The sequence below is a fragment of the Ranitomeya variabilis genome, chromosome 3 (assembly GCF_051348905.1).
Source record: "Ranitomeya variabilis isolate aRanVar5 chromosome 3, aRanVar5.hap1, whole genome shotgun sequence".
NCBI classification, from domain to species: Eukaryota; Metazoa; Chordata; class Amphibia; order Anura; family Dendrobatidae; genus Ranitomeya; species Ranitomeya variabilis.
Window position 1 is genome coordinate 639674552 of NC_135234.1, and position 275117 is coordinate 639949668.

The 275117-nt window shown below is 43.5% G+C and overlaps 2 protein-coding genes across 2 annotated transcripts; one reads left to right on the forward strand and one right to left on the reverse strand.

Moving 5' to 3' along the window:
- The first annotated feature begins 14822 nt into the window (after positions 1 to 14822).
- On the forward strand, positions 14823 to 52884 carry SPRYD4 (SPRY domain containing 4). Its single transcript, XM_077297609.1, has 2 exons — positions 14823 to 14979; positions 50305 to 52884. The coding sequence occupies exons 1-2, from the start codon at positions 14877 to 14879 to the stop codon at positions 50841 to 50843; spliced, it is 642 nt and encodes a 213-aa protein (XP_077153724.1). The 5' UTR covers positions 14823 to 14876; the 3' UTR covers positions 50844 to 52884.
- Positions 52885 to 67983: 15099 nt separating this feature from the next.
- On the reverse strand, positions 67984 to 200502 carry GLS2 (glutaminase 2). The gene is made up of 18 exons (XM_077297610.1): positions 199988 to 200502; positions 153738 to 153834; positions 143141 to 143262; positions 141046 to 141175; positions 130163 to 130242; positions 127540 to 127703; positions 118891 to 118949; positions 118542 to 118574; positions 116015 to 116073; positions 89031 to 89097; positions 88525 to 88575; positions 79742 to 79918; positions 77813 to 77944; positions 75885 to 75977; positions 75124 to 75185; positions 71278 to 71354; positions 71131 to 71194; positions 67984 to 69212 (listed from the first exon to the last, which is right to left on the reverse strand). The coding sequence occupies exons 1-18, from the start codon at positions 200137 to 200139 to the stop codon at positions 69056 to 69058; spliced, it is 1776 nt and encodes a 591-aa protein (XP_077153725.1). The 5' UTR covers positions 200140 to 200502; the 3' UTR covers positions 67984 to 69055.
- Positions 200503 to 275117: the final 74615 nt, after the last annotated feature.

The window sequence follows — 275117 nt, forward strand, 5'->3', positions numbered from 1 at the left end:
TATACACATACCGTTGGCACCCTTGAAATTGTTCCAGAAAATGAAGTATTTCTCCCAGAAAATTATTGTAATAACACATGTTTTATAATACACATTTCTTTCCTTTGTGTGTGTTGGGACAACACAAAAAAAATTAGGAAAAAAAGGCAAATTGGACATCATTTCACACAAAACCCCTAAAATGGCCGGATAAAATTGTTGGCACCCTCAACTTAATATTTAGTTGCACATCCTTTGGAATAAATAACTGCAATCAATTGCTTCTTACAACCATCAACAAGCTTCTTACATCTCTCCACTGGAATTTTGGACCACTCTTCTTTTGCAAACTGCTCCAGGTCACTCATATCTGAAGACACCTTCTCCCAACAGCAATTTTAAGATCTCTCCACAGTTGTTCAAAGGGATTTACATCTAGACTCATTGCTGGCCACATCGCTTTGTTTCCATCCATTTCTGGGTGCTTCTTGAAGTATGTCTGGGGTTGTTGTCCTTTGGTAATCTTCAGATTTCATGATACTTTGCACACAGTCAAGGCACTCAGTGCCAGAGGCAGCAAAACAACCCCATAACATCTTTGAACCTCCACCATATTTGACTGTAGGTACTGTGTTTTGTTTTCTTTCCAGGCTTCATTCCGTTTTCGGTAAACAATGATCTGCTTTACTAAAAAGCTGTGTCTTGGTCTCATCGGTCCACAAGGTGCTTTCCCTGAAGGATTTTGGCTTACTCACATACATTTTGGCAAACTGCAGTCTAACTTTTTATGTCCCTGTGTCAGCAGTGGGCTTCTCCTGGGTCTCCTGCCTTTCATTTCATTCAAATGTCGACGGAATGTTGTCGCTGACACTGGTGCGCCCTGAGCCTGCAGGACAGCTTGAATTTCTTAGGAACTTGATTGGAGCTGCTTACCACCATCCGGACTATCCTGTGTTGCAACCGTTCATCAATTTTTCTCCGCCATCCAGGGAGATTAGCTACAGTGCCATGAGTTGTAAACTTCTTGATTATGTTGCGCACAGTGGACAAAAGAACATCAAAATCTCTGGAAATGAACTTATAACCTTAAGATTGCTGATATTTTTCAACAATTTTTGTTCTCAAGTCCTTACATAGTTCTCTTCTTCTCTTTCTGGTCTCAATGCTTAGTGTGGCACACACAGACACACAATACAAAGATTGAGTCAACTTCTCCCCTTTTTATCTGGTTTCAGGTGTGATTTTCATATTGCCCACACCTGTAATTTGCCACAGGTGAGTTTGTACAAGCATCACATACTTGAAACAAAGTTGTTTTACTCACAATTTTAAAAAGGTGCCAACAATTCTGTCTGGCCCATTTTGGAGGTTTTGTGTGAAATTATGTCCAATTTTCCTTTTTTTCTCTGTTTTTATGTGTTGTTCCTATACACAGAAAGGAAATAAATGTGCATAACAAAACGTGTAATTGCAATAATTTTCTGGGAGAAACAGTTCATTTTCTACAACAATTTCAAGGGTGCCAATACATTCGGCTGTGACTGCACAGTACTATACAGTATATACTGTTATGTTATTTTTCACTAAGTGGCAGGATTGCTTGCTATTTACTGACAGATTTCAGCTGTTGTTGTGACCTTCCATGGCTTTTTATAACTCTCTTTCTTCATGTGTTCTATACTTTCAATGTTTATTTTTTCTCATTATTACGCATAACTTAATTTATGGACATCTATGGTTTGATTTCTTTCCCTGTGTGGATTTGATGGGTTGTTTCTGATATCTGGTGAGTATTTTATGTCAATAGCACCTTTAGAAATATATTTACTTTGAAAATCGGTGACTTTTTGAATACTTTTTTACCCACTGTATATTCACACATACACACACTATATTTACACCCTGTGCCTGTATACACTGTGTGCAGAATTATTAGGCAAGTTGTATTTTAGAGGATTATTTTTATTATTGATCAACAACTATGTTCTCAATCAACCCAAAAGACTCAAATATCAAAGCTTAACCCCTTCACCCCCGGAGCTTTTTTCGTGTTTTCGTTTTTCGCTCCCCTCCTTCCCAGAGCCATAACTTTTTTATCTTTCCGTCAATATGGCCATGTGAGGGCTTATTTTTTGCGGGACGAGATGTACTTTTGAACGATACCATTGGTTTTACCATGCTGTGTAACAGAAAACGGGAAAAAAATTCCAAGTGCGATGAAATTGCAAAAAAAGTGCAATCTCACACTGGTTTTTTGTTTGGCTTTTTTGCTAGGTTCACCAAATGCTAAAACTGACCTGCCATTATGATTCTCCAGGTCATTACGAGTTCATAGACACCAAACATGTCTAGCTTCTCTTTTATCTAAGTGGTAAAAACAAATTCCAAAATTTGTTAAAAAAACAAAAATAAAAAATTGCGCCATTTTCCGATATTTTAAACATTTTTCTTTAATTTTGGCATGCTTCTAAAGCATGCACTAAACGATCGCCTCTGCTACATAGGGTTGCTTTGAACGCCGACCATAGGGTGGCGCTCAAAGCAATCGGCCATCAACAACCATAGAGGTCTCAAGGAGACCTCTGGTTGTTATGGCAATGCACTGATGACCCCCGATCATGTGGCGGGGCTCAGCGGTGCGAGCACTTCCGGCCGCTGTCAGCGTTTGACAGCGGCATTTAACTAGTTAATGGGTGCGGGCGGATCGCGATTCCGCTCGCGCTCATTGCGTGCACATGTCAGCTGTACAAAACAGCTGACATGTCGCGGCTTTGAGGTGGGCTCACCGCCGGAGCCCACCTCAAAGCGGGGGTTTTGCCAGCTGACGTACTATTCCGTCAGCTGACAGAAAGGAGTTAATATTTTTGGAAGTTGGAATGGTTTTTTTTTAGATTTGGCTATCCTAGGAGGATATCTGTTTGTGCAGGTAACTATTACAGTGCAGAATTATTAGGCAACTTAATAAAAACCAAATATACTGTATTCCCATCTCACTTGTTTATTTTCACCAGGTAAACCAATATAAAACTGCACAAAATGTAGAAAAAAACATTTCTGACATGCAAAAACAAAACCCCAAAAAATTAGTGACAAATATAGCCACCTTTCTTTATGATGACACTCAGCAGCCTTCCATCCATAGATTCTGTCAGCTGCTTGATCTGTTTACGATCAACATTGCGTGCAGCAGCCACCACAGCCTCCCAGACACTGTTCCGAGAGGTGGACTGTTTTCCCTCCCTGTAGATCTCACATTTTATGAGGGACCACAGTTTCTCTATGGGGTTCAGATCAGGGGAACAAGGGGGCCATGTCATTATTTTTCTTCTTTGAGACCTTTACTGGCCAGCCACGCTGTGGAGTAGTTGGAGGCATGTGATGGAGCATTGTCCTGCATGAAAATCATGTTTTTCTTGAACGATACCGACTTCTTCCTGTACCACTGCTTGAAGAAGTTGTCTCCCAGAAACTGGTAGTAGGTCTGGGAGTTGAGCTTCACTCCATCCTCAGCCCGAAAAGGTCCTACAAGTTCATCTTTGATGATACCAGCCCATACCAGTACCCCACCTCCACCTTGCTGGCGTCGGAGTGGAGCTCTCTGCCCTTTACTGATCCAGCCTCTGGCCCATCCATCTGGACCATCAAGAGTCACTCTCATTTCATCAGCCCATAAAACCTTTGAAAAGTCAGTCTTAAGATATTTCTTGGCCCAGTCTTGATGTTTTATCTTATGTTTCTTGTTCAAAGGTGGTCGTTTTTCAGCTTTCCTTACCTTGGCCATGTCCCTGAGTATCGCACACCTTGTGCTTTTTGTTACTCCAGTAACGTTGCAGCTCTGAAATATGGCAAAACTGGTGGCAAATGGCATCTTGGCAGCTTCACGCTTGATTTTCCTCAATTCATGGGCAGTTATTTTGTGCCTTTTTTGCCCAACACGCTTCTTTGGACCCTGTTGGCTATTTGCCATGAAACGCTTGATTGTTCGGTGATCACGCTTCAAAAGTTTGGCAATTTCAAGACTGCTGCATCCCTCTGCAAGACATCTCACAATTTTGGACTTTTCAGAGCCCATCAAATCTCTCTTCTGACCCATTTTGCCAAAGGAAAAGAAGTTGCCTAATAATTAAGCACACCTTATATAGGGGTTTGATGTCATTAGACAACACCACTCCTCATTACAGAGATGCACATCACCTGATTTACTTAATTGGTGGTTGGCTCTCAAGCCTGAACAGCTTGGAGTAGGACAACATGTATAAAAAGTATCATGTGATCAAAATACAACTTGCCTAATAATTCTGCACACAGAGTATATAGAGGGGATCTGTGTAGACAACGCTGTATATAGAGGGGATCGGTGTGCACTACGCTGTATACAGAAGCGATCGGTGTGCACAGCGTTGTATATAGCGGGGATCTGTGTGCACAGCGTTGTATATAGCGGGGATCTGTGTGCACAGCGTTGTATATAGCGGGGATCTGTGTGCACAGCGCTGTATATAGAGGGGATCTGTGTGCACAGCGCTGTATATAGAGCAGATCTGTGTGCACGGCGCTGTATAGAGATGTGTGCACAGCGCTGTATACAGAGGGGATCTGTGTGCACAGCGCTGTATATAGAGATATGTGTGCACGGCGCTATATATAGAGATATGTGTGCACGGCGCTGTATACAGAGGGGATCTGTGTGCACAGCGCTGTATAGAGATATGGGTGCACAGCGCTGTATACAGAGGGGATCTGTGTGCACAGCGCTGTATAGAGATATGGGTGCACAGCGCTGTATACAGAGGGGATCTGTGTGCACAGTGCTGTATAGAGATCTGTGTGCACAGTGCTGTATATATATATATATATATATGTGTGCACAGCGCTGTATACAGAGGGGATCTGTGTGCACAGCGCTGTATATTGAGGGGATCTGTGCGCAGCGCTGTATAATAGAGATCTGTGTGCGCAGCGCTGTATATAGAGGGGATCTGTGTGCACAGCGCTGTATATAGAGATCTGTGTGCACAGTGCTGTATATAGAGATCTGTGTGCACAGTGCTGTATATATAGATATGTGTGCACAGCGCTGTATACAGAGGGGATCTGTGTGCGCAGTGCTGTATATAGAGATCTGTGTGCACAGTGCTGTATATATAGATATGTGTGCACAGCGCTGTATATAGAGGGGATCTGTGTGCGCAGCGCTGTATATAGAGATCTGTGTGCACAGTGCTGTATATATAGATATGTGTGCGCAGCGCTGTATATAGAGGGGATCTGTGTGCGCAGCGCTGTATATAGAGATCTGTGTGCACAGTGCTGTATATATAGATATGTGTGCGCAGCGCTGTATATAGAGGGGATCTGTGTGCGCAGCGCTGTATATAGAGATCTGTGTGCACAGTGCTGTATATATAGATATGTGTGCACAGCGCTGTATATAGAGGGGATCTGTGTGCGCAGCGCTGTATATAGAGATCTGTGTGCACAGTGCTGTATATATAGATATGTGTGCACAGCACTGTATATAGAGGGGATCTGTGTGCGCAGCGCTGTATATAGAGGGGATCTGTGTGCGCAGCGCTGTATATAGAGATCTGTGTGCACGGTGCTGTATATATAGATATGTGTGCACAGCGCTGTATACAGAGGGGATCTGTGTGCGCAGCGCTGTATATAGAGATCTGTGTGCACAGTGCTGTATATATAGATATGTGTGCGCAGCGCTGTATATAGAGGGGATCTGTGTGCGCAGCGCTGTATATAGAGATCTGTGTGCACAGTGCTGTATATATAGATATGTGTGCACAGCGCTGTATATAGAGGGGATCTGTGTGCGCAGCGCTGTATATAGAGATCTGTGTGCACAGTGCTGTATATATAGATATGTGTGCGCAGCGCTGTATATAGAGGGGATCTGTGTGCGCAGCGCTGTATATAGAGATCTGTGTGCACAGTGCTGTATATATAGATATGTGTGCACAGCGCTGTATATAGAGGGGATCTGTGTGCGCAGCGCTGTATATAGAGATCTGTGTGCACAGTGCTGTATATATAGATATGTGTGCACAGCGCTGTATATAGAGGGGATCTGTGTGCGCAGCGCTGTATATAGAGGGGATCTGTGTGCGCAGCACTGTATATAGAGATCTGTGTGCACGGTGCTGTATATATAGATATGTGTGCACAGCGCTGTATACAGAGGGGATCTGTGTGCGCAGCGCTGTATATAGAGATCTGTGTGCACAGTGCTGTATATATAGATATGTGTGCACAGCGCTGTATATAGAGGGGATCTGTGTGCGCAGCGCTGTATATAGAGATCTGTGTGCACAGTGCTGCATATATAGATATGTGTGCGCAGCACTGTATATAGAGGGGATCTGTGTGCGCAGCGCTGTATATAGAGATCTGTGTGCACAGTGCTGTATATAGAGATCTGTGTGCACAGTGCTGTATATATAGATATGTGTGCACAGCGCTGTATATAGAGGGGATCTGTGTGCGCAGCGCTGTATATAGAGGGGATCTGTGTGCGCAGCGCTGTATAATAGAGATCTGTGTGCGCAGCGCTGTATATAGAGATCTGTGTGCACAGTGCTGTATATATAGATATGTGTGCACAACGCTGTATACAGAGGGGATCTGTGTGCGCAGCGCTGTATATAGAGATCTGTGTGCACAGTGCTGTATATATAGATATGTGTGCACAGCGCTGTATATAGAGGGGATCTGTGTGCACAGCGCTGTATATAGAGATCTGTGTGCACGGTGCTGTATATATAGATATGTGTGCGCAGCGCTGTATATAGAGGGGATCTGTGTGCGCAGCGCTGTATATAGAGATCTGTGTGCACAGTGCTGTATATATAGATATATGTGCACAGCGCTGTATATAGAGGGGATCTGTGTGCGCAGCGCTGTATATAGAGGGGATCTGTGTGCGCAGCGCTGTATAATAGAGATCTGTGTGCGCAGTGCTGTATATAGAGATCTGTGTGCACAGTGCTGTATATATAGATATGTGTGCACAGCGCTGTATACAGAGGGGATCTGTGTGCGCAGCGCTGTATATAGAGATCTGTGTGCACAGTGCTGTATATATAGATATGTGTGCACAGCGCTGTATATAGAGGGGATCTGTGTGCGCAGCGCTGTATATAGAGATCTGTGTGCACGGTGCTGTATACAGAGGGGATCTGTGTGCGCAGCACTGTATATAGAGGGGATCTGTGTGCGCAGCGCTGTATATAGAGATCTGTGTGCACGGTGCTGTATACAGAGGGGATCTGTGTGTGCAGCGCTGTATATAGAGGGGATCTGTGTGCGCAGCGCTGTATATAGAGATCTGTGTGCACGGTGCTGTATACAGAGGGGATCTGTGTGCGCAGTGCTGTATATAGAGATCTGTGTGCACAGTGCTGTATATATAGATATGTGTGCACAGCGCTGTATATAGAGGGGATCTGTGTGCGCAGCGCTGTATATAGAGATCTGTGTGCACAGTGCTGTATACATAGATATGGGTGCACAGCGCTGTATATAGAGGGGATCTGTGTGCGCAGCGCTGTATATAGAGATCTGTGTGCACAGTGCTGTATATATAGATGTGTGCACAGTGCTGTATATAGAGGGGATCTGTGTGCACAGCGCTGTATATAGAGATCTGTGTGCACAGTGCTGTATATATAGATATGTGTGCACAGCGCTGTATATAGAGGGGATCTGTGTGCGCAGCTGTTGTGTATTAGACTTTTTTGGCTCCCTCTTGTGGTCACTAGTGATATTACTCTGGGATTGTCTTTCCTCTGTTTGGCACCCACCTGGGTCGTTAGTCCAGGGGTGTTGCTATATAAACTTCCTGAATTCTCAGTCTGGTGCCTGGCATCGTTGTAATCAGTCCTTTCTGTTTGCTCCTGTCTGCTGGTCCTGGTTCTTGCAAAATTAAGCTAAGTCCTGCTTCCTTGTTTTTTGGTTATTTGCATTGCTCTTATTTTTTGTCCAGCTTGTACTAAATGTGATTCCTGATTTTGCTGGAAGCTCTAGGGGGCTGGTATTCTCCCCCCGGGCCGTTAGACGGTTCGGGGGTTCTTGAATATCCAGCGTGGAGATTTTGATAGGGTTTTTGCTGACCGTATAAGTCATCTTACTATATTCTGCTATTAGTCAGTGGGCCTCTCTTTGCTAAATACCTAGTTCATTCTTACGTTTGTCTTTTCTTCTTACCTCACCGTTATTATTTGTTGGGGGCTTGTATTCAACTTTTGGGGTCTTTTCTCTGGAGGCAAGAAAGGTCTATCTTTTCCCTTCTAGGGTTAGTTAGTTCTCCGGCTGGCGCGAGACGTCTAGAACCAACGTAGGCACGTTCCCCGGCTGCTGCTATTTGTGGTGCTAGGATTAGATATATGGTCAGCCCAGTTACCACTGCCCTATGAGCTGTTTTTTTGTGTTTGCAGACTTGGTATTTATTTCTGAGACCCTCTGCCATTGGGGTCATAACACGCAGCGCTGTATATAGAGATCTGTGTGCACAGTGCTGTATATATATGTGTGCGCAGCGCTGTATATAGAGGGGATCTGTGTGCGCAGTGCTGTATATAGAGGGGATCTGTGTGCGCAGTGCTGTATATAGAGATCTGTGTGCGCAGCGCTGTACAATAGAGATCTGTGTGCGCAGCGCTGTATATAGAGGGGATCTGTGTGCGCAGTGCTGTATATAGAGGGGATCTGTGTGCGCAGCGCTGTATATAGAGATCTGTGTGCACGGTGCTGTATATATAGATATGTGTGCACAGCGCTGTATACAGAGGGGATCTGTGTGCGCAGCGCTGTATATAGAGATCTGTGTGCACAGTGCTGTATATATAGATATGTGTGCACAGCGCTGTATATAGAGGGGATCTGTGTGCGCAGTGCTGTATATAGAGATATGTGTGCACGGCGCTATATATAGAGATATGTGTGCACGGCGCTGTATGTAGAGGGGATCTGTGTGCGCAGTGCTGTATATAGAGATCTGTGTGCGCAGCGCTGTATATAGAGATCTGTGTGCACGGTGCTGTATATAGAGATCTGTGTGCACAGTGCTGTATATAGAGATCTGTGTGCACGGTGCTGTATATAGAGATCTGTGTGCACAGTGCTGTATATATAGATATGTGTGCACAGCGCTGTATACAGAGGGGATCTGTGTGCGCAGCGCTGTATATAGAGATCTGTGTGCACAGTGCTGTATATATAGATATGTGTGCACAGCGCTGTATATAGAGGGGATCTGTGTGCGCAGTGCTGTATATAGAGATATGTGTGAACAGTGCTGTATATATAGATATATGTGCACAGCGCTGTATATAGAGATCTGTGTGCACAGTGCTGTATATATGTGTGCGCAGCGCTGTATATAGAGGGGATCTGTGTGCGCAGTGCTGTATATAGAGGGGATCTGTGTGCGCAGCGCTGTATATAGAGATCTGTGTGCACGGTGCTGTATATAGAGATCTGTGTGCACAGTGCTGTATATAGAGGGGATCTGTGTGCGCAGCGCTGTATATAGAGATCTGTGTGCACAGTGCTGTATATATAGATATGTGTGCACAGCGCTGTATATAGAGGGGATCTGTGTGCACAGTGCTGTATATAGAGGGGATCTGTGTGCGCAGCGCTGTATATAGAGGGGATCTGTGTGCGCAGTGCTGTATATAGAGATCTGTGTGCGCAGTGCTGTATATAGAGATCTCTGTGCGCAGCGCTGTATAATAGAGATCTGTGTGCACAGCGCTGTATATAGAGGGGATCTGTGTGCGCAGTGCTGTATATAGAGATCTGTGTGCGCAGTGCTGTATATAGAGATCTGTGTGCGCAGCGCTGTATATAGAGATCTGTGTGCGCAGCGCTGTATAATAGAGATCTGTGTGCACAGCGCTGGATATAGAGGGGATCTGTGTGCGCAGCGCTGTATATAGAGATCAGTGTGCACAGCGCTGTATATAGAGGGGATCTGTGTGCACAGTGCTGTATATAGAGGGGATCTGTGTGCACAGCGCTGTATATAGAGATCTGTGTGCACGGTGCTGTATATATAGATATGTGTGCACAGCGCTGTATAGAGGGGATCTGTGTGCGCAGCGCTGTATATAGAGATCAGTGTGCACAGCGCTGTATATAGAGGGGATCTGTGTGCGCAGCGCTGTATATAGAGGGGATTTGTGTGCGCAGCGCTGTATATAGAGATCAGTGTGCACAGCGCTGTATATAGAGGGGATCTGTGTGCGCAGCGCTGTATATAGAGATCAGTGTGCACAGCGCTGTATATAGAGGGGATCTGTGTGCACAGCGCTGTATATAGAGATCTGTGTGCACAGTGCTGTATATAGAGGGGATCTGTGTGCAGCGCTGTATAGAGATCTGTGTGCACAGTGCTGTATATATGTGTGCACAGCGCTGTATACAGAGGGGATCTGTGTGCACAGCGCTGTATATAGAGGGGATCTGTGTGCACAGCGCTGTATATAGAGATCTGTGTGCACAGTGCTGTATATATAGATATGTGTGCACAGCGCTGTATATAGAGGGGATCTGTGTGCGCAGCTGTTGTGTATTAGACTTTTTTGGCTCCCTCTTGTGGTCACTAGTGATATTACTCTGGGATTGTCTTTCCTCTGTTTGGCACCCACCTGGGTCGTTAGTCCAGGGGTGTTGCTATATAAACTTCCTGAATTCTCAGTCTGGTGCCTGGCATCGTTGTAATCAGTCCTTTCTGTTTGCTCCTGTCTGCTGGTCCTGGTTCTTGCAAAATTAAGCTAAGTCCTGCTTCCTTGTTTTTTGGTTATTTGCATTGCTCTTATTTTTTGTCCAGCTTGTACTAAATGTGATTCCTGATTTTGCTGGAAGCTCTAGGGGGCTGGTATTCTCCCCCCGGGCCGTTAGACGGTTCGGGGGTTCTTGAATATCCAGCGTGGAGATTTTGATAGGGTTTTTGCTGACCGTATAAGTCATCTTACTATATTCTGCTATTAGTCAGTGGGCCTCTCTTTGCTAAATACCTAGTTCATTCTTACGTTTGTCTTTTCTTCTTACCTCACCGTTATTATTTGTTGGGGGATTGTATTCAACTTTTGGGGTCTTTTCTCTGGAGGCAAGAAAGGTCTATCTTTTCCCTTCTAGGGTTAGTTAGTTCTCCGGCTGGCGCGAGACGTCTAGAACCAACGTAGGCACGTTCCCCGGCTGCTGCTATTTGTGGTGCTAGGATTAGATATATGGTCAGCCCAGTTACCACTGCCCTATGAGCTGTTTTTTTGTGTTTGCAGACTTGGTATTTATTTCTGAGACCCTCTGCCATTGGGGTCATAACACGCAGCGCTGTATATAGAGATCTGTGTGCACAGTGCTGTATATATATGTGTGCGCAGCGCTGTATATAGAGGGGATCTGTGTGCGCAGTGCTGTATATAGAGGGGATCTGTGTGCGCAGTGCTGTATATAGAGATCTGTGTGCGCAGCGCTGTATAATAGAGATCTGTGTGCGCAGCGCTGTATATAGAGGGGATCTGTGTGCGCAGTGCTGTATATAGAGGGGATCTGTGTGCGCAGCGCTGTATATAGAGATCTGTGTGCACGGTGCTGTATATATAGATATGTGTGCACAGCGCTGTATACAGAGGGGATCTGTGTGCGCAGCGCTGTATATAGAGATCTGTGTGCACAGTGCTGTATATATAGATATGTGTGCACAGCGCTGTATATAGAGGGGATCTGTGTGCGCAGTGCTGTATATAGAGATATGTGTGCACGGCGCTATATATAGAGATATGTGTGCACGGCGCTGTATGTAGAGGGGATCTGTGTGCGCAGTGCTGTATATAGAGATCTGTGTGCGCAGCGCTGTATATAGAGATCTGTGTGCACGGTGCTGTATATAGAGATCTGTGTGCACAGTGCTGTATATAGAGATCTGTGTGCACAGTGCTGTATATAGAGATCTGTGTGCACAGTGCTGTATATAGAGATCTGTGTGCACGGTGCTGTATATATAGATATGTGTGCACAGCGCTGTATATAGAGGGGATCTGTGTGCGCAGTGCTGTATATAGAGATATGTGTGAACAGTGCTGTATATATAGATATATGTGCACAGCGCTGTATATAGAGATCTGTGTGCACAGTGCTGTATATATGTGTGCGCAGCGCTGTATATAGAGGGGATCTGTGTGCACAGTGCTGTATATAGAGGGGATCTGTGTGCGCAGCGCTGTATATAGAGATCTGTGTGCACAGTGCTGTATATATAGATATGTGTGCACAGCGCTGTATATAGAGGGGATCTGTGTGCACAGTGCTGTATATAGAGGGGATCTGTGTGCGCAGCGCTGTATATAGAGGGGATCTGTGTGCGCAGTGCTGTATATAGAGATATGTGTGCGCAGTGCTGTATATAGAGATCTCTGTGCGCAGCGCTGTATAATAGAGATCTGTGTGCACAGCGCTGTATATAGAGGGGATCTGTGTGCGCAGTGCTGTATATAGAGATCTGTGTGCGCAGTGCTGTATATAGAGATCTGTGTGCGCAGCGCTGTATATAGAGATCTGTGTGCGCAGCGCTGGATATAGAGGGGATCTGTGTGCGCAGCGCTGTATATAGAGATCAGTGTGCACAGCGCTGTATATAGAGGGGATCTGTGTGCACAGTGCTGTATATAGAGGGGATCTGTGTGCACAGCGCTGTATATAGAGATCTGTGTGCACGGTGCTGTATATATAGATATGTGTGCACAGCGCTGTATAGAGGGGATCTGTGTGCGCAGCGCTGTATATAGAGATCAGTGTGCACAGCGCTGTATATAGAGGGGATCTGTGTGCGCAGCGCTGTATATAGAGGGGATTTGTGTGCGCAGCGCTGTATATAGAGATCAGTGTGCACAGCGCTGTATATAGAGGGGATCTGTGTGCGCAGCGCTGTATATAGAGATCAGTGTGCACAGCGCTGTATATAGAGGGGATCTGTGTGCACAGCGCTGTATATAGAGATCTGTGTGCACAGTGCTGTATATAGAGGGGATCTGTGTGCAGCGCTGTATAGAGATCTGTGTGCACAGTGCTGTATATATGTGTGCACAGCGCTGTATACAGAGGGGATCTGTGTGCACAGCGCTGTATATAGAGGGGATCTGTGTGCACAGCGCTGTATATAGAGATCTGTGTGCACAGTGCTGTATATATAGATATGTGTGCACAGCGCTGTATATAGAGGGGATCTGTGTGCGCAGCTGTTGTGTATTAGACTTTTTTGGCTCCCTCTTGTGGTCACTAGTGATATTACTCTGGGATTGTCTTTCCTCTGTTTGGCACCCACCTGGGTCGTTAGTCCAGGGGTGTTGCTATATAAACTTCCTGAATTCTCAGTCTGGTGCCTGGCATCGTTGTAATCAGTCCTTTCTGTTTGCTCCTGTCTGCTGGTCCTGGTTCTTGCAAAATTAAGCTAAGTCCTGCTTCCTTGTTTTTTGGTTATTTGCATTGCTCTTATTTTTTGTCCAGCTTGTACTAAATGTGATTCCTGACTTTGCTGGAAGCTCTAGGGGGCTGGTATTCTCCCCCCGGGCCGTTAGACGGTTCGGGGGTTCTTGAATATCCAGCGTGGAGATTTTGATAGGGTTTTTGCTGACCGTATAAGTCATCTTACTATATTCTGCTATTAGTCAGTGGGCCTCTCTTTGCTAAATACCTAGTTCATTCTTACGTTTGTCTTTTCTTCTTACCTCACCGTTATTATTTGTTGGGGGCTTGTATTCAACTTTTGGGGTCTTTTCTCTGGAGGCAAGAAAGGTCTATCTTTTCCCTTCTAGGGTTAGTTAGTTCTCCGGCTGGCGCGAGACGTCTAGAACCAACGTAGGCACGTTCCCCGGCTGCTGCTATTTGTGGTGCTAGGATTAGATATATGGTCAGCCCAGTTACCACTGCCCTATGAGCTGGTTTTTTGTGTTTGCAGACTTGGTATTTATTTCTGAGACCCTCTGCCATTGGGGTCATAACACGCAGCGCTGTATATAGAGATCTGTGTGCACAGTGCTGTATATATCTGTGTGCGCAGCGCTGTATATAGAGGGGATCTGTGTGCGCAGTGCTGTATATAGAGGGGATCTGTGTGCGCAGTGCTGTATATAGAGGGGATCTGTGTGCGCAGTGCTGTATATAGAGATCTGTGTGCGCAGCGCTGTATAATAGAGATCTGTGTGCGCAGCGCTGTATATAGAGGGGATCTGTGTGCGCAGTGCTGTATATAGAGGGGATCTGTGTGCGCAGCGCTGTATATAGAGATCTGTGTGCGCAGCGCTGTATATAGAGATCAGTGTGCACGGTGCTGTATATAGAGATCTGTGTGCGCAGTGCTGTATATATAGATCTGTGTGCATAGCGCTGTGTATGGAGGGGATCAGTGTGCACGGTGCTGTATATAGAGATCTGTGTGCGCAGTGCTGTATATAGAGATCTGTGTGCGCAGCGCTGTATATAGAGATCTGTGTGCGCAGTGCTGTATATAGAGATCTGTGTGCGCAGTGCTGTATATAGAGATCTGTGTGCACAGCGCTGTATATAGAGATCTGTGTGCGCAGCGCTGTATATATAGATCTGTGTGCACGGTGCTGTATATATAGATATGTGTGCACAGCGCTGTATACTGAGGGGATCTGTGTGCATAGCGCTGTGTATGGAGGGGATAGGTTCTGTCTCTCCAGAGGCCGGACACGTACCCTGTAACCCCCACAGGAGCCCCGTTCTCCCCCCAGAGCTGGCTACAGCCACCACGCATGATACGTGAACTCTATCCCCTTCCAAACCGATAAGAACCGTTCCTTCAGGATTAATCACATCACGTGACGAGGAGGCACTGCCCGCTTTATGTTTATTCCAAAATGGCGTCGCCCATGAGGGCAATGATTTCAGGGTGTCGCGCCGTGAGGGGCCTGCGGGTGTCGGGCCTCCAGGGACATCACGCAGTCGTCAGCTCCAGGAGAGGTGAGGCTAAGCGAGGCGCGTAGAAGGCGAGTGACGTCACCTATTGTCATAAGCGGCAGCATGGAACTACAAGTCCCAGCATGTCGCGCAGAGTAGCTGTCGGTGAGCGCTGCGGCGTGTGACGTCACTGACCTCTCCTGACCTTGTCCTGCACATAGAATGACGTCACTCACCAGTGCTGACACTCCGGAGCGTTCACCTCACACACAGCCCGTGAGTAATAGCGGCTCCGTGGCTGCAGCCATCATGGCCCCGGGCTGTGTCCGTCACTGTCAGGGGTTTGTCTGCAGGGACATGTCCGCAGCGCCCTGTGTGCTGCTCATGGGTGAGCGGACCTGTCCAGACCGGAGTGTGAACACAGCCTTATTCTGATTCCATTATACGATGCTGAAGTTGGTTTCTTATTCGTTCAGTTTCTTATTCGGGCTGAAGTTGGTTTCTTATTCAGCAGTTTCTTATTCGGCTATTTTTTATTTTCTGTTTTTTTCAGGTTTTTGTATAAAAATAAACCATTCTGAGTATATAATAATATGCGGTCATGTGTCCTTTTGTGAATACACTTAAAAACAGATACAAAATTTAGAAGGCTGGCACAAAAATGGGCATCAAAGTGGGCACTGAGGTATGGTATTAAAGGTGTTAAATGGCTTTGTGCCACTGATCTGACACCTGACTTGCATACCTTGTGATGCCACACATCAAGTTCCTGTCAATCCAGCCTGGCACAAATGGGTTCTGGGCATCAGAACTGGCATCAAAGTGGGCAGAGAACCAATTTTCACACATGCGAATAAGTAACAGCTATTTTTAAGGGGTTAAATGCCTTTGTGCCACTTATTAAACACCTGATTTACATACCTACTGATGCCCCACATGAAATCCATGTCACTCCAGCCTGGCACAAATGTGTTCTGGGCATCAAAACTGGCATCAAATGGGGCAAATCGCCCATTTTCACTGATTTGAATAAGTAACAGCTATTTTTAAGGGGTTAAATGCCTTTGTGCCACTGATCTAACACCTGATTTACTAACCTACTGATGCCCCACATGAAATCCATGTCACACCAGCCTGGCACAAATGGGTTCTGGGCATCAGAACTGGCATCATAGGGGGAAAATTGCCCATTTTCACAGATTTGAATAAGTAACAGCTATTTTTAAGGGGTTAAATGCCTTTGTGCCACTAATCTAACACCTGATTTACATACGTAGTGATGCCCCACATCAAAGTCAAATCACTTCAGCCTGGCACAAATGGGTTCTGGGCATCAAAACTGGCATCAAAGGGGGCAAATCGCCCATTTTCACAGATTTGAATAAGTAACAGCTATTTTTAAGGGGTTAAATAGCTTTGTGCCACTGATCTAACACCTGATTTACATAACTACTGATGCCCCACATGAAATCCAAGTCACTGCAGCCTGGCACAAATCGGTTCGGGGCATCAAAACTGGCATCAAAGTGGGCAAATCACCCATTTTCACAGATTTGAATAAGTAACAGCTATTTTTAAGGGGTTAAATAGCTTTGTGCCACTGATCTAACACCTGATTTACATACCTACTGATGCCCCACATGAAATCCATGTCACTGCAGCCTGGCACAAATGGGTTATGGGCATCAGAACTGGCATCAAAGTGGGCAAATCGTACATTTTCACAGATTTGAATAAGTAACAGCTATTTTTAAGGGGTTAAATGCCTTTATGCCACTGATCTAACACCTGATTTACATACCTACTGATGCCCCACATGAAATCCATGTCACACCAGCCTGGCACAAATGGGTTCTGGGCATCAGAACTGGCATCATAGGGGGCAAATTGCCCATTTTCACAGATTTGAATAAGTAACAGCTATTTTTAAGGGGTTAAATGCCTTTGTGCCACTGATTTAACACCTGATTTACATACCTACTGATGCCCCTCATTAAATGCATGTCAATCCAGCCTGGCACAAATGGGTTCTGGGCATCAGAACTGGCATCAAAGGGGGCAAATAGCACATTTTCACAGATTTGAATAAGTAACAGCAATTTTTAAGGGGTTAAATGCCTTTGTGCCACTAATCTAACACCTGATTTACATACGTAGTGATGCCCCACATCAAAGTCAAATCACTTCAGCCTGGCACAAATGGGTTCTGGGCATCAAAACTGGCATCAAAGGGGGCAAATCGCCCATTTTCACAGATTTGAATAAGTAACAGCTATTTTTAAGGGGTTAAATAGCTTTGTGCCACTGATCTAACACCTGATTTACATAACTACTGATGCCCCACATGAAATCCAAGTCACTGCAGCCTGGCACAAATCGGTTCGGGGCATCAAAACTGGCATCAAAGTGGGCAAATCACCCATTTTCACAGATTTGAATAAGTAACAGCTATTTTTAAGGGGTTAAATAGCTTTGTGCCACTGATCTAACACCTGATTTACATAACTACTGATGCCCCACATGAAATCCAAGTCACTGCAGCCTGGCACAAATCGGTTCGGGGCATCAAAACTGGCATCAAAGTGGGCAAATCGCCCATTTTCACAGATTTGAATAAGTAGTAGCTATTTTTAAGGGGTTAAATAGCTTTGTGCCACTGATCTAACACCTGATTTACATAACTACTGATGCCCCACATGAAATCCAAGTCACTGCAGCCTGGCACAAATCGGTTCGGGGCATCAAAACTGGCATCAAAGTGGGCAAATCGTACATTTTCACAGATTTGAATAAGTAACAGCTATTTTTAAGGGGTTAAATGCCTTTGTGCCACTGATCTAACACCTGATTTACATACCTACTGATGCCCCACATGAAATCCATGTCACACCAGCCTGGCACAAATGGGTTCTGGGCATCAGAACTGGCATCATATTGAGCAAATTGCCCATTTTCACAGATTTGAATAAGTAACAGCTATTTTTAAGGGGTTAAATGCCTTTGTGCCACTGATTTAACAACTGATTTACATACCTACTGATGCCCCTCATTAAATGCATGTCAATCCAGCCTGGCACAAATGGGTTCTGGGCATCAGAACTGGCATCAAAGGGGGTAAATAGCACATTTTCACAGATTTGAATAAGTAACAGCAATTTTTAAGGGGTTAAATGCCTTTGTGCCACTAATCTAACACCTGATTTACATACCTAGTGATGCCCCACATCAAAGTCAAATCACTTCAGCCTGGCACAAATGGGTTCTGGGCATCAAAACTGGCATCAAAGTGGGCAAATCGCCCATTTTCACAGATTTGAATAAGTAATAGCTATTTTTAAGGGGTTAAATAGCTTTGTGCCACTGATCTAACACCTGATTTACATAACTACTGATGCCCCACATGAAATCCAAGTCACTGCAGCCTGGCACAAATCGGTTCGGGGCATCAAAACTGGCATCAAAGTGGGCAAATCACCCATTTTCACAGATTTGAATAAGTAACAGCTATTTTTAAGGGGTTAAATAGCTTTGTGCCACTGGTCTAACACCTGATTTACATACCTACTGATGCCCCACATGAAATCCATGTCACTGCAGCCTGGCACAAATGGGTTATGGGCATCAGAACTGGCATCAAAGTGGGCAAATCGTACATTTTCACAGATTTGAATAAGTAACAGCTATTTTTAAGGGGTTAAATGCCTTTGTGCCACTGATCTAACACCTGATTTACATACCTACTGATGCCCCACATGAAATCCATGTCACACCAGTCTGGCACAAATGGGTTCTGGGCATCAGAACTGGCATCATATTGGGCAAATTGCCCATTTTCACAGATTTGAATAAGTAACAGCTATTTTTAAGGGGTTAAATGCCTTTGTGCCACTGATTTAACAACTGATTTACATACCTACTGATGCCCCTCATTAAATGCATGTCAATCCAGCCTGGCACAAATGGGTTCTGGGCATCAGAACTGGCATCAAAGGGGGTAAATAGCACATTTTCACAGATTTGAATAAGTAACAGCAATTTTTAAGGGGTTAAATGCCTTTGTGCCACTAATCTAACACCTGATTTACATACCTAGTGATGCCCCACATCAAAGTCAAATCACTTCAGCCTGGCACAAATGGGTTCTGGGCATCAAAACTGGCATCAAAGGGGGCAAATCGCCCATTTTCACAGATTTGAATAAATAACAGCTATTTTAAAGGGTTAAATAGCTTTGTGCCACTGATCTAACACCTGATTTACATAACTACTGATGCCCCACATGAAATCCAAGTCACTGCAGCCTGGCACAAATCGGTTCGGGGCATCAAAACTGGCATCAAAGTGGGCAAATCACCCATTTTCACAGATTTGAATAAGTAACAGCTATTTTTAAGGGGTTAAATAGCTTTGTGCCACTGATCTAACACCTGATTTACATACCTACTGATGCCCCACATGAAATCCATGTCACTGCAGCCTGGCACAAATGGGTTATGGGCATCAGAACTGGCATCAAAGTGGGCAAATCGTACATTTTCACAGATTTGAATAAGTAACAGCTATTTTTAAGGGGTTAAATGCCTTTGTGCCACTGATTTAACACCTGATTTACATACCTACTGATGCCCCACATGAAATCCATGTCACACCAGCCTGGCACAAATGGGTTCTGGGCATCAGAACTGGCATCATAGGGGGCAAATTGCCCATTTTCACAGATTTGAATAAGTAACAGCTATTTTTAAGGGGTTAAATGCCTTTGTGCCACTGATTTAACACCTGATTTGCATACCTACTGATGCCCCTCATTAAATGCATGTCAATCCAGCCTGGCACAAATGGGTTCTGGGCATCAGAACTGGCATCAAAGGGGGCAAATAGCACATTTTCACAGATTTGAATAAGTAACAGCAATTTTTAAGGGGTTAAATGCCTTTGTGCCACTAATCTAACACCTGATTTACATACGTAGTGATGCCCCACATCAAAGTCAAATCACTTCAGCCTGGCACAAATGGGTTCTGGGCATCAAAACTGGCATCAAAGGGGGCAAATCGCCCATTTTCACAGATTTGAATAAGTAACAGCTATTTTTAAGGGGTTAAATAGCTTTGTGCCACTGATCTAACACCTGATTTACATAACTACTGATGCCCCACATGAAATCCAAGTCACTGCAGCCTGGCACAAATCGGTTCGGGGCATCAAAACTGGCATCAAAGTGGGCAAATCACCCATTTTCACAGATTTGAATAAGTAACAGCTATTTTTAGGGGGTTAAATAGCTTTGTGCCACTGATCTAACACCTGATTTACATACCTACTGATGCCCCACATGAAATCCATGTCACTGCAGCCTGGCACAAATGGGTTATGGGCATCAGAACTGGCATCAAAGTGGGCAAATCGTACATTTTCACAGATTTGAATAAGTAACAGCTATTTTTAAGGGGTTAAATGCCTTTGTGCCACTGATCTAACACCTGATTTACATACCTACTGATGCCCCACATGAAATCCATGTCACACCAGCCTGGCACAAATGGGTTCTGGGCATCAGAACTGGCATCATAGGGGGCAAATTGCCCATTTTCACAGATTTGAATAAGTAACAGCTATTTTTAAGGGGTTAAATGCCTTTGTGCCACTGATTTAACACCTGATTTACATACCTACTGATGCCCCTCATTAAATGCATGTCAATCCAGCCTGGCACAAATGGGTTCTGGGCATCAGAACTGGCATCAAAGGGGGCAAATAGCACATTTTCACAGATTTGAATAAGTAACAGCTATTTTTAAGGGGTTAAATGCCTTTGTGCCACTAATCTAACACCTGATTTACATACGTAGTGATGCCCCACATCAAAGTCAAATCACTTCAGCCTGGCACAAATGGGTTCTGGGCATCAAAACTGGCATCAAAGGGGGCAAATCGCCCATTTTCACAGATTTGAATAAGTAACAGCTATTTTTAAGGGGTTAAATAGCTTTGTGCCACTGATCTAACACCTGATTTACATAACTACTGATGCCCCACATGAAATCCAAGTCACTGCAGCCTGGCACAAATCGGTTCGGGGCATCAAAACTGGCATCAAAGTGGGCAAATCACCCATTTTCACAGATTTGAATAAGTAACAGCTATTTTTAAGGGGTTAAATAGCTTTGTGCCACTGATCTGACACTTAAAATACACAGAAAGTGATGCCCTGCATCAAACCCAGGACCCTTCAGCCTGGCCCAAATGGGTTCTGGGCACCAGAACTGGCATCAAAGTGGGCAAACAGCCTATTTTCACAGATTTGAATAAGTAACTGATGTTTTTAAGGGCTAAATGACTTTGGGCCACTGATGTCACTCCACCCTTACATCCCAATGGCTTTGTGGTCCATCGCCATTGGCATTATGCCACTTTTATTAGTGTTAAAATGTAGCAGCAATTTTTCATAAATAAGTAAATTTGCAAAACCTACTTTTTACAGACATACCCTTTTTAACGGTCTTTGAAGGGTTGAGATATTTGGAAAGCGGTAGAATTATACCTTTTTAACTGCACCACCTGTCAGGAAATAGGAAGAAGTTCTGATTACTTCAATTACCTATACAGAGCTCTCAGCTGCAGTTTCCTCTGCCTGCCTGCACAAGGATGGAATTCAAAGCCTCTCTTCCTCCCTCCCCCCTGCTATATGGCTGTAATGTAAGACCAGCATGCAAGCTCCACTGAGAAATTTTCATGGCTTTGTGCTGTGAAAGCCAGTCCTCTCTCTAAACCCCTCATCCCGCCTCCCGCCTGATACTATCTATAACTGGTACAGTTACTTTCAAACCACATGGGACTCTTTTGTTCTTGAAAATTTTTGTACAAGGACACAGATCAGGGATAGGGATATAAGGGTTACATATTTCGAATGTCCACCCGAGAAATTTATAACTCACTGAAATCGCTATTATCTACACCCAAAAAAATGCAAGGCACTGATTTGTCATTAAGCGGGTCAAATATCTATGCCGTGTTTATACTTAAAAGAACCCCTATGACATGGTGAGCATCATGATCATTGTCGTTCGTCTCCGAGGTTCAGACAGCGAGTTATGTATAGAAATGGCTTGTCATAACTCGAAGAAAGGGGAGTATTCAGCCTCTGAGTGAGGTCACCACAGAGGGAGTGCCTTGGTTTTGGGCGCGGAGATAAGTGAGTTAGACATCAGTCTTCACTAGTCCTTTGTCTACGGTCCAACTGCGAGACCCATCTGTAATGCATCTTGATGTATGCCCATCCCCCACAGCACATGGTCTGCCATGAGATGAAATGACATAATGAACTGTAAGGTTTTTTTCAACTTTAATCCCATTTTAGATGTAATTATACTGTACATACGATACTTGTCTACTTTTATAATATCTTTTTATAATTCTGTTAACACTGCCTACCTTTTTGGAGTTAAATATATAAAATTACTACCTTTGTTCCTCCTTGCTCTACAACGTACTGTCCTGTCCTCTGAAGTGAATTACTTTACTAATTTGGGTTGCCTCCTGACACATTATGAGTTAAAAAATCGGAGCTGGTGGCAGCGGATATGTCCTGTGTGTTTAGGAGACTTTGTGTCAGGACTCTGAACATTTTTTACCTTTGTGCACTACTGCCCTTTTCCAAGATGGCATCTTTGGTCTCATGTGCACTGTGTCTTCCTGCTATAAAACTCCACCCCAGCCTTCAGTCTGTGCTAGAGTTTTGCTTTGCATCCAGCTCCTGATTACTCCCTGGCCTTGCACCTGCACCTGCTCCTGTGAACCTTAGTTGGAGATCCTGCCACTCTGCTCTGAGTTCCTGCTGCATACACCAGTGTTCAGTAATCCTCCTTCATCTGCTGCTCGTGTTACTTCCATCTGCATTTGCTGGACATGTAAGCTGTTTGCTGCTCTGCAAAACCTGAGACTATTAACCAGGCCTCCCTGGTTGAGCTAAGATATGATTTGAACTGCCTAATAGCATATCTATCTGTGTCTGGACTAAGTCAAGGATCTATTCGTGTAAAGTTTCCTCAAGAATAACTGTGCTTCATAGACTTTCTGTTTGTTTGCATCTACCTCTGAGGTTTCCTATTGACTGCTAAGCTGCGTTTATTATTTGCACCAAGTGTTGTGGACTTGAGATTCTCTCTGCACCTGCTTGAATCACCGTGTGATAATATAGACTTTACCACTTATAAAACTGTGTCCTGTTGTCTTGTTCCACGCAAAGAGTCTCCTGAGTTATCCCCTATAATTATTACAGCCAGACCTCATGTAGCTGGAGTGTGTCAGCAGTTCCTGAAAGATGAAGGCATTGAAGCTATGAACTGGCCCACCCTTTTCCCGAGACCTGAATCCGATTGATCACATCTGGGACATCATGTCTCTCACCATCCACCAATGTCACGTTGCACCAGACTGTCCAGGAGTTGGCGGATGATTTAGTACAGGTCTGGGAGGAGATCCCTCAGGAGACCATCCACCACCTCATCAGGAGCATGCCCAGGTGTTGTAGGGAGTTCATACAGGCACATGGAGGCCACACACTACTGAGCATCATTTCCTTGTCATGAGGCATTTCCACAGAAGTTGGATCAGCCTTTAATTTGATTTTCGAGTTTGATTTAGAGCATCATTCCAAATCCAGACCTCCGTGGGACATTAGTTGTGATTTACGTAGATCATTTTTAGGTTTTATTGTTCTGAACACATTCCACTATGAAATTAATAAAGATTTACAACTGGAATATTTCATTCAGTGATATCTAGGATGTGGGATTTTAGTGATCCCTTTATTCTCTATTCTATCTATTGTAATCTAATCTGTCACTCTGTGATTAAAATGTACGCGGCTGATCATTTGCCGGCTTTAAAACATATATGTATTCTAGATAGAGAGATAGAGTAAAAGAATATTTTGTTTTAAAACTTTGTATAAATGATATAGAACATTTCTCTATGTAAAATCTCATGTTAAAATCGCATTGCAGTCTGAAGCCAATCGCAATGCATTTGGATGTAAATCGGATGATAGGTGTGAAAACTGGGATTGTACTCACACAAAAAATGCATGACACTCACAAGACAGTGGTATTACACTCGACCGACTCTCCAAAATCAAAATGAGACCGATTTTTAATTCACTAGTGTGTGTATAGCCTTACTGTTTATGTAAAAGTGGTGTGAGATCAGTGGCCCAAGCTCATTTAACCCCTTAAAAACATCAGTTACTTATTCAAATCTGTGAAAATGGGCTGTTTGCCCACTTTGATGCCAGTTCTGGTGCCCAGAACCCATTTGGGCCAGGCTGAAAGGACCTGGGTTTGATGCAGGGCATCACTTTCTGTGTATTTTAAGTGTCAGATCAGTGGCCCAAAGGCATTTAACCCCTTAAAAACATCAGTTACTTATTCAAATCTGTGAAAATGAGCTGTTTGCCCACTTTGATGCCAGTTCTGGTGCCCATAACCCATTTGGGCCAGGCTGGCGGGACCTGGGTTTGATGCAGGGCATCACTTTCTGTGTATTTTAAGTGTCAGATCAGTGGCCCAAAGGCATTTAACCCCTTAAAAACATCAGTTACTTATTCAAATCTGTGAAAATGGGCTGTTTGCCCACTTTGATGCCAGTTCTGGTGCCCAGAACCCATTTGGGCCAGGCTGAAGGGACCTGGCTTTGATGCAGGGCATCACTTTCTGTGTATTTTAAGTGTCAGATCAGTGGCCCAAAGGCATTTAACCCCTTAAAAACATCAGTTACTTATTCAAATCTGCGAAAATGGGCTGTTTGCCCACTTTGATGCCAGTTCTGGTGCCCAGAACCCATTTGGGCCAGGCTGAAGGGACCTGGGTTTGATGCAGGGCATCACTTTCTGTATATTTTAAGTGTCAGATCAGTGGCCCAAAGGCATTTAACCCCTTAAAAACATCAGTTACTTATTCAAATCTGCGAAAATGGGCTGTTTGCCCACTTTGATGCCAGTTCTGGTGCCCAGAACCCATTTGGGCCAGGCTGGAGGGACCTGGGTTTCATGCAGGGCTTCACTTCCTGTGTATTTTAAGTGTCAAATCAGTGGCTCAAAGGCATTTAACCCCTTAAAAACATCAGTTACTTATTCAAATCTGCGAAAATGGGCTGTTTGCCCACTTTGATGCCAGTTCTGGTGCCCAGAAGCCATTTGGGCCAGGCTGGAGAGACCTGGGTTTGATGCAGGGCATCACTGTCTGTGTATTTTAAGTGTCGAATTAGTGGCCCAAAGGCATTTAACCCCTTAAAAACATCAGTTACTTATTCAAATCTGTGAAAATGGGCTGTTTGCCCACTTTGATGCCAGTTCTGGTGCCCAGAACCCATTTGGGCCAGGCTGGAGAGACCTGGGTTTGATGCAGGGCATCACTGTCTGTGTATTTTAAGCGTCGTATTAGTGGCCCAAAGGCATTTAACCCCTTAAAAACATCAGTTACTTATTCAAATCTGTGAAAATGGGCTGTTTGCCCACTTTGATGCCAGTTCTGGTGCCCAGAACCCATTTGGGCCAGGCGGGAGAGACCTGGGTTTGATGCAGGGCATCACTGTCTGTGTATTTTAAGTGTCAGATCAGTGGCCCAAAGGCATTTAACCCCTTAAAAACATCAGTTACTTATTCAAATCTGCGAAAATGGGCTGTTTGCCCACTTTGATGCCAGTTCTGGTGCCCAGAACCCATTTGGGCCAGGCTGAAGGGACCTGGGTTCGATGCAGGGCATCACTGTCTGTGTATTTTAAGTGTCAGATCAGTGGCCCAAAGGCATTTAACCCCTTAAAAACATCAGTTACTTATTCAAATCTGTGAAAATGCGCTGTTTGCCCACTTTGATGCCAGTTCTGATGCCCAGAACCCATTTGTGCCAGGCTGCAGTGACATGGATTTCATGTGGGGTACCAGTAGGTATGTAAATCAGGTGTTAGATTAGTGGCTCAAAGGCATTTAACCCCTTAAAAATAGCTGTTACTTATTCAAATCTGTGAAAATGGGTGATTTGCCCACTTTGATGCCAGTTCTGATGCCCAGAACCCATTTTTGTCAGGCTGTATTGACATGCATTTCATGTGGGGCATCATTAGGTATGTTAATCAGGTGTTAGATCAGTGGCACAAAGGCATTTAACCCCTTAAAAATAGCTGTTACTTATTCAAATCTGTGAAAATGTGCAATTTGCCCACTTTGATGCCAGTTCTGATGCCCAGAACCCATTTGTGCCAAGCTGGTGTGACATGGATTTCATGTGGGGAATCAGTAGGTATGTAAATCAGGTGTTAGATCAGTGGCACAAAGCTATTTAACCCCTTAAAAATAGCTGTTATTTATTCAAATCTGTGAAAATGGGTGATTTGCCCACTTTGATGCCAGTTTTGATGCCCAGAACCCATTTGTGCCAGGCTGTATTGACATGGATTTCATGTAGGGCATCATTAGGTATGTTAATCAGGTGTTAGATCAGTGGCACAAAGGCATTTAACCCCTTAAAAATAGCTGTTACTTATTCAAATCTGTGAAAATGTGCAATTTGCCCACTTTGATGCCAGTTCTGATGCCCAGAACCCATTTGTGCCAGGGTGGAGTGACATGGATTTCATGTGGGGCATCAGTAAATATGTAAATCAGGTGTTAAATCAGTGGCACAAAGGCATTTAACCCCTTAAAAATAGCTGTTACTTATTCAAATCTGTGAAAATGGGCGATTTGCCCACTTTGATGCCAGTTTTGATGCCCAGAACCCATTTGTGCCAGGCTGGAGTGACATGGATTTCATGTGGGGCATCAGTAAATATGTAAATCAGGTGTTAAATCAGTGGCACAAAGGCATTTAACCCCTTAAAAATAGCTGTTACTTATTCAAATCTGTGAAAATGGGTGATTTGCCCACTTTGATGCCAGTTCTGATGCCCAGAACCCATTTGTGTCAGGCTGTATTGACATGCATTTCATGTGGGGCATCATTAGGTATGTTAATCAGGTGTTAGATCAGTGGCACAAAGGCATTTAACCCCTTAAAAATAGCTGTTACTTATTCAAATCAGTGAAAATGTGCAATTTGCCCACTTTGATGCCAGTTCTGATGCCCAGAACCCATTTGTGCCAGGCTGGTGTGACATGGATTTCATGTGGGGCATCAGTAGGTATGTAAATCAGGTGTTAGATCAGTGGCACAAAGCTATTTAACCCCTTAAAAATAGCTGTTATTTATTCAAATCTGTGAAAATGGGTGATTTGCCCACTTTGATGCCAGTTTTGATGCCCAGAACCCATTTGTGCCAGGCTGTATTGACATGCATTTCATGTAGGGCATCATTAGGTATGTTAATCAGGTGTTAGATCAGTGGCACAAAGGCATTTAACCCCTTAAAAATAGCTGTTACTTATTCAAATCTGTGAAAATGTGCAATTTGCCCACTTTGATGCCAGTTCTGATGCCCAGAACCCATTTGTGCCAGGCTGGTGTGACATGAATTTCATGTGGGGCATCAGTAGGTATGTAAATCAGGTGTTAGATCAGTGGCACAAAGCTATTTAACCCCTTAAAAATAGCTGTTACTTATTCAAATCTGTGAAAATGGGTGATTTGCCCACTTTGATGCCAGTTTTGATGCCCAGAACCCATTTGTGCCAGGCTGTGTTGACATGCATTTCATGTAGGGCATCATTAGGTATGTTAATCAGGTGTTAGATCAGTGGCACAAAGGCATTTAACCCCTTAAAAATAGCTGTTACTTATTCAAATCTGTGAAAATGTGCAATTTGCCCACTTTGATGCCAGTTCTGATGCCCAGAACCCATTTGTGCCAGGCTGGAGTGACATGGATTTCATGTGGGGCATCAGTAGGTATGTAAATCAGGTGTTTAATAAGTGGCACAAAGGCATTTAACCCCTTTAAAATAGCTGTTACTTATTCGCATGTGTGAAAATTGGTTCTCTGCCCACTTTGATGCCAGTTCTGATGCCCAGAACCCATTTGTGCCAGGCTGGAGTGACAGGAACTTGATGTGTGGCATCACAAGGTATGCAAGTCAGGTGTCAGATCAGTGGCACAAAGCCATTTAACACCTTTAATACCATACCTCAGTGCCCACTTTGATGCCCATTTTTGTGCCAGCCTTCTAATATTTTTATCTATTTTTAAGTGTATTCACAAAAGGACACATGACCGCATATTATTATATACTCAGAATGGTTTATTTTTATACAAAAACCTGAAAAAAACAGAAAATAAAAAATAGCCGAATAAGAAACTGCTGAATAAGAAACCAACTTCAGCCCGAATAAGAAACTGAACGAATAAGAAACCAACTTCAGCATCGTTTCCATTATTGACCCCACATGGGCTTTACTCCCAGCTGTACACCTTTTCCACAGGCTGCAGCCGTGACATCACCGCTGCAGCCAGTCACTAGAATCAGCAGTGATTGTCTGCAGCGGTGATGTGTGCTGTATTAGTGACGTCAGAGTTGCAGCCTGTGGCCGAGCCGTGTCGCTGGGGCAGGGGAGGGCGAGTAAAGGAAACTACACATGTAATCCGCACGTGACTGTACCAGAGGTTTATCAAAGCCAATTATCAGAAGGTAACAAAGAAGCTTTATTTAATGCATGACATCAAAAAGCGAGATAAAAACGTAATGAAAAAGTGCAGGTAACCTAATTTAGCCGATTGGTGTGGAGATGGCCTAAGGGAACCGTCCGGGATTCATGGTAGTTTTGGGAATATGTGCCATGGTTTTTTCCCAGTGTATGTGCAAATTTGTAGGAATGCAAAAAGAATAAAATAAAGTACGGTAATTCTTGATGTTTATGGTGCATGATCGGCTACAATGCTTCGGTCGAGACCTGATATTCCGCTTTTTACTCCTTCTCCCCCTAATGGATACGAGGCTGAAGTTGGTTTCTTATTCGGCAATTTTTTCTTTTCTGTTTTTTATAGGTTTAACAACAAAAAATAATCACAATAATAAAACAATGCAGCGAGGAGCCCTGATGTGAATCCGCTTAAAAATGGCTACAAAAACAATAAAACTGGCATCAAAGTGGGCAACAAAGAGCACTGAAGAAAGGGTTAAATGCCTTTGGGCCACTGATCTCACACTGCAGACATATAGAACAGGGCGCCCCACATCCAAACCAGTTATTTCCAGCCTGGCCCAAATGGGTTCTGGGCACCAGAACTGGCATCAAAGTGGGCAAACAGCCCATTTTCACAGATTTGAATAAGTGATGTTTTTATGGGGTTAAATGCCTTTCGGCCACTGACACAACACTTAAAATTCACAGACAGTGATGTCCTGCATCAAGCCCAGGTCCCTCCAGCCTGGCCCAAATGGGTTCTGGGCACCATAACTGGCATCAAAGTGGGCAAACGGCCCATTTTCACATATTTGAATAAGTAACTGATGTTCTTAAGGGGTTAAATGCCTTTGGGCCACTGATACCACAGTGCATACATATAGAACAGGGAGCCCCACATCAAAAACAGTTCTCTTCAGCCTGGCCCAAATGGGTTCTGGGCATCAGAACTGGCATCAAAATTGGCAAACAGCCCATTTTCATGGATTTGAATAAGTAACTGATGTTTTTAAGGGGTTAAATGCCTTTGTGCCACTGATACAACACTTAAAATACACAAAGTTATGCCCTGCATCAAACCAAGATTCCTCCAGCCTGGCCGAAATGCTTTCTGGGCACCAGAATTGGCAACAAACTGGGCAAACAGCCCATTCTCGCAGATTTGAATAAGTAAGTGATGTTTTTAAGGGGTTAAATGCCTTTGGGCCACTGATCTGACACTTAAAATTCACAGAAAGTGATGCCCTGCATCAAACCCAGGTCCCTTAAGCCTGGCCCAAATGTGTTCTGGGCATCAGAACTGGCATCAAAGTAGGCAAACAGCCCATTTTCACAGATTTGAATAAGTAACTGATATTTTTAAGGGGTTAAATGCCTTTGGTCCACTGATTCCACAGTGCATACATATAGAACAGGGAGCCCCACATCAAAAACAGTTCTCTTCAGCCTGGCCCAAATGGGTTCTGGGCATCAGAACTGGCATCAAAGTGGGCAAACAGCCCATTTTCATGGATTTGAATAAGTAAGTGATGTTTTTAAGGGGTTAAATGCCTTTGGGCCTCTGATATGACACTTAAAATACACAGAAAGTGATGCCCTGCATCAAACCCCGGTCCCAGCAGCCTGGCCCAAATGGGTTCTGGGCACCAGAACTGGCATCAAAGTGGGCAAGCGGCCCATTTTCACAGATTTGAATAAGTAACTGATGTTTTTAAGGGGTTAAATGCCTTTGGGCCACTAATACGACAGTGCATACATATAGAACAGGGAGCCCCACATCTAAAACAGGTCTCTTCAGCCTGGCCCAAATGGGTTCTGGGCATCAGAACTGGCATCAATATGGGCACACAGCCCATTTTCACACTTTTGAATAAGTAGCTGATGTTTTCAAGGGGTTAAATGACTTTGGGCCACTGATCTGACAATTAAAATTCACAGATAGTGATGCTCTGCATCAAACTCAGGTCCCTTTAGCCTGGCCCAAATGGGTACTGGGCATCAGAACTGGCATCAAAGTGGGCAAACAGCCCATTTTCACATATTTGAATTAGTAACTGATGTTTTCAAGGGGTTAAATGACTTTGGGCCACTGATCTGACACCATTATTACATGCATTTTGATGCCCTGCATGAAATTCATGTCACTTTAGCTTTTCCCAAATGGGTTCTGGCCATGAGAATTGGCATCAAAGTTGGCATTGATTTTAATGATTTGAATAAGTAACTGAATTTTAAGGGGTTAAATGACCTTGGCCACTGATCTCACACCACTATTACATACACAGGCTGGAGACACACTAGCGATTTAAAAATCGGTCCTATTTATTGCAGGAAAGTCTGACGAGTGCAATGCAAGTGTCATGTGAGTGTCAGGCGTTTTTTGTGCGAGTACAATCTGACTTTTCACACCTAACACCCGATCTACATCCGACTGCAGTGCGATTTTAACATGAGATTTTACATACAAAAATGTTATTAATCATTTACACATAGTTTTAAAACGTAATATTCTTCAAAACGTGAGTGTATATATATATATATATATATATATATATATATATTATACTGATAGCGTCACTCTGTATGTCCAAAGACTGCGCAAGCGCGACGCGTCTGGATCCCACAGTGTGACGCATCCGGGGAGGAGGATTGTGGCCCAGGAGATCACAGTATGAGTAAGCACTGAACGCATACCGCGATCTCCGACGGAGAAGCAGAGACGTACCAGGAGGGTGAGTATGAAGGGGGAGGGTGAGCCAGGCTATATTCACCTGTCCCGTTCCACCGCTGGGTCTTCCGCATCCTCTGGCTGTGACGTTCAGGTCATAGGGCGCGATGACGTGGTCAGTGCGCGCCCCCTGCCTCAACAGTCACAGCCAGAGGACACGGATGACAGAGTGGCGCGCGGCGGTGGAACAGGGACAGGTGAATATCGCAAGTGCCGGGTGTGACGGCGACAGAGCAGGAAGAGACACCACGCCAGTAGTCAATCCAATAAAATTTATCGGAACAGGGAACTGGGACAACATAAATCAAAGTAATTCTGCAGCGTCCGTAATTAGTCTACAATGAGTCCACACAAAGGGAGCAGATCCGGGGGCGCCACCTGGCAATCCGACGCCAGGGAAAAGAAAAATAATCCTGGGATGGGTTTACTGGATCCAACAGATGAGGGACACAACACCATTCCACGTGGCAGCTTTTAACCCTCCACACACGGGCACCAGGATCTCGCCTCAGCATACGATCCCAGCCCTTCGCAAGTCACCACACAATTGATCAGCCAACACATGAGTCTATTGTTCTGTGTCCTGGGATCCACCCCTCCATGGGGGAGGGCTCCCCCTTCTGGTTGTTGACTCAAGCCTGATTACATAGCAGTCCAGGGACACAGGCCGGGGGAGGGACACGCTGTTACACCGGGGGCCTTAGCCAGCGGCGACTCCAGCACCTGACCCCCATAGTGCGCTGGTGTCCCCGCCTGCTTGGGCACTCAGCGCCCAGCGAGGAGAGGTGAGTATGTCATTTTTATTTTTTTTTAAATCGCAGCATACAGGGCATATTATGCTATGGAGCATCTTATGGGGGCCATCACGATGGGATCAGCACATGACAAAATGGGGGCGCAGAATGGGTGCAGCACATTACAGAATGGGGCGCAGGATGGGAGCAGCACATGACAGAATGGGGGTACAGAATGGTTGCAGCACATGACAGAATGGGGGCGCAGGATGGGAGTAGCATATGACAGAATGGGCGCGCAGGATGGGAGCAGCACATTACAGAATGGGGGCGCAGGATGGGAGCAGCACATTACAGAATGGGGGCGCAGGATGGGAGCAGCACATGACAGGATGGGAGCAGCACATGACAAGATGGAGGCGCACAAAACAGAATGAGGACGCAGGATGGGGCTGCACATGACAGGAAGGGGGCGCAGGATGGGAGCAGCATATGACAGGATGGGGGTGCAAGATGGTAGCAGCACATGACAAGATTAGGGGGCAGGATGGAAGAGGCGCATACCAGGATGGAGACCATGTACCAATATAAATGCTCGCCACCCGGGCGTAGAACAGGTTCAATAGCTAGTGGGTGTGTATATATATATATATATATATATATATATATATATATATATACCAAGAAGACCAAAAACGAACGGCACTGTCTGTGAAACAAGGTTATCCAAAAATTTCGGGCCCAGGTATTAATGAATAATAGTCCTAGCATCAGCCGTGCATCAAGATCATAGGTGCTCTTCTGAAAATACACGAAAATCCATGACCATATGCAAGAAGAAAGAGAAGGCACTCACCGATCTAAAATTCCCAACTTTATTTCATCTTCATGTTAAAAAAAATACTGAACCGTGGAAGCGCAAGCACAGCGCGAAACGGCCGTCGTCTATCCCTGCTCACAAGAACTACGCTCCTCACTCACCCGGCCATGGAATTTTTTAAAACTTTAAGATGAAATAAAGTTGGGAAATTTAGATCGGTGAGTGCCTTCTCTTTCTTCTTGCATATGGAGATTATATATATATATATATATATATACATACATACAGTGCAGCCCAAAAGTTTGGACACACCTTCTCATTTAAAGATTTTTCTGTATTTTCATGACTTTGAAAATTGTAAATTCACACTGAAGGCATCAAAACTATGAATTAACACATGTGGAATTATATACTTAACAAAAAAGTGTGAAACAACTGAAAATGTGTCTTATATTCTAGGTTCTTCAAAGTAGCCACCTTTTGCTTTGATGACTGCTTTGCACACTCTTGGCATTCTCTTGATGAGCTTCAAGAGGCAGTCACCGGGAATGGTTTTCACTTCACAGGTGTGCCCTGTCAGGTTTAATAAGTGGGATTTCTTGCCTTATAAATGGGGTTGGGACCATCAGTTGTGTTGAGCAGAAGTCTGGTGGATACACAGCTGATAGTCCTACTGAATAGAGTGTTAGAATTTGTATTATGGCAAGAAAAAAGCAGCTAAGTAAAGAAAAATGAGTGGCCATCGTTACTTTAAGAAATGAAGGTCAGTCAGTACGAAAAATTGGGAAAACTTTGAAAGTGTCCCCAAGTGCAGTTGCAAAAACCATCAAGCGCTACAAAGAAACTGGCTCACATGAGGACCGCCCCAGGAAAGGAAGACCAAGAGTCACCTCTACTTCTGAGGATAAGTTTATCCGAGTCACCAGCCTCAGAAATCGCAGGTTAACAGCAGCTCAGATTAGAGACCAGGTCAATGCCACACAGCGTTCAAGCAGCAGGCACATCTCTACAACAGATTATTCTATACGGCACCAGAAACAATCACTGACCCATGTAGGTATAGCAACTCATATAACTAAATCATTTATCAGGAGGACAATGAGTGAATAACATACCAAAACTATTATTTCAGATTAAATAGCTCTTTTTATTTAATGCCATAAAACTAAACATAAATACAAAGGTCATTAATATAAAATCATGTGAATCACTTTCAAGTGTTAAATATGACACAGGGTGGAATAGGTCTGACTAAAGGTGCTGAACAGGCAATGGGGGGTCATCATACTACTTTTATACTACGTGCTTAAATAGTCACCAAAGTAGATATGTTACTGCCCAAGCAGATTCCTTCCCCCTTATATTGCCACATTCACACCATCTGCTGTGAATAGTTGATGAAATAAAGTGCCAATTGCCGCTATCAGAATCCAATATTCACATCACATGCTGCAGACAACTTAATCCCTCATTCGTATACTAAAAAGATAATTCCGTTTACCCATAATAAGGTGAGGCGTCCTCCTCCAGCCTGTGTCAGGATCCCCAACGCGCGTTTCGCGTGCAAAATGTCGCTTCCTCAGGGGGCGTGGTTTAAGTGGTGGTTCAGTTAAGATTAAATAGTGCGCCGTTCCGGTCACATGACCGGGCGGCAGCCTATCAGTGATCGCAAGTGGTGCGCACGCGCACCGCGTCCCGTCGCCATATCAACAGGAACCCAAAGCGGACGTCATCCCGTGATCACGTGGGCGGGCCGGCGCCAAGCCTCGCACCTCGCTCACACAGGACGAACGGCCGCATAGGGGCCAAGAGAATGACTACCTGGGACGCGGGGTGCATTATTAATGAAAAAATGCCGCAATTGATTAAAAAAGGTGTTCATATTAAATTATTAATAAAGTGCTCTGTGCATGTGAATTACTTATGAAGGCATATATAGCCACTTCAGAAATAGTGCAATATACTCAAATTAAAGTGTACTGTGCTTATTAATTGACCTTTGTATTTATGTTTAGTTTTATGGCATTAAATAAAAAGAGCTATTTAATCTGAAATAATAGTTTTGGTATGTTATTCACTCATTGTTCTCCTGATAAATAATAACATCTCTACAACAACTGTTAAGAGGAGACTGTGCAGCAGGCCTTCATGGTAAAATAACTGCTAGGAAACCACTGCTAAGGACAGGCAACAAGCAGAAGAGACTTGTTTGGGCTAAAGAACACAAGGAATGGACATTAGACCAGTGGAAATCTGTGCTTTGGTCTGATGAGTTCAAATTTGAGATCTTTGGTTCCAACCACCGTGTCTTTGTGCGACACAGAAAAGGTGAACGGATGGACTCTAAATACCTGGTTCCCACCGTGAAGCATGGAGGAGGAGGTGTGATGGCGTGGGGGTGCTTTGCTGGTGACACTGTTGGGGATTTATTCAAAATTGAAGGCATGCTGAACCAGCATGGCTACCACAGCATGTTGCTATTCCATCCGGTTTGCATTTAGTTGGACCATGATTTATTTTTCAACAGGACAAAGATCCCAAACACACCTCTAGGCTGTGTTATGGCTATTTGACCAAGAAGGAGAGTGATTGGGTGCTACACCAGATTACCTGGCCTCCAGTCACCAGACCTGAACCCAATCGAGATGGTTTGGGGTGAGCAGGACCACAGAGTGAAGGCAAAAGGGCCAACAAGTGCTAAGCATCTCTGGGAACTCCTTCAAGATTGTTGGAAGACCATTTCCGGTGACTACCTCTTGAAGTTCATCAAGAGAATGCTAAGAGTGTGCAAAGCATTCATTAAAGCAAAAGGTGGCTACTTTGAAGAACCTAGAATATAAGACATATTTATTCGGACTCCCATGACAGCACTACGAGAGAGGGGATCCGCCCTTCAGGAACAGGAAACCTACAGAGATACAAAAGGGCGGCACCTCTCCCTATGCATCAGGTGGCAGTAGCCTACATAAACCACCAGGGTGGTACACACTCCGAATCTCTGATGGAAGTAGCAGACCGCCTTCTCCAGACAGCAGAGAGCAGTTTACTATCTTTAACTGCTCTACATTTAAAAGGGAAAGAAAACATAAAAGCGGACTTTCTAAGCCGCAACACCTTAAAACAAGGGGAATGGTCCCTGAACAGAGACATCTTCGGTCAAATCGTCCACATGTGGGGTCATCCAGACGTGGACCTGTTTGCCACCAGGGACAACAGAAAAACAAAAAAATTCTGTTCTCTGAATCCCAGGGAGAATCCGTTGGCAGTGGACGCCTTCCTGATCAAATGGGACTTCCGTTTGGCTTATGCGTTTCCCCCGCTGGGCCTATTACCTCTTGTGGTCAGGAAAATAAGGGAGGACCGAGCAAGGGTCATACTGGTCGCCCCTTTCTGGCCCAAGAGAGCTTGGTTCGCGTGGCTCAGGACCATGTCGGTGGAAGACCCCTGGGTACTTCCGGACATTCCCAATTTACTCCATCAAGGTCCGATCACCCATCCGCAGGTGAAGGGGCTCCATTTGACGGCATGGTGTTTGAGAGGTCATTATTAAAAAACAGAGGTTTTTCCCCAAACTTAATTGATACCCTTATGAAGAGTAGAAAAAATATAACAACAAAGATCTACTCTAGAACCTGGAGGAAGTTCTTGGCCTCTTCAGATTTCAGAATTGAAGAAGGGTTACCAATTAACCAAATTTTAGAATTCCTGCAGAAAGGGTTAGAGCTAAACCTATCCACAAGTACACTAAAAGTACAAGTCTCAGCCCTGGGGGCCCTGTTTTCTTGTAACGTTGCTAATAACTATTGGGTATCAAGGTTTATAAAAGCTTCTAATAGAGCTAGACCTATACACAAGAACAGGTCGGTACCTTGGGATCTCAACCTAGTCCTGTCAGCCTTGACTAGAGAACCGTTTGAGCCCTTACATTCTGCTTCAATTAAATTATTGTCCCTCAAGACAGCGTTCTTGGTAGCGATAACATCTGCTCGTAGAGTAGGGGACATTCAAGCACTCTCTAGACTCTCCCCATATACAGAGTTTTTACAGGACAGAGTAGTCCTAAAACCGGACCCCGCCTATTTGCCAAAAGTCGCCTCACATTTTCACAGATCACAGGAGATAGTGTTACCATCATTTCTCCCTAACCCCTCTAACGCTAAAGAAGAACTACTCCATACATTAGATGTTAGGAGATGCCTGTTAGAATACATCACAGTCACTAACGCTTGGAAGAGAGAGGATGCGTTATTTTTATCCTTCCAAGGTCCTAGGAAAGGGCTTAGAGTTTCGAAGTTCACACTAGCGAAGTGGATTAGGGAGGCTATCTCTCTGGCTTATACTGCAGGTGGAGGTCCGGCTCCGCAGAATCTGAGGGCGCATTCCACCAGGGCCATGGCTACATCCTGGGCGGAAAGATCTGGAGTATCAATCGACCAGATATGTAAGGCAGCTACGTGGTCGTCCCCTTCCACCTTTTTCAAGCACTATCGGTTGGACTTGGGGTGCTCCTCTGATCTCACCTTCGGGTTAAGGGTGCTGCAAGCTATAGTCCCTCCCTAAGGTAGTTTTACATCTCTGTAATTCTCTCGTAGTGCTGTCATGGGAGTCCGAATAAAGCATTAAGCTACTTACAGGTAGCGGCATTTTTCGGAGGCCCATGACAGCACCCTTAGTTCCCTCCCTATTCACGTGGGGGTTGCACTTCCTATAATGTATATAATGAGATATATATATAGATCTCACGAGTGGTATTTGTATTGGATTAGTTTTGTATATAAACTGTATATAATATTTGTGTGCTACTAACCGCGGTAGTCCTCTCAGGCTCTAATATACAACTGATGCATAGGGAGAGGTGCCGCCCTTTTGTATCTCTGTAGGTTTCCTGTTCCTGAAGGGCGGATCCCCTCTCTCGTAGTGCTGTCATGGGCCTCCGAAAAATGCTGCTACCTGTAAGTAGCTTAATGCTTTTCAGTTGTTTCACACTTTTTTGTTAAAGGGAACCTATCACCCCGTTTTTTTCGGTATGAGATAAAAATACTGTTAAATATGGCCTGAGCTGTGCATTACAATAGTGTAGTTTGTGGACCCCGATTCCCCACCTATGCTGCCGAAATACGTTACCAAAGTAGTCTTTTTCGCCTGTCAATCAGGCTGGTCAGGTCGGATGGGCGTGGCTTCTTCCCCCAGATATTGCGTAGTTTTCCGTTGGTGGCGTAGTGGTGTGCGCATGTCCAAGGTCCCCAATCCTGCACGGGGGGGTGAAAATAGCAGCGATGTCCGTTATTCCATTGGTGGTCGGTGGGCGCGGCCATCTTCCTTTGGCCGCGCGTGCGCAGAAGCGGCGCTCTGCTGGCCGCGGCTTCAGGAAAATGGCCGCGGGATGCCGCGCGTGCGCAGATGGAGATCGCGGCGGCCATTTTCCTGAAGCCGCGGCCAGCAGAGCGCCGCTTCTGCGCACGCGCGGCCAAAGGAAGATGGCCGCGCCCACCGACCACCAATGGAATAACGGACATCGCTGCTATTTTCACCCCCCCGTGCAGGATTGGGGACGTTGGACATGCGCACACCACTACGCCACCAACGGAAAACTACGCAATATCTGGGGGAAGAAGCCACGCCCATCCGACCTGACCAGCCTGATTGACAGGCGAAAAAGACTACTTTGGTAACGTATTTCGGCAGCATAGGTGGGGAATCGGGGTCCACAAACTACACTATTGTAATGCACAGCTCAGGCCATATTTAACAGTATTTTTATCTCATACCGAAAAAAACGGGGTGATAGGTTCCCTTTAAGTATATAATTCCACATGTGTTAATTCATAGTTTTGATGCCTTCAGTATGAATTTACAATTTTCATAGTCATGAAAATACAGAAAAATCTTTAAATGAGGTGTGTCCAAACTTTTGGTCTGTACTGTATGTATGTGTGTGTATGTATATATATATATATATATATATTTTATAGTCTTTATATTGCAGAGAGAGATACATAGAAGAATAGCCGGTAATTCATTTGTCAGCCTCTCTAAAATCACTGCTGGAGCCGACAGGATAGAAGACATGGTTTACATACACTAAGTAGATGCAGAATAGTTAGATATGTACTGTATATGTCAGTGATCAATACAATTAGTATAGTGTGTGTGCAAATTAGAGGACATGTATGTAATTAATAAAAGATTATTTTTGGGGGAAAAAAATGTTGCGGGCTCCCGGGTAATTTTCCAATCCAGAGAGGGAAAGCCAGCGACTGGAGGCCAATGTTTATAGCCTAAAAAGGGGTTAATACCCATGGATCTCCCCAGGCTATGCATATGAGCCCACAGCTGTATTTTTAGTGTTTACTGTTGTGAAATTGGATTCTGGGCTCCCCCGGTGGCCACTTGTGGAATTGTACTTGTGTGCATCATCCCCTCTGTTCACCTGCTCCTATCAGGATGTGGGAGTCGCTATATAACCTTGCTCCTCTGTCAGTTTCATGCCGGTCAACAATGTAATCAGAAGCCTTTCTGTGCATGTTCCTGCTACTAGACAACTCCCAGCTAAGTTGGACTTTTGTCCTTGTGTGTTTTTGCATTTTGTTCCTGTTCACAGCTGCTGTTTCGTTACTGTGTCTGGAAAGCTCTTGTGAGCGGAAATTGCCACTCTGGTGTTATGAGTTAATGCTAGAGTCTTAAAGTAATTTCTGGATGGTGTTTTGATAGGGTTTTCTGCTGACCATGAAAGTGCCCTTTCTGTCTTCTTGCTATCTAGTAAGCGGACCTCGATTTTTGCTAAACCTATTTTCATACTACGTTTGTCATTTCATCTAAAATCACCGCCAATATATGTGGGGGCCTCTGTCTGCCTTTTGGGAAAATTTCTCTAGAGGTGAGCCAGGACTGTCTTTTCCTCTGCCAGGATTAGGTAGTTCTCCGGCTGGCGCTGGGCATCTAGGGATAAAAAAACGTAGGCATGCTACCCGGCCACTTCTAGTTGTGCGGCAGGTTTAGTTCATGGTCAGTATAGTTTCCATCTTCCAAGAGCTAGTTCTCATATATGCTGGGCTATGTTCTCACGCCATTGAGAATCATGACAGTTTGACCGGCCCAAAAAAAGGGTTAAATTACTGGCTGAGAAAGGAGAAAAAAAAGAAGTCTGCTACAATTTTTTTTTTTTTTTTTTTTTTCCCCTCTAGTTCTGAGTGTGCTCTTAATTGAATCACTTGCTAGTCTGCCTATACTGCAGCCTTCCTCTCTTTCTCTCCTTCTTATCCTTGAATGGCTCTGTGTTCACCTGTTTCAAATGGATCTTCAGAGTGTAGCTACAGGTTTGAATAATCTCGCCACAAAGGTACAAAATTTGCAAGATTTCGTTGTTCATGCACCTATGTCTGAGCCTAGAATTCCTTTGCCTGAATTCTTCTCGGGGAATAGATCTCACTTTCAAAATTTTAAAAATAATTGCAAATTGTTTTTGTCCCTGAAGTCTCGCTCTGCCGGAGACCCTGCACAGCAGGTCAGGATTGTAATTTCCTTGCTCCGGGGCGACCCTCAAGACTGGGCTTTTGCATTGGCACCAGGGGATCCTGCGTTGCTCAATGTAGATGCGTTTTTTCTGGCCTTGGGGTTGCTTTATGAGGAACCTCATTTAGAGCTTCAGGCGGAAAAGGCCTTGATGTCCTTGTCTCAGGGGCAAGATGAAGCTGAAATATACTGCCAAAAATTCCGCAAGTGGTCTGTGCTTACTCAGTGGAATGAGTGCGCCCTGGCGGCGATTTTCAGAGAAGGTCTCTCTGATGCCATTAAGGATGTTATGGTGGGGTTCCCTGTGCCTGCGAGTCTGAATGAGTCCATGACGATGGCTATTCAGATCGATAGGCGTCTGCGGGAGCGCAAACCTGTGCACCATTTGGCGGTGTCTACTGAGAAAACGCCAGAAAATATGCAATGTGATAGAATTCTGTCCAGAAGCGAGCGGCAGAATTTTAGACGAAAAAATGGGTTGTGCTTCTATTGTGGTGATTCAACTCATGTTATATCAGCATGCTTTAAGCGTACTAAGAAGCCTGACAAGTCTGTTTCAATTAGCACTTTACAGTCTAAGTTTATTCTATCTGTGACCCTGATTTGTTCTTTGTCATCTATTACCGCGGACGCCTATGTCGACTCTGGCGCTGCTTTGAGTCTTATGGATTGGTCCTTTGCCAAACGCTGTGGGTATGATTTGGAGCCATTGGAGGCTCCGATACCTCTGAAAGGGATTGACTCCACCCCATTGGCTAGTAATAAACCACAATACTGGACACAAGTGACTATGCGTGTTAATCCGGATCACCAGGAGGTTATTCGCTTTCTGGTGCTGTATAATCTACATGATGTTTTGGTGCTGGGATTGCCATGGCTGCAATCTCATAACCCAGTCCTCGACTGGAGAGCTATGTCTGTGTTAAGCTGGGGATGTAGAGGAACTCATGGGGACGTACCTTTGGTTTCCATTTCGTCATCTATTCCCTCTGAGATTCCTGAATTCTTGTCTGACTTTCGTGACGTTTTTGAAGAACCCAAGGTTGGTTCACTACCTCCGCACCGGGAGTGCGATTGTGCCATAGACTTGATCCCGGGTAGTAAATACCCTAAGGGTCGTTTATTTAATCTGTCTGTGCCTGAACACGCGGCTATGCGAGAATATATAAAGGAGTCCTTGGAAAAGGGACATATTCGTCCTTCGTCATCTCCCTTAGGAGCCGGTTTTTTCTTTGTGTCTAAGAAAGACGGCTCTTTGAGGCCGTGTATTGATTATCGACTTTTGAATAAAATCACGGTTAAATATCAATATCCGTTACCACTGCTTACTGATTTGTTTGCTCGTATAAAGGGGGCCAAGTGGTTCTCTAAGATTGATCTCCGTGGGGCGTATAATTTGGTGCGAATCAAGCAGGGGGATGAGTGGAAAACCGCATTTAATACGCCCGAGGGCCATTTTGAGTATTTGGTGATGCCTTTTGGTCTTTCAAATGCCCCTTCAGTCTTCCAGTCCTTTATGCATGACATTTTCCGCGATTATTTGGACAAATTTATGATTGTGTATCTGGATGATATTCTGATTTTTTCGGATGACTGGGACTCTCATGTCCAGCAGGTCAGGAGGGTTTTTCAGGTTTTGCGGTCTAATTCCTTGTGTGTGAAGGGTTCTAAGTGTGTTTTTGGGGTTCAAAAGATTTCCTTCTTGGGATACATTTTTTTCCCCCTCTTCCATCGAGATGGATCCTGTCAAGGTTCAGGCTATTGGTGATTGGACGCAACCCTCTTCTCTTAAGAGTCTTCAGAAATTTTTGGGCTTTGCTAACTTTTATCGTCGATTTATTGCTGGTTTTTCTGATGTTGTAAAACCATTGACTGATTTGACTAAGAAGGGTGCTGATGTTGCTGATTGGTCCCCTGATGCTGTGGAGGCCTTTCGGGAGCTCAAGCGCCGCTTTTCTTCCGCCCCAGTGTTGCGTCAGCCTGATGTTGCTCTTCCTTTTCAGGTTGAGGTCGACGCTTCTGAAATCGGAGCTGGGGCGGTGTTGTCGCAGAGAAGTTCCGACTGCTCCGTGATGAGACCTTGTGCTTTTTTTTCCCGTAAATTTTCGCCCGCCGAGCGGAATTATGATATTGGGAATCGGGAGCTTTTGGCCATGAAGTGGGCTTTTGAGGAGTGGCGTCACTGGCTTGAGGGGGCCAGACATCAGGTGGTGGTATTGACTGACCACAAAAATTTAATTTACCTTGAGTCTGCCAGGCGCCTGAATCCTAGACAGGCGCGCTGGTCGTTGTTTTTCTCTCGGTTTAATTTTGTGGTGTCTTACCTACCGGGTTCTAAGAATGTTAAGGCGGATGCCCTTTCTAGGAGTTTTGAGCCTGACTCCCCTGGTAATTCTGAGCCCACAGGTATCCTTAAAGATGGAGTGATATTGTCTGCCGTTTCTCCAGACCTGCGGCGGGCCTTGCAGGAGTTTCAGGCGGATAGACCTGATCGTTGCCCACCTGGTAGACTGTTTGTTCCTGATGATTGGACCAGTAGAGTCATCTCTGAGGTTCATTCTTCTGCGTTGGCAGGTCATCCTGGAATCTTTGGTACCAGGGATTTGGTGGCAAGGTCCTTCTGGTGGCCTTCCCTGTCACGAGATGTGCGAGGCTTTGTGCAGTCTTGTGACGTTTGTGCTCGGGCCAAGCCTTGTTGTTCTCGGGCTAGTGGATTGTTGTTACCCTTGCCTATCCCGAAGAGGCCTTGGACGCACATCTCGATGGATTTTATTTCGGATCTGCCTGTTTCTCATAAGATGTCTGTCATCTGGGTGGTGTGTGACCGTTTCTCTAAGATGGTCCATCTGGTTCCCTTGCCTAAGTTGCCTTCTTCTTCCGAGTTGGTTCCTCTGTTTTTTCAAAATGTTGTTCGTTTGCATGGTATTCCGGAGAATATCGTTTCTGACAGAGGGACCCAATTCGTGTCTAGATTTTGGCGGGCATTCTGTGCTAGGATGGGCATAGATTTGTCTTTTTCGTCTGCTTTCCATCCTCAGACTAATGGCCAGACCGAGCGGACTAATCAGACCTTGGAGACATATTTGAGGTGTTTTGTGTCTGCGGATCAGGATGATTGGGTTGCTTTTTTGCCTTTGGCGGAGTTCGCCCTCAATAATCGGGCCAGCTCTGCCACCTTGGTGTCCCCGTTTTTCTGTAATTCGGGGTTTCATCCTCGATTTTCCTCCGGTCAAGTGGAATCTTCGGATTGTCCTGGAGTGGATGCTGTGGTGGAGAGGTTGCATCAGATTTGGGGGCAGGTGGTGGACAATTTGAAGTTGTCCCAGGAGAAGACTCAGCTTTTTGCCAACCGCCGTCGTCGTGTTGGTCCTCGGCTTTGTGTTGGGGACTTGGTGTGGTTGTCTTCTCGTTTTGTCCCTATGAGGGTTTCTTCTCCCAAGTTTAAGCCTCGGTTCATCGGCCCGTACAAGATATTGGAGATTCTTAACCCTGTGTCCTTCCGTTTGGACCTCCCTGCATCCTTTTCGATTCATAATGTTTTTCATCGGTCATTGTTGCGCAGGTATGAGGTACCGGCTGTGCCTTCCGTTGAGCCTCCTGCTCCGGTGTTGGTTGAGGGTGAGTTGGAGTACGTTGTGGAAAAGATCTTGGACTCTCGTGTTTCCAGACGGAAACTCCAGTATCTGGTCAAATGGAAGGGATACGGTCAGGAGGATAATTCTTGGGTCACTGCCTCTGATGTTCATGCCTCCGATCTTGTCCGTGCCTTTCATAGGGCTCATCCTGATCGCCCTGGTGGTTCTGGTGAGGGTTCGGTGCCCCCTCCTTGAGGGGGGGGTACTGTTGTGAAATTGGATTCTGGGCTCCCCCGGTGGCCACTTGTGGAATTGTACTTGTGTGCATCATCCCCTCTGTTCACCTGCTCCTATCAGGATGTGGGAGTCGCTATATAACCTTGCTCCTCTGTCAGTTTCATGCCGGTCAACAATGTAATCAGAAGCCTTTCTGTGCATGTTCCTGCTACTAGACAACTCCCAGCTAAGTTGGACTTTTGTCCTTGTGTGTTTTTGCATTTTGTTCCTGTTCACAGCTGCTGTTTCGTTACTGTGTCTGGAAAGCTCTTGTGAGCGGAAATTGCCACTCTGGTGTTATGAGTTAATGCTAGAGTCTTAAAGTAATTTCTGGATGGTGTTTTGATAGGGTTTTCTGCTGACCATGAAAGTGCCCTTTCTGTCTTCTTTCTATCTAGTAAGCGGACCTCGATTTTTGCTAAACCTATTTTCATACTACGTTTGTCATTTCATCTAAAATCACCGCCAATATATGTGGGGGCCTCTGTCTGCCTTTTGGGAAAATTTCTCTAGAGGTGAGCCAGGACTGTCTTTTCCTCTGCTAGGATTAGGTAGTTCTCCGGCTGGCGCTGGGCATCTAGGGATAAAAAAACGTAGGCATGCTACCCGGCCACTTCTAGTTGTGCGGCAGGTTTAGTTCATGGTCAGTATAGTTTCCATCTTCCAAGAGCTAGTTCTCATATATGCTGGGCTATGTTCTCTCGCCATTGAGAATCATGACAGTTTACTGGTTATTAAAATAGGGTGGCCCTCCAAAAATGACATGGGGTACCCTTATAATTAAATTCCAGAAAAGGCTATGCAGACGGCTGATATTCATAGCCTAGGAAGGGGCCAGCAGGGAGGGCAGACTCAGTGACGTCAGCACTAGTCTCTGAAGCTGCGCTGGCATCATCTCATTCAGTCACCAGTAGTTTGCAGCCATAGCGGTCGCATTTCAGCACCGCTCCTAGTTGCAAACTGTATTTTCCCCAGATATGGATTACTGCGTGGGACAGAACGACTGACAGGTATGGTATATTGTTGGTTTGTTTTTTTTTATTCATTACAGGAGATCGAGGGTGTCTCATGGATTAGCTGAATAATAAAGATGGCAAACTGTGTTTATTGTTTTATTTAATTAAAAGACTTTATTCTGGCTGCGTCTTTATTGAACCTCTATCAACTATAGGATTATTAATGGATAGCTGTCTTATTGACACCTCTCCATTACTAAGCCGGGCTTGATGTGACCTTACAATTCAAAGGTCACATCAACCACCCAACTATTACCCCATTGCCACCGCTACAGGGCAGTGGGAAGAGAGAGGCTAAGTGCCATAATTGCCATAAATCATGCAGCTGCGTCAACAAAAACTAAATCTCTGAGCAGTCACAAATACTCGGAGATTTCCCGAGCAACAAGTATATTCACTCATCACTATTAACTACCTGCAAAAAACACTTGATGAACTTTTGATAGTAGTTTGCAAACCCCAAGAAGCGTTGCAAATAGTGATGAGCGAGTATACTCTTTGCTCGGGCTTTCCCGAGCACGCTCGGGTGGTCTCCCGAGTATTTGTGACTGCTCAGAGATTTAGTTTTTGTTGATGCAGCTGCATAATGTATGGCTGCTAGCCAGCCTGAGTACATGTGGGGGTAGCCTGGTTGCTAGGGAATCCCTACATGTAATCAAGCTGTCTAGTAGCTGTAAATCATGCAGCTGCGGCAAGGAAAACTAAATCTCTGATCAGTCATAAATACTTGGAGACCACCCGAGTGTGCTCGGGAAAACCCAAGTAACGAGTATACTCTCTCATCACTAGTTGCAAACCCTTCAAGTCACGGGGCTGAACCCAATCACTAATAGCCTGCACCGTCTTGGGATCCATGCGAAACCCCTCATTGGAAACAATCAAACCCAAAAATGATAACTCCTGTACAAAAAATTAACATTTCAAATTTTGAAAAAAGTAGTTTTTCCCTGAGTCTATGAAGGACAGTACGCAAATAGTGCAAATGGGTTTCACTGTCAGGGGAGTAAACAAAGATGTCGTCAAGGTAAATAACCGCAAAGCGACCGTTCAGATCAGCAAACACAACATTAATAAAATTTTGAAAATTGGCCAGGGGTGTTTGTTAGCCCGAAGGACATAAACAGATTCTCAAAAAGAACTTCTCACGTGAGAAATGCCGTCTTCCACTCGTTTCACTCTCAAACACTTATCCAATTATAGGCTCCCCACAAATCCAACTTTGAAAATCATTTGGCCCCAGACAATTGGTTACACAAGTCAGGAATGAGGAAGTGGGTACGTGTTTCTCACAGTGATTTTGTTGAGTTCCCGAAAGTCGAAGCGAGGACTCAAACCACCATCTTTTTTTCTTTACAAAGAAAAAGCCAGCTGCCACAGGAGAAACGTAAGGGCGGATATGCCTCTTACGAAGACTCTCGGCAATATACTCCTTCATGGCCAGCCGCTCAGGACCAGACAGATTAAACAAACGGGCCTTGGGCAATTTAGCCCCAGGAATTAAATTGATGGCACAATTAAAATATGGATATGGCGGTAGAACCTCAGCCTCGCTTTCAGAGAACACGTCTTCAAAGACCTTCAGGTACTCCGGAATAGCTTCCAGACTGACAGACAACACAGATACAGACTTCAAAGACTTAGATAAGGACCATTGAACAATTTCCTCAGTAAGCCAGTTAATAACAGGGTTTTGATGCTGTAACCAAGGCATTCCCAACACCAACCCACTATATTTGACCACTTTGATGCTAATTCTGGCGCCCAGAACCCATTTGGGCGAGGCTGGAGGGATCTGGGTTTGATGCAGGGCATCACTATTTGTGTATTTTAAGGCTATGTGCACACTTTGCGGGATCCTCTGCGGGTTCTCCCGCAGCGGATTTGATAAATCTGCAGGGCAAAACCACTGCGGTTATCCCTACAGATTTATCGCGGTTTGTTTTGCTGTTTCCGCTGCGGGTTTACTCCTATACTATTGATGCTGCATATGCAGCAATATGCAGCATCAATAGTAATGTTAAAAATAATAAAAAATGGTTATATACTCACCCTCTGATGTCCCGATCTCCTCGGCGCTGCAGGCGGCGGTCCGGTTCCAAAGATGCTGTGCGAGAAGGACCTTCGTGACGTCACGGTCATGTGACCGCGGCGTCATCACGGTCATGTGACCGCGACGTCACCGCAGGTCCTGCTCGCACAGCAACCCTGAGACCGGACAGCCGCGTGCAGCGCTGAGAGGTGAGTATATCATTATTTTTTTTTTTTATTATTTTTTTTTTTTTACACTAATATGGTTCCCAGGGCCTGGAGGAGAGACTCCTCTCCTCCTCCCCGGGTACCATCTGCACATGATCCGCTTACTTCCCGCATCGTGGGCACAGCCCCATGCGGGAAGTTAGCGGATCAATGCATTCCTGTGTGTGCAGAATCGCAGCGATTCTGCACAAAGAAGTGACATGCTGCGGAATGTAAACCGCTGCGTTTCTGCGCGTTTTTTCCCGCAGCATGTGCACAGCGGATTGCGGTTTCCATAGGGTTTACATGTAAATGTAAACGCAATGGAACCTGCTGTGGACCCGCAGCATCAAAATCGCCGCGGATCCGCTGTAAAACCCGCAAAGTGTGAACATGGCCTAAGTGTCAGATCAGTGGCCCAAAGCCATTTAACCCCTTAAAAACAGCAGGTCCCTATTCAAATCTGTTAAAATGGGCTGTTTGCCCAGTTTGATGACAGTTCTGATGCCCAGAACTCATTTGGGCCAGGCTGAAGAGACCTGGTTTTATTGTGGGGCTCCCTGTTCTATATGTATGCACTCTGGTATCAGTGGCACAAAGGAATTTAACCCCTTAAAACACCACTTATTCAAATCTGTGAAAATGGGCTGTTTGCCCACTTTGATGCCAATTCTGATGCCCAGTACCCATTTGGGCCAGGCTGGAGGGACCTGGGTTTGATGCAGGCCATCATTATCTGTGTATTTTAAGCATCAGATCAGGGGCCCAAAGTCATTTAACCCCTTAAAGTTAGATACTTAAATCAATAAAAATGGGCAGCTTGCCCACTTTGATGCCAGTTCTGGTGCCCAGAACCCATTTGGGCCAGGCTGAAGGGACCTGGGTTTGATGCAGGGCATCAATATCTGTGTATTTTAAGTGTCAGATCAGTGGCCCAAAGGCATTTAACCCCTTAAAAGCATCAGTTACTTATTCAAATCTGTGAAAATTGACTGCCCACTTTGATGCCAGTTCTGATGCCCAGAACCCATTTGGGCCAGGCTGGAAATAACTGGTTTGGATGTGGGGTGCCCTGTTCTATATGTCTGCAGTGTGAGATCAGTGGCCCAAAGGCATTTAACACTTTCTTCAGCGCTCTTTGATGCCCATTTTTGTGCCAGTTTTATTGTTTTTGTAGCCATTTTTAAGCTGATTCACATCAGGGCTCCTCACTGCATTGTGTTTTATTATTGTGATGATTATTTTTTGTTGTTAAACCTATAAAAAACAGAAAAGAAAAAATTGCCGAATAAGAAACTGACGAATAAGAAACCAACTTCAGCCTCGTCTAATGGATTGACTTTTCAACATTTTTAAATGGTCGCATATAAATTTGGCTAAATCTATGAAAATGCGGAGGATCTGTCTGTTTTGACAAACTCAATATAAAAATGAGACTTGGTGCAAAATTACGGTACATAATTTATAAAAAATCTGTTCACCTTTTATTTATCTAAAAACTAAAAATAACACAAATTGCGCCAGAATTCTGTACCGTTCACCCTCATGACCACTGCAGCCAATCACTGGCTTCTTATATGTTTGTTTTTGTAGCATCAGACCTTATGTAATCTCAGTATAGGAGAAACCGAAACTGGCCAGGATCTCCACAGCATGGAAGGGAGACATATGTATTTTTCCTTCTATTTTCTGACATTTCCTGCTGGTTAAACAATATGAAAAAAAAATCCTAAATGAAAAAATCCCTGGACATTATCCGCTCTTAGAATTTGACTTGGTATTGGGCCACGTTCAGTATTTTACCTCAGTATGTGTAAGCCAATACCAGGGTGATAAATACAGAAGTGGTGACGTGTTTCTATTATACTTTTCCTGATTGTTCCTCTCCTGGTTTTGGTTTACAAATACTGAGGTAAAATACCGTGTGAACCTGGCCTTATACTTTCCTTTGAAGTTTTGCTCTGGTTACTCAGCCCCAATTAGTCCTTGTCACTCTGATCCAGTAGAGAGAGACATACTGATACATTCTGGAGGTCTCTGTCCATGAGACTGAGGAGCCATAAGGGGGCCCTGTGACCATAGCAAGTTTAAGAGGAGCAAGGATGAATTGGTGGAGATCAGGGAAAGCAATTCCACCAGCTACATTTAAGGTGTCAGTTGATGGGCAGGGAGCACAGTGGAAAAAAATTAACATGAGGATTAGACAGAAGGTTGTAGGACTAGGTGGAAAATTTAAAGGAATTCTCCAACTATGGGTGATAGGCCATGGTCACACTATCAGTTTTTGGTCAGTATTTTACCTCCCTATTTGTAAGCCAAAACCAGGAGAGGAACAATCAGAAGAGAAGTATAATAGAAACCCGTCACCACTTCTGTATTTATCACCCACTCCTTGTTTTGGCTTACACGTACTGAGGTAAAATCCTGACCAAATACTGAATGTGTGAACGTGGCATTAAATGTATGATTGTTTGGGCCCAGCTGTTGGATCTGTGAGTCATCTAGGCTTCATTGTTGCACCATGCGTGGGAATACACCTTCTGTACTGCGCATGAGTAAGAAGTACAAGGCAACAGTGCAGCCAAGCCAAGGGGGATGTGAGTGGAGCTTTAAGGGAGGGTTTGGAGACCAGACTAGCAGTGTCACGCCATGACTATTCAACTCTAATTGGCATACGGCGCACAGTACATTGTAAGGTTAACATCCTGCTGAACAGGACAATTGATAAAGGGGCATCTTTTCAAGCTATTCTTCAGCAGTATGTGCAGTGGTGGTGGAGACAACTATATTGGTTTAGCTGGATATTTTCATTTATTTTTTAAGAGTTAACAAGATCTACTTACTAGAAACTAATCTTTTTTTTGTTTCTCCTGATGCAGAAATCTCATTTAAACTAGACGAGAAAACTGCTCACAGTAGCCTGGACCTGTTCAAGAAGGACACAGGGGTCATCTATCGTATACTAGGCCTTGAGCCCTCCAAAGTCCCTCAGAATCTTGAGCGTTTCCGTGAATGGGCGGTTGTTCTTGGAGACACACCAATCATGAGTGGTCGCCATTATTGGGAGGTGACTGTGAAGAAGTCCAATGAGTTCCGCATCGGAGTGGCAGATGCTGACATGTCCAGAGATGAATGCATTGGTGTAAGCAACCGTTCATGGGTCTTTGCGTATAGTCATAAAAAATGGAGTGGAATGGTCGTAAAGAAAATAATCCCCATTACCAACATTGGCCATCCGAGCAAGGTGGGCCTCCTGGTGGACTACGAGGGTGGAAAACTCAGCCTAGTGGACCCTGAAAAAGGCTCCCTTGTCCATACTCTCAATGCTGACTTTCGAGGTCCGGTTGTGCCCGCGTTTGCCTTGTGGGATGGAGAACTTCTTACCCACTCGGGCTTGGATATCCCTGGTAATATATAAAGCTCTACAATAAAAGTGCCTCATCAGCTGAAATCATAGCCTGGCATTAAACTGCTCAAGCTTTTGTTATTGGTGTTCAGTGAGAACGTTTTATAGTCTTCAGTATTTCAGTTATAAACCGCATCAACGTGAAAATTGGCAATTATATTTTCCTAAGTACAATAAAGACATATTCTGATGTATCTAAGGGGAGAATAAGTCAATGACGGCTTGAAATTGTGGCTCCAGCACAGAAAATGACTTGCTTTAAGTACGGACTCATTATAAGGGCCTTACCAAATGTGCAGAATGAGATGGGGAATTATTTATTGTCATCTTTGTGGAAGGCTTTACTCTTCTCCAATATTCTTACTAAATCACTGATCACTGTTTTGTGGGGTGGGGTTTTCAGTGTTTTTTTTTTTGTTTTTTTTTACTTATGATTGTTGTAATTAAAAACAAAAAGTCAATTAATAGTGAACCCCAGTGACTTTAGGATGACTACTCAACCTGCTCATACTGGATTTGGTCTGGATCAATAACCTCTTGACCTTACAACTGGCCACTAAATATACCACAATAATGAAACATGAGTATGGCGAGTTATCCATGCTCCCTTAAAATCCCCATACATATTAGACAGTAGTCATCCAAACCCATTGATTTCAGCAGGATCACCCGACCATCTGTTATGAATGGGGGCCTCCCAACTTTTCCCTCAACATATGATGTATCGTAGGGGAAGAGCAGGATCTGCCGTAATTAATTTCAATCTTTTTGTTCAACATGAACGTAAACTGCAGCCCTGCTTATGGGGAAGTTGGGTGAGATAGTTGTCAGCCAAACGATCGCTTAATTGACAAGTATCTAATGTGTATGGCCAGCTTTAGGGCTCGTGCAGACAACCGTATCTTCGGTACGATTTTCATGGAATGACAGAATAGAGAAGATGGAGATGTTTTTTTTTTTCTCTTCGTCTTTTCTTCATCCGAGATAAATGGACCGCACTGTGATCAAACTCTGATCAGTGTCATCAGTTTGATTAGCATAATTTGCCCAATTCTCTTGGATGAGAGAAAATACAGTGGTGTGACTGTAGCCTTGCAATCATGTTGGTTTTTACATTCAGCCTATGAGAAGGTCCATATCCCCTCCACCCATACACTTTAGATAGCTGCCGGCCAAAACATCGTAAAGCCAATGGCTATCACACCCAACTCTCCATATACGGAGTGCTTGCTCTGCTGACCGCTTATGTGTTCCCCATGATAGAACCACTGCCAGACTCCTCTGGCAGCAGCTTACCTTGCCGAGAACAAAAAGCTCTGCAACACAAAATTGGAAAGTCCAGATCCTTATTTCCTCTAACATCACCTGCTGAGGTATGTATTGGGGCATTATGGGGTATTCTCAAGTTGTCTCTCTCTAGAGCAGCAGAACTCCAGGCTTTCACTTCCATGTTGCTGGCGGGGTCAGGCAATCCTCCTTGAGTGGCAGTTCTGTCTCAGTTTCCTGATACTTCGGTGACACATTAATGATCTGTCAGTGCTTGTTCTTCAGTCTACAATTTTCTGACTATATTTGATTGTAGAAATAATAAGGCCTCTGAACATGTGAGAAGTGCTCTGGACCCTGCTGATTTTGCAGGATTGCTAACAGTAGCTCAGGAGTTTAGAGGGAGTTGAGCAGTTAACTGCTGCATAGAAATTATGGGCTGAAGAGAGCTGACTGGAATCTTAGCACTTAACGCGTGGTTGATCTTCTTGACAGCCAGCTGTACACTGTGTAAAATAAAAGCTCTCCTACCAGGAGAATGACAGCTGATAGAAAAAGCAAATCAATTGCAAACTTGCTTATTTTCATGCTGTCGAACTATACCAATTTCATCACATGAGAATACCTATATAATGAAATGGCAAAGACCCTGAGCTAGATGTAAAGGACATACATTTCCCTGCCAATTTAATGACTTTTTTTTCTATAAAGGCTGGCTACACTTATACATTTGCAATAATATTGATTGTGCAAAATAAATATTTTGACCACATGTTGCGGATGCAGATTCTGGCTGTGATTCTTTATTCTGTTAGTTATTACATTCTCCGTGCAGTTTACCATAAATGGGAAACTTAGACAGTATGTTCAGTATAAGGATTTGCTGAACCGTATGTCCCTTGCAATATGAAATCTCACCCATACGCTATGCAGATAATGCACATCAAATTGCCTGACATTCTGGATTTGGCAATATTTGCTGCAAATATCTGTAACGGAGTGTATTCAGTGGAGAATGCAGCTAATTTCGTGGTATATCGAGTCCTTGTGCACTTACCTTTTTTAAAGCCGTATTCTTGCAGTTTATTGAAGTGTGTGTTGTTCCAAAACACTGCTCATATGAGCAGCAAAAAGACTTCTCACCATTAATGCAAGCCAGGACTAGTCCGGCCTCCGGTACCTCCTCTGTGTGACTTCATCTTCACTGTCCCCCGTCATAAGTTCTGTGCAGTAAATTGTATGACTGGTGAATGTGGAGATGCCAATCACGATGAGCGGGTGTGGTTACAGCACCTGCACTTGGTGGCAGTTTGGGCTCTTGTGAAACCGAACAGGTTCCCTTTTAATCCCTTCGCGCCGTGGCCCTTTTTCGTTTTTGCGTTTCTGATTTTCGCTCCCCTTCTTCCCAGAGCCATAACTTTTTTTTATTTTCAGTCAATATGGCCATGTGAGGGCTTGTTTTTTGCGGGACAAGTTGTACTTTTGATCGACACCATTGGTTTTCCCATATAGTGCACTCAAAAACAGGAAAAAACTCCAAGTGCGGTGAAATTGCAAAAAAAGTGCAATTCTACAACTGATTTTTGGATTATTTTTCTTTACCATGTTCACCAAATGCTAAACCTGACCTGCCATTATGATTCTCCAGATCATTACGAGTTCATAAACACCAAACATGTTTAGGTTCTTTTTTATTTAAAGGGAGTCTGTCACCCCCAAAATCGTATATGAGCTGCGTCCACCGGCATCAGGGGATTATCTACAGCATTCTGTAATGCTGTAGATAAGCCCCCAATGTAACCTGAAAGATGAGAAAAACAGGTTAGATTATACTCACCCAGTGGCGGGCGGTCCTGCTGCGTTCTGGGTCCGATGGGCGTCGCAGTCCGGTGCAGCGCCTCCTATCTTCATACGATGACGTCCTCTTCTTGCCGCGGCTCCGGCGCACTTTGTCTGTCCTGTTGAGGGCAGAGCAAAGTACTGCAGTGCGCAGGCGCCGGGCCTCTCTGACCTTTCCTGACGCCTGCGCACTGCAGTACTTTGCTCTGCCCTCAACAGGTCTTCTAATTTTGTGAGAAGTGTGTGTGTGTGTGTGTATATGTGTGTGTGTGTGTATATATATATATATATATATATATATATATATATTATACATACACGTTATTTTGGACCCTAGTACTGTTTCTGCATTCAAAGGGGTTTTCTCATTCTTTACCATTGGTGGCTTCTTCATGTTAGTGTACATGGTCCACAGCACGCTAGGAAGCACTTCCATGTCATTCACAACTAAACATACAACACAGCTCCATATTTATCAGTAGCAGCTATGCTTTATATTGCAGCACCGTCTTTTCCAATGTAAAGGGAAGAAGCTGTAGTACCATGTATAGTCACTACTGAAAGTAAAGGACCCACACCTAGGTCACCCGGTTCCCATTCTGACTGGTTGCCCGGATGACTTTTACAGAACTTGGACAGCCGCCTCACCACCGCCACAGCTGCTGCACCTCCGACCTTCTGTCTCTTCCCCACTATCCCATAGAATGTACAGTAAGTCCGCAAGGACAGGGTCCTCTCCCCTCTGTACCAGTCTGTCACTGTAAACTTGTTTACTGTAAACGATATTTATAACCCTGTGTGTAACCCCTTTCTCATGTACAGCACCATGGAATTAATGGTGCTATATAAATAAATAATAATAATAATCTAATAACATAGGAGGAGGTGTTAAAGAGGGGTTTTAGTTTGTATCATCATCTCTTCTCCCAACTCTGACTCTGGTCACTGCTCAAAGCTATAAATAAAAAAGGAATTCGAACTCCCTCCACTTCTCATTTTCCCCATTTTTATTTTATGTTTATTTTTGTATCTTTAAAAAAAAAAAAAAATTGGCATTGATGCATCCATAACAGTATAATCTGTCAAAAATATAAATGAATTAACCCATACGAGAAATGCTATGAACATAAGAATAAACAAAACTTCAGAATTGCGGATTTTGGTCACCAAGCTCAAAAAGAAATGCAATAAAAAGCACTGTATCTATTCAAACTGGTATCAATACAGTAAAGACTTTGGGCTGACCACTCAAAAAACAACACTCGTCTCTAATGATGGAAAAATAAAAATGTTATGAGTCTCTGAAAATGGCAACACAAACTTATTTTTTTTTTACACTGTACTGTGATGTTGTGCATTGCCTCAATTATATTGACCTGGCGAATCATGCTGCCAGGTCATGTTTACCATACAATGAATAGCAAAAATCCAATGGCGGAATTGCATTTATTCACTGCATGTTTATATCGCACTTTAGGATGAGATGTCATTTCAATTTTCCCTTCAGTTACCAGTAAAGCTAGAATCAGCGCTGCCAGCCATTCTCGGTGACACATGGCAGTCACCACCTAAATGGCTCTGCAGGGTTATCCTAAACTTTAGCCTCTCCCCTCCTTTTGCAAACACCCAGAAGGGGAGGAGCAACATCACATGCGAGAAGATCCTGCCCACATTTACTGCAGTCATAAAGCGACGTAGTAGTACACATAGTTTATTTCAAATGTGAGCAGCTGCTCCCTCTGGTGTTTAAAAGCTGAAACTATCAAAATTTTAAGTACATTTTCATATTTTATACCATAAAAATGTATTTTTTAATGTATACATTAATTAGATTTTTAGCTTCAGTTTTTTATGATAATTACCATTAACGAAGATGAATATTCTACCACTTCAATATTTATAAAAATGTGAATAAATTAGAAACTATATAGAAATGTGTTCAGAAATGAACAGTTTAATAAGCATAAAAAATAAGCACCGCTATATCTGATACAACATCTTATAAAACCACACAACGCAAATTATTTAGACATTTTTGGCCAATATTACATAGCAGCAATGCAGAGAAGACGCACATCTCAATTATCAAGTACATTCATTCTGTCTCCAATGGTCACGTTGCTGGTGAAGCATTGGAAGTAAAGCAGAAAACAACACGATAAAAAAGAGAACATGACCTAATTGTCTCATCTCAGTAGAAGATTTCACGTAAAATGCGCTCTATGCTTGTAGGACCCTGCTCACATCACATTCATTGCTTCTGTCTGATGTAGTGGTCAAAAGTTTTGAGACTGGAACAAATTTTAGATTTCACAAAGTTTACTGCTTCGGTTTTTGTAGATCTTTAATCAGATGTTTCTATGATTACTGACGTACGATTATAAGTTTTTACACTTAGGCCGGCGTCACACTGGCGTGTTTTACGGACGTTTGAGTGGCGCAGAAAATACGGATTGCATTCAGTGCGCTGTACAGTAAAATCACACTGACAGAATAGAATAGGTAGAATAAATGTGTACACATATGTGTGTCAGTGAGACACACATATATATATATTTATATTTAATTCAGCGCTAGATAGCAGAAAAGCCGGTAATTCAATTGCCGGCTTTTCCTATCTCCTTCACAAACCCGACAGGATATGAGACATGGTTTACATACAGTAAACCATTACGTATCCCTTCTTTTATTACATATTCTTCTTTACTAATGTAACAAGTGTATCTGTGTAAAATTTGGGGTCTCTAGCTATTAAATTAAAGGGTTAAATCCCGGAAAAAATTGGCGTGGGCTCCCGCTCAATTTTCTCCGCCACAGTGGGAAAGCCAGTGACTGAGGGCAGCTATTAATAGCCTAGAGAGGGACCATGGTTATAGGACCCCCCCTGGCTAAAAAGATCTGCCCCCAGCCACCCCAGAAAAGGCACATCTGTAAGATGTGCCTATTCTGGCACTTAGCTTCTTTCTTCCCACTCCCGTGTAGCGGTGGGATATGGGGTAATGAAGGGTTAATGCCATCTTGCTATTGTAAGGTGACATTAAGCCAGGTTAATAATGGAGAGTGTTATGGTTACCCCAATGACCATGGGAAAAAAAATACAAAACGGACTAGCTCTCGGGTGATGGAAACTAAGGTCGACCGTGACCTGAACCTGACCCAACACTTACAGTAGCCGGGGGATGTACCTACGATGCCCTAGACACCACGCGCCAGCCGGAGATCTAACTACCCCTATAAGAGGAACATACAGGCCTGCCTTACCTCCAGTGAGGAACCCCAAAAGATGATAGTAGGCCCCCACAGATATTGACGGTGAGTTCAGAGGAAATGACATACGTAGGATGAACAGCAGATTTAGCACAGTGAGGTCCGCTTACTAGATAGCAGAAGGACAGGAAAGAGTTACTTCACGGTCGACCTAAAAATCACTATTCAAAAACACCATCCAGAAATTACTTTAAACTCCAGTGACAACTCATGCCACTGGAGTAGTAATTTTCTGTCCACAAGAGCTTCCAGCACTGAAGAGTCACATTGCAGATAGCTGGACAAAAATAGCAAAACAAGAAACAAAATTCAACTTAGCTGAACTGGAACTTGAGGCAGGTGAATGCAACAGAATGCTACTAGCACATTGTTGGCCGGCATGTGACTAACAGCCAAGCAGCCTTAAATAGGAAACTCCCCAAGAGGGTGGCGACAGGTAATCAGAGATGGAGGAAGGCACATAAGAGACACTACCATAACAGACCACCGGGGGAGCCCACAAACCGAATTCACAACAGTACCCCCCCCTTAAGGAGGGGGCACCGAACCCTCACCAGAACCACCAGGGCGACCTGGATGAGCACTATGAAATGCACGAACCAAATCGGGAGCATGAACATCGGATGCTGTCACCCAAGAATTATCCTCCTGGCCATAACCTTTCCACTTAACCAGATACTGAAGTTTCCGTCTGGAAACACGGGAGTCCAAGATCTTTTCCACCACATACTCCAATTCACCCTCAACCAACACAGGAGCAGGTGGATCAGCAGAAGGAACAACCGGTACCTCATACCTCCGCAATAATGACCGATGGAAAACATTATGGATATTAAAAGATGCTGGGAGGTCCAAACGAAAGGACACAGGATTAAGAACCTCCAGAATCCTATAAGGGCCGATAAACCGAGGCTTAAACTTAGGAGACGAGACCTTCATAGGAACAAATCGAGAAGACAGCCACACCAGGTCCCCAACACAAAGACGAGGACCAATACGCCGATGACGATTAGTGAACTGTTGAGTCTTCTCCTGGGACAACTTCAGATTGTCCACAACCTGTCCCCAAATCTGATGCATCCTATCAACCACAGCATCCACTCCAGGACAATCCGAAGACTCCAATTGACCGGACGAAAACCGAGGGTGAAACCCTGAATTACAAAAAAATGGAGAAACCAAAGTGGCAGAACTAGCCCGATTGTTAAGGGCAAACTCTGCCAATGGCAAAAAGTCAAGCCAATCATCCTGATCAGCGGACACAAAACACCTCAAGTAAGTCTCCAAGGTCTGATTAGTACGCTCAGTCTGGCCATTAGTCTGAGGATGGAATGCAGACGAAAAAGACAAATCGATACCCATCCTGGCACAGAACGTCCGCCAAAATCTAGACACAAACTGAGTACCCCTGTCAGACACTATATTCTCAGGAATACCATGCAAACGCACCACATTCTGAAAAAATAGAGGAACCAACTCAGAGGAGGAGGGCAATTTGGGTAAAGGTACCAAATGAACCATCTTGGAAAAACGGTCACAAATCACCCAGATGACAGACATCCTACGAGAAACCGGAAGGTCAGAAATAAAGTCCATAGAGATGTGCGTCCAAGGCCTCTTAGGAATAGGCAAGGGCAACAACAACCCACTGGCCCTAGAACAGCAGGGCTTGGCCCGAGCACAAACATCACAAGACTGCACAAACATGCGCACATCTCGAGACAAAGAAGGCCACCAGAAGGACCTAGACACCAAATCCCTGGTGCCAAAAATTCCAGGATGACCTGTCAACGCGGAAGAATGAACCTCCGAGATAACTCTACTGGTCCAATCATCAGGGACAAACAGTCTACCAGGCGGACAGCGATCAGGCCTATCCACCTGAAACTCCTGCAAAGAACGCCGCAGGTCTGGGGAGACAGCTGACAATATCACCCCATCCTTCAGGATGCCGGTAGGTTCGGAATCACCAGGCGAGTCAGGCTCAAAACTCCTAGAGAGGGCATCCGCCTTCACATTCTTGGACCCAGGCAGATATGACACCACAAAGTTAAATCGGGAGAAAAACAACGACCAGCGCGCCTGTCTAGGATTCAGACGCCTGGCCGACTCAAGATAAATTAGATTCTTGTGGTCAGTGAGGACCACCACCTGGTGTCTAGCACCCTCAAGCCAATGACGCCACTCCTCAAACGCCCACTTCATGGCCAGAAGTTCCCGATTTCCCACATCATAATTTCGCTCAGCGGGCGAAAATTTTCGGGAGAAAAACGCACATGGTCTCATTACTGAGCAGTCAGGATCTTTCTGCGACAAAACTGCACCTGCTCCGATCTCCGAAGCATCCACCTCAACCTGGAACGGAAGTAACACATCAGGTTGGCGCAACACAGGAGCGGAAGAAAAGCGGCGCTTAAGCTCTTGAAAGGCCTCCACAGCCGCAGAGGACCAATTAGCAACATCAGCACCCTTTTTGGTCAAATCAGTCAAAGGTTTAGCAATGGCAGAAAAACCCGCTATAAATCGGCGATAGAAATTAGCAAAACCCAAGAACTTTTGCAGACTCTTCAAAGAAGTAGGTTGCATCCAATCACAAATAGCCTGGACCTTGACAGGGTCCATCTCCATAGATGAAGGGGAAAAAATATATCCCAAAAAGGAAATTCTCTGAACTCCAAAACTACACTTTGAGCCCTTTACAAAAAGAGAATTAGCTCGCAAAACCTGAAAAACTCTCCTGACCTGTTGAACGTGAGATTCCCAGTCCTCCGAAAAAACAAGAATATCATCCAAATACACAATCATAAACTTATCCAGATATTCACGGAAAATATCGTGCATAAAGGACTGAAAAACGGAAGGGGCATTTGCGAGACCGAAAGGCATTACCAAATACTCAAAATGGCCTTCAGGCGTATTAAATGCGGTCTTCCACTCATCCCCCTGCTTAATCCGCACCAAATTATACGCACCACGTAGATCGATCTTAGTGAACCACTTAGCCCCCTTTATACGAGCAAACAGATCAGTCAGTAAAGGTAACGGGTACTGGTATTTAACTGTAATCTTATTCAAAAGTCGATAGTCGATACAAGGTCTCAATGAACCATCCTTTTTACCTACAAAGAAAAATCCTGCCCCTAGTGGAGACAACGAGGGGCGAATATGACCCTTTTCCAAGGATTCTCTGATATACTCCCGCATAGCAGTATGTTCAGGTACAGACAAATTAAACAAGCGACCCTTAGGAAACTTACTACCGGGGATCAATTCAATAGCGCAGTCACACTCTCTGTGGGGAGGGAGAGAATCAACTTTAGGCTCTTGAAATACATCATAAAAATCTGACAGAAATGCTGGGATCTCAGAGGGAGTAGATGAAGAAATAGGAACCAAAGGTGCATCCCCATGAATACCCCGACATCCCCAGCTCAACACAGACATAGATTTCCAGTCCAAGACGGGATTATGAATCTGTAACCATGGTAATCCAAGCACTAAGACATCATGTAGGTTATATAATACAAGGAAACGAATAATCTCCTGATGGTCTGGGGTAAGACGCATAGTCACTTGTGTCCAATATTGTGGTTTATTGCTAGCCAAAGGTGTAGAATCAATACCCTTCAGGGGAATAGAAACTTCCAACGGCTCCAAATCAAACCCACAACGCTTGGCAAAGGACCAATCCATGAGACTCAGAGCGGCGCCAGAATCCACATAAGCATTCACAGTCACAGATGATAAGGTACAAATCAATGTCACGGACAAAAGAAATTTTGACTGCAAGGTACCTGTAGAAAAAGATTTATCAACCTTTTTATCAACCTTATTTATACGTTTAGAGCATGCTGATATAACATGAGCTGGATCTCCACAGTAGAAGCACAATCCATTTTTGCGCCTGTAATTTTGACGTTCGCCTCTAGACAAAACACGATCGCATTGCATATGCTCTAATGCCTTTTCAGAGGTCACCGCCAAATGGTGCACAGGTCTTTGCTCAGAAGACACCGCCATATGGTGCACAGGTTTTTGCTCAGAAGATACCGCCATATGGTGCACAGATTCTTCCTCAGAAGACCCCGCCATATGGTGCACAGATTTGCGCTCCCGCAAACGCCGATCAATCTGGATAGCCAATTTCATGGCATCATTCAGACCTGTAGGCACAGGGAACCCCACCATGACATCCTTCACGGCATCAGAGAGACCTTCTCTGAAATTAGCTGCTAAAGCGCACTCATTCCATTTAGTAAGCACCGACCATTTACGGAATTTCTGGCAGTATATCTCAGCTTCATCTTGCCCTTGGGAAAGAGCTATCAAGGCTTTCTCAGCCAAAATCTCCAAATTAGGTTCTTCATAAAGCAACCCCAAAGCCTGAAAAAACGCATCTACATTTAACAACGCAGGATCCCCTGGCGATAATGCAAATGCCCAACTTTGTGGGTCGCCGCGCAGTAGAGAGATAACAATTTTAACTTGTTGAGTCTGATCACCAGCAGAGTGAGATCTCAGAGACAAAAACAATTTGCAATTTTCTCTGAAACTCAAAAACCGGGATCTGTCTCCGGTAAAGTATTCAGGCAGAGGAATCTTAGGTTCAGACATTGGAGCACGTATAACAAAATCTTGTAGGTTCTGTACTTTTGTCGCAAGGTTATTCAAACCCGCAACTAAACTCTGTGGATCCATGTTTCAAATGGGTGTAACCCAAGCATTCAGAGGTTAAGAGGAGAGGAGAAAAAAAAAGGCTGAAGACTGCAGTTTAAGCAAGGAATACAAATGATCAAACTAAGGTGCACTTTCAAACACAGGAAAAAAAAAAACCTTTTCTTCTCCTTCCTACTTTAGTGCATATTTTAACACATAGATTTTTTACTGGCCGGCCAAACTGTTATGGTTACCCCAATGACCATGGGAAAAAAAATACAAAACGGACTAGCTCTCGGGTGATGGAAACTAAGGTCGACCGTGACCTGAACCTGACCCAACACTTACAGTAGCCGGGGGATGTACCTACGATGCCCTAGACACCACGCGCCAGCCGGAGATCTAACTACCCCTATAAGAGGAACATACAGGCCTGCCTTACCTCCAGTGAGGAACCCCAAAAGATGATAGTAGGCCCCCACAGATATTGACGGTGAGTTCAGAGGAAATGACATACGTAGGATGAACAGCAGATTTAGCACAGTGAGGTCCGCTTACTAGATAGCAGAAGGACAGGAAAGAGTTACTTCACGGTCGACCTAAAAATCACTATTCAAAAACACCATCCAGAAATTACTTTAAACTCCAGTGACAACTCATGCCACTGGAGTAGTAATTTTCTGTCCACAAGAGCTTCCAGCACTGAAGAGTCACATTGCAGATAGCTGGACAAAAATAGCAAAACAAGAAACAAAATTCAACTTAGCTGAACTGGAACTTGAGGCAGGTGAATGCAACAGAATGCTACTAGCACATTGTTGGCCGGCATGTGACTAACAGCCAAGCAGCCTTAAATAGGAAACTCCCCAAGAGGGTGGCGACAGGTAATCAGAGATGGAGGAAGGCACATAAGAGACACTACCATAACAGACCACCGGGGGAGCCCACAAACCGAATTCACAACAGGAGAGGTGTCATTTATGACACCTATCCATAATTAATCCAATAGTACGAAATGGTTAATAAAACACACACATTATTAAAAACAACAATATTCCATACCTTCCATCGTTCAGTCTTGTCACACGCTGTAAATCCATCTGAAGGGGTTAAATCATTTTACACCCAGGAGCTCTGCTAATGCAGCTGTGCTCCTGACTGTAAAACGCGGTGAATGAATGGAATGCAGGGGAATGTACCGTAGTTACCTCGAGTCGCGGTGATGCGCCCTCTGCTGGATGAACTCTTGAACTCGAGCCTGGGAACTTTTCAGAATATTTTCTCACGCTCGAGTTCATATGAGTCTATATATATAGACTGTATATATGTTTTTAAGAATATTTGAGCAGATGGATCCATGATATGTCCATTTTGCAAGCCTGCGAGGAAAAAATCGCTGTACGGAAGCCATACGGATGCTATACGGATGACAAACGGATAAATTTGTGCGTAAAAATCGCATCCCCGCATTGAATACGGAACAGTGTTTTGGGACAATTACTGCGTTTACGGCCGTAAAAATCGGACCGTATTTCCATACGCTGAGTGTGACGCCAGCCTTATACTGACAAAAACATAAATTTTATGTAAAGTCTCAATATTTATCGTGTTGACCCCTTATTTTTCAGGACTATCAGCTTCTGAGCCAAATCCTGGCTGATGACAATACATTCTGACCTATCAGTACTTTGCGTTTATCACAATTTCTGTGTATTTTTGTTTGTTCATCTGATTCTTTAGGATTGACTGCAGGTTCTTAATTGGATTGAGAACTGGGGAGTTTCTTGTCCAATGACCCAAAATTTCAATGTATTCTTCACTTTTGCCTTGTGACATGTTGTTCCATCATGCTGGAAATAGTATTTCTCATCATCAAATTGCTCCTGGGGAGTTGGGAGAAGATGATCTTAGACGATGTTTAGACGAAATGCTTATAATTTTACATCAATAACCACAGAAACATCCGACTAAAAGATCTAAAAACACAGAAGCAGCAAACTATACGAAAAACAAATTTGTGTCAGTCTCAAAACTTTTGGCCATGACTGTATACGTTGGGTAAAATCCTAACCAAGTCCACTGTTGTTAGGGCAGACATTCTAATAGTTCATCCTGTGCAGATATACAGGCGCCAAATAGGTCATGGCGCCCATTGTCATTTCAGAAGCAGTTTCCTGTTATCGATTTGTTTGCATGCAAGAACTAATACATTTCATAGCTCACAACTACTGGAGAATTGATGGAGAGAAATGGTTAGGTGCTTTATGATGAGCTATGGGACAAGAGGAGGCCCCAATACAGTGCTTGCACAGGGGACCTCAACTGTCCGTGTCCATCCCTGCTCTGACATGTCCCAGGTATACCTATCCCACAGCCCACAGCATCCCATTGTAAACCAACATTCACTATTGTTGTTTTTTTTGTTGTTTTTTTTACTTTATACCGATGTATAGAACAGTGCAGCTTACAGCGCTATTAAATGCATTTTATGTTCTAACAGAGATCGAAAAGATGACCTTCTCCCCCATCCGGTCAATAGAAACCCTATAGACACACTTAGGCCCCAATGCACCAAGACTGGCTTGCAATACTGGGCCGAAGAGGCGTGTACGTCTTAATGAATCTGATGCATCTTTCAGCTGCTGTCTATCGCAACTAAAAATGTGCTTAAGTCTGGGGCTAAAGTACATTTCTGTCACATTTTACGCAAATTTTTTAGATGAATTTGTTGGCCAGGACTTGCATAAACCCCCCAGAAATATTACAGTTTACATGTAGCTAAGAGATGCACAAAAATTTCATTGGGAGCTAAGCAGAAACTATCAAAGTGATGTCAACAAATATTAAGGCCTCATTTACATCCCAGAATAGGAAAGGTGTTTTTTTTGTTGTTGTTTGTTTGTTTTTTAAGGCCAAAAACAAAAGTGGAGCTTGAACACAGAAAGTATGTAACAGAAAGATGTACACTGTTTTTAATCCACTCCTAATTTTGGCTTACAGAGCTTGTCTGCTACTAAGACAACCCCTTCTTGATGTAAATGTTTGGGGCCGATGAAATTAAAAAGCTTATACTCACCTCCTGCACTGGCGCCATTCCACCGTTTCTGCCACTCGCAGTCCCGGGGCTCTCGTGTTGTGACACGTGAGCCCAGCGCCCCACCAGTGCTGGCATCACTGTCCCCGCCTTCGGACATTTTGAACATGAAGAGGATTTAGGGCTGCAACTGATCTTACTTCCTCTTCATGTTCAAAACATCCGAAGTTGGGGACAGTGACGCCAGCGCTGATGGGGCGTAGGAGTCACGTCTCAACACCGCACGAGAGCCCCGGGACCGCAAGTGCTGACACCGCGAGAATGGCGCCAGCACAAAAGGTGAATATTGGCTTTTTTATTTTATTAGGCTACTTTCACACTGGCGTTAACTGCATTACGTCGCAATGCGTCGTTTTGCCGAAAAAATGCATCCTGCAAAAGTGCTTGCAGGATGCGTTTTTTCTGCATTGACTAACATTAGCGACGCATTTGCGACGCAATGACACACGTCGCAACCGTCGTGCGACGGTTGCGCCGTGCTGTGGCGGACCGTCGGGCGCAAAAAACGTTACATGTAACGTTTTTTGCTCCCGACGGTCCGCTTTTTCCGACCGCGCATGCGCGGCCGGAACTCCGCCCCCACCTCCCCGCACTTCCCCGCACCTCACAATGGGGCAGCGGATGCGCTGGAAAAATGCATCCGCTGCCCCCGTTGTGCGGCGGAGACAACGCTAGCGTCGGGAACCTCGGCCCGACGCTAGTGTGAAAGTAGCCTTAGCCGCAAACATTTAGATTAAGAAGGGGTTTCCTTAGTAGTGGACAACCCCTTTAAAAGGGAATTTGTCAGCTGGATTTCATCTCTTAAACTATTTATTTGCCCATTTGAAAGAAAAGTCCAGCAATAACTTTACCTGACCAGTCCATTCGTCCATTACTCAGAAATCTGGATTTGACTTGATATGCAAATAAGACTGAAGTCTCTGTCGCTCCAGCTCTATTCCCTGCCCAGTGCCCCTGCTTGACTGACAGCTCTATGCTGTGTGACTTCAGGAAAAGGAGTCATCAGTCAAACAGGAGGAAGCTGCACTGGACAGAGAATAGAGCTGGAGTGACAGAGGCTTCAGATCTACAAATAGATCTTCAGCCTCATTTGCATATTACATTCAAACACTGATTTCTCAGTAACCAAGAAATGAACAAGCCATCTTAACCTGTTGCTGGACATACCTGTTAAAGAGCTACATGCATGTATAAAAAGTTTAGGGTGTGAAATCCTGCTGACAGATTCCCTTTTAGAACACATTAAAAATAATGAATTTATACAAGCCCATGGTATATGAAAGTAATAGATCTTTAATCTCAGTGTGCTTGGGAATCCCTACTCAAACATTATAATGTACAATTTGCATATGCAATCACTTCTGTTGCTCAGAAACGATATAACTGATTTTTACCTCTAGTGCAAATAAAACTTTATATACAATTAATTTGCCCCACAGCAACATATTAGATTTCTCTATTCTCGGCTCCTGTGTGCAGATATTGCTGTTATGTACTTGTTGCGGTGCCCCATGGTGATGTTTTCTCCCCATTTACCTACCGAATTCAACCCATGTAAAAAAAAAAGAAATTCTTAATGACTAGTCTGTACAACAGCAAGAATCACTCGGCCGGGGTGGTAAGTCTAAGCTGCTGGATTCATATCTACTGGCATTGGACACATTAGGTGGAGAGGGAATCCATCTAGTATCAAAGGACACCATGAAAGTAATATATATTCTAGACAGAAACATTTTAAAGGAACTGTCTCCGTAAGATCAATTCCCCCAAGCTGCATGTAGGGCTTTGAAATGTAAATCCATGACACTTTTATATCTTCTATCTGTTGCTGCATTCCTGAGAAATCAATGTTTAATTCATATACAAATTACAGTAGGTGTTAAGAGCGCTAGGTATTACAGAGCACTTCCGAAGCCTCTACCTCGGAGGTTGTTTCCCCCCCAGCACCGGCCTCTTTAGCTTCTTTGATAGATCCCTGTCTTTCCTTGCCTAGTGCCTGATGTGACACGGACATTTAGATATCAACCAAGCTAAACAATTTGGAGCTAGGTTGAGAAACAACTTGAGGAGCGCAGAGGCTCTGCCACGCCCAGACCACTAACTTCTTATTTGCATGTTAATTGAAACGCTGATTTCTCGGGAATGCAGGCACAGCTAAGAGATGTAAAGGTGGGGATGGATTTAGCTTTTAAAGATCTGCATGCCCACAGTGTGGTTTGGGGAGAGTTGATTTTACTGACAGATTCCAAATGACAAATGTTTGTTAAATCACGAAAAGATAAGGAAATGTAAAATGTAATTGTTATAAAACCCCTCTAAGGTTCAGTAGATGCAGTGGAATATGTTTTATTAGATGGAACATAATGTCTTCGGTAGGATGAAATGGCTTATAAGGGAACCTGTCACTCAATTTATGCTGCCCAAACCGCAGACAGCATGAATCAGAGCTCGGCTGCACAATCGTAGCCAGGTCTGTTTTTCTCTGAAATGCTGCTGCCTTTTAGATAAGACGTAGCTTGAAAAGCCTTCCGGCAACCATAGGTAGAGACGAGACTTGTCAAGTGCCAACCCCAGCCGACTTCTTCCCAGCCCTGGTGATTGACAGGTGTTTTGCTATATACACCAATGAGAGAGACCCGCCAATCACCAGAGTCCCTGGCCGGCTCTTCAAACGATGTTTTCTCTGAAAGTGTTTCCGAAAAAAACATAAATGACTGCAATAGTGAAACAGGAATCGAGTGACTAGTTCTATTGAGAAAAGCTGGATAAGACTACTTGGCATGTGACCACAACTATGAAGGTGGCATGCATGTCATCATGTGAGTGTCCACTACACAAGGAGTACAAGGCAATCGTGACACGGTTTGGCAGTCTGCAGTCACATAGAGCGACTGCAGACTTTTCATTTTAGACCAGAGTGTCCTGTCCTTCCAGGTTATACTGTTGTGTAACCACCATTGTATCTATGACACAGTTTTGCTGCTGTGTGACTTGCACCTATTAGATATTTGTTACAAATCCTGCTGATATGCCGTAAATATCCAAAAATGGGGTAATTGTTTTATTTTTGAATAAACTAAGTACTAAAAAAAAAAAAGTACATAATCCCGGAACAACAATTTTAAGGGAATCTGTCATAACAGACTCAATTAATTTAGAACTGGATACCTTCATAGAAACAAGCTACTAGCCAATGCTACTATCTACAGAGCGTTGTCCAAACACACGGGGGGCCAAAAACAACTATATGTAAATGGTTCTTACTTTTCATTTGAACCAATGATATAATAATACAATAATCAATCTGACCAAATATATTAGATAGCTGTCTGCTGAACTATCGTCCATCTGACCACTGTCTTGTCCAAATCCCCCATACACTAGACTACTCGGCTCGTCTTAGTGTTCCTGTGTTTTCTATGACAAAGCCACTGCCAAAATCATCTGGCAGCTGCATATCTCCCCACCAAACAAAAGTATCAGACAACTGAACGCTGACCACCCGATCCTTATGTCCCCAGACATAATTTGTTTTTGGGGGGATATAGTGGAGGTTGTCAGGAGGCCCCTATACACCTTAGATGTTTGCCCAATCACGCTAAAATCGACAGGTTCAGTTAACTTTTATCTAAGGTGTATGGGGGCCTTTAGTGTGAAGGGGGCTATGGAAGTCCTGGTCCCTCTAGGCCTATTAGCCAAAAGGGCCTTGTCTTATGCATGTGGAGCCCATTCTACTACCCGATCCTACTTGCATAGGTTCCCTATGATAAAGTGGCCTGTCACCATAATGGATTTTCCCTGATCAGTATATACTAATAATGAATGTGATGATAAAGTCATGATCATTTCTTGCACTTTGAGCCAAACATATCACAAACAAACACCTCTCTTCTAGAACGTCCTGAGTTTGTGCTACAATGTATTGGTGGAGGTAGGCCCTTCTTTTACCCATCATAGGGGCCTGTCGTATGGACCACAGAGTTAGCTTGATGATGGATTCGGACATTGTGCTATTGGACTTGGCTGATCCCTGTATGAACAATTTAATTCACTGGGTTGTGTAGCGAAATGTGAAGTCCTCAAGGCTTGTAACGAGGATCCGCTATACCATACTCTCCAAATTCTCCAGAGAAATATGTTCCTTGGAGCTGTCTGCCCCCATCTGTCTCTTCACATAGGTTTCTTGATATTCAGTCAGTAATTTTACCACGTCATGTCTCTCAAACCTTATGGCATCTTGCAGAGGGATATTTCCCCACCTAAAGAGAAAAGTGAATCATTATATGCCACCTATAAATTATGTATCATTCAAGAGAATTGTACCCTAAATTGTAATTGTGAGATTAATATTCTCCACATTCCTTTTCTTATATTTCCTTCTGGAATAGACAGTTAATAACCGCCATAGATGTTATGTCCGGCCTCACATAGGGTTGTCATAGATCTACAAAGTTATCCAGCCATAACGATATATGATAAGTACCGTATGCTGATTTACCACTCAGGAGTTAGGGATCTCCCTAAAGGTGTGGGGTACCAATGCAATAACTGTAAAAGCGACCCCCTATCACGCATCCTATTTTTGAACTGCTGCACTTTTAAGGATCAGAAGGCTTTTGTTTTGCCCCCTTAGGTTCCAGGACCTGGGCATGTCTGCAACGCCTATAGATATGCCTCTGTGTGGGAGAATTATAGATTTAGGGTTGCAGCAGCTTTACATAGAGACCACACTTGCGGTAATTCGAGGATCGTCAGCTGTAAGTAGTTTTTTTTCTACAACTCCAATTCTAAGCATCTTATAGCAATGTATAAAATGTAAAAAAAAACAAGATTTGGAAATCTCTTATAACCATTTTATTCACAAGAGAACATAGAACACAGCTCAGAAGGTGAATGTTACACACTTTTCCTATTCATTTGAAAACATCACTCATTTAGAAATTGATGGCAGCCACACATCTCAATAAAGTTGGGACAGAGTCATGTCTCCCATTGTGTAGCATCCCGACGTCTGGGAAGTGAGGAAACTGATTGCTGGAGTTTTGGGAGAGGAATGTTGATTTATGCTTGTCTGATGTAGGATTGTAGCTACTCTGCAGTCCTGGCTCTTCTTTGATGGAGTATTCATTTCATAAAGCACTAAATGTTCTCGGTTTGTGAAAGTGCCTTCCAAGATGTGTAAGCTGCCCATACCATAGGCATTAATGCAACCTCATACCATCAGAGATGCAGGAACCATGTGCTGATAACAAGCTGGATGGTCCCTCTCCTTTTGAGTCCGCAGGTCACAGTGCCTGTGCTTTCCATACAGAATGGGAAATTTTGATCTAACTGACCACAGAACTGTTTTTCAATTTGCCTCAGTCCATAGTTTTTCTGGATTGCATAATAGAGCTTTAACTTGCATTTGTGGATTGCACAGCGAACTGTGTTCATAGATAATGATTTCTGAAAGTATCCCCTGAGCCCATGCTGTGATTTGCATGACAAAATCATTTCTGGTTTTAATGCAATTTTCAATTTTTAATCTCTGTATCTTTTGATACTATTATGTACTATAGATGGTGGGATATTCGATGTATTTGAAATTTTACATTGAGGAACATTTACCTGAAATTGTTCTAAAATGTTTACATGCAGTTGTGAACAGATTAGAGAACTGTGACTATCTTTACTTCTGAGAGACTCTGCCTCTCTAGCATGCTTTTTTTTTCTTTTTTTTATACACAATCATGTGACTTAGTTGAAAATTGACCCTTCAGAGTACTTTTATTAGTATTACTTACAGCCTTTTGTTAACCCTGTCCCAAGTTTTTGGTGATGTCAGTCATCATGTCATCAATTTCTAAATGAGTTATTTTTTTTCAAATAAAATGGAAAATCTCTAACTTTCAAAATCTGATCTGTGTAATATGTTCTATTGTGAATAAAATATGAGTATGAGATTTCCAAATCTTTGCATTCTTGTATTCTTTACATCCGATTTTTTTTTTAAATTGGTTTTGTAATTATTATTTAACTTTTTTTTATCAGAGCATAGCTGTATGATGTAGGCTTTGACCATACAATTAAGGTTCTATGTATGTTTATTTTTCATACGTCACTACAATAATTCTTTATAAATATTTTACACATATCTCTATATATTACATTTACTGAGCTTTACATACACCGTACCTGTCTTCTGCAAATGGATTAACTTTACAACCTTCTATGAGGAATTTGACCACATCCACATGTCCTGCCAGAGTCGAAATAAAGTATTAAAAATGAAGAAAATTAGCTTTTGTAATCTAAGTTTGTTATAATATTCTGATTACAAACCTTCTGCTGCGGCAACATGCAAAGCTGTCCTGGAGTCATAATCCTTTTGCTCCATGTCCATGGCAGAAAGTGCAAATCTGGAAAACAGTGAAACCTTATTGCCTGTTTTGAGACAAACTTGTACTAAGGCCATGTTCACACATTCAGTATTTGGTCAGTTTTTTACATCAGTATTTGAAAGCCAAAACCAGGAGTGGTGACGTGTTTCTATTATACTTTTTCTTGAATTGTTGTACTCCTGGTTTTGGATTACAGATACTGATGTAAAAACTGACCAAATACTCAACGTGTGAACATGGTCTAATACATACTGTAATGCACAAAAGTTAATGTTTAAAGAGAACCTGACTCTTGATACGTGCTGCCCAAACCATGGTCAACTTGTATCAGGCACTGGCTATATTATCTCAGGAAGGTATGTTTGACTCCAAAATGCTGTGGCGTTTAAAAAAAAAAACATGCTTTAATAGCTGTTGGGGTCCGAGACCGCGATATAGAGTAGTTGGACAGCCAGGTCCTCTGTGGTCTTTTTCTGCCCTCTGTTTTGGATTGCTTTGGATATGTGCACGTAGGTAAGGACCTGTCAATCCAGGGCAGCGGGCGGGAGAAGCTGCTGGGGACTCGCCTATCTGACTAGTCTATAAAGCAATCTCATTCCTTGTTGACTATTAAAGTATGTTTTTCTTTCTCCAGCGTTTCAGAGTCAAGCATACCTGGCTGAGATAATACAGCCAGTGCCTGATACATGTTCCCTCGGACTGGGCAGCATGTATCAGATGTCCGGTTCACTTTAATCAGCCTGTAGGGAGGCAAAATTTTATCTGGGCTGATTTTAGCGGCTGTAAATATTCTGCAGATAACATTCAGTAAAAGGCTTTGTTCACATCCATCACGGATAATGTGAAAAAAGCTGGAAAAATTGTCTTGAAAAATGGTGAATATCAAATGACAGAAACCTGATGGACCCTATTATAGTCATATAAGCGCATGCCACTTGATGAATTAGATGCATCTGGTAATCGGTGTGTGCTGCTGCCAGAAATCTGTTCCAGTCAGGGACTGGAGTAAGTAGTGTAACTTTTCATGAATTAGGACAGGCACAGCTATGCTACACCCATATTGACATAGCTGGCCCAAAACTGGCGTGAAAATGCCAAAAGTCAATATATTTTTGCACAACGTTTCAAATTGAGGCGTATTACACCAGAATTCTGTTGGGGCGCAAAGGTGGCATTATTGCTTTTGGAGTGTGTTAGGGGACACTAAGGGGACATAATTACTCTTTAAGTGGGCAATAATATTTATATAGGTGGCTCTCAGGAGGCATTATTACTAGATTAGGGGGTGTAATACTTGCCTTACTCCAGGCCACTCAACAAAAAAGTAACCCTATACCAAACCTGATAAGTCAGATAAAAATGAGCTTTTAATTTATCTTTCTAAAAACAAACATCATATAAAACAGTCACCATACAGCCAACTGTGCTGGCTACTTGCATCCTGCACTGAAAATCCTGTTACCAATGTCTACCTACCAGCGGAGGTTGGCACCCTAAACACAAAACAAAAACGAGAAATGGCGCCCCCGCTTACTCCAGGCCACTGCATAAAAGTGCCTTTCTTCTATATACACACACGTGGTCAAAATTGTTGGTACCCCTTGTTTAATGACATGAAAACCCACAATGGTCACAGAAATAACTTGAATCTGACAAAAGTAATAATAAATAAAAAATCTATGAAAATGAACAAATGAAAGTCAGACTTTTTTTTCAACCATGCTTCCACAGAATTAAAAAAAACTCATGAAATAGGCCTGGACAGAAATGCTGGTACTCCTGAAAATAATGTGACAAAAGGGACATGTTAAATCAAGGTGTGTCCACTAGCTAGCATCATAGGTGTCTACAATCTTGGACTCAGTGAGTGGCCTGTATATAGGGCTACAGATACTCACTGTGCTGTTTGGTGACATGGTGTGTATCACACTCAACATGGACCAGAGGACGCAAAGGAGTTGTCTCAGGAGATAAGAAAGAAAATTATAGACAAACATGTTAAAGCTAACAGTTATAAGACCTTCTCCAAGCAGCTTGATGTTCCTGTGACTACAGTTGCACATATTATTCAGAAATTTAAGATCCATGGGACTGTAGCCAACCTCCCTGGACGTGGCCACAGGAGGAAAATTGATGACAAATCAAAGAGAAAGATAATACGAATGGTAGCAAAAGAGCCCAGAAAAACTTCTAAACAGATTAAAGGTGAACTTCAAGCTCAAGGAACATCAGTGTCAGATCGCACTATCCGTCATTGTATGAGCCAAAGTGGACTTCATGGGGGACGACCAAGGAGGACACCATTGTTGAAAAAAAATCATAAAAAAAAAGCCAGACTGGAATTTGCCAAACTACATGTTGACAAGCCACAAAGATTCTTGGAGAATGTCCTATGGACAGATGAGACAAAAATTGAGCTTTTTGGCAAGGCACATCAGCTCTATGTTCACAGACTGAAAAATGAAGCATATCAAGAAGAGAATACAGTCCCTACGGTGAAACATGGAGGAGCCTCTGTTATGTTCTGGGGCTGCTTTGCTGCATCTGGCACAGGGTGTCTAGAATCTGTGCAGGGTACAATGAAATCTCAAGACTATCAAGGGATTCTAGAGAGAAATGTGCTGCCCAATGTCAGAAAGCTTGGTCTCAGTTGCAGGTCATGGGTCTTGCAACAGGATAATGACCCAAAACACACAGCTAAAAACACCCAAGAATGGCTAAGAGGAAAACATTGGACTATTCTGAAGTGGCCTTTTATGAGTCCTGACCTAAATCCTATTGAGCATCTTTGAAAAGAGCTGAAACATGCCGTCTGGAAAAGGTAACCTTCAAACACGAGACAACTGGAGCAGTTTGCTCTTGAGGAGTGGGCCAAAATACCTGTTGAGAGGTGCAGAAGTCTCAATGACAGTTACAGGAATTGTTTGATTGCAGTGATTGCCTCAAAAGGTTGTGCAACAAAATATTAACAAAAGTTAAGGGTACCATCATTTCTGTCCAGGCCTATTTTATGAGTTTTATTTATTTTTTTAATTCTGTGGAAGCATGGTTGAAAAACAATGTCTGACTTTCATTTGTTCATTTTCATAGATCTTTTATTTATTATTACTTTTGTCAGATTCATGTTATTTCTGTGACCATTGTGGGTTTTCATGTCATTAAACGAGGGGTACCAACAATTTTGACCACGTGTGTACGTATTATTATTATTTATTATTATAGCGCCATTTATTCCATGGCGCTTTACATGTGAGGAGGGGTATACATAATAAAAACAAGTACAATATTCTTAAACAATACAAGTCCCTGACTGGTACAGGAGGAGTGAGGACCCTGCCCACGAAGGTTCACAATCTACAAGGGATGGGTGAGAATACAGTAGGTGAGGATAGAGCTGGTCATGCAGTGGTTTGGTTGATCGGTGGTTACTGCAGGTTGTAGGCTTGCCGGAAGAGGTGGGTCTTCAGGCTCTTTTTGAAGGTTTCTATGGTAGGTAAGAGTCTGATGTGTTGTGGTATAGGGTTCCAGAGTAGGGGTGATGCGCGAGAGAAATCTTGTATGCGATTGTGTGAAGAGGAGATAAGAGGGGAGTAGAGAAGGAGATCTTGTGAGGATCGCAGGTTGCGTGCAGGAAAGTACCGGGAGTAAGTAGTTTTTAGGTCTTTTTAATGCTTTGTTTTTTTCCTTATTTTTGGGTAGTATGTCGATTGGATATACTGTACTTGGTGGCAATGTTTTTTTGTTTGGCACTTTCAAATGTTATATTATTAGAAGAAGTGCACCTTACCTTCTCAGTGCAGAGACATCGCCGCTATTAGCCGCAAATAGAAGGTTCACCACTGTCTTTTGCTGCGGAAAACAGAACATGACGAGCAGCATCAGCGCATCAGACAAGCAGCAAATGGGTTTATAGCACAATATAATGCAATTATAATGCAAGGCACAAGAATAATGTTTATTCCTTCAGACATGATAAAAGGTCATAAAAGCACTCACCACACACACACAGTGCTTATAAAAAGATACTTTGTGTTAGAAGACAGACACACACACAAAAATATATATAATGAACTTATCTTTGTTGATTCATAGAATATATAGAAATAATAAAAAAAGAACAATAGCTAAAGATAGGTTGCTATACAGTGCAACACCACGAATGGTCCCTAAATATGAGGCACGTAACCCCTAGATACACACAGTATATAGGATAGCATGGTAAATAAAAAGTTAAAAGCTCATACATAAGAAATAGGAAACAGGAAAGATCATATAATATATAGGAAGCGAGCTAGGTAAAATCCCAAGTTTACCCACCACACCAAACCCAATGCACGTTTCACCAACTGCTTAATCTGGGGATATAATTTTGGTGGTCACGGGCACTAAATTTGTTTTGGCAGCCACTATAAGGTAACATAAAAAATTAGAAGCATATTGTAGAATGATACAGGGCATAGGTTTCACCAATGGTATGTCTGGCCTCGCACTTACTATATATCACTGAAAAATGTATCCTGATCATATTAGCAGAATACAGAATAATACCTGTATTTCTCTTCTCTCTTTGCGGGGATCCAGCTTCTTTGCACAGTGACGCAAGTTGTCAAAATGATGAAAATTGAAAAGTGAGACCAGTTCCTACAAAGTAAGCAATTTCTACATATAATTGATAAACAGAATATTTACATCCAAACATTTCAGTATAGTGTATAGTGCAGTGGATAAGGGACCTGGTAAGTTTTCACTTGATTTTTGAGCAGCTGTCACATTTAATAAGATCACAGATGACACAAGGACACAGATGTAACAACCAGACTTTAGTCTTCTCTAGATTCAAAGCCTTTTTATATTGCTGCCTAGAGCGTGTGAGACTACAAGGTGATTAATCCAAGGAAATTTATTTTGCACACGTGCTTTGCTTGCAGGACACAAGGCCACCATCAGGGCATTACTGTCATTACTGGTATATGGGGCCCGGTGAGCAGAAGCAAAGAGTTGGGGCCCGGACTGGGTGAGACACGCTGCATAGCCTGCGCTGAGGCAGCACTGCTGAGCCACTGTATAAATGGCCTGGCAGACTACATGGCATGCTGGGGCTCAGGCTAATTACTTTACTTTATTAAGCCCCGGGGCCCAAGTCACTCACAACCACAGCTACTTACATTGTATGGCCGCAGCAGAGGAAGATGCCTGCATCAGACATCAGTGACGTCAGAGGCTGGTGGCTTGCCCTCTGTTCTTAAACTGCCGGCGCACCCTTGGCCTTTGCGGCACATTATATGCAGGAATTGAAAGCCCGAAAGTGATGTGGCGTGTGCTCCCGCTCACCCGCCGGGCCGACTTCCTGTTCCCCCATCTGACCTACTATTGGATTCGCCCACCCACTACTCTTCTTGTTCCTCTCTTCCTGCTCATGCAGTGTGAAGTTGGAGGCCTTCTCCGTCTACTGCCTGCAAACTTGTAACTACTACCCTACTAAGGTACAGTTGCCTGTCTTAAAGGGAATATTCTAGTATCCTAATACTTATCTCCTATATACAACATTTGGGATAGTTATTAGGACCAGTTCACATGACAAATGTTCAAGCAGAAGTCTGGCGCAGACAGCCACTCCAGCATTCAGCTGAATACCCATGGTGGCTGTTTCCTCCATGCCTCCCATTCATTTTTATGGGAGACAGTGATGAAAATTGCAGAGTGGCGGGTTTTAGCCGTAGCTGTGCCAAGAAAGGACCTGTCCGCATCAAAATTCTGCTTGAAAATCTGCCGTGTTATCTGGCCCTTACAATTGAGCGGCTGCACTCATGCCCAATCAGCTGTTCCGCTCATTTTGGGGGCTATGACATTTACGGGGGGCCCTGTTGTTTTGATCAGTGGGGGTCCGAGAAGTGTCCAATACCCATATCTCCAAACAGGCAAGAGAGCAGCTTCCAAAAATGTACAGAAAACAGAATACAATAATCTGCAATTAGAAATACAGATTATAAAAATAATTATCACAATCTGGTTTGAATTAGTTTAAAAATGTGTGTGACATGTTCCCTTAAAGAAAAATAAATATATATCAAAAAAGGTTATTGGACATTTTAAGAAATATTTAATAGGCTAGAGTAGAGTAGAGCAAAGCCCGGCCAAAAGAGTCTGCCTTGTCGTGGTGGCGGCTTAATAAATCTTTTGGCCAAAACAAAAGCTGCTGGCTGTATGTGATCTGGTGTTAGATGGAAACCGTTATGTGTGATTGGTGAGGACAGGGTGCAGAAGTGGAGTTTCAAGGAAGGTCAGAGGGGTGGGCATGGATCTGAGGTGGGCCCAAAAATGTTGCCAGTATGAAATTCCTGGTGGCAACCCTGACAGCACACATCAGAAATAAAAAATATACCAGGGTTAAATATGTGTTTCATATCTTTTCAGAATTTAGGGAAAACTTGACTAGTAGGTAGACAGGAAAAAACAAAAAAACAAGTTTTTCTTACATAGCAAAAATGAATCCCTCGGACACTATTACCAATTCTGTCAAGAGGAGGAGACCAACAGCAAACTCCCATAATATTAGGAACGACCAGCAATATGGCTCCAGACACACCGGACTTTGCTGGGAGACCAACCTGGGAAGATACAACCACAGTCTTTGAACATTTTCTAGAAGCAGAGACATAGGAACCGATTTGTCATTTGCAATTTTAAATTCATTTCTTTTGCCTTATCTTTATTTTGCTCCAAATTCATCAAAGTAACACAACATGTTTGATGAGTTTTGAGCAAATTGAAAGATGTGAGTTTCTTGGTTGTTTTGCTTCTTTTGTTCCTTGATAAAAGTCTCCCAATCCTAAGTTTGAAATGTTGCCCTTTAGTTATCAACTCAGCAAAAAAAAGCTACAAATATACCAGGGCGTAGTAGAGCACATTTGTGCAAAAAAAAAAGAAAAGAAAAAAAGCTACTATTTAAAAACTCACAAATTATAAATTTGGCAAGAACATCTTTAATTGACTAAACATGCCCACACTCACACTGATACTTTTCTTTTGTTCTTCAAAAAAAGCACAAAAAGGTGTAAAACAGATAATAAATTAGGTGTGGGGAAATAACAGCAAGAAAGACAAAATAATTAAAATAAGACACAAATTTAATGATGAGGACAGTGCAGATTGATTCTATTGAATTCTTAGGGAGTACTGTAAATGTATAAATTGCTTTTTAATATTTATTGTTCAGACTTGTTTTATCATAAACATATAAACAAACAAGCGTAGCTATTTCTGCAAACAAAATACTACAATTTATTTTTTCTTGTACACTTCTGTAAGATTTATTGTAATTACAACATTTGTCCACAAGAGGGCAATAGCACTACATAAGAGATTTTGTGATTTGCGAGGCTATTTTCTTATTAAAATGAAAACAGAATTATTTTAGATTGTTTTAGTTCCTTTTATAACTTATTGAGAAAGTGTTTTTTTTTATTTTTATTGCAGAGCAGTTTTTTACTGAAGGTTCCCTTGTATTATTTGGTTATTCTTTAGTTTTTGGTGTATTTTTTATTTACTATTAAATATGTAGACAATTTAATTTTAAGTGTCTAGCGACATTCTTGAAAGGGATTAGAAACAATGACAAAAATACAATTAATAAGTAAAATACACTGGTTTTCCCCTTTCTAACGTTACAGAACAGTCCTATGTTTCCTCATTAAGGGGTTTTCCGCTTTGGACAATCCCTACTTGTTAGGAAGGTCCCTGGACAATAAGCTGAAAGTGTCTCTCAGCTGTAATCTGTAGAGAAACCTGGCAATAAGCCATTAATTTTCTTACAACCCACCACAGGGGAAATAAAGCATCTGTTCCAATCAATGGGTAATTGGGGTGATGCAGGACAGAAAAGGTCGTCCAAAGTCAGGATCCTCTATTCTGGCATTGCTTATCACTGTTTTACACTTATAATATGTAGAATTTTTTTCATAAAACTTTTTAGTTCCACACGAGGACTAGAACAATCGATCCTATGATCGCATAGATAATACACTATTTTGTCTGTAGATTTTGGCCAGTGATTGGACAGAGATCCCCGGACGTCTGCATGAGCCCTTAGACTGATATGTCCCCTATTATACCCCACCTCCAGCTGTATCTGATATGCTGTATTATATGGCCCACTTGGAAGCCATGTTACGTCCCGAGTTTCCAAAACAACTGGTAGGCATCCTGCTATTGTGTTGCAGGGGTGACAATGGGCTGACAGAGGGAGTGCTCTTCCTCTGTCAAACATCTCACTTGCTACTGTCATGCTCTTGTACTCAGACTTCCAATACCTTATCTTGCGTTGTTACTAGAAACATTTTAAATATGTATAAAAACAAACAAACAACCACTTAAAGTTTGTTTAAATATTACAGCTTTGGACTCACATGAAAGGCAAATTGTCCAGAGAAGTCATACATCCCACAGGAATGCATTAGGCTCAGAGTATTCCTTACAGCTTCTGCACTCAGAACCCGCTCTCCGGTGATGGGACAGATGCCACCATTAGCCAGAGTGGCCGCAATCACACTTCCCGAGTGACAGGTCACCTCAATGGAGCACAACTGGAAAGAAAAGAACTAGATTATTCATGAGATATCATGTAACTGTAAAAGCCGGGATACATAGAAAGAACTAGAAAAAGACAAAAAATACCTAGAGCCTGTCCAGTACTTGTACATTGATTACCTCTTGTAAGTATAGTTGATCAATATAAGATTGTTAGGGGTCCAGCCCCTGGCGTCGCTGTATGGCAGCCGGACACGAGCAGCGCACAGATCGGATACTGCAGCTCCGTTTGTTGGGTGCTGCAGATCTGCTACTATTCTCTGCAGTAGAACTGATCATATACTGAGGACCTATGCTAAGGAGACACTATCAATAGAAGAATAGTGGAAAACTCCCTTAACCCATTAATGACTCACCCATTTTGAGCCTTTAGAACATAGGGTTTTTTGGGGTTTTTTTCATTGACGTATTCGAGGAACCACAATATTTCATTTTTTTTGGCAACGTAGCTGTACAAGGGCTTGTTTTTTGCAGATTGAGTTGTATTTGTCCATGACACCATTTGGGGGAACATGTAAATTACCACCTTACTCTAATAACTGTGGTGAAAAAAAGCAAATCTGTGTTGTTGTTTTTTTTAGTTATTTATTACTATATTTATTACATAACAAGCCCTTTTTATTGTCTTTTTTAAAATTGCATATTCCAAAAAAAAAAAACAATTTTAGAACTGCAGAGGTGATATGCTAATTAGTGGGTGGTTAATCGCAGGGTTATTATTTTTCCCAGATTAGACCTCCCACTAATCATGTTCTCCTCTAGGTGTGTGTAACATGATTTGCAAGAATGGCGTCCCCACTTGCTCTTTGCAGATCTCTGCCTCCCTGATACTGCGCAGGCTCTCGCGGTTAGATGTGTCCTACGCCACCGCTGCCACCCTCAGCCTGCGCAGGGCGCCAATCAAGACCTGCTCCGCATTGCCAGGGAGGCAGCGGTGACACAGGACTCAGTCTGCAGCCTTGATAACATCACAGTCCATACACCCGGCTTAGTGCTCATTGTCAGGGAGGCAGAGATCTGGAAAATGCCGGCTGTGACGCCACTCTTGCAAATTATGTTACTCACGCCAATAGGCCATTATAACTCGATTAGGGGGATGACGGGTCTGGGGAAAACAATGCCCCCATAACAAGTCACACACTAATAAGCATATTGCCATTGCAGTTATAAAATTTGTACAAATTTCAATTATTTATGATTTACCTTGTAGCAATTTCTATAACTATAAAAGGGCTTGTTAGGAAGGTTATAAAGATAGTAATACCTTTATGGTATTGTTATGGGGGTCCTGGGGGAGCCGTCAGCTTACCTTCAATTTTGCCCTATTTACATTCTGCACTAAAAAGTGCTCTCTTAATTCTGTAGTTCAGTCCCTTACAGTGATCCCAAAGTTATGTTGTAGTTATGTTGTCTTATTTACGCTTTATGACTTCTGTACAATAAATACAGTTCGGAAAAAAAAATCATTTGTATTCAGGTCGTCATATTCTCAAAGTTCCAAGTTCTACAATTTTCTGCCAATGAAGCGGAATTAGGGTTTATTTTTTTCCGTCACAAGATGTACTCTCCGTTGGTAACGTTTTCTGGTACATGCAACTTTGTGATCACTTTATACTTTTTGGGAGATAAAATGCACCAAATAAAAAGTCATTCTAGATTATATTTTTTAAATTCTGTCCCTTACCATAATTAATGGCATCAATTTAAATTAAGGGTTGATGCAATTACACTGATATCCAATTAATATCACTTTTTATGTTTTGCTACTTCTGCAGAAGAAAATCACTTTTTAAGTTTTTGATCACCTTTTACTTAATTTTTTTGGTGAGCCAGGAAGAGCAAAAACAGCAATCTGTTGTGAATTAGATTTTTTGGCTCCCTCTTGTGGTTACTAGTGATATGACTCTGGGATTTTCTTCACTCAGTTAGCACCCACCTGGGTCGTTAGTCCAGGGGTGTTGCTATATAAACCTTCTGGATCCTTAGTCCAGTGCCTGGCATCGTTGTAATCAGATCTTTTCTGTTTGCTCCTATCTGCTGGTCCTGGTTCGTGCAAAATTAAGCTAAGTCCTGCTTCTTTGTTTTTTGGATTATTTGCTTGCTCTCATTTTTGTCCAGCTTGTACTAAATGTGATTCCTGACCTTGCTGGAAGCTCTAGGGGGCTGGTGTTCTCCCCCCGGGCCGTTAGACGGTTCGGGGGTTCTTGAATTTCCAGCGTGGATATTTTTGATAGGGTTTTTGCTGACCATATAAGTTATCTTACTATATTCTGCTATTAGCTAGTGGGCCTCTCTTTGCTAAATACCTAGCTCATTCTTACGTTTGTCTTTTCCTCTTACCTCACCGTTATTATTTGTTGGGGGCTTGTATCCAACTTTTGGGGTCTTTTCTCTGGAGGCAAGAAAGGTCTTTCTTTTCCCTTCTAGGGCTAGTTAGTTCTCCGGCTGGCGCGAGACGTCTAGGATCAACGTAGGCACGTTCCCCGGCTGCTGTTATTTGTGGTGCTAGGATTAGATATATGGTCAGCCCAGTTACCACTGCCCTATGAGCTGGTTTTTGTGTTTGTAGACTTAGTAAATATTTCTTAGACCCTCTGCCATTGGGGTCATAACAGTATGCCAGGCCAACATTGAATGTTTAATGCATTGCAGAAGTGGGATAATAAGAAAGGAAATTCTGAGTTTTTGGTTTTTTTTCCTCTCTTTCTCCCCTTTACCTTTCAGTGGCTTGTGCTTGCTGCAGACATGAATGTCCAGACCTTGATTACAAGTGTAAACCAGCTTGCTGCTCGTGTGCAGGGCATACAAGATTTTGTTACCAGTAGCCCTATGTCTGAACCTAAAATACCTATTCCTGAACTGTTTTCTGGAGACCGATTTAGGTTTAGGAATTTCAAGAATAATTGTAAATTGTTTCTTTCTCTGAGACCCCGTTCATCTGGAGATTCTGCTCAGCAAGTTAAAATTGTTATTTCTTTTTTACGGGGCGACCCTCAGGATTGGGCTTTCTCGCTAGCGCCAGGAGATCCGGCATTGGCAAATATTGATGCGTTTTTTCTGGCGCTCGGATTGCTTTACGAGGAACCCAATCTTGAAGTTCAGGCAGAAAAAGCTTTGCTGGCTATTTCTCAGGGCCAGGATGAAGCTGAAGTGTATTGCCAAAAATTTCGGAAATGGTCCGTGCTTACTCAGTGGAATGAGTGTGCTCTGGCCGCAAATTTCAGAAATGGCCTTTCTGAAGCCATTAAGAATGTGATGGTGGGTTTCCCCATTCCTACAAGTCTGAATGATTCCATGGCCCTGGCTATTCAAATTGACCGGCGTTTGCGGGAGCGTAAAACCGCTAATCCTCTGGTGGTGCTGTCTGAACAAACACCTGATTTAATGCAATGTGATAGAATTCAGACTAGAAATGAGCGGAAAAATCATAGACGTCAGAATGGGTTGTGTTTTTACTGTGGTGATTCTACACATGTTATATCAGCATGCTCTAAACGCCTAACAAGGGTTGTTAGTCCTGTCGCCATTGGTAATTTGCAACCTAAATTTATTTTGTCTGTGACTCTAATTTGCTCATTGTCTTCTTACCCTGTTATGGCGTTTGTGGATTCAGGTGCTGCCCTGAGTCTTATGGATCTGTCATTTGCCAAGCGCTGTGGTTTTGTTCTTGAACCGTTGGTAAATCCTATTCCTCTTAGAGGTATTGATGCTACGCCATTGGCGGAAAATAAACCGCAGTTTTGGACGCAAGTAACCATGTGCATGACTCCTGAACATCGGGAGGTGATTCGTTTTCTTGTTCTACATAAAATGCATGATTTGGTCGTTTTGGGTCTGCCATGGTTACAGACCCACAATCCAGTCTTGGATTGGAAGGCAATGTCTGTGTCAAGTTGGGGCTGTCAGGGAATTCATGCTGATTCCCCGCCGGTGTCTATTGCTTCCTCTGCTCCTTCGGAGGTTCCTGAGTATTTGTCTGATTATCAGGATGTGTTCAGCGAGTCCAGATCCAGTGCTCTGCCTCCTCATAGGGACTGTGACTGCGCCATAGATTTGATTCCAGGTAGTAAATTTCCTAAGGGAAGATTATTTAATCTGTCTGTACCTGAGCATGCCGCAATGCGTTCGTATATCAAGGAGTCTCTGGAGAAGGGGCATATCCGTCCATCCTCTTCCCCTCTTGGTGCGGGATTCTTTTTTGTGGCCAAGAAGGACGGATCTTTGAGACCTTGTATTGACTATCGGCTTCTGAATAAAATCACTGTTAAATTTCAGTATCCTTTGCCTCTGTTGTCGGACTTGTTTGCCCGGATTAAAGGTGCCAAGTGGTTCACCAAGATAGATCTTCGTGGTGCGTACAACCTTGTGCGCATTAAGCAAGGAGATGAATGGAAGACTGCATTTAATACGCCCGAAGGTCATTTTGAGTACTTGGTGATGCCTTTTGGGCTCTCTAATGCTCCCTCAGTGTTTCAGTCCTTTATGCATGATATTTTCCGGAAGTATCTGGATAAATTTATGATTGTTTATCTGGATGATATTCTGGTTTTCTCTGAAGATTGGGACTCACATGTGGAGCAGGTCAGGATGGTGTTTCAGGTTTTGCGTGAGAATGCTTTGTTTGTTAAGTGTCTCTTTGGAGTACAGAAGGTTCCCTTTTTGGGGTTTATTTTTTCCCCTTCTGCTGTGGAGATGGACCCAGTCAAGGTCCGAGCTATTCATGAGTGGACTCAACCCAGGTCAGTTAAGAGTCTTCAGAAGTTCTTGGGTTTTGCTAACTTCTACCGTCGTTTTATCGCTAATTTTTCTAGCGTTGTTAAACCTTTGACGGATATGACCAAGAAGGGTTCTGATGTGGCTAACTGGGCTCCTGCAGCCGTGGAGGCGTTCCAAGAGTTGAAACGCCGGTTTACTTCGGCGCCTGTTTTGTGCCAGCCTGATGTCTCACTTCCCTTTCAGGTCGAAGTGGATGCTTCTGAGATTGGGGCAGGGGCCGTTTTGTCACAGAGAGGCCCTGGTTGCTCGGTAATGAGACCATGTGCTTTCTTCTCTAGGAAGTTTTCGCCTGCTGAGCGGAATTATGATGTTGGCAATCGGGAGTTGCTGGCCATGAAGTGGGCATTTGAGGAGTGGCGTCATTGGCTCGAGGGTGCTAAGCATCATGTGGTGGTCTTGACTGATCACAAAAATCTGATGTATCTCGAGTCTGCTAAACGCCTGAATCCTAGACAGGCCCGCTGGTCATTGTTTTTCTCCCGTTTTGACTTTGTGGTCTCGTATTTACCAGGTTCAAAGAATGTGAAGGCTGATGCTCTTTCAAGGAGCTTTGTGCCTGACTCTCCTGGAGTCGCAGAACCGGTTGGTATTCTTAAAGAGGGAGTTATCTTGTCAGCCATTTCTCCTGATTTGCGACGCGTGTTGCAGAGATTTCAGGCTGGTAGACCTGACTCTTGTCCACCTGACAGACTGTTTGTTCCTGATAAGTGGACCAGCAGAGTCATTTCCGAGGTTCATTCCTCGGTGTTGGCAGGTCATCCGGGAATTTTTGGCACCAGAGATCTGGTGGCTAGGTCCTTTTGGTGGCCTTCCTTGTCACGGGATGTGCGGTCATTTGTGCAGTCCTGTGGGACTTGTGCTCGAGCTAAGCCTTGCTGTTCTCGTGCCAGCGGGTTGCTCTTGCCCTTGCCTGTCCCGAAGAGGCCTTGGACACACATTTCCATGGATTTCATTTCTGATCTCCCGGTGTCTCAGGGTATGTCTGTCATCTGGGTGGTATGTGATCGCTTTTCGAAAATGGTCCATTTGGTGCCTTTGCCTAAGCTGCCTTCCTCTTCTGATCTGGTTCCTGTGTTCTTTCAGAATGTGGTTCGTTTACACGGCATTCCTGAGAATATTGTGTCTGACAGAGGATCCCAGTTTGTTTCCAGGTTCTGGCGATCCTTTTGTGCTAGGATGGGCATTGATTTGTCGTTCTCGTCTGCCTTTCATCCTCAGACTAATGGACAAACGGAGCGAACTAATCAGACTCTGGAGGCTTATTTGAGGTGTTTTGTTTTGGCAGATCAGGATGATTGGGTGACCTTCTTGCCGTTGGCTGAGTTTGCCCTTAATAATCGGGCTAGTTCCGCTACTTTGGTTTCGCCATTTTTCTGCAACTCTGGTTTCCATCCTCGTTTTTCCTCGGGACATGTGGAGCCTTCTGACTGTCCTGGGGTGGATTCTGTGGTGGATAGGTTGCAGCCGATCTGGAATCATGTGGTGGACAACTTAAAATTGTCACAGGAGAAGGCTCAGCGTTTTGCCAACCGCCGCCGCGGTGTGGGTCCCCGACTTCGTGTTGGGGATTTGGTGTGGCTGTCTTCTCGATTTGTTCCTATGAAGGTCTCCTCTCCTAAATTTAAGCATCGCTTCATCGGTCCTTACAAGATATTGGAAATCCTTAATCCAGTGTCCTTTCGCTTGGATCTTCCGGTGTCGTTTGCCATTCACAACATGTTCCATAGGTATTTGTTGCGACGCTACGTTGTGCCTGTGGTTCCTTCTGCTGAGCCTCCTGCTCCCGTGTTGGTTGAGGGCGAGTTGGAGTACGTGGTGGAGAAGATCTTGGATTCTCGTCTCTCCAGACGGAGGCTTCAGTATCTGGTCAAGTGGAAGGGCTACGGTCAGGAGGATAATTCCTGGGTGGTTGCCTCTGATGTGCATGCGGCCGATTTAGTTCGCGCCTTTCACGCTGCTCATCCTGATCGCCCTGGTGGTCTTGGTGAGGGTTCGGTGACCCCTCCTTAAGGGGGGGGTACTGTTGTGAATTAGACTTTTTGGCTCCCTCGTGTGGTTACTAGTGATATGACTCTGGGATTTTCTTCCCTCAGTTTGCACCCACCTGGGTCGTTAGTCCAGGGGTGTTGCTATATAAACCTTCTGGATCCTTAGTCCAGTGCCTGGCATCGTTGTAATCAGATCTTTTCTGTTTGCTCCTATCTGCTGGTCCTGGTTCGTGCAAAATTAAGCTAAGTCCTGCTTCTTTGTTTTTTGGGTTATTTGCTTGCTCTCATTTTTGTCCAGCTTGTACTAAATGTGATTCCTGACCTTGCTGGAAGCTCTAGGGGGCTGGTGTTCTCCCCCCGGGCCGTTAGACGGTTCGGGGGTTCTTGAATTTCCAGCGTGGATATTTTTGATAGGGTTTTTGCTGACCATATAAGTTATCTTACTATATTCTGCTATTAGCTAGTGGGCCTCTCTTTGCTAAATACCTAGCTCATTCTTACGTTTGTCTTTTCCTCTTACCTCACCGTTATTATTTGTTGGGGGCTTGTATCCAACTTTTGGGGTCTTTTCTCTGGAGGCAAGAAAGGTCTTTCTTTTCCCTTCTAGGGCTAGTTAGTTCTCCGGCTGGCGCGAGACGTCTAGAATCAACGTAGGCACGTTCCCCGGCTGCTGTTATTTGTGGTGCTAGGATTAGATATATGGTCAGCCCAGTTACCACTGCCCTATGAGCTGGTTTTTGTGTTTGCAGACTTAGTAAATATTTCTTAGACCCTCTGCCATTGGGGTCATAACAGCAATCCTGATATATTTCTATTTTTTTTTCTTGTGTTCAGCTTGCAGGTTGAATAATGATATAGTGTTCTAGGATGCATCATCTATACCAAATATGTATAATGTTTAAGATTCACTTATTTTTTCTAGATTAAACAGTTTTTTTCATTGGGAAAGCTGGCATTTGGGGGAGGGCGTTTTTGTTTTTATTTTTTTATTAAAAACTTGAAAACTTTTTTCACATTTTTTTTTCACAAAATGTATAATTTCCCCCAAATGGACTAGAACATGCAATTCTTTGATGACATTGGTAATACCCTGAACTACATTTTTAGTGCAGTGCATTGTATAGCCTGTGAGTGTTTGACTGACAGGAAGCCTATTACACATCAAATAATAAGACTATTACATTTTGCCTCTGTGGTTGCAGGTTATGGTAAACCAGGAGGCCATTATCAGGCCTACGGTTTCCATCGAAACCCATTGGCTCCCCGTGATTGCACTGTAGGGATTGTAATATGTCAGAATACCAATCCTAGTATTGAGCGCAGGAGCCCAGCTGTTTATATTAGCCACGCTCCTCATCATATTGGTACAGAAGCTGTACCAGGCGGTCAACACTAACTGATGTGCTCATGATGGCTATATCCATCATATACTGTTAATGGATTAAGACAGGGCTAAAGAGTCGCAAGCCTGCAGGCCAGTTATGGCCCTCGATGACCTTTTATTCGGCCCATGGGCAGATTCCTGAGCACCGCGGTGCTTGGGCCAGCAGCTGTATTTTGATGGCCGCCTTCCCATTAATTTCTTCTTGCTCTATGAGCACACACACACAGTGTCAGCATCAGGGCATACTTTGTGGGCGGAGTTAGGGAACAATTTGTACGGCCCCCGAAGGATGATATAAATATCTAAATGGCCCTTTGCAGAAAAAAGATTCCCCACCTCTGGATTAAGGGATCATGTTTAATGTGATGAACAAAGATTTGCAATAATTTACACCAAAGCCAGTTTGTGAATGGTGCCAAGCGCTAGACTAATGATGAAGACGACATTTTCTTACCTGGAAATAAAGGTCTAAAGCAGATACCATGTCAGCTCCCTCTGGAAAACACTAGAAAAGAAGAAATCCAATAAGTAATTTTAAAAGTTATAAGGAAGTACAAGTGTGTAGATATAGAATTAAACATTTTATGACATCAGTTTTTGAATAGTGATGAGCGAACATGCACGGATAAGGTGTTAACCGAGATTGCTCGGATGATGAACGAGTGTCTCCGGCGTGCTCGAATAATATGTTCGGTTAGCACACGACCATGCTTGGATAACACTATCCTAGCACATTTGCTCATCACTATTTTTAAACCCTTTAAGTTTTCCCTTTGTGCATTCAGGGTCAATCACTGGGATCTAGCCTGATGCCCTCACTTTAGATCAACGCGAACACAGTTTTCACAAATCATAAAGTAAAATCAATGTTAGAAAATATCCAATTTCCTGATGGAGTGGATACGTTTTAGTTGCTGATTCCTATTACGAGTACACTAAGCCTGGGGTGAGAATTTTTACCTTTTTCTCTTTGAGGTAATATCCAATAGCATAGTTCCGATCACCAGTCTCCTTTTCCGATTGAAAACTGTAGAATATGGAATACAAATTGGGTTAACAAAAACATTTGGAAGCAATTTACGTTTCTCATGTGATGCAGTGAAAAAGGTTTCAGCTTGTGAGACGAAATGTAATCTAATATATTAGGTGAGTAAAGTGATGTACACTGAATGCTGTTGGCTGTGGTGCATCTGTATGGATTTAATGCAATCTGCCTGAAATTGACTTGGTCGTGCATTTTACGACATCATGCTATTAAACCAGTGCTTCTCAAACTTTGAACTAGGTCTTACTAGTAGAGCACCCACTAGTTGCTGAATAGAAAATTAAGGAGGCATAATTTAAAGAAGTGATTAAAAATTCAGCAATATTTTTAAGTTTGGCATGGCCTTTGACCACAATTGGTGGCTCATGCATCCTCATGGTCTATCTGGTTAAAACCCAATACAAAAAGTTTCAGTAGCCCTGTGCCATGTAAATGTATTATTGCTAAAGGTGAGCAGATCTTTTGAAGTTCGAGTTCTTCGGCTTCACTGAAATTTCTCCAGAAATTTGATTTGCGGTGAACAAATTTGCGAGGATTTAAATACTGGAAAGGTGAAGGGAGAGAATGTATATTTCACTTACACAGTAGAATCTGAAGATGGAAACCAACTGCCATACAAACTGCCCGTTCTGTGCTCGACTGCGCTCCACTGATAACTGCTGATCTCTGATGACCCAAGTACTGACCATCAATGAACAAGGTATGAAAATGTGAGTATGACAAATTTGGACAATAATACGATATTAGGCTGTGCTGCTGTGATAAAGAATCCTTAGGACTTAGGATGAGTTCAATGGCGTTTATTTCCATAAAATGTTTCAATGCTAGACTAGCATCTTTTTTAAGTAGAAAAAACAATTACATCTTTTTCTACCAATGTGCAAGGTATGTGTCATAGTTCAGTTTGGGAATGTGATCCTGTGACCTGCTGCTGCTTGGTCAGTTCCTTTTTCTGCTTTCTTCCCTGTTCAAATATTGATGTTTTCTATTGTCTTTGTTTTCCTTTCTTGGTTTGCTCCAGGTGTTTCTTATTTTCCTGTCTTGCTTAGCCCTAAGCATGTTCTGGGTGGGGTTATATATGCTCACCCTTCACCACACTTCCTTGCTGGCTATACCTCTTGGTCGGTGTGGGTTCAGAAGTTTCAGCTTTTCAGCTAAGGGGCTTACCATGCTTGGTAAACTTTGGTTGTATTCTTGCAGTGAATCTGTTTGCTTTCCATCCCAGCACATTTCTCTTTTACCACTGTTAGGTTTCTGGGAGGTTATAATTGTTCCTTTTATTTTTGGTTCTCCTCAGCTTTCCCTCTCTACCCTATATGAATGTGTTTTAGTTTCTTATCCTGGGTTTTCATATCTTTCTTCACACTTTCCTTTCCCCTTGTTGGTAGTGTGTTGTGGCCTCCCCTCTGTTCCTCAGGAGGTATGAGAAACCCCTCAATGGCATTACAGGGAGTTAGGTCCAAGGTGATGTTTTTAGTGATGCGGCTAGGGCCTTTCTAGTCTGTACAGGGACCAGCCAGGTGTAGGTGCGGAGTTATTAACAGTATGTCATAGTTGCAGGGCATTGTGGGAACTCATGGTGAATACACAATTGCTTCAGCTGCGTGCGGAATTTTTTTTTGTGAAATGTAAATCGAATTTCAAAGTTTTTTAATTCACGTTGAACCACTGTGTTCAGGAAATTGACTCTACTCCATCCTTTGCAAATTGATCCGCTCATCTCAAATTATTACACATAATGAAATATCCAAAGGTTTTTTTACGCCATATGAAGGCAAGAAGAGGAAACATATAAAAGGATTAATTTGCTTTTTCACTTAATTGTGTTGTTCTTACAAATTGCAAGGGAGAGATTCTTAGTATTGAGACATCCTCATATGAAAGTGAGAAATGATCTTCTAGAGAGATGATTCTCTCAAAGAGGAAGTCAAGTATACACAGAAAGATCTGGTCTATCTTAGGCTATGTTCACACGTTGCCATTTTTAATGCAAATTTTAAGATGCATTTTACAGTACCAGCAAAAGTTATGAGATTTCTGAAATCTCATGCACACACAATGGTTTTTTTTTGCCTGACTGATTTGGATAACTGCTGAGTTTTTGCAAACTGCAGTACGTCACTTTTTCCAGTGTGTTTTCACGCACAGAAAGTAAGTGAAAAAACGCAGAGAACACACAAAAAAAGTAAGTACATGTTTTGCTATGTTTTTGGTACAAGGAAGTTGCATCATGATTTTTAGGGGGGCACTAAACTTTATCAGCATTCACAAGAAACAACAAAAACACAACAAAAAACGCAGCAAAAAAAAAGCAACAAAAAAACTGATTTTTGTAACAGCGTCTTTACTTCCAAGAGAGCAGGGTTTGCCTGCAGAAGGAAAAACAGCAAAAATGCAATGTGTGAACATAGCCGAGGTGCTCTTCTTAAATTGGTGTTGTTTTGGTAAGGTTTTATTATATATCCATTTATAATCACATAGTATCTCAGGCCTCTTTCACACTTCCGTCTTTTCAGATCCGTTGCAATGCGTCATTTTGGGAAAAAACGGATTCTGCAAATGTGCCCGCAGGATCCGTTTTTTTTACCATAGACTTGTATTAGCGACGGATCGCGACGAAAGGCCACACGTTGCATCCGTCGTGCTACGGATCCATCGTGTTTTGGCGGACCGTCGTCTGGAAAAAAATTTCAATGTAAAGTTTTTTGTCTGCGTCGGGAAAACATGTCGCGACGGATCCTGTAGCATACGTCGTTGACTAGAATGGAAGCCTATGAACACAGGATCCGTCGTTACACTGAGCATGCTCAGAATCAAGAATTTGTAGCCAATTGGCCAGACAGCCCCCAAATCTATATAAACCTGGCCTTGGGCGTCACCCCCAAATGTGCCAGCAAGACTCCTGTCAGCCTGAAGACAGCCAGCCAGTCAATATATATTGGTCCGCTCTTCTAAGCTGTCTGCATGGACATGTAAGTCATAGAAAGTTGAATAAAATAATACCTTGATATAATCCATGTTTTTCTTATTATCTTAAGATCTATGGGCCGGACACTGATCTGCATGTAAATCTGTCTCCAGAGCTGGTTTTAAATGAAAGGGGAGTTACCAGTATGATGTGTAATGGATGATACTTTGCTCTCATAATCACACGTAGTGATGGGCAGTCCAGCTCTTTTTGCGACATGTGCCCCTAACAGCCGCGGATGGAATCGCGATCCACCAACGGCTGATAACCTGTTAAATGCTGCTGTCAATCTCTGATTGACACATGATGGCAGGTCGCTGATGGGTCGGCATGACAGCCAGAGGTCTCCAGCAGACTTCTATGGTTGTCATTGCCGGATGGCTATGATTACCGCCTGATGGTCAGCAGGAAGTGAGCATATCTGCTACACACAGGCGATCTGATCATTGCCTGTATGTAGCAGAGCCAATCAAAGTATTGCAGTTTCTAGTCTCCCATGGAGACAATTGAAGCATGCAAAAACTTAAAAAAAAGTTTTAACAAAATACACATATTTGGTATCACCGCTTTCAGAATCACCCGATCTATAAACCTATAAACAGAATTATTCAGATTGGTAAACGGTGTAGCGAAAAAAAGTAAAAACGCCAGAATTACATTTTTTGGTCACTGCAACATTGCATTAAAATGCAATAACAGCGATCAAAAGATCATATCCACACCAAAATGGTATAATTACAAACATTAGCTCAACATGCAAACAATAAGCCCTCACCCAGCCCCAGATCACGAAAAATGGAGACACTACGTGTTAGGGCTGGCGGAATGCACCAAATAATTATAAAGATTGAATAAGGTGCGTTCGCAGCCCGGGGTCCACCGTGCAGAGATGATACCTGCTGCTAGGTAATGGCAGACAGTAAATGGCGGTATAATGAAAACACACGGGTTAGCTACACTCGGTATGAATGAAGCGAACCCTGTTGTGTCACAGGGCCGCAATACCGCAGAGGAAACGCAAGTATACAGGTCCTTCTCAAAAAATTAGCATATAGTGTTAAATTTCATTATTTACCATAATGTAATGATTACAATTAAACTTTCATATATTATAGATTCATTATCCACCAACTGAAATTTGTCAGGTCTTTTATTGTTTTAATACTGATGATTTTGGCATACAACTCCTGATAACCCAAAAAACCTGTCTCAATAAATTAGCATATCAAGAAAAGGTTCTCTAAACGACCTATTACCCTAATCTTATGAATCAACTAATTAACTCTAAACACATGCAAAAGATACCTGAGGCTTTTAAAAACTCCCTGCCTGGTTCATTACTCAAAACCCCCATCATGGGTAAGACTAGCGACCTGACAGATGTCAAGAAGGCCATCATTGACACCCTCAAGCAAGAGGGTAAGACCCAGAAAGAAATTTCTCAACAAATAGGCTGTTCCCAGAGTGCTGTATCAAGGCACCTCAATGGTAAGTCTGTTGGAAGGAAACAATGTGGCAGAAAACGCTGTACAACGAGAAGAGGTGACCGGAACCTGAGGAAGCAGTGGACTGAGTCTGGTGTGGAAACATCCAGAGCCACCGTGCACAGGCGTGTGCAGGAAATGGGCTACAGGTGCCGCATTCCCCAGGTAAAGCCACTTTTGAACCATAAACAGCGGCAGAAGCGCCTGACCTGGGCTACAGAGAAGCAGCACTGGACTGTTGCTAAGTGGTCCCAAGTACTTTTTTCTGATGAAAGCAAATTTTGCATGTCATTCGGAAATCAAGGTGCCAGAGTCTGGAGGAAGACTGGGGAGAAGGAAATGCCAAAATGCCTGAAGTCCAGTGTCAAGTACCCACAGTCAGTGATGGTGTGGGGTGCCAGGTCAGCTGCTGGTGTTGGTCCACTGTGTTTCATCAAGGGCAGGGTCAATGCAGCTAGCTATCAGGAGATTTTGGAGCACTTCATGCTTCCATCGGCTGAAATGCTTTATGGAGATGAAGATTTCATTTTTCAGCACGACCTGGCACCTGCTCACAGTGCCAAAACCACTGGTAAATGGTTTACTGACCATGGTATTACTGTGCTCAATTGGCCTGCCAACTCTCCTGACCTGAACCCCATAGAGAATCTGTGGGATATTGTGAAGAGAAAGTTAAGAGACGCAAGACCCAACACTCTGGATGAGCTTAAGGCCGCTATTGAAGCATCCTGGACCTCCATAACATCTCAGCAGTGTCACAGGCTGATTGCCTCCATGCCACGCCGCATTGAAGCAGTCATTTCTGCCAAAGGATTCCCGACCAAGTATTGAGTGCATAACTGAACATTATTATTTGATGGGTTTTTTGTTTGTTATTAAAAAACACTTTTATTTGATTGGCCGGGTGAAATATGCTAATTTATTGAGACAGGTTTTTTGGGTTATCAGGAGTTGTATGCCAAAATCATCAGTATAAAACAATAAAAGACCTGACAAATTTCAGTTGGTGGATAATGAATCTATAATATATGAAAGTTTAATTGTAATCATTACATTATAGTAAATAATGAAATTTAACACTATATGCTAATTTTTTGAGAAGGACCTGTAGAGTCACAGAACTCTGCCACAAGACGTGGGGTTAGAGTCCCTCTAGACCACTTGCGTTCAGCACCGCAGCTGCGGTGCCAGGGAAAATAAACACAAATAGATTTAGCGCAGATACCACTAACCGCCCTAATTAGGGACAGGTAAGCGCACTGGTTGCGCACGGTGCCGCACTGGCTAATGCTGCATATAGACACTATTAGATTGTGCCAGGTGCTGGATGGCAGTAACTGGCGCTAGACAGCACAAACATTCGCGAGCATTCATCAACACTAGGGATGGGTATGATTCGGAACTTTCACCAGAATAGGCATACTGTACATACACACACACACAATAACTGATTTATACTAGCGCATGGCCATGCGAACCTTTTATAGCGGAAGATCTCCAGGACCTTCTTAGTGGTCTAATAGGAGCTGCTACAGGACCTGAGCATGTGACCCCCGACCTCCAATGAGAGGTCGTCCCTTGGGTATGCTCAGAAGAAGAAAAGCAGGACTTAGTCCCAGGAGAACCTGCTTGCCGCTGATCAGTACTGGTTATGATGGCTGAGCCTGGAAAGACAGGAGTAACCAGCTGCGCAGTATCAGCTTGAGCCAGATGCTGGGACTGATGTCTCTGCTAAGCAGGCTCCACTGCGGCTGGAGGAGAATGGGAGACCGCAGCAGATATGGTTCGAGATTCCCCCTGTGCAGCGGCAGGAACTCGACACCTAACAATACCCCCACCCCTTGGGCTTCGCTACGCTTGAAGGCAGCAATGAGCTGCAGAGCCCTAATGTGCTCAACAGGCTCCCAGGACCTGTCCTCTGGGCCATGGCCCTTCCAATCCACCAAATAGAATTTTTGCCCCGTACCACCTTACACCCCATGATAGCGTTCACCTCATAATCGTCCATGAATGAACCAGATGTCCCGGCAGATGACTCAGAAAACCGGGACATGTGAACAGGCATTAGGAGGGAGACATGAAAGGTGTCGGTGATACCCAGGCATAGAGGAAGGGCCTGACGGTAGACCACAGGGTTAACCTGTTCTAGAACCTTGATGGGGCCTAAGTAGCAAGGCGCAAACTTAGTGGACTCAACTCGCAGCGTGATGTTACGGACGGAGAGCCATACTAAGTCACCAGGAGCAAAGGTCGGAGCGGGGTGCTGATGTGCATCGGTGGGGACCCTCATTCTCTCCTTGGAGGCCAGGATGGCATCCTGTGTGCGGTCCCAAATGTCACGTGCCTCCACAGCCCTGTTTGCCACCCTGGAGTCAGCGGAAGACACGGGCATGGGCACAGGAATCCGCAGATGCTGGCCGTAGTTAAGGAGGAATGGGGTCTGCCCAGTGGAGTTGGCTACGGCGTAGTTCAGCGCGAACTCCGCCGACGGTAGCAAGGATGCCCAGTCATCCTGCCTGGCTGAAACAAAATGTCGCAGGTATGTGACCAGGGTCTGGTTGGCCCTCTCTACCAACCTATTTGTCTGGGGATGGTATGCTGAAGAGAGATTCAGCTCGATGCTGAGTAGACAACAAAGCTCTCTCCAGAATCGAGACACAAATTGGGGACCCTGGTTACTGACAATTTTGTCTGGCATACCGTGTAGGCAGAAAACATGTTTAATAAACAACGCTGCCAAGGCCCATGCAGAAGGTAGCCATGGAAGAGACACCAAGTGCACCATTTTGGAAAAATGGTCGATGACTACCAAATAATGGAAAAATAGATCAATGGCCACCTTCGTCTGTGCTAAAAACTAAACACATGAGATTTTTAGCACAAGATTTGCAAACGTTGTGAGCCCATTCACCAAAACGTCAAGGTAATCTCAGATCGAATGGGTAACTACACTGACTGCCTGGTGTGAACACTTACCTATGGTATCTGAGCTGACTGCCTAATGTGAACACTTACCTATGGCTAATAACAGAATAAAGCCTACTTATATAGGAGGCTCAGAACCAACTGTGTTGAGATGTAATTAAAACCTGGAGAAGGGCGGGACGTTCAAGTCAGAAAATAGTATATAGTAAAATAGATCTTAGATTACCTTGACGTTTTGGTGAATGGGCTCACAACGTTTGCAAATCTTGTGCTAAAAATCTCATGTGTTTGTTCATAAAGTTCATAAGCCAGTATGCTATTCACATTTCACATATTTCACATTTCCTTAGTTTTTAGCACAGACGAAGGTGGCCATTGATCTATTTTTGTATTTGACTTTTTTTGGCTACAAATTATTTATATATATATATATATTGTTCGGTCAGTTGATCTATTTTACTATATACTATTTTCTGACTTGAACGTCCCGCCCTTCTCCAGGTTTTAATTACATCTCAACACATCTTTTGACTAGCACTTGCTGATTACTGTGATTTTTATTTTTTTTTTACAACAGAGTATTTTTGACCTCACTGTGCTCTTTTGTGTTTTCAAGTTTTCTGGTGGTGTGAACAGGTTCCTACAGACTTGTTCAATGTGCAAGTGGCCCATGTGTTTCTGGTTCTCTAATTGTTCTCTTGTTTCTACAAGACTGGGGAGTCCACCACTCCTCTGTGGGTCATTTGCATTTAAGCTGTTCCATCCTGCATGTCCACATGGATAGTCCTTCTCTGAACCCTGCTTATACAGGTACTATACAGATGATCAGGTTTTAAATATATCAGATAGGGATTTTATACATTAGTTAGGACTGCTCTATAAGGGTATACCTTGACGATTTGGTGGAGCAGCTTAGTATACATTTTTTTGCAAAAAAACGTATCAACTAAATACCCTGTTTTCTTTACATCTTTTGACTAGCACTTGCTGATTACTGTGATTTTTATTTTTTTATTTTTACAACAGAGTATTTTTGACCTCACTGTGCTCTTTTGTGTTTTCAAGTTTTCTGGTGGTGTGAACAGGTTCCTACAGACTTGTTCAATGTGCAAGTGGCCCATGTGTTTCTGGTTCTCTAATTGTTCTCTTGTTTCTACAAGACTGGGGAGTCCACCACTCCTCTGTGGGTCATTTGCATTTAAGCTGTTCCATCCTGCATGTCCACTGTTGTGAATTTGCTTTTTGCTCCCTCTAGTGGTTACTAGTTTTTTGACTCTGGTTTTTCTGTCATTCCTTTTATCCGCACCTGGGTCGTTAGTTAGGGGTGTTGCTATATAAGCTCCCTAGACCTTCAGTTCAATGCCTGGCAACGTAGTTGTCAGAGCTAGTCTGCTGTGCTCTTGTCTACTGATCCTGGTTCCAGTTTTATCAGCTAGGTCTGCCTTTTGCTTTTTGCTATTTGTTTTGGTTTTGTATTTTTGTCCAGCTTGTTCCAAATCTATATCCTGACCTTTGCTGGAGGCTCTGGGGGGCTGGTGTTCTCCCCCCGGGCCGTTGGACGGTTCGGGGGTTCTTGAATTTCCGGTGTGGATTTTGATGGGGTTTTTGTTGACCATATAAGTTGCCTTTCTTTATTCTGCTGTCGGTAGGCGGGCCTCTCTGTGCTGGACCTGGTTCATTTCTGTGTTTGTCGTTTCCTCTTGCCTCGCCGTTGTTATTTGTGGGGGGCTTCTGTCCAGCTTTGGGGTCCCCTTCTCTGGAGGCAAGAGGGGTCTTTTGTTTTCCTCTACTGGGGGTGGCTGGATTCTCCGGCTGGAGCGTGTCGTCTAGAATCAACGTGGGAATGATCCCCGGCTGCTTCTGGTGTTGGCGTTGGGAGTAGATATGTGGTTAGCCCAGTTACCGCTGCCCTATGAGCTGGATTTTTGTATTCTGCAGACTTCCACGTACCTCTGAGACCCTCGCCATTGGGGTCATAACAGTTTGCCAGGCCAGTATTAAATGTTTAATGCGTTGCAGAAGAGGGATTATAAGAAAGAAGATTCTGAGTTTTTTTTTTTTTTCTTTCTTCTTCCCCTTTACCTCAGAGTGGCTATGCTTGCTGCAGACATGAATGTCCAGACCTTGATTACAAGTGTGGACCAGCTGGCTACTCGTGTGCAGGGCATACAAGACTATGTTATCAGAAATCCTAGGTCAGAACCTAAAATACCGATTCCTGAACTGTTTTCCGGAGACAGGTTTAAGTTTAGGAATTTTGTGAATAATTGTAAATTGTTTTTGTCCCTGAGACCCTGTTCATCTGGAGACTCTGCTCAGCAAGTAAAAATAGTTATTTCGTTCTTACGGGGCGACCCTCAGGATTGGGCTTTTTCGCTGGCGCCAGGAGATCCGGCATTGGCTGATATTGATGCGTTTTTTCTGGCGCTCGGTTTACTTTATGAGGAACCCAATCTTGAGATTCAGGCAGAAAAGGCCTTGCTGGCTATGTCTCAGGGGCAGGACGAGGCTGAAGTGTATTGCCAAAAATTTCGGAAATGGTCCGTGCTGACACATTGGAACGAGTGTGCACTGGCCGCTAATTTTAGAAATGGCCTATCTGAAGCCATTAAGAATGTTATGGTGGGTTTTCCCATTCCCACAGGTCTCAATGATACTATGGCACTGGCTATTCAAATTGACCGGCGGTTGCGGGAGCGCAAAACCGCAAATTCCCTCATGGTGTTGTCTGAACAGACACCTAATTCGGTGCAATGTGATAGAAAAACCGCAAATTCCCTCATGGTGTTGTCTGAACAGACACCTGATTTAATGCAATGTGATAGAATCCTGACTAGAAATGAGCGGAAAATTCATAGACGCCGGAATGGCTTGTGCTACTACTGTGGTGATTCTACACATGTTATCTCAGCATGCTCTAAACGTATAGCTAAGGTTGTTAGTCCTGTCACCGTTGGTAATTTGCAACCTAAATTTATTCTGTCTGTAACTTTGATTTGCTCACTGTCGTCTTATCCTGTCATGGCGTTTGTAGATTCAGGTGCTGCCCTGAGTCTTATGGATCTGTCATTTGCTAAGCACTGTGGTTTTACTCTTGAACCATTAGAAAATCCTATTCCTCTTAGGGGTATTGATGCTACGCCATTGGCAGCAAATAAACCGCAGTATTGGACACAGGTTATCATGTGCATGACTCCTGAACACCGCGAGGTGATACGTTTCCTGGTTTTACATAAAATGCATGATTTGGTTGTTTTAGGGCTGCCATGGTTACAGACCCATAATCCAGTCCTGGACTGGAAGGCTATGTCAGTCTCAAGTTGGGGCTGTCGTGGTATTCATGGGGATTCCCTGCCTGTGTCTATTGCTTCTTCTACGCCTTCGGAAGTTCCGGAGTATTTGTCTGATTATCAGGATGTCTTCAGTGAATCTGAGTCCAGTGCACTGCCTCCTCATAGGGACTGTGACTGTGCTATAGATTTGATCCCAGGCAGTAAGTTTCCTAAGGGAAGACTGTTTAATCTGTCGGTACCTGAACATACCGCTATGCGTTCATATATCAAGGAGTCTCTGGAGAAAGGACATATTCGTCCGTCTTCTTCCCCCCTTGGTGCGGGATTCTTTTTTGTGGCAAAAAAGGACGGATCTTTGAGACCTTGTATTGATTATCGGCTTTTAAATAAGATCACTGTCAAATTTCAGTATCCTTTACCGCTGTTGTCTGACTTGTTTGCCCGGATTAAAGGTGCCAAGTGGTTCACCAAGATAGACCTTCGTGGTGCGTACAACCTTGTGCGCATTAAGCAAGGTGATGAATGGAAAACCGCATTCAATACGCCCGAAGGTCATTTTGAGTACTTGGTGATGCCTTTTGGGCTCTCCAATGCGCCTTCAGTTTTTCAGTCCTTTATGCATGACATTTTCCGGAAGTATCTGGATAAATTTTTGATTGTTTATCTGGATGATATTTTGGTTTTTTCTGATGATTGGGATTCGCATGTGGAGCAGGTCAGGTTGGTCTTTAAAATTTTGCGTGAAAATTCTTTGTTTGTCAAGGGCTCAAAGTGTCTCTTTGGTGTACAGAAGGTTCCCTTTTTGGGGTTCATTTTTTCCCCTTCTGCTGTGGAGATGGACCCAGTCAAGGTCCGAGCTATTCTTGATTGGACTCAGCCCTCGTCGGTTAAGAGTCTTCAGAAGTTCTTGGGTTTCGCTAACTTCTACCGTCGTTTTATCGCTAATTTTTCTAGCATTGTGAAACCGTTGACGGATATGACCAAGAAGGGCTCCGATGTAGCTAACTGGGCTCCTGCTGCCGTGGAGGCTTTCCAGGAGTTGAAGCGCCGGTTTACTTCGGCGCCTGTTTTGTGCCAGCCCGATGTCTCACTTCCCTTTCAGGTTGAGGTGGATGCTTCAGAGATTGGAGCAGGGGCCGTTTTGTCGCAGAGAGGCCCTGGTTGCTCTGTTATGAAACCTTGTGCCTTTTTCTCCAGGAAGTTTTCGCCTGCCGAGCGAAATTATGATGTGGGCAATCGGGAGTTGTTGGCCATGAAATGGGCATTTGAGGAGTGGCGTCATTGGCTCGAGGGTGCTAAGCATCGTGTGGTGGTCTTGACTGATCACAAAAATCTGATGTATCTCGAGTCTGCTAAACGCCTTAATCCGAGACAGGCCCGCTGGTCATTGTTTTTCTCCCGCTTTGATTTTGTTGTCTCGTATTTACCAGGTTCAAAGAATGTGAAGGCCGATGCTCTTTCTAGGAGCTTTGTGCCTGATGCTCCTGGAGTCGCTGATCCTGTTGGTATTCTTAAAGATGGAGTTATCTTGTCAGCTATTTCTCCGGATCTGCGACGTGTGTTGCAGAGATTTCAGGCTGATAGGCCTGAGTCTTGTCCACCTGACAGACTGTTTGTCCCGGATAAATGGACCAGCAGAGTCATTTCCGAGGTTCATTCCTCGGTGTTGGCAGGTCACCCGGGAATTTTTGGCACCAGAGATCTGGTGGCCAGGTCCTTTTGGTGGCCTTCCTTGTCAAGGGATGTGCGGTCATTTGTGCAGTCCTGTGGGACTTGTGCTCGAGCTAAGCCTTGCTGTTCTCGTGCCAGCGGTTTGCTCTTGCCCTTGCCTGTCCCGAAGAGACCTTGGACACATATCTCCATGGATTTCATTTCTGATCTTCCGCTATCTCAGGGCATGTCCGTTATCTGGGTGATATGTGATCGCTTCTCCAAGATGGTCCATTTGGTTCCTTTGCCTAAGCTGCCTTCCTCTTCCGATCTGGTTCCTGTGTTTTTCCAGAACGTGGTTCGTTTGCACGGCATCCCTGAGAATATTGTGTCAGACAGAGGATCCCAGTTCGTTTCTAGGTTCTGGCGATCCTTTTGTAGTAGGATGGGCATTGATTTGTCGTTTTCGTCTGCTTTCCATCCTCAGACTAATGGACAGACGGAGCGAACCAATCAGACTTTGGAGGCTTATTTGAGGTGTTTTGTCTCTGCTGATCAGGACGATTGGGTGACATTCTTGCCGTTGGCTGAGTTTGCCCTTAATAATCGGGCTAGTTCCGCCACCTTGGTTTCGCCTTTTTTCTGCAACTCTGGTTTCCATCCTCGCTTTTCTTCGGGTCATGTGGAGCCTTCTGACTGTCCTGGGGTGGATTCTGTGGTAGATAGGTTGCAGCGGATCTGGAATCATGTGGTGGACAACTTGAAGTTGTCACAGGAGAGGGCTCAGCGCTTTGCCAACCGCCGCCGCGGTGTGGGTCCCCGACTACGCGTTGGGGATTTGGTATGGCTTTCTTCCCGCTTTGTTCCTATGAAGGTCTCCTCTCCCAAATTTAAACCTCGTTTTATTGGGCCTTACAAGATATTGGAAATCCTTAATCCTGTATCTTTTCGTCTGGATCTTCCTGTGTCGTTTGCTATTCACAATGTATTTCATAGGTCCTTGTTGCGGCGGTACATTGTGCCTGTAGTTCCTTCTGCTGAGCCTCCTGCTCCGGTGTTGGTTGAGGGCGAGTTGGAGTACGTGGTGGAGAAGATCTTGGATTCTCGCCTCTCCAGGCGGAGGCTTCAGTACCTGGTCAAGTGGAAGGGCTATGGTCAGGAGGATAATTCCTGGGTGGTCGCCTCTGATGTTCATGCGGCCGATTTAGTTCGTGCCTTTCATGCCGCTCATCCTGATCGCCCTGGTGGTCGTGGTGAGGGTTCGGTGACCCCTCACTAAGGGGGGGGTACTGTTGTGAATTTGCTTTTTGCTCCCTCTAGTGGTTACTAGTTTTTTGACTCTGGTTTTTCTGTCATTCCTTTTATCCGCACCTGGGTCGTTAGTTAGGGGTGTTGCTATATAAGCTCCCTAGACCTTCAGTTCAATGCCTGGCAACGTAGTTGTCAGAGCTAGTCTGCTGTGCTCTTGTCTACTGATCCTGGTTCCAGTTTTATCAGCTAGGTCTGCCTTTTGCTTTTTGCTATTTGTTTTGGTTTTGTATTTTTGTCCAGCTTGTTCCAAATCTATATCCTGACCTTTGCTGGAGGCTCTGGGGGGCTGGTGTTCTCCCCCCGGGCCGTTGGACGGTTCGGGGGTTCTTGAATTTCCGGTGTGGATTTTGATGGGGTTTTTGTTGACCATATAAGTTGCCTTTCTTTATTCTGCTGTCGGTAGGCGGGCCTCTCTGTGCTGGACCTGGTTCATTTCTGTGTTTGTCGTTTCCTCTTGCCTCGCCGTTGTTATTTGTGGGGGGCTTCTGTCCAGCTTTGGGGTCCCCTTCTCTGGAGGCAAGAGGGGTCTTTTGTTTTCCTCTACTGGGGGTGGCTGGATTCTCCGGCTGGAGCGTGTCGTCTAGAATCAACGTGGGAATGATCCCCGGCTGCTTCTGGTGTTGGCGTTGGGAGTAGATATGTGGTTAGCCCAGTTACCGCTGCCCTATGAGCTGGATTTTTGTATTCTGCAGACTTCCACGTACCTCTGAGACCCTCGCCATTGGGGTCATAACAGTCCACATGGATAGTCCTTCTCTGAACCCTGCTTATACAGGTACTATAGCTATTTCCTCTTTGGTGATACATTTTATGCGCAACAACGCGGAACAGCAATGGGGGCCAGTATGGCCCCCGCTTATGCTAACCTTGTAATGAGTGTACTGGAGGAGGATCTCGTCTATGTGTCCCACCACTTCCAACATGTGTTGGTGTGGTGGCGATACATAGACGACATCTTCCTCCTATGGACAGGTACAGAGAAAGAACTCAACACGTTCCATGAGTATCTAAATTAAATTGATGAAACAATTAAGTTTACACTAACCTCTTCAAAGTCCAGTATACAATTTTTAGATGTACTGATAAAGCAAGAGAATGGGGAGTTGACAACAACCCTGTTCGTTAAAGAGACAGACAGGAATAACCTCTTGGTATTTGATAGCCAACACCCTCGCAGTATGGTGAGATCAATTCCTCTTAGCCAACTGTTGAGGGTACGTAGAATTGTCAAAAATGAAAATGAGATTGAGGAAGTAATAGATGGCTTAACAAAAAAATTTTTGGAGAGAGGATATCCGAAGGAATTGTTAAATAGAGTAAAAGACAATACCCTAAAAAGAAATAGAAGGGAGTTGCTTAAAAACAGTACAGCAAAAAAAGTGTTAAAAAGAATACCATTTGTCACAACATATACGGAGGAAAGTGGGCTCATTGCTGAGGTGATTAGGAGACATTGGAGTATGCTGGGAAAGTGCCTTCCAAAAATTAAAGAATTTAGAGAACCTCCACTCTTCTCATATCGGAGAAGTAAAAATCTTAAAGACCAGATAGTTAAATCGGATATTGGCCCTCTAAAGGCTGTTGGTCAAACCACAATAACAGGTGCAAAACAGCATGGTAGCTTCCCGTGTCTATCATGCGTGAACTGCAAACATATGATAAAGGGATCTAAGTTTAGCCACCCAGTAACAAATAAACAATATACTATTGAGGAATATGTCACATGTGACTCAGACTATGTCATCTACCTATTGGAATGCCCTTGCAAACTGTGGTATATTGGGGAGACAACGTGTGAGCTTAAAACGCGTATGAATAATCATAGGCATACGATAAGAAAGAAAAGACAGGACTTGCCAGTCTCAAAACACTTCTTGGACTTTAACCACACGGAAAAGGACTTGAAATTTAGAATCATAGACAGAGTCCCTGTCCAAAGGAGAGGGGGGGATAGAGCATACCTATTGAAAAAATTGGAACTGCGTTGGATTTATGAGTTGGACACACTGAAGCCAAGAGGCCTAAATGTAGAGTTTAAAATTCATTAATATGGAAAAAAGTCTTAAAATTATGTGTTCTTCAAATTTGGTGTCTTTACACTGTTGGATATATATGGAATATATGGAATGTGGACTGTTCTATTATTTCATTTTTACTAAGTGTTTTGTTTGTAATTTTAGATACGACTCCATCCTCAACAAAAAGGCCCCTGCCCTACTGATATATGGAAGAAATCCACAGAGGAGGACATAATAAATAAAAAAATAAAAAAAACAAAAAATATGGTATAATTTTTGGTAGTTTATCATATATATAAAAAATGTCTTGGTCTGCTGGCCAGTGAGATTGAAATGAGAATAATATACAAATATGGCGTCAATAAAATAAATTTCATCTAATTTGGTCTAAGGAATACTCATTTTTTAGTTATACACTCATATGGGTCCTGCTGCGGTGGTCATGTGACCTGAGAAGGACATGGATCAGTGCAGAGGCTCATTGGCAGTGGGAGATAGCCGGAATAAGGTATTTTCCTGCTAGCCAAGAGTGAACCATATAAGTAATAAAAATTATTAGACCAATGCTATTAATACCATCATTAACGTACAGGTTGGTACAGTGTGGCAAATATAGTGCCCAGCGCAGAAGCGCTAAATAATAAGCAACATGAAGTGGAATGCCACAACTAAGATGGTGGAGCGGCACTGACAAGGCACCTATGCGCAGGCGCAATCTCACTGACTCGCACACCAGGAAGTTAATATTCAGACATGCGCAGTAGAGTATAGGGAACGCCCTACGCCCTACGTTTTGTTATGTTATCCAATAAGTATGCCATGGACACTATCCTGTTAAACATTGAATTTTTGCAAGAAGAAATCAAGAAATTACAACAGAATATAGAAGGATTTGAATGCAAGATTAAATTATTAATAACAATTGAAGAATGGAATATTTTTAAAGAAAAAGTTGAGAAAGAAAGTATTAAATTACGTAATGATTTGGAAGAAATCAAAAGGAAAAAGTGGAATAGAGATTTAGAAGATTATGAAGCAGGGAATATTTATACATGGCAGAGAGAAAATAACAAACCCATATGGAAAAAGAAAGGTGGCCATGGGCAAAATCGATATGGTTATGAAAGAACTGGGCAGATATATAATGTTGATTTTTCTTATAGACCAGGAAAAGACACAAGAAGGAGCATCAAACGTAAGAGGAGAGGAGGCAAGCGGCACCATCGGGAACAAAAGAAAACCGGAGAAAAACAGATCACAGCCCCAGAGACAGGCAGCCAACAAGAAGCGGGAGCAGACCTCGTAATCAATATTTCTGACAAGGTACTCTCCCCAGCACAGGTCTCTATCCTGAGCAAGGGACTATCTTTCTCTCCATGTGCACATACCAATTGGTTCAATTTACAAATAGATTTGGAGAGGTTTTTTAGATCCATAAAATTAAAGGAGTGGTTTCAGAATAAGGATACAAAAATCATGGAGGGGGAAAGTGAATTTAATTCTAGATCTTTGGAACTTAAAAAACGTAGTGAATTTACACCGCCCGTTAATTCAGCAGTGATTAATGCTTTTGAAAAAGCTGTAAGAGAGGAGATTGAGGAAATAAGAAAAGGGGGAATAAAAAAATTTAAACATCCCAATATGACTGTTGAGGAATCTAAAGCGTTGCAGGAACTTGTCCATGATGGCGACCTCATCATTAAACCTGCAGATAAGGGTGGTGCGGTCGTCATCATGGACAGGCATAAATATATAGCAGAAATTAACAGCCAATTGCAAGAAGAAAAAGTGTATCAAAAACTAGAGGGGGACCCTAAATTCAGCATTATGGCGGAAATCAAGAATTGCCTAGAAGATGCAGTTAATAAAAAAATAATTGATCAAGAACTTATGGATTATTTATATGTTAAATTTCCTAGAACGCCAGTACTATATACTACACCAAAAATCCATAAGTCACTGAGGGACCCCCCGGGACGCCCTATAGTGTCGGGGGTGGACTCAGTGTTCAGTGGGTTAGGAACATTTCTTGATAGAATCCTCAATCCGATAGCCAAAGAAAGCAAATCTTACATCCAAGATACAACAGATTTTTTAAACAAATTGGAAAACGTGAAATTAAAAGGGGAGGTGATTATGGCATCTTATGATGTCATCTCTCTATATACATCAATAACACACCAATCTGGGTTGAAAGCAATAGAAAAGAAGCTAAATACAATTGAAATATCTGTGGATGGTAAAGAAATTATACTAAAATTATTGGAAATTATTTTGAGGCGTAGCTATTTCCTCTTTGGTGATACATTTTATGCGCAACAACGCGGAACAGCAATGGGGGCCAGTATGGCCCCCGCTTATGCTAACCTTGTAATGAGTGTACTGGAGGAGGATCTCGTCTATGTGTCCCACCACTTCCAACATGTGTTGGTGTGGTGGCGATACATAGACGACATCTTCCTCCTATGGACAGGTACAGAGAAAGAACTCAACACGTTCCATGAGTATCTAAATTAAATTGATGAAACAATTAAGTTTACACTAACCTCTTCAAAGTCCAGTATACAATTTTTAGATGTACTGATAAAGCAAGAGAATGGGGAGTTGACAACAACCCTGTTCGTTAAAGAGACAGACAGGAATAACCTCTTGGTATTTGATAGCCAACACCCTCGCAGTATGGTGAGATCAATTCCTCTTAGCCAACTGTTGAGGGTACGTAGAATTGTCAAAAATGAAAATGAGATTGAGGAAGTAATAGATGGCTTAACAAAAAAATTTTTGGAGAGAGGATATCCGAAGGAATTGTTAAATAGAGTAAAAGACAATACCCTAAAAAGAAATAGAAGGGAGTTGCTTAAAAACAGTACAGCAAAAAAAGTGTTAAAAAGAATACCATTTGTCACAACATATACGGAGGAAAGTGGGTTCATTGCTGAGGTGATTAGGAGACATTGGAGTATGCTGGGAAAGTGCCTTCCAAAAATTAAAGAATTTAGAGAACCTCCACTCTTCTCATATCGGAGAAGTAAAAATCTTAAAGACCAGATAGTTAAATCGGATATTGGCCCTCTAAAGGCTGTTGGTCAAACCACAATAACAGGTGCAAAACAGCATGGTAGCTTCCCGTGTCTATCATGCGTGAACTGCAAACATATGATAAAGGGATCTAAGTTTAGCCACCCAGTAACAAATAAACAATATACTATTGAGGAATATGTCACATGTGACTCAGACTATGTCATCTACCTATTGGAATGCCCTTGCAAACTGTGGTATATTGGGGAGACAACGTGTGAGCTTAAAACGCGTATGAATAATCATAGGCATACGATAAGAAAGAAAAGACAGGACTTGCCAGTCTCAAAACACTTCTTGGACTTTAACCACACGGAAAAGGACTTGAAATTTAGAATCATAGACAGAGTCCCTGTCCAAAGGAGAGGGGGGGATAGAGCATACCTATTGAAAAAATTGGAACTGCGTTGGATTTATGAGTTGGACACACTGAAGCCAAGAGGCCTAAATGTAGAGTTTAAAATTCATTAATATGGAAAAAAGTCTTAAAATTATGTGTTCTTCAAATTTGGTGTCTTTACACTGTTGGATATATATGGAATATATGGAATGTGGACTGTTCTATTATTTCATTTTTACTAAGTGTTTTGTTTGTAATTTTAGATACGACTCCATCCTCAACAAAAAGGCCCCTGCCCTACTGATATATGGAAGAAATCCACAGAGGAGGACATAATAAATAAAAAAATAAAAAAAACAAAAAATATGGTATAATTTTTGGTAATTTATCATATATATAAAAAATGTCTTGGTCTGCTGGCCAGTGAGATTGAAATGAGAATAATATACAAATATGGCGTCAATAAAATAAATTTCATCTAATTTGGTCTAAGGAATACTCATTTTTTAGTTATACACTCATATGGGTCCTGCTGCGGTGGTCATGTGACCTGAGAAGGACATGGATCAGTGCAGAGGCTCATTGGCAGTGGGAGATAGCCGGAATAAGGTATTTTCCTGCTAGCCAAGAGTGAACCATATAAGTAATAAAAATTATTAGACCAATGCTATTAATACCATCATTAACGTACAGGTTGGTACAGTGTGGCAAATATAGTGCCCAGCGCAGAAGCGCTAAATAATAAGCAACATGAAGTGGAATGCCACAACTAAGATGGTGGAGCGGCACTGACAAGGCACCTATGCGCAGGCGCAATCTCACTGACTCGCACACCAGGAAGTTAATATTCAGACATGCGCAGTAGAGTATAGGGAACGCCGAGACTGGCGTCCATGCAGTCCTCCATGTGGGTCTCGTTCATTTGGTGGGGTAAGCGCTAAAAACCTTAATGATACCGGTAAATATGAAGCATTATGGCAATATCTGGTTATAGGAGAAGGTAATAAGTTGGAAGTAAATGATTGGAGGATTAATGGAGTCTAAACAGTCCATAAACAGCACCTTAGCACAATGCACTTTATATATCAAACAAACACTTATGAAATTAATTAACTTTTAATTAACACTGCAAACACTTTTATGGCTATATGGTATGCAAATAATTGTGAATCACATGTATATAAGCATATGAATTGTAACCTCCCACTGCTTGAGAAAGGCTCAGTGTGAGCCGAAACGTCGTATGAAGATGTGGGTCTGAAATAAACGTCACAGCTTTTTTCACCTTTACAAATATTGGAGTGCTGCCTTCCTTTTTCTAATCTATATATATATATATATATATATATATATATATATATATATATATATATATATATATATATATATATATATATATATATATATATATTGTTCGGCCAGTTGATCTATTTTACTATATACTATTTTCTGACTTGAACGTCCCGCCCTTCTCCAGGTTTTAATTACATCTCAACACAGTTGGTTCTGAGCCTCCTATATAAGTAGGCTTTATCCTGTTATTAGCCATAGGTAAGTGTTCACATTAGGCAGTCAGCTCAGATACCATAGGTAAGTGTTCACACCAGGCAGTCAGTGTAGTTACCCATTCGATCTGAGATTACCTTGACGTTTTGGTGAATGGGCTCACAACGTTTGCAAATCTTGTGCTAAAAATCTCATGTGTTTGTTCATAAAGTTCATAAGCCAGTATGCTATTCACATTTCACATATTTCACATTTCCTTAGTTTTTAGCACAGACGAAGGTGGCCATTGATCTATTTTTGTATTTGACTTTTTTTGGCTACAAATTATTTATATATGTATATATATATATATATATATATATATATATATATATATATTGTTCGGTCAGTTGATCTATTTTACCAAATAATGGTGCAGCTACGGGACTTGGGTAAGCCCACCATGAAGTCCATCACGACCATTTCCCAGGACCTGTCTGCCGCCGGCAGGGGGTAAAGTAACCCAGCAGGCCATTGTCGAGGGGACTTATTCTTGGCGCAGGAGACATACGCCCGAATATAGTCTCGGACGTCGTGGGCCATATGGGGCCACCAGTACGTCCTCGCCAGGAGCTCAGATGTCCGCTTAGTCCCAAAATGTCCACCCACCCTGGAGGAGTGGGCCCAAGAGAGAACCTCCGGTCGTAAATTAGGTGGAACAAAAGTCTTGCCTGGAGTCACAGACTCTAGCGAAACCGGGGCCACAGTTCTCAGGCTCTCAGAAGGGACAATAAGCCGAGGCTCCTCCTCCTCTCATGACACTAAGGAGCAGGAGAGAGCATCGGCACGAGTGTTCTTGTCCCCGGAGAGGAAATGGAGGGTGAAGTGGAACCGGGAGAAGAACAGGGACCATCAGGACTGGCGAGAGTTTAGCTGCTGGGCGGTTTGTAAATATACCAAATTTTTGTGGTTGGTGAATACTTGGAAGGGATAGCGAGCCCCCTCCAGGAGGTGTCTCCACTCCGAAAAGGCCAACTTCATGGCTAGCAACTCCCTGTCCCCGATGGAATAATTCCTCTCTGCCGGTGAGAAGGTCATGGAGAAGAAGCAAGGACGCTTCCGACCTTGAGCATCCTTCTGGAAGATGACTGCTCCAGCACCAACAGAAGAGGCATCCACCTCCATGATAAATGGTTTATCAATATCGGGGCAATGTAAAATGGGAGCGCTAGCGAAGTGTGACTTAATAGAGAGAAACGCCTTGGAGACCTCCTCCGACCACAATTTGGGATTTGCTCCCTTCTTGGTGAGGGCAACCAAGGGAGCTACCAAAGTTGAGAAGTGGGGAATGAACTGGCGATAATAATTAATGAACCTCATAAAGCGCTGCACCACTTTAAGAGAATGGGGTTACTGCCACTCCATCACCACAGCCTGTAGCTTGACAGGATCCATGGCCAATCCCCAGGCGGAGATGATATAGCCCAGGAAAGGCAAGGACTCTTGCTCAAACACACACTTCTCCAACTTGGCATAGAGGGAGTGTGCCCGTAGGAGGTCGAAGACTTTGCAAACATCTCTCCGGTGGGAGTCTATATCTGGAGAGTAGATGAGAATATCATCCAGATAGACTACGACCGAGGTGGTGAGCATATCCCGGAAGTTATAATTCACAAAGTCTTGGAAAATGGCAGGAGCATTACAGAGCCCAAAGGGCATCAACAGGTATTCATAATGCTCGTCCCTGGTGTTAAATGCCATCTTCCATTCGTCCCCTTCACAGATGCGAATCAGGTTATAAGCACCCCGCAGATCAAGCTTAGTAAATACCCTTGCTCCCCGCAACCTATCGAATAGCTCAGATATCAGAGGCAGAGGATATTTGTTCTTAACGGTGATGGCGTTAGGACCCCTGTAATCTATGCATGGACTTAGTTCTCCGTTCTTCTTCTGTACGAAGAAGAACTCCGCCCCTGCAGGTGACACTGACTTCCTAATGAATCCTCTTGCCAGATTCTCCAGGATCTATTGGGTCATTGCCTCCATCTCTGGGAGAGATAGGGGATAGACTCGACCCCGGGGAGGCTCTGCACCAGGCAAGAGGACAATAGGACAGTCATAGGGGCGGTGGGGCGGAAGGGTCTCTGCAGCACTCTTGGAGAACACGTCCACATAGGGCCAATAGTGCTTGGGGAGAGAGGAAAGATCTGCAGGTACTTCAGTAGTAGCAACCTGAACACACTCCCTCAGACATCTACCCTCACAAGATTCACTCCATCCCAGAATTCTCCCTGAGGACCACTCTATATGAGGAGAGTGGTGGCATAGCCATGGTATCCCTAACAGGACCTCATCAATTCCCTCGGGAATGACTAGCAGTGAGATAATCTCCTGATGGGATGGAGACATGGATAAAGTAAATGGGATGGTCTGGTGTGTTATTTGTGAGGGCAGAGTCGACCCATTCACCACTCATATAGTCACTGGCTTGGCGAGCATCACCAGGGGTATAGCGTGGCATTGGGCGAAGGCAGAGGGCATAAAATTCCCCTCCGCCCGGAATCCACACAAAGCTCGACTGTGAGGCTATGTTCACACGGTGCGGTTTTTGCTGCGGATCCGAAGCGGAATTGCACTGCGGATCCGCAGCAGTTTTCCATGTAGGTTACAGTACAATGTAACCCAATGGAAAAAAGGACCCGCTGTGCCGACGATCCTTTTTTCCACAGGCAAATCCGCAGCGGTTTTGCCTGCAGAAAAAAGAAGTACCATGTCAATTCTTTCTGCGGATTCCGCAGCGGGTTTCCAGCAGCACCAATAGGAAACTGCATTTGGAAACCCGCAGTGGAATCCGCAGAAGAAAAAGGATCAAAAACCGCAGCTAAAATCAGCGCTGAATTTAGCTGCGGTTTTTCAAAACAGGACCTGAAAAAAAAAGGATGAAAAAAAGGAACGTGTGAACGTAGCCTAAGAGTGGATGGGCCAAAGGTGATTGTCCCTTTGAAGGACAGTTTGGAGGAAAATGTTGCCGTGTCTAGTGTACCTCCTCCTACAACCACTAGACACTAATGTTTTCCCGACCGCTGGGGACCTCTGGAGGCAAGATGTCCTGACTGCCGGCAGACATGACAGACCTTGAGTGCACGAGCGGTCCGGGACTTAGATCCTGCTCGTGACACCTTCATGGCCTCACGTGGCTTGGACGCCTGGACCAGAGATTCCAGAGGTTTGGCGAAGGTGGGAGCCAGCCGAAGCCTCTGCCTACACTGGGCTCGCTCCAACCTTCGCTCGTTAAAACGAAGGTCGATGCAAGTTGATACAGCTATTAGCTCCTCCAGTGTGGCGGGAATCTTTCTGGTGGACAAAGCATCCTCACATGGTCAGCCAGCCCACTCCAAAATACAGCGATGAGGGCTTTATTCGACCATTCCAGCTCTGATGCAAAAGTCCGGAAGTGGACGGCGAAATGGCTGACCATGGACGAGCCCTGTGTCAATGCCAGCAGTTGGAGTGCCGTATCATGGGTGATTTGAGGTCCTAAAAAGACCTGTTCAGAGTGCTCAGGGACCGCGGAGCACTCTGCACCACATGATTGTTGAGCTCCCACAGCGACGTAGCCCACTCCAATGCCCTGTCTGATAGGAGGGATATAATGAATCCCACCTTTGCCCACTCTGTGGGAAAACGTGCAGCCAGGAGCTCGAGGTGTATTGTGCACTGGCTTACAAATCCCCTACACAGCTTAGATACAGGAAAGAAATATATCTTGGTACCGTGTTAGCCAGTAGATAGAAAAATATTTAGAATTGAGAGTCCTCAGTGGTTGATACCTTTTAATGGCTAACTGAAAAGATGGTAACATCTGAAAATGTGATTCTTCAGAATTTGTTTTAGTCTTTGCCTGATGAAGAGACGTATGTAGTCTCGAAAGCTTGCAATTTGTTACCATCTTTTCAGTTAGCCATTAAAAGGTATCAACCACTGAGGACTCTCAATTCTAAATATTTTTCTACACAGGTTAGTGTCACCATTAAACTTATCAGGCAACGGGAGGCGGGATAAGGTCAGAACAGGGAGGGCAGTGGACAAACTAGCTGCAGCCACGCTAGTAGCCTGAACAGCTACTGCGGTAACATCTACAGCTGAGGTTGTGCGCTCGAGAGCCACCAACCTGCCCTCCTGTAGCTGGATGTACCGCTGCAGTCGCTGTTCGTCCGCCAATGCTAGCCAGACCCTGGCGCTAGTATAATGTTAGGGCTGGCGGAATGCACCGAATAATTATAAAGATTGAATAAGGTGCGTTCGCAGCCCGGGGTCCACAGTGCAGAGATGATACCTGCTGCTAGGTAATGGCAGACAATAAATGGCAGTATAATGAAAACACACACAGGTTAGCTACACCCAGTATGAAGGAAGCAAATCCTGTTGCGTCACAGGGCAGAGGAAAAGCAAGTATAGAGTCACAGACCTCTGCCCCAAGATGCGGGTCTAGTCCACTTGCGTTCGCATCGGAGCTGAGGTGCCAGGGAAAATAAACACAAATACATTTAGCGCACTGGTTAATTAGGGACAGGTAAGCGCACTGGTTAACGCTGCATATAGACACTATTAGATTGTGTCTGGTGCTGAATGGCACTAACTGGCGCTAGACAGCTCCAACATTCATGAGCATTTATCAAGACTAGGGATGGGTATGATTCGGAGCTTTCACCAGGACAGACACACACATGCACACACACTAACTGATTTATACTAGCGCATGGCCGTGCGGCCATGCAAACCTTTTATAGCGGAAGATCTCCAGGACATTCCTAGTGGTCCAATAGGAGCTGAGCATGTGACCCCAGACCTCCAATGAGAAGTCGTCCCTTGGGCATGCTCAGAAGAAAAAAAGCAGGACTTCGTCCCAGGAGCGCCTGCTCGCCGTTGATCAGTACTGGTTACGATGGCTGAACCTGGAAAGACAGCAGTAACCAGCTGCACAGTATCAGCTTGAGCCAGATGCTGGGACTGACATCTCTGCTGAGCAGGCTCCAGTGCAGCTGGAGGAGAATGGGAGACTGCAGCAGACATGGTTCGAGATTCCCCCTGTGAGCGGCGGGAACTCGACACCTAATACTACGAGTCTCAGAAAATGATGCAATTTATTTTTAACAAACTTTGGATTTTTTTTCACCATGTAAATAAAAAACAACCTATACATGTTTGGTGTCTGTGTATTCGTAATGAACTGGAGAATCACTATGACAGCTCAGTTTTAGCATTTGGTGAACATGTTAAAAAAAACTCCAAAAAACTGTTGTGGAATTGCACTTTTTTTGCAATTTCACCACACTTGCAATTTTTTTCCCATTTTCGAGTACATGACATGGTAAAACCAATGATGTCATTCAAAAGTACAACTCATCCCACAAAAAAACAAGCCTTCATATGGCTATATTGACCGAAAAATTTAAAAAAATATGGCTCTGGGAAGAAGGGGAGCGAAATGTGTTCACACTAGGTAAACAAATAATTAAGATGATGTTAACGTGGCCAAAACCTTGCCTACTCTTGGCCGAAACCACACCCACTTGCAGATAGCCAATTAAGTTGATAAGTGGGCAGGGTTTGGTTTGGGTGGACATGGTTTTGTCTGCCGAACACTTGACTTTTACGCCCAATGAGGATCCATTAAGAGAATTCAGTAGCTCTCACTGAGGTGCCGGCTCCCGTTGTTCACAACAGGGAGCTGGCTCTTTGCCTTGGTTCGTTTGTGAACGACCCATCTATTCAGCTTCCTATGACCTACATGCCCACATAGATGGCTTAGGTGGGTTGATCCTACTAACAGATTCCCAGTTAAACATATAATAAATAGGTATAAGACTAAAAGTAAGAAAGGATAGGTGATAACTTGCAGATTGGTTGGGTTCCATCTGCTGGGTGTTTCACTGATCCCAAGAACAGGACTCTGAAATGCTGGGTCATAATTGAGGCATCACATACCCACCAGAGATAGATGAGCAGTATATTCCGCTACTTCCAGGACTCCCACAGAGAATGAATGGAGCAGCGGCATTTCAAAGCCCTATTCTCGAGATCCAATAATACGCAGCTTCAGATAGGAGATAACTTTACATGGTAGGGATAACCTATAAAAATTGGACATTCACTTTAGGAGACTTAATAGAACCATACATACTGATAAACACATAAAAGCACACAACCATAAATAGCTAAGAAAACAGCAATGTGGCAATGTGTTTTTGTAAGATTCATGAAATTATAATTACAGTGGGACATGCGAGCCCTCCACACTTGAGTTTGGCGCCCAGGCCCCAGACTGATACATCAGTTGTCCTTACATTGCATTGCTGAAGCCAATGAACTCGTTTCCTGCCATCCTTTTCAAAAACTGCATGACCTTGAGAACAGAAAGAGAGAGCTTGAGGGGATTCTGTAAAACTATCCTGACACAAATAAGAACATTATATATTCTTCGTGCTACAGGTACTGTACTGAATTCATTTATATTTTCATCCACAGACTCCTCCCTGTTAATGGAAAGCTCTACTAAACTGAGGGATCTGGGCACATGTATGAGTTTTGCCTTAATTTTGTATTTGATCTAAGACTGTGCTCACATCTGCACTTGGGGTCTCAATCAGTATGCAGCAGTACATTTCTTGCTGTCAAAATTCCCTCGGCACAGTTTTAATCTTGCAGTGCTGTTGAATGGCAGAAGCACTGGAGATTTGGCATTCACCAAAACCTTGCAGATTATTCATGTAGACTGTAAAATTCCATGCAGAGATCATGTTTATTATGTCATTAAATTATTAAACTGGCTATCTAAAAAATAAATGTAACTAAATAAATGATAAATTAAAGTACTTGCTAAACCAACAGCCACTTTCCCCTGGAATCCTCCGAGTGTCAGATTCTACTAAATCCTCAGTGCATGGAAATATTTAATATAGTGCTTAGTCTGGGTTTTTACACTTAGGCCAAGTTCACACGTTCAGTATTTGGTCAGGATTTTACCTCAGTATTTGTAAGACAAAACCAGGAGTGGGTGATAAATACAGAAGTGGAGCATATGTTTCTATTATGCTTTTCCTCTGATTGTTCCACTCCTGCTTTTGGCTTACAAATACTGAGGTAAAATTCTAACCAAATACAGAACGTGTGACCGTGGCCTTCACACATGTGCAGTTAGAAGCTGTCGAGTTCAAGTCAGATGACCTGTGGCTGGACAGTGCATCGTGGCCCATATTAGGACCATGAAATCCAGATATGTGAATCCAGCCTTATGAGTTTGGGAAGTAGGGGTATGGATGTGTAAGGCAAGTCTCCCACAATAAAAAATTTTTGGTAGAAAACCGATGTGCCAGTCACGAGAAATCTAGTGTAGAATCCATATGAAAATGAGATGGAAAATGCATTGGGGCGTGTCTATACACCCGGACTAATTTTTCCTCTTCACTACTTACTTCCCGGCAGCACACTCCTCTCTCTGATGGACAGCCCCGGCCTCTGTCATCTCTATGGAAGCTGAAATATTCTACATGAGGCAGAATTACATGGGCCAGCTCAGTTGCAGTACATTCTCATATGTGGGCACCTACACTACAAGGATGACATAAAAAACGCCCAAGCTGCCGATTACAGAGATGAGGGTGACACTAAGCAGGAAATAATGAAGAAGGAAGAAGCAATGTATTGGCATGTCCCCAATAAATTATAACTGGCACATGGCAGAAGGGCCCTGTTACATTGAAATGCTTAATGCAAAATCTTTAACAGATGCCTGAAACAAAAAAAATGCTTAAAAAGAAGTGATGTTCTGCTTTGTGTCTAGAATGGAGATATTCTGCAGGTAGCTGACTACTGTCAATTCTTGTGGTGTAATTGTGCGGAGCTGGAAGCTGTCTGGTGTCCTGAAGGCTGGGTGCTGTAAGGACAGGATTACATGTCTTACGATGTAATGGGTGGGAACATTCATCTTCTCCTTGAATGGAGACGTTCAGATACAAGTCTGCCGGCTCCTAACCAGAAATTGCAAGAAACGCGAAGAATATAACAACTTGTAAACCTGCTGCACACTAACACACCAGAGACCACCAGAGGGTGGGCACTAGACCTCTATGAGTTAAATGGGTCAATAATAATTTTCTTTATATTTTATTAACTTTCCTACTGTAAGTACATTATTTTTCATCCCAGACAACCCAGTGTTCTCTAAAATGCAGAATAATCATGACATTGGTCATTAAACGCTGCAGCTCGTTGCACTGACAAAATGAGCTGATTCTAATATATTAGTCAATAATGGATATTTTCATGTGTAAACCAATACCTTGGCCACGTTCAAGTGTTGCAAATGTTTATTGAAAGGGGTTGTCCACTATTAGGACAACCTCTTCTTGATCAAAATGTTTGGCCCCTATAAAATAATAAAGCTTATACTCACCTCCCATGCCGGCGCAGTTCTCGCGGTGTCCGTACTCGCTCTCCTGGGGCTTCCGTGCGGTTGTTGTGACTCATGGTGCTGGCACCCAATCAGCACTGGCGTCACTGTCCCCGCCTTCTGACACATCTGTACTTCCTCTTCCTGCTCAATTCGACAGGAGGCGGGGACAGTGACATCAGCACTGATTGGAAGCCGGGGTCATGTGTCGCAACACCGCATCACAGCCGCGGGAAGAGCGAGTGCTAGCGCTGCGGGAACGCCGCCAGCACAGGAGGGGAGCATAGGCTTTATTATTTTATGGGGGCCAAGCGGGAGGAATGAGAAGGGATTGTCCAACTAGTGGACAACTTCTTGAAACCTGTGTCTCTGGCAACTAAAAAAGTGACCAGACATTATAATGAATAATGCAACATACTTACATAATCAAACTTTTCAGCCTTGTTAGCCCCTTGCTAAAAAAAAGAAGAAAAAACTACATTATCACACCAGAAAATGTCACGTTAGCATTACCTTCATTAAAAGTGTCTTTTTACTATGTTTTGCAGCAATAACTATAGAATCATGTAATAAATATATTCTTAGTGAAAATCCCTAGCTAATAAAAAATGATTTAATTGAAACAGCAAAACACAGCTCAGTAAGTGACACATCGCTGTAGTCGGGGTCTCTGCCCCTACATCATGCTGCTTTCAGATTGCATAACAAAAACCTGCTGACTGACAGATTCCCATGTTCTGTAAGCTACATAAGAAGAACCTCCATACTCACTTTAATCAATGAACAATTGACAATCGCGCCTGCATTCACCATGGGGTTGTGTGGCTTTCCTAATAAAAAAAAGAATACATATACATTTCTAGTTACGGTAAATGATCCCGTGCTGTAATGTCTGTATACTCTTTTCCTTCATCCCCTGCCCACAAGCTGTGACATGATCAGACCATGACCCTGGACGGTTAGGGTACCGTCTCACAGTGGCACTTTGATCGCTACGACGGCACGATCCGTGACGTTCCAGCGATATCCATACGATATCGCTGTGTCTGACACGCTACTGCGATCAGGGACCCTGCTGAGAATCGTACGTCGTAGCAGATCGTTTGGAACTTTATTTCGTCGCTGGATCTCCCGCTGTCATCGCTGGATCGGTGTGTGTGACAGCGATCCAGCGATGTGTTCGCTTGTAACCAGGGTAAACATCGGGTTACTAAGCGCAGGGCCGCGCTTAGTAACCCGATGTTTACCCTGGTTACCATCGTAAATGTAAAAAAAAAAAAACAGTACATACTCACATTCCGGTGTCACGTCCCTCGCCGTCTGCTTCCCACACTGACTGTGAGCGCCGGCCGTAAAGTGAAAGCAGAGCACAGTGGTGACGTCACCGCTGTGCTGTGCCTTACGGCCGGCACTCACAGTTAGTGCGGGAAGCAGACGGCGAGGGACGTGACACCGGAATGTGAGTATGTACTGTTTGTTTTTTTTTACATTTACGATGGTAACCAGGGTAAACATCGGGTTACTAAGCACGGCCCTGTGCTTAGTAATCCGATGTTTACCCTGGTTACCCGGGGACTTCGGCATCGTTGGTCGCTGGAGAGCTGTCTGTGTGACAGCTCCCCAGCGACCACACAACGACTTACCAACGATCACGGCCAGGTCGTATCGCTGGTTGTGATCGTTGGTAAATCGTTTAGTGTAACGGTACCCTTAGGGTACCGTCTCACTATACGATTTACCAACGATCACGACCTGCGATACGACCTGGCCGTGATCGTTGGTAAGTCGTTGTGTGGTCGCTGGGGAGCTGTCACACAGACCGCTCTCCAGCGACCGACGATGCCGAGGTCCGCTGGTAACCAGGGTAAACATCGGGTTACTAAGCGCAGGGCCGCGCTTAGTAACCCGATGTTTACCGTGGTTACCAGCGTAAAAGTAAAAAAAAACAAACCGTACATACTCACCATCTGATGTCCGTCAGGTCCCTTGCCGTCTGCTTCCTGCTCTGACTGAGTGCCGCCGTACAGTGAGAGCACAGCACAGCGGTGACGTCACCGCTGTGCTGTGCTCTCACTTTCCGGCCGGCAGTCAGTCAGAGCGGGAAGCAGACGGCAAGGGACCTGACGGACATCAGATGGTGAGTATGTACGTTTTTTTTTTTTAACTTTTACGCTGGTAACCACGGTAAACATCGGGTTACTAAGCGCGGCCCTGCGCTTAGTAACCCGATGTTTACCCTGGTTACCAGCGAACGCATCGCTGGATCGCTGTCACACACAACGATCCAGCGATGACAGCGGGAGATCCAGCGACGAAAGAAAGTTTCAAACGATCTGCTACGACGTACGATTCTCAGCAGGGTCCCTGATCGCTGCTGCGTGTCAGACACTGCGAGATCGTAACTATATCGCTAGAACGTCACGAATCGTACCGTCATAGCGATGAAAATGCCACTGTGTGACGGTACCCTTAAGGCCCCGTCTCACATAGCGAGATCGCTAGCGAGATCGCTGCTGAGTCACAAGTTTTGTGACGCAACAGCGACCTCAGTAGCGATCTCGCTATGTGTGACACGTACCAGCGACCAGGCCCCTGCTGTGAGATCGCTGGTCGTGTCAGAATGGCCTGGGCCGTTTTTTGGTCGTTGAGGTCCCGCTGACATCGCTGAATCGGTGTGTGTGACACTGATCCAGCGATGTCTTCACTGGTAACCAGGGTAAACATCGGGTTACTAAGCGCAGGGCCGCGCTTAGTAACCCGATGTTTACCCTGGTTACCAGCGTAAATGTAAAAAAAAAAAAACAGTACATACTCACCATCTGATGTCCGTCAGGTCCCTTGCCGTCTGCTTCCCACACTGACTGAGCGCCGCAAAGTGAAAGTGAAAGTACAGCACAGCGGTGACGTCACCGCTGCGCTCTGCTCTCACTGTACGGCGGCACTCAGTCAGAGCGGGAAGCAGACGGCAAGGGACCTGACGGACATCAGATGGTGAGTATGTACTGTTTGTTTTTTTTGGTAACCAGGGTAAACATCGGGTTACTAAGCGCGGCCCTGCGCTTAGTAACCCGATGTTTACCCTGGTTACCCGGGTGCTGCAGGGGGACTTCGGCATCGTTGAAGACAGTTTCAACGATGCCGAAGTCGTTCCCCTGATCGTTGGTCGCTGGAGAGAGCTGTCTGTGTGACAGCTCCCCAGCGACCACACAGCGACTTACCAACGATCACGGCCAGGTCGTATCGCTGGTCGTGATCGTTGGTAAATCGCTATGTGTGATGGGGCCTTTAGACACAGCCATTACACAGTACACAGCAGGGGCACATTTATAGGATTATCTCAGCACAGGGACATTTAAAAAAACAACAAAACATCCAACTGTGAAACAAAATTCAAAGATCTATTGATTAAAATCTTGATTAAAATTAATTTTGTTCTTGCGTAAACCCCTTTAAGTTTACCTTCGACCACTATGAAACTAAGTGTATGGGAGCAATCTTATAGAAAGCTATGAGATCAGTTACCACATCTGTTCACCACACCGGAGGGAAAAAAAGCCTGATAGCCACATATAAGAAATAGGGCCAAAAGTCATCTTTTGTATTCAATTAAATTCATGTATCAGTGCTACCAGGATGGCACTACGGAAATAGTAGTAGCTTCTTCTCTAATAAGCCCCTACTTTTTTAATGTTTTTTTTTGTTTTTTGTTTTTTTTTAACAAACAAATGCTGGAGTGCCAGGTTTCTTATGTCTGGGACACCCAATTATCAGTACACAGATACTTAGGTAAAATCTATAATTATTGTGAATTGCAAAAGTTTATTAAAAACAGAAATTCTGCAAGAGAACAAAGAGGTGAAAAGTCATACAATATATTCATCATTTTGAAGATTCACTACTTCATTCCTCCTTTCCTCTATGTATGGGGCAGGAGGAAGAGTGAGAATTTTTTTTTAGTGTGAGGTAATGTGTTGCTTGAAGACAAAGGTGGGAGAATGGTAAAAGATAGAGAATGCTGAAATGTTGGGACTTTGATTCTTCTTTTAAACGCTCTAAAAAACTAACATTTACATAGAGACATGGCTATTGTCATCAGTCTATAGGTTTTATCTTACTCTGTTATCACAAACTGGTCCAGTGAAAGACATAAGAAACAGCTGACATGAATTAGTATAAGAATACGTCCTTCCTGTGACCGATCTATACTGCAGCAATGCGTGGCGGGACCATTTTATTTCCGGCATAGGCTCAGAGAGGCGAGTGCTTAGTATACGGTCCAATTTAAAAAAGGTGACTTTATTGTTGTCAGATGGGCTCATACGCTTTGGTCAAAACATGCTTTGAGAACGTGATACTTTTATGTGCATAGCAATTGTGGACTTCATGTATTTAATATTGGCAGAGAAACATTTCATGTTCTATTTATTATAATTATTTATTTTTAGAGCATCATTGATTCCATGGTGCCGTGATATTTTATATAAAATATAAATTATAATGAACAAGCTAAAAATGACAGGTGCAGAGCAGAGAAGGCCCTGCCCTTGTGGGCCTACAGACTGCAAGGTAATGGGGAAGGAGACAGTAGGTTAGGGGGTTGCAGCAGCTTTGGAGTCGGTGAAAGTTCGGAATGTGGTGGATAATCGGACATGTTGGGGCACAGAATCCCAGATGGGGATACTCAAAAGTCTTGAAGGTGATTGGGTGAGGAAGGTACAAGAGTGGAGAAGAAAAGTAGGTCTTGGGAGGAGTGGAGAGTACATGTGGGAAGATATTGGAAGATTAGTTTGGAGATATATGGAGGAGACAGAGAATGGAGAGACTTGTGGGTTAGTACTAGTAGTATATAGTAGTCAGTATATATATATATATATATATATATATATGTATATATATATACATATATACACACACACACAGTTGTGCTCAAAAGTTTACATACCCCAACAGAATTTTTGCTTTCTTTGCCTTTTTTCAGAGAGTATGAATGATCACACCAAAACCTTTTCTCCACTCATGGGTAGTGGTTGGGTGAAGCCATTTATTGTCAAACTACGGTGTTTTCTCTTTTTAAATCATAATGACAACCCAAAACATCCAAATGACCCTCAGAAAAAGTTCACACACCCTATTTCTTAATATCGTGTATTGCCCCTCTAACATCAATGTCAGCTTGAAGTCTTTTTTGTTAGTTGTGGATGAGGTTCTTTATTTTGTCAGATAGTAAAGCTGCCCACATTTCTTGTCAAAAAGCCTCCAGTTCCTGTAAATTCCTGGGCTGTCTAGCATGAACTGCGCGCTTGAGATCTGCTTGAGATAGAGTGGCTCAATGATATTGAGGTCAGGAGACTGAGATGGCCACTCCGGAACTTTCACTTTGTTCTGCTGTAGCCAACGACAGGTCGACTTGGCCTTGTGTTTTGGATTGTTGTCATGTTGGAACGTCCAAGTACGTACCATGCGCAGGTTCCGGGCTAATGAGTGCAAATTTGCCTCTAGTATTTGCTGATAACATGCTGCATTCATCTTTCCTTCAACTTTGATCAAGCTTCCTGTGCCTTTGTAGCTCACACATCCCCAAAACATCAGTGATCCACCTCCGTGCTTTACAGTAGGAATGGTGTTCCTTTCATCATAGACCTTGTTGACCTCTCTCCAAATGTAACGTTTATGGATGTGGCATAAAAGTTAAATTTTGGTCTCATAACTCCAAATTACCTTGTTCCAGTAGTTTTGAGGCTTGTCTCTGAGCTGTTTTGCGTATTGTAGGGGAGATACTTTGTGGCATTTGTGCAGTAATGGCCTTCTTCTAACGACTCGACCATGCAGCCCATTTTTATTCAAGTGCCTCCTTATTGTGCATCTTGAAACAGCCACACCGGTAGTTTTCAGAGAGTCCTGTATTTCAGCTCATCATGTTATTTGTGGGTTTTTCTTTGCATCCCAAAAAATGTTCCTGGCAGTTGTGAACAACATTTTTGTTGATCTACCTGACCGTGGTTTTGTTTTTAGAGAGCCCCTGATTTTCCATTTGTTAATCACAGTTTGAACACTGCTGGCTGGCATTATCAATTCCTTGGATATCTTTTTGTATCCCTTTCCTGTTTTATACAGTTCAACTACCTTTTCCCGTAGATCCGTTGACAATTCTTTTGCTTTCCCCATGACTCACAATCTAGAAATGTCAGTGGCTTGATGACAGATGCAAAAGTCTGTCTGGATCCCAGAAACTCACTCAGCTTTTATGCACACACACTGATTACTAGCAAACAGGTCATAGGTGAGGATGTTACCTTTAGTAGCCATTCAAACCCGTTTGTGTCAACTTCTGTGCATGTTATCAAGCCAAAATCACCAGGGTATATAAACGTTTGATCAGGGTCATTTGGATGTTTTGGGTTGTCATTATGACTTAAAAAGAGAAAACACAGTAGTTTGACAATACATGGCTTCATCAAATCACTAACCATGAGTGGAGAAAAGTTTTTGGTGTGATCATTTATACTCTCTGAAAAAAGGCCAAGAAAGCAAAAATTCTGTTGGGGTATGTAAACTTTTGAGCACAACTGTAGTGTATATATCACTACATGGTGTATGCTTGTTTCAGCCTGTAGTCAGTGATAAGAACTTTAGCTCCAAACTTCTATTATAGATCAGCAGACATATTATTTTTCAATACGGCCACGCTACAATGTTAGTAACTGGATTCCGAGGTCACACTTTGTCCTTTAACACGTGTCACGTGAAAGAGCCATATACCATAGATATCTGAACTTCCCACACTGAGCCGGTTTTGAGCAGCAGCTACATTTGGTCTCAGCTCCCTGCAGCTAGTCTAAGAAATTGTTGTAATTGATGTGTAGTATTGCATTACACAGTACAGCAGGATGTTCAGGGTTGGGTCTATTTATGGAACAATATATTTAAGGCTCCGTTCCCAGGATAATTATTCAGTGAGTTTTGATGTTGTAGGCCTTCTCCAGCATTTCTGCACCTATTAGGTTATGTGCCCACAATGAGCTTTTGGTGACTTTTTGACACTGCGTTTTTCGCGGTGTCAAAAATGTAGCATCTTAAAGTTCCTGCAAAGTGGATGGGATTTATAGAAATCTCAAGCCCTCTGTGCTTTTTTTTTACTCAGCGTAAATTTAACTGTGGTGCGTGTTGTTAGTGTGTTGCTGCAGTGGAAACGCATAAAAAAGCATGTAATCTGCACATGACTGTATCAATAAAGTTTTGTCAAAGCCAAATAGCGGGAGGTATCAAAAACAAGGAAGCTTTATTTACAAAAGCTTATTTATTTACTTTCCAAAAAGAAGGCAAAACGCGCAGTGATAAAAACTCATGTAAAAAACTCACTAAAAAAGCAAAGAAAAAAACACAAGTAACAATTCACATAATAGGTGCAGAAATGCTGCAGGAAAATGAAAAGATCATCAAAAGCTCCTCAAGGGAGCTTGGCATAAGGTAAATTAGGTTACTTTTACATTCGCTTTTATTGCGCTTTTGACGCTGCAGTTTTTGTATCTGTTTGTTGTGTCATGTTTTAAATAAAGCTGCTCTGTTTTTGATACTTCCCTCTAGAAAAAAAAGGATTCAGAAACTTTTTTTTTCTAGCAGCCGGTCAGTGAGAAAAGGACAACACTAGAAGGCAACACGGATGACATCTGTGTGGTATCATTTTTATTTCTCGGACGCATTGACTTCACTGAGGCTGAATTTTATTTGCAAAATTTACCAAAATTGGACATGTCTCTGCTGTTTTCATGGACCTTCACTTTTCCCCTGTGTGTCTATATGCTATTCATTAAAAAAAAGCTGATAGACTGTATGTGTCCATGATATCCGAAAGTGTGAACGGAGCCTTAAGATGTTTGGGATCAGCCATCTATACAGATGACAATGTCATTGAGTTAACATCAGAGCGTGTCTAAAGCAGACATTGCGGAATACTCCCTCTAATTACCCTATAATTACACATAGCTAATATTTCTTCTAAAATACTATTTGTGCAAGTAGACACGTCAATTAATCACTGCTGTAAGAACTGTTTTTACATGTTAGCACTTTTAATGTTTTAATGTTTTAGTACATTTTAACACTTTACATTCCTTGAATAATGAGCATATAAGGACTTTAAAAGGAGTCTGTTACCAGCAAAATTCCAGTTACAGTGAACCTGTCACCATTAAAATGCAGTCCGGTCTGCAGGCAGCATGTTATAGGGCGGGGCAGCGGAGCAGACTGATAGATAGAATTGTGAGCAAAGATGGTTTTAATCATTTAATCCTCTGCACTTTCTGGGATTTTCAGTCCAGTGGGCGGTCCTATAAGTGACTGACAGTCTTCTTTGTATAAGAGTGCATACAGACATAGCTGTCAGTCACTGATAAGACCACCCACTGGACTGAAAATCCCAGAAAGAACAGAGGATTAAATGATTAAACACAGGTTATATTGAATATTTTCTCACAAAATTGTATATCAGTCTGATCTCCTACTGCTCTATAACATTCTTCCTTGCAGAATCAATGGCGTTTTCATGATGACAGGCTCCCCTTAAACTGTATAAACATTTATATAGGGGAGATGGCCCATTTAAAAATCATATGAGCCATATACAGATTAATTTAATATTTGCTGAAAAATCTGCTTTTATTTATTATGCAAATTAAGGGACTTCGGTGCTCCCTTGGCGTGGCCTAAGCCTTGGTGCCCCGTTAAGACTTCCTATTTTCATATTAAAACCCTTGTCTTGCTGTCTGCTAATAGTTTGTGTGTCTGAACTTGCGCACCGACACTGGAGGAGCACAACTGTATACTCCAACTCTCAGTGGGGGCACGCACAGAATCAGCTTTGGGCGGGTTCTGATGCCTGGTTCCTGCTTACCTTTGGGAACAGCTCGAGTGGCTTCAGTGAGGAGTAGAATTGAAGTCGGCAGACAGCGTGTGCACATCACAATGCCGTCTCCTACTCTCAAAGTCCCTCTCTCACTACTCTTCATTGTGGAATTGTACAGAATTTTTTTTAATGAAAGTTTATAAACCCACATTTCCCACAATAAAGCAATAGCTTATGGCAAATGCCCTAAAATTGAAAATCACTTATGGTAAAATGAAAATAAAATCAAAATAAACAGATTGTCTAATTGAAGCTCCCCCACTCCAAGAAGACAATCAAAAGGTAGTTTTGCTTTTTTATCACGAGAAGACAAATGTGAGCTTTATTCATAAAGTATATATCAACAATAGTGACCCTACCAGAGATGCACCTTGGCCAGACCGAACAATTGTGGACCACTGGGTAATTTCAGAGCTGTATGCTCATACACCTAGTTATTAACATGTGTTTTCTATTTGTAAACTTCCCTACATACCGTCCAGACACATCATGAATTCCACGCAAAGTGGACCTCTTACCTTGTTGGTTAAGCGAAAGCTTGTTAAAACGAAGGCCACTGGGCTCTTTGCCAACATGCTGATGGACATAGCCCGTTCCCAGGTCATTCACAGCGATGGCATACTTTAATGGCTTCACACATGATTGCAGGCATAATGGCACCTCGGTATCTCCTACTGAATACCTTAAAGCAGAGAACATGGTCTAATTAAAAAAAAATGATATCGGCATAGAATATCTTGTATATATACTAATAAACACCATAGTCATGCATTCAGCATGCAACATTTTAAAAAATTGTTAAAGACCAAAATTATGCAAAATAAGCGTCCAAAACGCCAAGGTGTTGTTTTTGTGTATTTCATATTAACCTATAGGCTTTCATATGACATTTTGCAGCAATGTTTTTCTATTTGTATTTTTCAAGAGTAGAGAACGGAGTAGTCCCATTATAATCCATAGGCTGTTCATATGTCCATCTTTTTTTGTGGATCATGAGCCATGGACATTTTCGATACAAGTCATAGATCAAATTCACCCATACAAGTCTATGGGTCCATGAAAATCAGAGAGCACAAGATAGCATCAGTCTCCATGTACTGTCTGTGGTTAACATTGTAATGGATAGGAGAAGCTTTGGCATTCATTTATTTTTTCATTAGTTAGAATCACATTGACCAAACACTGATGAAACTTGGATCCAAAAAACGAATGAAGAGCGGTCTGTGTTTTCATATAACATAAAAATCATAATTGTCTGAATGTGCCGGAAAAGCATTCTTCCATCTCTAAAATCGACTAGGTACCACCAGGAGCGGACACAGACAGAAGAGGACCCTGTCCAAGACCAATATATGGGCACTTGCTTCCAGCCCCATAGCTCTTGGGCCTCAGGTTGCACCGATGGCATGTCCGCTCCTGGCTACCACGATGCCTATACAGTCTCCACATTAAAAGAGATCTCGCTTTTTTTCTTTAATTGATAAAATTACCTAATAATTCATTCGTATGTAACTACTGGAAAAGGATTTAAACACAGGAGAAGATACATGAATGTAGATGTTCTCATGGACCAAATTATTGTACAGCACATAAGCGTAATGAATGAGCGTAGTAAAAAGTGTTCAAAAGCTTAAATGAAAAAAATAAAAAAGAGAAACCCTTTCATTATTTCTTTCTAACTACTGGCCCCATCCATGGCTCAAAAATGAATTCCAAAGTCTTTATTTCCACCTATTATGCAATATCCAGAGGACGCAGTATTTGTTGGAGGCCAGACAAAAAAAAATCAGTAGATACTAGTTTCTGCCATAAATCGGATGAGACTCCCCATTCAATTCTATGGATGCGTAAAAAGAATCGGATGCCACAGTATAGTATCTGATTTTTTACGGATGCACTGCAATTCTTGAACGTAGTTATCTGTAGTAAAGAAACTTGTACATTTTTAATAACTGCTGCTATATAAACATGGATCACCTACAGATGGCAAAGGAAGAAAATGTTTAGACGCTCATGTGAACCTATCTTTATGCATTTACACACAAATAGAAGGGCCAATTGCCGCTTCAGTTTTTAAATTGCTTTTAAAATAATTGCTGGATTTTCTCGGGGAATTATTCTTTAAACTTCAAAACCACCGTGTCGTTTACAATCAGCCAAGTGGTATTTGCAGAATAACCAAATGTTCCCCCCATAAAATCAAGTGATTGCTTGTTAAACAAAAATCAAATCCACATTTTTTGACCACATCACCGCTGCACCAAGAATGTGACCCGGCCACTTCATTTGTTCTTACCCTCAGGGTAGAGCAATTCATTCACTGCTGCTCAGTTACCAACAAGAGGCCAAAGCTGCAGAGTCAAAAACGTGATAAAACACATGCAAAAAACTCACTCAAAAATGCATTAAAAAAGCACAAGTAACGTAATTTACTTAATAGGTGCAGAAAATCTGCACCACCAAAAGCTCATTGTGGGAACGTAACCTTAAAGGGAACCTGTCACCATGAATATGCAGTCCAATCTGCAGGCCCCATGTTATAGAGCGGGGAGAGCTGAGCAGATTGATTTATGATTTTGTGAGAAAAGATTCAGGATAACCATTATTTTAATCATTCAATCCTTTGCTCTTTTTGTGGTCTTCGGTCCGGTGGGCGGTCCGGTCAGTGACTGACAGCTTTCTTTGTATAAGTGTGGCTAGAGAGACAGCTGTCAGTCGCTGACCGAAGAGCCCAAAAGAGCAAAGGTGTGAATGATTAAAATAAAGGTTATCCTGAATCTTTTCTCACAAAATCATATATCAATCTACTCAGCTCTCCCCACTCTATAACATGCTGCCTGCAAATTGGACTGCATTTTCATGGTGACATGTTCTGCATTTGCATGAAGCAGCTTCCCGGGTCTAGTCCTTTTAGTATGCTGCACAGTCAAAAACAAAAATACCATGTGGTAAAACGCATTTTAGGAGAAATTACTACAGCTTTACAATGTGGATTTTAGGACTTGTGGTAAAATACTGTACATTCTTTAATTGTGTTCCACCTGCACAAATCACATAGACAAAATGCCGGTCTTATACCATCCAACACTTCTCTGTAGGATACTAATAATGATAACAGTTCACCTCCAATTTTGTTCTTACCTCTGTCCATCCACTGTACAGAGAGATACACCCCATAGGTCAGGGCTCACTTTAGCGAGTTGTGGGATATAGTTGGCCACCTAAAAATTGTTAGAAATAAAAAAAGTTGATAAATTTCTCAGTAGTGGTGCTAACTGCGTTGTTCAGGAGCCTCCATAATGGAAGCATGGCTACTAGTGATAATAAATAATAATAATAATAATAATTTTTATTTATATAGTGCCAACATATTCCGCAGCACTTTACAATTAAGCCGGGACATGTACAAACAATAAATTCAATACAGGTTAAGACAATTTAAACCGTGACATTAGGAGTGAGGTCCCTGCTCGCAAGCTTACAATCTACAAGGAAATGGGGGGACACAATAGGTGAAAAGTGCTTGTTATTTCAGGTCTGGCAATTATAATACATAGGGACTTTCATACAAAGCTGCATGATCCGGTCATCAGCCCGTGTGTTTAAGTGCAATAGTCAAGTATCAAGTGCAATTATCGTGTGCATGGAGGGTGTGGAGACAGATGAATAGTAGGGTGCAGATTCAGAGTAATATTTGGAAGGAGGGAACAGGGCAAAGTTAGTTTACTGAGTAGTTGGTGTGGTAGGCTTGCTTGAATAGATGGGTTTTTAAAGCTCGCTTGAATAGGTCGGGGCTAGGTATCAGTCTGATCGTCTGGGAAAGTGCATTCCAGAGAGCTGGTGCAGCACGAGAGGTCTTGGAGACGGAGGTGTGAGGTTCGGATTATGGGGGATGCTAGTCTTAGGTCGTTTGTAGAACGGAGGGCACGTGTAGGGCGATAGACAGAGATGAGAGAGGAGATATAAGGCGGTGCAGAACTGTGGAGAGCTTTGTGGGTGAGAGAGATGAGTTTATACTGGACCCTGTAGCGAATGGGTAGCCAGTGTAATGACTGGCACAAGATGGAGGCATCGGTGAAGCGGCTGGACAGATATATGACTCTGGCTGCAGCATTCAAGATGGATTGGAGAGGAGAGAGTTTGGTAAGAGGGAGACCGATTAGAAGAGAATTGCAGTAGTCCAGACGAGAATGAATAAGAGCGACAGTAAGAGTCTTAGCAGTTTCAATGGTGAGAAAAGGTCGGATTCTGGAGATGTTTTTAAGATGCAGGTGACAAGAGCGAGTGAGTGATCGGATGTAAGGAGTAAAGGAAAGTTCGGAGTCGAATATGACCCCAAGACAGCGTGCATGCTGCTTGGGAGTTATGGTTGAACCCTCCAGGGTAAGTGATGAGTTAGTGTACTCGTTGATCGAGTTTTCCCGAGCACGCTTGGGTGACCTCCGAGTATTTATGATTGCTCGGAGATTTAGTTTTCATCGCGGCAGCTGAATGATTTACAGCTACTAGCCAGCTTGATTACATGTGGGGGTTGCCTGGTTGCTAGGGAATCCCCACATGTAATCAAGCAGGCTAGTAAGCTGTAAATCATTCAGCTGCCGCGATGAAAACTACCATATTTTTTGGACTATAAGACGCATCGGACCATAAGACGCACCCCAAATTTGGGGTGAAAATTGCAGAAAAAAAAGATTTTTTATAAGATGGGGGTCCATCTTATTGTCCGAATTTACAGTATCTTACTTGAGGGCTGGCGGTGGCAGAGCAGGGTCACAGGAGGCATTGTGTCAGCAGAGGTGCAGAGATGCAATGGGCGATATGGCATGCACCTGAGCAGGGTCCCTTCCTGTTTAGGTGGGCGACGCCACGGCCTGTTGTCCATGTGGGGGTTGCAGCAGAGCTGTGGTGGCGGAAGAGGTGCAGGGATGATGAGGCGCAGTGAGCGGTATGGTGTGAACAGGGTCCCTTCCAAAGGTGAGGTGACGCAGCGGCCCGGTATCCAAGGTAAGCAGCAGAGCCGGGTGAATCATGGCTTTATCGGTGGTGGTGGCCATCTTCCTGAGGCCGCGCGTGCGCAGATGAAGTGCTCTGCTTCCCGGGGCTTCAGGAAAATGGCCGCGGGAGGCCGCGCGTGCGCAGATGGAGATCGTGGCGGCCATTTTCCTGAAGCCGAGTTTGCAGATTTAGATCGCGCTAATCTACTAAAGTTTTTTAATCTTTTCTGTCCTTTTGTTGTGTTGTTGAAAAAAAATCTCCCCACCGTAATGATGCAAACACATGTAAAATGAAAATTTGTATACGGTAAAAGACAAATAATCAGGTGAATTTAATGCTGTGCCCGGTATTGTACCTAATTTTCCCTTTACTGAAGAATTTCCTTTCTGCCCGGAAAGAGATGGTGAGGCAATGTGTATAAAAATGGTAGTAGAGGGTCCGCCACCCTCATACAAATAATGTTCCAGCATTACATACATGGACCCCATTGTTATGTACTGGCCTGTTATATCCTTTAGTAGGTGAGTGGAAATACCATATCATTACGTGATCCTTTACTGTATATACTGTATACCAGGCTGATGCTGTGTCATGTCATTTTATGCTATACTGTAATATGCTGCGTATCACCAGCAATGTAGTGATGCTCGATGGTTATACAGTGGGTACAGAAAGTATTCAGACCCCTCTAAATTTTTCACTCTGTTTCATTGCAGCCATTTGGTAAATTTAAAAAAGTTAATTTTTTTCTCATTAATGTACACTCTGCACCCCATCTTGACTGAAAAAGAAAACAGAAAAGTAGAAAAACTGAAATATCACATGGTCATAAGTATTCAGACCCTTTGCTCAGACAATGATATTTAAGTGATTTATCTGGACTTTGCAAAGGCATTTCATACTGTAGCACATAACAGCCTTAAGGTACCTTCACACTGAACAACTTAACAACGATAACGATAGCGATCCGTGACGTTGCAGTGTCCTGGATAGCGATATCGTTGAGTTTGACACGCAGCAGCGATCTGGATCCCGCTGTGATATCGCTGGTCGGAGCTAGAAGGCCAGAACTTTATTTGGTCGTCAGATCGGCGTGTATCGTTGTGTTTGACAGCAAAAGCAACGATGCCAGCAATGTTTTACAATGGTAACCAGGGTAAATATCGGGTTACTAAGCGCAGGGCCGCGCTTAGTAACCCGATATTTACCCTGGTTACCATTGTAAAAGTAAAAAAAAAAACAGTACATACTCACCCTCTGATGTCTGTCACGTCCCCTGGCGTCCGCGCAGAACTTCCTGCCCTGAATGTGTCAGTGCCGGCCGTAAAGCAAAGCACAGCGGTGACGTCACCGCTCTGCTTTAGAGCCGGCGCTTACACAGTGCAGGGAAGCGGACGCCGGGGGACGCGACACACACCGGAATGTAAGTATGTAGTGTTTGGGTTTTTTTACATTTACAATGGTAACCAGGGTAAACATCGGGTTACTAAGTGCGGCCCTGCGCTTAGTAACCCAATGTTTACCCTGGTTACCCGGGGACTTCGGCATCGTTGGTCGCTGGAGCTGTCTGTATGACAGCTCTCCAGCGACCACACAACGACGAAATAGCGACGCTGCAGCGATCGGCATCGTTGTCTATATCGCTGCAGCGTCGCTTAATGTGACGGTACCTTTATACTGAAACTCCAAACGCAGAGACTGGGGGAAACTATATGCAGATGGGTAAGGACTTGGCTAAATGACAGGAAACAAAGAGTTGTCATAAATGGTATGTTCCCTAAATGGGATAAAGTCAGCAGTGGGGATGGCAGGGATCTGTATTGGGAGCAGTGGGGACCGCAGGGATCTGTATTGAGAGCAGTGGGGACCGCAGGGATCTGTGCTAGGACTGATTCTTTTTAACTTCTTTATTAATGACCTAGTGCAGTGATGATGAACCTTTTAAGACCGAGTATCGAAACGGCAGCCCAAAACCCACTTATTTATCAAAAAGTGCCAATACGGCAATTTAACATCACATCACAGAAAGTCTGCAAAATATTCCCCCTTACACACACACACACACACACACACACACACACGCGCGCGCACACACACACTAACCTTCTGCAAAATATACATACACACACAGCCCATCTGCAGACTATTATATATACATTATGGTGGAAAATAAGTATTTGGTCACCTAAAAACATGCAAGATTTCTGGCTCTCACCTTGTGAAGACTTACAGAAAATGTTTGACCTCTGCCATTGCCAACAAAGGATATACACACACACACACACACACACACACACACACACACACACACACACACTGTCCCTTCAATATATGTATACATATACACACACACACACACACACACACACACACTGCTTCTCGGCAAAATATATACAAACTCTCACAGATACACACACACTCCCTCTGGATAAAGCAGCCCCCCATCCCCACACACTGCCTCTCTCAAAACTGTGTCCTGTTTCATAAGTAATACATTTAATGTCCAGCTTCTGCCTTCCGATGTCTCTGCTCCTCTTCGGCCCGGAAGCAATGTGATGAGATCAGTAGCATGATGAGCCATCACACTGCTGCATGTTGCACCTGGGGCTGACAGCAGCTGCTCTGCCCCGTCCCGGCACATTGCTGTTCAAATGTATTTGCATCTATTAGACGCTAATACATTAAACATCGGAAGGTAATAGCGTGCGTTCGGCGGGCGCATCAAAAGGCCGCACGGGCACGCATCCGCATACAATGCATGACACGCATGTCCCTGCATACACAATGTTAAAGACAGGTACGCAAGACAGATGCGGATGTATACGGATCTGAAGGTAAGAAGTAGGCAGCCCTATGCTGAGTACACAAACGCTAGTGTGAACCTAGCCTTACTCAGTACACATAACATTGTGGGTTATAGTTAAACTAGTGACGAAATGTACAATTGGTGGTGAAAGGTTGAACTTGATTGACCTAGGTCTTTTTCAACCTATATTACTATGTAACTAATAACTATGTCAATGTCTGTACTAGTCCCTACAATGTATTGCCCAAGTCTAGATTATAGATATGTTAGATCAGGACCAAATCCATAAAAACAAACAACCTCTTAAGTTATGAGAATTGCATATTATTTTTGTTCATGTTCTAATCAAGGAAAGCATGTAATCTTATCAGCTCATATCCTTATTTGGCATCATATAATCCATAAGTAAATGTTTTCTCTTATTAATTGTAAGAGACAGCAATAAAGTCTTACACACAAGTGATCGCGAGCATTTCTTTGATTCTACACAGGGAAAATCCAGCAATAATGCATGCCAAATTACAAAGCATTCTGGATTAATGGAACATCATAGAAATATATTTCTGTTCAGTGGCATGTAAAAGTTTGGGCACCCCTGGTCAAAATTACTGTTATTGTGAACAGTTAAAGGGGGTTTCCCACAAACAAAGTTAATTTTAATCAACATTTTAATCAATAGATCTTTGACTACTAATAATAATTTCCACAATTGGTTGTGTATAAATAAAATGTTCCTGTGCTGAGATAATCTTATAAATGTGCGCCTGCTGTGTACTGTGTAATGGCCGTGTCTGACCGTACAGGAACATGGTCTGATCATACCACAGCTCCTGGGCAGGGTGGGATGCAAAAAGAACCAATGGCTGCTGTTTTTTGTTTATATACTGTATATATATATATATATATATATATATATATATATATATATATATATATATATATATATATATATATATATATATATACACATACATACATACATAGGTGCTTCTCACAAAATTAGAATATCATCAAACGTTAATTTATTTCAGTTCTTCAATACAAAAAGTGAAACTTACATATTATATAGAGTCATTACAAACAGAGTGATCTATTTCAAGTGTTTATTTCTGTTAATGTTGATGATTATGGCTTACAGCCAATGAAAACCCAAAAGTCAATATCTCAGTAAATTAGAATACTTTATAACACCAGCTTGAAAAATGGTTTTAAAATCCAAAATGTTGGCCCACTGAAATGAATGTTCAGTAAATGCACTCAATACTTGGTCAGGGCTCCTTTTGCATCAATGCGGTGTGGCATGGTGGCTATCAGCCTGTGGCACTGCTGAGGTGTTATGGAAGCCCAGGTTGCTTTGATAGCAGCCTTCAGCTCGTCTGCATTGTTGGGTCTCATCTTCCTCTTGGCAATACCCCATCTATGGGGTTAAGATCAGGTGAGTTTGTTGGCCAATCAAGCACAGCGATAGTGTTGTTTTTAAACCAGGTATCGGTACTTTTGTCAGTGTGGACAGGTGCCAAGTTCTGCTGGAGAATGAAATTTCCATCTCCAAAAAGCTCGTCAGCAGAGGGAAGCATGAAGTGCTATAAAAATTTCCTGGTAGATGGCTGCGCTGACTTTGATCTTGATAAAACATAGTGGACCTACACCAGCAGATGACATGGCTCCCCAAACCGTGAGAGATTGTGGAAACTTCACACCTCATGCAGCTTGGATTGTGGCCTCTCCATTCTTCCTCCAGACTCTGGGACATTGATTTCCAAATGAAATGCAGAACTTACTTTCATCTGAAAACAACACCTTGGACCACTGAGCAACAGTCCAGTTCTTTTTCTCCTTGGCCCAGGTAAGACAGAAGCATTGTCTATTGGTCATGAGTGGCTTGACACAAGGAATGAGACACTTGTAGCCCATGTCCAGGATACCACGTCTGTGTGTGGTGGCTCTTGAAGCAATGACTCCAGCAGCAGTCCACTCTTTGTGAATCTCCCCAAAATTTTTGAACTGCTTTTTCTTAACAATCCTTTCAAGGATGTGGTTATCTTATTTGCTTGTGCTCCTTTTTCTACCACACTTTTTCCTTCCACTCAACCTTCCATTAATATGCTTGGATACAGCACTCTGAACAGCCAGCTTCTTTAGCAATGACCTTTTGTGGCTTACTCTCCTTGTGAAGTGTCAGTGACTGCCTTCTGGACATCTGTCAAGTCAGCAATCTTCCCCATGATTGTGGAGCCTACTGACACAGACTAAGGGACCTTTTTAAATGCTTAGGAAGCCTTTGCAGGTGTTTTTGTTAATTATTTTAATTTACTGAGATAATGAGTTTTGGGTTTTCATTGGCTGTAAGCCATAATCGTGAACATAAACCGAAATAAACACTTGAAATAGATCACTCTGTTTGTAATGAATTTTTGAATTAAATTAACTTTTTGATGATATTCTAATTTTGTGAGGTGTGTATATATATATATATATATATATATATATATATATATATATATATATATATATATATATATATATATATACTAGACTGTGGCCCGATTCTAACGCATCGGGTATTCTAGAATATGCATCATGTCCCCGTAGTATATGGACAATGATGATTCCAGAATTCGCGGCAGACTGTGCCCGTCGCTGATTGGTCGAGGCAACCTTTATGACATCATCATCGCCATGGCAACCATTATGACATCTATGTCGATACTGTGCCCGTCGCTGATTGGTCGAGGCCTGGCGGCCTCGACCAATCAGAGACGCGGGATTTCCAGGACAGACAGACAGACAGACAGACAGACGGAAAAACCCTTAGACAATTATATATATAGACTAGATTGTGGCCCGATTCTAACGCATCGGGTATTCTAGAATATGCATGTCCCGTAGTATATGGACAATGATGATTCCGACTGTGCCCGTCGCTGATTGGTCGAGGCAACCTTTATGACATCATCGTCGCCATGCTGTGCCCGTCGCTGATTGGTCGAGGCCTGGCGGCCTCGACCAATCAGAGACGCGGGATTTCCAGGACAGACAGACAGACAGACAGACGGAAAAACCCTTAGACAATTATATATATAGATAGATATATATATAAATATATAATTTTTTTCCTCCCTAAAATACAAAGGAAATGGGAACCTGTCACCGGTTTTGGCCGATATGTGGTACGGCCATCACCTTTCAGGGCTGATATACAGCATTTTATAATGCTGTATATCTACCCCCAACCCAACCTGTAAGAGAAGAAAAATAGGGGTGTCGCTCTTCTTGGTCCGGCGCCTCCCATCTTCTTGCGATGCCATTCTCCTTCTTGCTTAATGTCGATAACGCATCCTTGCATCATCCACACAGTCTCCTGCACTCCTACACAGGCACCACGCTCCTGCGCAGGCGTACTTCTCTGCCCTATTGAGGGCAGGGCAAAGTACTACAGTGTGCAAGTGCTGGGAAAGGTCAAAGAGCCTCGGCACCTGTGCACTGCAGTAGTTTGCACTGCCCTAAACAGGGCAGAGAAGTACGCCTGCACAGGAGCGTGGTGCCTAGGACACTGTGTGAATGACGCAGGGACGTGTAATCCACACGAAGCAAGAAGGAGGGCTGCGATTGTAAGAAGATGGGAGGCGCCGGAACAAGATGAGCGACGGTCCTCAGACTGGACCGCCCCCCAGGTTGGTATAATAAAACTTATATTCCTTCTCTTACAGGTCGGGTTGGGGGCAGATATACAGCTTTATAGAATGCTGTATATCAGCCTTGAAAGGTGATGGCCGTAACTTATATCGGCCAAAACTGGTGACAGGTTCCGTTAACTTTAGGCCTTTTAGAAATCACTTGCTTAACTGTTTACAATAACAGAAATTTTGATCAGGGGTGTCCAAACTTTTACACTGTACATGTGAAGAGAACCACCGGGATGGCAACACACAATGGTAACACAATTGATGCAATCACTGTTTTTCTTTTTAATCAATATGCAGCGCCCCAGAGTCCTGGTCGTTGCAGTACTGTGGCTCCGCCACTATGGGGAGCTATAGTACGTCCGATGGCACTGAAGGAGTTCATCTGACCAGGTATCACAGACACCAATACATTTCACAGCCGGGCCTCCGGGGGGAGCTAAGGGTTCTATTCACTAGGCCACTCCCCACCATAGTGGGTAAACTGGGGGTCAGGCAGGAAGTTAGATCAGAAAGCTGACTGGGTTGGAACCAGGCAACACCTTGTGGCAGAGGGTGTTGTGGGGGAAGATACAGTAGGGTCTCTGTCAGGGGTGGGATCCTGACAGAGGCTTGGCAACTTGAACGAACGTAACGGGACCGTGCCTGCTCAGGATAGCGTCGGTGCCCAAGGAGGGATCAGAAGCGAGATAGATTGTGCTGAGTGAGAAACGAGATCATAGCAATAGGAGAATACCAGTAGGAGTCGTGCTGTAAGACCGAAGCAACATCCTACTGAGGCGCACAACCGGTGGCCGGAACGCCGAGGGAGTATTATAATATCCAGCTTCAAGCAATACTCTAAACAGCGGCAGGACAGTCAGTCTAAGGCGGGCTGTCTAACTTAAATCACCTATGCAGTCTTGGGGGGCAACTTGTGGAGAGGGGCGACTCTAGGGTCCCGGAAGAGCTCCGAGCCTACCCGTCAAACGGGTGCCGTCCCAACCAGAACATCAGGGAGGGACGGAGGATTAGCAGAAGATCATCTAATCGAGTTGTGAGGGAACTTAAGAAACAGACACAACAGTTGTGGGGTACTTTCCGTAAGCACAGCAGGGAAGGACCGCAACACATAGCGCAAGTAGGAAGGCACAGATTTCCACCTGTGAGGAGAACTCTGGAGGTGCCATTGGACCGGCCGGACTTGCGCAGCTTGGTGAACCGTATTCCTGACTGAGGACCCAGAGATCTTCAGTAAAGAGGTAAAGAGACTGCAACCTGGTGTCCTCGTTATTTACTGCGTCCTGCACCCCACAACTGCACCGTTACCGTCACCACCATCTACATCTACCTACCCATTCACTGTGCGCCCCACGGCAGGGTCACGGACCGGGGCCTAGCCACCGTGACAACCCCAGAGCAGAGACTCAGAGGCCCGGCACCGGGTACCCCCTCGGCCCTGCGGTTGTGGGGGCGCTACAAATACATTGTTATAGTGCAGTTATTCTGGCTTATAATCGGCAATGAATGTTTCTAGGAATGCTCACTTCCAGATTATCTGTTTATCTAAAATGGATGCCGATCACCTGACAAACAAACAAAACGTCTGTTTATTGGGTGAAATAAATTTTAAGCTTGCATACAAATCATTGTTCTCAACAGCTGTTTCTTCTTTGTAAACAGGTAATGTGCTGCCGAGAACAGACCGATCATATTATAATAAGTGTGGTCGGTCTGTCTAATCAAACTGCTAAATAACCTCTGATTGGCATTCATGTATGACAATCAGCTGTCAGCCAGTGTAAAGTTAGTTATTACTTGTCAATCCCCTGATTCTGGATTGTGGATGCTGGATTAAAGGAATTTTACCTACTGAAATTGTTTAATGGAAACGTATAATTTATCGGGAACCTGTCATGTCAAAAACCACTAATACACCTACAGATATGGGGTTAAACTAAAAGTTAATAGCATTCTAAAGCTGTGCGGCCACTGCACTGAAAGTCTGGCTAGCAGGATGGTAGTGAACTTCATTCTTCCCGACATCCTCTGGCTTTCAGTCATAGAGGCACAGCCGGCACGGCTTCAGTTGTCGCTCATTCAATAGTGTGAACGGCGGCTGAGACCACACAACTGATTGAAAGCTAGCTCAGCAATGATGCACTGCAGAACTGGCTGTCAGTCAGTGCCGGGTCATGGGTACAGCCGCGGCTCACTATGTACTGAGCAGTGACTGAAACCGCGCCTTTTTGACTGAAAGCCGGAGGCTGCCGGGAGGAATAAAGTTAATTTCCCTGTAACATTACATCATATATTTATCACGTCATGTAGAATAGTAGTTGTATTTGCACTGCAGTATTCAATGTCAATCATTCTTTATTTTAAATATTTTTTCTAAATTATTTGTTTGAAGCTAAAGGTAATTAAAACACAGTAAGTAAACGACTGTAAGACTATAATTCTATTAACACTAATTTTATCTTTTTTTCTATTACATATTTTAGATTTGCCACTGTAAAACATCATACTTCATACTTTTTAAAAATATAAGATATGCTCACCTCCCCTTCCTTTATACTGTGGGCGCTCTCATACAGCCGGTTTATGTTTAATGAGAACTGCTCAAAATCTGGAATCACACACTTCTTGCACACAACTTGAGTCAGCAGAACAATGTTACTCTGAACACACCTGTAGGAAAAATAATCTAGAATTATGAATATATAAGGCTAGGTTCACATTAAAACAGTTGTATCTTCTGGAGTGCAAGATTTGAAATCTCTCCTGGTTTTTCCTCAGAGGCTTCTTTGAGGGAGTGCTCTTTCACACCCTCCTTCCCAATTCCTGCCAAACGGCAGCTGATCTAACAGTCTCGTATGCTTCCAAGCTGTGATTGGCAGCATTAGGGAGGGAGGGGTGAAAATGCACCACCACCACCCTCCCCCCTCCACATCCCCCCCCCCCCCGAGAAGATTCTGAAGCAACACCCAGTTGAACTGCAAGAAGAGATTTCACATATTGCACTCCAGAAGAAACAATTGTGAATATCTCTGCAATGTAGTGATGCAGCGCAAACTGGAAAAGGGCTGCAGAATCGAGAGAGCACAGGGATTTTGACAAGGATTTTAATTCAATTTTGTTTAGCAAGTAACTTATCGTAAAGAATAACTCAGTTTGAATTTATTTAATAATTTACTAGTACACATGAAAATAAACAATTTTGTAAGATATTTTACTAGAGAAATGTGCTTCTTTTTCATTCTGGATTGATATTTCACTCTCATTTCATCAGTAAAATCTGTATTCAGTGAAGACAGATTTTCTCATTACTGAGATAGGAGATGACTTTTACAATTTTATGGAGAAGAGAGGGCCTGGGCATTGTTTACTTTCACACTTTGGTTGGCCATTGTTTACTGTCACACATTGGCCGGGCATTGTTTACTATCACACATTGGCCAGGCATTGTTTACTGTCACATATTGGCCAGGCATTGTTTTCTGTCACACATTGGACAGGCATTGTTTACTTTCACCCATTGCTCGGGCATTGTTTACTTTCACACTTTGGTTGGCCATTGTTTAGTGTCACACATTGGCCGGGCATTGTTTACTATCACACATTGGCCAGGCATTGTTTACTATCACACATTGGCTGGGCATCATTTACTGTCACACATTGGCCAGACATTGTTTATTGTCACACATTGGCCGGGCATTGTTTGCTATCACACATTGGCCAGGCATTGTTTACTGTCACACATTGGCCAGGCATTGTTTACTGTCACACATTGGACAGGCATTGTTTACTGTCACACATTGGCCGGGCATTGTTTACTGTCACACTTTGGTAGGGCATTGTTTACTATCACACATTGGCCAGGCATTGTTTACTGCCACATATGTTTCAGGCATTGAGTGGAAAGGCAATATTTACACATATCACTAATTGAATTTCACCATACTAATCCTAACTGCCAGACTCCTGTGAGGACGCCAAGATACTAGTTTAAACTTGGAAAAATCTGAAAAGTAAATGGGTTTCAGATCCTGGTGTACCTATTTTTTTCCCCTAAAAACTCTGCAAAAACTGCTGGCAACATTTTTTTCTACGTTTTTTGCTGCTTTTTTTGCACTTACTCATTGCTTTCTGTAAAAGTGCTGAAAGAATTGACATGCTGCAGTTTTCAAAAAGCAGCAGTTTTCCAATTCAGTCAGGAAAAACAAACAAACGTGTGCATTAGAATTCTGAAATCTCATAGTTTTTGCTGGCACTGTAAAAAGCAACTTTTAATCTGTATTAAAAATGCAACGTGTGAACATATTCCTAGTGTATGCTATTTTCTGCACAGTTTTGTCACAAAACCTGAAGAATTTCTTAGTACCAGCAAAGTGAATGAGATTCCTGAAGTCTCATGTACTTGTTGCTTATTTCTTCTTTGCAGATTTGCAGCAGATATAAATCTGCCGCATGTCAATTCCTTCAGCTTTTTTTTTGCAGTAGATTTCACCCATACTAAATGAATGTGGAAAAATCTACAGCAAAAATCCACATACAAAAAGGAACAAAATAAAGTACTGAAGGTGAGGTGTGCTCAAGCTCAGTATGGAACCTGTGATCTGATTAGTATATGTGTAATGGTTTAAAAAAAAATACTTTCGAAAGATTTCTAAATCCATCGTTGCTCCTATCATTGACTCTTGCATGGTATTTTGCAGCTTGTCCATACAGTCCTTCAGCCTGGGGTCTGATACGAGGAGTCCATTGGCTTTCAGTGTCTAGAATGTTTAAAATGACATAAAAAATGTAATGAAGACTGCGTTAGTAATGACTTTCACTGTCCTTATACATTTTATAGTTTGTGGCAAGTTGTAAGAATTATTTAATAAAATTTAGGCATTATCTAAACTTTCTAACAGTAAGGCCTGTTTCACATGTACTGAAATTTTCGATACTGGCAAAAACAGTACCGGAGATATCAGTGTAAGTGTGTGTGATACTTGTGGCAACCGTGTGCCGCCCGTGTGCTGTATCAGTTCCACACGCTGGCACTAGGGAAGCAGGGTTAAAAGTTGACCAGCGATTTCTCAATTTTACAACAAAATTTGCAAAACCAATTTTTAAGGGACCACATCACATTTGAAGTGACATTGAGCTTTGAGGGGCCTATATGCTCATCTTCAAGATCCTATCCCAATATGTAGTAGGTCTAATAATAATAATAATAATAATAATAATATTATTATCAAGTACCTCCAATGAGAAGTTTAGTATAGTTACATAGTTACATAGTTATTAAGGTTGAAGGAAGACTTTAAGTCCATCTAGTTCAACCCATAGCCTAGCATGCCCTAACATGTTGATCCAGGGGAAGGCAAAAAAAACCCATGTGGTAAGAGTAAGCTCCATCATGGGGAAAAAAATTCCTTCCCGACCCCACATATGGCAATCAGACTAGTTCCCTGGATCAACGCCTTATCAAGGAATCTAATATATATACCCTGTAATATTATACTTTTCCAGAAAGGTATCCAGTCCCCTCTTAAATTGAAGCAATGAGTCAATGAGTTCTTCTGATTCTCTATGTAGGGCATTGTTATGATCCTTAATGGCTGAGGATCACAAATAGACCAGCAAGTGAATAAACTAAGGACGAGCTCTAGGGAGATGGTAACTGGACTGATCGCAAATCTGAACCTATCCAAAACAACTAGAGGTAGCCGGTGAACGTGCCTAAAAAATTCCTAGACGTCTCGAGCAAGCCTGAGGAACTAGCTACCCCTAAAGAGAAAGAAAGATCTCGCTTTCCTCCAGAGAAATAATCCCCAAAGATATAGAAGCCCCCAACAAATATTAACGGTGAAGTAAGAAGAAGGCACATACATAGGGATTAAATCAGATTCAGCAAAAGAGGCCCACTAGTACTAGAAAGCAGAAAATAGAGCAGGGGTCTATGCGATCAATAAAAAACCCTTACAAAATATCCATCCTGAGATTTCAAGAACCCACACCCCAACTAACGGTGTGTGGGGAGAAACTCAGCCCACTAGAGCAACCAGCAAGCGGGGGAATTACATTTTAGCAAGCTGGAACAGAAAACATGAAAAACACTGCTGATAAAAAATGAGCAAACAAAACTTAGCTTGAGCTGGATGGACTGGGAGCAAGGTAGTCAGAAGGAATCTGAGTAGCACTGATTACATCGACAGCCGGCAACAAGTGGAAGTAAAACAGAGCTATATAGGAACCTCCCAGAGGATAACGAACCAGCTGATAGCCAGAGACCAGCAGGATAACAGACAAAGCCACCAGGGGGAGCCCAAAGCAAAAGTCACACCATACCACCAGTGACCACAAGAGGGAGCCTGAACACAGAGTTCACAACAGTACCCCCCCCTTGAGGAGGGGTCACCGAACCCTCATGAAAACCGCCAGGGCAATCAGGATGAGCCACATGGAAGGCACGAACCAAATCGGCCGCATGAACATCAGAGGCGACAACCCAAGAATTATCCTCCTGACCATAGCCCTTCCATTTAACCAAATACTGGAGCCTCCGTCTAGAAATACGAGAATCCAAGATCTTCTCCACCACGTATTCCAATTCTCCCTCAACCAGCACCGGGGCAGGAGGCTCAACCGGAGGAACCACAGGCACCACATACCTCCGCAACAACGAGCGATGGAACACATTATGAATAGCAAATGATGCTGGGAGGTCCAGACGAAATGACACAGGGCCAAGGACTTCCAGAATCTTATAAGGACCGATAAACCGAGGCTTGAACTTAGGAGAGGAGACCTTCATAGGAACGAAGCGAGAAGACAACCACACCAAGTCCCCAACGCGAAGTCGGGGACCCACACAGCGACGGCGGTTGGCAAAGAGCTGAGCCTTCTCTTGAGACAGCTTCAAATTGTCCACCACATGATTCCAAATCTGATACAACCTATCAACCACAACATCCACTCCAGGACAGTCAGAAGGCTCCACCTGACCCGAGGAAAAACGGGGATGAAACCCCGAATTACAAGAAAAAGGAGAAACCAAAGTAGCAGAACTAGCCCGATTATTAAGGGCAAACTCGGCCAATGGCAAAAAAGTAACCCGGTCATCCTGATCAGCAGAAACAAAACATCTTAAATAAGTCTCCAAGGTCTGATTAGTTCGCTCGGTTTGGCCATTCGTCTGAGGATGGAAGGCCGACGAAAAAGACAAATCAATGCCCAATTTAGCACAAAAGGTCCGCCAAAATCTAGACACAAACTGGGATCCTCTGTCAGAAACAATGTTCTCAGGAATCCCGTGCAAACGAACCACATTTTGAAAAAACAGTGGAACCAACTCGGAGGAGGAAGGCAACTTAGGCAAGGGCACCAAATGGACCATCTTAGAAAAACGATCACACACCACCCAGATGACAGACATTCTCTGAGAGACAGGGAGATCAGAAATAAAATCCATGGAAATGTGCATCCAAGGCCTCTTTGGGACAGGCAAAGGTAACAGCAAACCACTGGCTCGAAAACAGCAAGGCTTAGCCCGAGCACAAATTCCACAAGACTGCACAAAGGAACGCACATCCCGCGACAAGGAAGGCCACCAAAAAGACCTGGCCACCAAGTCTCTGGTACCAAATATTCCAGGATGGCCCGCCAACACCGAAGAATGAACCTCGGAGATGACTCTGTTGGTCCATCTATCCGGGACAAACAGTCTCTCCGGTGGACAGCGATCAGGTCTATCCGCCTGAAACTCTTGCAGCACACGTCGCAAATCTGGGGAGATGGCAGACAAAATCACCCCTTCTCTAAGGATATCAGCCGGCTCTGAATCTCCAGGAGAGTCAGGCACAAAACTCCTAGAAAGAGCATCAGCCTTCACATTCTTCGAACCAGGCAGGTACGAAACCACGAAATCAAAACGAGAGAAAAACAACGACCAACGAGCCTGTCTGGGATTCAGCCGCTTGGCCGACTCGAGGTAAATCAAATTCTTGTGATCAGTCAAGACCACCACACGATGCTTAGCTCCCTCGAGCCAATGTCGCCACTCCTCAAATGCCCACTTCATAGCCAACAACTCCCGATTACCGACATCATAATTCCGCTCGGCAGGCGAAAACTTTCTTGAAAAGAAAGCACATGGCTTCATCACAGAGTCATCGGAGCTTCTCTGCGACAAAACAGCCCCCGCTCCAATCTCGGAAGCATCAACCTCCACCTGGAAGGGAAGTGAGACATCTGGCTGACATAAGACCGGAGCCGAAGAAAACCGGCGCTTCAGCTCCCGAAAGGCCTCCACAGCCACAGAGGACCAATTAGTCACATCAGAACCTTTCTTGGTCAAATCCGTCAAAGGCTTAACAACACCAGAAAAATTAGCTATGAAGCGATGGTAAAAATTAGCAAAACCCAAGAACTTCTGAAGACTCTTAACAGATGTAGGCTGCGTCCAGTCATGAATAGCCTGAACCTTGACTGGGTCCATCTCAATAGTAGGAGGAGAAAAAATGAAACCCAAAAAAGAAATCTTCTGGACTCCAAAAAGACATTTTGAGCCCTTCACAAATAAAGCATTGTCACGCAGGACCTGAAAGACCATCCTGACCTGCTTAACATGAGACTCCCAATCATGCGAAAAAAACAGAATATCATCCAGATACACAATCATAAACTTATCCAGATATTCACGGAAGATGTCGTGCATAAAGGACTGAAAGACTGAAGGAGCATTAGAAAGTCCAAAAGGCATCACCAGGTACTCAAAATGGCCTTCAGGCGTATTAAATGCAGTTTTCCATTCATCACCCTGTTTTATACGCACAAGGTTATATGCACCACGAAGATCTATCTTGGTGAACCAACTAGACCCCCTAATGCGAGCAAACAAATCAGTTAACAATGGCAAAGGATACTGAAATTTGACCGTGATTTTATTCAAAAGGCGATAATCAATACAAGGTCTCAGGGAACCATCCTTCTTAGCCACAAAAAAGAATCCTGCACCAAGAGGGGAAGAGGATGGGCGAATATGTCCCTTCTCCAAAGACTCCTTTATATAACTCCGCATGGCAGCATGCTCCGGCACAGATAAATTGAAAAGTCGTCCCTTAGGAAACTTACTACCAGGAATCAAATTTATAGCACAATCACAGTCCCTATGAGGAGGTAGAGAATTGAGTTTGGGTTCCTCAAATACATCCTGGTAGTCTGACAAAAACGTAGGGACTTCAGAAGGAGTGGACGAAGCAATTGACACCACAGGAGCGTCACCATGAATTCCCTGACAACCCCAACTTGACACCGACATAGCTTTCCAATCCAGGACTGGATTATGAGTCTGCAACCATGGTAGACCCAACACGACGACATCATGCAAATTATGCAATACAAGAAAGCGAATCACCTCCTGATGAACAGGAGTCATGCACATGGTCACTTGTGTCCAGTACTGAGGTCTATTCGTAGCCAATGGTGTGGAGTCAATTCCCCTTAGTGGAATAGGGAATTTTAAAGGCTCCAAATCAAAACCACAGCGCCTGGCAAATGACCAATCCATCATCCAGGGCAGCACCTGAATCTACAAAGGCATTAACCGGGTAAGATGACAGGGAACAAATCAGGGTAACAGACAAAATGAACTTAGGCTGTAAAGTACCAATGGTGACAGATTTATCAACCTTTTTTTTGCGCTTAGAGCATGCTGAGATAACATGAGCTGAGTCACCACAGTAAAAGCACAACCCATTTTGCTGTCTATAATTTTGCCGTTCACTTCTGGTCAAAATTCTGTCACATTGCATAGATTCAGGTGTCTGTTCAGAAGACACCACCAAATGGTGCACAGGTTTGCGCTCCCGCAACCGCCGATCAATCTGAATGGCCAGAGTCATTGACTCATTCAGACCTGCAGGCGTAGGGAACCCCACCATGACATTCTTAATGGCTTCAGAAAGACCTTCTCTGAAATTAGCAGCCAGGGCACACTCATTCCATTGAGTAAGCACCGACCATTTCCGAAATTTCTGGCAGTACACCTCTGCTTCATCTTGCCCCTGCGAGAGGGCCAATAATGCTTTCTCAGCCTGGTTCTCAAGATTAGGTTCCTCATAGAGCAATCCAAGGGCCAGAAAAAACGCATCTACACTAAGCAATGCAGGATCCCCTGGCGCCAATGCGAAGGCCCAATCTTGTGGGTCACCACGCAAAAAGGAAATGATAATCTTAACTTGCTGAACGGCATCACCAGAGGAACGAGGTTTCAAAGAAAGACACAACTTACAATTGTTCTTAAAATTCAGGAACCTAGATCTATCTCCAGAAAACAACTCCGGAATAGGTATTCTAGGCTCAGACATAGGACTGTGAACAACAAAATCCTGAATACTTTGAACCCTAGCAGCAAGATGATCCAGACTGGAAGCCAAGCTCTGGACATCCATGTCATCAGCTGAACTCAGAGCCACACCAAGATTAAGAGGAGGAGAGAAGCTAGCACAGCAGCTAGACACACGGCAACAACAAGAAAAAAAAAAAAATTCTCAAGGCTTCTTTTCTCCTGCTTCTGCCATGCAATTAACACTTTGTAGGCCGGCTGTACTGTTATGATCCTTAATGGCTGAGGATCACAAATAGACCAGCAAGTGAATAAACTAAGGACGAGCTCTAGGGAGATGGTAACTGGACTGATCGCAAATCTGAACCTATCCAAAACAACTAGAGGTAGCCGGTGAACGTGCCTAAAAAATTCCTAGACGTCTCGAGCCAGCCTGAGGAACTAGCTACCCCTAAAGAGAAAGAAAGACCTCGCTTGCCTCCAGAGAAATAATCCCCAAAGATATAGAAGCCCCCAACAAATATTAATGGTGAAGTAAGAAGAAGGCACATACATAGGGATGAAATCAGATTCAGCAAAAGAGGCCCACTAGTACTAGAAAGCAGAAAATAGAGCAGGGGTCTATGCGATCAATAAAAAACCCTTACAAAATATCCATCCTGAGATTTCAAGAACCCACACCCCAACTAACGGTGTGTGGGGAGAAACTCAGCCCACTAGAGCAACCAGCAAGCGAGGGAATTACATTTTAGCAAGCTGGAACAGAAAACATGAAAAACACTGCTGATAAAAAATGAGCAAACAAAACTTAGCTTGAGCTGGATGGACTGGGAGCAAGGTAGTCAGAAGGAATCTGAGTAGCACTGATTACATCGACAGCCGGCAACAAGTGGAAGTAAAACAGAGCTATATAGGAACCTCCCAGAGGATAACGAACCAGCTGATAGCCAGAGACCAGCAGGATAACAGACAAAGCCACCAGGGGGAGCCCAAAGCAAAAGTCACACAATACCACCAGTGACCACAAGAGGGAGCCTGAACACAGAGTTCACAACAGTACCCCCCCCTTGAGGAGGGGTCACCGAACCCTCATGAAAACCGCCAGGGCGATCAGGATGAGCCACATGGAAGGCACGAACCAAATCGGCCGCATGAACATCAGAGGCGACAACCCAAGAATTATCCTCCTGACCATAGCCCTTCCATTTAACCAAATACTGGAGCCTCCGTCTAGAAATACGAGAATCCAAGATCTTCTCCACCACGTATTCCAATTCTCCCTCAACCAGCACCGGGGCAGGAGGCTCAACCGGAGGAACCACAGGTACCACATACCTCCGCAACAACGAGCGATGGAACACATTATGAATAGCAAATGATGCTGGGAGGTCATAAGGCAAGACTCGTTAAACGGTTGATGACTTTTAGGATCCCTACTTCCAATAGGTGGCACAAGAATTCTAGTCCTCTTCCTCTCTGAAGAGGAAATTTTCATATTTCCTGCTTATAAAAACATCATTAGGCTATTTGCACATGGCTTCTTTCTCAGGCAGATATCTGTCAGAATCTGCCTGAAAAAGTGCTGCAAAATCATAAAAGTGAACATGGCATACAGCCATGTCAAAACGACATTGCTGTGCACATGTTCTGTCTTATGTCACTTCTTTTAACAGATTAAAGGTTTGGAAACCTTGAAGCAGTTAAAAGACGTGACATAACCATTCTTCAGGCGGCTTCCACTTAGAAGCCACCCACTCTCTATACTTCACACTGTAATCTAAAAGGAAGTTTTACCTGAAAACGACCACCATGTGCACATGGCCTAAGGGTGCCTTCACACTGCATTCAGGCACCACCCGTTTAGTGGCTCCATCAGGGCTTACATCCGAACCTCCCCATAAAACCTTATATGGGCGATTGCGCAGACGAGGCCATGGACTATAATGGTACCAACAGAGCGAACATGCTCTCTGTCATGTATCATGTTCTGGCATGTCTGCCTACTGGAGGTGGATACCCAGACACAGGACCAACAAACGGATGGTTCTAACAATAGTATTTCACTTCTCTATGTGCCAGCAGGCCTCAATAGACGGAGGACAGAGCAGGACCTAGGCCTGACTGTTAAACACCTGTCCATGGAAAGCTATATAAACTAAATGCTCAGCCCAGGAATCCGCATGGAGTTCACTGATCTCACTGGAAAAATGTCAAAATACATTTTTACAAGGTGAATGTTGCAACAAAGACAAGCTGTTCAGTCACCCCCCATCTGATCCATTCCCATGAGTACTGCTCCAGCAGTGATCTCAGTGTAGGCTTCTGCTTCTCCTGATGCCATCTACCAAAGAGGGCACAGAAGAAGAAATGACGCATAAATCACCTTCACCACACTTTATTCAATGCAAGACACCGCACAACACTAATGCAGTAGACCTGACACTATTAATTCTAAAATAATACTAACAAATAGTAAAATACTAAATAGGTATATTCCATGAATCATGGTGTATCGCTTACACATTAATTTCTTTCTTCTTCTTCTTCTTCTTCTTCTTCTTATTATTATTATTATTATTATTAATAAAGTACAGTACTAGTCCTAGAAAAATCAGTGTAAAGAACTACCTGATATACACTGACGAGCAAAAGAGGAACAATGTTTTGATCTTTTGACTTTCAGGCTCCATATCTCACCATCCAATACTGCTTCACACGTGAGACTATCATCATTTTATAGACAATCATCTTGGCTATCTCATACATAAATTTGACTTGCAATATTTAGCATATGATTAGTTATGCAGATTCTTGCCATATCACTGCATTGTTACTGTTTTGCTCCTGGTGGTGGAAAAATAATTTTCTTCCTCAATACTACAAAATACAACCTGTTCTCACATTCCCTAATGGCTCAGTGTACTCTTAGGTTGATTCCCTAGTGAAAGGTAATTGGTTTGAATTGAGGAGCAGGCACAAAAAGTAAAGAGAAACAGCATCATCAAGCTCATCGATAGCGGCAGTCTCTTGACCAAGAAAATTGCTAAGCTGCATCATGTGAGTGCCATGACAGTTGGAAGAATACGAAATGAAGTTCGTCCATTCAGTCAGAAGCCAAGAGGTGGACGTTCAGGAAAAAATCAGAGTCAACAAGTCGAGTCATCCCAAGATCTATTAGTTCTGGTGCGACAAACACGGCAGTGGAGGTGGCTAATATGCTTCATAACAGTGAGATCACAGACGAGAATGCAAGCACCGCACATTACTCAAGTCTGGAATAGTGGCCCGAAAAAAGGTGAAGAAGCCTCAACCTCTTATTGTCATAAGAAGCGTTGGATCAAGTTTGCAAACAAGCACGAAAAGTGGACCCATTTGCACTTATCATAGCTTAGTCTATTGATTTCGTGTCATCGTTCCAAATCAGCAGTTTCAAATCTTTAAACGTCCACTTTTTGTACTTGTTTGCAAACTTGAACCAACGCTTCTTATGATGATATTGAAGTCGAGGCTTCTTCACCTTTTTCCGGGCCACCATCCATGACTTGTGTAACGTGTATCGCACGAACGTTTGAGATCTCACTTTTATGAAGCATATTCACTGCCGCGTTTGTCATACCAGAACTGATAGACCTTATGTTGACTCCAATATTTTGCCTGGACGTCCACCGCTTGGCTTGAATAGATGGACAGACTTCATTTCGTATTCTTCCAACTGTCATGGCACTCACATGATGCAGCTTAGCAATTTTCTTGGTCGAAAGATTGCTATTGATGAGCTGGATGACGTTGTTTCTTTTTTCTTGGGCAATCTACTTCATGGCTGCTCCTTCGAACCAGTCACCTTTCACTTGGGAATAAACCTAATAACACACTGAGCTAAAAAAAAGATTTTTCCACCACCAGGGGCAAAACAGTAACAATGCAGTGAGATGACAAGAATCTGCATAACTAATCACATGCTAAACAGCTGCAATTCAAATTTATGTATGAGATAGCCAAGATGATTGTCTATAAAATGATGGTAGTATCACATTCAAATCAGTAGTGGATGGTGAGATATGGAGCCTGAAAGTCAAAAGTTCAAAACAATGTTACCCCTTTGCTCATCAGTGTAAGCAATAAATAATCCCATTTACACCTTTTCACAAATTACCAGCAAAAGGTAATGTACAGCAAAAGATACAGGACCCCTCTTAGGCTAGTGTCACATGGCAATATTTTCTCTCATCTCAGAGAATCGGGAGGTTTATGCTAAGCACACTCTGATCAGAGTTTGATCCGAGTATGATCACAGTGTTATGCGATTTTCTCGGATCAGGAGAAGATGTGAAGAAAAAAACGATTCTCCATTTTCTTCATTCTGTCAATCTGTGAAGATCAGACCACATTTGGATGTCATCTGAGTGCGGTCTGATTTTTTCCACGGACTTATTGACTTGCATGACCGAGTGAGATCCAAATATTGTGAAAATATTGTGCAAATCGTATATGCTGTGATATTTTAACAGACTATGTCCAAGGAAAAAACATGTGCACGCTTCATAGACTAACATTGGTCCAAGTGTGATCCGATGTTTTGTTGGATCCCACTTAGATCGAATATACAGTCGTCTGCAAGAAGCCTTATAGCGATTGTTGGTGTTCCAATGGTAAATGTAGAAAATTGCAAATATTTATACTATAGAAAATATAGACTTTAATTGTAGTTACTTTCTCTGCATTTTTAAAGATGATCCATCTATTATGAGACGTTAGAGACCAATAGTGAGCAAAATTGGTCAAACGTTTCCCTGAACAAATTTTTGAGCTCCTCCTCAAAGACTTGTTCAGAGTTTTTTAATAGGTTCCTTTTTCATTTTTTTTTCAAACCTGCTCGTTAGTCTTGGAGATGTTTGAGAATGTTTTTTGTCTTACATTAATAAACTTGTTGACTGGAAGCTGTTCGTGGCCTTCAGAAATTGTGTAGAAGAGAAGGTTAGTCAGGCGATGGATCACAGTGTTGCTTGGAATTCTGAAATGAAAGACAAGAAAAAAATTATGTAATGATCCTAATATATACTTTTTCACGGCATCAAGGACATAGTACCTAATAAAATAGTGTCTCCGTTCTATGGACGCTGAAGACAATAAACGTTGGATGAAATTGGAGGTCAATGTCCATTTAACGCTAAGATTCTTGGCACGCTATACAGTTGTGTTGCACACAAGCACACCTATAAAAATATAAACACGAGCTAAGAGTGTGACGTCTCTAATACAAAATCCAAAGGTTACGAACACGAGCAGGAGAGGAGTAAAACATGTTTTTTTAACCACTTCATGACTGCAGTATCCCTTTCTTATAAAAACAGTAATGCCATCTTATGCAAACGGTTATCTCACTGGAAATTGGCAGAAATGTTATTGTTTCCGTTATTACTCTGACATACAGCAAAATCTTTTCATAGCCTGTTTACATGAAACACTGTGTCCTTGCACAATAGTCCTTCAGTGTGGCTTTCATTCACCTTTTGTAGTATGTGAATGACCGACCAAACTGAAGGCTCACTGTGATCTATTGCCTGACTAACCTCTTCTGAGTTTCATTTTTGCCTCGAGTATTTATGTTACATCCTCAGATCTATGAAATGATATCATTTTCCAATAACTTGCAACACAACAGAAACCTCACCTTGGAGGAATGATGTACTCATTGTAAAAATATTTCTCTAGTTGGCATGGAAGATAAACTACAGCCGGGCGAGGGGGGTATATAACTAATGTGAGAACCAGTTATTAACTCACATTAGTCATTCCTAAGGTCATACGTACATGGATGTATTACTGCTCTGTGCATGCCGTGAGTAGGCAGCCACAGAAGCCTAGAAGGTTATAAATAATATGGAGGCATAGACAGTTGTGTTTCTTCTTTGCCTGATGCATGTAGGATCCTAGAAGAAAGAACTATGGCATTTTCTATCAGCTGGCATATGGTGGAGGCAAAATACAGAGGCACATGGAGTTCCTAAGTGCCTGCATCCTCATTTTATGGGCCCAACAATATATACGGTATATATTTTTAACTTGTTTCATTGAAGGTTATACAACATAACAAGGTCAGATACTAGAACAAAAGAGCAAACAACATTTCCTATTGCTTATTACTGCTGTCTGGCAAAGTTAACCTTACCCTGAACATACCATGGCTCTACTGTCTTAACTAAAACCACAAGACTCCCATGTCATTCACCAAATATGACATACTTTAACCATGAGAGAATACTCCTCATTGCCTGGGGACTAATGTGAGTCTAAGGGGAATCAAACCAAAGCTTCCATACCTTATCAGATGTTTGAGAACAATGTCTATTTTTATACATCACCATTTCATAGGAAGCTGCAGTACTGAATATATTGACCCAGTGTGAAATTTTCAGGGGTCTTCTATCTATCCATCTCATGGGGTTAGTCTTGCGATCCAAGACTAACGCCATGAGAGGAGCGTTAGGGTAATGAGGCCAGGTCTCCTCATCAAGGTGTAAGCAGGTGCGGGAATGCAGTGACGCAGCGATTGCAGAACAAGGCTCTACAACAATATTATTTAATTTTTTTAACAAGAGAGATGGCAATGGTCTCCTCGCAGGGAGTTAATAAACAATGAGTGATGAACAATAAACAAGGGGGTTAAAGGGTTAACTCAACAGTCTGATATTTAAATGGAACTTATTGTAGTCTTCTCTGGTCCTTATCCACACAGTCTGATGGGAGTTGAAGTACCAGCAATGGCTGGCGTGATGCCCTCGGAAGAATTCCAACAAAGCATGGTCTAGCTTCTGGCGGCAATGAGCGGTCACCGGTTCTGCCCGCTGAGCACCTAGTCCATAAATCTGTGCAGCCGAAATGGGGAGTGCTGCAGGAGTCTCTGTACAACAGGAGTGCTGCCACGCATCTGTCAGCAATGAGGAACGCACCTCAGGGTCCTGCACATGGCACCCGCTCTTCCGCGCGAGCACTGTAGTCTGCTTAGCCGGGCATGTGGCGCTATGCACATTCACTGGTTTAATGGCATGCACGCGAAAGCTCTGCCGTTGCTCAACTCCACGCTGTCTCTCACACTGCGGAGCACGCCGCACACTCTCCTCTGCTCTCGCTTCTGGCGGGAAACTGAGACTTCTTTCCTGCGCTTCCTGTACACTTCCCGGCTTAGCCACACCCCCTCTCCCTGGGTCATGGGACCTGTCTGGTCCCCCATTCTTTCCCCCTGGCAACACTGGACGCAGCCTCGACAGTTCCGGACCCGGCATGATGCAGGTACCCGCAGCCCGGTCTTCCTCCTTACAAAGGATTCCTAATAAACACACCTTAGGGCTGAGAGGTACAGGAGATTGTATGATCTTCATGAGATTAGCTATGACCTCCTTCCAAAAGTCTGCAATAGGGGGCAATACCACATCAGGTGTATAAAATCTGCCGCCTCTTCCCCACACCTATGACAATTTGCAATGGTGGAAAACTACCCATTTTATATAACCTGCAAGGTGCCAGGTAGCATTGATGGACTATATAGATTTGGACTGGCTTGTTATTCATTGCCATTAAAACATATTGTGGGGAGGTCAATGCTTCGCTCCCATCCTCCTCTGATAGGGAGGGTATTACTGTCCTCCATTTGGCCTCAACTAAAAATGGTGATGAGGAGCATTTCCTGCTTAGTAACTGGATGTATAAAAATGAGATCAACAAATTAGGTCCCTTGCTCATTAGAATCCCAATTAAGAAGTACGAGGATGGGTGAATTTCTACTGTCTGGGAATTGGGAATTTAAGGCATGCCTTAGTAGCAGATACCTAAAGAAAGTGTGTCTGGGGACTTGATAGTGCGGCGCCCCGGGGTCCTGGTCGTCGCAGTGGCATTGCTCTCCTGTCCGGGAGAGTGATGCTACGTTTGGAGGCAAGAAAGGATAACTGCATCCAGGTATCACAAACATGCAACACATTCATACTCCAAGCCACCAGGGGGAGCTTCTGCTCCTATTTATTAGGTCACTCCCCATATATATATATATAAGTGGTAGTCTGTAGGGAAAGTTAGTGAGTTCCAGACAGTAGTCTGAGGAGGACAGAGGGTCCATGGAGCTGTGCATGCCCTCAGAGCTGCAGCTCCCAGAAAGGGACATTGAAAGGCAGAATTGTATTGCAGCAAGCGTGAAGGAAGTCGAAGCAAAGGAGAGGATACCAGAAGGGGACCAGCCCTGCTCAGGCTGCCTCCTTCTGAGGCACAAAATCCCGGTAGCGGGAACACCGAGGGAGTAAGGACCTCTACTGTTGTGAAATTGGATTTTGGGCTCCCCCGGTGGCCACTGGTGGAATTGAACTGGTGTGCATCATCCTCTCTGTTCACCTGTTTCCATCAGGATGTGGGAGTCGCTATTTAGCCTTGCTCCTCTGTCACTTCCATGCCGGTCAACATTGTAATCAGAAGCCTTTCTGTGCATGTTCCTGCTGCTAGACAACTCCCAGCTAAGTTGGACTTAGTCCTTGTTTGTTTTTGCATTTTGTTCCAGTTCACAGCTGTAGTTTCGTTTCTGTGTCTGGAAAGCTCTTGTGATCTGAAATTGCCACTCTGATGTTATGAGTTAATACTAGAGTCTTAAAGTAATTTCAGGATGGTATTTTGATAGGGTTTTCAGCTGACCATGAAAGTGCCCTTTCTGTCTTCCTGCTATCTAGTAAGCGGACCTCAATTTTGCTAAACCTATTTTCATACTACGTTTGTCATTTCATCTAAAATCACCGCCAATATTTGTGGGGGCCTCTGTCTGCCTTTCGGGGAAATTTCTCTAGAGGTGAGCCAGGACTATATTTTCCTCTGCCAGGATTAGTTAGTCCTCCGGCCGGCGCTGGGCGTCTAGGGATAAAACGCAGGCTACGCTACCCGGCTACTGTTAGTTGTGCGGCAGGTTTAGTTCATGGTCAGTTTAGTTTCCATCCTTCCAAGAGCTAGTTCGTATGTTTGCTGGGCTATGTTCTCTTGCCATTGAGAACCATAACAGTTTGACAGGCCAAAAAGGGTTAAATTAATTGACAGAGAAAGGAGAGAATAGAGAAGTCTGCTGAAGATTTTTTTTTTTTTTTTTTTCTCAGTTCTGAGTGTGCTTGTAATTGAATCTCTTGCAAGTCTGCCTATATTGCAGCCTTTCTCTCTCTCTCTCCTTCTAATCCTGGAATGGCTCTGTGTTCACCTGTTTAAAATGGATATTCAGAGTTTAGCTGCAGGTTTGAATAATCTCACCACGAAAGTTCAAAACTTACAAGATTTTGTTGTTCATGTTCCTATATCTGAACCTAGAATTCCTTTGCCTGAATTTTTCTCGGGGAATAGATCTTGCTTTCAAAATTTCAAAAATAATTGCAAGTTGTTTTTGTCCCTGAAATCTCGCTCTGCTGGAGATCCTGCTCAGCAGGTCAGGATTGTGATTTCTTTGCTCCGGGGCGACCCTCAGGATTGGGCTTTTGCATTGGCTCCAGGGGATCCTGCGTTGCTCAATGTGGATGCGTTTTTTCTGGCCTTGGGGTTGCTTTATGAGGAACCTCAGTTAGAACTTCAGGCGGAAAAGGCCTTGATGTCCCTATCTCAGGGGCAAGACGAAGCTGAAATATACTGCCAGAAATTCCGTAAATGGGCTGTGCTTACTCAGTGGAATGAGTGCGCCCTGGCGGCGAATTTCAGAGAGGGTCTCTCTGATGCCATTAAGGATGTTATGGTGGGGTTCCCTGTGCCTGCGGGTCTGAATGAGTCCATGACAATGGCTATCCAGATCGATAGGCGTCTGCGGGAGCGCAAACCTGTGCACCATTTGGCGGTGTCTACTGAGAAGACGCCAGAGAATATGCAATGTGATAGAATTCTGTCCAGAAGTGAACGGCAGAATTTTAGACGAAAAAATGGGTTGTGCTTCTATTGCGGTGATTCAACTCATGTTATATCAGCATGCTCTAAGCGTACTAAGAAGCTTGATAAGTCTGTTTCAATTGGCACTTTACAGTCTAAGTTTATTCTATCTGTGACCCTGATTTGTTCTTTATCATCTATTACCGCGGATGCCTATGTCGACTCTGGCGCCGCTTTGAGTCTTATGGATTGGTCCTTTGCCAAACGCTGTGGGTATGATTTGGAGCCTCTTGAAACTCCTATACCCCTGAAGGGGATTGACTCCACCCCATTGGCTAGCAATAAACCACAATACTGGACACAAGTAACTATGCGGATTAATCCGGATCACCAGGAGATTATTCGCTTTCTTGTGCTGTATAACCTACATGATGTGTTGGTGCTTGGATTGCCATGGCTGCAATCTCATAACCCAGTCCTTGACTGGAAAGCTATGTCTGTGTTAAGCTGGGGATGTAAGGGGACGCATGGGGACGTACCTGTGGTTTCCATTTTATCATCTATTCCCTCTGAGATTCCTGAATTCTTGACTGAATATCGTAACGTTTTTGAAGAACCTAAGCTTGGTTCATTACCTCCGCACCGGGAGTGCGATTGTGCCATAGATTTGATTCCGGGTAGTAAATACCCTAAGGGTCGTTTATTTAATCTGTCTGTGCCTGAACATGCTGCTATGCGAGAATATATAAAGGAGTCCTTGGAAAAGGGACATATTCGTCCTTCGTCATCTCCCTTAGGAGCCGTTTTTTTCTTTGTGGCTAAGAAAGATGGCTCTTTGAGGCCGTGCATTGATTATCGGCTTTTGAATAAAATCACGGTTAAATATCAATATCCGTTGCCACTGCTGACTGATTTGTTTGCTCGCATAAAGGGGGCCAAGTGGTTCTCTAAGATAGATCTTCGTGGGGCGTATAATTTGGTGCGAATTAAGCAGGGGGATGAGTGGAAAACCGCATTTAATACGCCCGAGGGCCACTTTGAGTATTTGGTGATGCCTTTTGGTCTTTCAAATGCCCCTTCAGTCTTTCAGTCCTTTATGCATGACATTTTCCGTGATTATTTGGATAAATTTATGATTGTGTATCTGGATGATATTTTGATTTTTTCGGATGACTGGGACTCTCATGTCCAGCAGGTCAGGAGGGTTTTTCAGGTTTTGCGGTCTAATTCCTTGTGTGTGAAGGGTTCTAAGTGCGTTTTTGGGGTTCAAAAGATTTCCTTTTTGGGATATATTTTTTCCCCCTCTTCCATCGAGATGGATCCTGTCAAGGTTCAGGCTATTTGTGATTGGACGCAACCCTCTTCTCTTAAGAGTCTTCAGAAATTTTTGGGCTTTGCTAACTTTTATCGTCGATTTATTGCTGGTTTTTCTGATGTTGTTAAACCATTGACTGATTTGACTAAGAAGGGTGCTGATGTTGCTGATTGGTCCCCTGCTGCTGTGGAGGCCTTTCGGGAGCTTAAGCGCCGCTTTTCTTCCGCCCCTGTGTTGCGTCAGCCTGATGTTGCTCTTCCTTTTCAGGTTGAGGTCGACGCTTCTGAAATCGGAGCTGGGGCGGTTTTGTCGCAGAGAAGTTCCGATTGCTCCGTGATGAGACCTTGTGCTTTTTTCTCGCGTAAATTTTCGCCCGCCGAGCGGAATTATGATGTTGGGAATCGGGAGCTTTTGGCCATGAAGTGGGCTTTTGAGGAGTGGCGTCATTGGCTTGAGGGGGCTAGACATCAGGTGGTGGTATTGACTGACCACAAAAATCTAATTTATCTTGAGTCCGCCAGACGCCTGAATCCTAGACAGGCGCGCTGGTCGTTGTTTTTCTCTCGGTTTAATTTTGTGGTGTCCTACCTGCCGGGTTCTAAGAATGTTAAGGCGGATGCCCTTTCTAGGAGTTTTGAGCCTGACTCCCCTGGTAATTCTGAACCTACAGGTATCCTTAAGGATGGAGTGATATTGTCTGCCGTTTCTCCAGACCTGCGGCGGGCCTTGCAGGAGTTTCAGGCGGATAGACCTGATCGTTGCCCACCTGGTAGACTGTTTGTTCCTGATGATTGGACCAGTAAAGTCATTTCTGAGGTTCATTCTTCTGCGTTGGCAGGTCATCCTGGAATCTTTGGTACCAGGGATTTGGTGGCAAGGTCCTTCTGGTGGCCTTCCCTGTCTCGAGATGTGCGAGGCTTCGTGCAGTCTTGTGACGTTTGTGCTCGGGCCAAGCCTTGTTGTTCTCGGGCTAGTGGATTGTTGTTGCCCTTGCCTATCCCGAAGAGGCCCTGGACGCACATCTCGATGGATTTTATTTCGGATCTTCCTGTTTCTCAGAAGATGTCTGTCATCTGGGTGGTGTGTGATCGTTTCTCTAAGATGGTCCATTTGGTTCCCCTGCCTAAGTTGCCTTCTTCTTCCGAGTTGGTTCCTCTGTTTTTTCAGAATGTGGTCCGTTTGCATGGTATTCCGGAGAATATCGTTTCTGACAGAGGTACCCAATTCGTGTCTAGATTTTGGCGAGCATTCTGTGCTAGGATGGGCATAGATTTGTCTTTCTCGTCTGCTTTCCATCCTCAGACTAATGGCCAGACCGAGCGGACGAATCAGACCTTGGAGACATATTTGAGGTGTTTTGTGTCTGCAGATCAGGATGATTGGGTTGCTTTTTTGCCTTTAGCGGAGTTTGCCCTCAATAATCGGGCCAGTTCTGCCACCTTGGTGTCTCCCTTTTTCTGTAATTCGGGGTTTCATCCTCGATTTTCTTCTGGTCAGGTGGAATCTTCGGATTGTCCTGGAGTGGATGCTGTGGTGGAGAGGTTGCATCAGATTTGGGGGCAGGTAGTGGACAATTTGAAGTTGTCCCAGGAGAAGACTCAGCTTTTTGCCAACCGCCGGCGTCGGGTTGGTCCTCGGCTTTGTGTTGGGGACTTGGTGTGGTTGTCTTCTCGTTTTGTCCCTATGAGGGTTTCTTCTCCCAAGTTTAAGCCTCGGTTCATCGGCCCGTACAAGATATTGGAGATTCTTAACCCTGTGTCCTTCCGTTTGGACCTCCCTGCATCTTTTTCTATTCATAATGTTTTTCATCGGTCATTATTGCGCAGGTATGAGGTACCGGTTGTGCCTTCCGTTGAGCCTCCTGCTCCGGTGTTGGTTGAGGGCGAGTTGGAGTACGTTGTGGAAAAAATCTTGGACTCCCGTGTTTCCAGACGGAAACTCCAGTATCTGGTCAAATGGAAGGGATACGGTCAGGAGGATAATTCTTGGGTGACTGCCTCTGATGTTCATGCCTCCGATTTGGTCCGTGCCTTTCATAGGGCTCATCCTGATCGCCCTGGTGGTTCTGGTGAGGGTTCGGTGCCCCCTCCTTGAGGGGGGGGTACTGTTGTGAAATTGGATTTTGGGCTCCCCCGGTGGCCACTGGTGGAATTGAACTGGTGTGCATCATCCTCTCTGTTCACCTGTTTCCATCAGGATGTGGGAGTCGCTATTTAGCCTTGCTCCTCTGTCACTTCCATGCCGGTCAACATTGTAATCAGAAGCCTTTCTGTGCATGTTCCTGCTGCTAGACAACTCCCAGCTAAGTTGGACTTAGTCCTTGTTTGTTTTTGCATTTTGTTCCAGTTCACAGCTGTAGTTTCGTTTCTATGTCTGGAAAGCTCTTGTGATCTGAAATTGCCACTCTGATGTTATGAGTTAATACTAGAGTCTTAAAGTAATTTCAGGATGGTATTTTGATAGGGTTTTCAGCTGACCATGAAAGTGCCCTTTCTGTCTTCCTGCTATCTAGTAAGCGGACCTCAATTTTGCTAAACCTATTTTCATACTACGTTTGTCATTTCATCTAAAATCACCGCCAATATTTGTGGGGGCCTCTGTCTGCCTTTCGGGGAAATTTCTCTAGAGGTGAGCCAGGACTATATTTTCCTCTGCCAGGATTAGTTAGTCCTCCGGCCGGCGCTGGGCGTCTAGGGATAAAACGCAGGCTACGCTACCCGGCTACTGTTAGTTGTGCGGCAGGTTTAGTTCATGGTCAGTTTAGTTTCCATCCTTCCAAGAGCTAGTTCGTATGTTTGCTGGGCTATGTTCTCTTGCCATTGAGAACCATAACACTCTACGCCTTATTTCAGAGACCGGCAGGACAGCTAATTGCAGGTTACCTGTCTGCACCTACGCCCAGGAGGCACGGTGACACCTACAGAGCCGGGTTATCTAAGAGACCGTATAAACAGGCTCAAGTCACCAGTCATATGGGTTTTGTCCTATCCTATACGGGGGACAGAGAGAGCGAAACATCGCGTCTGTGAGACCCTTATGTGAAGCCATAGGCAGTAAGGGACTACACCACCGCAGCGCAAGGGAAGGTGTTGTGAACTCTGTTTTTGGGCTCCCTCTAGTGGTCACAAGCGGTACTGTGTAGTGTTGTCTTTCTGAAGGTTGGCTTCATCACCTGGTTCGTTATCCTTGGTTGGTTTCCTATTTAGCGCTCACCTGGATACTCAGTTCCTTGCCTGCTATCAATGTATTCAGTGCTCTTCAGATTCCTGGTGACTACCTTGCTCCCAGTCTCTCCAAGACAAGCTAAGTTTTTGTTTGTTCAGTTTCTGATTATCAGCGTTCATCATGTTTTTTGTCCAGCTTGTTAAAATGTGATTTCTTACTTGCTGGTTGCTCTAGGGGACTGAGTTTCTCCCCTCACACCGTTAGTTGGTGCGGGGGTTCTTGAAATCTCAGTGTGGATATTTTGTAAGGGTTTTTTACTGACCGCATAGACCCCTTTTCTATTTTCTGCTATCTAGAATTAGTGGGCCTCTTTTGCTGAATCTGCTTTCACCCCTGTGTATGTGCCTTCCTCTTACCTCACCGTTATTATCTGTTGGGGGCTTCTATATCTTTTGGGGATTATTTCTCTGGAGGCAAGAGAGGTCTTTCTTTATTTCTAGGGGTAGTTAGTTCCTCAGGCTGGCTCGAGACGTCTAGGATTTTAGACACGTTCACCGGCTGCCTCTAGTGTGGTTGGATAGGTTCAGTTTTGCGGTCAGTCCAGTTTTCCACCTCCCTAGAGCTTGTCCTATGTTTAGTCACCTTGCTGGAGTAATTTGTGATCCTCAAGCACTAAGGATCATAACAGGAAGGCTATTGATTTCCACCTGGACAAGGGAACTCTGTACTTGCCTCCAAACCGGCTGGACTCTGCCTGCCCTGTGATCTGGTGCTCTGGACTGTGGATGCTGAAGTTTACTGCGCCATTCACCATACCACCATCTGCATACTGGGAAGCCCTGGGGACATACTTCACCTGTGGGAAGGTATACCATCTAGCTGCCATAACATCACCCCAGCAGACCCCTTAACCCCTTTCTGACCTCGGACGGGATAGTACGTCCGAGGTCAGATCCCTGCTTTGATGCAGGGCTCCGCGGTGAGCCCGCATCAAAGCCGTGACATGTCAGCTGTTTTGAACAGCTGACATGTGCCCGCAATAGCGGCGGGTGAAATTGCGATTCACCTGCCGCTATTAACTAGTTAAATGCCGCTGTCAAACGCATGTCCGGGCGGCCGGAAATGAGCGCATCGCCGACCCCCGTCACATGATCGGAGGTCAGCGATGCTTCAGAATAGTAACCAAGTAACCATAGAGGTCCTTGAGAGCTCTATGGTTACTGATCCCCGGCAGCTGTGAGCGCCACCCTGTGGTCGGCGCTCACAGCACACCTGCATTTCTGCTACATAGCAGCGAACATCAGATCGCTGCTATGTAGCAGAGCCGATCGTGTTGTGCCAGCTTCTAGCCTCCCATGGAGGCTATTGAAGCATGGCAAAAGTTAAAAAAAAAGTTAAAAAAAAGTAAAAAAAATAAAAAAAAATATAAAAGTTTAAATCACCCCCCTTTCGCCCCATTCAAAATAAATCAATAAAAAAATAATGAAACCTACACATATTTGGTATCGCCGCGTTCAGAATCGCCCGATCTATCAATAAAAAAAGCATTAACCTGATCGCTAAACGGCGTAACGAGAAAAAAATTCGAAACGCCAGAATTACGTTTTTTTGGTCGCCACGACATTGCATTAAAATGCAATAACGGGCGATCAAAAGAACGTATCTGCACCGAAATGGTATCATTAAAAACGCCAGCTCGGCACGCAAAAAATAAGCCCTCACCCGACCCCAGATCATAAAAAATGGAGACGTTACGGGTATCGGAAAATGGCGCAATTTTTTAATTTTTTAATTTTTTATTTTTTATAGCAAAATTTGGAATTTTTTTTCACCACTTAGATAAAAAATAACCTAGTCATGTTAGGTGTCTATGAACTCGTAATGACCTGGAAAATCATAATGGCAGGTCAGTTTTAGCATTTAGTGAACCTAGCAAAAAAGCCAAACAAAAAACAAGTGTGGGACTGCACTTTTTTTGCAATTTCACCGCACTTGGAATTTTTTTCCCGTTTTCTAGTACATGACATGGCAAAACAAATGATTTTGTTCAAAAGTACAACTCGTCCCGCAAAACATAAGTCCTCACATGGCCAAATTGACGGAAAAATAAAAAAGTTATGGCTCTGAGAAGGAGGGGAGCAAAAAACGAACACGGAAAAATGGAAAATCCCAAGGTCATGAAGGGGTTAAAGCAGCGTCGGTCACCCTGACCGAATATCACAGGTGGCGTCACGAACATAAACTTTATCCCTTTAACCCCTTTCTGACATCGGACGTACTATCCCGTCGAGGTGGGGTGGGCCCGTATGACCACCGACGGGATAGTACGTCCAGCGCGATCGGCGGCACTCACGGGGGGAGCGCGGCCGATCGCGGCCAGGTGTCAGCTGCCTATCGCAGCTGACATCCGGCACTATGTGCCAGGAGCGGTCACGGACCGCTCCCGGCACATTAACCCCCGGCACACCGCGATCAAACATGATCGCGATGTGCCGGCGGTGCAGGGAAGCATCGCGCAGGGAGGGGGCTCCCTGCGGGCTTCCCTGAGCCCCCCCCCCGCAGCAACGCGATGTGATCGCGTTGCTGCGAGGGTCTTACCTCCCTCCCTGCCTGCTCCAGACCCGGATCCAAGATGGCCACGGATCCGGGTCCTGCAGGGAGGGAGGTGGCTTCACAGAAGCCTGCTCAGAGGAGGCACTTTGAAGCAGCCTGCACTTCTCTCAGATCGGTGATCTGTCAGAGTGCTATGCAAACTGGCAGATCACCGATCTGTATTGTCCCCCCACTGGGGCAAAGTAAAAAAGTTAAAAAAAAAAATTCCAAATTTGTAAAAAAAAATAAAAAAAAATATTCCAAAATAATGAAAAATATATATATATATTATTCCCATAAATACATTTCTTTATCTAAAAAAAAAACAATAAAAGTACACATATTTAGTATCGCCGCGTCCGTAACGACCCGACCTATAAAACTGGCCCACTAGTTAACCCCTTCAGTAAACACCGTAAGAAAAAAAAAAAAAACGAGGCAAAAAACAACGCTTTATTATCATACCGCCGAACAAAAAGTGGAATAACACGCGATCAAAAAGACAGATATAAATAACCATGGTACCGCTGAAAGCGTCATCTTGTCCCGCAAATAACGAGCCACAATACAGCATGATCAGCAAAAAAATAAAAAAGTTATAGTCCTGAGAATAAAGCGATGCAAAAATAATTATTTTTTCCATAAAATAGTTTTTATCGTATAAAAGCGCCAAAACATAAAAAAATAATATAAATGAGGTATCGCTGTAATCGTACTGACCCGAAGAATAAAACTGCTTTATCAATTTTACCAAACGCGGAACAGTATAAACGCCTCTCCCAAAAGAAATTCATGAATAGCTGGTTTTTGGTCATTCTGCCTCACAAAAATCGGAATAAAAAGCGATCAAAAAATGTGACGTGCCCAAAAAGTTACCAATAAAAACGTCAACTCGTCCCGCAAAAAACAAGACCTCACATGACTCTGTGGACCAAAATATGGAAAATTTATAGCTCTCAAAATGTGGTAACGCAAAAAATATTTTTTGCAATAAAAAGCGTCTTTCAGTGTGTGACGGCTGCCAATCATAAAAATCCGCTAAAAAACTAAAACTAAAAAACTCGCTATAAAAGTAAATCAAACCCCCCTTCATCACCCCCTTAGTTAGGGAAAAATAAAAAAAATGTATTTATTTCCATTTTCCCATTAGGGTTAGGGTTAGGGCTAGGGTTGGGGCTAGGGTTAAGGCTACAGTTAGGGTTGGGGCTAAAGTTAGGGTTAGGGTTGGGGCTAAAGTTACGGTTAGGGTTTAGATTACATTTACGGTTGGGAATAGGGTTGGGATTAGGGTTAGGGGTGTGTCAGGGTTAGAGGTGTGGTTAGGGTTACTGTTGGGATTAGGGTTAGGGGTGTGTTTGGATTAGGGTTTCAGTTATAATTGGGGGGTTTCCACTGTTTCGGCACATCAGGGGCTCTCCAAACGCGACATGGCGTCCGATCTCAATTCCAGCCAATTCTGCGTTGAAAAAGTAGAACAGTGCTCCTTCCCTTCCGAGCTCTCCCGTGTGCCCAAACAGGGGTTTACCCCAACATATGGGGTATCAGCGTACTCAGGACAAATAGGACAACAACCTTTGTGGTCCAATTTCTCCTGTTACCCCTGGGAAAATACAAAACTGGGGGCTAAAAAATAATTTTTGTGGGAAAAAAAAGGATTTTTTATTTTCACGGCTCTGCGTTATAAACTGTAGTGAAACACTTGGGGGTTCAAAGTTCTTACAACACATCTAGATAAGTTCCTTGGGGGGTCTAGTTTCCAAAATGGGGTCACTTGTGCGGTGCTTCTACTGTTTAGGTACATTAGGGGCTCTGCAAACGCAATGTGACGCCTGCAGACCATTCCATCTAAGTCTGCATTCCAAATGGCGCTCCTTCCCTTCCGAGCCCTCCCATGCATCCAAACGGTGGTTCCCCCCACATATGGGGTATCAGCGCACTCAGGACAAATTGGACAACAACTTTTGGGGTCCAATTTCTCCTGTTACCCTCGGGAAAATACAAAACTGGGGGCTGAAAAATAATTTTTGTGGAAAAAATTTTTGTTTTATTTTTACGGCTCTGCATTATAAACTTCTGTGAAGCCCTTGGTGGGTCAAAGCACTCACCACACATCTAGATAAGTTCCTTAGGGGGTCTACTTTCCAAAATGGTGTCACTTGTGGGGGGTTTCAATGTTTAGGCACATCAGGGGCTCCCCAAACGCAACATGGCGTCCCATCTCAATTCCAGTCAATTTTGCATTGAAAAGTCAAATGGCGCTCCTTCGCTTCCGAGCTCTGTCATGCGCCCAAACAGTGGTTTACCCCCACATATGGGGTATCGGCGTACTCAGGACAAATTGTACAACAACTTTTGGGGTCCATTTTCTCCTGTTACCCTTGGTAAAATAAAACAAATTGGAGCTGAAGTAAATTTTTTGTGAAAAAAAGTTAAATGTTCATTTTTATTTAAACATTCCAAAAATTCCTGTGAAGCATCAGAAGGGTTAATAAACTTCTTGAATATGGTTTTGAGCACCTTGAGGGGTGCCGTTTTTAGAATGGTGTCACACTTGGGTATTTTCTATCATATAGACCCCTCAAAATGACTTCAAATGAGATGTGGTCCCTAAAAAAAAATGGTGTTGTAAAAATGAGAAATTGCTGGTCAACTTTTAACCCTTATAACTCCCTAACAAAAAAAAATTTTGGTTCCAAAATTGTGCTGATGTAAAGTAGACATGTGGGAAATGTTACTTATTAAGTATTTTGTGTGACATATCTCTGTGATTTAAGGGCATAAAAATTCAAAGTTGGAAAATTGCAAAATTTTCAAAATTTTCGCCAAATTTCCATTTTTTTTGCAAATAAACGCAGGTAATATCAAAGAAATTTTACCACTATCATGAAGTACAATATGTCACGAGAAAACAATGTCAGAATCGCCAAGATCCGTTGAAGCGTTCCAGAGTTATAACCTCATAAAGGGACAGTGGTCAGAATTGTAAAAATTGGCCCGGTCATTAACGTGCAAACCACCCTTGGGGGTGAAGGGGTTAAAGACCTTTCCCTTTTGTACAGACGTCTCAGAGCCACGGGCCGGGTCAGCCACTGTGACATCCCCCTGTGAACCGAAGGACCCGGTACCGAGTACCCCACGGCCCTTGGGGTGCGATCCAATAGAGCTTTTGACATTGGTCAAAGGAAACAAGAACATCCTGGATATATACCTGCGCTAGTCTCTTAACCCCTAAGATTGACCAAAACTGAGCAGGCTCTTTGAAACTTTATGCAGGCTCCACGCACACAATGCAGCCTTAATATGAGGCCTAATGTTAAAAAAAATTATTTTATTAAAAAGAATTTAATATTTGAATTGTAAGAATAATTGGTGTGGGGAAAAGAGACGTGTGGTTCAATCATAGATCACCTTCTTTTGGCTTAGGAAACCAAGAACAGTTGCCAAAGAGAAAAGATGAATAAATCTAATATGGTTCATTTCATGCAGCTTATGGAATGTGTGTAAGTTAAAAGGATTGTAACAGAAGAAAGTAACAATAAACACTACTTCTATTTTGTCTCTGTTCCCAATTGTAGATTTAAAGGAGCTGTACATTCACAAGATATTGATGACCTTTCCTTTCAAAGACTGTCACTTCCAAACAGAGAACAGGTGTGAACAAGTGCAAGTTAAGAGTAGCCATTTCCATATTATAACAAACAAATAAAGCTGCACTCTGTAACGCCATAGCATGCAGACATGAAATTTTAATTCCATTACTGTTGTAGAAAATAGGAAAAAACGAAGATATTTAGCTCATAAATTGGTCAATTCAGGTGTGCCCAGCAGCCAATGACAAGCAAATCTTCTTTGCTGGGAACCTAACCTAATATGATTCGTGTCCTGGCAAGATAGCCTACAATTATATGGTTATTAGATATAGACATATACCTAATTGCATAATAAATGTGGATAGTGCCACTGTCTGTGGTCAAAGAAAAAACCCACATACAAAGTCTCAACCACTCCAAAATAGCATTGTATCTAAGCAGGAGGATCAATTGGAGTTTAAGGTTAAAAACATATGTTATTAATTACAAAAATTGAATTATTAAAATATTTGACATTTATTGCAGAAATTTTTTCTACTTTCCCATTCATGTAAATTAAGCTTGCACTCCACTCAGATAAATTGAACTTTATTTATACTCACAGAAATTTGGGCATCATATGAGCATCCAAATAAACTCATTGATAACATAAAAAGCACATGCATTAAGACATCCAATTGCTGGCAGATCAAACCATGAACACAGTAGATAAACATTTCAATTGATGGCCTGTCAGTTATTGACCAGTTATTGTTGACTTGCACAAAAGAACATTAATCATTAATGTGTGACAATCAGGAAAAATATTCAGTCATCCTATGACTTCAAGGTTGAATCAATAACTCAGTCAAAAAGTCACAAAATACCTAATAAAAAAATGCAGGCCTCTTATTCCTCAAGGAAGGTCAATGTTCATAAGTCTTCATAATCATTCTCTCATGTCTGGTGTACAGCTGATTTTACAGTAACAAAATCAAATCTTCATGTTGTGGAGGCAAAGTAATAATGTGAAGGTGCTCTGCTACTTGTACATGTTGGCAAATGTGTGTTGATGTGGAGATGCTCTGACACTTCTTCATGGTTGTGGCAGTAGTGTGTTGATGTGGAGATTCTCTGACGCTTCTTCATGGTGGTGGCAGTAGTGTGATGATGTGGAGATGCTCTGATGCTTCTTCATGGTGGTGGCAGTAGTGTGATGATGTGGAGATGCTCTGACACTTCTTCATGGTTGTGGCAGTAGTGTGATGATGTGGAGATGCTCTGATACTTCTTTATGGTGGTGGCAGTAGTGTGTTGATGTGGAGATGCTCTGATGCTTCTTCATGGTGGTGGCAGTAGTGTGTTGATGTGGAGATGATCTGATGCTTTTTCATGGTGGTGGCAGTAGTGTGATGATGTGGAGATGCTCTGACGCTTCTTCATGGTGGTTGCAGTAGTGAGATGATGTGGAGATGCTCTGACACTTCTTAATGGTTGTGGCAGTAGTGTGTTGATGTGGAGATGCTCTGATACTTCTTCATGGTTATGGCAGTAGTGTGTTGATGTGGAGATGCTCTGATACTTCTTCATGGTGGTGGCAGTAGTCTGATGATGTGGAGATGCTCTGATATTTCTTCATGGTGGTGACAGTAGTGTGATGATGTGGAGATGCTCAGATACTTCTTCATGGTGGTGGCAGTAGTGTGATGATGTGGAGATGCTCTGACACTTCTTCATGCTGGTGCCAGTAGTGTGATGTTGTGGAGATGCTCTGATACTTCTTCATGGTGGTGGCAGTACTGTGATGTTGTGGAGATGCTCTGATACTTCTTCATGGTGGTGGCAGTAGTGTGATGATGTGGAGATGCTCTGACGCTTCTTCATGGTTGTGGAAGTAGTGTGATGATGTGGAGATGCTCAGATATTTCTTCATGGTGGTGGCAGTAGTGTGATGATGTGGAGATGCTCTGATACTTCTTAATGGTGGTGGCAGTAGTGTGATGATGTGGAGATGCTCTGATACTTCTTCATGGTGGTGGCAGTAGTGTGTTGATGTGAAGATGCTCTGATGCTTCTTCATGGCGGTGGCAATAATGTGATGATGTGGAGATGCTCTGATGCTTCTTCATGTTGGCGGCAGTAGTGTGATGATGTGGAGATGCTCTGAAACTACTTCATGGTTGTGGCAGTAGTGTGATGATGTGGAGATGCTCTGAAACTACTTCATGGTTGTGGCAGTAGTGTGATGATGTGGAGATGCTCTGATACTTCTTCATGGTGGTGGCAGTAGTGTGTTGATGTGGAGATTCTCTGATGCTTCTTCATGGTGGTGGCAGTAGTGTGATGATGTGGAGATGCTCTGATGCTTCTTCATGGTGATGGCAGTAGTGTGTTGATGTGGAGATGCTCTTATGCTTCTTCATCGTGGTGGCAGTAGTGTGATGATATGGAGATGCTCTGATGCTTCTTCATGGTGGTGGCAGTATTGAATTGATGTGGAGATGCTCTGACGCTTCTTCATGGTGGTGGCAGCAGTGTGTTGATGTGGAGATGCTCTGATACTTCTTCATGGTGGTGGCAGTAGTGTGATAATGTGGAGATGCTCTGATATTTCTTCATGGTGCTGGCAGTATGATGATGTGGAGATGCTCTGATGCTTCTTCATGGTGGTGGCAGTATTGAGTTGATGTGGAGATGCTCTGATACTTCTTCATGGTGGTGGCAGTAGTGTGATGATGTGGAGATGCTCTGACGCTTCTTCATGGTGGTGGCAGTAGTGTGATGATGTGGAGATGCTCAGATACTTCTTCATGGTGGTGGCAGTAGTGTGATGATGTGGAGATGCTCTGACGCTCCTTCATGGTGGTGGCAGTAGTGTGATGATGTGGAGATGCTCTGATACTTCTTCATGGTTGTGGCAGTAGTGTGATGATGTGGAGATGCTCTGATACTTCTTCATGGTGGTGGCAGTAGTGTCAGGATGTGGAGATGCTCTGACACTTCTTCATGGTGGTTGCAGTAGTGTGATGATGTGGAGATGCTCTGACGCTTCTTCATGGTGGTGGCAGTAGTGTGATGATGTGGAGATGCTCTGATACTTCTTCATGGTGGTGGCAGTAGTGTGATGATGTGGAGATGCTCTGACGCTCCTTCATGGTGGTGGCAGTAGTGTGATGATGTGGAGATGCTCTGATACTTCTTCATGGTTGTGGCAGTAGTGTGATGATGTGGAGATGCTCTGATACTTCTTCATGGTGGTGGCAGTAGTGTCAGGATGTGGAGATGCTCTGACACTTCTTCATGGTGGTTGCAGTAGTGTGATGATGTGGAGATGCTCTGACGCTTCTTCATGGTGGTGGCAGTAGTGTGATGATGTGGGATGCTCTGATACTTCTTCATGGTGGTGGCAGTAGTGTGATGATGTGGAGATGCTCTGACACTTCTTTATGGTGGCGGCAGTAGTGTGATGATATGGAGATGCTCTGATACTTCACTTAGTTTACTGGGTGCAATAGTTATTTTCCCTGCTGCAGATCTAGCAGCGCTCAGTTATTGAGGTGTATAATCCCACACACACCGCAGCTTTCTGTGTACATTGTATAAACAGAGAGCTGCTGAAATCATTGATGGAAATGTAGTTGGACTAGGAGACATGAAGTCACTTGTCCTGTAGTGATAATCTCCTACTGATAAAACACTGATTATATTGAAACAGCAAAACATAGACCAGGAAGTGATTCATCACTGTAAACAGGCTGTTGCCATACATCATGGTGTTCTCAGAAAGCATAGAAAAAACTTGGCGACAGATTCCCTTTAAAATTAATATGCAAATTGCCTCTTCAGAGGAAAAGAGGACTTGAACTCTATAGCGCCACCTGTTGCCACCTTTTAATTTAGGCAGATATAGTTTGATGCATATGGCGCACATTTGCAGACATTTTTAACGTATGCAACTACGTCTGGAGATGCACAAATGTGAACCTAGATTAAAGGATTTGTCTTTCAGTCATTGAATCCTACCATCCGATGATAATTGTGACATTTTTAACCTTGTCCCAGTCTGAACAGAAAATGTAAAATTTAAGCAGTTGAAAACAGGAAATTTCAGCCTATTGTAAGTGCAAATAGGAAAATTAAAATATATATATATATAAAAAAGTAATTTTATTAACCCCTTAATCCGATATGACGTACTATCCCACCGAGGTGACCTGGGACTTAATTCCCAGTGACGGGATAGTACGTCATATGCAATCGGCCGCGCTCACGGGGGGAGCGCAGCTGATCGCGGCCAGGTATCAGCTATCCAGGTCACGGACCGCTCCTCGCACATTAACCCCCGGACACTGCAATCAAACATGATCGCAGGGTTTTGGGGGCATAGGGAAGCATCGCGCAGGGTCTTCCCTGAGACCTTCGGTACAAGGCGATGTGCTCACCTTGTACCCAGTGTCTCCTCCCTACAGGCCCCGGATCCAAAATTGTTGCGGGGCTACTTCCGGGTCCTGCAGGGAGGTGGCTTACAAGCGCCTGCTCAGAGCAGGCACCTGTAAGGCTGGAGCAGTGCACGTCAGATCGCTGATCTGACACAGTGCTCTGCAAAGTGTCAGATCAGCGATCTGTCACTATATAGTGATGTCCCCCCCTGGGAGAATGTGATAATGTAAAAAAAAAACATATTTAGATGTGTAAAAAAATAAATACCGTAAATAATAATTCCTAGATAAAGAAAAAAAAGAAATATTGTTCCCATAAATACATTTCTTTATCTAAAAAAAAAATAATAATAGTACACATATTTAGTATCAACGCATCCGTAACGACCTGACCTATAAAACTGTCCCACTAGTTAACCCCTTCAGTGAACACCGTAAGAAAAAAAAAAAAAAAAGAGGCAAAAAACAACGCTTTGTTATCATACCGCCGAATAAAAAGTGAAATAACATGCGATCAAAAAGACAGATATAAATAACCATGGTACCGCTGAAAACATCATCTTGTCCCGCAAAAAAAGAGCCACCATACAGCATCATCAGCAAAAAAATAAAAAAGTTATAGTCCTCAGAATAAAGCGATGCAAAAATAATTATTTTTTCTATAAAATAGTTTTTATCGTATAAAAGCGCCAAAACATAAAAAAATGATATAAATGAGGTATCGCTGTAATCGTACTGACCCGAAGAATAAAACTGCTTTATCAATTTTACCAAACATGGAACGGTATAAGCGCCCTCCCCCCAAAAAAAAATTCATGAATAGCTGGTTTTTGGTCATTCTGCCTTACAAAAATCGGAATAAAAAGCGATCAAAAAATGTCACGTGCCCGAAAATGTTACCAGTAAAAACATCAACTTGTCCTGCAAAAAACAAGACCTCACATAAAGAGTAAATCAAACCCCCCTTCATGACCCCCTTAGTTAGGGAAAAATAATAAAATTAAAAAAATGTATTTATTTCCATTTTCCCATTAGGGTTGGGGTTAGGGTTAGGGCTAGGGTTAAGGCTGGGGTTGTGGTTAGGGTTGGGGTTAGTGTTGGGGCTAGGGTTAGGGTTGGGGCTAGGTTTGGGGCTACAGTTAGGGTTGAGGCTAAAGTTAGGGTTAGGGCTGGGGCTAAAGTTAGGGTTAAGGTTGGGGCTTAAGTTAGGGTAAGGGTTGGGGCTAAAGCTAGGGTTAGGGCTACAGTTAGGGTTGGGGCTAAAGTTAAGGTTAGGGTTTGGATTACATTTACGGTTGGGATTAGGGTTAGGGGTGTGTCAGGGTTAGGGGTGTGGTTAGGGTTATGGTTGGGATTAGGGTTAGGAGTGTGTTGGAGTTAAGCGTGTGGTTAGGGTTAGGGGTGTGGTTGGGATTAGGGTTAGGGGTGTGTGTGGGTTATGGTTTCAGTTCCAATTGGGGGTTTCCACTGTTTAGGTACATCAGGGCTCTCCAAACGTGACATGGCTTCCGATCTCAATTCCAGCCAATTCTGCATTGAAAAAGTAAAACAGTGCTCCTTCCCTTCCGAGCTCTCCTGTGTGCCCAAACAGGGGTTTACCCCAACATATGTGGTATCAGCGTACTCAGGACAAATTGGACAACAACTTTTGGGGTCCAATTTCTCTTGTTACCCTTGGGAAAATAAAAATTTGGGGGGCTACAAAAACATTTTTGTGGAAAAAAATGATTTTTTATTTTCACGGCTCTGCGTTATAAACTGTAGTGAAACACTTGGGGGTTCAAAGTTCTCACAACACATCTAGATAAGTTCCTTGGGGGGTCTAGTTTCCAATATGGGGTCACTTGTGGGGGGTTTCTACTGTTTAGGTACATCAGGGGCTCTGCAAATGCAACGTGACGCCTGCAGACCAATCCATCTAAGTCTGCATTCCAAATGGCGCTCCTTCCCTTTTGAGCTCTGCCATGCGCCCAAATGGTGGTGCCCCCCACATATGGGGTATCAGCGTACTCAGGACAAATTGGACAACAACTTTTGGGGTCCATTTTCTCCTGTTACCCTTGGAAAAATACAAAACTGGGGGCTAAAAAATAATTTTTGTGGAAAAAAATGATTTTTTATTTTCACGGCTCTGCGTTATAAACTGTAGTGAAACACTTGGGGGTTCAAAGTTCTCACAACACATCTAGATGAGTTCCTTAGGGGGTCTACTTTCCAAAATGGTGTCACCTGTGGGGGGTTTCAATGTTTAGGCACATCAGGGGCTCTCCAAACGCAACATGGTGTCCCATCTCCTTCCCTTCCGAGCTCTGCCATGCGCCCAAACAGTGGTTTATCCCCACATATGGGGTATCAGCATACTCAGGACAAATTGCACAACAACTAACTTTTGGGGTCCAATTTCTTCTCTTACCCTTGGGAAAATAAAAAATTGGGGCCGAAAAGATCATTTTTGTGAAAAAATATGATTTTTTATTTTTACGGCTCTGCATTATAAACTTCTGTGAAGCACTTGGTGGGTCAAAGTGCTCACCACACATCTAGATAAGTTCCTTAGGGGGTCTACTTTCCAAAATGGTGTCACTTGTGGGGGGTTTCAATGTATAGGCACATCAGTGGCTCTCCAAACGCAACATGGAGTCCCATCTCAAATCCTGTCAATTTTGCATTGAAAAGTCAAACAGCGCTCCTTCCCTTCCGAGCTCTGCCATGCGCCCAAACAGTGGTTTACCCCCACATATGGGGTATCGGCATACTCAGGACAAATTGTACAACAACTTTTGTTGTCCACTTTCTCCTGTTACCCTTGGTAAAATAAAACAAATTGGAGCTGAAGTAAAAATTTTTGTGAAAAAAAGTTAAATGTTCATTTTTTTTAAACATTCCAAAAATTCCTGTGAAACACCTGAAGGGTTAATAAACTGGAAAAATGTAAATATTTATACACTGGCGCTTAATCACCTGAAAGGATGAGACGGGGGCCACAGAAGCCGCAGGTGGTAAGAACAGGTTCTGTGCAAGACTCTGTTAAAAGATTAAACGGTTAAATAATACTATGAAACCACCGCGCTACACTGAGGCTAGAATGTCAAAAAATGAGTCCAACACTTACTTATATTGTAGCTGTTTTTGTAGTGTGTGACTGTGGGACCCTTATGAGTAAAGGCTTTGCACCTGGTTGCAGCGACTTACTGAAATGTAGAATATATAAAGAATCAGTATGTTATTTAGAATATATAAAGAATCAGTATGTTATTTGGGCCAAAAAAGTGAACTGCCAGGAGTATTGGTGAAATACACTTACTCCTTTTATGAAACTGTGTGGGCTGCACCTGAAGCGATCCTATGTGGAATTTAGTGTTTTGATTCCACAGTGTGATAAACCAAGTGCTGATAAACAAATAAAGCAATAAATTAATGCAATAAATTAGATCATACAGTTATTGTTGACCACAATTATCCCAGAAGATATCAATAGAAGTCCACTGGCACTCACCACATCCTACTTAGGTAGACACCTGCAGTGAAGACAGCAGAGTAATTGATTGAATGCGGTGCTGATTGAATCGCTCAATGAGCTCAGCGGATTGTGGTCCGATTGGTGCCAGAGGCCGAGGTTCCTGAGCGATAGTGTCCCAGTGAGTAGCGGGAAGGTACCAGCGCCTCGCGTGCCCCGGCCTGAAGCAACGCTGAGGACGCGGCGCCGAGATGGGGGGCGGAGCTAGTGTGACGTCACAAATAGCAGGGACAGGTGCGCGAGAGAGACAAGCTGCCAACGCGTTTCGAGGGGTGACTCCCCTCTTCGTCAGGGCTAACTTCTTGAATGTGGTTTTGAGTACCTTGAGGGGTGCAGTTTTTAGAATGGTGTCACACTTGGGTATTTTCTATCATATAGACCCCTCAAAATGACTTCAAATGTGATGTGGTCCCTAAAAAAAAAATGGTGTTGTAAAAATGAGAAATTGCTGGTCAATTTTTAACCTTTATAACTCCCTAACAAAAAAAAATTTTCATTACAAAATTGTGCTGATGTAAAGTAGACATGTGGGAAATGTTACTTATTAAGTATTTTGTGTGACATATCTCTGTGATTTAAGGGCATAAAAATTCAAAGTTGGAAAATTGCAAAATTTTCAAAATTTTCGCCAAATTTCAGTTTTTTTTCACAAATAAACGCATAAATTTTACCACTGTCATGAAGCCCAATATGTAATGAGAAAACATTGTCAGAATCACTGGGATCCGTTGAAGCGTTCCAAAGTTATAACCTCATAAAGGGACAGTGGTCAGAATTGTAAAAATTGGCCCGGTCATTAACTTCCAAACCACCCATTGGGCTTAAAGGGTTAAAAACTTTAGTTCAAAATAATAGTGTGTCTTATGAAAAGAGACAGATATGGGCTCTGGTGTATCAGGATCGGAATTTTTCACCCCAGTCTTTATGAGGGGGCATGTTGGAGTCAGATGCCCCAGATTTATTAAGATGCATATGTCTCCTAACGAGTCTGATAAGTGGTGTGCACCTTGCCACAAATCTTAATTCAGTCAGGATCTAGATTAAAATTTCTGGCTTAAGGAACACCGCCGCTTGTCATGAATTTTATGAGAGGGATGGAGGTGTAGCAAACCCCATCTCCCCCTACTTGGTCGGAGTTGGGTGAAAATGGTGTGAGACCTCCAAAATTTTAGCACGGCCTCACATTGCACCTACATACTGTGACTTTTCAAAGCTTTTTAACCAGAATATTGGCTTAAAAGCTTTGATGAATCAGGCTCATAGAGTCGTCCTTTTTGTGCTCTTAGCACGGCTATAGTCTAGTGTAGGGCTCGCCATTGGGCCCACACACACATTCACCTGTCCCCTAGAGCAGATATCAAACATCCTGTTTTTAGTGCTCTTGGCTCTGTTATATCTGTACCTGGCAAATGTTACACAATCATCCATTCATCTCCCCATATGGTTCTACAAGTTAATAATTAAATCAATTAAGATTAGTTGATTTATTCCTTTATTTACAGCAAAATGTTCCTTAGTCCTGGTTTATGTGTTAAAGACTAGCCAGATGGTGGGTTTTCGGAATCTAGACATTCATTACAATTAGACTATGGGTGATCAAATTCCAAGAGCCATGGAGCTGATGTGGCTAAAAGACAAGCTGCTGTCTAATGGTATCAGCTGAATATAACAGTGGATGAGCAGATCACTCGTCTCCTAGGTAGGAGACCTAAACCTGTCCTTAGAATAGGTCATCAATGTCTGATCGGTGGGAATGAAACACGTGTCATCTACGCCGATCAGCTGTTATTGGTGATGGAGGTTGTAAGAAGTGATCACTTATGGAACTGCTCCATCTCCTCATAGTGGTCGTGGCCAGGTACTGCACATCCGCCACTTGTGAAATGTCAGGAAAAAGTGGAAATGTCTTCCAAGGTCCATGCCACTTATTTACCAACCTTCGCTATTTTTTTCTGCATGGTACAATCTGGTGTTGCTCAGTAGCTGTATTCATCAGATACATTGTCCTGATTTGCTGAAAATGGTGGATACCACTATGATGTCACATAGGACTACCTCCATTTAGAATGTCCATCAAGGTGTGCAATTATATATTTGGAATGAATCTAGATAAATTAGTTCCTCCTCCTGGTTTTTATTGGCTTCATTAATTGTTAAACAGCACAGACATTTCATTATTGATAGAAAAGAAGTGGGCTTCATATGATATAGCTTAAAGGGGTTTCTGGTTTCAGATTTTGGGTACAGCAATGCCTCTGTAATAATGCCTCTGTAATTATTTACAGCTTGCAACAGCGTCATCATGACTACACCGCTGCAGCTAAACACTAGGTTCAATGGCTCTGCTTTTGTATGCAGCATGAGCCGTTGAGTCCAGTGTGATTGGCTGCAGTGGTATAATTGTGACATCACATCTTCAACCTATAAACAATTTTATACCTCTGAAACTGGAAACCCCCTTTAGAAGGTCAATGTCGTTACAACAAACTTTGCACAAATCCATAGAAAACATACGCAAGACAAAACGACTAAATAAAGGGGATGGGGGAACTACAATACCCAGAGAGATTAGCAAAATTAGGCCGGGTTCACATTGCGTTAATGGCAATGCGCTGACGGCATCCGTTACATAGCGGCACTAGCGCTATGTAACGATGCGTTAGCGCACCCATTGACTGCAATTGTGTAGCGAATCGCTAACGCATGTCATAATCAGCAGGCGTTAGCGATGTGCTGTCATTCCGTGATGGACCCTTGGACGCGGTCTGCAGCGTTTCGGGGTCCGTCACCGCTAGCGCAGATGCCATCTGCGCTTGTGCGATCGCATAACGCAATCTTTAACGGCACTTGCGTTAACGCAGTCCGTTTAACACATGCGTTGAACGGACTGCACTAACGCAATATGAACCTGGCCTTAGGATTATTTAGTCTAGAAAAAAGACTGAGAGGCGATCTAATAACCATGTATAAGTATCTAAGGGGACAATACAAATATCTCTCCGAGGATCTGTTTATACCAAGGAGGGTGACGGTCACAAGGGGGCATTCTCTGTGTCTGGAGGAGAGGTTTTTCCACCAACATAGAAGAGGATTCTTTACTGTTAGGGCAGTGGAATTCCTTGCCTGAGGAGGTGGTGATGGCGAACTCAGTCGAGGGGTTCAAGAGAGGCCTGGATGTCTTCCTGGAGCAGAACAATATTGTATCTTACAGTTATTAGGTTCTTTAGAAGGACGTAGATCTGGGGATTTATTCTGACGGAATATAGGCTGAAGCGGATGGACAAATGTCTTTTTTCGGCCTTGCTAACTATGATACTATGACCCACTAAAATACTAACTCTTTATTATTTATTAAACTATTAACATCACACCAGTGAACACTCTCGATAGTAAAATGTAGTGCAAAGAAAAGAGACTCCTTATTTAAAAAAAATTTTTGTATACGAGACACAGAATGGGAATTATCATCGCTTGATAGAAAAACAGGAATATGATATCCAATAACCAGAGCCTGGAGTCACCCTAAAGTTTTCCCTACCTACCGCAGAGGGAGGCAGCATAAAGAAGAATGACAGTGACGCCCCCCGCTTAATGATGACTGTGGACGGTATTGCAGATGAGTATAAGGGCTTTGTCTTGTATACTGGGGATGATATCCTGGTAACTGGGAATACTGAAGATAAATGGGGCATGTTTATAGATATACTACTAGAATCCAGTTGAAAACTTATACCTTCTGGTAACAAATTGCCAAGGAGTAAAAATAGTTGCGGAGCGCCCCCACACCGCCGCAGGGCCGAGGGGTACCCGGAGCCGGGCCTCTGGGATCTCAGTCCTGGGGTTGTCACGGTGGCTAGACCCGGTCCGTGGCCCTGTCTGTCAGTGGGGGACGTCCGTTGCTTATAGGTGCTGTTAACGGTGGTGTAGCGGTGCAGTTGTGGGGTGCAGGTCGCGGTAAATAACGAGGACACCAGGTTGCAGTCTCTTTACCTCTTTACTGGAGATCTCTCGGTCCTCAGTCCGGAATCCGGTCCACCAGGCTGCGCAAGTCCGGCCGGTCCAATGGCACCTCCAGAGTTCTCCTCACAGGTGGAAATCAGTGCCTTCCTTCTTAGCGCTTTGTGTTGTAGTCCTTCCCTGCTGTGCTTACGGAAAGTACCCCACAACTGTTGTGTCTGTTTCTTAAGTTCCCTCACAACTCGATTAACTGATCTTCTGCTAATCTTCCGTCCCTTCCTGATGTTACAGTAAGAACGGCACCCGTTTGTCAGGTAGGCCTGGAGTTCTTCCGGGACCCTAGAGACGCCCCTCTCCCGCAATTGCCCCCCAAGACTTCATAGGTGATATGTGGTAGACAGCCCGCCTGAGACTGACTGTCCTGCCGCTGTTTGGAGTATGGCTTAAAGCTGTATATTATTCCACTCCCTCGGCGTTCCGGCCACCGGTAATGCGCCTCAGCAAGGTGCTGCCTCTTTCAACAAAACCCCTGCTGGTATTCTCCTTCTGCTTGATTTCGTTTCTCACTCAGCACAATCTATCTCGCTTCTAATCCTTTCTTAGGGCACCGCCGCTATTCTGAGCAGGCACGGTCCCGTTACGTTCTTTCAATGCCAAGCCTCTGCCAGGATCCCACCCCTGGCAGAGACCCTTCTGTCTCTTCCTCCACAACACCCTCTCTCACTAGGTGTTGCTTCGTTCGATCCAGTCAGCTTTCTCTACTAACTTCCTGCCTGACCCCCAGTTTACCCACTATGGTGGGGAGTGGCCTAATGAATAGCACCCTTAGCTCCCCCCGGAGGCCCAGCTGTGAAACATATTGGTGTCTGTGATACCTGATTGGAGGAACTCCTTCAGTGCCATCGAACGCACCATGGCTCCCCTTAGTGGCGGAGCCACAGTACTGCAACGACCAGGACTCTGGGGCGCTGCACTCCCCCCTGGTTAAACACAGTACTCCGGGACTGGGAAGAAAACAACAATACAGGTTAGCAAAAAGACATACAAATTTGTTGAGTGCAAAACAATAAGCATACTTGAACAGGCTTCCCTTTATGGGAGGTGAGGACACTTTAACGTTACAAAACATAATCAAATATCATAGCAACAGGCTACAATTAACTCTCATTACCCAACCGGGTATTCTACTAAGTGCAAATGCTGGAACAATAAATTAACATTGCCTTTAAGAAACATACACTCTTAGTTTATCAAAGGCCTTCCTATAATCACATTACAGGGCAAGGTAACTTCACATTCTCCTACTTTGAACCTGCAGGACCGCCTGTCCCTATGGCACCAGACCTACTGCCTCTCCTTTCTTTTACAGGACCGCCCCGTTCAGCCAGGGCCTACTGCCTTTCTCTACTATACATAGTATAGACATAACATTCCTTTCAATTTGAGAGCATGGAGCACACTCTGCTTGGCTCCTATAAGGACTCACTCACTAACCCCTACGGGTCTACTTTCTGTCCTTAGTAACGAACTAACTTTCTATGGGGACGCAGGGTTTACCTTCTATCCTCACCTTCGTTATTACTTCTTTACTTTCAGTTAAACGGAACTCTACATCTACCCCTACGGGCTTTCTGCATCTTTCTCTTCAAAGAACATTATCTAGGTTTCACATTTTAAACAAATTAAACACACATAACTTTTCCATGAAAAACAGTTACATTTTCTTCAAAGCATTATCTCGACATTACTGTTCTAAAACAGTATCACTTTCAAGCTCAATTCTAACCTCCCCTTTAAGAGGAGATCAAGTCTTTCTGAGGTAGCTCTTCTTCTCAGCCTACCAGTCCATGCAAAGGCTCCGGAATGGTATCTTCGCAAAATGTCTTTAAACAAAACCAGTAGGAAGCACCTTTAAGAAGGTGCAAACTATTTACAAGAAAGTTCAAATCATGCACAGTCCATGATTTAGCAGTTTTTATAACATTGTGGAACAAAAAGCAAAAATGAAAGTGAAAGCAAAAATAAAAAGCAATAGGGATCCCGGGTAAACAAAGGGATCCCTTTAAGAGTTAACCCAGGACGGGTTTTAGCAGCAAAACAGCAAGGAAATAAACAGTTAACTATTTACAGTTTCAGGTTTCCGAGGCTTAGTTGGACGGCTTCCAGGGCTGCACCTGGCACTTAACCCTTCTCGGCCTGGGAAAAGTGAGGTCCAGGGTTACACCCAGTGCTGGACAAACGCCGTTAATCCGTCTTTCATGTATGGTTAAATCATGCGCAGCGATGGAGATCTGCGCAGCTTGAGTAGGGGCATTTGTTGCAGCAGAGGTAGAGGCTGCTGCAAGATCAGTCACTGGAACGGGGTCAGCAGCTGTGGCACCAGCAGTCACGGGAGTGGTGTCAGTTGTCAGGGCAGGGTCGTCCTTCATACCTGCTTCAGATGCGGTCCCTCCGGTGCCGGTCTGCTCCGTCTCCGCTGGGGTCTGGAACGCTGGTTGCGGGACCTTGTGCTGCGGCGTTGTCATCTCTGCTCGCAGCATACCCCTTCCCGGCAGCGCCTTGCTTTCCAGCTTCGGAGCGCTGGGACTTCTTTCCTGCTCCGGACCAGATGAGGCTGCCGACAGATGTCCGGTGAGGCTCCTGATGATGGCCTTCTTCCACCCGGCCTCGGTGCTCAGCTGCGTCCGCCGGGGTCGGTCGCCGAGCTCGTCCACTCCGGCCTGCAGGAATTCAGCGTCAGCGGTGGAGGCCTGGTTGCGGTGCCCCTCCGGGTAGCTGGGGGAGTCCTCGGCTCCGACCCCACGCTCCGGCTCCGGGTGGCTCGCCATGGCGTCCTCCATGTCTCTGACTTCTTCTTCCTGGTCCTTTTCCCGCTCTCTCCTTCGTGGGCGGTTTCGTTTTCTCTGTCTCTGCCCACCATTGAGGATCAGGAGGCGGATCTCGGCTGCTGACGGACACGTCCTCAAGGGGCCGAGATATTTAGACTGGGCGGCCATTGTCTTTCGCGCTCTTCAGCTTGTTCACGCCCACTTCCACGCCCTTCTTCTTCTCCTGCGCTCTCCTTAGCGCTGTAATGGCGGCGGTTTTGGCGGGAACTTCTGGCGGCAAGTGGCAACACACAGTCCTTGTAATAAAGCACAGTCCAAGCACGATAAATCACAGTTCCAAGGCACACATGACCTGATTCTTCAGGCTTAAGTAGATCCTGTTCGTGACGCCAAGTTGCGGAGCGCCCCCACACCGCCGCAGGGCCGAGGGGTACCCGGAGCCGGGCCTCTGGGATCTCAGTCCTGGGGTTGTCACGGTGGCTAGACCCGGTCCGTGGCCCTGTCTGTCAGTGGGGGACGTCCGTTGCTTATAGGTGCTGTTAACGGTGGTGTAGCGGTGCAGTTGTGGGGTGCAGGTCGCGGTAAATAACGAGGACACCAGGTTGCAGTCTCTTTACCTCTTTACTGGAGATCTCTCGGTCCTCAGTCCGGAATCCGGTCCACCAGGCTGCGCAAGTCCGGCCGGTCCAATGGCACCTCCAGAGTTCTCCTCACAGGTGGAAATCAGTGCCTTCCTTCTTAGCGCTTTGTGTTGTAGTCCTTCCCTGCTGTGCTTACGGAAAGTACCCCACAACTGTTGTGTCTGTTTCTTAAGTTCCCTCACAACTCGATTAACTGATCTTCTGCTAATCTTCCGTCCCTTCCTGATGTTACAGTAAGAACGGCACCCGTTTGTCAGGTAGGCCTGGAGTTCTTCCGGGACCCTAGAGACGCCCCTCTCCCGCAATTGCCCCCCAAGACTTCATAGGTGATATGTGGTAGACAGCCCGCCTGAGACTGACTGTCCTGCCGCTGTTTGGAGTATGGCTTAAAGCTGTATATTATTCCACTCCCTCGGCGTTCCGGCCACCGGTAATGCGCCTCAGCAAGGTGCTGCCTCTTTCAACAAAACCCCTGCTGGTATTCTCCTTCTGCTTGATTTCGTTTCTCACTCAGCACAATCTATCTCGCTTCTAATCCTTTCTTAGGGCACCGCCGCTATTCTGAGCAGGCACGGTCCTGTTACGTTCTTTCAATGCCAAGCCTCTGCCAGGATCCCACCCCTGGCAGAGACCCTTCTGTCTCTTCCTCCACAACACCCTCTCTCACTAGGTGTTGCTTCGTTCGATCCAGTCAGCTTTCTCTACTAACTTCCTGCCTGACCCCCAGTTTACCCACTATGGTGGGGAGTGGCCTAATGAATAGCACCCTTAGCTCCCCCCGGAGGCCCAGCTGTGAAACATATTGGTGTCTGTGATACCTGATTGGAGGAACTCCTTCAGTGCCATCGAACGCACCATGGCTCCCCTTAGTGGCGGAGCCACAGTACTGCAACGACCAGGACTCTGGGGAGCTGCACAAACCATTATGGATAAATAAAAAAGGCAAAAAAGAAATCAAGCTAGTAAAGTTATCTACAGAGAAACAAATAGCCAGCGACATTGAAATAAATTCCAACATTTTTTATACATATATGCAGTAAAGGCCAAAAACAAAAAATCCGATTGGATCGGCCCCTTGAAAGATTATCGTAGTATTATATTGTGAGAGTACACGGAGAAGGCGGAGGTATTAATTGTGCTTTTCATCCATATTCACCAACAAACTGTCTATGCCCGATAAATAGGCTAAAACCAGTGGTAGGGACCACAAGCATCAGTATTAAGCCCGATTCTTTTGAATCTCTTTAATAATGATCCTGGGGATGAGATTGAGAGTAAAGTGTCAGTCATTGCTGATAACACAAAACTCTGTAGGATAATGAAAACTCAGCTTGACAATATAATATAACAAATGATCTGGATAAGATGACTGAATGGGCAAATGGATCGCCCCCATGTTAGGGCAATGGGGTACTCGGTACCGGGTCTATCTCTCTCTCGGTTCTGGGGATGTCACGGTGGCCAGACCCGGTCCGTGGCCCTTCTGAGGGGCGTCCAATTAAAGGTGAAGTTGTTTGTACGGGACTACAGAACAGGAGAAGGACTTGGGTATTCTGGTTACAAGTAAGCTGAGCAGCAGTACTCAATGCCAAGCAGCAGCGGCAAAAGCAAACAAGATTTTAGGGTGTATAAAAAGAGAGATAAAATCCAACGACCCATCTATAAATCCTTTCTATGGTCACAGCTATAATATGGAATCCAGTTTTGGGCTCCACATTTTAAAAAAGGATATTGTTTAGTTAAGGTCAGTTCAAAGGCAGGCAACTAGATTATTACAAGGGATGGATGTCTCTCATATGACGAAAGGTTGGAAAAGTTGAGCTTGTCTAGCTTAGAAATAAGAGGTCTCAGAGGAGATGTCATTTACGTGTATAAATACATGTGTGGTCAGTACAAAGGCCTGGCGCATGACTTATTCCTTCCAAGGACCTTACAAAGGACCCGGGGGCACTCATTATGTGTTGAGGAAAGGCTATTCCAGCATATAAATAGGAAAGGGTTATCTACAGTTAGAGCAGTCAGACTGTGGATAGCTGTACACCAAGATATAGTAATGGTAGACACTGCATTAGTTTTCCCAAAAATGGCTGGATGCCTTTCTGACTAAAAAATGGCATTGTGGGTTATAAATAATCTACAAAATGTATAACTGGTGGAGAAAGGTTGAACTTGTTGGACCTATGTCACTTTTAAACCTACAGTATGTAACTAAGTGCCAGCTCACAGAGGGTTAAGATTAGAGCTGCCTATTGAACAGAGTAGAGGAGGGAGAAGCAGAGTTGAGAAGTAGTCAAAAAGAATGGTACAGCTGCACACAGACCCTTGATGCTGCTTACTAGTAGGTGTAACTCACCCCAGAGCTGGATTCACAGCTAAACTGCTCAGTACTGCTGTTTAAAGTCCTCCATACTACAGCCTCTATATATGTGCTACATAGACACTGAAAAGCAGCAATTGTTCATGTATGTGTGTACTGTGTATGGGAGACATCATTACAGCTAGTCCCAACCCATCAGTTCGGACAACAACAAAAATTAGAGAGAGGGCATACAGACAAGAAAACTGGTGAAAAAAAGCAGGATACCAGACATATAATGGCCAGAAAGAGTGTTATGTTTAATGTAGTGTTAATAGACAGGGCAGTTTATTAGGAAATCAGCTGAAATGCCAGGTACACTTTAAAGGGACGATCATACATTTAATATAGGTTTTAAACCAAAACACTACTTACCTTTTCGTTCCTGCAGCAGAAAAGTGTTCAGCATGTGACAGCTGCAGCCAATCAGTGGCATCCGGAGCCATGAGGTTTGTAAGGTGACACAAGACCCCTCTAGGTGCTAATTTGGTGCTGGGGTCACGTTGTGGCTTCTAGTACACAGAATCAGGAGAACCAGAGGAGTGTTAGCACTACATCACTGGGAAATGGAGAGCTGAGGAGTGTTTGGCTTTAAACATTTGCCAGTATGTCTTTTTATGTAAAAGTTGGATAACCCCCTTAAATTTCCTGCTGAAGCAGTGAGCTGTCAGATTGACCTGCACTCCTCATTCCTCCGTAGTTGCTCTTACTAATAGCACGGTATGATACAATATGTGAGTGACTGCCATCTTCTCGATTTTCCGCATATCCAGGTGTAGTAGCGCTGCGGCACGCCGTCATTTGTGGTAAATAATGGCGACACTCTTACAGAACATTCTAGATAAATCAACAAGAACATTTTTCTTTCTACAACTATTAGAACTGATTTTCTCCGGATCTAGTCTGATGAATACGTTCATGTTCTTCAAAGAATGTGAAAAGTAAACAGCTTCATTGGTTCTGGTTTTTCTCGTCTTTTAAGTGGAAATGTCTGTCTGCCTTTCAACGTCAAGGCTGACGTGGCCAGGACTATCCTAAACAAGGTCCCTGCTGACATCCAACAAGGTTCTTGATGTTTTTACAATATGAAACCTAATATATACAATGTGATAATATCATTTCATATTCAATCATAAATTACCCAAATTATTGATAGATTATGCTGAACGATGCTTCATAATATTCATTACTTTTTTTACAGCAGTTTTTTAACATTTATAAGACCATTTATACTCACATATGTTACAGAACTGCAATGTATCCGTAAAACTCGGATCCTATACTCTGTCTCTATGCTGCATATTATTTTTTTCACACAACTTTAGACATGAATGGCTGAGTCTCATCCGATTTACAGAGGAAACTAGTGTATACTGCAATTTATTTCACATGCAGATTTGGTCAGTGATAAAAAACGCTCATCTGCGCTGCCCCATTAAATAACATTGGGCCAAATGCTGTCTGTTTTTTTCACTGATAGCACTCGGACCAAAAATATGGTCGTGTGAACGAGCCCTTAGAGTAGGGAATTAGGACCTTTCTGACGGTGGTCCGATTCCCAGGTGTTGCAACTCACACAAGCTCAGTCTTATTCCAGATGAGACGAAGCTGCAGTACCTGGAACAGCCACAACCAAATGTATGGCGCTTTACCTGGTAAATAATGAAGGAGACACAGCCCCCTCATTCAGCTGATGGATGGGGTAGCTTGGATCCCCACTGATCAGATATTTTTGGCCTGTTTTCTTAAGGATAGGCTGGACATACAATTGGTGTAACTGCATCGGGGCCCAAGTTGTAAGGGGGCCACATCCAGCTCCAAATCAGGTGGAATTGTACATTATGATGAGCTATTGGACTGCAAGGGTCCATATACTGTTTTTTCAAAGGGACCATCTAATGTCTGTGTCCGCCCTTGCTTTATAGCATAACATGGTTACAGTGGGTACAGAAAGTATTCAGACCCCTTTACATTTTTCACTCTTTGCTTCATTGCAGCCATTTGGTAAAGTCAAAAAAGTTCATTTTTTTCACAATAATGTACACTCTGCACCCCATCTTGACTGAAAAAACCGAAATGTTTGCCAATTTAATAAAAAAGAAAAACTGAAATATCACATGGTCATTAGTATTCAGACCCTTTGCTCAGACACTCATATTTAAGTCACATGTTGTCCATTACCTTGTGATCCTTCTTGAGATGGTTCTACTCCTTCATTGGAGTCCAGCTGTGTTTAATTAAACTGACAGGACTCGATTTGGAAAAGCACAGACCTGTCTATATAAGACATCACAGCTCACAGTGCATGTCAGACCAAATGAGAATCATGAGGTCAAAGGAACTGGCCAAGGAGCTCAGAGACAGAATTGTGGCAAGGCACAGATCTGGCCAAGGTTACAACAGAATTTCTGCAGTACTCAAGGTTCCTAAGAGCCTAGTGGACTCCATAATCCTTAAATGGAAGAAGTTTGGGACCACCAGACGTCTTCCTATACCTGCACGTCAAGCCAAACAGAGCAATCGTGGGAGAAGAGCATTGGTGAGAGGTAAAGAAGAACCCCAAGATCACAGTGGCTGAGCTCCAGAGATGCAGTAGGGAGATGGGAGAAAGTTCCACAAAGTCAACTATCACTGCAGCCGTCCACCAGTTGGGCCTTTATGGCAGAGTGGTCCGATGGAAGCCTCTCCTCAGTGCAAAACATATGAAAGCCCTCACAGAGTTTGCTAAGAAACACATGAAGGACTGCCAGACTATGAGAAATAAGATTCTTTGGTCTGATTGGTTGAAGATAGACCTTTTTTGGTGATAATTCTAAGCGGTTTGTGTGGAGAAAACCAGGCACTGCTCATCACCTGCCCAATACAATCCCAACAGTGAAACATGGTGGTGGCAGCATCATGCTATGGGGGTGTTTTTCAGCTGCAGGGACACTACGACTGGTTGCCATTGAAGAAAACATGAATGCGGCCATGTACAGAGATATCCTTGATGAAAACCTCTTCCAAAGTGCTCTGGACCTCAGACTTGGCTGAAGGTTCACCTTCCAACAAGACAATGACCCCAAGCACACAGCTAAAATAACAAAGGAGTGGCTTCAGAACAACTCTGTGACCTTTCTTGACTGGCCCATCCAGAGCCCTGACCTAAACCCAATTGAGCATCTCTGGGGAGACCTGAAAATGGCTGTCCACCAACGTTCACCATTCAACCTGACGGAACTGGAGAGGATCTGCAAGGAAGAATAGCAGAGGATTCACAAATTCAGGTGTGAAAAACTTGTTGCATCATTCCCAAGAAGACTCATGGCTGTACTAGCTCAAAAGGTGCTTCCACTCAATACTGAGCAAAGGATCTGAAAACTTATGACCATGTGATATTTCAGTTTTTCTTTTTTAATAAATTTGCAAAAAATACTACATTTCTGTTTTTTTTTTCCAGTCTGTAGGGCTGTTCGACAGTCACAACACATGTAGGGATTGCCCGTTCCTTAGGTAATCCCGGCATGTGTTGCGGCTGTTGAGCAGTTGCGAGACATGCAGCTGCGGTGACTCAAGCATTTTTTTTCAAGCACGCTGAAAATACTCGATTACGATTCGAGTGTGCCTGGATAACACTTTATCTGCGCACAACTGGAAATATAACCAGAGCAGAGAGAAACACTTGCAGTGAAGACAAGATAAGTCTTCACTGCAGGAGTTGGCACAGACACCGTGAAAGGCAAGACATAGCCTTGATCTTCCGTGACAGTGGGACAAACCCATCAGGGACGATTGGTAGCTGTTAGAGGTGTTGTCAAAAATTAGAAAAGCATGGCACATTTCTTATAAAAATATCTCCATAACTGTCTAAACGTTTTGTGCAGTGTTGGAGCTGAATCCCATGCATAATAAAGCTTAATAAAACTGAGTAGCAATACCTCAGACAAACCATAGACAGGTGTGGCGCTGTTTTTGGAAGAAGGCAACCAAGCTTTTCTAATCCTGGATAGCACCTTAAAGAAGACCTGAAGGCTGTTATGTACTTATTAAAATCAGGATTAGGGTGAAGAGATTGCACCTGAAAACCATCTCCGCTCATCTGTATACAATTAGTTTGACAGCAAACACCTGGATATTTAGAGCCTGATCCAGATGAATCTAATAGTGGCCACGTGGCAGTGACGCTCAATGCCCAGCCTGGCATCTCGATTTCAACCATATTTGCATTCTCGGGATGCAGATTAAGTTGAATACAATGGGAGAACAAGGAGCTGTCAGCTCCCTGCACCTCCAATCAGCTTGTCTATCTGAGGCGCAGCACAGCAGGCACGATGACATCACTATATCGCGCCTGCAGTCCAGCGCTCACTCCATACACAGCACAGACTGGTGCAGCGCATCGGGGGAACAGGGCTAGGTGAGTAGTGTTTTTTTGTTTGTTTTTTTATTTCGTCAGTATTTATGAGAGGAACTGTGGGAGAAGGTAATTCGCTGTAGCACCTCAAATTTAGTGACAATTGTTGGGGCTTCATACTGTGGGGCATTATAGGGGCATCATATTGTATTGTGGCAACTAAGAAGGTCTCATACTGTGCTGGGGACACAGTAGGGGCATAAGCCTTTGATACACTGTGGAGTCATCATGTTGTGCGTGCTGGGGAGGGGGGACAGTGGGGGCAAATTGTGGTGGGGAATTCACTGTGGGTGTATCATTGTTTATTGGGGCATTTTGGGGGTCATCACACTCTATGGGGGATAATGAATGTATGGGATTTCAGTAGGGGCGCTATTTCTGTGTGCTTGTTCCTGTCTTTAAAAGTTGGGAGGTCTACCCTTCTGTGCCTGTACCTATGTGCACTTAGCCAAACATTATTCATTTATTTTTTTTAGGAGGCTGAGGGAGTGAGAATTTGACCGCTTTCTTCACTTTCTACATGATCAGTATAGCCAGAAGGACTACAGCTCTTGTAAGCTCCATTAACTGACTTGCAAATCAAACGAAAGACACATGGCTCGAGGAATTTTCACACAGCCTGGCTGGAATTTCAGATCCCATTATAGAAATGTGTGCGTGACCCTCAGACGATTTACAGTGAGCAGAAATCCTTACCTAGGTCATTTAATAATTCTCCTAAATACGTAGGCTCCTATTGCTGCTGTAAATTTAAGCGTATTCATTTATAATAACTATCATACAAAATAATCATTAAAATAAATGTTAAATTGACTACTCTATGCATCACCTTTCTCTCGGGTAGGCCCCATGCCACATATATAGCACTCACACATTGGTCATACACCACACACAAGTTGCGTACACATTGAACACCTACGGCCGGTGTCACACCATAGAGTTTTACGGACATATGAGAGGCCAAAAACTACGCATTGCACACAGACCAATGATTTTCTATGGGGCAGCTCCTATCTGCCGTATATTTCTCTGCCGTATTTTATGGGCGTAGAAAATCGCTGCGTTTTTCAGCATATTGCGCAAAAATTCCGCCAATGAAAGTCTATGGGGTTGAGAAAAATACAGATTACACACGGACCATCAAAGTGACTTGCGAGAAATACGCACCGATGTTCTAGAGAAAAGCCGGCAATTCAGTGTGGTGTACAGTAAAATCACACTGACAGGTTAGAATAGATAGAATAAATGTCTACACATAGTATAGGTATATATATATATATATATATATATATATATATATATATATATATATATATGTCAGTGAGACACATATATATCTATATATATATAATTGTCTAAGGGTTTTTCTGTCTGTCTGTCTGTCCTGGAAATCCCGCGTCTCTGATTGGTCGAGGCCACCAGGCCTCGACCAATCAGCGACGGGCACAGCATGGCGGCGATGATGTCATAATGGAAATCCCGCTTCTCTGATTGGTCGAGGCCACCAGGCCTCGACCAATCAGCGACGGGCACAGTATCGACGTAGATGTCATAATGGTTGCCATGGCGACGATTATGTCATAAAGGTTGCCTCGACCAATCAGCGACGGGCACAGTCTGCCCGCGAATTCTGGAATCATCATTGTCCATATACTACGGGGACATGCATATTCTAGAATACCCGATGCGTTAGAATTGGGCCACAATCTAGTATATATATATTTATATTTCATACAGCGCTAGATAGCAGAAAAGCCGGTAATTCAATTGCCGGCTTTTGCTATCTCCTTATCAAACCCGGCAGGATATGAGACATGGTTTACATACAGTAAACCATTTCATATCCCTTATTTTTCTTTACATATCCTAGCCTAGAGAGGGACCATGGTTATAGGACCCCCCCCTGGCTAAAATCATCTGCCCCCAGCCACCCCAGAAAAGGGTGAGAAAATAGTCAGAAAAATTCCCACGCCAGAGTTCATATGAGTTTATACCAGCAGGGGGTGCAGCAGCGCAAGTCTACCATGCTACCTTCCCCTGCTTTCAATTAATTCCCCAGATTTTACAGTCAGGAACACAGCTGCATTAGCAGAGCTCCTGGCTGTAAAATTATTTAACCCCTTCAGATGGATTTACAGCGTGGGACGTGACTGAGCGCCGGAAAGGTATGGGATATTATTGTTTTTTTATTTTTGTTCTTTTACAGAACGAGGGTCTTCAGGTGGATTAAGTGTACAATAAAGATTTTACAACCCCATGTGTGTTTTTATTTCAATAAAATACTTTATTCTTAATGTGTGTGTGTGTGTGTATTATTAACCCTTTAATATTATTGGATTAATAATAGATAGGTGTCTCATTGACACATCTCCATTATTACCAAGGCTTAATGTCACCTTACAATAGCAAGGTGGCATTAACCCTTTATTACCCCATATCCCACCGCTACAGGGGAGTGGGAAGAGAGTGGCCAAGTGCCGGAATAGGCGCATCTTCCAGATGTGCCTTTTCTGGGTTGGCTGGGGGCAGATGTTTTTAACCGGGGGGGGGGGGGCAATAACCATGGTCCCTCTCTAGGCTATTAATATCTGCCCTCGGTCACTGGCTTTCCCACTCTGGCGGAGAAAATTGCGCCGGAGCCCACGCCAGTTTTTTCCGTGATTTAACCCTTTATTTTAACAGCTAGAGCCCCCAAATTTTGCACACAGACACTTCTAACATTAGTAGTGAGGAATATGTAAAAAAAGGGATATGAAATGGTTTACTGTATGTAATCCATGTCTCATATCCTGTCGGGTTTGGGAAGGAGATGGCAAAAGCCAGCAATTGTGTATGTATGTGTCTTAATGATATATATATATATATATATACATATATATATATATATATATATATATATATACAGTGCCTACAAGTAGTATTCAACCCCCTGCAGATTTAGCAGGTTTACACATTTGGAATTAACTTGGCATTGTGACATTTGGACTGTAGATCAGTCTGGAAGTGTGAAATGCACTGCAGCAAAAAAGAATGTTATTTCTTTGTTTATTTTTTTTTTAAATTGGGAAAAGTTTTTTCAGAGGGTCATTTATTATTCAACCCCTCAACCCACCAGAATTCTGTTTGGTTCCCCTAAAGTATTAAGAAGTAGTTCAGGCACAAAGAACAATGAGCTTCACATGTTTGGATTAATTATCTCTTTTTCCAGCCTTTTCTGACTATTTAAAACCCTCCCCAAACTTGTGAACAGCACTCATACATGGTCAACATGGGGAAGACAAAGGAGCATTCCAAGGCCATCAGAGACAAGATCGTGGAGGGTCACAAGGCTGGCAAGGGGTACAAAACCCTTTCCAAGGAGTTGGGCCTACCTGTCTCCACTGTTGGGAGGATCATCCGGAAGTGGAAGGCTTATGGAACTACTGTTAGCCTTCCACGGCCTGGACAGCCTTTGAAAGTTTCCTCCCGTGCCGAGGCCAGGCTTATCCGAAGAGTCAAGGCTAACCCAAGGACAACAAGGAAGGAGCTCCGGGAAGATCTCATGGCAGTGGGGACATTGGTTTCAGTCAATACCATAAGTAACGTACTCCACCGCAATGGTCTCCGTTCCAGACGAGCCCGTAAGGTACCTTTACTTTCAAAGCGTCATGTCAAGGCTCGTCTACAGTTTGCTCATGATCACTTGGAGGACTCTGAGACTGACTGGTTCAAGGTTCTCTGGTCTGATGAGACCAAGATCGAGATCTTTGGTGCCAACCACACACGTGACGTTTGGAGACTGGATGGCACTGCATACGACCCCAAGAATACCATCCCTACAGTCAAGCATGGTGGTGGCAGCATCATGCTGTGGGGCTGTTTCTCAGCCAAGGGGCCTGGCCATCTGGTCCGCATCCATGGGAAGATGGATAGCACGGCCTACCTGGAGATTTTGGCCAAGAACCTCCGCTCCTCCATCAAGGATCTTAAGATGGGTCGTCATTTCATCTTCCAGCAAGACAACGACCCAAAGCACACAGCCAAGAAAACCAAGGCCTGGTTCAAGAGGCAAAAAATCAAGGTGTTGCAGTGGCCTAGTCAGTCTCCTGACCTTAACCCAATTGAAAACTTGTGGAAGGAGCTCAAGATTAAAGTCCACATGAGACACCCAAAGAACCTAGATAACTTGGAGAAGATCTGCATGGAGGAGTGGGCCAAGATAACTCCAGAGACCTGTGCCGGCCTGATCAGGTCTTATAAAAGACGATTATTAGCTGTAATTGCAAACAAAGGTTATTCCACAAAATATTAAACCTAGGGGTTGAAGAATAATTGACCCACACTTTTATGTTTAAAATTTATAAAAATTTAACTGAGCAACAAAACTTTTTGGTTTGTAAGATTTATGCATCTGTTAATAAATCCTGCTCTTGTTTGAAGTTTGAAGGCTCTAACTTATTTGCATCTTATTAAACCTGCTAAATCTGCAGGGGGTTGAATACTACTTGTAGGCACTGTATATATAGACTGTATATATGTTTTCACGAATATTTGAGCCAATGGATCCATTATATGTCCATTTTGCAAGGTTGTGAGAAAAAAATCAGTACGGATGCCATACGGATTACATACGGAGGATGAAATGCGTAAAATACGCAGCCACACCCTGCCTACGGAAGACATACAGTACGGAACACTGTTTTGGAATCATTTCTGTGTATTACGCCTGTAAAATATGGACCGTATTTCCCTACGATGAGTGTGACGCCAGCCTACCACTTGTACTATGTCAGGCTGGATATTCAGACCAAGATTATTTAGGTTCACGGACAGCAAGCAGATATGTTGAATATCAATGCTAACAATGATAGTGAATAGAAATGTTGCCCACTCACGCACCACACACTTTGGACATATCCTACACATTACACACATTGGACCCACATTACAACATGCATGCCATTCACACATTACATCATCGTGCCGGTTCTACTCCCAGGATTATGGTGTAAGGTGGCATAATCTATGGTAGTTGAACGCTTCTAGTTTTCATTCTAGGTACACTACTCTGCATTACATTGATTTGGTCATGAATAAGAATGCCAGGCCACATGTTGCTCGTGCTGCTGTGAGCATCCTGTGTAACTTGAACGAGCTATCATAGCCTGCAGAAATCATCATCTTCAATGAACATCAGCCATGACAAGCACAGGGATCTTCTGCAGACCCATGACAACTCATCGTCGCCCTGCGATCATGTGACATGGGAGCCGATGGGCGTGTCTTGTGACGCACTTTCTCTGGACACAAGATAAATGCCGCTGTCAGAGATTGGCATTTAACATATTAACAGCCGTGGGTGGATTGCGATTCCACCTGCGGCTGTTTGGGGCACATGTCAGTTGTCATGTGCTGGGATAGATGTGGGCTCCGGCACAAATACAGGAACACGACCTATGATGTACCTGTAGGTCATGAAGGGGTTAAACTTCTGTGTAGATAAACGGGCTGTAGGGCAACCCATGTGGCAGCCATTTAGCAAGATATGCAGCAGATATATATGGTGCTGCCAACCAAAGAGATTAGCACAACGTTTTGTACATGTACAAGGTGCCATATTACTGCTGACATTCTGCTCTAGTGACCAGATTAGAAATACTCCATTTATCCCATAGTGAATGTCATGACAAAAATGATTAAAAATTCACAAACTTGCTGTTTTTCAAATCAGCCATCAAAAAGGATAGCTCTCAACTATTGAAAGAAACAAAAAAAATGTTTAAAAATATTATAGCAAAGTATATATAATGTTAAATGATTTTAAAATACAAAATGCGGTTAAAAATGGAATTATACTTTCAAGTTCCATGGACAAATTCTGGGAGTTCATAGGAACGACTAGAGAATTGTGTGCTGCACTTTACTTTAGCCACGCTCAGTCTCTTTATCCCAGACATGCATGACAGATGACAACGAGAACGGCTCACGGGACATCGCACAAATGATCTTTTGTAGCAGGACTTGCTAGTACACGTCACTGCGAGTGAGTCTGTGTCAGTGTACTCCATGGATATTTGCAGTATCTCAGATGCTTCCATCAACTTCTCAGAGCAGGCCCAGACTGGCCCACGGGGGACAGGTGAATCCCGGGTGGGCCGCTCTGCAGGAGTGGGCCCCCACCCTCCTATATGAGTAGCGCCGGTAATGCAGCATGTACAGACAAGGGCGACAGCTCATCATTCATTTCACAAACTACCCAGATTTACTATATAATAATATTCGCACAGGCGAATTTGTGAATGGGGGTCAGGTAACTGAACAGTGGGCCCCCATTATCAATGCCACCGGTGGACCATTGGCACCCTAGTCCTGCATTGTTCCAGAATACTAATTTATGAATAATTTGTGAAATTTAGATGCCTATTATTAATTTTGCGTCGTACATAAAATATATTGCACTTTACATAGTGCCATTATCTCTGTATGCACCAATCCAGAATTTGCTTCTGACCCACAATCAAGCATTATTTTAGCTTTCAATATTGAAGCAAATCTTATTTTGAACAACAGCGTGTACAGTATATATTGTATTTCTTAAGAAGTTTCCAGGCAAACACAGGTTAAAATTTGAATATCCAATGTGCCACGTACTTAGCCCAAATTCAGACGTCTGTGTTTTTAAGCAACATGTATGGTGTCGTGTGCTGTCTGTTACATCACTAACCCATTCATTGCCATGTGCGAGTTTGGTCAGTAAATTGGAACAATTTCGGACATGTCCCTTTTTTTTTACAGACCATTTACAAAAACAGGACATGTGAATGTGTTATAGGCTATAATGGATATCTTTACATCCTGTTCTATCCTTATAAAAAATGAAATGGATAAAACATGTATGCATTTCATCTGTGGTGCACTAAAAAGGGACATGTCTGCGACATGCGTGCACTACCATTGAATATGATGGGTGTGCGTCTGACCGTATTTGCCGTCCTTAAAACTCGGACCGCACACGGACATAAAAAACGGACCGCATATTGGCTTAAAAAATAGAGCGCATACAGACTTAAAAAAACGGACCGCATAAGGACATAAAAAACAAACTGCATACGGACATAAAAAACAGAACGCATATGGACATAAACAATGGACCACATACGGACTTAAGAAGACGGACCGCATAAGGACTTAAAAAAACAGACCACATACGGATACAAAAAATGGACCGCATACAGACATAAAAAACAGACCGCCTACGGACTTAAAAAAACGGCCCGCATAAGGACATAAAAAATGGACCCGCATACGGACATAAAAAACAGACTGCATACGGACATAAAAAACAGACCGCATATGGACATAAAAAAGGAGCGCATATGGACATAAAAAACAGACCGCATATGGACATAAAAACAAACTGCATACAGACATAAAAAACGGACCGCATATCAATATAAAAAATTTACCGCATACGGACATAAAAAACGGACCGCATAAGGACATAAAAAACGGACCACATACAGACAGAAAAAACGGACCACATACAGACAGAAAAAACGGACCACATACGGACATAAAAAACGGACCGCATACAGACATAAAAAAGGACCGCATATGGACATAAAAAACAGACCGCATAAGGACATAAAAAACGGACCACATACAGACAGAAAAAACGGACCACATACAGACAGAAAAAACGGACCACATACGGACATAAAAAACGGACGGCATATTGGCTAAAAAAATGGACCGCATAGAGATATTAAAAAAACGGACCGCATAAGGACTTAAAAAACGGACCGCATAAGGACCTAAAAAACGGACCGCATACAGACTTAAAGAAACGGACTGCATACGGACATAAAAAACGGACCGCATACAGACATACAAAACGGACCGAATACATAAAAACGGACCGCATATGGACTTTAAAAAACGGACCCACATAAGGACATAAAAAACAGACCGCATACGGACATAAAAAAATGGATCGCATAAGGACTTAAAAAAACGGATCGCATACAGACATAAAAAACGGACCGCATATTGGCTTAAAAAAAGGACCGCATACAGATATAAAAACGGAACGCATAAGGACATTAAAAAACGGACTGCATATGGACATAAAAACCGGACCGAATACGGACATAAAACACAGACCGCGTACGGACATAAAAAACGGACCAGCATACGGATATAAAAAACGGACTGCATATTGTTTGAAAGGAATATCCCTTAGTGTAAGTCCTAAATTTTCACTGAGAACCCCTGGAGACATAAACGGAAGATGCAAGATTCTTAAGAAACATTGTGGTCGCAATGACTGGGTTTAACTTCTAAAGATCTGACGATAAAATGTAAAAGTTAAAAAAAGTAAAAGTAAACTGAATACTTTGGTAGCAGTAGTCGGGACCCTAAAAACTGAATGGGGCCCTCTGTGAACATTTGCCAGGTCTACCAGCTCCTGGTATCGATTGCTAAGTATTAACAAAAGTGACAATATAAGAGAAAGCCCCTCACATGCTGGTACTGCCACTTACAACTCTTTGTTGGGCTGCAGTGCCCCATCAGATGTGCCAGGCTTGTATTCTCCAAGGTGCCGGCGTGGGACATGCTTTTCCACGGCCGGGGAGGTGAACATCCATGACAGGACTCTTGGGACGCTCCGTAGTCTCCATCTCAGGATGAACATCGCTATCTGACGGTTACAGATTGGGCTTCAGACTCGCAGATGATGGATGAGAAGAAATTAGCAGATAAAAATGGAGACAAAAAATCAGGTAGAAATCCTCTAAAATAACCAAACAGACTGATGTTCCCGGTGTCAAATGTCTGGCTGGTTAGAGAAGTATCTGCGGGAAATGCTCCACAGTCTCATTCATCCCAGTGTAAAATATTCACGAGAAACACAGTCTGAGTAAATGGTTCGCCAAGCGATGAACTGTGGCTACCGGGCGTACCAGTCTGAGGAGCTAGTTCATTCCCAAGCAGAGGCCATGGCTCTCCAGCACGAGGCCCTTCTGACATGTGTCATCTCTGGCAGAGGAGCTGTGACAGCACACCACAGGCACAGTCCCTTTAAGGAAGCTCAGGTTGCTACATAGCAGCTATTTCAAGCCCCTATAAAGGCGGCCCCTACACCCAATCATACAGGCCCAGAGGTGGAACTCGGGCAAGAGGGCGGGAAACTGTTATCTAGGTCTGAGGCTCCCACTACACCCACTGGCTGTGCTGCTTTATCGTGTGCTTCCACCACAGACACCTGCCTCCTGAGCACTTCCCTTCTTACTCACCATAGACCGGTGCTTTACACGAGCTTTCTCCAATCCGCCACATAGAGGACGAGTCTTAGTGATGGTGATTACGACAGGAACTTATATTCTATACAATTCACAAAAAGGACGAAGTACCCCCCTATAACAACAAGCGGCATCGCCCCCTGATGAATCATACACCTAATATTGCTGTAATGATTCATAGGAAGGACGTCTAATAGGAGATTCAAATATTCCGAGGGAAACGGATGAGAAAATACATCCACAATTCAGATGTGTGTGTCAGGAAGGAAACTGAAGACCATAAAGCAGCCACAGTGACAGATGAAATACTGACAGGGCCGGTGCTGACCTCCGTGTGTACTTCTCGGCCATCATGCAAATCACACTCTGATCAAACTCTGATTCTCACTGATGAGAAGAACATGGAAACAAATCTCCCTTTTCTCCATTCTGTCAGTACGTGGAAATCAGACTGCATTTAGATGTCATTCGAGTGCAGTCCGAGGTTTTCCTCGCTCTCATTGACTCATATGGCTGAGTGCGATCTGAATATTGCATGAAACTTGGGCATGAAGCAATCTTTCATGCACGGCCCCATAGACTAACATTGGTCCGAGTGCGATCCGATGTTTTGTCAGATCGCTCCCCTGCACCTGCCCATACAATGCACACTGAATGCAAGGCCACTGACTGAATCAGCTGCCCTGTGCGGGGAAAGACACAGGCTCAGCGCATCAAAGTCATGGACATAACATACGTCATATATCGCAAAAAGGGTCAAAGTCGATCTGTCATCAGATTTTGCCATACAAACTGCATATGCTATTAGCTAGATCTCTTAGAGCTGATGGGGCTGCTGTACTTACTTTGAAAACCCTTATAAGAATAACTTGACAAATTCCTCAAATTAAAATGCTTATTTTATAAGTTGAGCTAGACTATTCTACAGCCATTCTTCCATAAATTAGGAAAGTAAGTACACCAGCCTCATCAAGTCTAAGAGGTTTAATAATATATACAGTTTCTATTGTGAAAACTGATGACTGATCCGCCATAACGTGCATCCTTGTGAATGGACTAATACATTAACAATAACTGCATCACAGGCAAAACAATGGATGGAAGACTGAAGGAGGATAGACTTGTGTGGCTGCAGCTTGGGCTAGAAATGATAATGAACAAAGTAGGGATGAAAATAAAAAAGCGCATGAAGCGATTGTGTTACTCTTCCTGCATTTAATCATTATTAAAAAAAAAGTAATATATGAAATACAGAACTTTTTTTCATCTACAGTTTGACTTTTTCATTTCTCAGTGTCGGTGTCTGGTTTTCCCTACATAACGAGCATGGATGACTCGTTATGTATCAGATCCCTTTCTTAGTCACTGAGGCTAATATTAAAACCAAAAGTAGCACCAGAGGGGTTTTCACCAGTTCAATAAAAAACACTGATGTTCTGCAATGAGCTGAAAGCGCATAATGTATGTATAATGCTGCCCCTCCCCCCGCAGCGCGTAGACAGTACATCTCTGTGTCTATAAGAGACCACATTGGGCAGATACATGATATCATCACGTGCCCATGTCTATCCTAACCTCTGCAGTACAGCTCTGGGTGAAGGTCTACACTGAGGGTGTCATGGCTTTCCCTGTACTTGTATGATATAGCAGAACTAAACTGAGAATATAGCAGGGTCTGGGGTGGAAGTATGCTACCTGGGTGGACACCTAAAGGTGAAGAGGCTAACAGCAGCCATTAGTAACACTCCTTACCCTGTATTAGCGTTTAGGGGACTGGATGAATTAATCTCATATGAAAAGTGGCGCTTCAGAGAGAAAGAGAACAGGAACTGGTTTCCGCCGGTAGCAATCCTAAATATCAACATCGACCCTTTTAAGTTCCTTGTCACAGAAGGATAGGTTTTTTAAAATTGTTTTACTTAGGTAGCGCAATCACATTTTATAGCACTGTACATTCATTGTGATCACTCTCCTCATTGGGGCTCACAATCTAGATATCAGTATGTGTTTGGAGGGTGGGAGGAAACCGGAGCACCCGGAGAAAACCCACCCAAACACGGGGAGAACATACAAACGTCTTGGTGGGAATGAACAAGAAAGCTAGAACTATTTGTAGACTTGTGTTTTGGGATGTTTGCCCCTCATCAGTGCAAAGCAAGAGGTCTGATTTCCCTGGGTGAGAAGCCTCTGACAGCAGTTCTGAAGCGTAAAGTTCCTCCCTGTGGAGAGCACCAAGTCATAGACACACAATTCTTCTATGAGAACATAAACATGCAAATGGCTTCCTCCCTCAGCGAGAAAGAGGACAAGAAGTCTAGAAGTGGCCCAATAATAATGAATTTCATGGCTCACGGTTACTGGTCAGAGGCCGTCCACCAGAGCAAGTGACCGAAGATACGGGGAGGAGGTGACCTGCGGAGCTGTTAGGGAGCGTGGGGCCCAGATATTGGACTTGCACGGTCGCCCGTGGCCGCTCCTGATCACACTTGTGTACCTCGTGTTTAACATTTGTTTTTCTAGCTCTCGTTACTCGGCATCCTGCTGCTTTCTGCGCTTTTGTCTCAGTAAGTGGAAATACTGTTAATTATTTACTACAGTACCATATTGCAGGCCTGTGTACCTGTCTATCAAGCTGGTGACACCAGGTGACCTTTGCGCCATAACACCGCCAGCTACTCACATGGCTCCTCTCATTCCAGCCCAGTGCCACCGTGTAGGGCAGCGGCACTGAGGGGCAGTCTGGAGTTTTAGGACAGGCCATCGATATTAGACTGATGGCAGCTCTGACCCTCTACAGCCTACGGACAGGTTTCAAAAAGAAAAAAAAGAGCGTTATCATTTCCTTACATCATAACATTTTGCATTATGATATTATGTATTACTTTTTTACATTTTGAAATCTCTCAATATCCTAGAAAGTTCTTTCATTAACTTAAATGATACAATCTTACACTATTTTAAATTAAAGGGTGGTTTCTAGTTTTGGAAAGTCTGTCCCTCATCTGCAGTTTGCATTAAAACGCACCCTGTTACCAGGTCCAACGCTGAGTCTCCACCGCTGCTCTCAGTGTCCGTCATTGTCTGCAGCGCTTATGTCATGTTAGCACCGCTGCAGCCAATAAATGATCTCAGCGACTCTGAGCGTCTTCTGCTGTCAACTAGGACAGTGATGTGCTGCAGACAATAATAGACACCAGGAAGAGAAGTGGAGACTCTGTGCTGGACCTGGGGAGGGTGAGTAAAGCATAGATGTTTCTTTAAGAGTTTAACCAACAAATCTCTAATATTACCGCTACAGATCATAAAGTTTTATATCACATAAACAGTATTTTGCATCAAATATATACAGCTAATGAATTTGGTGCCATCTACAACTTAGTTGTGACCCTTTTTGTACACCCTTTTCAAAACTGTAAAAGGGGTTGTACAGGTTTGGCTGTGACTGCAGACTTGGGAATCCTGACAGCGCACGCAGCCTAGGACTGGGCGATCATGTGACCGCAAGTGTGCGATATGGAAACTTCTGGCCACATTCCAACTAGTCGCAGCATCAAACAATTCACTTTCATTGAACGAGGTCCTGAACCTCTAGTTGGCATGTGGCCGGGACTATGCATAGCGCACGCTTCTGGTCATGTGATTGGCCCCTCCTGGTGTATGTACCAGAGGACCCTGACAGTGCACGCTGTGTGCATTGTGAGAACTCACAAGTCTGCAGTCACGTAGAGAGACTGCGGACTTTTGTGCCAAACCTTGACAACCCTTTTAACATGTCTAGAATATACAATAGATCAGGCTATGTAATCCATTTTTTTGGGAGAAATTTGTTACAGAATTCTGGAGCAATTTGCTTAGTAACTTGTGAATAGTCTTCCTCAAGTCATGAAATGTTGTAAAATGCTACTACACACAGAGGAGTTGCTGGGCAGAGCATGCTCAGAGAGCCTGAAATATCACTGATGACCAGAAGGTGGCAATAGATAACCATTACATGTAATCATGTAATAACCATCAATTACCGTCTATTATTATTTATTATTATAGCGCCATTTATTCCATGTGAAAATGGGTGTACATAATAAAAACAGGTATAATGATCTTGAACAAAACGAGTCACCGACTGGTAGAAGAGGAGAGAAGACCCTGCCCACGATGGCTCACAATCTACAAATATCCGACTTCTGAGATTTTTATGACCCTGAAATGGACGTTTACACCATTACAACTATATACAATCAACTCTTGTTTGCACAATATACTCACCAGCTGCTGTCTTCAGCTCTTCCCAGCGCCATTCCTGTCCCACGCAACCATCCTGTGACCACTACTTGTTACTAGCCAGAAGTCAGAGATAACGGTCACAAGCGCTCAGTGTAAGGGCTGTCCCACACGTCCAGATAATTCCGGTACCAGAATAAATCGGTACCGGAGTTATCCGTGTCCGTGTGCCTGGGAACTCACGGAGGCCATACGTGCGGCACACGTGTGCCGCCCGTATGGCGAGTGGGTACCACACGGAGCGTGTGGTACCCACTCTGCATGGTGCTGAAGCTGCGATTCATACCTTCCCTTCAGCAACGTTTGCTGTAGAGAAAATATGAAGAATAGTGTTTAAAATAAAGATCCATGTGTCCGGCGCCCCCCCACCCCCTGTGCGCCCCCCCCGCTGGTCAGAAAATACTTACCCGCCTCCCTCGCTGCTTCCTGGTCTGGCCGCGGCTTCTCCTGCATGCGGTCACGTGGGCCCGATCATTTACAGTCATGAATATGTGGCTCCACCTACCATAGGGGCGGAGCCGACTATTCATGATTGTAAATGATCGGCCCCACGTGACCGCATACAGTAGGAGGCGCGGCCAGACCAGGAAGGAGCGAGGGAGCGGGTAAGTATTTTCTGACCAGCGGGGGGGCGCACAGGGGGTGGGGGGGCGGCGGACACATGGATCTTTATTTTAAACACTATTCTTCATATTTTCTCTATAGCAAACGCTGCTACAGGGAAGATATGAATACCGGCTTCAGCACCATGTGGGGGGGACAGCGCTTACTGTAGCGCTGTCTCCTGCACGCACACGGACCCCAGACGGAGAATGTCCGTGTGAGGTCCGTGTTTTACGCGGACCCATTGACTCTATTGGGTCCGTGTAAAACGTGCGCTCCCACGAACACTGACATGTCTCCTGTTTGGCACACGGAGACACGGTCCGCAAAAAATCAATGACATCTGCACAGATGCATTGATTTTTATGGGTCTACGTGTGTCAGTGTCTCCGGTACGTGAGGAAACTGTCACCTCACGTACCGGAGCCACTGACGTGTGAAACCGGCCTAAGTCTATGAAACCCGCGTTCTGGCCTCGCTGTTGCTCTCGTAGACTTACAGCGAGTTGTGACTTCTGGATCCCCCAGCAAACACTGGAGCGATCCGGCAGGTTCCAACCTGCAGAAGATGACCAGAGCGGCGCCAATAACAGATGAACACAGCGGCTGGTAAGTATAAGACAAGAGGCCGGGAACTTAGATTAGTAGCACCACTCCAGCTCTGCAATAAAAATAAACTCTGGAGTGGTGCTATAATAGAATATTCCCATGTCTTCTTTTAGGAAGTTTGCGAAAAACCACCAAAGGAAATGTTTCTGATATTTCACCTTCCGTATATACATAACATGTGCATGTCCTCTAGTAATTTCATTATAATCTTTCTCGTTGTCACTGCACATGGTGGACGGATTACCAATCCAACCTGATAAGTTATTTGGGAAACTTTCTTTAAGCACATTGGCATCAGTAAGGATTTTTAGCTTCATGTTTACTCTAAAACAACATATCTGTCATGTATAGTATTATTTAAAGGATTTCAAAAATTCCATGAAAAAAATGATACCGTGAGGGATGAATACTTTCACAAGCCAGTGTGTGTGCGTGCGTGCGTGCGCGTGTGCGTGCGTGTGTTGTATTTATACATATGTAATTAGAAAATCAATTTTAAAAGTAAGTACCATGTGACTTGTTTTCTGAAGACAAAAAAAAAAGAATCAGATCAAAGAGTGGATTTAAATGCATGAATTTTATAAAAACTGCTCTGTTTTCATCCGTTTCTTTTTTGTTTTAAAGGATGATAAATGTTAGTAGACTGTGATATGTGCAAACATGAATGTCAGCTACCTTTGACATGTGTTTTTTCCATTATATTATATGTAAATATTAACATACCGTATATGCTCGAGTATAAGCCGACCCGAGTATAAGCTGAGACCCCTAATTTTGCAACAAAAAACTGGGAAAACTTAATGACTCGCAAGTTTTGTGACGCAACAGCGACCTCAGTAGCGATCTCGCTATGTGTGACACGTACCAGCGATCAGGCCCCTGCTGCGAGATCGCTGGTCGTGTCGGAATGGCCTGGACCTTTTTTTGGTCGTTGAGGTCCCGCTGACATCGCTGAATCGGTGTGTGTGACACCGATCCAGCGATGTCTTCACTGGTAACCAGGGTAAACATCGGGTTACTAAGCGCAGGGCCGCGCTTAGTAACCCGATGTTTACCCTGGTTACCAGCGTAAATGTAAAAAAAAACAAACAGTACATACTCACCATCTGTTGCCCGTCAGGTCCCTTGGCGTCTGCTTCCTGCTCTGACTGAGCCGCCGTAAAGTGAGAGCACAGCAGTGACGTCACCGCTGCGCTCTGCTCTCACTGTACGGCGGCTCAGTCAGAACAGGAAGCAGACGCCAAGGGACCTGACGGGCAACAGATGGTGAGTATGTAGTGTTTGTTTTTTTTTACATTTACGCTGGTAACCAGGGTAAACATTGGGTTACTAAGCGCGGCCCTGCGCTTAGTAACCCGATGTTTACCCTGGTTACCCGGGTGCTGCAGGGGGACTTCGGCATCGTTGAAGACAGTTTCAACGATGCCGAAGTCGTTCCCCTGATCGTTGGTCGCTGGAGAGAGCTGTCTGTGTGACAGCTCCCCAGCGACCACACAGCGACCACACAGCGACGCTGCAGCGATCAGCATCGTTGTCTGTATCGCTGCAGCGTCGCTGTGTGAGACGGGGCCTTAAGCCTAGGGTGGAAAATGCAGCAGCTACCGGTAAATGTCAAAAATAAACATAGATACCAATAAAAGTAAAATTAATTGAGACATCAGTAGGATAAGTGTTTTTGAATATCCATATTGAATCAGGAGCCTCATATAATGGTCCATACAGTTCTTTATGGCCCCATACATGCCCCATATAATGCTCCATATAAAGCTGCTGCTGCTGCACTAGAAAAAAAAAAAGACATACTCACCTTTTGTTGCTGCTCCTCAGCATCCCGTCTCTCCGCACTGACTGTTCAGGCAGAGGGCGGCGCACACACTAATACGTCATCGCGCCCTCTGACCTGAGCAGTCACTGCCGAGGACGGGAAGACGGAGCGTCGGAGGAACGCGGAAAGGTGAATATGAAATACTCACCTGCTCCCGGCGCTCCTGACGTGGTCTCTGCATGTCCCACGTCTCTGGGAGCAGCAGCATTACAGTAATGAATGACCCCTATGGGAGTGGAGTCCATATTCATTACTTTAATGAGCGGTACCAGTGACCGCTGAACAGGGGAAGAAGCTGCCGCGCCCGAAGACCATGGGACATGCAGGGACAGCGTCAGGAGCACCAGGTGAGTATTTGACAGTCGTCGCTCCCCCTCACCCGCCGACCCCCCCGCCGGCCATGACTCGAGTATAAGCCGAGAGGGGCACTTTCAGCCCATTTTTTTGGGCTGAAAATCTCGGCTTATACTCGAGTATATACAGTATGTGTTTTAAATCCTTTTTTTTCTACATAACAGATAAGTTAAGCATTGGAGTGAAAGTAGCCTCAAATATGAAGTGATGTTAACTGATATTCTTAGTTCACTACCTTCAGTCTACACTAGGGGGAGACACTTACCAACTAATCTTCACCAATCTAGAAAACAAACTCCAGCTATTGTTTTCGCGTTTTATTTAGTTTATGCTGTGGGGGAAAAAATCAGTACAAAAACTGCAAATAGTTCATTTTCACTTGTACAATTCCTTGCTAAAAGCTATCCAGAGCATCAAGTTGGGCGATAATGCAGTAAGCGGACCACTGCTGGATCCTCAAAACAAGTCACCATTATACAGTAAACATGCAGTGCAATTTACCCAGTGTCACAATATGGATATGGACATACGATGGTGAATTTCATAGATTCTGGAACTATGAGACGGTCGCACACACCTGTACTTAGTGGTGAGGGCGGCATTCACTAAGGCTACTTTCACACGAGCGTCGTACTCGGCCCGTCGCAGAGCGTCGGGCCGAAGTACCGACGCTAGCAGTGAATGCGCCGCACAACGGGGGCAGCGGATGCTGATTTTCCACGCATCCGCTGCCCCATTGTGAGGTGCAGGGAGGTGGGGGCGGAGTTCTGGCCGCGCATGCGCGGTCGGAAATGGCGATCCGTCGGCAGCAAAAAACGTTACATGTAACTTTTTTTGCAGCCGACGGTCCGCCACAACACGGCGCAACCGTCACACGCAATGCGACGCTAATGCAAATCAATGGTGAAAAAACGCATCCTGCAAACACCTTTGCAGGATGCGTTTTTGCAACCAAATGACGCATAGCGACGTGCAGTACACGACGCTAGTGTGAAAGAGGCCTTATATTATACCATTGATCTTATGATAGGTTGTTACTTCTTAAATGATTTCTGTAAAGTATAAAGAGCGCCTTCTCTACGTCTAAAGGTACCTTCACACTAAGCGACGCTGCAGCGATATCGACAACGATGCTGATCGCTGCAGCGTCGCTGTGTGGTCGCTGGAGAGCTGTCACACAGACAGCTCTCCAGCGACCAACTATGCCGAAGTCCCCGGGTAACCAGGGTAAACATCGGGTTACTAAGCGCAGGGCCGCGCTTAGTAACCCGATGTTTACCCTGGTTACCATTGTAAATGTAAAAAAACCCCAAACACTACATACTCACATTCCGGTGTTCGTAACGTCCCCCGGCGTCTGCTTCCTGCACTGACTGTGAGCACCGGCTGTAAGGCACAGCACAGCGGTGACGTCACCGCTGTGCTCTGCTTTTACTTTACGGCCGGCACTCACAGTCAGTGCAGGAAGCAGACGCCGGGGGACGTTACGAACACCGGAATGTGAGTATGTAGTGTTTGGGTTTTTTTTACATTTACAATGGTAACCAGGGTAAACATCGGGTTACTAAGCGCGGCCATGCGCTTAGTAACCCGATGTTTACCCTGGTTACCCGGGGACTTCGGCATAGTTGGTCGCTGGAGAGCTGTCTGTGTGAATTTTTTTTACCATTGTAAAACATTGCTGGCATCGTTGCTTTTGCTGTCAAACATGACGATACACGCCGATCTGACGACCAAATAAAGTTCTGAACTTTCAGCAACGACCAGCGATATCACAGCAGGATCCAGATCGCTGCTGCGTGTCAAACACAACAATATCGCTATCCAGGACGCTGCAACGTCACGGATCGCTATCGTTATCTTTGCAAAGTCGTGTAGTGTGAAGGTACCTTTAGACAATGTTTACATTACATTTTTCCTCCACGTCAGTGGCTCTGTCGGGGCTTCCGTCTTTATTGATTTAAATGCTGTAGAAGGAGTCACTTTGTGCTCTATCTGACCTTATTTTTGGCAATATCCTTTTTCAAGCTGCGTTTTTCTGCCCCTAGAAAGCCACTGACCTATTCTAAAAAGTGATGTGAACCCGACTTTCCTCTTCCATCTTTCTGCTTCAGTCTATACAGCACCATAAAAGCAAATGATAAAGGCACAGAAGTGCAATTCTACATGTGTAACAGCACAGATTAAAAAAAATTGCATTTGAGCAAAGTTTGTTTTAAGAGAATGGATTTCATCACACAAAGATCTGCAATAAACATCATTTAAAAAAAAAAAAATAACAGAGTTGAATTAGAGTTTACAAAGGAGCCATGACACTGAGGCTATGTGCACACGTTGCAGATTATTTGCGGTTTTTTAGCGTTTTTGCGCTATAAAAACGCTATAAAACCGCAAATAATCTGCATACATTAAGCATCCCATCATTTTTAATTAAATCCGCAATTTCTGTGCACATGATGTGCGTTTTTCCGCATGAAAAACGCATTGCGTAAAAATAATGAACATGCTCATTAATTTTGCGGTTTTTTCTCGGTTTTCCCACTGTCTAATGCATTGGGAAATGTCCGCAAAAAAACGAGTCAAAAACGCGTCAAAACCGCATCAAAACCACGCAAAAAACGCGCTAAAAAACGCATGCGGTTTTTATGCGGAAATCTGGCAGAAATGTCCGGATTTTCACAGGAATTTTCTGCATGAATTCCTGAACGTGTGTAGGGGGCCTTCATGCAATATATGGCTTGTTTCAAATACAGTTGTGCTCAAAAGTTTACAGAATTTTTGCTTTCTTGGCCTTTTTTCAGAGAATATGAATGATAAAACCAAAACTTTTTCTCCACTCATGGTTAGTGGTTGGGTGAAGCCATTTATTGTCAAACTACTGTGTTTTCTCTTTTTAAATCATAATGACAACCCAAAACATCCAAATGACCCTGATCAAAAGTTCACACACCCCATTTCTTAATACCGTGTATTGCCCCCTATAACATCAATGACAGCGTGAAGTCTTTTGTGGTAGTTGTGGATGAGGTTCTTTATTTTCTCAGATGGTAAATCTGTCCACTCTTCTTGTGGGGTTTTTTTGCTGTTTTTTTTTTTATTTTAACCCCTTCACCCCCGGAGCTTTTTCCGTTTTTCCGTTTTCGTTTTTCGCTCCCCTCCTTCCCAGAGCCATAACTTTTTTATTTTTCTGTCAATTTGGCCATGTGAGGGCTTATTTTTTGCGGGACGAGTTGTATTTTTGAACGACATCATTGGTTTTACCATGTCGTGTACTAAAAAACGGGAAAAAAATTCCAAGTGCAGTGAAATTGCAAAAAAAGTGCAATCCCACACTTGTTTTTTGCTTGCCTATTTTGCTAGGTTCACTAAATGCTAAAACTGACCTGCCATTATGATTCTCCAGGTCAGTACGAGTTCATAGACACCTAACATGACTAGGTTATTTTTCACCTAAGTGGTGAAAAAAAATTCCAAACTTTGCAAAAAACAAAACAAAACAAAATTGCGCCATTTTCCGATACTCGTAGCGTCTCCATTTTTCGTGATCTGGGGTCAGGTGAGGGCTTATTTTTTGCGTGCCGAGCTGGCATTTTTAATGATAGCATTTTGGTGCAGATACGTTCTTTTGATCGCCCGTTATTGCATTTTAATGCAATGTCGTGGCGACAAAAAAAACGTAAATCTGGCGTTTCGATTTTTTTTCTCATTACGCCGTTTAGCGATCAGGTTAATGCTTTTTTTTATTGATAGATCGGGCGATTCTGAACGCGGCGATACCAAATATGTGTAGGTTGGGTTTTTTTTTATTGATTTATTTTGATTGGGGCGAAAGGGGGGTGATTTAAACTTTTATATTTTTTTTTATTTTTTTCACATTTTTTTTTACTTTTTTTTTTAACTTTTGCCATGCTTCTATAGCCTCCATGGGAGGCTAGAAGCAGGCACAACGCGATCGGCTCTGCTACATAACAGCGATCATCAGATCGCTGCTACACAGCAGAAATGCCGGTGTGCTGTGAGCGCCGACCACAGGGTGGCGCTCACAGCCACCGGCGATCAGTAACCATAGAGGTCTCCAGGACCTCTATGGTTACAATGTACAAGCATCGCCGACCCCCGATCATGTGACGGGGGTCGGCGATGCGCTCATATCCGGCCGCACGGCCGGATGCGGTAGTTAAATGCCGCTGTCTGCGTTTGACAGCGGCATTTAACTAGTTAATAGCGGCGGGTGATCGCGATTTCACCCGCCGCTATTGTGCGCACATGTCAGCTGTAAAAAACAGCTGACATGTCGCGACTTTGATGTGCGCTCACCGCCGGAGCGCACATCAAAGCAGGGGACCCGACATCTGACGTACTATAACGTCAGATGTCGGGAAGGGGTTAATTTGTGGAGGCCCCAAAATATTGGGAATTGCAAATAGAATGAACAAACTGCAGTGGAGTATAATAATATCTGGTATACTTCTCTATTCAGCCAAAGGTATAGACAAGTCCTGTGGAAACCATGCCTGGTTAATTTTAATTAAAATGTCTGTGATCACACCCCCTGCTTTGCTAAAGACATGTTCCAACCAGGGCCGGACTTAGCCCAAAAGGCGCCCTGTGCGAGACTGCAGGACGGCGCCCCCCCCCCTCCAAACTTTGAAAGAAAACAATAACTCTTTAATATTCACAACAACACGTTTACTTAGAAAACTTGTGTTTCCCTGCAAAACACTTGAAGAAACACTAATATTGCAATAACGGGAATTATAAAGTGCTTTAAAGCGGACCAAAAGGAAAAAATGACGCTTGGTCCAAAGCCATATGGGCTGACAGCCAATCAGAGTGCAGAGCGGCGGCCTGCAAGGCCAAACACCGCCACACCATGACCAGATGACATATTACCACCACAGTGATCGAATAATATCAAATACAAGGAACGAATACCACAACATCATGACCAGACCACATATTACCACCACATAGTGACTGAATACTACAATACTGATCAATAATAAAAAAAAACACAATACTATCACCATAAGTGCCATTATACACAGGAGATCTGTACTTAGTATGCAGCGTCTGTGTATAGGTAATACAGTGATCACCGGTGACATACACAGGACCTCAGTATATAGTATACAGTGTATAGTGTCAGTGTATAGGTAACACACTGACTCACCAGTGACATCTCTAGGTGAAGTCCTTCATCTTTCATCCCGCACAGACCGCCATCACTTCATCCAGCCAGGACTCGTCTCTGCAGGAAATAACACAGTTATCACGAGTTCCACTTGCAGAACACATTACTTAATTTTCCCAACTTCTACATTACACCACATGAAGAAGGCGACATAGTGTCACTCTACACAGTAATAGGACCGCCCCTCCATTTAAAACAGTATACTCAAAAAATAAAATAAATACATCACTGCAGTAATAATATCCCTTAATTAGCCCCTATGGTAATAATATTCGCCATCCTGGCCCCCGTGTGTCTCATTCCTGGCGTCAGCCATATATTCTCCCATCCTGCCCTAATGAGTATCTATCCTGCCCCATATGATCTTCCCATCCTGCCCCATCTGTCTCCATCGTATCTATCCTGCCCCATCTGTCTCCAATCCTGCCTCCAGTGTCTCCAGTCATGACGCCATGTCTGTCATCCTGCCCCGTGTCTCCATTCTGCCCGTGTCAAGCATTCTGCCCGTGTCCAGCATTCTGCACCAGTGTCCAGCATTCTGCACCAGTGTCCAGCATTCTGCCCCTGTGTCCAGCATTCTGCCCCAGTGTCCAGCTTTCTGCCCCAGTGTCCAGCTTTCTGCCCCAGTGTCCAGCTTTCTGCCCCAGTGTCCAGCGTTCTGCCCCCGTGTCCAGCGTTCTGCCCCCGTGTCCAGCGTTCTGCCCCCGTGTCCAGCGTTCTGCCCCCGTGTCCAGCGTTCTGCCCCAGTGTCCAGCGTTCTGCCCCAGTGTCCAGCGTTCTGCCCCAGTGTCCAGCGTTCTGCCCCAGTGTCCAGCGTTCTGCCCCCGTGTCCAGCGTTCTGCCCCAGTGTCCAGCGTTCTGCCCCAGTGTCCAGCGTTCTGCCCCCCGTGTCCAGCGTTCTGCCCTCGTGTGCAGCGTTCTGCCCCAATGTCCTTTCTGCCCCCCTGTGTCCAGCTTTCTGCCCCCCCCTGTGTCCAGCTTTCTGCCCCCCAGTGTCCAGCTTTCTGCCCCCCCCTGTGTCCAGCGTTCTGCCCCAGTGTCCAGCTTTCTGCCCCCCAGTGTCCAGCTTTCTGCCCCCCCCTGTGTCCAGCGTTCTGCCCCAGTGTCCAGCTTTCTGCCCCCCAGTGTCCAGCTTTCTGCCCCCCCCCGTGTCCAGCTTTCTGCCCCCCAGTGTCCAGCTTTCTGCCCCCCCCTGTGTCCAGCGTTCTGCCCCAGTGTCCAGCTTTCTGCCCCCCAGTGTCCAGCTTTCTGCCCCCCCCTGTGTCCAGCGTTCTGCCCCAGTGTCCAGCTTTCTGCCCCCCAGTGTCCAGCTTTCTGCCCCCCTGTGTCCAGCTTTCTGCCCCCCAGTGTCCAGCTTTCTGCCCCCCAGTGTCCAGCTTTCTGCCCCCCAGTGTCCAGCTTTCTGCCCCCCAGTGTCCAGCTTTCTGCCCCCCAGTGTCCAGCTTTCTGCCCCCCAGTGTCCAGCTTTCTGCCCCCCAGTGTCCAGCTTTCTGCCCCAGTGTCCAGCGTTCTGCCCCAGTGTCCAGCGTTCTGCCCCAGTGTCCAGCGTTCTGCCCCCGTGTCCAGCGTTCTGCCCCAGTGTCCAGCGTTCTGCCCCCCGTGTCCAGCGTTCTGCCCTCGTGTGCAGCGTTCTGCCCCAATGTCCTTTCTGCCCCCCTGTGTCCAGCTTTCTGCCCTCCAGTGTCCAGCTTTCTGCCCCCCCCTGTGTCCAGCGTTCTGCCCCAGTGTCCAGCTTTCTGCCCCCCTGTGTCCAGCTTTCTGCCCCCCTGTGTCCAGCTTTCTGCCCCCCTGTGTCCAGCTTTCTGCCCCCCAGTGTCCAGCTTTCTGCCCCCCTGTGTCCAGCTTTCTGCCCCCCTGTGTCCAGCTTTCTGCCCCCCTGTGTCCAGCTTTCTGCCCCCCAGTGTCCAGCTTTCTGCCCCCCTGTGTCCAGCTTTCTGCCCTGGGCCCCCCCCCGATCGCCGCTCTCAATAAAAAAAAAAACAAAACAAGTTCTGCTTACCTGACCGCGATCCTGCTCTGTCTGGTTATCGGTGGGGGCGGCCATCTTCCTGAGGCCGCGCGTGCGCAGGTGGAGTGCTCTGCTGCCTGGGGCTTCAGGAAAATGGCCGCGGGATGCCGCGCATGCGCAGATGGAGATCGCGGCGGCCATTTTTCTGAAGCCGACATGCGAACAGGTAAATTCTGCGCCGCCGGCGACCCGCCCCCCGCATTGTGCCGCCCCCCGCATTGCGCCCCCCTTCCTATGCCACTGCTTGGCGCCCTGTGCGGCCGCACAGGTCGCACAGGGCAAAGGCCGGCCCTGGTTCCAACAATACACTTGCTGCAGGGCAGGCCAGCATCTCATAAGGCGTAAAAACAAGCTCAGGCCATGTGTCCAATTTGGAGATCCAGAAGTGAAATGGGGCAGACCCATCATTCAGTATGTGGAGACATGTGGACACATACTCTTCCACCATGTTATTGAAATGCTGCCTCCTGGTAATACAGACTGTATCAGATGGTGGTGCTGGATGTTGTGGTGTGCTGAGGAAGGTTTTCCACATTTCGACTTACCCTCCCTTCCGAGGTGGTGCCGCTGCACCAGCTGCATTGACAAGTTCCTCCACAACCTCTGCCTTTTTCTTCCACTGATCCCTGCTGTCAGGTGGGAATGCTGTCACTGGTCCGTCTACCAGTGTGTGCTTATAAGGATGGTACGTTGTCCTTATAGCATTGATACAGCAGGGTGGCCACCCAATAATCAGCACTGGTAACAATCCAGGTGTAGTATGGTGATGTTTTTCTGTCATAAACAGTGTTGATGCAGTAATTTAATCCTGATGTTTTCTGTTCTAAACAATGTTGATACAGTAACTGTGTTCAGCCACCGGAGGTCACCCTTGAGTAATAGACAAGATAATTGCAATGTTGTTGCAGTAATTTTATTCAGCCACCAGAGGTCACAATTGAGCTACGGACAAGAAGATTCTGGAGACAGGACAGTTACCTCAGAGAGTTTTTGGACGTTTGAGGAGAAGCAGCGCGGTGATGGAGAGAGAGGAATCCAGAGCTTGAGGCATTCCTGTATTGGGACAGTGTGATTTCAAGAAAGCTACTTCTGTGAGTAAACAGAGAAGTATGACCGGTCACCGACTGTGTAGTTAGTTAGGGATAGCTAGATAGGAATCACAGCCTATTTAAGGACACTCTTGTCTTAAGAATTGCATACAAACTAATAGAGACTGTGTGGATTCCTGTGTTTTAAGATTCTGGCTGTGGGACATTCCTGGAATTATTTGTGAACTTTATCTGGATCTGCATCAGATTTGGTGGCTCAAAAAGCTATTTAATCCGCTGCTGGACGTCTGTATAACAAATTCAGATATTGACTGTTGAAGCATATATTGTGAAAGAGTACACTCTGAGCCCTCAATAATAAGACAGTGCACTGCGTATACACTGAGTATATACTGTGATATATGTATATGTTGGGAAAAACCGGGTACCCGTGATTTATTGTAAATTAGGCGGGAGGCGGGTGTAAGATTGTATTCCTGAGAGGACCACGTGTCACAGGCACAATATAACCCCGTGTAGGCTCGATGACAATGTGTCCAAAACTGTAAAGTGCTGCGGAATATGTTAGCACTATATAAAAATAAAGATTATTGTGATAACAGTGTTTTAAGGAAAGAGAATGAATGGATATTTGGTGGCACCTTTGAGCCTGAATGAGTCGATCTCATTCACTTAGAATGCAGAATACAATTATGTACAGATGTGGGTGATGTTTGAAATTAGAATATTATTGCTGTGTACATGATTGCACTGTCCTAAGCTTACTATCTCAGCCTTATATTCGAGAATAATCCATGGTCTCCCACTAGATTTGAAGGTAGTGGATTATAGAATATAATATAAGATGATGCGGAGTAAAACCGCAGCGTAACCATGCATTTGCATGCATTTTGGCATGCGTTTCCGCATGCAGATGATACGCTGCACACAGAAACACTAATGTGAACCTAGCCTAAGTGAGAAACATGGTGCAGGAATTATGATCTTTTATTTGGAGAAAGAAAGTAATTGACACGTGCATTAGGGTGTATCTGTTTCTTACCCTTGTGGGAATTTAATCCACGGATGTAAGAAGATTAAATGGAGGAATGATGCGCTTCTGGATGTATGGGCATCTCCATATTGAGGGATTCCTCTTGGACTTTAAGGTGTACAAGTGTACATACGCTGAATAAGGGTCAAATTACCGTGACCTTAATGATTCCACAAGCGTCCTGTTACCGCCACCAGTCTGGATGATGCAATGACACATGACCCTGACGTGGCCAGACATGATTGGCTCATTGTCTTGAATAATGCGATTGGCTTGTTCGGGGGTCACGTCAGACCTGTAGGCGGGTTTGGTTTTTAAAGGTCCGGCGTTTTTGCTGCCATGCGCGGCTGTTATCGTGGCCTGGAGTCAAAACAAACACTCCTGTGCCAACACTCTAATGTCAGCATATGATTATTGTATAATTCAGCCTCCTGATGTGCCTACCTAATAAACTGTGGGGTGAAACACAATGAGTCCAACTCAATAGCAATGGCACTTCTATACTTTGGGGAACTATACTGTACATATGCCAGTAAATGAGATAGGTTAGAAGTACACAAGTATCATAATACAAGTCTTGTCAGACTGACTATGGTCCTTTTGAGGACCAAGTTATTTCACTAGCACCTTAGTTTGTATGAATACTATTGTGTACCGATAGTGGTATTCTATATCAGGGCATAGTGCAATGTCTTCTAGAGCCTGAAGGATAAGCTGTCCAAATCGGCCACTGCCACCCGACAATGAGAGGATCAAATCAATGAACTGACAAAGGAAATGTGCACGTGGAAAGAGTGAGCCGACGGCTCCCGCCAGGGGGAAGAGCAAGAGCAGAAGCTGCTTCATACTATCCACTCCACCAAGGAGAAGCTGTGCTCTGCTCGGCAGGAGGATGCAGAACACGGATCTCAGCTGGAAATGACCTGCTGCATCAAAGCGCAGGAGATCCAGGACCTCACTAAAGAGTTTGTTCATGAGAAGCATAAAGTGGCAGATTTGCAGGCCGAACTAAAGCATCTGGAAGAACAGAAGTCTGAGGAAGTTGCGGCTTTGGAGTCAAAAATAAGCTCAATGTGGAAAGCATTCTTTCCCCTTAGAGTGCCAATATGATTGGTCCTTATCTTCTCTAGTGTTGACGCTCTGGAACTCCTGGGACAATCTATTTGTCTCATATACTCGGCTATGTCTACACCAGTTACCTCTTGGAGTTGTAAACTCTGGGCCTTACGTCTAGGCATCCTCTTCTAGGACCCATCTATTGAAAATCACTCTGTCTCTCAGTCACTCCTGCTCCGGATCACGCCATCCCTTTTCTTTCGGTCTCCTCTCACTTAAGTGTAAAGTGCTGCAGAACTGTAGTTATGACCAACCTGCTGTCTGGTTATGCACTGGCACTTTACAGACAAACTATTTCCCACTCCCAGTGTGCTGTTGAGTGTGGGGGTGCATCACACTCACTTGTAGGCCGCGGGCCTCTGCTGCCTCCAGGCTTCCATCCTCAGGAGCAGCTGCACACAACTCAGAGGATACTAAGGTCTGTATAGCAGGCAAACATTTCCAAGTCAGTTAAAATTCATCAGATGGTGACATGTGGGATAGAGCACAGAATTTCACGTTTCTTCCTTCCTTAGTACAGTACATTTTCAGCCAAGCCACTTGTTCACCCTGGACTACACCCAAGCCCACTGACTCCATCAGCCTCAGGGATTCTCTGTCCACTTCAGCAGTGCACTTGGGACCGGCCACCTGAACCCCAGTTTCACATCCATCAACCTCGAGATGTCAGAAGACCAGGCCCGCTTCTTGCTACCTGTCCCAAGCCCTAAGCTCCAGATATTACAGGATGTTCATCAGGGAACTCAGTACAGCCTTTCAATGCTTGGCCCATGCTGCCCCTAGCAGCCCACTGCACCTGAACTTTACCTTGACACTGCACTTCTCTAACTACCCACTAGCAGGAAGTACCATCCTTTTATTAACACTATTTCCCACCCACTGGGCTAGTTCTAGCATTAACTATTTCCTATCCCATAGACTAAACCTTTTATTCTTTTCCTATGTCCTATGGTGTTGCTAAACCACTTACTACATAAACTGTACATATGCTATCGTAAAACTAGTGCTATGCTTATCCTGCACTATACACTACTCACATTGTACATTAACACTTTACATGACTTATATGCTGGACATTACCATAATACATTACATAAGACAAACGTCACTATTACATATAAAACTGCATAAAACTATACACCCAGCACAATTGTTGTCTTCAGGGGCAGGAACAGGGTAAGACATTCCTAATCCCTAAATAAGGACATCCAAGAATGCAGCACTGCTCACTTTGGACATTGAATCCTTTCTCTACACACTCCAGGCCCTATCTGCCATGTTTGCAGTAAACTGTCACTTTTCCTTCAACTTAGCCCATCCCACCCCGGGTTAGTCCCAAACATTAACTCTCGCTGTCCCTATTGTCAAACTACACACTTTATCAACCTCATTAACAAACATCACAGTTCACATTACAACAAGGTACATCTTCTTCAAGGGGGAACATGGGCAATATATCCATTTCCTTACATAGAAATGGAAGCTATTAGAGTATTCTGAAATACTAGAGTTGGATCACGAGTTCAGAAGGATCTTCAACTCTTTGTAGGGGAATATTAAAAACTTACTGCTAGGTTTCCTTGCCTATTACTCCTGAGTGTGAATTATAGTGGTCCCAATGTAGTGGCACTTTGCAATTTGCTTATTGTGAACGGACACTTAAAACAAGCAGGTATTGTACAAAGTAGAGACCCCCTTTATTTGATTATGGGTGATTATTTACTGCATGTGTATTGAATTTTAGTATTTCTAGGTCTGAGTTTTGCTACTTCTTCTCTCAGCACCAGTGAAGGGGAGCATTATGGAAAAAGTATTTACAACCTCTCCAAGCATGGACCACAGTAACAATGTTTTCTGGCTTTTAGATGCTCTCACTCACTTCTATGTTATTGTGTAATTCATAGATTTCCGCAGTAATTTACATGACCATATTTCTCATCTGTATTATGGCCACAAGTCCCATGGGGACCCAAACTAATAGTATTATATATGCTTATGATGCCTTTATTGGGGTCATGAGATCCATGGTAGAACCGGGAATTGTGGATGTAATATGGAAGGGAACATACAACTATTATATGGTTGTGTGAATTAGGCCTGAGGATGTAATTAGAATCACTTTAATGATGACAGAAAAGACATAAGGTGTTCAATGAACTGTTAATTGCGTAACCTGAAAAGACAATGTAAAATTCAAATTAGAAGATATCTAGAACCTGCGCTTCATAGAAGCTCTCCGAAAATAGAATGTGGGGCTAAGAATAATAACAAAATATTTTTTCAGTAGATATAACCCTTACTCTAGGTACACACGTGGTCAAAATTGTTGGTACCCCTCGTTTAGTGACAGAAAAACCCACAATGGTCACAGAAATAACTTCAATCTGACAAAAGTAATAATAAATAAAAAATCTATGAAAATGAACAAATGAAAGTCAGACATTGCTTTTCAACCATGCTTCCACGGAATTAAAAAAAAATAAAATAAAACTCATGAAATAGGCCTGGACAGAAATGATGGTGCCCTTAACGTAATATTTTGTTGCACAACCTTTTGAGGCAATCACTGCAATCAAACGATTTCTGTAACTGTCAATGAGACTTCTGCACCTCTCAACAGGTATTTTGGCCCACTCCTCAAGAGCAAACTGCTCCAGTTGTCTCGTGTTTGAAGGTTGCCTTTTCCAGACAGTATGTTTCAGCTCTTTCCAAAGATGCTCATTAGGATTTAGGTCAGGGCTCATAGAAGGCCACTTCAGAATAGTCCAATGTTTTCCTCTTAGCCATTCTTGGGTGTTTTTAGCTGTGTGTTTTGGGTCATTATCCTGTTGCAAGACCCATGACCTGCGACTGAGACCAAGCTTTCTGACACTGGGCAGCACATTTCTCTCTAGAATCCCTTGATAGTCTTGAGATTTCATTGTACCCTGCACAGATTCTAGACACCCTGTGCCAAATGCAGCAAAGCAGCCCCAGAACATAACAGAGCCTCCTCCATGTTTCACAGTAGGGACTGTATTATAACCAAAACTCCAAAGTGACAGAAGGAAAAGGAATGTATAAAATAATCATAGCGTTTATTAAATGTTCAAAAATATTCTCAAAAAATTCATACATTATATCACAATTATTATAAAGGATGCCTCATGTCATAAAGACAGGTAATTTTTCTTCCCACTATTGGTTACTTAATATTAGCCCAAATCAAATGGTAAAAAACTTGCTTGATTTAACTAAACTAAAGATTTATCCTTCCATAATTGTTTACATAATAGCATAATAACAGGTATACCTAACCAGCGATTGTATAATTCTCTAATAAAGTGCCTAAGTGCAAGATAATGGTATACATAGGTAAATAGATAGATGTAAACATTGGCCACGGGATAAAGTCAAAAAGTGCCTAAGTGCATGTAAAGAAAGGCATATAAGATCCAAACAGTATGATACCACAAGAAAAAAAGGTGCTTGTAATTTTGTTTTACCTTAGTGGGAAGTCAAACTGCACTGTCCCCACCCCAATGTGCGTTTCGACGTTGTCTTCTTCTTGGGGCGTGTTTAGATGGGGAGGCTGATGGTAGTTTATTCCACACACTGACCTATCAGTGCCTGTTCCTATCATCATGTGACCGTTTCTGCATATGCATGGTCAAACCAATATATGCCGTCACAAAGTGATCCCCAGTTATTTACCAAAAATCATTAACTTTTAATTGTGCATGTGACCACCACGCAGAAAACTCAATTACTATATCCCACTTGTTGGCGGTAGTACACAGTGTGTGTTCCCCCCAGTGGAAGTCTTATCTTGATATGCTTCATTTTTCTGTATGTGAACAGAGAGCTGATGTGCCTTTCCAAAAAGTTAAATTTTTGTCTCATCTGTCCATAAGACATTCTCCCAGAAGCGTTGTGGCTTGTCAACATGTAGTTTGGCAAATTCCAGTCTGGCTTTTTTATGATTTTTTTCAAAAATGGTGTCTTCCTTGGTCGTCTCCCATGAAGTCCACTTTGGCTCATACAATGATGGATGGTGCGATCTGACACTGATGTTCCTTGAGCTTGAAGTTCACCTTTAATCTGTTTAGAAGTTTTTCTGGGCTCTTTTGTTACCATTCGTATTATCCATCTCTTTGTTTTGTCATCAATTTTCCTCCTGCGGTCACGTCCAGGGAGGTTGGCTACAGTTCCATGGATCTTATATTTCTGAATAATATGTGCAACTGTAGTCACAGGAACATCAAGCTACTTGGAGATGGTCTTATAACTTTTACCTTTAACATGTTTGTCTATAATTTTCTTTCTAATCTGCTGAGACAACTCTTTCCTTCGCGTCCTCTGGTCCATGTTGAGTGTGATACACACCATGTCACCAAACAGCACAGTGAGCACCTGTAGCCCTATATACAGGCCCACTCACTGATTCCAAGATTGTAGACACCTGTGATGCTAGTTAGCGGACCACCTTGATTTAACATGTCCCTTTTGTCACATTATTTTCAGGAGTACCATCATTTCTGTCCAGGCCTATTTCATGAGTTTTATTTTTTTAAACATTATGTGGAAGCATGGTTGAAAAGAAATGTCTGACTTTCATTTGTTCATTTTCATAGATCTTTTATTTATTATTACTTTTGTCAGATTCAAGTTATTTCTGTGACCATTGTGGGTTTTTCTGTCATTAAACGAGGGGTACCAACAATTTTGACCTCATGTGTATTACCTAATAACGGTATCTTACACAGTATGGTGTATGTATAGGGTACTCATTTTCAGTGGGTTTCTGTGGTTTCCTATTTCATTCCAAAAACATGAGGTGAGTTGGCTTTTTATGGAATCAGCCTGCGTATGTCTGAGGTAGAAGCACAACGTCAGTCAGATTGAAAGCAGCAGTCAGTTTTCATGAATGCGTCCTGTATAAAGCACGGAATATCCCAGTTGGCACTGGAAATATCAGAATTATTACAAAAATGTATGAACTTTAATTGTCACTGGACACCCACTGAGCAGCTCAGGAGAACATCTTAAACTTCTTTTAGGGCACATGTGGAACTCATCAAGAACCCGAGTGCCGTAAGTGTGGAGCGCACAAGCAAACTGAAGAGTCATTGGAATGCCGATGTGCAAATGACAAACATGCAGACACATCGCCCCAGCCACAATCTGCCGTCCCCTGGCACTAAGGGAGCAGCTAAGGGGGTGACTCATTGTCTGAGCTGGTAACACTCTTCTGCCATCAGTGCCAAACCCCTAACCAGGGATTAGACGGTACATTTGGGGTAAGTGCAATGATTCATCCATGGGAACTGTTGTAGAGATCCACAAAAAGGGGCATTATGATTTTCACATATCTATTTACCTATCCATAAATGTGGATGTCAAAGGTATCAAATCAACCAACGGATAAACCATTTGGGAAAAATGTGCATAAGATTGTATAAAATTGTTATTAGTCTCCATAAAAAATTATCAAACTCTTCCATTACATAGTTATTTCATCCCTGAGGTCCTGGGTTCAAATCGCACCAAGGACAACATCTGCAAGGAGTTTGTATGTTCTCCCCGTGTTTGCATGGGTTTCCTCCAGGTTCTCCAGTTTCCTCTCACATTCTGAAGACATATGTATGAGGAATCTACTGTAGATTGTGAGCCCCAGTGGGGACTGTGATAATGTCTGTAAAGCAGTGCGGAATTAATGCCGCTGTTTAATCAAGCAAAATAAATACAAATTTGATTTAATTTCTTGTCTTCTGCTTGTGAGGTGCGGATTACCGATAACTCCCAAACCAGAACTTGCATTACTATGAACTTGGAGCTTTCCAAGGGGTTTGCCAAACCTCCATACTGTACATTAATTATCACTACAATGAGCAGTGCCGAATTTTAGGGTTAGATAGTGCAAATTGTCTCTGCAGAGAGGAAGAGGACTAGAACTATAGTGCCACCTATTGGAAGTAGCAAATCTAAAAGTTAATGTCACCAATTTAACGAGCCTTGTCACATGACTTAGGATAAAAGCCAAACCAGAATCTCAATTTGCAGACACTGTGTTTCGGGGTACTGCCCCTCATCAGTGCAAAGTGGAGATCTGGTTTGGCTGAGTGAGAGGCGTCTGAACGATATCCAAGAAGTATCATTTCTCCTGGTTTGGCTTTTATCCTAAGTCATGTGACAAGGCTCGTTAAAGGGTCAACATTGACTTAGGATTGCTACTTCCATAGGTGGCACTAGAGTTCTAGTCCTCTTCCTCTCTGAAGAGACAATTTGCATATTTCCCAGAGAAGCATTGCAGCTTTAAGTCTCCTCATCTCGGCATGCTTAGCATGTCAATCTCCGCAAGGAGAAATGATACTTCTTGGATAAGGGTTAGATAGTAAAAGTCAAAAGTGATGCACTCCTTGTATGAAGAAGTGGTGCACTGAAGGAACACACATCAGTAGTAGAAGGAAAACCTTTGGCCAAAAAAATAGTTTTATTCACAGCCGACTACTAAGAGCAGCAGAAAATTTCAATCCAACATTTTCGCAAAATTGCCTTTGTCAAGAATATCTATACATATAAACATGACAGAAAACAAGGAAAAAATACATACAAGCATGATTAATTCCCAGCAAGTCGCCATCATGACATAATGAATTTTTGTGTTTATTCTATTTTTGAAATAGTATATAATGTTTTAATTAACTTTATTCAAAGTGTGGTTGTGAATCATTTCCTTATAGGATAGATCCAAAACATGAAGTGAAAAAGAGACTAAACTGTGTTTCTGCGTTTAATCTACAGGGTGGTGGCAGGTGGAAATTCTGTGTTATATGGAGATACGGAGATAATAGCCATCTACAAACATTATGTTACCAAATCTATTTAAATGTTTTTTTCCTTTTAATTCTCTCTTTTATTCTTGGTAAGATCACATGAATTTTGTAGATTATATGCAGAAACACAGTTTCTGTGGCTAGGGTCAGAATTGGGACGATTATGCAAATGATACTCTGATCAAACAATGATCACAGTTTGATCAGAGTGTCAGCATAGTGTGATCCAATACTCTCAAATGAGGAGAAGATGGAAAAGAAAATTCTCCATCTTCTCCATTGTGTTAAAGGGAATCTGTCACCCCATTTTTCGCCTATAAGCTGCGGCCACCGGCATCAGGGGCTTATCTACAGCATTCTATAATGCTGTAGATAAGCCCCCGATATCACCTGAAAGATGAGAAAAACAGGTTATATTACTCACCCAGGGGCGGTCCGGGTCCGGCGCCTCCCATCTTCATACGATGACATCCTCTTCTTTGCTTCCTGCCGCTGCTCCTGCGCAGGCGTACTTTGTCTGTTCTGTTGAGGGCAGAGCAAAGTACTGCAGTGCGCAGGTGCCGGGAAAGGTCAGAGAGGCCCAGCACCTGCGCACTGCAGTACTTTGCTCTGCCCTCAACAGGGCAAATCAGTATGCCTGCGCCAGAGCCGCGGCAGGAAGAAAAAAAGAGGATGTCATCGTATGAAGATGGGAGGCACCGGACAAGGACCGCGATGCCCATCGACCGAACCGCACCAGGCTCACCCCTGGGTGAGTATAATATAACCTGTTTTTCTTATCTTTCAGGTGACATCGAGGGCTTATCTACAGCATTACAGAATACTGTAGATAAGCCCCTGATGCCGGTGGCTGCAGCTTATAGGCAAATTTTGGGGTGACAGATCCCCTTTAATGCGCAGAAAATGGACTGCATTCAGATGTCAGCTGAGCGCTGTGTGATGGTTTTCATGGACTCATTGACTTGCATGGTCAAGTGTGATACAAATATCAGATCAAACTTGAACATGCAGCGACTTTTTCCTCTGACCAGTTTGGTCCGAAGAAAAAATTGAACATGTGCACGGCGTCATGTCATAACATTGTTCCGAGTGCAATCTGATGTTTTGTTGGTTCCCACTTGGACGGAAAATACTGTGGTGTGAGCGAGCCCTTAGTATGAATACATGCCTGGAGGTGCAAGCAACACCTACGAAAGATTTTTTTCTCCCAATGTAACGTGTGAAGTAGAGTGTAACGTCGTTTTAAATTTTATTGTATAAATTAATAGTACAAATAAAAATAAGCAACTTTGTAATATATCTTATTAGCGAGATCGGCTTCTTTCTCTTCCTGGACTGATCTTCCACTCTCAATTAATGGGTAAAATCTGCATTCAGTGAATAAAGTTTTTCCTATTATTAAGATATTCAATGACAGTTTATTGATCTAAGATTCTATGGAGAGAGGAGAAGACAGACACAGACATTCTGCTGCAAGTTCCCCTGAGATGAGTTACCGTTCTCCATAGAACTTTATGAGCACTAACTGCCATCTATCTCAGTAATGGGAAAGTCTGTATTCAATGAAGATGGATTTTAACATTTGGAGAGTGAAAGATCAGCTCAGGAGGAGAAAGAAACAGATGTAACTAATAAGATATAATAAAAAGGTTTCTTATTTTCATGTAAAGAATTGATTTATGAGAAATAAATAAAATTACGGTAACTCTAACCGCAAGTGTAATACTACTTCAGTACATATTTGCATGTCTATTCCACCAGAGGTATAGAAATGTCTTGTGAACAGTCAAAACAACATTCTACATACTTTACAGGCCAATCTAGTCTAGTGCAGAACACGGACTCACACCAGCGCTTGCTCAGGCAGTGAGTGCACACATCACTAGCCCAGCAGGAATCCCAAAGAGTAGGCTGCTACTTGAAGCTGTCATTTTCAACCACAGACAGTAAATGAATTTACTAGTGGCCAAAGCCCAGTGCTAGTACAGGATATCCTGGGAACAAACATGACGACTGATAAGGGACAGAAATACATAACTTGCGAAGCCATGATAATGCTTTCTAGAGAAGGAAATTAATTAAAAGTAATTGCATGCAGTACTAATTATCACCATCAGGTGGCACACATATTTTCCCTTAAAACTGGTTTATTATTGTAGAGTGGCAAAATATATATTTTTTTAATTTTATTCATAAAATATCTTTAATAACTATAGAAGCAGCATTTTTATAGATCAGTAGAAATAAAGAATAGTGCATATGAAAATGTACGCAGGGTTCAGTATACAATATATATAGATAGCAAGCATACTCTCCTTCCCATCCCAGTCAGCACTGCATGGGTTACTTCACCATTTGCCCTAGTTATACTAAGTATGGGAAGATAAGTATAGAACTCCTTAATCTATCTTTACATAGAGTCATGTGATGGATTAATAGTTAGGCATTGAAAACTGGGGGTCATTTGGCTAAAATTGGGGGGGGTAGGGCTGGCTCAAGATTTTCGTGGGCCCAGGAAACGCGGAATACGTCACGGCGGTGGACCAGGGAGAGGTAAGTATTTCAACTTTGCAAGTGCTGTGATCCTGAGCAAGCAGGGGGGGGCCTACTCGTTGGCACTGGCACAGGGCCCCTCATAGTACGGTGGTGTGTTTGATGGCGGGTGGCGCCTCCCACTGGCAGAGACATTTTTGCGTAATATGAGGGGCCTTGTGCCAGTGACGTCGCCAACGAGTATGCCCCCCCACCTGATGAAGGAACCTGCACTTTCATCTGCACCTTCCTCTTTGTCCCCGTGAAAGGTGGTATAGTATGCGGGAAGGGGAACCTGACTTTCAGCAGGGTCAGATTCTGGCTTTGTAGAGTGCAAGGGGAATGTAGTGGTCTGGGTCAATGTACCAGCAGACTCATCTAGCAGTGGCTGGGCAATGGGCAGGATGAGGAGGAAACACAGATATAGGCCCAAATAATAAAGTGGGCTAAATGCAGTTCAAAATTGGTAACAGGACTAAACAGGCGGCATTGCTTTGTTCAGTGGAGGAAAACTGTAATGAGTGGCAGACACAGTTAGTAGGCCCAAATAATAAAGTAGGCTAAATGCAGTTCAAATGTGGTAACAGGACTAAACAGGCGGCATTGCTTTGTTCAGTCGAGGAAACTGTAATGAGTGGCAGACACAGTTAGTAGGCCCAAATAATAAAAAGGGCTAAATGCAGTTCAAATGTGGTAACAGGACTAAACAGGTGGCATTGCTTTGTTCAGTGGAGGAAAACTGTATTGAGTGGCAGACATAGTTAGTAGGCCCAAATAATAAAGTGGGCTAAATGCAGTTCAAATGTGGTAACAGGACTAAACAGGCGGCATTACTTTGTTCAGTGGAGGAAAACTGTAATGAGTGGCAGACACAGTTAGTAGGCCCAAATAATAAAAAGGGCTAAATGCAGTTCAAATGTGGTAACAGGACTAAACAGGTGGCATTGCTTTGTTCAGTGAAGGAAAACTGGAATGAGTGGCAGACACAGTTAGGCCCAAAAAATAAAGTAGGCTAAATGCAGTTCAAATGTGGTAAAAAGACTAAACAGGCGGCATTGCTTTGCTCATTGGAGGAAAACTGTAATGAGTGGCAGACACAGTTAGTAGGCCCAAATAATAAAGTGGGCTAAATGCAGTTCAAATGTGGTAACAGGACTAAACAGGCGGCATTTCTTTGTTCAGTGGAGGAAAACTGTAATGAGTGGCAGACACAGTTAGTAGGCCCAAATAATAAAGTAGGCTAAATGTAGTTCAAATGTGGTGACAGGACTAAACAGGCGGCATTGCTTTGTTCAGTGGAGGAAAACTGTAATGAGTGGCAGACACAGTTAGTAGGCCCAAATAATAAAAAGGGCTAAATGCAGTTCAAATGTGGTAACAGGACTAAACATGTGGCATTGCTTTGTTCAGTGGAGGAAAACTGGAATGAGTGGCAGACACAGTTAGGCCCAAAAAATAAAGTAGGCTAAATGCAGTTCAAATGTGGTAAAAAGACTAAACAGGCGGCATTGTTTTGCTCAGTGGAGGAAAACTGTAATGAGTGGCAGACACAGTTAGTAGGCCCAAATAATAAAGTAGGCTAAATGCAGCTCAAATGTGGTAACAGGACTAAACAGGCGGCATTGCTTTGTTCAGTGGAGGAAAACTGTAATGAGTGGCAGACACAGTTAGTAGGCCCAAATAATAAAGTAGGCTAAATGTAGTTCAAATGTGGTGACAGGACTAAACAGGCGGCATTACTTTGTTCAGTGGAGGAAAACTGTAATGAGTGGCAGACACAGTTCGTAGGCCCAAATAATAAAGTGGGCTAAATGCAGTTCAAATGTGGTAACAGGACTAAACAGGCGGCATTTCTTTGTTCAGTGGAGGAAAACTGTAATGAGTGGCAGACACAGTTAGTAGGCCCAAATAATAAAGTAGGCTAAGGCTATGTGCACATGTAGCAGATTTTTCACGTATTTTTCGCGTTTTTTCGCTATAAAAACGCTATAAAACCGCGAAAAAAACGCTCACATTAAGCATCCTATTTAATAGAATGCAATCCGCATTTTTTGTGCACATGCTGCATTTTTTTCCTGAGTGGAATCGCATTCCAGAAAAAAATGCAGCATGTTCATTAAATTTGCGGAATCGCGGGGATTCCGCACACATAGGAATGCATTGATCTGCTTACTTCCCGCATGGGGCTATGCCCACCTTGCGGGAAGTAAGCAGATCATGTGCGGTTGGTACCCAGGGTGGAAGAGAGGAGACTCTCCTCCACGGACTGGGCACCATATAATTGTTAAAAAAAAGAATTAAAATAAAAAATCGTGATATACTCAACCTCTGATGGCCCCGAAGCCTTCCCGCCTCTCAGCGGTGCACGTGGCCACTTCCGTTCCTATAGATGGTGTGTGTGAAGGACCTGCGATGACGTCGCGGTCACATGACCGCGATGACGTCGCGGTCACGTGACCGCGACGACATTGAAGGTCCTGCACACACACCATCTATAGGAACGGAAGCCGCTGAGGAGATCGGCTGTTTGTGGAAGGTGAGTATAACCATTTTTTTAATTGTTTTTATTATTTTTAACATTCTATCTTTTACTATTGATGCTGCATAGGCAGCATCAATAGTAAAAAGTTGGTCACACTTGTCAAAAACTATGTTTGACAAGTGTGACCAACCTGTCAATCAGTTATTATGCTTGCAAAATGCTAGTTTTCTGCGGGAATATGCATGCCAATTCCGCATGCGATATACCCGCAGCAGGAGCTGCAGAATTGCCGCCGAAATTTCCGCGGCAATTCTGCAACGTGTGCACTTAGCCTAAATGTAGTTCAAATGTGGTGACAGGACTAAACAGGCGGCATTGCTTTGTTCAGTGGAGGAAAACTGTAATGAGTGGCAGACACAGTTAGTAGGCCCAAATAATAAAGTGGGCTAAATGCAGTTCAAATGTGGTAACAGGACTAAACAGGTGGCATTGCTTTGTTCAGTGGAGGAAAACTGTAATGAGTGGCAGACACAGTTGGTAGGCCCAAATAATAAAGTGGGCTAAATGCAGTTCAAATGTGGTAACAGGACTAAACAGGCAGCATTGCTTTGTTCAGTGGAGGAAAACTGTAATGAGTGGCAGACACAGTTAGTAGGCCCAAATAATAAAGTGGGCTAAATGCAGTTCAAATGTGGTAACAGGACTAAACAGGCGGCATTGCTTTGTTCAGTGGAGGAAAACTGTAATGAGTGGCAGATACAGTTAGTAGGCCCAAATAATAAAGTGGGCTAAATGTCTGCCAAAAAATTGTTCATAAATAAACAGGTGGCATAGCTAGGTACAGGGGTGGGCTCCTCTGCTGAGTAGCAGACAGTGGTAGTAGGCGCAAAGTATTAACTGGTCTAAATGGAGGCCAGGGCCCCTGTATATTTTAACTATCATCTATCATTTCAACAAATTTGTATTGGCAGTGCCATTGAAGGATTTAACAGCACAGACTACACAGTGGTGGAGCAGGGAGAGGTAAGTATTGCAAGTGGTAGAGCACTGTTCGAGCTGGGGGGAACACTCTCTCGTGGGCGGCGGTACTGGCACAGGGCCCCTCATATTACGACGGTGTGTCTGACGTTGGTTGTGCACCACCAGCGTCAGAGACACTTCATTGTACTATGAGGGACCCTGTGCCAGTGCCGTCGCCCAAAAGTGGGCCCACCCACCTGTCCAGGCAAACGGCACTCGCACGGGTGCTTGCGCCAGGTGGTGATCACGGCCCTGTGGGGGGAGTCAGCCCATTTAGGGAGGTATAAAAATGGCCTATGGTGGACATTCAGCAGCTGCAAATGGAGGAATTGGAGAAGTCAGTAAGAGGAGGCCAAAAGCAAGACATTTTTCAGGCAAGCTACGTGTCAGCAGGGGAAGGTGGGGCAAAATAATTTGAAATCCCTGATTGGTTCATTTTAATGAAGGCTAGATCATCAACATTTTGGGTAGCCAGACGTGTTGTGAATTTGGATTCTGGGCTCCCCCGGTGGCTACTGGTGGAATTGAACTGGTGTCTTCATCTTCTCTGTTCACCTGTTCCCATCAAGATGTGGGAGTCGCTATATAACCTTGCTGCTCTGTTAGTTGCTTGCCGGTCAGCAATGTTATCAGAAGCCTCTCTGTGCTTGTTCCTGCTCCTAGACAACTACTAGATAAGTTGGACTCTTGTCCATGTTTGTTTTTGCATTTTTGTTCCAGTTCACAGCTGTAGTTTCGTTACTGTGTCTGGAAAGCTCTTGTGAACAGGAATTGCCACTCTGGTGTTATGAGTTAATGCCAGAGTTTTAAAGTAATTTCTGGATGGTGTTTTGATAGGGTTTTCAGCTGACCATGAAAGTGTCCTTTCTGTCTTCTGCTATGTAGTAAGTGGACCTCAAATTTGCTAAACCTATTTTCATACTACGTTTGTTATTTCATCTTGATTCACCGCCAATACATGTGGGGGGCCTCTGTCTCCTTTCGGGGTATTTCTCTAGAGGTGAGCTAGGACTAATATTTTCCTCTGCTAGCTTTATTTAGTCCTCCGGCTGGTGCTGGGCATCTAGAATCAACGTAGGCATGCTACCCGGCCACTGCTAGTTGTGCGTTAGGTTTAGTTCATGGTCAGCTCAGTTTCCATCTTTCAAGAGCTAGTTCCTATATATGCTGATGCTATGATCTCTTGCCATTGAGATCATGACAGTTTGACCGGCCAGTTAAAGGGTTAAAATCCTTGGCTGAGAAAGGAGAGAAATAAGTAGTCTGCTGAAATTTTTTTTTTTTTTTTTCTCTCCTTATAATCTTTGAATGGCTCTGTGTCCACCTGTTTGTAATGGATCTTCAGAGTGTAACTGCAGGTTTGAATAATCTCGCCACGAAGGTACAAAATTTGCAAGATTTTGTTTGTCATGCACCTGTATCTGAGCCGAGAATTCCTTTGCCGGAATTTTTCTCGGGGAATAGATCTGGGTTTCAGAATTTTCGAAATAATTGCAAATTATTTTTGTCCCTGAAATCTCGCTCTGCCGGAGATCCTGCACAGCAGGTCAGGATTGTGATTTCCTTGCTCCGGGGCGACCCTCAAGACTGGGCTTTTTCATTGACACCAGGGGATCCTGCGTTGCTCAATGTGGATGCGTTTTTTCTGGCCTTGGGGTTGCTTTATGACGAACCTCATTTGGAGCTTCAGGCAGAAAAAACTTTGATGTCCCTATCTCAGGGGCAAGATGAAGCGGAAATTTACTGCCAAAGATTCCGTAAATGGTCTGTGCTTACTCAGTGGAATGAGTGCGCCCTGGCGGCGACTTTCAGAGAGGGTCTCTCTGATGCCATTAAGGATGTTATGGTGGGGTTCCCTGTGCCTGCGGGTCTGAATGAGTCCATGACAATGGCTATTCAGATCGATAGGCGTTTGCGGGAGCGCAAACCAGTGCACCATCTGGCGGTGTCCACTGAGAAATCGCCAGAGAGTATGCAGTGTGATAGAATTCTGTCCCGAAGCGAGCGGCAGAATTTTAGACGGAAAAATGGGTTGTGTTTCTATTGTGGTGATTCTACTCATGTTATATCAGCATGCTCTAAGCGCACTAAAAAGCTTGGTAAATCTGTTTCCATTTGCACCTTACCGTCTAAGTTTATTCTATCTGTGACCCTGATTTGCTCTTTGTCATCTATTACCACGGACGCCTATGTCGACTCTGGCGCCGCTTTGAGTCTTATGGATTGGTCCTTTGCCAAACGCTGTGGGTATGATTTAGAGCCTTTGGAGACTCCTATTCCTCTGAAGGGGATTGACTCCACCCCATTGGCTAATAATAAACCACAATACTGGACACAAGTAACTATGCGTATTAATCCGGATCACCAGGAGATTATTCGCTTTCTGGTGCTGTATAATCTACATGATGATTTGGTGCTAGGATTGCCTTGGCTGCAATCTCACAACCCAGTCCTCGACTGGAAAGCTATGTCTGTGTTGAGCTGGGGATGTAAGGGGGCTCATGGGGATGTACCTGTGGTTTCCATTTTATCATCTATTCCCTCTGAAATTCCTGAGTTCCTGTCTGACTATCGTGACGTCTTTGAAGAATCCAAGCTTGGTTCGTTACCTCCGCACCGAGAGTGCGATTGTGCCATAGATTTAATCCCGGGTAGTAAATACCCAAAGGGTCGTTTATTTAATCTGTCTGTGCCTGAACACGCTGCTATGCGTGAATATATAAAGGAGTCCTTGGAAAAGGGACATATTCGTCCATCGTCATCTCCCTTAGGAGCCGGTTTTTTCTTTGTGTCAAAAAAAGACGGCTCTTTGAGACCATGTATTGATTATCGGCTTTTGAATAAAATCACTGTTAAATATCAATACCCATTGCCGTTGCTGACTGATTTGTTTGCTCGCATAAAGGGGGCCAAGTGGTTCTCTAAGATTGACCTTCGTGGGGCGTATAATTTGGTGCGAATCAGGCAGGGGGATGAGTGGAAAACCGCATTTAATACGCCCGAGGGCCACTTTGAGTATTTAGTGATGCCTTTTGGTCTTTCAAATGCTCCGTCAGTTTTCCAGTCCTTTATGCATGATATTTTTCGCGATTATTTGGATAAATTTATGATTGTGTATCTGGATGATATTCTGATTTTTTCGGATGACTGGGACTCTCATGTCCAGCAAGTCAGGAGGGTTTTTCAGGTTTTGCGGTCTAATTCTTTGTGTGTGAAGGGTTCTAAGTGTGTTTTTGGGGTACAGAGGATTTCCTTTTTGGGATATATTTTTTCCCCCTCTTCCATTGAAATGGATCCTGTCAAGGTTCAAGCTATTTGTGATTGGACGCAGCCCTCTTCTCTTAAGAGTCTTCAGAAATTTTTGGGCTTTGCTAACTTTTATCGTCGATTTATTGCTGGTTTTTCGGATATTGCTAAGCCATTGACCGATTTGACTAAGAAGGGTGCTGATGTTGCTGATTGGTCCCCTGATGCTGTGGAGGCCTTTCGGGAGCTTAAGCGCCGTTTTTCCTCTGCCCCTGTGTTGCGTCAGCCTGATGTTGCTCTACCTTTTCAGGTTGAGGTCGACGCTTCTGAGATCGGAGCTGGGGCAGTGTTGTCGCAGAAAAGTTCTGACTGCTCCGTGATGAGGCCTTGTGCCTTCTTTTCCCGTAAATTTTCGCCCGCTGAGCGGAATTATGATGTTGGGAATCGGGAGCTTTTGGCCATGAAGTGGGCTTTTGAGGAGTGGCGCCATTGGCTTGAGGGGGCCAGACATCAGGTGGTGGTATTGACTGACCACAAAAATTTGATTTATCTTGAGACCGCCAGGCGCCTGAATCCTAGACAGGCGCGCTGGTCATTATTTTTCTCTCGGTTTAATTTTGTGGTGTCATACCTACCGGGTTCTAAGAATGTTAAGGCGGATGCCCTTTCTAGGAGTTTTGAGCCTGACTCGCCTGGTAACTCTGAGCCCACAGGTATCCTTAAGGATGGAGTGGTATTGTCAGCCGTTTCTCCAGACCTGCGGCGGGCCTTGCAGGAGTTTCAGGCGGATAGACCTGATCGTTGCCCACCTGATAAACTGTTTGTTCCTGATGATTGGACCAGTAGAGTCATCTCTGAGGTTCATTCTTCTGCGTTGGCAGGTCATCCTGGCATTTTTGGTACCAGGGATTTGGTGGCAAGGTCCTTCTGGTGGCCTTCCCTGTCACGAGATGTGCGAGGCTTTGTGCAGTCTTGTGACGTTTGTGCTCGGGCCAAGCCTTGTTGTTCTCGGGCTAGTGGTTTGTTGTTGCCCTTGCCTATTCCTAAGAGGCCTTGGACGCACATCTCGATGGATTTTATTTCAGATCTGCCTGTTTCTCAGAAGATGTCTGTCATCTGGGTGGTGTGTGACCGTTTCTCTAAGATGGTCCATTTGGTTCCTCTGCCCAAGTTGCCTTCTTCTTCCGAGTTGGTTCCTCTGTTTTTTCAAAATGTTGTTCGTTTGCATGGTATTCCTGAGAATATCGTTTCTGACAGAGGGACCCAATTCGTGTCTAGATTTTGGCGGGCATTCTGTGCTAGGATGGGCATAGATTTATCTTTTTCGTCCGCTTTCCATCCTCAGACTAATGGCCAGACCGAGCGGATTAATCAGACCCTGGAGACATATCTGAGGTGTTTTGTGTCTGCTGACCAGGATGATTGGGTTGCTTTTTTGCCATTGGCGGAGTTCGCTCTCAATAATCGGGCCAGCTCTGCCACTTTGGTGTCCCCGTTTTTCTGTAATTCGGGGTTTCATCCTCGATTTTCCTCTGGTCAGGTGGAATCTTCGGATTGTCCTGGAGTGGATGCTGTGGTGGAGAGATTGCATCAGATCTGGGGGCAGGTGGTGGACAATTTGAGGTTGTCCCAGGAGAAGACTCAGCTTTTTGCTAACCGCCGTCGTCGTGTTGGTCCTCGTCTTCGTGTTGGGGACTTGGTGTGGTTGTCTTCTCGTTTTGTCCCTATGAGGGTCTCTTCTCCTAAGTTTAAGCCTCGGTTCATCGGCCCGTATAAGATATTGGAGATTCTTAACCCTGTTTCTTTCCGTTTGGACCTCCCTGCATCCTTTTCTATTCATAACGTTTTTCATCGGTCATTATTGCGCAGGTATGAGGTACCGGTTGTGCCTTCCGTTGAGCCTCCTGCTCCGGTGTTGGTTGAGGGTGAGTTGGAGTACGTTGTGGAGAAAATCTTAGACTCTCGTGTTTCCAGACGGAGACTCCAGTATCTGGTCAAGTGGAAGGGATACGGCCAGGAGGATAATTCTTGGGTGAATGCATCTGATGTTCATGCCTCTGATCTGGTTTGTGCCTTTCATAGGGCCCATCCTGATCGCCCTGGTGGTTCTGGTGAGGGTTCGGTGCCCCCTCCTTGAGGGGGGGGTGTTATGGTTACCCCAATGACCATGGGAAAAAAAATGCAAAACGGACTAGCTCTCGGGTGATGGAAACTAAGGTCGACCGTGACCTGAACCTGACCCAACACTTACAGTAGCCGGGGGATGTACCTACGATGCCCTAGACACCACGCGCCAGCCGGAGATCTAACTACCCCTATAAGAGGAATATACAGGCCTGCCTTACCTCCAGTGAGGAACCCCAAAAGATGATAGTAGGCCCCCACAGATATTGACGGTGAGTTCAGAGGAAATGACATACGTAGGATGAACAGCAGATTTAGCACAGTGAGGTCCGCTTACTAGATAGCAGAAGGACAGGAAAGAGTTACTTCACGGTCGACCTAAAAATCACTATTCAAAAACACCATCCAGAAATTACTTTAAACTCCAGTGACAACTCATGCCACTGGAGTAGTAATTTTCTGTCCACAAGAGCTTCCAGCACTGAAGAGTCACATTGCAGATAGCTGGACAAACATAGCAAAACAAGAAACAAAATTCAACTTAGCTGAACTGGAACTAGAGGCAGGTGAATGCAACAGAATGCTACTAGCACATTGTTGGCCGGCATGTGACTAACAGCCAAGAAGCCTTAAATAGGAAACTCCCCAAGAGGGTGGCGACAGGTAATCAGAGATGGAGGAAGGCACATAAGAGACACTACCATAACAGACCACCGGGGGAGCCCACAAACCGAATTCACAACAGGGGGGTACTGTTGTGAATTTGGATTCTGGGCTCCCCCGGTGGCTACTGGTGGAATTGAACTGGTGTCTTCATCTTCTCTGTTCACCTGTTCCCATCAAGATGTGGGAGTCGCTATATAACCTTGCTGCTCTGTTAGTTGCTTGCCGGTCAGCAATGTTATCAGAAGCCTCTCTGTGCTTGTTCCTGCTCCTAGACAACTACTAGATAAGTTGGACTCTTGTCCATGTTTGTTTTTGCATTTTTGTTCCAGTTCACAGCTGTAGTTTCGTTACTGTGTCTGGAAAGCTCTTGTGAACAGGAATTGCCACTCTGGTGTTATGAGTTAATGCCAGAGTTTTAAAGTAATTTCTGGATGGTGTTTTGATAGGGTTTTCAGCTGACCATGAAAGTGTCCTTTCTGTCTTCTGCTATGTAGTAAGTGGACCTCAAATTTGCTAAACCTATTTTCATACTACGTTTGTTATTTCATCTTGATTCACCGCCAATACATGTGGGGGGCCTCTGTCTCCTTTCGGGGTATTTCTCTAGAGGTGAGCTAGGACTAATATTTTCCTCTGCTAGCTTTATTTAGTCCTCCGGCTGGTGCTGGGCATCTAGAATCAACGTAGGCATGCTACCCGGCCACTGCTAGTTGTGCGTTAGGTTTAGTTCATGGTCAGCTCAGTTTCCATCTTTCAAGAGCTAGTTCCTATATATGCTGATGCTATGATCTCTTGCCATTGAGATCATGACACAGACGTGTCCTTTTTTCGGTCAGTATTGAACCAACAGCACTGAAGACTCTTTCTGATCACACACTAGCAGCAGGGCAAGCTAGCTCCTGTAATGCATATTCTGCCAATTCAGGCCAGGTGTCTATTTTAGACGATGACGCTGGCTCAACACCTCCAGCCTTAGGTGCTATTGTGCTTTTCCCACTACCACCAGATGCACCACCACCACCACCACCATCAGTACCAGCTAGCAACCACCGCCCACGGGCTCTTCCACCAGACTTCCTAATTTTTTGGAAAATCTAACCAAAATAACAACCATTATATGGTACTGTAAAACAAGGTAGAAGGTGTATATAAACTTGTTGAGAATTTAAATCTCCCTTTTTTTGAGGGAGACTGAACCAAAACTCAGGCCCTGTGCATAAAACAACACAATCTAAGTGGCAGAAAGTGGCTGGCTGACATACGACAAACTAACAGGACTGAAGTATATCCACTTTGTGAGAATTTTAATCTCACTTTTTTTTGGGAGACTGAACCCAAACTCAGGCCCAGTGTATAACACAACACAATGTAAGTGGCAGAAAGTGGCTGGAAGATATATGAGAAAATACAAGGACTGTAGTACAATTTCAATCTCCCTACAATGATCTCAGGACAAGTATGGCAGCAATAAAAAGGACTGCTGCACACAAAAGTGTGGACAAATAAACAAGATAACTGTGCAGAAAGGAGCAACAGGATTTTTTCTTTTAAAAAAGCAGTTGGTTTGCACAGCAGCGTGCAAACAGCAATGCAGCTATCAGGGAGCCTTATAAGGCAGCCTAATAAGCTACAGAGCTGATGCACAAAGATATAGCCTCCACTGTCCCTGCAAAAAAAAGGTGGTGTTGGACAGTGGAAATCACTACAGCACAAGCGGTTTGGGGGTTAGTCTTCCCTCCCTAACTATATCCCTTCTTCTGATGAAGCTGCAGCAAACTCTCCCTATGCTCAGATCGGCAGAAGTAAGATGGAGGTCGGCATGCACGCCCCTTTATACCCCCTGTGACGCCGCAGAAAGCAAGCCAATCACTGTCATGCCCTTCTCTAAGATGGTGAGGACCGAGACCTATGTCATCACGCTGCCCACACTCTGCGTCCTCCTTCATTGGCTGAAAAATGGCGCTGAAAGCGTCATACGAAATGCAACTTTTGCGCGCAGATCGCCGACCTCATGGCCGATCCCACACTAGGATCGGGTCGGGTTTCATGAAACCCGACTTTGCCGAAAGTCGGCGATTTTTGAATTTGTCCGATCCCTTTCGCTCAACCCTAGTGATTAATAATAGTTTCCAACACCATCTTCTGCAAGAGCCATATTCACCAAGGGTAACTCTGCATATGTGTACATTTTATCTATGGCAAATTTCTACAGAGTTCAGGAAGGTTTTAGCTGTCCGTCACAGTGGTGGGTGCAGGAGTGAGGACAAGAAACTGAATGTAGAGGAAATGGTAGCCTGCCAAACAACTTATTTAACATGATTCACAATTTTGCAGGAAAAACATGAACAAACATTTTATAAAAAAAATTGAAGAAGTGTAGAAATAATACAAGAAGCGCTGTGAGCCGTGTTGCATGAACTTAATTCTGTTGTGACCTAAGATGGGTATTTTTTTTTCTAGTGACAGATCCGCTTCAAAAAAAAATGTGCTATTTAATACTGCGCAGTGATAAATGACTGATGATCGACAAACAGATTGTCTAATAGTCTTTTTACTCAGGCCTACCCAACTCGAGATGCACGCTGAATGAACTGTAATCAATCGTTCAATGCGTATAGGCTGCTACTGCTCTCGGTAGCACGAGTCCTGTTTGCAAAATGATGCGCTGCCGAGAATGAGGAGCTTTTGTGCAGCCCAACATATAATTTTCCCGTCCAGTTAGCATTTTGCCTCTTTATCAGTTGATTGCCAGACTATTTACTCTGCCTGATTTTGGGAAAAGAGCGTTTCTAGGAATCCTTGTTCATAATCAAGCAGTGTAAATAAACTTTCAGACTTTACCTTGACTGCCATGCACAGGATATATAAGGTCAGTTTGTAATTTCTTTCATATATGTTGAACTGTTTTACACCACATTGGTTCAGAAGAAGTAAGAAGGCGCAAACAGCTGGTAGAGGACGAGGTACAGGCTGAACTGGGATATCGTAGAGGGAAAGTCAAACAGCTGCACTCTCAATTCGTGTTGCTAGTGAATCATTTAATATTTAGAATATTTGACACCATACAAATTGATTTTATGCATAAGGTACAGAATCAAGTAGCGTGCGTGACGTTTTGACCCTTGGAAGTGTCTTTCTCAAACGACGCTAGCTGTAGATTCAATATGGCCCATAACTACACCACATTGGTTTCATCTGAAAAGTCAACTAGTGCTAATGTTCAGGGCCGGCGTTAGGGGCAGGCAGACCAGGCATCTGCCTGGGGCCCCCTAGCTAGCGGCACATCACGCAGCCGCTATGGGGCCCCTGTGAGGCAAGGGGGCCTGCCTGCCGCCAGCGCCGACTCCCCACCGCCGCTGCATTAAGCAGCTGTAAGCAGCTTTCCAATTTTAAAATGTTGAAATAAATTCTATTACTTTTATTCCGGAGCTGGATTTTTCTCTTTTTCGCATACAAAGTTTCAACGTTGGGCAGAGATGTTTTCCATGCTCGAATCTTCTTCAGACCATGAGGAATCTATAAGGGTGAGCTGAAATACTAACTTTTCTGTGCTATATACTACATGGCTGTGATATATACTACGTGTGCTGTGTTATATACTACGTGGCTGTGCTATATACTACGTGGGCTGTGTTATATAGTATGTGGGCTGTGTTAACTACTATGTGGTCTGTGTTATCTACTACGTGGGCTGTGCTGTATACTATGCGGGCTGTGTTATACAATGTGGGCTGTGCTATATAGTTTGCAGGCTGTGTTATATACTATGCGGGCTGTGCTATATACTAAGGGGGGTATATTATATTCTATGGAGGAGGTCGTGTTATATACTATGTGGCTGTGTTTTATACTTGGGGGGTACATTATATTCTATGGGGGAAGCTGTTTTATATACTACTAGATGGTGGCCCGATTCTAACTCATCGGGTATTCTAGAATATGTATGTCCACGTAGTATATTGCCCAGCCACGTAGTATATTGCCCAGTTACATTGTATATTGCCCAGTGACGTAGTATACAGCACAGAGCCACATAGTATATTGCCCAGTTACGTAGTATATTGCCCAGTGACGTAGTATATTGCCCAGTGACGTAGTATACAGCACAGAGCCAAGTAGTATATTGCCCAGCCACGTAGAATACAGCACAGAGCCACGTAGGTGGCAGCTTCCGCTCCCAGGGTGTGATGACGTCATGGTCACGTGACCGTGTCACGGTCACATGACCGGGACATCATGGCAGGTCCTTGTCGCGCAGAACCTGTGATGACGTCGTGGTCACATGACCGTGACGTCACGGCAGGACCTTTCCGCGCAGGACTTGTGATGACGTCGCGGTCACATGACCGTGACGTCATGGCAGGTCCTTCTGCCAGACCATCCTTGCCACCGGAACGTGCCGCTTGCATCGCGAGGAGCGGGAAAGGCGGCATAGGTGAGTATATAATCATTTTTTATTTTTTTTATTATTTTTAACATTAGATGTTTTTACTATTGACGCTACATAGGCTGCGTCAATAGTAAAAAACTTGGTCACACAGGGTTAATAGCAGCGGTAACGGAGTGCGTTACCCGCGGCATAACGCGGTCCGTTACCGCCGGCATTAACCCTGTGTGAGCGGTGACCGGAGGTGTGTATGCGGGCGCCGGGCAGTGAGTGCGGGGAGTAAGGAGCGGCCATTTTCTTCCGGACTGCGCGTCGCTGATTGGTCGTGGCAATGGTCGTGGGCGTTTTGCCATGACCAATGAGCGACTTGGATTCCATGACAGACAGAGGCCGCGACCAATGAATATCCGTGACAGACAGAAGGACAGACAGAAAGACGGAAGTGACCCTTAGACAATTATATAGTAGATGGGGGTACATTATATTCTATGGGGGAGGCTGTTATATACTATGGGAGGCTGCATTATATTCTATGGGGGGCTACATTATATATTATGGGGAGGTGGGCTGTATTATATTCTATGGGGGGCTGTATTAGATTTTATGAGGGATGATTGCATCATACTCTTTGATAGAGCTACATTATATTCTATGGGGAGGTGGGCTGTATTCTATTCTATTCTATTCGGGGCTACATTATATTCTATGGGGGGCTGTATTATATTTATATTCTATGAGGGGTGATTGCATCATAATCTATGAGGGAGCTACATTATACTATGAGGGGGGCTGCATTATATTCTATGGGGGGTTACATTATACTCTGTGGGGTGGTTGCATTATACTCTGTGGGGTGGCTGCATTATACTCTGTAGGGTGGTGGCTGCATTATACTATATGTGGGCTACATTATACTGTATTGAGGACTATGGGGAATACATTATACTATATGAAGAACTGTGGGGTGCATTATACTATGGGAAGTGAATTGTACTACATGGATGACTATGGCGGTGCATTATACTATATGAAGCCCTATGAGGAGTGTATTATGCTATATGGGGGACTATGAGGAGTGTATTATACTATGTGGAGGATTGAGCAGTGTATTTTAATATATGGAGTACTGTAGGGAGTGTATTATACTATATGGAGGACTGTGGTGCACATTATAATATATGGAGGGCTATGGGGTGTATTATACTAAACAAGTAAAATACTGCATATTCAGATTGTTTTTGCCGGAACAAAAATCATTGTTCTCAGCAGCACATCGCCGGTGTAAACTGTAGATGTGCTGCTGATAACATGATACTGTATGGTGATCTGTTAGTGATCTATTAGTGATCGTTCTGTCCCCATCATTCTTTCTCAGACGGCGGATAGAGGCCAGGAAACAAGCGTTGAACGCCTTCAGTATTGTCGATCAAACTCAGTGGCCAGAACTCAGCGCATGTAAATACAACCAAAATGCTTCTGTGTGATGTGCAATATGTTAGCATTTGGGGCCCCATTTTAAACTTTGCCTAGGGCCCCACTTTGCCTAAAACCGGCCCTGCTAATGTTACCATATTCTATATTATTGATCCACAGATTGAATATTAATTGTTGCAGCTTTTTATCTAGAACTCAATATTCACATCAGTGTAGAGTCCTCTGGATATTGTCCGGTTTTCAAACCAATTTCTGAACCAATAGAATAAGTGTTTATAGGTGTTGAAGGGTTTTTCAAACCACATTGTCCGCATTTTTTTATCATAAAAATAAATAATAATAGTTTGACATCATCTGTGCTTCATAAATCTTTCATGACTATGAGATGCTGATCTTTAAAGAGTCTATAAATTATAGGTACAGACTAAACTTTGCTCTTTGAGGGCTCTTGCTCGAAATCTAACTTACCAGGAACATATTGACTTTCAGCCAGTGGCTTGATCTTGATAGCACTGCTGTAACATACCGCTCCCTTTCCTTTTATATACAAAGAGCTGAAGAACTAATTTAATAACTTCGTCTTCCAATAACTGTCTATTCCTTTCTCCAGTGGCAGAATCTGCTTTGTCATTCTTTTATATGATCTGACCTTAACCTTTTTGTCTGTGAGTTTCTTTTACCGTCTTTGTCAAGTCAACATTATTTTTTACAGAGCTTATTAATACATTGTAGGGATTCGCTCAGGTTGGAGTTAGGCAGCGTTCATACAGGTATGCAGTTTCTTTGTCCAACCGCGCAAATTTATTAAAGTTCATACATCTTTTCCAGCAAAACAGATAAATGTCCACTCGGCATCAGGCAAAGCAAAATAGTCCATACAATTAAGGGCGAGACTGGGCCATCTGGCAATTCTGGCAAATGCCAGATAGGCTGGTCCAGTCGTGGGCAGCACTGTCTGCAATGCTGTTAACAGTATCAATGTCCTCAGGGTGCAGTTGAGACGGGATCATCAGGGGAGAGGAACAACATGGGCCTATGTGCTTTCAAATGTCAGGGCTGAATTTCACTCCCTGTCCATCCCTGATACAATTGTACAGGGCATATCTCTTCACAATATCGCCCAGATTCTCACCGCACAGTCTGACTAGAAGTAGGGGGGGTCTCTCCAGCTCCCATAGAGACAAGGTCTTCCACCTCTACACACAGACAGTTATGAGAAGGTCAGCTGCCCTTTTAACCCAGGTGCACCTGATGGATTGGAGGATGGAAATGAACGGTCCCACCCATAACTTACCGATCATTTCTGACACCTTAACAAAATAGCAATCACCCTTCAGATTTAGTCTTAGGCCCCTTTCACACATCAGTTTTTTGCTATCAGTCGCAATCCGTAGAATTTTGAAAAAACGGATTCGGCGACTGATGCCGCCGAATCCATTTTTTCTCATAGACATGTATTAGCGAAGGATTGCAATGGATGGCCTCACGTTTCATCCGTCGTTCGCCGGATCGGTCAAAAATTGTTTGTCCGGCGGCCAGAGACGACGGACAAAGTAAGGTTTTTTGTCTACGTCGAAAAAACGGACAGCAACGGATCCATCGCCATCCGTCATTTGCTAGAATGGAAGCCCATGGGCGCCAGATCCGTCAAATGACGGAATCCATTTTTTTTTATCTGAGCATGCTCTGACTTTTTCAGGATCCTTTAGCCAGCCCCCCTAGTCGGATCCATCAAAAAAACGGATCCGTCGCATCAGTTTTTGACAATCTGTGTTGAGCCAATGAATTGTGACTGACAGCAAAAAACTGATGTGTGAAAGGGGCTTTACTACATTCAATTTCTTTAAAATTACTGTCATCTATTGCTTTTTTTGAAACTAGAGAGCAGCCTTGTGGATTTTATCTTTTTATTTTTAAATGTGTTAAGTAATAACAACGGAATTATGCAAAAGTGGCCAGTATGTGTGTATATATATATATATGTATATATATATATATATATATATATATATATATATATATATATATATATATATATATATATAATCTGACACACGATTTCAGAAATGTTGGGTTTTTTCTCAATTGCTAATTTTTATGGACTTTATCAAGGGGTCATGACTCACTGGATTCCCTGGGAGTATGTCTTTAAACTGCTCAGTATAATTAACGTGAGCCCGACCCCTTAGTAACGACTATAAAAATAGCATTATATATAAAGACCCATATATGTTAAACCCTATGGTGCAATTAAAAAATATTGAATCCTCAGGGATGAAACAGGAATAATAAGTCTATAAAGTACTACCAGTTAAGGAAGTTAAATTTTTTAATATATTTTAATCATCATATTATATAACACTGTGCGCTTACAATTGCTCATTTTGCCTTTCTACCCCGTTACTGTGATTCTTCTCTTTTCCATTAGGTGTATGACATCACATGGTTAAACACAGACTATCTGAATCCTTCTAAGCTTTATGTTTGTAACCCCTGTGAGGGGAGACCAATGTACAGAGACTGAGTCTGATAGGAACAGACAGTGTTTCTCAGTAAGAGACATAAATCCCTGCTAACTGCATTGCTTTGACAACCTGTAAGAGGAGGAGCAGCAGCGGAGGCCAGGGTTGATTGGCTGAGCAAGCTGAAAAAGAAGGGAGGAGGAGACAGGACCAGAGAACTTGAGGGCAGACAACCTTTACTAAAAAGAGACAGCAGTGATTCAGAAGGAGAGCACAGTGTGCAGACTGACAGTTCTGCTAATCCATGTGAGAGGACAGGGCTACATCACAACTAGATTCCAGCCAGGTTGCCCGGGGTTAACTCTGCCTTACATCCCTAAGCAACTGAATCCTGAAGCTCCAGGCTTGAACCCTGTGTGATTGCACAACTGCCACATCAAGGAGTGAGTAACTTGTTGGGACTTGTGGTTCCAATAGGGGCAATTATATAAGAGCCATCTATAAGGGAGCATTACTTGGACTTATGGTTCAACACACTTGGAGTTATACTAAAACCAGCCATGGATTGAATCTTGTTCCTATGGCATTACGTGCGCCAAAGGACTCTGCCAGGGTGCCATCATCTGCAACAACTGGACCCCAACAATGATTTGTTTTGTGTCCATTGCTGCAGCCATTTATAGGTTAAAGTGAATCTGTCACCCCAAAAATCATATATGAGCTGCGGCCACTGGCATCAGGGGCTTATCTGCAGCATTCTGTAATGCTGTAGATAAGCCCCCGATGTAACCTGAAAGGTAAGAAAAACAGGTTATATTATACTCAGCCAGGGGTGGTCCCCACTGCGGTCTGTTCCGATGGGCATTGCGGTCCGGGTCCGGTGCCTCCTATCTTCATGCGATGATGTCCTGTTCTTGTCTTCCTGCCGAGGCTCCGGCGCAGGCATACTTTGTCTGTCATGTTGAGGGCAGAGCAAAGTACTGCAGTGCGCAGGCGCCGGGCCTCTCTGACGTTTCCCAGCGCCCAGTTTTGGGGTGACAGACTCCCTTTAATCAGTATTAGTTAGAAGTGTGCTTGTTGCGATTTAAAAGGGAAGCACCTCCCTAACATAAAGGTTAACTACTAAGAACTATATTGTATTTGTACTTGTATATTGTGTAATACTCCATAAAAACAGGAGAGAAACTTTCCATCGTACTCACATTTTAGGAAAAACTCATCTTTATTTTCCGTGGTGCTATTCCAATGCTGCTGACTGACCAGAAATATACAATGCAAAAAAGAGGTGGACAGGCACATCCAATAATAAAAAAATATTTAAGCTTTATTCCAAATACATATCTTTAAAAATCCATACAAGGATGATGTGGTACATGAACCGCCCTGACACGTTTCTGGCGTCAACAGCACACTCAGTCATAGAGCATGGTCTATGGGCATTTAACCACTCTGATGCCACTGTCAATAGTGACAGCGACATCGCTGAATTGCAGGTGTTTCCTTCATTCTGCCTCCCTAAAATCGGAATAGAAAGCAATGAAAAAAAAATGTTATGTGACCGAAAATGGTACCAATAAAAACTCGTACCGCAAAAAACAAGCCCTCACATGACTCTGTCGGCAAAAAAATAGAAAAATTATACCTGTTTTTAAAAAAAAAAAAAAAAAAAGAAGCACCTTTTAGTTTGTGACAGAAGCAAAACAGATAAAAACTGTATAAATCTGGTATTGCTGTAATTGCACAGACCCAGAGAATCAAGTCACCTAATCACTTATACCACATGGGGAACGGTGTAAAAAATAAATAAAACCAATTCTTCATCTGCTGTTGATTTGTTCATTCTGCCTTCCAAAGATCGCAGTAAGGCTCGACTCACATGTATCCTGTGCTCTGAGCTGAGCTCTTACACCAGGTTTTCCATGTAAATCTCTGAAATACGTGATTCACAAGGAACCCCCGATGGAAGATTCCCTATAATGAGGCAGATGGAGGCACTGTGGACGCTGTCTGGCCTATGATCCAGCGGTGTCCATCTTTTTAGACGTGCATAAAAGTGTGGTCTGCCATAGTTCTGTAAAGAAGGACACCGCTGCACAGAGGCCAGACAGAGTCCAACAGTAACACTGCTGCCTCATTATATTGAATGAATCCCTCGGGATTTTCATGAGAATCACGTCACTCTGAGATTTAGATGGAAACCCCAAAGTAAGTGCTCAGCATAGAACGCAGGATAAATGTGATCCCAAATATTATGTAAAATGTTCTCAACAAAAGCTTCAACTCAATCCACAAAAAATGCAAGCTCCCACTTGGGTGGTTCATCTGTCAATGGAAACATAGGGGGCTTCCACGTTACTGTACAAAGGCTCTCGAAAAGCACTATGGCTCCTCGCCCCCAAAAAGAAATCCAGAGAATTCTGTGCTCCTAAATCCAAATGCCCCCCTCCATTCTGAGCCCCACAGTGTGTCTAAATAACATTTAGCATCCACATGTTTGGCATTTCTGTAGTGATGAGAGCCCGCCTAATTTACAGGTCCATGTCTCCAAAAGAATGGGCTGAGCACAATTTATGGGAACTACAATATACTGAGCACTACACTGGCAGATTTGCAATAGCGCTTACTCCGTCCCGAGTCTCGCCGTGTGGCTAAGCAGTACTGTATAGCCACATATGGAGTATTGCCACGTTCAGCAGAAATTGTGTGACAATGTAAAATATGGTGCTAAAACAAAATGCTTGTGTGGTAAAAATGTAATTATTATTTTTCTTCACTGCCCAATGATGTAAGGTTCTGTGACACCCCTGTGCTGTCAATGTGATTACTGCACTCTTAGGCTGGTTTCACATTTGCGGTTGTGTCTGCAGCTTTTCTGACACATACATCCGCATGCGTCTTGATGTCCTATCTTTAGTATTGTAGATGCAGGTGCATGCATTCGCTTACGCATGCGTTTTTTCGCAGTGTGCGTCAGGGCGCGGCTAACGCACCATGTTGCAATTTTGGAGGCGGCAAATTTCTGCCAAATATGCGCAGGCATGCGCATGCGGATGAGTGTGTAAAAAAATGCATTACTGTCTATGGGAATGCATGTGTACGCATGTCTTTGCGTACGCATGCGTTCAATGCGCTTGCGTACTTCGGACTGCGCATGTCCAGGAACTGATTTAGACACGCCCATTGAGACATGCCCTCCTGGAAATATCAAATGCATGCGCATAAAAAGCGCAAACGCATGTAAAAACGCATGCAAACGATGCGGGTTTTTTGCCATCATGCGTAAGCTGATGCACATAAAAAATGCTGCGTTATCATGTGTTTGCATGCGTTTTTGTATGCGTTTGCGGTTGCAGACGATACGCTGTGGACTCAACTGCAAATGTGAACCTAGCCTTAGATGAATTCATTGAGAGGTGTAGTTTGTAAAATGGGGTTACTTATGGGGGATTTTGCTGTTCTGACACTTCAGAGGCTCTGCCAATGTGACAAAGCACCCTCAGATCGTTCCAGTAAAATATGCACTACAATATGGCACTCTTTCCCTTCGGAGCTTTGCACTGTACCTCTAAAGTAGTTTTCGACCACATGTGAGATATTGGTGCACTCTGGAGAAATTGCGTAACATATTTTGTGGTCCATTTTCTCCTATTATCTATCCCTTTTGAAAATTGAAAACTTGAGGCCAAAGTAATATTTTAGTGGAAAAAATGGTAATTTTCCATTGACTCAGCCCAATATTATACAATTCTGTGAATCACTTGAGGATTAAAAAATGCTCACTACACTGCTAGAGGAATTCCTCTTGACATGTAGTTTCCAAAATGGGGTCAATTGTGGAGGTTTCTGCTGTTTTGACATTCGCTATCTATTCCAGTCAAAATTGTGCTCCAGAATTCAATTGGCTCTCCTTCCTTTCCAAGCCCTACCCTGTGCCCAAACAGTAGTTTCCCACAACATATGACATATCTATGTATTCAGCAAAAATTGCACAACAAATTATGTGGTCCATTTTCTCCTGTTACCCTTGTGAGAATGAAATATTTGGGGCTAAACCAACATTTTTGGGGAAAAAATTATTTTTTCATTTTCACAGCTAAGCCTGTTAGACATCGGGATTCTCCCGCTGCACAGGATAGATTCCAGGCATTGCCTGGTGCTATGGTCTCCCAATCTGGCCCAGCCGCTGCAAGTGCTGCTCAGCACAAATGTCAGTCCCAGCATCTTGCTCAGGCTAGTGATATTTTTGTGGTTACTGCTGGCTCTCCAGCCAAGTCTATGGTAATCTGTGAGAGGCAGGTGCAGCCTGACGCTTGGTAGTCTAAGTCGAGAGTTCACCAGACTGAGCATGTCCGTGATGTGGCTCATTGGTGGTCGGACGTCTGCTGCTCTGGTGAGGTGGCAGCGCCGGATTGGTCTGCGAGCGACATCTTGGCCGACTGGGTGTGAGTGTTTGGGTGGAGCCTAGTGTATAAAAGGCCCCCAGCGTGCGCTAGAATCACTTATGTGTGGTGTATGTGAGTGGATACTCTACCACTCTGTTTAGCACGTGCCGCTCTATACCATGAGAGTACTTACGTAGGCAAGTAGGGTTAGGACTGGGTAACTACCTCTTGGCTTATCATCTGTCTCCTTCATGTGTGCAATTAGCACAATTGAGTTACAGAGCAAGTCCAACCCTCAGGCTACACCTCTCAGGGAACGCGTTAGGGCTTTGCACCTAGCATCACATGAGCTCTCTCCCTTGACTCGGTATCTGCCTTATTACACGTGTGCCGTTAGTACAATTTACTTTCACAGCGAGCACTACCCCCGTGCTATTTTCCCCTGTGACATTTTACAGGGTTAAGCATCTTGCTTACTTTCAGTAGTACCTTTCTGTGCAGTAACTGAGCTGGGTACTCTGAGTTCTGTTCACACTGTGTGGTGTTTTACACAGCGCGGTTATAGTGATTGCTCGCTGTTTAGTCCCGCCATTGTTCACTAGCAGCAGTTATCCATCCCTGCATGGTGGACCCTGGATTGCGATTGCACTTTATTATTTATTTTTATTTAGCGCAATCCACCAACCCTAACACAACCATATAACCGTTGCTGCAGGCCGCAGGCTGGGATGAGGGGGTGGTTGGATGTGTGGCCCACTGCTGTGGGTGTTCGGTGCTGCGGGGGCTCTGCCGACATTTTGTGAAAGCCCAGAGCCCCCGCACTTACATGGTTTCCTATGCAGTGGACTCCAGGAAAATGGCTGCCGGGGGCGGCGCATGCGCAGATGGACATCTCGGCACCAAGATCTCGGGAGATGAGATCTTAGCACTTTTCATAGCGATGAAGAACACTGGGACCGGAGGTAACGGTGACTCTTGCGCACAAGAAAATTGAAGCCACTGCCCTGAGAAGGGGGAAACAGTGCGCAGGAGAGATGGCAGGCAGAATGCGCAAAGGCAGTATTTCCAAATGTGCACTTGACATCAAAGGCAAGCAGGAAAGAGGGGGGAGGAGAAATCTAGTATAATGAGAGAGGAGGCAGTCTTATCTTCCAGGCCGCATGCACCCCATAGCCTGGAAGATCAAAATAAAACAATATGAACATTTAAAAAAATGAAAAACAACCATGTAAATGTGCTAAAATAACTTTTTCTAGCACAGCCATAATTCATGTGACCACTGCAACAAATCAGTGGCTTCACAAACTTCACAACTCTCACCAGAGAGTGCCACCTTTGGGGCACTGAATATTTAGGTAATGGTTCTTATTATTATTGTTTTAGCACATTTCCAGCTATTATGCTCTTTTTTTCAGCATAAAAGGAGATTTGGCTTGATAGCAAACATCATTACATCTCAGTTATTTCCTGAAGTCTACAATGTGCCAAAAACATATTGAAGACGACTGAAGATTTTATTTTGCCACTTCCACAAAGCTGTAACTGGCTCTCCTTCACCCGCCTTTCTTTGACCCACCAACATCACTATGACATCAGCATTTCAGGCTTAAGTCCAAAACATCTGCAGATATCGTGAGCTCAGCTACAGGGCGGCAAAGGAATAACACACTCCACAAGACAAGGGAAAGAGGATCCACAGCTAAGGAGGGGAGAGCCGCCAACCCAACAACAGGGAGCAGCACTAAGAGCCTGAGAGGAAGGGTCAAAGAAGTTCAAAGAAGGTGTGAGAAGAGCACAGAAAGAGAAATAAGAGTGTGTCAGTCAGGGGAGAGCGGCAAGAACACACACTGAGAAACATCCCGTCGGCATTGCAGCAGTTAAGCAACAGGAAATAAAGATTAATTGAAAGGAAGAAGTTGTTACGCTTGTGAAAAAAATAGCAGATCTAGGGGAGGGATGAGACAAAAAAAAGGAGGAAAGTGACATTTTCAATAAATGGAGAGAAGAGGGAACACGTACCTCTGGATTGTGGGTGTGTATATATATATATATATATATATATATATATATATATATATATATCCACTATCCATGTGTATATCTATATATATATCTATATATATACATATTTATATAGATAGATAACTAGATAGATACATATGTAAACACAGATGCACAGTGGCTATAAAAAGTCTACACACTTAATAAAATGCAAAGTGTTTGTCATCTAAAAAATGCTATACCAAAAAGAATAATTTCAGATCTTTATGACCTGTATTTGGAAATGACTGAGATGTCTCTTCTGTACGTGCCTGTACAGTATAGGTAGGGACCTGTCATTCAAAGGGTGCGGATGGGGAGAAACCACTGGGGTCCCTCTTTTCTGAGTAGTCTCGGTCCCTTTCAAAAACGCTGCAGCATTTCAGAGTCAAACATATATGGCTGAAATCTTACAACAAGTGCTTGATATATGATGTCCATTGATCAGCCAGCAGGTATCAACTCTCAGGTTCCCTTTACTGGTACTCAGATTCGTTGCTAGGGTTTTGCTTGGGGGGCAAAACTTCTGAGTGGGCCCCTAACCAGGTAACCCTGATTCCAACTATGGTGGTGAACCCTAATAGTGGATGTTGGAGTACCTTAGGAGATGAGATGTGCCAGCACTGATATTACCGCCATATTGTCAGTGGTAGATACAGGTCCTGCAGAATATATAAGAGATCACACTACAGTTATAGATGGTGACTTACAGCTGATGTTCTCTGATGAAATCGTTCACTTTTCCCATCTTTTCCATCTGGCCCAGAGCGACCCGACAACTTCCCCAGCCAGGACTCTTCTGCAGAGATTACAACAAAGACACATTTCACTTCTCACATTTCCAGAATGGCCTCATATATCCCCATCCTGCACAAACTCTTCATCCTGCTTATATCCCATGCTTAGCTGCTTCTGCTGTGTGTGTCATTATTATTGCACCTGCTGTGTGGTAGTGTGTGCCCTCTAAATGGTAAAACAACCATGCACTCTCCATAGTACACTATAGTATAATACACTCCGCATAGGCCTCTACATAGTATAATGTACTCTCTGTAGGTCTCTATAGTATAATGCACTCTCCATAGCCCTCTATAGTATAATGCACTCCCTATAGGCCTCTATATAGTATAATGCGCTCTCTATAGGCCTCTTTATAGCATAATGCACTCTCTATAGACCTCTATAGTATAATGCACTCTCCATAGGCCTCTATAGTATAATGCACGCTCATAGGCAGACTCAATGTAGTATAATGAACTCTCCATAGACCTCTATAGTATAATGCACACCCCATAAGCCTTTATAGTATAATGCATTCTCCATCGGCCTCTATAGTATAATGTACACCCCATAGGTAGACTTTGTATAGTATAATGCACTGTCCATAGGCCTCTATAGTATAATGCACTCCTCATAGGCAGGCTCAATATAGTATAATGCACTCCCCATAGGCAGATTTTATATAGTATAATGCACTCTCCATAGGCCTTTATAGTATAATGCACCCTCCGTAGACAGACTCTATATAGTATAATGCATCCCCCATAAGCAGACTCTATATAGTATATTGCACTCCCCATAGGCAGACTCTATAGTATAATGCATCCCCCATAGGCAGACTCTATATTATAATGCACCTCCATAGGCAGATTCTATAGTATAAGGCATCCCCAATAGGCAGACTCTATATGGTATAATGCACTCTCCATAGGCCTGTGTGGTATAATCCACTCACCATAGGCAGACTCTATATAGTATAGTGTACCCCATAGGCCCCTGTAGTATAATGTACTCCCCATAGCCCTCCATATAATATAATGCACCCCATAAAAAAATAATAGAATACTCACCTCTCCTCCTCATTTCCCCACTGCTTCGAGTGCCTGCATATCACAGGACACAGACACTGATAGTCGGTGTGATGACATTATTACTTGGCGCTCGCTGACTGTGTCAATAATGCAGAGGAGGAATGTTGGTAGGGGGAGCGTTACGCTCCCTGTCTCATCAGGGCTTTTAACTGTATCAGCATCCAGCTGATACCATTGAACCTACGATGACGGGAGGAGGGCCCAATGCTGGCACCGCCCCTCCAGCTTATGGGCCACATAGCTGCGGGTGGCAGTGCAGGGAGATCGAGTCTCCCTGTTCTGCTGCAGAGTATAACTGTATGGGCCAATACATTTAACAGTAGCATAGCTCTGGGTGGGCCCCTCAGAGCGTGGGACCCGGGGAGTCTGCCCCCTCTGCCCCCCCAGTATCTAATCTACTGCTGGCAAATGTAATCTGTACAAATTCATTGAGATTCAAACTGAAATCATTTTGAGAAGGGAAATAAAAATTGTCATTTCTAGATGTGACGTGCTGATTCTTCCTGATGACTCCTACCCAAGAAAAGACTAAATGCTGTCAAAAATTCATAGAGCACTTTAACAAAGTATTATTTTAATGGTGTGCATATTTATGAAATGTATTTTAGTTCTTCATTTTTCTTTTTCCACCCTAAGGGTATGTGCACATGTAGAAAGGTGCTCTGCGGATTTTTCCGCAGCGGATTTGAGAAATCCGCAGGTAAAAGGCACTGATTTTACTTACGGATTTACAGCGGATTTACCGCGGATTTTGTGCGGATTCCACCTGCGGATTTACACCTGCGGATTCCTATTATGTAGCGGAATCCGCACAAAGAATTGACATGCTGCGGAATGTAACCCACTCGCACGTTTTTTTCCGCAGCATGGGCACTGCGGATTGCAGTTACCATAGGTTTACACTGTACTGTAAACGCATGGAAAGCTGCTGCGGACCCGCAGCTGCAGATCCACTGCGGATCCGCAGCAAAATCTGCAACGTGTGCACATAGCCTAAAAGATTTGTTTATTTTTAAACAAATTAAACAAATTTCTAAATTGTACAGATTTTGGGGTGATATTAAAGGTGGAAAAAGGTCTGAAATGCTACTTCTAATGATTTTTTTATATGACGAAAATCTGGCATTTTAATAGAAGTGTGTAGACTTTTTATATCCACTGTATATAGATATTGCTAAAAATACTGTGTACTGTAGTAAACATTACACGACAGATCCAATCCCTCCACGCTTGTTTTTAACATTTTTTTATTTTACTCACCTATATAGTATTATATAGTATTATTTTCACAGCGTTTTACAGACTTCATATATAGTGCTTTGTGCTCTGCTCTCTTGTACATAGTAATACATTTTATGATTTAATAAAGATTTATGTTTGGTGTCATTATGGATTAGTAGTCGTCTACCAGTCGTCTATCTCCTGGGCTGGAGAGGATGCAAAAAGAGCGTATACAGATATTACAGCAGGGGATCACAGCTGCTTCTTTCTGTGAGGTAAAGCATGTTTAAAAACAGGCAGTGAAATGTTTTACCTCACAAAAAGAATCATTTGTGATCCCATGCTGTAAGGTCTGTATACTCTTTTGCTTCATCCCCTGCCCAGGAGCTGTGGTATGATCAGACCATGTTCCTGTACAGTCAGACACAGCCATTACACAGTACACAGCAGGGGAACATTTATAAGATTATCTCAGCACAGGAACATTTTCTTAACACATCCAATTGTGGAACTCATTTTTATTCCAAGATCTATTAACTAAAATGTACTTTGCTTGTGGGACAACCCCTTTAAGTACTGCAAGGAAACAGTGTTAAAGGTAACCTGACAGTAGATTCATGCTGCCTGAACCACAGTCAGCACGAATCAGACACTGGCTACATTATTGAAAATATGTATTTTTTATGCTACGGCAAAGAGAAAATACACGTTGGAAATCTGACAAGGGACAATGCACCTTGGATGACTAGTCCACAGCAATTCCCGGCAATTCTGTCCAACCCCTATCACATAAACTGACAGATGTCTCCCTACGCATACAATACATATGAAGATGCAGGGATGGACTGGCCCACAGGAGAACAGGAGAATCCCCTGGTGGGCCCCGGTGCAGGTGTGAGCCACTTACTCCCCAACAGGAGAAGATCTTGGCCCAATACATTTTACACTATGTATAGACAAAAGCAGCATCTCATCATTCATTCAGCAAGCTATCTAGTTTACTATTTTATAGAAGTAGAGGTAAATTTGTGAACGAGGGAACTGTAATACATGCATGATGTAGCTGAACAGTGGGCCCCCAGAGTAAATGTTAATGGTGGGCCTTTGTCACCCCATTTTGATACTGTAGGGATCAACATGTCAGTTTAAGGCCGATGTCACACTTGCGATTGTGATGCGAGAAATTCGCGCATCAATACCCGGCACTGCCGCTGGCACACGGGACAGGATCGTTCAGCTGCATAGAAATACAGGCAGCCGCACACTCCGGTCCCAAGTGCTGGCGGCAGTGCCGGGTATTGATGCAAGAGACTCGCGTGAGTTTCTCGCATCACGCTCGCAAGTGTGACTCCGGCCTAAGGGAATAACGCAGCCGGCGTCTGATTCATACAGATGTGGCATGAATTTACTATCTGGTTCCATTTTACGACTGAGCCACCATTTCATCTTTTTCCTGTCTAAAAAAATGTAAAATAAAAGTACTTAAATGTTTATAATAATAATTTTATTTCTATAGCGCCAACATATTCAGCAGCACTTTACATTTTAGAGGGGAATTGTACAGACAATAATAATAATCACATAAATCAACAGATCCCAAAAGGAGTGAACACCTGGCTCGCAAGCTTACAATCTATAGGAAAAGAGGGTAAACATGAAAGGTAAATAGTAAAAAACGCTTGTATTGTATGGTCCAGCCATCAGTAAAATAAATAGGGGTATTCACATAACGCTGCATGAATCGGTCACCGTCCAGTATCTGTACAATACAGACACAAAGTGCCATTCAGTGCATGGATGGTGTGAACTGATGCTACAAGGGTCCTGATTTTGAAGAAAGTTTTGTATGGGCAAAACGGGGATAGTTAGATAACTGCGGTGGGGTGATAGGCCAGTCTGAAGAAAAGCGTTTTTAAAACTGTGGGTATTGGGTATTAATCGAATTGTCCTGGGTAGTGCATTCCAAAGAATAGGCGCACCACGTACCTTGATGTTCAAGAGTAATTTCGGAAGTTGGACAGAAAATAAAGGATCTTTAGATTTTTTTATGATTTTTTATCTTTGCTTGAGTTAAAAGCAATAATAATCTAGGTGCATTGCTGTTTTACCTGGCTTTCTATAGATCTCTAGCCTTGAGGGAATCCCGGCTTTGTTTTACTTGTTATAAAGACGATATAGATAAATGGCAGAGCATGCAGTCCCTTAGCTGGGCCCCTAGGTTCAAAAGAATCAGAGGCTCCTGAAATCTACAAACTGGGAGATATGTTAGGAATTCTGGTTTGGATGGGGGGGTTCAGAATGGGTCCCAGCTGTGCTAGCTATTGCTGAGGAATGTTTCCCCCACCACTGCCACACACAGTCACTACAGCACCGCCAGCACAACACACAGAGTGTTAGGCCATCTTCCGCTCACTGGCTATGTCACATTCCTCACAAGTCTCCATTTACAGAACACAGCCCCAAAAAAGGCTTGACATAATGCTTTGAACCGGGGACCTTTAGCTTTTTAGGACGGTCTGTCGATTATTCAGTTCACGGAGTTTATATCAACAATACCGGTATTGCGGATTATTTCCGAAAAACTTTTCCTAATGTAACAACACAATTTCTATTAATTACTTAGGCAAAAAAGTAATGGCAGAAACAGGCATGTTTCCCTACAAACACTGGCCGACGACATGTCCCCTTTCACTTAAATAGGCATTAAACTTGTGGTTTGCGTAGTTTCTGTAGCTCTGTGGTTTTGGCACAGTAAAGCCCACTGGACTTATTAAAGGTAAAAATAACATGAAAAAAGAAAAATATAATCTCCAAATCTCTAACTCAGTTTATAAACTAAACAACACGATATAAATATTGTACATGAAATATAAAATGACTGCACAAGAAACCAACATACAGAGGCGAAGAAAGCTGAAGTACATGTTGTTTTCGAGGAAAAATATGAACATTAATGTTAAAGAAGGGTGAATACTCTAAACATTAGATTTAGTATGGATTTTATGTAAGACAATTAATTTGCTTTACAGTTATTGGATCATAAACTTTAATTGTTCTGCAACAGAATTACTTTGTGTTATATGCAAGGCCACTTATTGCCAAGATATTGAGCAAAAAAGTGTTCAGATTCCGGATTCCTGAGATTGATTTACACATAGACTATGATTCCTCTTCTCCTATTGGTTTGCTGCATGGAATATTCTGAAATCAGAATGATCGATTAAGGACAAAATATATTTGTACAATGTTGCCCAGTAGATAAAAAGAACAAAACCTGAGATTCTTCAGTATTTGATATCTTTTAATGGCTACACAAAATAATGTTCACTTCTGAATTTTATCTGAGACTTGTTATAGCTACCTCGTGGGTGCAGGGACTTCCAGGTTTAAAATGAAACCTATAAGAGACCTATAACCTTATTCTGAAGATTATGTTCTCTACTGAAATAATGCCCATAGTTTGGCAATTTTTAGCAAAAGATACTTATAGGGGAGGTCATGGTTAAGAAAATAATTTCCCTCTATTTACTTCTCAATTAATAAACTGCTTACATTATTTCAGGTTTCTACTAATAAGCAGGACCAGAATCAATAAATTAATAATTAACACACTGATTCTTTGGCCAGTTTGAACTATATTTGTATATACTGTATATACAGCTCTGGCAAAAATTAAGAGACCACCACATCAAAACCCTGTCATGGGCAGCCCAATCTCCAGACCTGAAGCCCATTGAAAACCTCTGGAATGTAATCAAGAGGATGATGGATAGTCGCGAGCCATCAAACAAAGAAGAACTGCTTACATTTTTGCGCCAGAAGCAGTGTGACAGACTGGTGGAAAGCATGCCAAGACGCATGAAAGCTGTGATTAAAAATCATGGTTATTCCACAAAATATTGATTTCTGAACTCTTCCTGAGTTAAAACATTAGTATTGTTGTTTCTAAATGATTATGAACTTGTTTTCTTTGCATTATTTGAGGTCTGAAAGGACTGGGGTTTTTTTATTTTGACCATTTTTCTTCATCAGAACAAAAATACAAAATTTATTGCTTGGAAATTCAGAGACATGTTGTCAGAAGTTTGTATAATAAAAGACCAATTTACATTTTAATCAAAAATATACCTATAAAGATAAAAATCAGACAAACTATCAAATCAGTCAATCAGACAAAATGGTCTCTTAATTTTTGCCAGAGGTGTATATATATATATATATATATATATATATATATATATATATATATATATATATATATATATATATATATATACATACAGTATAAATAAATATATATATATATATATATATATATATATATATATATATATATACACACTGTATATACACTATCGTTCCAAAGTTTAGGGTCACTTAGAAATTTCCTTATTTTTGAAAGAAAGGGACAGTCTTTTCCAGTAAAGCTAACATTACATAATTCTGAAATACACTCAATACATTGTTAATGTGCTAAATGACTATTCTAGCTGCAAACGTCTGGTTTGTAATGCAATATCTTCATAGGTGTATAGAGGCCCATTTCCAACAACCATCACTCCAGTGTTCTTATGGTACTTTGTGTTTGCTAACTGTGTTAGAAGGCTGATGGATGGTTAGAATACCCTTGAAAACCCTTCTGCAAGAATGTTAGCACAGCTGAAAACAGTTTGGCAGATTAGAGAACCTATAAACCTGACCTTCCTTTGACCTAGTTGAGAATCTGGAGCATTATATTTGTTGTTTCCATTAAACTTTCAAAATGGCCAGTTAAAAAGAACTTTCATGTGAAACTCGACAGTCTATTCTTAGAAATGAAAGCTATTTGATGCGAGATATTGCCAAGAAACTGAAGATTTCCTACAACGGTGTGTACTACTCCCTTCAGAGGAGAGCACAAATAGGCTCTAACCAGAGTAAAAAGAGAAATGGGAGGCCCCGTTGCACAACTGAGCAACAAGACAAGTACATTAGAGCAGAGGTGTCAAACTGCATTCCTCGAGGGCCGCCAACAGGTCATGTTTTCAGGATTTCCTTGTATTGCACAGGTGATATTTAATCACCTGCACAGAATGATTCCAGCACCTTGTGGAATGCTAAGGAAATCCTGAAAACATGACCTGTTGGCGGCCCTCGAGGAATGCAGTTTGACACCTCTGCATTAGAGTCTGTAGTTTGAGAAATCGATGCCTCACACGTCCTCAACTGGCAGCTTCATTAAATAGTACACGCAAAACGCCAGTGTCAACGTCTACAGTGAAGAGGCGACTCCGGGATGCTGGCCTTCAGGGCAGAGTGGCAAAGAAAAAACCATATCTGAGACTGGCTAACAAAAGGAAAAGATTAATATGGGCAAAAGAACATAGACATTGGACAGAGGAAGATCGGAAAAAAGTGTTTTGGACAGACGAATCCAAGTTTGAGGTGTTTGGTTCACAGAGAAGAACATTTGTGAAACGCAGAACAACCGAAAAGATACTGGAAGAGTGCCTGACGCCAACTGTCAAGCATGGTGGAAGTAATGTGATGGTCTGGGGTTGCTTTGGTTCTGGTAAAGTGGGAGATTTGTACAAGGTAAAAGGGATTTTGAATAAGGAAGGCTATCACTCCATTTTGCAACGCCATGCCAAACCCTGTGGACAGGGTTTGATTGGAGCCAATTTCATCCTACAACAGGACAATGACCCAAAGCACACCTCCAAATTATGCAAGAACTATTTAGGGAAGAAGCAGGCAGCTGGGATTCTATCTCTAATGGAGTGGCTAGCGCAGCCTCAAGATCTCAACCCCACTGAGCAGTTTGACCGTATGTACGCAAAAAGTGCCCATCAAGCCAAACCAACTTGTGGGAGGGGCTTCTGGAAGCATGGCGTGAAATTTCTCCAGATTACCTCAGCAAATTAATTGCCAGAATGCCAAAGGTCTGCAATGCTGTAATTGCTGCAAAGGGAGAATTCTTTGACGAAAGCAAAGTTTGAAGGAGAAAATTATTATTTCAAATAAAATATTTTTTTCAAACCTTCTCAATGTCTGGACTAGATTTTCAATTCATTTTGCAACTCATTTGATTAATAAAAGTATGAGTTTTCATGGAAAACAGAAAATTGTCTGGGTGACCCTAAACTTTGGAACGGTAGTGTGTGTATATACCGTATATACTTGAGTATAAGCCGACCCGAGTATAAGCCGACCCCCCTAATTTTGCAACAAAAAACTGGGAAAACTTATTGACTTGAGTATAAGCCTAGGGTGGAAAATGCAGCAGCTACCGGTAAATGTCAAAAATAAAAATAGATACCAATAAAAGTAAAATTAATTGAGACATCAGTAGGTTAAGTGTTTTTGAATATCCATATTGAATCTGGAGCCCCATATAATGCTCCATACAGTTCATGATGGGCCCCATAAGGCTACTTTCACACTAGCGTTGTTTGCAATACGTTGCAATGCGTCGTTCAGGAGAAAAAACACATCCTGCAAAGTTGTCTGCAGGATGCGTTTTTTCCCCATAGACTAACATTACCGATGCATTGCGACGTATTGCCACACGTCGCAACCGTCGTGCGATGGTTGTGTCATGTTTTGGCGGACCGCCGCCACAAAAAAAGTTACATGTAACTTTTTTTGTGCGTCGAGTCCGCCATTTTTGACCGCACATGCACGGCCGAAACTCCGCCCCCTCCTCCCCGGACCTTGCAATGGGGCAGCGGAAGCGTCGTAAGACTGCTTCCACTGCCCACGTCGGGCATTTCTTTCACAGCATGAATGAATGATTTATTGATTCTGGTCCTGCATCAAGAATTTATTGAAATTTCATTGAATCCATTCTTCCATCTACCTGAGAAATATTTCCTGTGACATTGCAACACAGCCTCAAAGCCTGATTGATCCACCCCAAAGCTTGGCTGGCGAGATGTTCTTTTCCTTAAATTCTGTGCCATTTGTTTCTCCATACATACCTTTGATCATTGTGGCCAAAGAGTTATTATTATTATTATTATTTATTTATATAGCACCATTTGTGCTGTACTTGAGAAGGGGTTACATACAAATTACAGATATCACTTACAGTAAGCAAACTAACAATTACAGACTGATACAGAGGGGCGAGGACCCTGCCCTTGCAGGCTTACATTCTACAGGATGGTGGGGAAGGAGACAATAGGTTGAGGGTTGCAGGAGCTCCGGTGTTGGTGAAGAGTTCTATTTTAACCTCATCGGTCCACAGGACGTGTTTCCAAAATGCATCAGGCTTGTTTAGATGTTCTTTTGCATACTTCTGAATTTTATGGTGAGGAAGCAGGAGAGGTTTTCATCTGATGACTCTTCAATGAAGGTCATATTTGTGTAGATGTCTCTGAACAGTAGAACAATGTACTACAACTCCAGAGTTTGCTAAATCTTTCTGAAGGTCTTTTGCAGTCAATCGGGGGTTCTGATTTGCCTGTCTAGCAATGAGATAAGCAGCTCTCACTGAAATTTTGCTTGGCCTTCCAGACCTTATCTTGACCTCCACTGTTCCAGTTAACTGCCATTTTTTAATTGCATTTCAAATTGAGGAAGGGCAACTTTAAAACACTTTGCTATCTTCTTATAGCCTTCTTCTGCTTTGTGAGCCTCCACCATTTTCATTTTCAGAATGCTAAGCAGATGCTTAGAAGAGCACATGACTGCTGTTTTTTAGCACAAGGTTAGAGGAAGCTGGGTTTCTATAAAGCTGTGAAATTTGCATTACTCGGACTTTCCTAACAATGATAGTGAGCAAGCCATAACCCTCAGAGGCTAATTAATGTTTGATCCTTGGTGAAAGTTATCTGAGCACAGAAATCTCCAAGGGTTCCCAAACTTTTGCATCAGCACATTTCCCTTTTTGTTGTCTTTTAAAATGTAAAAAATTGAAAAACTGTTTTTTGCTTAAAATACAAATGTTAACCCTTTCACATATTTAGATATCATCTCATCTTCAACTTGCTTAACTGTTCACAATAAAATTAATTTTAACCAGGTGTGCCTAAACTTTGGTGGTAGTATGGTATAAAAAAGTGTTTTGCTGATTTCCTATTTTTTTCCATGTTTGTCACACTTAAATGTTTCAGATCAAAAAAAAAATTAGACAAAGATAACACAAGCAACCAAAAAATGCAGTTTTTAAGTGAAGGTCTTTATTTTTAAGGTAAAAAGAAATACAAACCTACAGGGTACTGTCTGAAAAAGTGACTACCCCTAAACCTAATAACTGATTAGGCCACCCTTAGCAGCAACAATTACAATCAACTGGCAATGAGTCTTTTACAATGCTCTGGAGCAATTTTAGCCCACTCATGTTTGGAGAATTGCTGTACTTCAGCCACATTGGAGGGTTTCGGGGCATGAACCGCTTTTTTAAGATCATGCCTCAGCATCTTAATTGGTTTATGGTCAGGACTTTGACTAGGACACTCCAAAATCTTAATTTTGTTTTACTTAAGCCATTCAGAAGTGGACTTGCTGGTGTGTTTTGAATCATTGTCCTGCTGCATAACCCAAGTGTGATTCAGCTTGAGGTCACAAACAGATAGTCAGAGATTCTCCTTCATTATTTTTGGTAGACAGCAGAATTCATGGTTCCATTTACCACAGCAAATGTTTGAGGTCCTGAAGCAGCAAAACAGCCCCAGACCATCACACAACCACCTCCATATTTTACTGTTGGCAAGAAGTTCCTTTTCTGAAATGCTGTGTTAATTCTACGCCAGATGTAAAGGGACATACACATTCGAAAAAGTTAAACTTTTGTCTCATCAGTCCACAGTGCTTTCTCCCAAAAGTCTTGAGGATCATTAAGCTGTTTTCTGGCAAAACTGACACAAGCATTTATGTTCTTATTGCTGAGCAGTGTTTTGTTTCTTGAAACTCTGCCATGCAGCCCATTTTTTCCAAGTCTCTTTCTTATGGTGGAGTCATGAACACTGACCTTAACTGAGGCAAGTGAGACTTGCAGTTCCTTGGATGTTGTTGTGGGGTCTTTTGTGACCTCTTGGATGAGTTATCGTTGCACTTTTTGGGTACTTTTGAATGCCCGGCCACTCCTGGGAAGGTTCACCACTGTTCCATGTTCTCGTCATTTGTGCATAATGGCTCTCACTGTGGTTCATTTGAGTTCAAAAGCTTTAGAAATGGCTTTATAACCTTTTCCAGACAGATCTCAAGTACTTTGTTTCTCATTTGTTTCAGAATTTCTTTTGGTCTAATTCACTTTGTCAGGCAGATCCTATTTAAGTGATTTCTTGAGTGAGAACAGGTGTGGCAGTAATCAGGCCTTGGTGTGGCTAGGGAAATTTGAATTCAACTTCCCAAAGATGTGATAAACCACAGTTAATTTATGTTTTAAGAAGGGGGCAATCTATTTTTCACACAGGGCCCTGTAGGTTTGGATTTCTTTTTCCCTTAATAATAAAGACCTTAATTGAAAAACTATATTTTGTGTTTACTTGTGTTATCTTTGTCTAATATTTAAATTTGTTTGGTGATCTGAAACATTTATGTTTGACAAACATGCCAAAGAATAGGAAATCAGGAAAGGGGCAAATACTTTTTCACACCACTGTATGTGCAAATCACCATTCCCAACACACACTCCTTTTCCTCAGTTGATAAAGAAATGTTGAAAATAAAAAAGACATATTTGGTATTACTACATTCAGAAAAATCTGAACAATCAAAAGAAAATATTAATTAAGCTGATCGGTAAAAGAGGTAATGAGATTAACCACTTAATGACCATCGATACTCCTTTTAACAGTGGTAGTTAAGGGTACTTAAACCACAGCGCCATTAATGGCGCTGTAGAAAAAGTGTATAGCACCCCTCCAGAGTCGGATTTTCTCCCGGGCCTCAGCTGCCGGGGGTAGCCGAGACCCCAGAGAACATGATTCGGGTCAGTTTTTAACAACCCCGGGGTTGCGATCGCCGTTATTAACCGTATAATGGCGACCGCAAAAAAAAGCGTGACATGCCATTCAATTTCTCTCTATGATGTGATCGCACATCAGAGGAGAGAGAAATAGGGTCCCCAATCCCCCCCAGGTACCTCCGTTGTCCCTCCATGGCCCCCTAAAGTCCCCTGTGCCTCCGGCTTCTTCTTCTGGGAGAAAATGGCGGGCGCATGCGCAGTGCGTCTACCGAGATCTGCCAGCCGGCACCCAGCAACAATAGGGAGATTTTTCCTATTGGTTCATTTTGGTCACTGTGATTGACCCTATCAAAATAAAAAAAATAGTAAATTAACCCCCCCTTTATAACCCCCTTAGTCAGGGAAAAATAATAAAATAAAGAAAATATATTTATTTCCATTTTCCCATTAGGATTAGAGTTGGGTTAAAGTGAGTTGGGCTAAAATTAGGGTTGGGGTTAAAGTTAGGGTTAGGGTTGGGATTAGGGTTAGGGGTGTGTTGGGGTTAGGGCTGTAATTATGGTCATGGTTAGGGTTGGGATTAGGGTTAGGGGTGTGTTTAGGTTAGGGTTGTGATTAGGGTTATGGTTAGGGTTGGGATTAGGGTTAGAGGTGTGTTGGGGTTAGAGTTGGAGCTAAAATTGGGGTGTTTCCACTGTTTAGGTACATCAGCGGGTCTCCAAACGCGACATGGCGCCACCATTGATTCCAGACAATTTTGGGTTCAAAAAGTCAAATGGTGCTCCCTCCCTTCTGAGCTCTGCCGTGCACCCATACAGTAGTTTTCTCCCACATATGGGGTGCCAGCGTACTCAGGACAAATTGGGGTCCAATTTCTCCTGTTACCCTTGGGAAAATAAAAAAATTGGGGCTAAAAATCATTTTTGTGGAAAAAAAAGTTATTTTATATTTTCATGGCTCTGCTTTATAAACTTCTGTGAAGCACTTGGGCATTCAAAGTGCTCACCACACATCTACATAAGCTCCTTGGGGGGTTTAGTTTCCAAAATTGTGTCACTAGTGGGGGGTTTCTACTGATTAGACACATCAAGGGCTCTGCAAATGCAACATGACGCCCGCAGACGATTCCATCAAAGTCTGCATTCCAAAACGTCACTACTTCCCTTCTGGGCCCGATGTGTGCCCAAACAGCAGTTTTCTCTCACATATGGGGTAGCAGCATGCTCAGGACAAATTGGACAACAACTCCTGTTACCCTTGTGAAAATAAAAAATTGCGGGCTAAAAAAATCATTTTTGTGGAAAAAAAAAAAAATTATTTTCACAGCTCTTGTTATAAACTTTAGTGAAATACTTGGGGGTCAAAGTTCACACAACACAGCTAGGTAAGTTTTTTGGGGGTCTAGTTTCCAAAATTGGGTCATTGTGGGGGGTTTCTACTGTTTAGGCACATCAGGGGCTCTACAAACAAAACATGATGCCCGCAGACCATTCAATCAAAGTCTGCATTCCAAAATGGCGCTCCTTCCCTTCCGAGCTCTGCCATGTGCCCAAACAGTGGTCCCCCCCCACATATGGGGTATCAGCATACTCATTACAAATTGCACAACAACTTTTTTGGTCCAATTTTTCCTGTCACCCTTGTAAAAGTAAACATTTGGGAGTGAAAAGATAATTTTTGTGGAAAAAATATGATTTTTTATTTTCACGGCTCTACATTATAAACTTCTGTGAAGCTCTTGGGGGTTCAAAGTGCACAACATACATCTAGATAAGCTCCTTGGGGGGTCTAGTTTCCAAAATGGGGTCACTTGTGGGGGGTTTCTACTGTTTAGGTACATCAGTGGCTCTGCAAATGCAACATGATGCCCGCAGACCATTCCATCAAAGTTTGCATTTTAAAATGTCACTACTTCCCTTCCGAGCCCCGACGTGTGCCCAAACCGTAGTCCCCCCCCCCTCATATGGGGTACCAGCGTACTTAGGACAAACTTGGCAACAACTTTTGGGGTCTAATTTCTCCTGTTACCCTTGTGAAAATAAAAAATTGTGAGCTAAAAAATCATTTTTGAGGGAAAAAAATGATTTTTTTATTTTCATGGCTCTACGTTATAAACTTCTGTGAAGCACTTGGGGGTTCAAAGTTCTCACCACACATCTAGATAAGTTACATAAGGGGTGTAGTTTCCAAAATGGTGTCACTTGTGGGGGGTTTCCACTGTTTAGGCACATCAGGGGCTCTGCAAATGCAACATGACGTCCGATCTCAATTGCAGCCAATTCTGCATTGAAAAAGTCAAACGGCTCTCCTTCCCTTCTAAGCTCTGCCATGCGCCCAAACAGTGGTTTACCCCCACATATGGGGCATCAGCGTACCCAGGATAATTTGCACAACAACTTTGGTGGTCTAATTTCTTCTATTACCTTTGAGAAAATACAGATTTGGGGGCGACAAATCATTTTTGTGGAAATTTTTATTTTTTATTTTTATGGCTCTACGTTCTAAACTTCTGTGAAGCACTTGGGGTTCAAAGTGCTCACCACACTTCTAGATAAGTTCCTTAAGGGGTCTAGTTTCCAAAATGGTGTCACTTGTGGGGGGTTTCCATTGTTTAGGCACATCAGGGGCTCGCCAAACGCGACATGGCATCCGATCTAAATTCCAGCCAATTCTGCATTGAAAAAGTCAAATGGCACTCCTTCCCTTCCAAGCTCTGCCGTGCGCCCAAACAGTGGTTTACCCCCACATATGGGGTATCGGCGTATTCAGGAGAAATTGCACAACAAATTCTGTGGTTCATTTTCTCTTTCTACACTTGTGAAAATAAAAAAATTGGTTCTGAAGTAGTGATGAGCGACTGTACTCGTTGCTCGAGTTTTCCCAAGCACGCTCGGGTGACCTCCGAGTGTTTGTTAGTGTTCGGAGATTTAGTTTTCATCATGGCAGCTGAATGATTTACAGCTACTAGCCAGGCTTAGTACATGTGGGGGTTGCCTGGTTGCTAGGTAATCTCCACATGTAATCAAGCTGGCTAATAGCTGTAAATCATGCTGCTGAGGCGATGAAAACTTAATCTCCAAGCAGTCATAAATACTCGGAGACCACCCGAGCGTGCTCGGGAAAACCCGAGCAACGAGTACACTCGCTCATCACTATTCTGAAGTAAAATGTGTGTAAAAAAAGGTAAATGTTAGTTTTTTCCTTCCACATTGCTTCAGTTCTTGTGAAGCATGTAAAGGATTAATAAACTTCTTGAATGTGGTTTTGAGCACCTTTAGGGGTGCAGTTTTTAGAATTGTGTCACTTTTGGGTATTTTCTGTCATGTGCAAAGTGACTTTAAATGTGAGATGGTCCCTAAAAATAATGGCTTTGTAAATTTTGTTGTAAAAATGGGAAATCGCTGGTCAACTTTTAACGCTTATAACTTCGTAAAAAAATAAAAATTTATTTCCAAAAAATGGGGTGATATAAAGTAGACATGTGGGAAATGTTATTAACTATTTTGTGTGATTAACTGATTTAAGGGCATAAAAATTAAAAGTTTGAAAATTGCAAAATTTTAAAACTTTTCGCCATATTTCCATTTTTTTTCATAATTAAACGGAAGTAATTTGTAATGAAAAAAACAGTCTCAGAATCAGTGGGATCCGTTAAAGTGTTCCAGAGTTATAACCTCATAAAGTGACAGTGGTCAGAATTGTAAAAATGTGCCTGGTCATTTAGCTGCAAATTGGCTCTGTCACTAAGTGGTTAAAAAACCACCACAATAGAGTTTTTTGGTTACCACAATAATGCAAAAAAAATAAGAAAACAAAATATAGACTGTACCACAAAAACGTATAACTAAAATCACCATCTCACCATGGAAAAAGCAAGCACTTACTCAGCTCTGTGATGGTAATGGCGACACAAAGCAATTTTTTTTTTACAAAATTCAAAACATTTTTAAGCCAATAAAATAGTACAAAAATACACGTTTTCGGTATCTCCATAATTGTTTTGACCTAGAGAATCACATTTCTAGTTAATTTTTACTGCACAAATAACGAAGGGGAAATTCGTTTTTTTTTACTATTTCACAGCACTTGGAATTTTATGTGCTGTGTTCCCTTACTCTATATGGTAAAATGAATGGTGTCATTCAAAACTATAACTCGTCCAGTAAAACTAGAAGCCCTCATATGTCTATGTTGGTGGAGAAATAAAAAAGTTATGACTATTTGAAAAAGGAGAGAAAGCTATGAAAATGCAAAAATATAAGTTGGCTGCAGACAGAAGGGGTTATTTGGACATAATTAGGCCAAGACGAATCTTGCCAACAGTTGTCAACGGATCTGAGGGGCAGAGAATCAGATTATTTTTTTTTAAATTTAATACAATGCGTGTTGCTAAATTGATCAATAAACATGTTGCCTTCTGCGACCTCCAATTGATAGAATGTCTTATTTGGCCGGCTCTAGCTCTATGGCTGGTTTGCTAGCAATAAGATCACGCATGAGTCTTTTCTATTAATGGGATCTAAGGGGTAACATTTCTCTTTGTGGAGAGTGACAAGCCAGGCCTGGCATGTCAGTGTGAGGAGACTTATACACCATGCATGCTCCTCTGGGAAATTAATAGGTGGAACTAGAGTTCTAGTTCTCTTCTTTGAAGAGGAAATTTGCATTTTTTCTGTAAATAAAACACACGATTGTAGTTTTCAGTTACACGTACTGTATGTTTATGTGACGAGAAAATGAAAAAAATGATTATTCTTGTATATTTTACTAAATTACACACATGAAAACTATGAATAGATTATCCACACATATTACATGTTGCTAAAAATCTACTTCCCTCGATTTTGAATGTAAAACCAGACAGAAATAGATGAAATCTCTGTTATCAAAGGTGTTCAAAGCATTAATCATTTTTTTTATGTTCTTAATGCTAAGTCACTTTATCATTGAGAGGTTCTATATCTTACTAATACACTGAGGGCCAATTTATCAAAGCTTTTACGCCAGTGTGACTTTAAAAAGTCACGTAATTTTGTCGCAACTCAAGGCTGTGCTAAAGTTTTGTGACTTTTGACTTTCTTGTGCCATTTTCACCAAGCTTCGTAAAAGGGCACTCCTGGTACATGAAGTGGCAAATGCCTTTTCTTGAATCAGAAGTGTCTGTCTCCGGGACATCTCCTCATCAAGACTGACGTGGACAACACTACACTTGATGAATCGGGCCCTTTTCATTTCAGTTCCACTCCATTTTCCAGATATTTGTTTTCTGTTAATAAAGAAGTAATCCCAATGCCAACACAGTCCTCTTATTTCCAAAGTGGACACAATCGTATGCAGTGTAGGTAATGCTCTGTGAGTGAAATACTTCAGTAGCACAAATCTCTTTAATGCATTGAAGGAGTTGTCCACCCCACGGTAAATTTTGGCATGTTCTATTGCGTCAAGCTGCGTACACCTTAGTCAGCACGTGACCACAACTATGCAAATCGCAAGCTTGCTGACGTGTGATGACCACTGGAACTGGTAAGAGGAGCCCATTTCTAACGTTGTGTACATTACAAGCTGTACAGCTTGCTGAAAATTGACTCAAGAGTGGAAAACCGCTTTATTCTGAGGTCCCCAGAGCACTGCCTGGACTGGATATAAATACACCATTTTAAAATGTAAGACAGTACTAGGCGTGGAAGGGTCTGAGTCTAATTTACTTAAAATGTTCAGGAATTTACTCACAAAAATATGATAAAGTTGTAGAATTTCATATATAATGAGTTTACTTACATCAAACTAGAAAAACCCCTTTTATTTCTATTTTTGTAATACCGTATGTAGGATAACGGTATTTCTGTGAACAGGAAGACACTTGATTTATTACAAAACATGTTTTATGTTCTATATATATAAGCAGGTCAGAAGATCATCTCAAAGTGGAATTTACACCTGAGAAATTTATGGCATAAGTACAGGATATGCCATAAATGTCTGATAGATGTGGATAAACCGTAAATGTCTAAGGCGGAAACAGCAATTTAATAACAAGTGTATGTCTAATACTTGTTCTGGTGGAAGTGAGTCTAGGTCAGTGAGTGTTATATCAAATATGTCACTGAAGTCATAAGCTGATGCCCCTGGTCACTGACGCTATTTAAGAAGCCATTCCATTAAGTTTTTTCCCCTTAAATCTGTGTATGTACCTGTAATGTTGTGTGGGTTAAGATACTCACCTACCGAAGCCTTCTCCGGCATCACGCAGAGAGCAGTGTGAACCAGCTAGTCCGAAGAGAGGTGGCGTCACTCAGAAGAGAAGCATGGCAACATGGTAAACCAGGGGGGGTATACCAGCACACTGACACTGCACTACATACACATGTACACAGGTGTTGCGGAAAAAAATGTTCATAAGAAAGCTTCTTTAAGGAAAATAGCTCATGACGTAGCTTCTTTAAGAAAATATAGTATTAGTGCCATATTTATTTTTAGAGTAGCAATTTAGAGGCATTGAGGGGATCGTATGCTAGGGTCGATATGTGTCCCCCAGGATGAGGAAAGAGTCTTATTAAACCCGCTGGAGTGCCTTGTGTTCACAGGAGGGACACCTGTGAATCACAAGGTAAAGTAAAAGAAAGAGTGGATTAGGTCCAAGTAGTGACTCAGTCAGATTTTTAGGAAAACCCGTCAAGGGTTTTTATTTTTAGAGGGATTTGCAGGTTTGGTAGTGGGGCGAATCCCTCTCTCCACTCCGGGATTTAGAAGTGGCTCTATGATCACAATTCCATTTAAAATCTGTCAGTTTGGCCTTGAGTGTGTTAGTGTGGAGTTTGCAAGCTGCAGAGCAGGAGGCTCTGTGCAACCCTGGTATGTGTGGAGCTAACACAGAGCCAGGGATTTCAAGGTGGCTGACGCACCCAAGAGACACAGCGGTGCCATTGTCCACGGCAACAGGTTTTGAAAACAGACTGTATTTGTGGAAACCCGGCTGTACACAATGTATACAGAGAAATATACAATATCTTGAATATATAGACTTGAATATATGGAATTCAACTCTACAGCATTGTTTAATGAGGACCTGGTCAAAAGTGGCCAGATTTTGTTCTTGTTTTTTTCCTGCTGCTCCTGGATATTTTGTATATGGTTTGTTTTTTACATCCGCTGTACAATTCCAGAGATAGGGGCCTTTTTATTTAGTGGTAATTTTCATGGTCTTAAGCAAGGGAAGACAACTCCCCCTTGTAAAGACCATCAAAATTAGAACTACATCTTAATAAATGAAAGAAAAGTTGTAGGGGAGTAGAAACAAAATGAGAAAATCTGTCCACTTTTGACTTGGTGACAGATCCTTTTTAAGTCATTTTATTCATCCATGCTGAAACAGGGAGAAATGTTTTAGCTTACACAGAGGGGCGTTTCCCAAGTGAGGACTGTAATGTTGCTATTTCAATATGTAGATATGAAACACTTTGGCACTTGGCAGTGCTGCGAGTTCTTAGGCTGTGTGCACAGTACACGTTGCATTTCCGCAGCATTTTTGGTCGCGTGGAATTGCATCAAATCCGCAGTGTAGTACAGTAACAATGATAGTCAATGAGAATTTGAGAATTGCTGTGCACATGCTGCGGAAAAATCCGCGCGGATTTGCTGCTTTGTTTTTCCGCAGCACATCAATTCTTTGTGCGGAAACGCAGCGTTTCTGCACCCATTGACTATACATTGAGTAAGGCAAATCCTCACATCAAGAAACGTATAACAATCCGCAACAAATCCCCATCAATTCCACATTAAATCCGCAAGCATTTTGGCCTGCGTTTTCTGCCAAGAGATGCAGATTTTGGGCGGAAAATTCCACAGGCCAATCTGAAACGTGCGCACATACCCTAAGGGTAACCTGCCAGCAGTTTTTCCCATACAAGGTAAGGCCAGTACCTGTCAGCCCTCATATACTGCATTCTATAATGCTGTATATATGCCCCTAATCCGGCCTGCAAGACAAGAAAAAGACCTTTTATAATACTCACCTGTGTGGGGGTCTAGTCTGATGGGCGCCGCTGGTCTTGGCCCAGTGCCTCCTCTCTTGTTGTGATGCCGTCCTCTTTCTTGCTTTGTGTGGATGACGCGTCCTACGTCATCCACACAGTGTTCCCCGGCATCTCGCTCCTGCGCAGGTGTACTTCTCTTCCCTGACTAGGCTCTTTGACGTTTTCCGGAGCATGTGCACTGCAGTACTTTGCTCTGTTCTGATCAGGGCAGAGAAGTATAACTTCACAGGAGTGCAATGCTGGAGACATGCATCATCCAAACCATTGTTAAGATTTTAGGCACAGAGCAAAGAGATTTTCTAAGCATTTCTGAAACCGAAGTTTGTGTATTTTCTTCTCAATGGTAATCATCTTTATCTAGAGAGGATTTAACATATCAAGATAGATGCCTACAGATAGAGGATAACTTGCAATTCTGGGGATAACCGTTTAAGGCATCTCTCTTCTCTTCATACAGGTAACATATCATTCATTCTCTGAACTGAAATATCCTGCATGTCTATTGCTCCATTCCCTGACAGCAAGCGGCTTGAATGGTAACATATTATTCATTCTCTGAACTGAAATATCCTGCATGTCTATTGCTCCAGTCCCTGACAGCAAGCGGCTTGAATGATATCTGAGTCATTCTATCTTCGGCATTGAATCCTGCATCTATATATGCCATCTTATTATGCATTTGTTTGTGTTTATTGATATTTAACTCACTTTTGCTTGTCCCTATGTAGAGAGATCACATAACTGTTTCAAAGGGGTTTATGATCCATGAAGACCTGGACATTTGTTTATCTGATCACTACATTTATGGTGTCCTGCTGTCTCAACTGAGTTAGATTGATTTGTAACGAGAGGGGGAGAAACACCCCCCCCCAAAAAAAAAAGAGATCTAAGGCTGCGTGTCCACGCTCAGGATGGCCGGCGGTATCGCCGCTCGGCGCTAAGCCCCGCCCCCTTTCTGGTGCCGGATGTGTACAGTACACATCCAGGATCATCGCACCCCTCGCCATAGGGCCCTGTGATATGCCTTGCGGGGACGCTGCGTCCCCGCAAGGTGTACGGACATGCTGCGATCTGAAAAGACGCGCATGTCCGGAGTCGCAGGGCCGCCGCGTGCGGGTTTCCACGCATAGTGGACACGGGATTTCAACAAATCCCCTCCACTATGCTGGAACATCTGGACGCTGCGTGTTTGACGCTGCAGCGTCAAACAAGCAGCGTTTCCTGACAGTGGACACTCACCCTAAGAGCTAGCCTTCTATAAATGTAGGCATAGCTTGGGGATGCATTCATGCAGGGGTGCATTTGTGCACTATTATTCGTGTATTTTTATTCAAAGTATTTTTTTCTAAGTATGCAGCAGTTATAACATGGCAGAAAGACAGGGCAGGAGACAGGTAAGACAATCTAAAACAATTCCCTATTCACTTGAAACAGAACAAATACTCACCATATGTATCTGTATAATCTATATCCTGGCTGCTGCATTCACTCACCGCCCTTGCATAAACTCTTTAAACTCCATCCATATCGGCCCCTCTGTCCTTGCCTCTCCTATATATAGCACTCATGCTCTGTTCACATTGCTTAACAGCGCAGATCCATTCAGTCCCACCATCCAACACAAGAGACGCTCTCACAAATCACTTAACCATCTGCTCACTCTTTCTATCCTCCTTCTCCTAGTCGCTGGAGACAT

Bases quoted from the DNA above. Each gene is read 5' to 3' on its own strand.
- SPRYD4 (XM_077297609.1), top strand. From the start codon at position 14,877: ATGGCGTCGCCCATGAGGGCAATGATTTCAGGGTGTCGCGCCGTGAGG. The intron at 14,980-50,304 runs GTGAGGCTAAGC...CTCCTGATGCAG, and splicing joins AGTCGTCAGCTCCAGGAGAG to AAATCTCATTTAAACTAGAC.
- GLS2 (XM_077297610.1), bottom strand. From the start codon at position 200,139: ATGTTCATCCTGAGATGGAGACTACGGAGCGTCCCAAGAGTCCTGTCA. The intron at 153,835-199,987 runs GTAAGTGGCAGT...CTTTCATTTCAG, and splicing joins CTGCAGCCCAACAAAGAGTT to AATTCCAAGCAACACTGTGA. The intron at 89,098-116,014 runs GTAAGGACAACT...CATATTCTACAG, and splicing joins ATTGGCTTCAGCAATGCAAT to TTTTCAATCGGAAAAGGAGA.